This window comes from Mytilus galloprovincialis, chromosome 6 (genome assembly GCF_965363235.1).
Source record: "Mytilus galloprovincialis chromosome 6, xbMytGall1.hap1.1, whole genome shotgun sequence".
Lineage (NCBI taxonomy): Eukaryota > Metazoa > Mollusca > Bivalvia > Mytilida > Mytilidae > Mytilus > Mytilus galloprovincialis.
This window is the reverse complement of record NC_134843.1, coordinates 63,519,442-63,738,068: the sequence shown is the minus strand read 5'-3', so window position 1 is coordinate 63,738,068 and position 218,627 is coordinate 63,519,442. Positions and strand designations below refer to the sequence as shown.

At 32.1% G+C, this 218,627-nt stretch overlaps 3 protein-coding genes and 2 long non-coding RNA genes across 7 annotated transcripts; 4 read left to right on the top strand and 1 right to left on the bottom strand.

Moving 5' to 3' along the window:
- The first annotated feature begins 8,825 nt into the window (after positions 1–8,825).
- Positions 8,826–17,700, top strand: LOC143078642 (synaptogenesis protein syg-2-like). The gene is made up of 2 exons (XM_076253490.1): positions 8,826–9,162; positions 17,400–17,700. Exons 1-2 carry the CDS (start codon positions 8,826–8,828, stop codon positions 17,666–17,668), a joined length of 606 nt encoding a protein of 201 aa, XP_076109605.1. The 3' UTR covers positions 17,669–17,700.
- A 2,358-nt stretch (positions 17,701–20,058) lies between these two features.
- On the top strand, positions 20,059–35,949 carry LOC143078255 (uncharacterized). The gene is made up of 3 exons (XR_012979134.1): positions 20,059–20,322; positions 30,267–30,587; positions 35,667–35,949. It is a non-coding gene; the product is annotated as an uncharacterized LOC143078255 (long non-coding RNA).
- A 4,176-nt stretch (positions 35,950–40,125) lies between these two features.
- On the top strand, positions 40,126–187,128 carry LOC143078641 (synaptogenesis protein syg-2-like). Its single transcript, XM_076253489.1, has 10 exons — positions 40,126–40,147; positions 40,993–41,310; positions 45,839–46,138; positions 47,901–48,197; positions 49,824–50,132; positions 50,889–50,987; positions 52,788–52,815; positions 184,472–184,524; positions 185,290–185,317; positions 186,187–187,128. Exons 1-10 carry the CDS (start codon positions 40,126–40,128, stop codon positions 186,470–186,472), a joined length of 1,740 nt encoding a protein of 579 aa, XP_076109604.1. The 3' UTR covers positions 186,473–187,128.
- LOC143080082 (uncharacterized) lies at positions 63,355–128,491 on the bottom strand. 3 transcript variants are annotated; one of them, XM_076255756.1, is made up of 27 exons: positions 128,367–128,491; positions 120,391–120,690; positions 115,153–115,452; positions 106,543–106,854; positions 101,362–101,682; positions 99,528–99,830; positions 98,224–98,532; positions 96,490–96,813; positions 95,220–95,419; positions 89,705–89,893; positions 87,000–87,071; positions 86,131–86,239; positions 85,165–85,284; positions 84,009–84,081; positions 82,284–82,398; positions 80,953–80,999; positions 79,954–80,077; positions 76,643–76,746; positions 74,231–74,333; positions 72,287–72,437; positions 71,577–71,646; positions 71,185–71,251; positions 70,400–70,485; positions 69,024–69,150; positions 67,664–67,705; positions 66,388–66,453; positions 63,355–63,669 (listed from the first exon to the last, which is right to left on the bottom strand). In XM_076255756.1, exons 1-27 carry the CDS (start codon positions 128,413–128,415, stop codon positions 63,583–63,585), a joined length of 4,170 nt encoding a protein of 1,389 aa, XP_076111871.1. In that variant the 5' UTR covers positions 128,416–128,491; the 3' UTR covers positions 63,355–63,582. The 3 variants fall into 3 exon arrangements, 2 of the variants coding, with proteins under 2 accessions (XP_076111871.1, XP_076111872.1); XM_076255757.1 differs by lacking the exon at positions 128,367–128,491 and having other exon boundaries at positions 115,153–115,441; positions 120,391–120,504; XR_012979612.1 differs by lacking the exons at positions 63,355–63,669; positions 66,388–66,453; positions 67,664–67,705; ... (1 more) ...; positions 70,400–70,485; positions 71,185–71,251 and having other exon boundaries at positions 74,231–74,256.
- LOC143078254 (uncharacterized) lies at positions 151,918–156,010 on the top strand. The gene is made up of 3 exons (XR_012979133.1): positions 151,918–152,084; positions 154,277–154,708; positions 155,648–156,010. It is a non-coding gene; the product is annotated as an uncharacterized LOC143078254 (long non-coding RNA).
- Positions 187,129–218,627: the final 31,499 nt, after the last annotated feature.

Genomic DNA, 218,627 nt, shown 5'->3' with positions numbered 1-218,627 from the left:
TCTGACGAATTTGGATTAACGTCCAGTGACAAACATTATGAGGCATATGAGAACGACAACACGTTATATGTATCCTGTGCTGTATTAGAAAGACACTGTCAGTCGGATTTGAGAACGTGCTACACTGAACACACACAAACAAAAGGCTGATTGTAAACGTTAATAATAAATGCATGCATATTCCAGCGGCCGATTCATAGACACATCCTTCCATTAAATGCAAAGAAAGTCAAAATAAAAATGCTCTTACTAGAAGGATACTCTTGCCCCGTATTCAGTGTCATTTTTTTTACTCAAGAATATCTCATTCTTAACTTTTTCAATGGGAAAATATAAAGGTAGCAAAACTATTATCGTGGCTAAATAACTCTTAACTGACACAATTTCAATTGTCCAACCCATTAACAGACTTTATTCCCATAATTTTCACTAAAACGAGGTATTATTCACGTTATATTACAATTATGAAATATTTACTAATGTCAATTTAATTTTTAGAACCAAAGTACTATTTTGTGTCCTTTAAATGATATCTAAAATTGTTTGTTTCGCCTTTTATTAAAAAAATTGCTATGCGTATTGTTACGGCCAGAAATCGCCTTTAAATTGTAGCCAACAAAAGACACAAATCAATAGTAAAATTTAACAATATTTATTATACAAAAGTTTACAAAAGGTATTACACAAATATTACTGTTAACTTAACTGTCAAAATATGAGTCCAATCTGTTATCTTTATCTGTATCCGGAAATCTTTCGGAATCCAATCTGAATATTATGTTCACTACTAAGGTCACAATCCAGTATGATGTTGTTTGTAGAATAAAAGTGTCAATCCAAATGCTGTGAATACTAATGTCTATCAATGTCTATGTCCAAGTTTAATTATGAGAGTTTAACTTTAGTGTCTGTATATATAGTGTTGTCATGGAAAATTCTAGAACACTCTATAATGGAACATTGTGGAAAATCCTGGAAAGTTACAACGGAAGTTTCTGGAATAACGTAGAAGTTTAAATTACGCATCTTTTATAAGGATCATTCTAGAAAGTTCCAATCATTCCTAAACTGCACAGTTATAAGATTATTTGGTAAACAACTATCAGGCCATACAACACAAATTAGGCCAACATAAATAAACATAATAATTACAATATCATAACACCTCCCCCTTTAAAAGAAGTTTTAGTGTAACAAAAACTTATCATGAATAATATGAACAAAAATACATAATATATACAAAGTGATTTAATAAGCTCTAGATAAAGCATCAGCTATTACATTATCTTTACCCTTAATATGTTTTACAATTACATCATATTCCTGTAACAATAAACTCCACCTAGTCAACCTCTGATTCTTGTTTCTCATTTTATGCATGAAGGTGAGAGGATTATGATCAGTATAAACAAGAATAGGATATACAGTGGGATTCAAATATACATCAAAATGTTGAAGTGCTGACAACATTGCAAAACACTCTTTTTCAATAGTTGAATAATTTTTCTGATGTTTATCTAATTTCTTAGAAAAATATGATATAGGTTTTTCAACATTATCATCTGTTTCTTGATATAAAACAGCTCCTATTCCTACATCGCTTGCATCAACGGCAAGTTTAAATTGTTTTTCAAAGTCTGGAGTAATCAGAACTGGACTATTAATTAAAAGTGATTTGCTATTTTCAAAAGCTTTTTGACCATTTTCACTCCAGATAAATTTAGAATCTTTTCGTAAAAGATGAGTCAATGGTTGAACAACAGTAGCAAAATTTGAACAGAATTTCCTGTAAAATCCTATCATGCCTAAATATCTCACAAGTTGTTTTCTATTTGTAGGAGGTGGAAATTTGGAAATAGCTTCCACTTTAGCCATAATAGGTTTTACTTGACCTTGGCCAACTGTATGCCCTAAATAATCAATAGTGGCCTGACAAAATTCACTTTTACCAAGATTAACAGTCAAATTTGAATTTGACAATCTATCAAAAGTATCATACAAATGTTTTAAATGCTGTTCCCAGCTATCACTACATACAATAAGATCACCAATATAAGCATAACAACAGTCTAAATCTTTTATAACATTATTGATCATTCTTTGAAATGTAGCTGGAGCACTTTTCATGCCAAATGGCATTACAGTATATTGAAATAAGCCATCTGGTGTAACAAAAGCTGATATTTCACGAGCTCTCTGTGTCAATGGAACTTGCCAATAACCTTTCAATAAATCAAATTTGCTCACAAATTTTGCTTGACCAATATTGTCAATACAATCGTCTATCCTTGAAATCGGATAGGAATCCGATTTTGAGACTGAATTTACTTTTCTGAAATCAGTCACGAAACGAAAAGTTTTATCTGGTTTTGGCACAAGGAGACAAGGAGAGCTCCATTCACTGTTACTCGGCTCAATAATATCATTGTCAAGCATATATTTAATTTCTTTTCTCATAACTTCAAGTTTGAGTGGATTGAGCCTGTAAGGATGTTGCTTAATTGGAGAAGCATCTCCGACATCAACATCATGACAAACAGCAGTGGTTTTGTTTGGCACATCTGGAAAAAGATTTTTAAAAGAAAATACCAAAGTTTTTATTTCTTCTCTACGATCAAAAGACAGATGTGCAAGTTTTGAATCTAAATTTGACAAAATTTCTGAATTTTTCAATCTAACTGTCTCTTCCATAGTTTTACAACTAAAAGTTGGTTCAATTACATCTGGTTTGTCATGATTGTTCTCAAAGTTAACCATGCCTAACGTGGCAACTGGTTTACTATCATATAGTACATTAGTACGCTCAAAATATGGTTTTAACATATTAATATGACACACTCTATTTTGTTTGCGCCGACCTGGAGTTTTTACAATATAATTCAAATCATTAATTTTATTCTCTATTGTATAAGGACCACAATATTTAGCCTGTAAAGGATGTCCAGGGACAGGCAGAAATACAAGTACCTTATCACCAGGCTCAAAAACTCTGTCCCTGGCAGCTTTATCATACCATATTTTCATCTTGTTCTGTACATTTTTTAACTTTTTTTGAGCAATTTGACAAGCAGTATACAATTTTTCTTTAAATCTAGATACATAGTCTAAAAGATTCAAGTCAGTATGTTCAGTAAGCCACTTTTCCTTAATCAATTTTAACGGTCCCCTTACAGTATGACCAAATACCAACTCAAAGGGACTAAATCCAAGGGATTCTTGAACAGCCTCTCGAACCGCAAAGAGTAGAAAGTGAACTCCATCATCCCAGTCTCTGTCAAATTGAAGACAAAAAGTTCTAATCATGTTCTTCAATGTTTGATGAAAACGTTCTAACGCACCTTGAGATTCTGGATGATAAGCACTTGATCTGTACTGAGCAATCCCTAACTGGTATACGACTTGCTGAAATAAACCTGACATGAAATTTGATCCCTGGTCGGACTGTATAGACTTAGGAAGTCCTACTAATGTGAAAAATTTGATCAAAGCTTTGACGATAGTAGGTGTCTTGATATTTCTGAGCGGAATAGCTTCAGGAAAGCGGGTAGATGTACACATGATTGTCAATAAATATGCATTTCCAGTCTTGGTCTTTGGTAAAGGTCCAACACAGTCAATTAGAACTCTGCTGAAAGGTTCGTCAAAGGCTGGAATAGGCAGAAGTGGTGCTGGTGGTATTTTCTGGTTAGGTTTACCAACAACCTGTCATATATGGCATGATTTGCAGTATTCTGCGACATCATTTCTAAGTCTGGGCCAGTAGAAATGTTGCAATATTTTTAGGCAGTCTTCCTTATACCTAAGTGTCCAGCCAAGGGGGTGTCATGAGCAAGACCAATAATTTCTTGCCTATAAACTTTAGGCACCACCACTTGGTATACCACTCTCCATTCCTCCTCTGGGGTAGCATCAGGTGGCCTCCACTTCCTCATTAAAATGCCGTCCTGATGGAAATAGCATTCAGCCACTTTGTCTGCTTCCTCCTGTGGTTGAGCCCGCTGGTTGAGCTGAAGAATCTCAGGGTCTTTATGTTGTTCTTCCAATAAATTCTTTCTGTTTAATGAATGGCTGTTTACGTCTGGCCATGGCATAATTACATTCTTGTTAACATAAATTTGTCTTATTATGGCCTTTTCTGAGCTACCAGGACCTTCAATGTCGGCTAGGAAAGTGTCAGAAAGGTCCATGTAATCAAACTGGTTTTCTTGCAAATCCTCATCTTGTTGTTTTCTAGCCATCGCCCTAGTAACAACACAAGCTGGATAGAATTCAGCATCATCTTCAGGTGATTTAACATCCACCACTGGTTCACAGGTAACAATTGGTTCAGCAACCACTTTGTTCCTAGCTAGATCATTTCCTAGCAATAATGTAACACCCTCTACAGGGAGATTAGGACGAACACCTACAATAACTGGTCCAGTTATCAAATCTGACTTCAGATAAATACGATGGAGAGGAACATCTATACAACCTAACTCTACACCTTGTAACAAAACGGAGGCACCAACAGAAGTCTTCTCGGACAAAGGCAACACACCTTCTAACAATAAAGACTGAGAAGCTCCCGTGTCCCGTAAAATCTTAATAGGCTGAAGAGTGGTATCATCAACAATAGAAATAAACCCATCAGACATAAAGGGTTTATATTCCTCCATGTAATCACAAAAACTGGACTTAAAAGCCTGACTCGCAGGACATTCCAACGTACTGGTAATATAAGGTGTCGTACAAGCACTGGATTTTGGCTTATTATCTCGTTCATTCTTCTTCTGGAGTCTAAAACAATCAGCCATCAGGTGACCATTTTTCTTGCAATAAGCACAAATCAGTGACTTCTTCTCAAAAGTATCAAATTTTGGACTAGACATTATAATTGGACTGACTCTTATTCTGTACAACAGGCTTACTATCAGTACGCTCAGTGCTTTGATTTTTGTAATTTCCATTTGAAGTATTAACATTTTGACCCTTGAAACTTCTTTTATGTGAAAGGGTATAATTATCTTAAATAACAGCTGCATCATGTATTGTCCCAACCGTTTTGTCGTCTAAATGTGTTTTAAGTGTAAATGAACACATTGTTTGAACTCTTCTAATAACATCAATTGTCTTACAATGTTTTCGTTTTTACAGGTGGAAAATGTTCTATGATAGATATCATTTTGTCAGACACTTTTCTTTTTTTGATTTGGTTCTTATAATATGCCAAAAATCTGTATATTAAATAGGATTTAACATTAAATTGTGCGTTTTACTCTTAACAGACGTATAACCAACCCGATTAACAGACCAATCGCCCATATAGCCACATACTCAATACAGATTAACCGACCAATCTCTCGGTTAGCCGAGTGTCGGCCGTGAAGACGTGCGTTTCGTCTCCATAAGACAGATCAGAAACTCTCAGATAAAAAGACAATAACAATTAAAACCAAGGAGTATACCAAGACTCATAAAACCAAAGGACATTTACATTAGCAGTTATAAATAATAAATATGAAACAGCACGAACTCCACTAAAAACCGGGAGTGAAATCCGGTGCTCCGGAAGGGTACGCATTTCCTGCAAAAATAGTTGGAAAGCGAAGCTTGTATAAGGTTGAAAAACACTGAGGACTAACATTCCAAAAGTATATTCCAACTACGGCTAATGTAATATCTGTAAGGGATAAGAACATCCTTAGTATTAACAAGTGAATTGAAAACAACGTCCTAACCTATGATTATGTGAACCAAGTCAGAAGCATATAATAAGTGGTTGTTTGTTTGTTACAGTGCTACTTATTATTTGTTAGTTTTTCTCGCTTGGTTTTACATTTGTCATTTCGGGTCTATTTATAGCTGAAAATGCGCCATATTGGCTTTTCTCGTTGTTGAAGTCTGTAAAGTTACCTATTATATTAGTTGATTAATTTCTGTGTCATTTCCTTTCTAATAAAAAAATGTTTTAATTGCAATCATACCGCATCTTCTTTTTTATGTACAAGGTGTATTTATAAAGAGAGCCGAAAGATACCAGAGGGACAGTCAAACTCATAGATTTAGAATTATTTGACAACGCCATGGCTAAAAATAAATAAACTCATCATAGATACCAGGACTAAATTTTGTATATACGCCAGACGCGCGTTTCGTCTACAAAAGACTCATCAGTGACGCTCGAATCCAAAAAAGTTAAAAAAGCCAAATAAAGTACAAAGTTGAAGAGCATTGAGATCCAAAGTTCCTAAAAGTGTTGCCAAATACAGCTTAGGTAATCTATGCCTGAGGTAGAAAAGCCTTATTATTACAAAAAAAATCAGAATTTTGAAACAGTTAATTTATAAATATAACAATATCTATGATAATTCATGTCAGCACAAAAAGTGCTGACTACTGGGCTTGTGATACCCTCGGGGAAATAAATCTCCCCCAGCAGTGGCATCGACCCAGTGGTTGTGAATAAACTCATCATAGATACCAGGACTAAATTTTGTATATACGCCAGACGCGCCTTTCGTCTACAAAAAAAACCCAGACAGATCTAGACAAATAATAATACAGAAGACATATATATATTTAAAGTACCACAACGTGACAAAAAATTAAACAATTTAATCTAGAAAACCCATGCTCTGTATATTTACAAAAATATGACATTAAAAAATTGAATACGAAAAGTTGCCAGAGCAATTAATATCGATGATTGATGCATGCCATGGCATGACCACTGGCTAAAACTAAAAAGACAGACAGATCTAGACAAATAAAAATACAGAAGACATATATATATAGGTACCACAACGTGACAAAATATTAAACAATTTAATCTAGAAAATCCATGTCCTGTATATTTACAAAAATATGACATAAAAAAAAATAGAATACGAAAAGTTGTCAGAGCAATTAATATCGATGATTGATGCATGCCATGGCATGACCACTGTGCTTGGTTCCATTTTTTTAAACGTTTAAAAATAGTATACAGATTTTTCCGCAAAATTAATCTCAACAAACTTAATGATAATGACAATTAAACAAATAAACAAAAAGATCCAAGGTCTGATCAACCCCGAATCAATTTAGATGTGATTGTATATATTGACTCTTTATAAATTTGACAATGATCGGTGAAATATTTTTAACAACTACACAAGGGATTTAAATAACAAAAACTAACCAATCAGTTTAATAAATAGGCAGAGATAATAATCGTTTAAAGAACAAAACATCTACACATAATTGCGTAGGTTTACCCTGTATGCTTCGTTCATCATGACAATGTACTTAGAAGTTTAAGAAATATACCCTCTAATGATTTTAAAATGGAATATTTGTTTTTGTTGGTAATAATCTATATGGTCCTTATGCTCGGTAAGTATTTCATATATTTATGAAAGTATTTAATTCTCCACGAATACATTTAGTCTATTGGTATAGTAAACAGTCGATCAATCTTTATTTTTCTTTGTTACAGACCTAGAAATTACAAAAACGGGTTAACGGATCTATTGAATTAAATGATCGTAAGGATAATGTTAATATTTGTCATTTATGTTTCAGTTAAAAATTTTCAGGTTACAGGCATGATTTTGAAACCCTGTTCTACATGTATGTGTGTTAATCAAACCATCACTCAGAATTGTAACCTCTGTGGTGGGACACAAACTAGTGTAAAAGTTTAAAATATTTAACATACTATACATTTGCACGTTTAAAGTAGCACAAAACAAAGATTTTTAAACTTCCAATCTCCAACCTTTCAAATCCTGTTACTTTCTTAAGAATGCATATAAATTAATAATAGAAGTAATTTAAAATATAGATAGATTAAAGATTAATCTTTTAAATGAATGCGATATTTTTGGTTTGATATCATTTTGTCATCAATTATTATGCAATTAATGGCAAAGTCTTGGTCAGTTCACTTGAATGAATCTCTAAAACTATACAGGAAATTTTAACGAAATCTTCGTCAACACAACAGGAGCTACAAAAAGGGTGTCTCAAATTATTGCTGCCATATGCCAATCTCTCATAAATCTGTAATTTGTGTAAACATACTTACCACATAAATGTAGATAATAATTGATAAAGTGTAAAATTTGATCTTAACACTCTATCCTTAATCTGAGACACCCTTTTGTGGGTAATGGCACTAGGAAGAACATATAATAAAATAAAACCTCTCGGGATAACCATGAAGAGGCTAAATGCAACTCTAACAAAACATGTCATATCAAATCCTCTGGTTGCTGATTTTTCTTGCTGTGTTGAAGACTCATTAGTGACCTTGTGCTATTTTCTGCTCTTTGGTCGGTCGGGTCTCTTTGACACATTCCCCATTTCCATTCTCAATTTTCGTCCCTTACAAATATTTTTTTTTAAATTGTGCATGAAATTGTATAACACTTTACTAATAACATTCAATAGGAGATTCTGTTATAATGCGTGCATATATTGGAAAGTATTTTTTTTGTATTAAACTAATCAAAAAGACTATCTTTAAAATGGATTCTCTAGATTCGTGAAATCCATGAATATTATTATTATTTTTTTGAACAAAATATCAAATTAGTTATCATTAAACTGCCAAAATATTTATGTAATTAATCACTATGTATGAGAATTTACTACAGCAAAATGATTCTATTCTTCATTAAGTTTTATTAAAATATCATTTCGGTATATTCTCTTATCATACACTCTATTTAATTAATGACATTAATTATAATCATAGCTTCAGCATAGATCCCACCGAAGGTAATGTTTGCGGAATTCAAATATTACACTATTATCTACTAACTAAATTAAAAGTGAATTGCAAATTTGATACACGTAAAATGCACTTCATGTTGACTATTTTAATTATATTTATAGCTTCATCTCAGATTCCTCCTGGACCACCAGTTATCGACGGACCTCCTGTCCTTGTTCTGAATTCACAGATAACATTAACATGTACATCTGCCAGAGGTGATCCACCACCGACTGTGAAATGGTTCAAGGACCACATAGAAATAACAACTGGTATTTCTACAACAACTGTTGGTACAGCAGTGACAACATCTTTGACATTCACTGCAACTTTAGATGATCATATTGAGGTGTACGAGTGCCAGGCTGAAAATGGTGTACTACAAAATCCACTAACTACTACTAAATTTATTGAAGTACACTGTAAGTTTCACTTTTATATAGAATGTTGTAAGGGTTCAGTTTAAAGGAAGATTAATTATAGTCTAGTAGTCTGCATAACGTGATAAGTAGAAACACTTTACTATAAGTCATTTTATTATGAATTATGCATCGAATATGACACACGAAAGTTATTTGTGAATAATAAAAAGACGGGTATATCCAATAGAGTTGTCTATTGAATATTTTTTTTATGTTTTTAAACTCCATGCCCTTTTGTAAAGTTGTAGGTGAAAAATACAGCAGAATTGGATCATTTTAGCAGCATGTGATTAACTTTGTTTAAATGTATGGAACTGAAAAACCTTTCTTCGGTTGTCTTTTAAATGAATTAGTTTCTATTTCATTTATTTGTTGTCTTAAATTGAATCGTAACGTTTCCGTTCTTGAAACTATACATGACATTATATTCATGGCCATTTTCTATGTGATACACATTGATGTTGATATAAAATTGAGAATGGAAATGGGGAATGTGTCAAAGAGACAACAACCCGACCAAATAATAAACAACAGCAGATGGTCACCAACAGGTCTTCAATGTAGCGAGAAATTCCCGCACCCGGAGGCGTCCTTCAGCTGGCCCCTAAAGAAATATATACTAGTCCAGTGATAATGAACGCCATACTAATTTCCAAATTGTACACAAGAAACTAAAATAAAAATAATACAAGACTAACAAAGGCCAGAGGCTCCTGACTTGGGACAGGCGCAAAAATGCGGCGAGGTTAAACATGTTTGTGAGATCTCAACCCTCCCCCTATACCTCTAACCAATGTAGTAAAGTAAACACATAACAATACGCACATTAAAATTCAGTTCAAGAGAAATCCGAGTCTGATGTCAGAAGATGTAACCAAAGAAAATAAACAAAATGACAATAATACATAAATAACAACAGACTACTAGCAGTTAACTGACATGCCAGCTCCAGACTTCAATTAAACTGACTGAAAGATTATGATTTCATCATATGAACATCAGGCACAATCCTTCCCGTTAGGGGTTTAGTATCATACCATCATAACATATATGAGAAGAACATAACCCGTGTCATGCCAACAACTGTTTTTAGAATAAATGTGTTTAGTTCCGATGCAAAGACCTTATCAGTGACTCAATATTAACGCCAAAATATGCAATCTTTAATGACTTGACAACAGTATCGTAATTATATCCCTTCTTAATAAGTCTATTCAAAGGTTTATGAATAGATAAACAGATTTTGAGGTCGTATTACACTCTTGAAACAACACATAACTTGATTTGATAAGACCTTCGAAATTACTTGACACGGTTCTTCGTTTAAGACGGGTACACCCACGTGCATATCTAAACTTTTCCCCTTTACAATCACGACCAATACCAAATTATTTATTATATTAACGCGTATTTCATTATAATCTAAAATGTATTAATAAGTGGGTGAAATAGCAATAACCGGCGTTTTTAAGTAACTTTGAACTTTAATATTTGAAAATAAATATTCAACAGCGGAACAACATAAGCATTACATTTGATTTTTTCAATGCAGACAGTTCTTTGTTCCTTATACCGTTAATTTTCCGAGGACTTCAACAAATTCCCTAGATTCAAAATCAAGTTCGGCTGAATAATCACGGTAAACATGACAGTCCACTAAAAAGTGTCGAAAACAATAGTTTGCTTTTGCTTCTCACACAAAGTGTCCTGCGTCGATCCTCAAAGGATGTATGCCGCATTTAAATTGTGCAATTACAGACCGTTCAGCACGACTGAGGTTCAATCGAAAATAGGCATTACATGATTTGCATTGAATGATCTATATGTCTGCAGTTTCGGAAACTTACATGTTCCAGCAGTCAAATATAATGTTGGCCTATAACGACCTTATAATGCATGTATATATACTGATTTGGCCACTAAAATAGAGAATGGAAATATGAAATGTATCAAAGAGACAACAACCCGACCAAAGAACAGAAATCAGCCAAAAGCCTCCAATTGGTCTTCAACACAGCGGAAAATCCCACACACAGAGGCGTGCTTCCACCCGCCCCTAAACACAAATGTGTATTATTTCAGTGAAAAACGACGTCACACTAAACTCCGAAAAATATTCATGAGCTTGTTTTTGAATTTACTAAAAGTGAATATATAAAAACGCTTCTGTTAGTATTATGACATTGGTTTTGGAATTGAACTATTGAATTCCAACTATTTGGAGATGAACAGTACCACAGGGAACATGACACACAGTACCCAAATCAAATCTGTTTATGTGCGCTTGTATGGCAAAATGGTAACTTTTTAGGGAGAAACGGCTGTAGAAGTATATTCCACGATAAAAAGCAGAATAATTATTGTATTTTGAGTAGTATGGATATATTTTTGTTTTAATTTGTAACGTACAATATATGTTTGGCATCTTCAACGACCTACTTATTACATTTCATATATATATACTGTTAAAGTACTTTTATTCGTGGGGAACCAATTTTCGTGGTTTTCGTGGATGACTTTATCCACGAAATTAAGTGTCAAACGAAATAAAACAACCGTTGTCCAATTCAAGACATTGACAGATCCCCATGAAGGTTTGACTACTTACGTAATATATTGAATATCTGAGAATACTATTATTATAGTAGTCATAAAGCAAACACACCATGAACTTCAACTGCATGCAGGAATATACCCATTTAATCTTTAAAAATCTAAACTGTACAACTTTTCATCTAAACATTCTCATAAAAAAATATTTTTAATCGATAAAAGTCGGATTTCCGGTATTGACATTCAATGATAAAGAGTTCATTTTATATATATCCTCATAATTCTCGTACGTATGGGAAACACTAATTTCATGCTGTACCTGCTTTTGAAAAAAAATTATTTTACCATTCAAGAAACGTGTATATCTTTGTTTATGTAATGTTTACTTTAGGTGACATGTGTGTGGCCTAATTAACACCTTTGATGGTCTTTAGCTGTTGATCACTTTATCTCATGGTATATTAGAGTGATCACAACGATTTACACAGTTCAATGTTTGCAATTTCCTTTAAATAAAGGAAACAGTAGTATACCGCTGTTCAAAACTCATAAATCAATGGACAAAAGACAAAATCGGGGTAATAAACTAAAACTGATGGAAACGCATTGAATATAAGAGGAGAACAATCTCCAGATAATCTCCAGACAATCTCCAGACAATCCAGACAATTTTTAACCTACGTTCCTAATGACTTCAATTTTCAATATTTATTTTTAGAAAAACTAAAATCCACGAACTTAAAAACCCAAGCAACATGTAAATGTTGCTCAAAATACGAAAATTGATACCCACGAATTGAAGGACTTTCACAGTATACGCTTTGCAGGTGAACATCGATTAAATACTGCATTTTATTATCCCATGACCGCACTTCCATCATAAGTCTTATTTCTTAGTTCTTAGACCTTTGGCATATTGTTGACGTAAGAAATTGTTCAAATATTATAACAGAATGATTATAAGAAAGTTCAAGTCAGAAAATATATGTTTTAATCATGAAAGGAGAAAGTTTACAACTACCAATTTATCAACATGACTAGGACCAAATACAATTTCATTCTGACATATATGGAAATTAATGATAAATACTTTACGTTCATGATAGATGTTGGTTCTAGGACTGTTTTTAAATCTGCCAAAAAGTTAACTTTGAAACAGGTCCGCTATTGATCCGCTATTGATTTAAGTTAACTTCGAACCAGTCCTGTCATAAGTTAACATAAGTTAACTTATGTTAACTTCGAAACCAGTCCTGCCATAAGTCAACATAAGTTAACTTTGATTTGAAAAATTCCGATCGAAACCAGACCTGTTTTCAAGTTAACCTTTGACTGGTCTGCTCAACACTAAGTTAACGTGCAACCAGGAAAGCTCTACATCGATTTTTTTTAAATATTTTTTTAATAGCTTTGTTTTTTGGTATAAACATGATAAACATAGAAAAAGAAAGTGAAATTAATACTTTCGTGATATAAACACCATTAAATACATATATTTGTAAATAAAGTACGCATAAAACATTGCTAGTTATAGTTTATCCTTGATCTGCCTTTATCATGTTTATATCAACATAAAAACTATCTTGGTTTCAATGGTAACAATCATTGCATATATATTCCAATACCTATCAAATTCAACCATATTTCCACTTAATAATGTATATCTATATAGCCGCATAGTATATATCAGCAATATTTTAATGTCAGGATAGAATTGAAAGTAATATAGGAACACATGACTATAAAATTTTGTCTGCACATATTTAGAGTTCCAGCATGTCGTCCCTTTTTTAAATATATTGTTAAGTAAAAGTAAAACAAATCCGTAGTTTTGATACCTTAGGCTGACTCCTACAGCAAATTATTTGACCGCATCAACCAAAAACTGACCATTTCCGGCATGGCTTTCATTTGAAATTAACAAACAGCTGGTTTTTTTTTAAATAGTGTGTTTAAACCGATCAAATGGTATCGGAAGTGGGTTTATTTTTAAACAGAAGTTTCAGTTTGTTCCCATTTAGCAATCAAAAGTATATTGAAATCACATACATTTTGGGAATCAGTGCGACTACAGCTATCAACAGAAATCAGAAAGCTCATTTATTTTCTGAACCTGAAGTAACAAATATTCTCCCTTATTTTAGTATGATGAAACCTTTGATTGGACACCAATAGTCACTTGCATAAAACTGTAGGTAGTTTCAATTCTTAAGAAATATTGGTGGAAAGTCCTTAAATAACGGAAGCGTATTAGCGCCACACATTTTTTTAAAATTATTTTTCTTCCTATCTTTGCGTTACAACGCAAACCTTTGCGAAATTACTCAAACATTTGCGTTATAGAGCAAATATCTTGATTTCAATTATTCATTAAGTTTTGCATATATGGCCGTCTGTCGTGCATTTCGGATGTGATTTACTAGTAGATAAAAAAAAAGAAACATGCATAAGGATACATCAGGCCAAATCATTATAATTAATATGCATAGGAAAGCTGAATACTAACATTTATGATAAATAAAGGCAACAGTAGTATACCACTGTTCAAACTCATAAATCCATGGACAAAAAACAAAATCGGGGTTACGAACTAAAACTGAGGGAAACGCATTAAATATAAGAGGAGAACAACGGCACAACACTACAATGTAACACACACAGAAACGGACCAAGCATCAGACAAAATCCCACGAGAATAACAAATATAACATCAAAACCAAATACATGAATTTGGGATAGACAAGCACCGTGACACGTCTTATCGCAATGTGAATTTACACTCAAAAATAAGAGAAAACAAACGACGCAACGTTAAAATGGAACACACACAGAAACGAACTATAATATAACAATGGCAATATTTCTGACTTGGTACAGGACATTTTTAAAGGAAAAATGGTGGGTTGAACCTGGTTTTGTGGCATGCCAAACCTCCCTCTTTTATAGCCATGTGATATATAACATTAAAATGACAACTCAACACCACAGGACTAAAAGAGATGATTTTTCATTTCCTATCGTTAATTATCCATTTTTAGATGGTGACGTTTTCTTGTCACCATCGTACGGTGTTTATATATCTCAACTTGTATGATTCGCTCGTGTATGTAATAATGTTTTAGATTTCAACGAGAGAAATTTATATATTACTGAAAAATTATTACACCAGGGTTTTAGATATCACAAACTTGTCAACATATTTACCAAATGTTATCATCGGTATAAGGACATCTTTCGTAAATATAGCTCAACATGCATACTTCTTATACGTTCAGGTATTTCACATCCAATGTTTTATGGAAATATTATTTATAAAGCACAAACATGTCAGTATTCACCTCAGAAGCTAGCAAAACCTTTAAATAGACTTATTAAGAAGGGATAAAGTTACAATAATGTTGTCAGGTCATCAAAGCTTGCATATGTTGGCGTTAATATTGATTCACTTATAGGGTCTTTGCATCGGAACTAAACACATCAAATTAAAAACCAGTTGTTGGCATGACACGGGTTATGTTCTTCTCATATATGTTTTGATGGTATGATACTAAACCCCTAACGGGAAGGATTGTGCCTGATATTCATATGATGAAGACATACTCTTTCAATCAGTTTAATTGAAGTCTGGTGCTGGCATGTCAGTTAACTGCTAGTATGCTGTTGTTATTTATGTATTATTGTCATTTTGCTTATTTTCTGTGGTTACATCTTGTGACATCAGACTCGGACTTCTCTCGAACTGAAATTTGATGTGCGTATTGTTATGCGTTTACTTTTCTACATTGGCTAGAGGTATAGGGGGAGGGTTGAGAACTCATAAACATGTTTAACCCCGCCGCATTTTTGCGCTTGTCCCAAGTCAGGAGCTTCTGGCCTTTGTTAGTCTTGTATTATTTTTAATTTTAGTTTCTTGTGTACAATTTGGAGTTTAGTATGGCGCTCATTATCCCTGAACTAGTATATATATTTGCTTTGGGTCAAGCTGAAGGACGCCTCCGGTTGCGGGAATGTCTCGCTTTATTGAATACCTGTTGGTGACCTTCTGCTGTTGTCTCTGATATGGTCGGGTTGTTGTCTCTTTGACACATTCCCCATTTCCATACTCAATTTTAGTAATTTTTAGGAATAATGGAATACTTGAAGTGCAATTATACATACATTAAGATTGATTTGTGCATCAGAAAAGTACATAATTTAACAAGAAAATAGAAATAGTATATTATAAAGGCATATTTAAATTGAAAGATACAAAATAATGTCTACAATTGTGAAACTTCAAAGTCAAATAGACAAAATGATCTATATGCTTTAAAATGAATTATTAAGGAAACATTTTTTTTAAATTTTGATGCAAAAAATCGTTTTCTTTAAATCTCAGAATATGATAAAGATTCTTTAATAGAAAATCATTGAATCTTCAGTTCAATATAATGAAGTATTTTTAAGATGCTTGGGTAGCAATTTGAATGTAGAGAACATAATTTTATTAACAAAACATCTTCATTCTACAATGTATACATTTATTGCCAAAGGGTAACTTGTTTGAATGTAACCAACTTTACACAGTTCTCAAACGAGAGCTTACTTTGGAAGTATATTTATATTCGGTTATAGCAATATTAACAGGGTTGATTTTTTCTTCGGTATAACCTCAATTTACTCAATTTTATTTGTAATATATATACTAGTAGAAACATGGATATCGTTTTTGGGGGCCTTTATAGTTTGCTATCCGGAGTGAGCCAATGCTCCATGTTGATGACCATACTTTGGCCTATGTTGGTTTATTTTTACGAATAGTGACTTTAAAAGATGGAGAGTTTTCTTAACTTATTGGCACTTATACCACATCTTCTACTCATTATTAGTCATTGATATGTTCTAATTATTCGAGCATTTTACTTTGCAATGACTACTGAGGTGATAAATTTAAATGTATACAGCCTCCTCCATTTATACATGTTATAACTGCTGTTTCCTTTGAATCTTAAATAAGATATAAGATAAACAAATGTTTGAGTTATTACGCAAATGTTTGCGTTATAACGCAAAGGTCTGCGTTATATCGCAAATGTTTGCGTTATAATGTAAAGATAGGAGGGAAAAAATGTGTGGCGCTAATACGCTTCCTTAATAAATTGTTCTTTGAATTTTTAATAAAGTTCTGTTCAGGTTTTCAATTTTAGAGCTTGGAGTTATTTTAGTTACTCGGAAAAAAATAATTGCTGAATTAAATATAGGACTTTGATAAGCTTTTCATATGAGAAATCATGATCATTTAAACAATCATGATCATAAATGCGATATTAGTATAATTGATGGTTTAATTTAAAACACAACAGATGGATTGATTTTTCCTGTTTAATATTTGTTCTCATCTTGCTGTCTGTCATAAAGGTTTGCTCAGTACTCGATGCACAAAACTTGACTTGAAAAATACACTCCGGTATAAAATATGGTTGAATTCTGTAGTAGAGAATTGAAAAGAAGTAGTGGATTCGTAAACGATAATCAACGAGCGACTTTAGAAATGGGTTAAGAGTCTGATAACCGTCATCATACTCGATATGTTTAAGACATTTTGGTATTTATAGAGTATTGATGATTTTTTAGAGCGAGAGGGTGTTTCAATTGTATATTAAATTGTATTATATTGATTTCTTATCATAACCTATGTTTGATAGTTCCCCCAAAATCACCAACTTTGACAGGACCGACCACTTTAACACCAGGACAACAAGGCACATGGACATGTAGTTCTGCCAATGGTTTTCCAGCAGGTATAATGACCATGAGAAATAAAAATAAAAATACTCAGTTTACTACTGAGTTTACATCTAGGAGTGTATTAGATCAAAAATCCTATGATGTGACCGGTACTTTAACCTGGAGCCCCGTGATTGTTAACAATGGGGATACCATTTGCTGTAACACATACAACCACACTTGGTAGTACTCCACAGACAGTCTGCAGACAAATTACAGTCGCTCGTGAGTATTTCTAATTTGAACATTTTACACCTTATCTATTCAAGAAAAAGACACATTTTTGCTTGTTGGACACGATACAATCACTGTAGCCTCTGTTCTCAATCTGTTAAAAGACTATAACTTTTCGGTCAATGATAATGAAACGACACAAAGAAAACAAATACATTTGGTCATTATATTTTAGATGGTCAACACGTAATATAGTATTCAATTGTCTTAAAAAAAATTAAGATATCCTTTGTTTAAGAAATGAGGTAATGAAAAAATGTAATATATTGATAAATTAACGGATTTTTTTTATTTCATAGTTTCGTCAAAGGCCCATTTTTTCCTCAAATTTCATGTTCGTCTGGTGAAAATTATTGTACAGCTAAGTGTCTACTTTAGTCGATTCAATTTGTTTGACGTGTAAAAGTTTTAACTGATTTAGTCATTTCAGACGTTCATATTTAAGGTTAAATATGACAAATATATCAAATATGCCATAATATGTCACTTTCAGATAGTTTTTGTCAAAAACGAACGTGGCCGCATCCGTGTTCCTCCTCAGCCTTTATATATGTTATGTATTATCATAAACTACAACTTACATTTAAATATTAAGAATGAACACAAATGCGGCCACTTCCATTTAAATGATTTAAGACGAAAACCGTCTAGAATTTAACTCAAATGATAGAATCATGAAGATTTCAGTAATTTAGCATGACTTAATGATGCTAGTACCCGATATATGTGCAAAAACAGCCCAAATGTATGTAGCAGAAGTATCATACTTATTAATTAATAGCTAAAAGTTTACATTATAACAATTTTGAAAAACTGATATATTGGCCAAAAAGGGGTCTTACTGAATCTAACAGTTAGTTCCTATATTCTCAATCATCGATTAAGAATATATGGGTCGCCATTCGAACCGACAACCTTAAATTTGAAAAAAAATTCAGTGTAATGGTTAAGATACCCCTTTGTTAACACTCTATAATTACAGTTTACTAAATCTTTGCAGTTTTTAGTTCTGCCAAAAAAAAACTGAGACAGGATATGTTTGTGCAAATCTTTAAACTTACATTCTAAAAACATTTTCAAAAGCATTCTTCGAGCCACCATTTTGTGAAACCGTATTGATTACTCTCGATATTTGTTTAAGTCATAATATCAAAGGAATTTACATTATCCTTTGCAGAGCAGATAACATAATGTCGGATAATTACAATAAAGTTAGTTTGAGCAATTCCTATTGATACTATCTTCTTAAGAATAGTTTCAGTTTACAGCTGCTGCAAAGTAATTCGTGTGTGTCTTGTTTTGTTTTCACTGTTTGGTTTAATTTTGATGATGAAAAAAGGTATAAAAGTATAAACTTTGTAGGAAAAAAGAAAATGTGATCTTCGCGTGTTTGCTCTATATATAACTTCATTTACATTAAACTTGATTCACGATAGACGGAAAGTAAAAAGTCAGATATTTAGGTTTTATGAGCAAATTATGTTTGTGTTATTTGTCTTCAGTAAAAACACAGAAATAGCAGCAATAAAATTTTCTCACAATCTGTTCTTGTTTTTGTTCATATATAACACCAGTTTTTTTTAATACAGTACAGATGATTTAACTCGGTATGAGTTTCTGTGGTGATATAACTTTTTTCAATCAGCGACTTGAATAGATATACTATTCAATCCCAAACAATATCTTACTTTTTACAATACAGTTTCTAACATAAAAATTAACAAAAACAAAAGTCGTACGATTATTAAGTGCTGTAGATGAAGTCTATATATCAAAATTTTCCAACAGAACTGTACTCATTTTTACATTTCCACTATGTGTATAATGATTTCTGATTGTACAATGAGTACACATGGGGATTTTTACAAGTTTTATCTTTTCCGGGAAACCATTGGTAGTCAACACTAAGTGGTTTATCCAGTATTTGAACCACTGTGATGTACTACTTGTTGTCATTTTTAATGATAGTTTATAAATGAATTTCAATGAAAACTATTTTCGGCTAATGTCTTACCTCGACTAAATCACTGACCCCAAATAAACATGTTCTGCTACTTTTATTAAAGAGGCAAAGAAAATTTCACAATTAGAAAATAGAAACGATAAAAAAACCAGTATATACAAAACAATATAAAAAACGCAATGAACCCAAACCAAACAGAACACCGGTGGATCTCAATTGCTACGGAAAGGTGATTAAAAAGCTGAAAGGCAACATATCTGTAAATTGCACATCGTTGTTTGTTTGTTTGGTTCTAGTTTAATTTACATTTGTAAATAACGTGCTAATATTTGTGTAATGCTTGTCATTTGTAGAACCCATTACAATTAACGCTCAAGTCTCCCAGTATAATCCAAATTTGCAGTCCACAATAACTCTGCTGTGCAATGTAACTCAAGGCACTGCATCTCAAATAATATGGATTAAAGATAACGTTCAACTAAATATAAACACTAATTCACGACTTACTGGTGGTACTGTCACTACTGAATCTCTGACAATTACCAATGTACAGCAGTCTGATGGTGGAAAATACGTCTGTAGAGGCATTGATGCTGTCACTGGTAACATTGTGAATACAGATACCATTAATGTGAACCCTGTTGGTAAATATCTGTATGCATTGAGTTTTGTTAGTGAAAATAAAGTCATCTTATAATTATAGAGGGGAAAAAAGATAACTCTGTAATACTATTGAAGGTATTTATATTACAATCACCAAATCTTCTTTCACTACAAACTGCTCAGAGTCTGAATTGACCAGTTTTTGTGCTCGACCAGTAAAATCGAGCACACATTTTACTCGAATAGTCTCGACATTGTCTCGACTAGACGTAACTGTACTTAAGTGTACTCGACTAGGTCTCGACCTCCCTTAATTAGTCCGATTTGGTACTTGATGATCTTGGTGTAGTCTGAAATGGACTTGACCAAGGCTCGACCTGTCTCGACTAGTCTCAACTCAGTCTCAACCAGTCTCGACCTGTTTCGACTAGTCTTGACATTCAAATTTAGTTTTGACTGGTGTAAATTAGCCCATCTAACTAAATTAAATATTGATCTTAAAAAATTCAAGCTTATTTGGTAGTTTGACTAATTGCTGTGAAATGAAAGAATTTAATTTTACAATAGGTAAAAATAAAAATGATTAAAGAAATTCAGATAGGCATCTTTAATTTTTTTAATTACTTTTTCAAATCATCTTGGATTTCCATCAAACTATGCAGCTATCTTAGATATATATCAAGCTTACTGAATCAAATTTTCATTTTGCTTTTTGTTGTATTGTTGTAAAATTTACAAATTAAATTAATCTTGGTAAAAAAGCTAGGATTTGCAATTCGGAAAAAATAGAAATAGTACACTTTAAATTTTTTAATAACTTTTTCAAATCTACTTGGATTTTCATCAAACTATGCAGCCATCTTAGATATATACATTAAGCTTACTGAATCCCAGGTCATTTTGTTTTTGTTGTATTGCTGTAAAATTTACGAATTAAATTAATCTTGGTAAAAAAAGCTAGGATTTGCAATTTGTACAAAATAGACATAGAGATAGAACACTTTAATTTTTTAATTACTTTTTCAAATCAACTTGGATTTTCATCAAACTATGCAGCTATCTTAGATATATATCAAGCTTACTGAATCCCAGGTCATTTTGTTTTTTGTTGTATTGCTGTAAAATTTAAGAATTAAATTAATCTTGGTAAAAAAAAGCTTGGATTTGCAATTCGGACAAATAGAGATAGTACACTTTAATTTTTTTAATTACTTTTTCAAATCAACTTGAATTTTCATCAAACTATACAGCTATCTTAGATATATATATTTAGCTTACTGAATCCCAGGTCATTTTGTTTTTTGTTGTATTGCTGTAAAATTTAAGAATTCAATTTATCTTGGTAGAAAAAGCTTGGATTAGCAATTTAGACAAAATATAGATAGTACACTTAAATTTTTTTAATAATTTTTTCAAATCAACTTGGATTTTCATCAAACTATGCAGCCATCTTAGATATATATATTAAGCTTACTGAATCCCAGGTCATTTTGTTTTTGTTGTATTGCTGTAAAATTTAAGAATTTAGTTAATCTTGGTAAAAAAAAACTAGGGTTTGCAATTTCAGACAAAATAGAACTAGTACACTTTAATTTTTTTAATAACTTTTTCAAATCAACTTGGATTTTCTTCAAACTATGCAGCTATCTTAGATATATATTAAGCTTACTGAATCCAAGTGCATTTTGTTTTTATTGTATTGCTGTAAAGTTTAAGAATTAAATTAATCTTGGTAAAAAAGCTAGGATTTGCAATTCGGACAAAATAGAAATAGTACACTTTAAATTTTTTAATAACTTTTTCAAATCTAATTGGATTTTAATCAATCTATGCAGCCATCTTAGATATATATTAAGCTTACTGAATCCAAGTTCATTTTGTTTTTGTTGTATTGCTGTAAAATTTAAGAATTTAGTTAATCTTGGTAAAAAAAACTAGGGTTTGCAATTTCAGACAAAATAGAACTAGTACACTTTAATTTTTTTAAGAACTTTTTGAAATCAACTTGGATTTTCATCAAACTATGCAGCTAACTTAGATATATATTTAGCTTACTGATTCCCACATCATTTTTTGGTTGTTGCATTGCTGTAAAATAAAAGACTTCAATTAATCTTGGTAAAAAAAGCTAGAATTTACAATTCGGACAAAATAGAGATAACTTTGGAACCCATTTAGTAGCTGTAAATTTTGATGAAAATCCAAGTTGATTTGAAAAAGTAATTACAACAATTAAAGTGTACTATCTCTATTTTGTCCAAACTACAAATTCTAGCTTTTTTGACTTAGATTAATTTAATTCTTAAATTTTACAGCAATACACCAATCTGCATAACGACCTGTGATTCAGTAAGATCAATATATTTCTAAGATAGCTGTATAGTTTGATGAAAATCCAAGTTGATTTGAAAAAGTTATTAAAACAATTAAAGTGTACTATCTCTATTTTGTCCGAATTGCAAATCCTAGCTCTTTTTACCAAGATTAATTCAATTTTTAAATTGTATAGCAATACAACAAAACACAAAATGACCTGGAATTCAGTAAACTTAATATATATTTAAAATTACTGCATAGTTTGATGAAAATCTAAGTTGATCTGAAAAAGTTATTAAAAAAAAATAAAGTGTACTGGTCCGAGTAGTGCATTTCTTTTAGAACATAAATGAAAATAAAAAAATCCCACCTGCGACTTCTCAAAGAAACTTTTACAGTGTGTTGTACAACTAATGGGACAAATTATATCAAAATTATAGAAAACTTCATCGTCTCTGACTCAAAATATGGACAATTTTATGTTTAGGGCGTCTTGGAATTTTTTGACAGCTTCCGAAGTGCTAATTTTCAACCATTTTCAGCTGGACCAAATCACTACTTTCCTTTAAAATTCTGGACCCAAATTTTATTACAGTGTAATTTCACCCCCCTACATTGTACTTGCAATTTGAGGCATTAAACATGGAGAAATAAATTTGGAAGGGGTATAAAAATTAATGGCAAGTAACCCACTGTCAACACTAGGGACTATATTTGTGAACAACGAAAATCAAGGGACGACAATTGTGGTCTCGGACCTAATAGGATAGAAAGAGTTGACAAATCTTTAAAAAACTTGGTATGACCAAAGCTTAATAAATTATAACACTGCTTACAAAGTTTCATGACAATAGGATGTATATTATAGACAATAAGTAAAGTTCTATACTCATCTTTGCGCGTAAAATTTTGACGTTAAAATTGAAAAAATTCAATTATCAACATTTGGGGCTTTAAAAATTAAAATATTGCAAAAAAATACTTTTTAAATGCCTTAATATATAACTTATCCTGTACTAAAAGCAATAGAGTACTCATTTGATTTATCAGACTTGGCATAATTATTCAAAAGTAAAATTTATATGAGCCTGCGGCTAAAAATTGAGGTTTTTCAATGAAGGGGAGCCTTACATGAAGATGTAATATTTTCCAGCAATTTTAAATTTGTGAAGCTTTTTGGTTATAAATGATCCTTACAAATGTATTGAAAGTACTTTAAATGGAAAGAAATATAACAAATAACATATCATATTAGTTTAAAAGGGTCTTAGGCCAAGTAAGACTGGAAAAAATTTAGGGTCAATTTAGGCGGTGCCATATATTTACATTAAAAAATGCATACTGAGGCTATAAGAAATAAAAAATTGTGTCTTTTTTATCATTTCTATACTCATGTGACATGATACAACAAATCTGAGCACAAAAAGACTCTTGCAATTAACTTTTCTTACAAACAGTATGGTCTGATACACAGATTTTTGCCTTTTTAGGGAAAACTTGCATGCAATTTATTCTCAACAGGCTTATATTTAAATCACTTGCTATCCTACAGAAGAACAGAAAGATATTATGTGAAATGGAACAGGTACAATAGACATTGTAAAGTGCTTTTGATACAAATTTAGTGAGGTCTTTATTATGGACTTCAAATTTTATATACCAAGCTCCCCACGTTTTACTTCATCCAAACAGGGCGTTAGACAAGGGTCATTTATACAACACATTTTGTACATATTGTCTGAGATAATCTTCTTTTCTGTAGATTCAGAGTTCACAAATAAGTAAAAGAACTAGATAAAGGCATAGAAACACAAATATTGACACATGAAAACCTGTCAGATAGAAAGTCAGGATGCCATTTATGCATCAATATGGAAAAAGCTATAAATGTCTATTTTGACCATAAAATGCCAAAATTGGTCTTTTTTGCAGAAATTCTATAAAATTAAAGTTTAAATCCTTTAGTTTCATGCTATTTGACAAATTGACACCATCAAAACATTTAGGGAAGTTGCCAAAGTACAGATTCTATATTTACAGATTTCACCTCTTAGGTCCGAGAACACAATTATTTCGTAGTGCATTTCTTTTAGAACATAAATGAAAATTAAAAAAATCCCACCTGCGCTTTCTCAAAGAAACTTTTACAGTGTGTTGTACTACTTTTGGGACAAATTATATCAAAATTATAGCAAACTTCATCGTCTCTAACTTAAAATATGGACAATTTTATGTTTAGGGCGTCTTGAAATCTTTTGACAGCTTCCGAAGTGCTAATTTTCAACCTTTTTCAGCTGGACCAAATCACTACTTTCCTTTAAAATTCTGGACCCAAATTTTTTTACAGTGTAATTTCACCCCCCTACTTGCAATTTGAGGCATTAAACATGGAGAAATAAATTTGGAAGGGGTATAAAAATTAATGGCAATTAACCCACTGTCAACACTAAGACTATATTTGTGAACAACGAAAACCAAGGGACGACAATTGTGGTCTCGGACCTAATAGGATAGAAAGAGTTGACAAATCTTTAAAAAACTTGGTATGACCAAAGCTTAATAAATTATAACACTGCTTACAAAGTTTCATGACAATAGGATGTATATTATAGACAATAAGTAAAGTTCTATACTCATCTTTGCGCGTAAAATTTTGACGTTAAAATTGAAAAATTTCAATTATCAACATTTGGGGCTTTAAAAATTAAAATATTGCAAAAACATACTTTTTAAATGATTAATATATAACTTATCCTGTACTAAAAGCAATAGAGTACTCATTTGATTTATCAGACTTGGCATAATTATTCAAAAGTAAAATTTATATGAGCCTGCGGCTAAAAATTGAGGTTTTTCAATGAAGGGGAGCCTTACATGAAGATGTAATATTTTCCAGCAATTTTAAATTTGTGAAGCTTTTTGGTTATAAATGATCCTTACATATGTATTGAAAGTACTTTAAATGGAAAGAAAAGTTACAAATAACATATCATATTAGTTTAAAAGGGTCTTAGGCCAAGTAAGACTGGAAAAAATTTAGGGTCAATTTAGGCGGTGCCATATATTTACATTAAAAAATGCATACTGAGGCTATAAGAAATAAAAAATTGTGTCTTTTTTATCATTTCTATACTCATGTGACATGATACAACAAATCTGAGCACAAAAAGACTCTTGCAATTAACTTTTCTTACAAACAGTATGGTCTGATACACAGATTTTTGCCTTTTTAGGGAAAACTTGCATGCAATTTATTCTCAACAGGCTTATATTTAAATCACTTGCTATCCTACAGAAGAACAGAAAGATATTATGTGAAATGGAACAGGTACAATAGACATTGTAAAGTGCTTTTGATACAAATTTAGTGAGGTCTTTATTATGGACTTCAAATTTTATGTACCAAGCTCCCCACGTTTTACTTCATCCAAACAGGGCGTTAGACAAGGGTCATTTATACAACACATTTTGCACATATTGTCTGAGATAATCTTCTTTTCTGTAGATTCAGAGTTCATAAATAAGTAAAAGAACTAGATAAAGGCATAGAAACACAAATATTGACACATGAAAACCTGTCAGATAGAAAGTCAGGATGCCATTTATGCATCAATATGGAAAAAGCTATAAATGTCTATTTTGACCATAAAATGCCAAAATTGGTCTTTTTTGCAGAAATTCTATAAAATTAAAGTTTAAATCCTTTAGTTTCATGCTATTTGACAAATTGACACCATCAAAACATTTAGGGAAGTTGCCAAAGTACAGATTCTATATTTACAGATTTCACCTCTTAGGTCCGAGAACACAATTATTTCGTAGTGCATTTCTTTTAGAACATAAATGAAAATTAAAAAAATCCCACCTGCGCTTTCTCAAAGAAACTTTTACAGTGTGTTGTACTACTTTTGGGACAAATTATATCAAAATTATAGAAAACTTCATCGTCTCTAACTTAAAATATGGACAATTTTATGTTTAGGGCGTCTTGAAATCTTTTGACAGCTTCCGAAGTGCTAATTTTCAACCTTTTTCAGCTGGACCAAATCACTACTTTCCTTTAAAATTCTGGACCCAAATTTTTTTACAGTGTAATTTCACCCCCTACTAGCAATTTAAGGCATTAAACATGGAGAAATAAATTTGGAAGGGGTATAAAAATTAATGGCAAGTAACCCACTGTCAACACTAGGGACTATATTTGTGAACAACGAAAATCAAGGGATGACAATTGTGGTCTCGGACCTACTATCTCTATTTTGTCCAAATTACAAATCCAAGTTTTTTTTACCAAGATTAATTTAATTCTTAAATTGTATAGCAATACAACAAAACACAAAATGACCTGGAATTCAGTAAACTTAATATATATATAAGATAGCTGCATAGTTTGATGAAAATCCAAGTTGATTTAAAAAAGTTAATAAGAAAATTAAAGATGCCTATCTGAATTTATATAATCATTTGTTTTACCTATTGTAAAATTAAATTCTTAAATTTCACAGCAATAAATCAAACTACCGAATAAGCTTGAATTTTGTAAGATCAATATTTAATTGAGTTGGATTGGCTGATTTAAACCGATCGAAACTAAATTTGAAGGTCAAGATTAGTCGAGACAGGTCAAGACTGGTTGAGACTGAGTCGAGACTAGTCCAGACAGGTTGAGACAATTCAAGCCTTAGCCAAGGTCATTTCAGACTACACCAAGATCATCAAGTTCTGAATCAGACTAATTAAGTAAAGTCGAGACCTAGTCGAGTACACTTAAGTACAGTTAAGTACAGTCAAGACAATGTCGAGACTAGTCGAGTAAAATGTGTGCTTGCAGTAACTGCGAGTACTCTCAAATCGTATTTTCTTGTTAATTCGACCTGTTGATACTGTTGATATAATGCTTTTTTGTCATTTTTTATTTATACGGATCTTGTCTGTACACCAGCTTTGATTATTTGTAATATCTTCACTTATTCTTACAACATTTGTATAAACTTCAAGATTATAAAAAAACCGGTTTTTTTCTAAAGTGAACATTGATTGGTTAAATATTTCTCAGTCATGTCCTGTTTTTGAATTTGTTTGTTAGCTTTTTGGTCATGAATGTTTGTCTCTAATATTTAATTAACTGTGCATTTGTATTCAGATATCGCAGATCAAATTTATTCGTTCATTGTTTAATCATACGTTTTTTGATTGAGTTAAGTCTGCCAATTGATATTTTATCGTATGTTTTTCTTTGTTGTGATGTTATGCTATTGTTTCAGAAAAAGGGAGAAGGTTTGGATCCATTAAAACGTTTAATCCCGCTGCAAATGTTTGCACCTGTCCTAAGTCAGGAATCTGATGTACAGTAGTTGTCGTTTGTTTATGTAATATATACGTGTTTCTCGTTTCTCGTTTTGTTAATATAGATTAGACCGTTGGTTTTCCCGTTTGAATGGTTTTACACTAGTAATTTTGGGGCCCTTTATAGCTTGTTGTTCGGTGTGAGCTAAGGCTCCGTGTTGAAGGCCGTACTTTAACCTATAATGGTTTACTTTTTAAATTGTTATTTGTATGGAGATTTGTCTCATTGGCACTCACACCACATCTTCCTATATCTATTGAATTTAATGGTCGAGCACAAAAACTGGTCAATTCAGACTCTGAACAGTTTGTAGTGTTTCCATATCACAAATATGCTAAACATGATAAAACAAGATTAATACGGATTTTGGACCTATGTACAGCGGCATGCCATTGATTTAGACGACATATATACTGAATCATTCTAAAGTATTCCCTTTAACAAGAGACAAAATAGATGTGACAAAAACGTTGCATGTATAATGAGAGTTGTAAAAGTCTAATATTCACAAAAAGGAATTGGCTGCATGGTAAGTGTTACATATGATCACGCCTTACAACTTCCATCCTTTATGGATGGATTTTACATAGATAAATAAAATCGTATAACATAGGCAAAATGAGGATGTTTAATTTGATGTATGCCTTTTTGTGCTTCTTCGTTACATTTGTTGTTTTTATAGTGATTAAGATGATAACACAATGTTGACTACTGTACCCCTACTTTTGACATTTTTACCTATTGTGTCTGTTAGTTTTGTTTACGCATCGTTGACAATATAATGGAATTTGATGCGACTGTCATACAAGTGAGAGGTTTAGCTAGCTATAAAACCAGGTTCAATCCACCATTTTCTGCATAAGAAAATGCCTGTACCAAGTCAGGAATATGACAGTTGTTATCCATTCGTTTGATGTGTTTGAGCTTTTGATTTTGCCGTTTGATTAGAGACTTTCCTTTTTGAATTTTCCTCTGAGTTCAGTATTTTTGTTATTTTACTTTTTACTAATTAGTATAATAGAACTGCAGTTAAATACATAAAATCATTCACTTCAAAAAGAGCCATGAAACATTTCACGAAATGTTCATTGTACATTAAGTTCTGTAAAATATCCTAAATTATCGCAAACAGGAAGTGCTTGACAGACATGACAGATATTTGTATACATTGCTTACACTTTACAACTCATTAATGTGTAACTGTAAACCAAATATTTAACCATTCCCTGCAATCGGAGCTAAGAATATTTTTGATTGTATAAAGATGGGTTTGACGAAAAATGTTCTTGTCCAATCAGCAAGCAGGTAGTGAATGCAATGTGAAATCAAAAATTGCTTACTCATTACAAGTTAAAATCATTCAGCTTCAGATCAAACATAAATAATTTCTTCTATATGAGTCATAAAAGCTTTTAGTAAGATATCTTCCAAAAAGCTGCCGAACAGACGGAATACCAAACAAACGGATGAACGGATTCGCGACAATGGTAAACAGAGGGTTATTAAACGTATCAGTTTTACGCTATATTCAAAGATGAACTTATTCTGCATAGCAGACACATATTCATGCATGTTGCTTTGATGATTTGTATGAGTTTTACTGATTGAGAATTCTCTATTGCTATCGGAGACTAGTAAGTGATGAACTAGGTCGTTTTTAATTTCATTTATTTATGCACAGAAAACTAGTTAAATATTTAATTTACAAACCTTGCGCATGTGTTGGTTTTCAAACCAGAGGTTTGCTGGTACACATAGTCTGTAATTAAAAGTGGGATTTTACAAACCAACAGAAGAGACTTTTTATCCGATATTATCATACATTGCACATGATAGTATGTTTTCATAAATGTGCATCCTTTGCAAAACATATGTGTTTGTTTACACTGCTATTCGGATATATAATCTTTTCTTTAAAAGGGACCAATTTTTATGCTTGGAATGTATAAATGATATATATGTGTGTGTACAAGTATTATAAACATAGTGTCCATCGATAACATTCCATTAAATAGTTTGGTGCCAATATGAAAACAAGGATTGTCGCCAAAAAAGTGAAAGTAAAATATAAGCAAATATAACAAAGATGTCAATTTCAATTTATATTCGATTGTGTTTGGTATCTGAAATATACATATGATAACAAAATGATTGAACAGAAGTCAGTAGTAAATTCTAAAAATGTTCCAGAAAGTTTTTTTTTTATTAATTAATCTTGTTGGATCAATAATTTCCTGAAAGAAACGCGATATAAACACTAAAGCAAACAGTTAACATTTACAGTTAAAATTATTTTTTAATATGCATTAGAAATCATTTTAGGCACACCACCAATAACATCCATCCCACAGCCGTCCTATACTCAAATATCAGGACAACAAGTTATTATGGGGTGTACAGTTAACTCACCTAACAGTCCTCTACAGGAGGTTCAGTGGACTTTTACCAATAACCAAGGACAAACGACAGACCCTATCTCTATTTTAAACTCAAATGGAAAGTATTCAGGCTCCTCAGTCAATAGTCCATCTTTGGCCATAAACAGTGTTGCATCAACCGACCAAGGAGTATACAGTTGCAAGGCTGGAAATCTGGTTGGGACTAGCACAAACAATCCAACAACAAGTCTAACTGTAACAGGAAGTATGTTTAATTTATAATGTAAAAGTGTATGTTAACAAATAAGAAAGCGAGGTACTATAATTGACTATGAGTCCATCTACTAAAATCTAATTGACTAAAGAAAACAATTACTTGAAATTGAACAGCCTTCTATTTATGTTACAAACCTGCTCGTGCATTTTTCATTGCTGTCCAATGCAAATTTAGTATCTAAATTTTTGTAAGAGAGTTTAAGCGTAAATCAAATTTTAGTTTTGTTTATTATATCAGAATAGTGGAAACAATTATTTTCTATTGTTTTTTTTTTATAGTTGTTATTTTTCATAATAACATTTAAAGAGGTAAAAAGTCTACTGTAGTCAGACCCAATCACTGTGAAAGATACCTTCAATCTGGTGAATGTGCTTCGGGGCAGTTGTAATTAATTCATATAAACTCTCGGTTTTGAACTGCAAATAGATCCAAATAGTAGGATAAACCATTACTACGAACATGCTACACATTCATTTTTCACAATAAAGAGACACTAAAATCCTACAATCTCATTGGTCGAGAGCACTTTACTGTATTCTTAGAAACCTGAGACGATCTTATTTCACTTAGATTTCTTCTGTTTGCTTATTGCACCTCGAACTTATTTACCCGGTCCAATAAGTCTTTTAATTAAGTTTAAATTTAGTTTAAGTTAATATGACATGACTTATTAGATACGTCCTCTTAAAATCAAGCGGTCAAAAATAGGAACGGAGAAAAACAACCAAGCGAAAAACCTAATTTGAATTTTAGAAAATCTTTGATTTTAAGTGCTTTCATATCTGCGGTCAAGAATCAAACTGTTATTTAGTAGAGATACTAACCTGTCCCAAAAATGGGATGATGGCTGCATTAGGCATTATTATCAAGAAAGGCAATTTTTCATTTACCTATACGCGTATTTGCCGTCATTGCTTGACATTTAGTTTTTCTAGCATTCGTCTACCGAGGAGTAAAAAAGTGAAAGAAAGCTGATAGCTCAACTTACGACTTCGATTAAGGTTCAACCTTATCGTATTACAGCATACGTTTTACCTCTAGCGAACGCAGTGCCTTATTGTAAAAGGTACCGCTCTAAAATTGTAAAATTTTGTTTAGGTTGGTGCACTTCGCATCACTTCATGAATATGCATGACATATTTGCCACTGGACATTGAAGGCGCAATTTATTAATCAGTAAATTATTGTGATGTATAATCGAGTTCAAGTGATAATCGTTCTGTCAACGAACTCGTAAGTGCAGATAGTAGGTTAAAGCCATTTCGCTTTTATCGCGATTTTGCGTTTTGGCCTCCTCGCGATTTTGCAATTTTGCGTTTTCGCGATGTCGCGTTTTCGCTCTTTAGTGATTTTGCGATTTCGCGTTTCCGCGATTTCGCATTTTCGTCTTTTCACCTTTCGCGTTATTCAGAGAGAGAGTAACTCATTTAGATTACACAAATTTTCAAGAAGGCTCTTTTAATACAATAATAATTACATAAAAAATAAACAATGCTTATCCAATAATAATGATAAATAAAGATAATAAACAATGTAAAGATACAATTAACAATTATGGCATAGTACAAATATGAGGGTAATGTTAAAAGTACATAGATTTGTAGACTTATACTCTGTATTTGGTTTTGGAATTATAAAAATATCTGAGGATGAAACTTTTGTTTTATATTAATTTTGGTTTGCAGAAGCTGATAAATTAAGACTGGAGCTAGGCCATATTTTGCCTTAAACATTAGTAATGATTTGTAATAAAGTTTTCTTGGTGTGATTGGCACAATGTAACATTCGTGAAATAATTCGCTTGAAGGTTTGGTGTGATCAAAAGTAGTCTTGGAAGTAATCTATGATAAGAGTTACTGAAAGAAAATTACTAGTTTAGAAACGCTGCCATCATATACAGACTAACCACGGAGAAAGCATTTAGGAATAATTAAAATCTCTGAACAATTGAAGGTCTTTCCACCAGTTAATATCTATTTTGATATTAAAATATTAAAAATCAGCCTAAAATGTCAGGCTTTATGATATATAGATATGAATTTAAAACAAAGGTCAAAATCTAGAACGTCAAATTAACCTATGAGCTTGACCTCAATTTCAAGGTCACAAACTGAGGATCTCAAGTCAAAAGATCCTAGGTCTCTAATATGTATGGTTAGTAAGTTATATCACTTTACATATAATTTTAGATATGATAGGGGCGAAAACTCCCATTCATTGTCTACGCACCCTTTCAACTAAAATTATTAAGTTACGACATGTCGCAACTAACAATTTAGTCAAAATTATTTGTCGATATTTTATAAGGTTAATGAAAATGAGTGAAAATAAGCCAAATTCAAAAATTAGAATATGACCTTGACCTTTGACCTTGACCTAATTTTCATTTTTTTGGATCAAGGACCTCAAAACAAAAGATCCTAGGTCTCTATCACTTATGGTTGACAAGATAGAAATGCATATCACTTATAATATCAAATGCATAAGGGGAAATAACTCTCATATGGAGCGTTCATATCGCTTCGGTCAAAATAGGACAAATCATGAGAAGGATATAACGAGCAATTTTGTAAAATAAATTTGTCGTAATCTTTTACGGTTGCGAAGGAGTCGTGGACACAAGGAAAACAGTGTTTGGGGAGATAACTCCTACAAAGAAAAGTATTCGGTTACGCAGGGTAAATTTCAAAAGCGCAAAAACTGTTCGATATCATATACCAAATATCTAAGCGACATATTGAGAAACAAATGTTTATCGCAAATACAGAATTTTGCGAAAGAAAAAAAAATAATCAGAAGAAAAACAATAGGTCTTTTCAAAGAAAAGTGGAAAGACCTAATTATAACATATAAATGTAATAAGCTCAGCATAAATCCATGATTGTTTACAAACCTAGATCAGTTTTTTCTAGAATATCAATGCAGAAAGGTAGAAGAAATTCTTTATTCTGGTTAAAAAAAAAGGAAAATTAATCGTATCTTAAAAGAACCATCAAAATTCAAAACATTATTATCAAGAAATAAACATTAATTATATCTCTTCATAATACTAGTACCAGTTATTAATGTATTTGTTTCAGAATTATGATTCCTTTCAATATATAATCACGTTTTTTTTAATTTAACAATAAGAGGACGCCAGGTTATATATACTCCAAATATATAAATGTCCTTACAGCACGCAATACATGTACTTGCGTACATGTACACATGTAAAGTAATATTCGTGGTATTTGCGAAAATCCTTTCATGCGATATAATTGTCTTTTTTTATGTATTAAATAAATCTCAAAGATTAACATACAATAGGCTGCAGTATATGCATTAAAGTGAAATTCCATTCATCTTGTACATTTGTACATCTTATTAAAAATGTATATTACATTTTATTAAGTCGCCAAAGCGGAGTTCTGGGGACTTTATGTTTTTTCCCGTTTCTTATTATTAGGTCTTTCCACTTTTCTGTGGAAAGATCTATTGTTTTTCTTCTGATTTTTTTTTCTTCCGCCTGATTTTGTTCTTGCGATAAATATTTGTTTCGCAATATGTCGCTTAGATATTTGGTATATAATATCGAACAGTTTATGCGCTTTTGAAAGGAGTTAGGAGTTATCTCCACAAACACTGTTTTCCTTGTGTCCACAACTCCTTCGCAACCGTAAAAGATTACGACAAATTTATTTTATAAAATTGCTCGTTATATCCTTCGCATGATTTGTTAAATTTTGACCGAATCAATATGAACGCTCCATATGAGAGTTATTTTCCCTTTTTTATTTGAAATTTTGAAATGTATTTTAAACTGGAACACCATAAGTGATAGAGACCTAGGATCTTTTGATTTGAGGTTCTTGGTCCAAAAAATGAAAATTAGGTCAAAGTCAAAGGTCAAGGTCATATTCTAATTTTTGAATTTGGCCTTTGACCTTTGCTTTAAATTCATATCTATACATCATAAAGCCATATGAACTGACATTTTAGACTGATTTTTTATATGTTAATATCTAAATAGATATTAACTGGTGGGAAGACCGTCAATTGTTCTCTGAACAATTGGTTTTTAATTATTATTCTTATTCTTCTCTTTCTGACCCCTTAAACTGTCGTACCATTTTCTTGAAAGCAGTAGAGGATGGAAACTTTATATTTTTTCTGGGTATGGGTCTGCATCATGGGGGTTGCAGAACCCAATGTCCATGATACCAGGGTGTCATCTCGGCATAATTAGGGGGGCTCAAAAATGGGTGGGGTCAATTTTTTTTTTACATTTCCTAAATTTTCTGCAGTAAGTAGAGTAGATGGAATTATAATTACTTTTATGAATATTAAGGGACACATGCCTGCCTCAACATGGAACTATATTTATTTCATTAGGGGTCTCCTTGTCATAGTTTTAGGGGGGGATTTTCATGAAACATTCCAGAACATCCATGTTAAATTTATTCTAGGGCTATTAAATGGTATATGATGGTATATAATTATAGAGAGAACAATTTGAAGCAGCTGTTTGACTTTGGAATTTTCAAAATGGCCACCGTTACCATGGAAACAGCACAAATAAGAAAACTTTAAAATGCTTCAAATTTAATGAAACTTATAATGTATGTTGCCAAGCTAATGTAGACCTGAGTTTAAAGTTTGGAAGTTCCAAAATGGCCGCCGTTGCCATGGAAACTTAAAAAAATATGAAAAAATTTCAAAATGCTTTAAAATTGATGAAACTTAAAACAAATGTTTCCTACTATATGTAAACATTACTTTTGACTTCAAAATTTATAAAAATGGCCGCCGTAACCATGGAAACAGCAAAAATATGAAAAATATTAAAATCATTTGAATTTAATGAAACTTTACACACACGTTATGTGGCATCATGGATACCGCAAGACAATGACTTGGGGTCAGTTTTGGCGACTTTTGTGTTAGCATCCTAACACAGGATTACTATTTATTGTTATTTTACACCAAAAATATACGATTATGTCATTTAAAGATGATCGAATGTGTCAAATCTGTGTTAATTGCCTTCAGTGGTTTCGTTTTTTTTCACATATATTTTTATTTGAGGTTTGCCTGTTGTCCAGATTAATCCTTCTACCTACACAGCAACTTATGGAAGTCAAGTGATAATTAATTGTAATATCGTATCTGCTAGTCCTGCAGCAACCCAAGTCTACTGGCAGAGAAGTTCAAATAATCAGATTCTAAGAATTGACAATGGAGACCAGGGATATCAAGGCAGTACAACATCTACACCTTCATTAACCATTAATTTTGTCACAACAGATAACGCTGGAGTATACACGTGTTTTGCTACAAATGCTGTAGGAACAGGCACCAGTAATCAAGGAACAGTCATACTTACTGGAGGTAAGTACTTGTATGACAACATAATGTCTTAATGAGGATAGAATTTAGATTTTCGGTTGTAAATTTGTTCATCTCTTTGAACGAACAATCCAGCAAAATGTGTAGTATAATAGAAAGTAAGTTCTAGTAAATCGACAAAATCAATATTTTGATTAGCAAAAAGAAAATAGACAACCAATTCAATCCAATACGGTTCCCAATTACACTTTGAAATACATATTCAAATAGAAAAACATTATTCCAAACATAGACAAATGTACAATGTGTCTTCAACACAACAAGAAACTCTCGCATCCGGGGATGTGCTTCAGCTGGCCTCTAAAACAATTGGTGAACTAGTTCAGTTAAAATGGACTTCCTTATAAACTCTTGTGCCTTTAATTCAGTAGTTGTCGTTTGTTTATGTGTTACTTACTTGTTTTTTGTTAATTTTTTGTATATTAAAAATAAGGCCGTTATTTTTCTCGTACGAATTGTTTTTTATAGCTGACTTTGTTGAAGGCCATACGGTGACCTATAATTGTTAATTTCTGTGTCACTGGGTCTCTTGTGGTGAATTGTCTTAATAGAAATCAAACCACATCTTCTTTTTCATATCTAAAACAAAAAACAAACAAGAATAAAAAATATAAAAGACTTACAAAGGCCAGATGCTCCCGACTTGGAACAGGCGCTACAATGCGGCGTGTTTAAACAGTTTTAGTGAGATTCCCCCTCCCATATACCTCTAGCCAATGTAAAAAGCTCTCAGCAATACTCCCAGTAAAACTCAAATCAAAAGAAGTCCGAGTCCAACGTCAGAAAAGGTAACAAAAGAAACTAAACTAAGAAAATCATGTGCATGTAATAAATTTTATTATTATACTATACTTTTTACTATTAACTATAAGTAACATCAATCACTCATACATAGAAATTTAGAGAAGAAGAATGCCCCCTAATATTGTTTCCGGAAGGACGATGTTACACTAAAATTTAAAATAAAGACTTGTACTAAGAGTTTATAATCTAGAATGAATTAATATATTCATCAGTGACGGTACAATGTTCATGTACTACATGAAATTTAAATCACTTGTTATCGGTACACTCGTGATTTTCTTTGGATTAATCGATGAAAGAATATACAGCAGAGAATATAATGATAAAACATGCTTATGTCAACCCTTTGTACGTAATTCTAGTATTGTGAATTGTACTCGACTTGTAAAGTGTTAAGCTGTGTATATTCTATTTATTAATATCATTCATCTTTCAACATTAGACTAAAAATAGTCCTATTAATAATTTGATTAATTTTAGGCGTTCTGTTTGTTTTTGTTACTCCACAAAACCAAATTGTTATTCACGGAAATCAGCAGAGAATAACCCTCACTGTGAGTGGAACGCCATCTGTACAAAACATTGCCTGGCTGTATACAGCAGCTGGTAGCTCTCAGCAAACTCAATTAAATACAGCAAACCGTCAGAAATATACACATGGTACAACTCATGATCCTTATTTGATTGTCCTTAACTTCCAACCAAGTGATGCTGGCACTTATGTATGTAGAGCAACAAATGCTGCTGGATCAACATCTAGTAACCCTGGTTCAACTTTAATTTATACTTGTAAGTATACTATTACATTTTCTCTGTCTATACTTTTGTCGTTCAAAAAAGATTTACTGTGTATGATCAGCCAACGTTATTCATTGAAAACTGAATATTTGATACAGATCCCAACTTCAGGATGCGGAGGGGGTTATAATGGTTTACCTCTGTCTTCCCTGCGTGTGTCAATCTATCTGTCTTATATATTTTAGCACATTATTCACAGGATTTAAAATTAAGATCTACATGAAATTCAGTAGCAAACTTAATTTGAGCATGCCTTACGTTGCGATATTTTTAAACATTCATTGATCATCGACTTCCTGTTACCTGAATGCTTATATGTTTTTACACATGATGGCCATGTATAACAGTGTTTTCATGTGTTTATCAGACCTGAAAATCAGAGATTCCTGAGACTAAATAAAGTGACATATCTTTCTGTGGATCGTTTACTTGTGAGTTTTGAAATATTGCACAACGCGTTGTTCTAGTAGACTTTATATTCAAATCACATTATTTTATCTCGTCCTGGATATACTTTAAATTTGACACTGAACACTAAACAGTTATCCATCCATCTGGTATCTTTATCATATTTCAGCTGTACCTACTACAAATGTTGAACCAAGACAGTATACAGCAACAGTAGGCGATACTAGTTTTAAGATTCAGTGTCTGGTTACTTCAACATCTGGAGTAACATCTTGGTACTGGACATTCCAACCTGAAGGTAGCAGTCAACAAACCATAGCACAGGGAACAAATGACCAACAGTATACTGTTGATAATTCTGGCACAAACCCTCACTTAACCGTTAAAAGTATTGCTTTGAATGAAGCTGGAATCTACACTTGCTATGCAACTAATGCTGCTGGTACCAGTGACAGTGCCAATAATCCTAGTTCTAGACACACTTTGACAGTCACAGGAGGTTTGTTCCTGCTTGATAAGTTTGATACAATAAGGCAATTCTCATGAAGAAGAAGAAAGTTATTATAAATTGTTGTAGGAAGTTCATGTTTAATATTTGTTTTAAAATATTTGAATTGATACTAAATGTTTAAAGGAAAACTTATTTCATAATGATATATAATGGTAGATTAAACATATCTTTGCTACATGATTTTTGTATGATGTCCTTACTTCATCAAATCATTGTCTATTTGAATGACTAAAAGTTCATCCAAAATAAAGTGTCTTGAAACAATTTGTCTATCATATTTAAACACATTTACACTTAACCATGACGGTTTATTATTTTTTAAGTCTTTATACATTTTGCTTGCAGTTCATTCAGTACTGTTCATTGCATGCATTATTTAATTAAATAATATGTTTAACACATTTTGTTTCAAATGCAAGCATAATGAACAATAACTTGAGAAAGAATTCACAATTATATCATCTTCAATGTTCTAGAACTCCGATTGTACTACCTTTACATCTGAAGCATAAAACCAGACAAATGACAATATATGATATTGAAACATATGTATGTCGTTTCCCAGCAGAAGCGTCGTACACAATGTATTAGTTTGGGATTATGTTAAGTTTATGTTGAACCCCAAGTGGTTGGTCAATCCTATTTGGTATGAAGTGTTATAAACATTGGCGCATCTTATTTTCATTGAGATTATCTGACCCTACATTGTGTACCTCTTCAGTCATGGACTTTTGACTTAAACCATTCTGTCAGTTAACACGTACATTGTATAAGTTTGTGATTAGGTCAGATCAAGAAAGAGCCATTGGTGTTAGGCCAATCTTAATTTGTATTGAGTTGAATAAGCATTAGTACATCTCATTTCCATGGAGAACATTTCGCACACCGCCCTTGTAGTCATGGGTTATCTACTTTGAAACTTTTGCTAAGTTTCCATGTATTAGTTTGTGATTATATCAAATTGTGATGGACTGCGTATGTTAGGTCGAAGATATTTGAAGTTCAAATTTATTTACAATTGCAAGTATCGTTTCCATGGAAATAATATAGCCCCACCCTTTCGTCAAGGTGCATTGACTTTGAAACCTATTTGGATATTTACATGTGACGTCACTTAGGTTATTTTACGTAAAATTTAGAAAGGAAATGGGAATGTGTCAAAGCGACAACAACCTGACCATAGAGCAGACAACGTGTTCGTTTTTTTGTTGTTGTGAGTAAGTACTTCGTTGTTGACAAAGAAATCAAATAAATGGTCATTTTTTTTATAAATTTACTGTTTGCAAAAGTATGATTCCTTCTAAATACTAAGGATGTTCTTATCCTAGGCATAGATAGCCTTCGCCTTATTTGGCACAACTTTTTGGAATTTTTGTCATCAACGCTCTTTAACTTTAAACTTGTATTGCTTTCTGATTAGTTTGATCTGAGTGCCCCTGATAGGCCATATGAAGATGAAACGCGCGTCTCAGCATTTACTATGAGCCTGGTATCTTAGATAACGTTTATCAAATTTATCTGTCCTTGATTTATTTTATTTGCATTTATTTGTGCTGTAGTCCTGTCATCGACTGTTGTAATTTTAGAGTTATATTTAACATGTCAAAACAGCACGAGATGTGGATAGCCACACAACCAGGTTCAACTCACCATTGGTTCTTCAAATGTCCGGTATCAAACCAGGCAAATGGCGGTTGTTATCTTATAATTTGTTTCTGTGTGTGTTACATTGTCGTTTGTTTTTGTTTCACTTTAATGTTTTTGTTGTTTCGTTGTTTTTTCTGATATGTGACGTGTTTCGCTCGGTTTTAGCTGGTAAACCGGATTTATTTTCTCTCGAGTTATGACTTTGAACATTGCTATTCTACGGTTGACTTTTTTTACTAAGTTTACAAGATAATGTTTACTGTTAAGGCTTGTTTTAAGAGTAAGACTTTAAATAGATCAATATTATTTGTTATGTAGTTGTATTAGCATTGGAATATCTCATTTACATGGAGATGGTTTAGCCATGTACCTCAGTCATGGTTCATTGACTTTGAATATTTGCATAACTTAAGTAACATGTTAAAGTATTTCTATTTTATTTTCAACAATTGCATGACTACAACTAAAAATAATAAAAAAACAAGTAATTCTGTTTCCTATTTGATGTGTTATATGAATTTTAAAAGCAACCAAGTGATAAAGTACTGTTTAATGCATTGTCCCCTATGCATATTTTTTGCACAACGTACAAGCATTTACAATGTAATACATTCTTGCTCAAATAAGATATATAAATTTGAGTAATTCAATACGCTTACTGTTTATATATTTATATAACTCCTGGTGAGATGAAGTTTTCACTGTGATGATTTCATGGAATTTGTTTTATGTTGTGATTGTTTCTTTGTTTATGTGTGTCCTTGAGTATAATTCGTATAATATTCTGAAAGGAGTCAAACACTTACTGTACTTTGACAATACTTTTCTAATTCACAGGTGATCTTCATATTACAGTATCACTAACGACATATTCAGCAATAACTGGCGATTCTATTGTAACCATACTGTGTAAAATAAACGGCACAGCCCCGGCTATTGCATGGGACTGGACAAAAGCACCAATTGCTGGAGGAAACTCTGAAATAATATCACAAGGGACGAACAATGCACGAAGACAAGTAATTAATTCTGCAACCAAACCAAATTTAAATATATATAGCATTACAGAAGACGATGAAAGTATATATAGATGCAGAGCCAATAATGGGAAGCAACAGTATATAAGTGAACCAATAATACTGAAAGTGCAAGAAGGTAATATATTCATAGTTAATATCAAAACGTTCACATCTATTCATCTATAAGATTAAACAACGCAGCTAAATCTACGATCACAGATTGGAAGAGCATAATGGTAAACAAGACACCTCATAGATGTCTTCATGTCTTCATAATGCTTTTGTATTAATAAGATATCAAATTAGCCCTAATAAAAGGCTGGTAAAATTGAAATCTCGAAGGTTTTATTTCAAATTAACGTGGAATATTTGCTAATGCCGTTTAACCAGTTAAGACTTATTATTCTTATTCAAATATGGCCGGACATTAATATGTATATATATATATATATATATATATATAGCCAACGTGGTGTTTATGATATTTTCAATCGGACTTTGGTCAATATTTGTCATAAGGTCAATATTTCAACATCTCCTGATTTTAATATGTTTCATTAGCAATACCTTTTGTTACAATTACTTGTTCCAAATAAAAAATCCATTCTGGTATTTTAATTAAATACTTTTCTTCCATTTTAAGTATTATATTTTACCATTGATTTTTCTTATACTTTTTTCTTGGTTAACGATTTTAGCTTATCTTTTTGGACGTTTTGTTGATGTGTATTCAACAAGGTATTATTTGCCCATTGCTTGAAAATGTACCTTCGGTGTTTAAAGTGGACCAACTTATTTGTAAGACCAACGTATCGATTGAATATAGAAATTAGTAGAAGTGGTATGGATGCCATTGCGATAACTCTTCATCCAAGTCACAATGTGTAAAAGTAGGAGTATACCTTTCAAGAAAATGATTCACGAAAAGATAAAGTATTATAATAAAAAGCAGTTTATAATAAGCATTATCATGGTACTCCGTTGTCTTTTCGTCGGTCCAGATGGCCTTCTTTCTGGCTAGCCGTCTGTCCGTCCTTCTAATCGTCTGTCTGTCGTCAACATGTTGGTCCATATCCCAAAACATTTAAACTAATTTGCATGAAACTATATTGGATGGTTTGAAAATGACGTAAACTCCCTTGACATTTTTCTAAATTTTAGATTATACATTTCCGAGTTATGGGAGTTTCCGGAAAATAACTCAAAATGTTATGAACGGTTTTTGAGAAACTTTCGTGAATTATTTATATCTATTAACGTAGGCTCGTGTTCCATTTTTATAAATTCTATATTTAACGTTTCTTATAGATTTTTTTCATGATAAAGGAGATTCTTTAGTTTTCGGACGACATTAACTCAAAAATACTTTGAAAATTCTTAATGAAACTGAAGAAACTGACTTATTTGTATTTAAATAACCTTCATGTATTTTGTTTTGAAATTGCGGAGTTCTTGGATATAAAAAAGAATATGTGGTATAATTGCCAATGAGACAGTTTTTCACAAAAGACCAAATGATACAGAAATTAACAACTGTAGGTCACAGTACGATTTTAACAATTGGAAAATCCCATGCTGCATAGTCAGCTATAAAAGGCCCTGAAATGACAAAGTTAACGTAGAATAATGTAAACGAGAAAACTACAAAGTTTTAACGTAGAACAATTCAAACGGGAAAACTAACGGCTTTATTTATACATAAAATGAACGAAACATATGTAACACATAAACAAATAACAACCAACGAACTACAGGCACCGGTGTTTAGTGTGACGTCCATTTTTATTGAACTAGTACACATTTTGTTTCCGGGCCAGGTGGAGCACGCCTCCGGATAAGGGATTATCTTGCTGTGTTGATGACCCATTGGTGGCCTTCGACTGTTTTCTGCCATTTTGTCGCGTTGTTGTCTCTATTACACATTTCCCATTACTGTTCTGAATTTTAATTTTTTTTTGCGTGGTATCTCATGTTGTTTAATTTATAGTCTGAGTCTGCTTAATTGGATTTTGAATCCTTGTTCAATTGTTTTCCTAATTGTATCAGACTAACAAGCAGTACTTGAGAACGAACGAGACAACTAACGGCCTAATTTATGTACAAACAAATGAATGGGACACAAATGTGTAACATGTAAACAGACGACATCCACTGAATTACAGGCTCCTGACTGAGGACAGGCACATACATACAGAATATGGCGGGGTTAAACATGTAAGCGGGATCCAAACACTCCCCCAAACTTGTAACATTCTTATGCAACAACGTTTGTTACGTTCATTTTGATTGGATAACGTCACTTATTTACATGGCATCAATTGACAATTGATGCTATGGGACGTACGCGCAAGCGCAGACGGCATATGTCAGATTTTAAATACATGTTTTAACGTTATTTTTTGTCGGTTTCATTAGAATGGAGATAACAATATTGTATTTTAAGCTCCGACTGCATCAATTTGGGATTTGATGGTTGCAAATACTCGTTTACTGTCTCAGCTAACGCGTCGTCAGTAAACTTAATTTGCGACCATCAAATCTCCAATTGATGCCGTCGGTGGTTAAATACAATACAGCTATCTCCTAAGTGATATAACAGTACAATATAAGAACCAACTATAAAAATCTGTTGAAAATGTATTAACTCATCAGATGAATACAAATAGAAATATATATATATATATATATATTACGGATTACAAATGTGTCGAGGCTTGTGATTGGATTACAACACGGTGATGTCAAAATATATTCAGGAAACTGCCAGGGTATATACGACGTTTTTATCCCGAATTGGAACCTCATAAACGTCATCTTAACACCGGTTACTATATGACGTAGTCAAAAGCTATACAGAAAACTAAGGAATGTCAGAGGCTCACAGAAGGAAAATAATGACGTGCTTTAGTCAATAATACATTTTTAATACAAAATCACGCAATATTCACTTTTAATACTTAAATTCAATGTTAAAAAAAGAGGGACGAAAGATACCAAAGGGACAGTCAAACTCATAAATCCAAAACAAACGTACAACGCCATGGCTAAAAATGAAAAAGACAAACAGAAAAACAATAGTACACATGACACAACATAGAAAACTAAAGAATAAACAACACGAACCCCACCAAAAACTAGGGGTGATCTCAGGTGCTCCGGAAGGGTAAGCAGATCCTGCTCCACATGTGGCACCCGTCGTGTTGCTTATGTGATTACAAATCCGGTAAATAGTCTAATTCGGTAGGTCACATTCATGAAAGGGAAGGGGATTGTAGTTCCGACGTAAGGAACATATCCGATATCATTTGTGAAACGGTTAGTCCATAACGGTCAACCAACTCGTGATGGCGTCCGTAAAATTAACGAAGGGATGATTTCAACTTCACCATTACGAACTCTTGGTTTAATAGCTTCTTTGTGAGCAGTAACCCTCTATCAAGAAAATCATGATAGGAAATGCAAGCACGGGAATATCGTATCAATTGGGAGATATATACCCCGTAAGCAGGTGCTGCTAGAATGTTGCTACTTAGAAATGAAAAGTTCACAATTGGAAAGCTGAAATCATCTCTTTTGTCGTAAAGTTTTGTTTTCAACCAACCCTCATTGTCAATTTCTAGATGTAAGTCAAGATATGAAGCCGACTTAACTGTATCTGTAGTATCCTTTATCTCCAATTCGTCGATGGGATAGGTGCGTTCTACATAGTCACCGAATTTTGAATTGTTTAATGAAAGAACGTCATTAAAAGTGTTATTATAAATTATACATACACGATAAAATTATTTTCAAAGCAAATTAGAAAATCCTTCACGTATACCGAATATATCAGGTTTGGTTTTCAATATATGTGTTGTAAAAAACAGAGCCTATCACACATACAAACACAAAATATGATATCTAAAAACTTTATTTAAACTATAATTTAACAGAAAAAAATTGTCAAAATAAAAAAGGTGCATTTAAATTGATTTCCCAAAATATTTAAGAAACAATAAACATGTAATGAATATACATGCTGCATTGTAAATGTTCAACAATACCTGCACTGGAAAATAACATTAAGTCAGAGGTAATCCGTAATATATGTGTAATTCAGGTCTCAGACAGGGTATATACTGTGACATTCCCGGCTTAGAGTTTATATCCCCTGAGCCGAGACCTGAATAACATATAATATATTTATAACAAAAACACAGAGTGGACGTTGCCGGGTACTTGTATATCCCAACACAGACAAAAAATACTTAATACTCATCTGAGAGAAATTGCAGTTATTGACAGCTAGTTCAAAGCCACTAACAACTAATAAAAAGTCATTCTTTCGTGCGTGTTCTGTTCTTATAGCACGAGAAAAAAAAAGTTACTGATAGAACACAGTAATTTGATATTTTTATATTATTTTCATTGGTATAAATATTGATTGTGTTATCTGTCAATCTTAACCATACTGAATTTGATATTGTTTTGATCAATTCAAACAAATGCATATTTACGATACTACAATCTGTCAATGTTTAGCTTGCACAACATACACAACAAGGCCATGGTTGTATTACTGTTTATGTCGTTTTATCCACTGGATGTTGGGTGTGAACTGATTGATACTTAGTCGTCTATACATATTATTTGTATCAGTTGTGTTTGGCTGTGTACTATTTTAGCATCCTTGAGAAAAGTTCCAGGTGAACCTCAAACAAATAACGCGTTAGAAATTGAAGAAGGAAGAACAGTTATTCTTACATGCAGTTCATCTGGAGGAAATCCTGCACCATCAGTTGTTTGGTTGAAAGATAGTAATCTTATTAGTACTGGTACTAACTCATCCGTATTAGGAAATGTAACAACAACAACATTAACATTTGTAACGACTGCATATGACAATCTAGAGGTATATGAATGCCAGGCGGATAATGGTTTTCTCCAGAGACCACTTGTGAAAACTACATATCTACTTTTTAGCGGTATGTATTAGTCATTTCTGTATATAATCTGGTACATCCCCAACTTATATCTTAACAATTGTCTTATGCTGATATAAATATATCTTTCGATTTTTGTGAGTTTTAGACGATCTTTTGGTAACGTGTAACCCTATTTTGCGTGATGAATACTAACCTTGACTGTTCTATAGTGGTGTATGACGATTTTATGAAACGATAAAACTATACAAGGAAAAAGGTTGTAAGATATTATGGATATGATTATATGGAAATTTAAAGATGGAGGGCAATACGCAAAAGTGTTTTGGCGCCATAGGAATATTCATACTCATCAGTCGGAGACCAATGCAGCCGATAGCGCCATGGAAAGTAAATTAAGTAGACCAAAAGACTGATATCGTATACGAAATAGAAAGTAAAAGCCTAAACAACACAAATTACAGCGGGCTATCGCGGGTGCTCTGGAAAGTTATGCAGATCCTGTCTTACACATTGATGTCATCATGAAGCCCGAGTAAGGACAAACTCTGTAAAAAGTTTAATTCAGTGATTTAAAGCTGGAACAAAACATGCCGGGTTGGTATCAAAATGTTTGTCGTCGCTTGCGAAAAAATACTTCGTAACAGGCAACCGATTTTTATTGACATCCGTGAAATTTTCGAAGTGATTACCTCAACTGTACAACTTAGAAACCTTGACTTATTTGGCTTATATCTTGCTTAATTAGGAACCCTCTATCACGGAAATAATGATATAAAATGTAAACTCTGGAATATCGTAGATAAATTCAGGAATATATTACCTTACCTGTATTTGGCAAAACTTGTAGGAATTGTGATCCTCAAAGCTCTTCAACTCGTACTTAATTCAGCCTTTTTATTTTTTTTTTATTCGAGCGTCACTGGTGAGTCTTTTGTAGACAAAAACGTGCGTCTACCGTAATTACTTAATTTAATCCTGGTATCTATGATGAGTTTATTGCTCAATCTGTACACAAATGCTTATTCTGGAAGTTGACCTACAATAGTGTAAGAAATCTTTATGTTTTTCCCTTATTAAGGAAGTTTGAAGCAAGTGCAACCATTCAACACAAAATGCAAGTTTGTTTTCAACGTTTATTTTTTCTGTAAACAATTTTCCCTAGAAACCTTAAAACAATTTCTATATTCTCTTTATCATGTTATTCCGAACAGATTTTTTTGAAATTAAATTCTCATTATGCCTCAAGGAACTAATACTGTAGTATCTGCAGATTAAGAATAGATTATCACATTTACCTGGATCAATTAAATGCATTATTGAGATAACAAATATTTCTGAATGTGCGTTATAGCTTGTCATTTATAGCACTACCTCCTAAATCTGAAGAATAACGGTTTTGCTTTTACTTTTGTATGTTCATTGTCCGCTTACAGTTTAGCCTAACTCGATACCTTAAAATGCTTAAGAACGGTCAGCTGTTGTCATTGCTATACAGTTCTGAAGTTATTTCGCATATTGTATTTTAATTTGTGTCATATAAACATGATAAAAATATAAAAAGAAAAACATTCAGAAACTAAAACCAGTTTCCTGATAAACAAACATAACAGATTATTACTCATGAAATATTGTTTTTATGTGTTTTATTATAAATAAAACAATTATGAAAAATACTATCAAAACACAAAAAGCTGAATGTTTTTAAAGTTGAAACAGACAACGTACCTCTTAAGGTCAAACTTATAAATTATTGTTTTCATTAATATCACATCTTTATCTGTAATATGGTTATTCATTCTAGCTTCCAACAAACCTCCAGGTCAACCAATAATAACTGGAACACAACGCTATGACTTAGGAGACACGGTAACATTATCTTGCAGTTCTACAGGAGGGAATCCTTTACCTATAGTAAATTGGCTGAGAGATGACAGTATAATCACAACTAGTATAAGTAGATTTTCTGGTAGTGGGGTGATCAGAGCAACGTTGACGTTTGTTGCTGGTTTAGAAGACCACCTTGAAGTGTTTGAGTGTCAGGCTCATAACGACTATTTACAGAACACTCTTGCGTCGACAACATATATTGAATTATATTGTACGTATATGCTAAGAGTATTGCAAAAGATGTTAACAAAAGCAATTTTTTCGACGTTATAAATTCGTTGCAAAATCTTTAATTATATTTCTACAACTGGCCAATATAACAATATGTTAACTGCTTATTCCTTTATACGACATTTTAATATGCAGGAATATTTTTCGTTAATACTATGGAATATACACAAAGTAACTAATAACTTCTTTGTTGTAAAATTTTAGTTTTCATGTTTAAAGTTGCTGTCGAGAATACCAACAATTTTGTGTTATTATACAATTATTGACTTTAGATGAGGTTGATACAATGATCCATCGAGTAAGAGATACGATATGTATCGAGGTCAAAGGCTGACGATGGATGTCATATCTCTGGTGTTGATAAAACAATGTTTCAACTGAAATCAAAGTCAACAATTGTTTTATTTTATGACTTTGTATCCTTCTTTAACATGTTTAAGTGTCTAGTATATGCACAAGGTAATGTTTAAACTGCTGCCTGTTTATATATTTTAAAAATATATCAATTGCTTTTGCAGTTATAAATCGAAATTTTCAATAATTTTAACTTAAAACTAATACAGAACAAACAAGAACAGAAAAAAATACACTGAAAACAAAAAGAAAATAGAGAAAATGGGAATTTACTAGACGTTACAAACCTACGTTATTGATGTTGCCTTGGAAAATCTATATTCGGGTACAGGGACGCTGTTTCAAATCTTATATTAACCGTTCGTGTTTTGCCGCGGTAAATATAACGTTTCATCACAAATAATTTCCTATGCTTTTAGCCAAAGAGAAAACAGAAACTTCATAGTCATATAATAATATTTTTAAACATAGCTTCATTTCAAAATATAAGGATATTAAGACTCGTTATCGGAAATTTCAATTGTATTGAATAAAGAAATGTCGTCTGATCTGTAATTTTACCGACTGTTTCTTAGTCCCAATGTTGACATTTTGATTTTTAACATGTGAATTATAGGTTATCGTTGATCGTCTCAACGAGATTGAATTTCTCGCTTGAGCCAGCCGAAAGCGAGAAAAGCAATCCAGTTGACCAATGCTAATCTGTTTATCGCTACTTTACCTATGACGACGTTGTCAATTTCCTGTCAATTTCATTAGCAACGCCACGTGCCTCCTTAGTTTCTAGCGATAATATTCCATCTCAAGCGAGTAGCATGATATGAAAAATTATCACACAAAAAGATAAAAAGAAAATGTACAAAATAGCGATTATATTATTTATTATTACAATGATGCATTTATAGCAAGGAATAATAATGCTGTCGACGCATTTGATCTCGTTTCTGTTGGAGAAAATGCGATTTTCTAAAATTCTGTCTCTTCCTTACTAGATAAACTTTTGTTGCCTTAATTAATCTTATTACGAGACTGAAATCACAACTGTTTGGATTAGTTTTACAATTATTGAGGAATTTTAATTTTTATGAATAAAGGGAATTATTTGGGTTAATTAAAATGCAATACTGTTTTGATATGAATCAACAGATATTAATAACCAACAAAATAAATTAATGCACAGTATTATATATATTAATTTGAAATGGTATCATCGTTTATGTGTAATGTTTTTTTCATAATTGTATCTGTTCAGTTGCTCCGAGGGTTCCAACACTGACCGGTCCTTCAACCCTAATTTCTGGATCTTCTGGAGAATGGACTTGTTCCTCGGCAAATGGATACCCTGCTCCGACCTTATCAATGAGAATCCAAGATAGGCAATATACAAACGAAATAACTGTGGTACAGTCATATGATGTCATTGACAAAAGTTATACAGTAGCTGGTACATTGAATTTAGTTCCATCAACTGACAAAACTGGACAAGATCTTTGCTGTGATGTTACTTATCTATTTGATAACAATGATCCGCAATCAACCTGCTTGCAATTGACAATAAATGGTACGTTTGATAATATTTTGTATTGAAGATAAATTTTACAACATTCAGATTGAATTAACATGATAAAACAAATATCTGTCAAAAAACACAGATATGTATTTTTTTTCTTCATTCGGATAGTATCGGTTTAAAATTCTAAAAGAGGGACGAAAGATACCAGTGGGACAGTCAAACTCATAAATCGAAAATAAACTGACAACGCCATGGCTAAAAATATAAAGGACAAACAGACAAACATTAGTACACATGACACAACATCGAATAAACAACACCGACCCCACCAAAAACTAGGGGTGAGCTCAGGTGCTCTGGAAGGGTAAGCAGATCCTGCTCCACACGTGGCACCTATCGTGTTGCTTATGAGATAACAAATCCGGTAAATAGTCTAATTCGGTAGGTCACATTTATGAAAGGTAAGGGGATTGTAGTTGCGACGTAAGGAACATATCCGACAGCAACCAGCAGTGGAATCGGTCGTGTGTAGTAAAAGAATAAACAATGCTTGATATATTACATACATTCGAAACGTTTTTTCTGGATCAGCTTTCATAATTATTATAACACTATACACGATAAAAACGGTCATATTACAATATGCTCTCTTATATCATATATATTTCATTATCTTGAGATACCATATATCGGTATTTTTTCACTTTCTAAATCTCTAAAACATTATATATAGGATAATGCTATGAAATAAAACTATAAATAAATCGTTGACAAAACTTTGAAAAATCAAATAATTATTTGCAGATGAAGACGAAGACAATATCATAGTTTATGCTGTGATTGGAGTTTTGGCAACTTTAGTTCTATTTGTTTTACTTGTTGTACTGATACGATACAGAATAGGTATGTTGACTAAATTCCTACTTACATTTACTATATACAGTTACAATCAATAACATGTTAGCTTTTTACCATATTTTAAAAGTAACTTTATTTTACTTATCATTTTTGAAAGAACAGAAGCTTTACTTACTTAAATTCGCCGTTTCAAAATTTAATGCATTCTGGGTAATATGTTCAAAAGCGTAAACCAAAAAGTTGCGATTGGTTCAAAACGTGATAAACAGTAGAAATTCGACCAATGACATAACGTTATTTTCATTTTAGTGAGATTACTCACAGGCCTTTAGATTCCAAAAAGGCGAAATGTACATCATGTCAATAGATGTGTTATGATGCAGCTTTTAACAAAATATTACTTCTAAATGTCCCATCTTTAAAATTGCTCAGTAGTAGGTATTGTTCTCTTTCTGGCTACCAATTGATACTACTGTGTTACATCATTTATTTGTTTTAACTGTTCTTATTATAAACATAAATTGGACACCAATTTGAGTCCAAAATAACTTTTCCGACAATCATTTATGGAAACGTTTTAAATGGAGGATGAAAACAAGACATTTGAGAAAAACATTTCAATGTTGTATTGTTTCCAATAATTTCAGTAATTCAAGAGGTATTAGTTAAATTAGAAAAAAAATAACAATATTCTGATTTTTTTTTACCCGTAGTTAAGACCAAATTTGTTTTACAAACCAGTCTTATTGTTTATACCTTTTTTATTTTGGCTTACTTAAGATATTTCTGCATATTATTTAAGATTAATATTCACATTTTAGAACAAACAAAAAAATATTCGTGATATATTACACACTACGAACTTTTCGTATCAAATTAAAAATCGACAGTGTGAAGCAAAGTTCTTGTATTCTCTTGATGTTGCTGTAAATGAACACATTAATGATACAAATTTCGTGTTGACGTTCATTACATTTGTAATATCAAATCAATCGTAAATTTGTTATACATAGATATAGGAAGATGTTGTGTGAGGGCCAATGAGACAAATCTCCATCCAAATAACAATTTAAAAAAAGTAAACCATTACAGGTCAATGTACGGCCTTCAACACGGAGCCTTGGCTCACACCGACCAACAAGCTATTAAGGGCTCAACAATTACTAGTGTAAAACCATTCAAACGGGAAAACCAACGGTCTAATCTATAGAAAATAAAAACCGAGAAACGATTACACATGTTGTTGTTAAAAGTTGATCATTTCAATCAGAACTGTATCAATGCATAATGTTGGTTGGTATAGACTGTTATACGTACTTTTATTTTTTGGCTAAATTTTGTTTTCATTTTTGTATATTTTATATGACATTTGCTTCATAAATCATGTTAAAACTTCAAAAGTTCTGCTGGTCAAAGTAAATGCTGACAATTGAAACTTCAAAAGAAAGACGAAAGTAAACAAAAGGACGTTCAAACTTATAAGTCGAAAAAAGACCATGGCTCAAAAAAAAAAAAAAAAACACCACGAAAACAAAAGTACATGAAACATCATAGAAAACTAAAGAACGAGCAACTCAAACCCACACAAAACATTTCAATGATCCGTAAAGGCAGCAAGATCCAAATGAACCTTATTTTTTTACTGATAATGTCAAATGTGTAATCCAGTATCAATGGGTTCATTTTAAGTTCAATTTGAAAAATTAAAAAAGGTATACGGGATCTCAATTTAAAATAACACCAATATAGAAATAAAAACTCGGAAAGCAAGAAGGAAAGTTTGTGATTACCATTAAATTATATGTCTAATGTTTTAGTTTGTTTAACACGGTATATATGTTTTAGGACGAGAGAAAGGGAAAGATAATTCAAAGTGAGTACAAATATTAGAAAAAGTTACAACACAGTACAAGTTTCATGCGTCTGAAACGTTTTTTTGGATGTACCTTCGTCAGGAACGCTCATACTCTTATTTTTAAAAGAAAAGAATGTTTAACAATATAAACAATTGAAGAGCTATATTTGAAAAAACAAACCTGATAACAACAGTTATCAAATTTTTAGTAATGAATACAGTAGTTTTGAATATTTGACAAATAGTCTGCTATTTAATCCATATCGCGCAACTTGGATGCACAACCTTTATCACACCACTACTATTTTTTTTTCATTTTTACGTCCGTTTTGATTTACATGTATTCGGGCGTGATGCAATTTATTGAATGACGTCATTTTTTGGCATGTTTTGTCACAAACGTCGAGTTTTTATATGTTCTGACACACAAAATGCAACTATGAGCTTCGAATGAGTAATTGAGCAGTTCTTTTAAAGCTTTTAAAACGAGACAAAATTAGAACTGAAACTAACCATGGTGCTATTGATCAGGAAGCAGTTCATGTATACTCTCCTGTTGAAATATATGATAAAGCTTATAAAACATGGCAAAATCCTTATCACATGCCTTGTCACCCTCGTTCAATATCATCCCTCGGGCCTAAAGACCCTCGGGATGATACGGCATATGATACGGATTTTGCCATGGATTATTCTCTATAGAATAAACTCATTTCGAAATGTTGTCTAAGTAGTCAATTTCCATTTAGTAATCATGCCTTTCTAACTAAAGCGTTTTGAGTAGTCAGCTGTGAGTATATGCAACCAGTATATTTAAAGTATTTGAAGTATCTGAAATCATGCAGGTAAAAGAGATAAAAATGCTTTCAATAATGAACAAGTATAACAACAATCAAATTGTATTATTCAATTTCACTGAGAATTTTGTAGTTTACAAGATAAACAATTAAAATGCTAATATTTATACAGGTGTATTTCTTTATACTCTCATTCTAGCAGCAAATACGTATCCCAACAAGCCGCTTTTTCAAACCAGCAGGATAATGCAGGTAAAAACATTCAATATTCAACTATACTCTACCTACCAACTTCATATCCTGTCATAAATCATCTAGTAATTTATTCGTAGTCTGTCGCTATAAGGAGACGCGAGATACCACGAAGCATTCAAACTCATATTAAATCGACTGAGCACTGACAACGCAATTACAAAAGCAAAAAATACGAAGAGACGAACAAAACAAAACATTACGTAGAACACGAGAGTTTGAGCAACACGAGCCTAACTAAAACAGGAGCCCAACCAGGTGCTCCTGGTGGGTAGTTGTTCCAGCTCCATTCGCTATAAATTGTTAAAGGAGATAGCTGAGTTGTGTTATTGTTCAAATATTCCTCTTTACAACTCTTCACAATCTAGGATTGCTATAAAATGATGACACATTCTGTACGTATGTACCTGCCCAAAGTCAGGGGCCTGTAATTCAGTGGTTGTCGTTTGTTGATGTGTTACATCTTTGTTTTTCCTCATTTTTTTGTACATAAATAAGGCCTTTCTATTTGAAATGTTTTACATTGTCATTTTGGGGCCTTTTATAGTTGACTATGCGGCATGGGCTTTGCTCACTTTTGAAAGCCGTACGGTGACGTACAGCTTTTAATTTCTGTGTCATTTGGTCTCTTGTGGAGTGTTGTCTCATTGGCAATCATACAACATCTTCTTTTTTATGTATAGCTTATTGATATCAGACCTATTATAACTGCCAGATACGTCAAGAGAAATCCTGACATCACACTCAAAAAATATAGCAGGCTTATAATTTGATGTGTCAGACACTGGTGTGTCTACATATAACTCATACGACCCATTAAGAAGGTCAAGTTGTAAACGCAGTATAAGAGCATTTAAAACCAAAACGTAGATGTCTGCTAAATATGAACCTATATTAAAATGCCAGTAGATAACATTATATCCCGAGATAGCAAAATACAGATAGTCTTTTGGAACAAATTTAGTACAGAAACAATTTTTATACATGTCATTATTTGTTACAGATTATAGTACTCATCGAGATCGTGTCAGGTACGTTTGTTTAAAAAATGCAAGTGTGCCAAATAAGAATGAGTCTATCTAAAAAAAAAAGTAGAACATACACAAAATGTACACGGTCAAATAACAAAATAAAAGCAGACACGTCGTGAGTAAAATGAGACTCACAATAAAAAAAATCATTTATGCTAAACTTTAAATTAAATTTCAAGAATAATAAACCTTATCAAAATCGGGTTATCAGATGCTTCATTAGTGATCAGACAGGTGATGGTCTTTGTAAAGCATCATGTAATCTGCGTATAACAAATGAGTTTCATTATTTGTGTGTTAGTGTATACATACTGAACATTGACACAGAATATGCAAAAAACAGCGATAAATTATACGTAATTTAATATATTGTTTGAATCAAATAGTTCACGCAATCACTTACACACCCATGAATAATACCTTGTTTCTTATAAAAAATATAACGCTAATAATTATTCAGGCATAAGGTTGTGCAAGTAATTACACATATGCTAGTACAACCATGGTAACACACTAACTTTCCATTTGTTCTAGTACAACAGTTCTGCTATGGTCTAGAAAAACATGATAACATATTTGGCATCATATTGCAATCAAAATTACTATTACACTGCAATTAGGGTTTTTGATAATCGAAGGTACAAGTTATCTATACCTTTTTATCATTGGTGAAGTTTGCTTTATACTTGAACAGTAATAATGAAGAAATAAATCGAATAATTTATAAAAAAAATTCTATTATCTATAGAGATTATGAAGGGTTGGATTCAAACAGACGAGAGATGCACGTATATAACACACCACAAGTCGATGAAGAGTATTCGACAATACCAGCAGACCATGTATTTGTAGACCCGAACCGAACAAACTTAAAACGAGAAAACACGTACTTGGAACCAAACCATTCCAGCTTGAAACAAGACCATACTTACATTAAACCAATCAATACTAACTTTGAACCGGGCCGTTCTATTTTGACCCCAGACAATGATAACTTTCAACCCATAAGTGGAAACTCAGTGACGTCTACAACGTAGTCAATCATTTCTATCATTAATTGATCATACTCTGTTATACTTATATATGGAATAAATTAATCTCGAACTAACATGTGATTCTGGCATATTCCTTTGGATATCCCTTCTATAAGTAATTTATTGTTAAATGATTGAAATATCATATTAAAGTAAATTGAGTGCTTAATATGCATATAACAAGATAAAGATTACATCAGAACTATTATTTTTTAATTCACTCGACAAGACAAGACAAGATAATTTTTTTCAACTAAGGCACACGTATTGTGCTACAAGAGCATACCAATTATACAGACTTGTCAGGGTTATTTGTGGTGTTTCTCTGTTCCGCCTTATAAAAAAGAAAGAATCAAACATGTACATGCGTAAATTGCTTACAGTTTAGTTTTCCAATAACGGAATGAACATCAACAACGTTCTACATTACAAGGAGGTGACATCTAAGATTCCTCTTTATTTTCAAAATCAGTCTGTTCCTATAGTGTTCTTCATGTCCATAAAATCTTTGAATCTTAAGTGTTTAACTAAAACTAAGCACTGCAGGTCGTCGATGAAGAATAATTCCTGAACAAAAAATCCTCTGAAGTTTAACTGTTCCTACTTTCCATATATTCGTAGCCCATCATGCCTTGCTATTACTGGGGTTCCGAACATATTTTAACATGAACATTACATGGTCATAAAGAGGCCCAACACATCAATTTGAACCATAACTTCAAACTGATAATGGATCCCATTCAGGACTACGTTAGGGGATAGATTAAACGAGAAGAAGTTAAACTTGACACTTTGTCAGAATGGGTAAAACAGTTAGGTTACGATAAGTATGGTATTGTTTTTTCGTCACTGATGAGTCTTTTGTAGACGAACCGCGCGTCTGGCGTATATACACAATTTAGTCCTGGTATCTATGGTGAGTTTATTTACAACCACTGGGTCGATGCCACTACTGGTGGAGATTTATTTCCCCGAGTGTATCAATAGCCCAGTAGTCAGCACTTTTTGTGCTGACATGAATTATCATTGATATGGTTATATTTATAAATTAACTGTTTACAAAATTTAGAATTTTTGAAACACTGAGGCTTTTTTTTACCTCAGGCATAGATTACTTTAGCTGGATTTGGCAAAACTTTTAGGAATTTTGGTCCTCAATGCTCTTCAACTTCGTACTTTATTTGGCCTTTTTAACTTTTTTGGATTCGAGCGTCACTGATGAGTCTTTTGTAGACGAAACGCGCGTCTGGCGTATATACAAAATTTAGTCCTGGTATCTATGATGAGTTTATTTATATTCAATGAATATAACATTTAACAGCAGATCGATGGACGTGCCTTGTTTTTATTTGACCCATCAGCTTCCCAAAGTTCTGTACAAACAACGGTACATTGCCAGCTCATCTGAAATGAATGGTTCATTATATTACGAATACTGCCTGTATCTAAGGGGATCGTCAGAAATACTGAGACACTTGTTTCGGGCGTAGTGGTATCAACCACATGTGAAAAAAACCCTCAAAACAAGATTTTGGATAATTTAAATCAAGATCTTTCTCTGAAATTATTTCTATCAAATCTATTTGATTTTTCAATCCTGTATGTACCAAGATCACCATGTGACATTGAAAATTCGTCTCACAGAAATAATCAACATTGCTTTTAAGCATAAAAACATACACTATTAAATTGTCACTTTGGGGTTCCACACGGTATAGTTTGATCAAAGTGAATAGAAAAGTATAACATTATAAACAGAGAAAGCAGTGATTCGTATTGACAACATACTTGTTGAATATAGAGGAAGAAGTTTTCAACATATTATTGTCATTCCTTCGGGTACGAATTTTATGCCTCTCTTTGCTGACCTCTTCTTATTTTCATATGAGTCGGAGTTACTTTAGACACTTGTCAAATACAACAAGACCAAAGAAGCCAGATCATTTAATTTCACATTCAAATATATAGATACAAATCCAAACCTTTCTCATTTCGTTGCATTAATATATCCTCCATAACCTCAAGAACTAGAAATTAAAGAAACAAAAGACGCAGCTTCATCTGCCTTATTTTTTTACTCATTACTCGAATTTTACATGAACGGTCATTTCCGTATTAGAATCTACGACACATGAGATGATTTAAATTTTGAAATTATCAATTTTCCCTCCACCTTAGTCATTTTCGAATCGGAAAACAAGATTAGCCTGCACATGTTTACATTTCGCAACTCATTCAGTATTCTAGAGGTTGCAACTGGTACTCAAATATTGCAAAAAAGTTCATCGAAAGTAACCGACCCCTTGTTGATAAATATTCCGTATCAACTTCACAAATAATTTACGACAGTTCTGATGTATAGAATCTGGCGTTGTTTATCATCTTTAAAACGTGTTGTATTATTGTTTTATTTGTCTTTGTTAATTATAACTTTTACTGTTAATAGTATTTTTGATAGTGTTCATTTGACGTTGGTTCGGTATTTGTCTATCCCGTCATTGTGTTATTGTGCTGTGGCGAATTTGTATATTCTTGCCTTTCCTTTTTTCCTGTTTTTCTTTGTTGGCATATTTGTTGTTTTTATACAGATTTGGATCACTGTACCCTTATTTTAAATATTTTTTCATTTTATGTCTGTTTGTTTATTTCACAAATCGATGTTTGTATAAATGAATTATATGCGTTTGTCATACAAGTGAGTGGTTTATCTAAATATAAAACCAGGTTTACTCCACCTATTTTCTACATAAGAAAATGCTTGTACCAAATCAGGAATATGAAAGTTGTTATCTATTCGTTTGGTGTGTTTTAGATTGTTGAATTTGCTTAGAGACATTCCGTTCAAAAATTCCTCAGCTTTCGTGTTTTTTGTTGTTGTTGTTGTTTTACTTTTTATGCAGTTGCTGCAACGTTTGTTACCAAAGATATCCTACACACGAAGAATAAACTTTTTTCTATACATTCACAGCAGATATATTTTAAAGTTAAATGATACTTCGATTGTAAAAAAGCAGTTAGTATTTTTTGTTTGTTGGTGAAGAAGTCAAAACTTTTAAAAGTCATTCAGCCTATTTTAGATAAAATGATATCATCACACAACGATAGGTTGGTTTTTATGCAGGAAATTACTACAGTAACTTCTTTTGTGCAAGTGATTGCTATCTCGTTTATGTAGGGAATGATATGATAGCTAGGTAGTAAAAAAATATTAATCAAATGAAAATTGAAATTGCTCACTGGTAAATGAATTGTATTTTGAAACAGTCACATTATACCACATCTTCTTATTTTTAATGAATCGAAAGACCATGAAAATACAATCAAGTCTTTAAAACACTACTTAAAAATCTCCAAGAACAACACTTAAATCTTGTGATGAAAGCAGCAAGCATTTATTGCTTCACATGTGACACCCAAAGTGTCATGCATTGCAAGAATAAACGTTTACAGTCGTTCCGATGATGTCTGAATGTCGCTATAGATAATGAACTTGCGATTACCACAGATGATGAATATCTAGAGTCATCTGTAACATATACATTTATTCTCATTGTTTATTATCTTTACATTATTAAATCTTATATAAGTAAATCATGTAAATAGATAAATCAGAAATATTTACATGAATTATTCAGATTTGAGGTAGTTTATAATTTAATGGTCAACGAAATTTTGATGTTTCCCAATATCCCAACTAATTCTTCCACTTCGATATTATTGTCATTTAGAGTCGATAGTAGATTTAGCAATATCTTTTGTATTTGTAGAGAAAATAGTTCCGGTCTCAACAAATGATTTAAAAAAGTTGTAAATATGTGGTATATATTTCCATTGGTGTTATATCCCGCACATTTTCCAATTTTGCAGCCTATTTCATAATCACAGGATGTGTTCGATAACTCGTCTATGTTCAGACGCGTTCATGCAAGTTTATATGGACATGCATTTGGAGTAACATTTTGTGAATACTGACATTGCTTTTCAATGTTGTGCATATAATCTAAACCAATTAGTTTAATCTTGTTCTTCACTAACAGAAAATGTGTTTTCTTGAAATCACCTATTTCCAATGATCCTAATGGAGATTTGTGTAGATATAATAAAAGATTAGCAAGATCAAAAGCATGAAAAAGTCGTTCTTTCGTTGTTAATTTCAAATTTTGGATATCAAACTCTTCACCATACTCTTAAACAGCTCTTATATCATTTAAGGGAAGATCTTTGTAGCCTTCTCTGTTTATATATCGAACACAAAATCCTAACATCTGAATAAGACCAGGATGTTCTAATTGGTCTCTAAGTAATATTTCCTTCATGAGAAGAGCCTCTCTGTATTCCTCACTGATAACCTGTGGCTTAATGTCAGAAATCCTCTTCGTAACAACCATTTCTCCTATAACATCCCAATATCAACAGTTTTGATCTACCTCCTCCAACGTTGGACTTCAATATGTACACTTCATTCATATTGGTACAGTTAAAGATGTAGGGGTTTTTCAAAAGCATGTTTTGTTTTCCAATATTTTGAACTGTAAAAATTGAGTGAAAGTTTCCATGTCTGCTGCAAAAATGAATTCTAACTTCGATTCTTTATATCGTTTCGAACTTGACTTGAAAGTACCTTTGAAGTTAGCATCATTTTGTTTTGTTCCAAGAAAAAAAGTCAGGCAAATCAGAAATTGTGCAAATGTTGCGATGAAGACAAACAATTTAATTTTGGCCTCAGTCTGAATTAACATTTGGGTTTTAATTTTCTTGGATGAGTGATCTGCTGGATGAAAATCACTGTTTCAAAATATCTGGTGAAACCTCTCTGTCAAAAAAAAGCTGTTTTATTTTTCTGCAATAAAACAAGTACTAGAAGGTGTGTCTACAGGTAATACTTATATTCACAGTATATTATAACTGAAGTTCATGAAAATATCGATATTGATGTATATGAAACAAATATTAAGTGCATTGATTAATTGTCTAAAGATTAACCCGTTGTGTACCCCTAACATGTATTGGTGACAGACATTATTTGAAATCATAGATATAGGAAGATGCGGTATGAGTGCCAATGAGACAAATCTCCATCCAAGTCAAAATATATAAAAGTAAACCATTATAGGTCAAGGTATGGTCTTCAATACAGAGACTAGACTCACACCGAAAGCTAGCTATAAAGGGTCAACAAAATTACTAGTGTAAAAGCCGTGTTCGTACAATATAAAAGTGTTATGCAAATCACCTGAGAAATTTCATCATTTTATGTATCGTAGTACTATGCGATTTTATGAAGTGTGCTTTTGACGCAGAAAATGCTTCATCAGAGTTATGAGGAGGAAAGATTTAAAATGACACTCCGTAAATATCATGATGACCATCATAAATTGGTTTCTCTCTAAAGACAACAGCAGTATACCGTTGTTTAAAAGTCATTTAGCAATTGAGAGAAAATAAATCTGGGTAACAAACTCAAACCGCGGGAAACACATCAACTAGAAAGAAAAAGGAACACTAAAGTGCAACAAAAAGCTATATTTCTGACTTAGTACAGGACATTTGAAGAAAAAATGATGTGTTGAATTTGGTTTAATGCATAGCCAAACCTTCTGCTTTATGACATCATATATCGGTAAAAATGTTCTGTGTCTTAACTAACTAATGACATTTTACCACGTCTTGGGATTTTGTTTTTATTCTATGTCGTCTATCTGCAAAGTACCAACTGTGACCTTTTCTGGACTGTGAATTTGAATATGCATTAACGACATAAATAACATATCCGATATCATCTGTGAAATGGATATTCAATAACGGTCAACAACTCGCGTCCGTAAAATATACGAAGGAATGATGTGCACTTCACTATTCATAACTCTTTAATAACCCTTTCTTCTAACATTGGACAGTGATGTTACAAAATGTACTCCTGGTGATGATGCATCATATTATACTTGCGGTGTATGTTATGTGTCATCATCACTAAAAGCCAAACTCTTACTGTTTTATAAATAACAGGTTGTTATAATAGTAAAAAAATAAGACAAAGTTATATCCTGGTTCAGAGCATGCTATGAGACCTGGTGTAAAATTTCATTATGATTATAAAAGAGAGGCGAAAAACAGTATAGGAATATCTAAATTCAAAAGTCAAAGTATCTGATAACCTTATGGCAAAAAGAGAATACAACGACATTAAGACAGACAACATAATTCAAAATAATAACAGAGCAACACGAACTCTACCCATGACGGGTAAAAAAAAAATAACACATATAAAAAATTGGCAAAGGATATGCTAGATAACCCTTAGAAGTATTTTGTAGAACTCTTTGGATTTTTAGTAATCAATGCTCTTCAACTTTGTACTTGTTTGGCTTACTTACTGATATGATCTGAGCGTCACTGATGAGTCTTATGTAGACGAAACGCGTGTCTTGTGTATTAAATTATAAGCCTAGTACATTTGATACATATTTGCAGTTTAAATGATTTTGATATATGTAACTCGTAAATTTAAAAAGGCTTATCATCAATTTGTTTTGCTTTCCTCCTACAACAAAAACAAATAACCAGAAGTTCAACAATTGGAAATATTGGTTGAATATCTGCTTTCTAAGCAGCAAGCCTTTATCAATGAAATAATAATAGGGAATATCGTATCAACTCGGAGATATATTCCTCTTATGCATTAAAGTTTAATTCCTTGATTATTTTCCAGAACTAAGAAAGAGATGTATTATTTAACTTAACAAATAGTTCAATGACTACATTCAATAATTAGGTAAACACTTATCCAATTCATAATTAAACATTAAAAAAAACCTTTTAAATATAAATAACTATAAATTCAATCCAAAAATGAAACATTCACTGATGTTTCAGTTTAAACATTATGCTGTTTCACTGTAACATGGTGTTACATAATTGTAATTCACCACCAATACTTAAGCTTGGCTTCACAAAGCTTGCTGTTAATGCTTCTTGTCAAGTTTTCCAAACACAGAGGATTTCGGAGACATTTCATACCAAAATCATACGAGCAATCATAAGAAAAGCCATGATTATGAAGTGTTTTTCTGTTCAATTTCCCAAACGGCGATCCCAGGAAGCTAATTAGTTGAAAGAAAGTGGCAATGTTCAAACGGGAAACAAATTAATCAATTATCATTATGGTACTGGTTGCTATTCCTAAAATCTGGTTGTCCTTCAATACATTTAATCATGTAACTAGTAATTTTTTATAGAGCAGATTGGCACTGGTATAAGAACCACAATTATTTTCTTTTAATTATGCAATTCTAAAAAAAAATGTCGTATTTGCTTCATCTAGAGGAAGAGCTCAATTTCACATTACGTGTTGTACTGTTTATTCCATGTATGATGTGATGCCTTTAGATGCATACGAATTTTGAAAACATGTGATAATAAAATAAAATTAACACTTATTGAAAATATATGAAATATGTTTTATTAGATAATGAGAATAAAAAAGTATAACGATAGACAGCCAAACAAAGGATTGTTTTACATAGTGTAAACATTAATAATGTCGAAATGTTTTGTATACCATTATTTCAGATGACCATTTTTTTTCTCTCTCTCTCTCTCTCTTACTTCCAAATGATAAATTATATAAAATTGGTTTGTATTTTATCGAGGAATAAAATATTGGAATGCACTTTATGAGGTTGAGATGGTTCTTTTCAGTGATTCTTCCTTTGTGTACATATATCGTTGACGATGGCTTGATGACCTTTTTGTGTTGTCCTACATTTGAAAACATAGAACTATTTACTGATGACACAGAAACATATTCAACTACATTATAAAACAATGATCTACACAAAGGAAATAGTCAATTTATTTTTATAGCCAAACATTCTAGAATAATGATATTTCTCAGCACAAAGTTTAGCGTCTTAAGGAACACTTCAATATAGCTTCTTACTATTTGTCTTTCGAAAAGCGATCTTATATACATTTTGATTTCTTTTTAACCAAGAAAAGAAACTTGTTTTAGGTGTCGCCTTCTCAACTGCTGAATCCAATTGTTCTGTTTTATTTTGTATGCTGAAGCTAGCGTGCATAGTGTCGTTTTGAATCTTCACTTTTAATTATTATATTAGGCTTATATAAGGTTAAAGCAAACCAGAAAGAAAATTCATTACAACATTTTCTGGATTAATATCAATACTTCTTTATCTGATAGAAACGGGAAATGTTTCTAAGACAACAACCCGACCAAAAACCAGAAATCAGCCCATCGACATAAGTGCGAACATTCCACACGCTGGAGGCGGCTTTCGACTTGCCTGTTAACAATAATGTATTATGGTGCAGCAAAATTGACCCCACACTAAAATTCGAAACATATAAATGAACCAATTTAAAAAAAATCACACATTACTAACAAGGGCAGGCGCTAAAATTCAGCGGGGTTAAACATGTTTTGTTAGATATTGCCCCTTCTCTTTTACCTCTAATCAATATGGAGTACATTTATTAATCTATCATCCGATAGTATAATTGGTAATGTTCATGCGTTCCTTCTAATGTAAGCAAAACAAAAAGAAATTAAACGTTTTGATGTTTTATAATACGGTTTTAATGTTTCCTAATATTTTCTCTACTTGAATACAATAAAACAGTACAATATCTAAAGCTTGCATGCGCCATCGCACGTTTCGACATATGTGTAAACTTTCGTAAAGTTTTTTCAACCCTGTATACTACCATCCCCCATGTGAAATTGAAAAACCTTCTGCGAGAAATAATCCACTATGCCTGTCAACATAAAAATAGTAGCATATGCTACAAACTTATTACTTTGCAATATCATAAGGCATATTTTGTTTAAAGTGAACAAAAGGGTAAAACATGCTATACAGAGAAACAACTGATCAGTATGCTGGAGTTTCTTATCGACAACATATTTGTTGAATTTAGAAGTAGAGTTTTTCAACAAATTGTCGGCATTCCTATGGAAACTTACTGTGCGCCTCTCCTTGCCGACCTCTTCTTATTTTCATATGAATCGGAGTTCCTTCAGACACTTGTCAAAACCCAAGAAGATGAAAGCAGCCAAATCATTTAATGTCATTTTCAGATATATTGATGGTGTTCTTTCCATTTCCAGCTCCTACTCAGACTTTGTAAAACGTCACAAGTGTCTGAGCAGAAAGTTGATGAACCAGGGGTATGGCAAAGAACGTCTCGTCCTTTTTCTAAAAACGCTTATCGGAAGGCACCAAGACCTTGCTGATAAACATTCCGTATCAACTTCACAAATATAACAGATGGTCTTGATTTATAGATTCTGCATACTGATGTTGTTTATCATATTGACAACGTATTATATTGTTCTTTTATTTGTCTTAGTTATATATTACTAATATTAATTTTACTGTTTGGTCTGTTTTCTGTGATATCCATTTGACGTGGTTCGGTACTTATAAATCCCGTCAATGTGTGTGTGTTATCTTTCATATTTGCTGGTGTGCTTTGTATGTGCGACTTTTTATGTTTCTGAGTTTCACATGACGTGATTCTGTACTTTTAAAGATCCCGCCAATGTGTAATTGTTTTATTATATATTATTGGGTTATTGTTCTATAATAAAGTTGAAAATACTTTGAACTACAAAAATATTTTACTCGCATAGGGGTATGAACCATATGTGGATACTTAAAAAATGTATAAAGAACTTCTGGATGATTTTATATATCTGTCTGTTTCTGAAATTAGTTCTTACGTACTTTCGATTTTTTTACCCTGTAAACTAGCATTCCACATGTGAAATTATAATTGTATTTGAAAAAACCTTGAACGGCAAAATTATTTTATACTTCTTTATATGTGACGTTTACATTTTATGGCGTCAAACACGCGAAGCAATTCTCAGATCTGCAGTGACATCACAACCTGTAACTGACCAATCAATGATTAGCATATGTGTTATATAAACAATGTTGAGAGGTGATGCGGATAAGAATCCTCTAGATTTTCCATAGACTTCAATGCAAATTAATTTAATTGATATATATTGACACCAGTTGAAACAAGTAATTTTACCCACTTAATATTGTTAAAGACACTATATAATATCTCCATTTTGATTTTTATCATACTATATCCTCTGGTTAAAAAATAATCAACAATATAAATAATCAGTTATCACCTTCAAATAGATGAAAAATCTAGAGGAATCCTATCTGCATCACCCCTTGAAAAATTCTAATGCCAGGATGTCCGGATCTGAGAATTGATGTGGTTTTTAAATTTTGTGAATGCTTTTTGTGCTCTATTGTTAAATATTTGTTAGTTTTGAGATTGTGACACAGTGATGACTGCTATGCCCATAAAAATAACGAAAAATGATGAATAAAAAAGAAAAAAATATTTTTGAGTCAGCATTAATATCTATGTCGTGTCTGTTTCATGAATATGATTCTTTTTCTTTGTCATTTTAAGTATTCATATACTCACAGTATTAGTAGAATTTGTAGATTTTGAATGAAGCCGTCTTTGATAGTGATTGTAACCTTGCCTAACCTAAACAAAGTATAACATTGAAATATTTACAAATTGAATTTAATAAGCATGCAAGGTGATTTAAATACAAAATGCTACATGACAACCGTAAGAATACATAATTGTATTCAAACATGCAAAAACTAATGGAAGCTCATTATGATATTGCTGTTATATCATACTTTAATTTTTGATCAAATATCAAGATATATTATTATATGACTATATATTTTCTGCTTCCTCATTTGCTAATAGCATAAGAAATCCTTTTTGATAAATCATTATATTCACCGTGGCTTAAATCACGAGAGGTTAATATAAGATTTGGAACAATACATTGTACCTCAATATAGATGTTTCAAGGCAACATCAATGACGTTTTGTTTTTTTCAATAACTGTATATTATCACCCGACATGCGAACAGTGACTCGCCCATATTGGTAAAAAAAATATTGTATATATAATCGATAATTTACATTTTGTATTAACCCGTACATTTACATAGTTTTTGATTCAATCGATTCGATTTTTGACATACCCTACAAAAAAACTTCCCTGACCTATGAAGTGTGGAAAATATATGTATATAAGAACATAAAGAAATAAATGTATGAAATTCCAAAACTCGTCACTTTTTTTTCTCTTAGAAAACTTTAGTAACACTTTATCAGTCTGCATATACTTCTCGATCCATCTCCTTTTCACAGATTGTTGTATTGAAAACGACATAGTTAAACAATGAATTGCCTTTATTCAAATTATTATATTTGAATATTTGATATTATTGTAAAGTAGTTTTAAGATTCTATTTGAGAAACAAAATGATCAGACAATTTTTCAAAGTTTTACTTTGCATTTGTCTTGTACTCTTTACACAATTAACAGTGTTAATTTAGAAAAGTATGTTATCAATACCAAATCATTGACTACTTAGACTTAATTGACAATGATTAGTTGTTGAATATGTTAATGCTACTTTGGTGAAAAATTATGTTTCCTTGCTTATGAATTATATGTATGAACATTTTTTTCTCACGTCACTTCGTTCTATAGGAATATGAATAGGTGGTAGGTAAAAGGGGATGCACTGAATAAATACCAGAGGATGTAATAATTTACATCTTGTAAGTAAGCTTGTTTTGATTGCAGTCAAACGAATATTGATATCTGTTAGACATAGTAAAAATTTTCCCAATTATAACATGTTTTCAATTCTAGAATAACACTCACCTGCTTATTAAAGAAACAATGGAACAAACAAATAAAAAGACCCTGTTTAAAAGAAGAAACAAATAGATTTTATTTTTTTCCCAGATTTTTCTATCAAACGGAAAAAATAAAACGAATTCCTATATTTTAAAGACAGCATAATCCACTATTCCTGAAGATTATATTATATCGAACAACACGTTTTGTATATAGTTGTATTTTTTCCAGCATGTCATATCTTAAAAACTGGCAACAATAGTTTTGAGAGGTTCAAATTTTATTATCGAATATGGTGATACCAACCAACGTAACAAACACAGATTGAAGGGAAAGCATGAACTCTAAAAGGAACAAGACATAAGAGCGTAACTCAAGTAGTAGTCGCCTGCTGTACACCATAACCTTCTTATATCTATAACCTGACATGTGAATCAACACTGATGATTAGACAGTTATATCGTATCATACAATAAATAAATTATAGTAACTATTAGAATAATAATAGTACTTTATTCCGAAAGTAATACAGCTCATAGGAAACATATACATAATTTTACATGCGCCAATATAAGAATTTTACAAGAGATATATAATATATATTTTAGAGGTGAACATGAATGAAAACATAATACATAATACATAATGCAAAATACGAAATACGAGCGGAGAATGATATACTACTTAAATAAAGTGAGAACAAATACACTATTTACTGCAGTTAAATTCTAAGTTTTTCTTTTGATTAAAAAAAATATACCTAAGCTATTTAATTCTTTAATATTTCTGACAGATAACAACTGGATAAGTTTGTATGTAGAAGGATTTCTCAAATAATACTTTTTTATATACTTTTCTCGAATTTTACTATATTTTTTACATTTAAGTATAAAATGGTATTCATCTTCTATAGAGCTAGTATTAAAATTTGTACATAGTCTTTTATATTTATCAACATTATTATATCTGCATGTTACTATGCTTAATATATGAGCTGGTATACGATATTTATAAATGCATGGTATGTATATATAATTTACAGGTCTATCTAAATAGAATTGCAATGCTTGTGTACTATACATGTATTTATACAAATGACATTTATTTGAATTCTGAAAAAACACAGTTACCTCACTAATGAATGCACCAACTATTCTTTCGTTTAGCCTAATGCATTGTCAATTTTAGTCGATCTTTCTCGTTTTTTTATTTTATTAAATTGAAATTCATCATTCATACATTGTATGCATGCACGAGCGTCACGTATCAGTTAAGAGGTCTGTTATTTTCTATTCCGTTAGAATTGATATGAAACAAATTGATAAAAAAATGAAATGCACACTTGTTCAAAGAAACACTTATAGAAATAGAAAAAAACAAATACCTGGAGAGAGTTGAAAATTGCAAATAGGTATTGGAACACGACTAAATCGTCGTTCACCGAAAATGCACCAAGTACCCAGGTTACTCCAAACAACGGTAAAATGATGCAGATACTTTTTAATCCAATCCTAGAGCAGACAAATATATTCATCAAAGAGTAGTGGTATATTGTAATTATACAAATACATACGTGATATCCAGTTAAAAGTTTGTTTTCCCTTTTACATGAACTGTATTAAAGTGAAAATAAAGCATGCAGTCACATTAAGAGTTATCCAATTTGTGATTTTGCATTTATGCAATTATACGTAGCTTTACGACACAATAATACGAGCTCTTTCTTATTGTATTAATAGCTAGATAAATTCCTTTATATCTCTGATTGGATGCAGATGTCGCTTCTTGAGTGAATTGGTCTGTTTGTTCGTTGTTTCTCTTTAATGGAACTTATGTTAACATAAAATACTTGTCTGTTTATTACTTTTTATATGAAATTTGCACTTACACATTATTATACGTGTTATTGTGTCGTAAAGTTACGTATACATTGCATAAATGCAAAATCACAAATTGGATAACTCTTAATATGAATGCATGCTTTATGTTCACTTTAACATAGTTCATGAAAAATCTTTAATTTTGTGATTTTATGTATACTTGGCTTTCTGTTTCTTTCCTCTATAAACGAAGTTCAAGAGATACAAGTAATACCAGTAATCCGTTTGTTCAAACTTAAATGATTCGCCATTTAATATGAATATCAGAGGGTCATAATTTGAAATTTAGTCATAACATCTATCCCGAATGCATAATGCATTATAGTTATTTACTAATACCGTTGACACTCCAAAATATTGTGTTGTTTTTGTAGTAAATACAATCTGAATGTTTATCCAAATGTATACCAGAATGTGTTTTTATGATAAATAACAGCATATGTTAATTCATCCTCACATCATTTTTCTATATATTAACTTAAATAATATGTTCTTTACAGTTTCATTATATTGGTTAATTATGACCACTATTTGATTTTTTATGTTTTTTCATCTCTCAGGTGTAACTGGTAATATGTGCAATGCGAAATCTTCTTTTTTTGTTTATTTCTTTATTTGACAGTGTAAACAGAACATTTGTTTCTACTTCTTCTTTCATTCGCTGTGGAAATGTTGTTTTTCAATCATCTTCCTGTCAATATTTCAATAAGAAATTGTTTTCAGTACGTTTCACGCTGACAGTTATTATATTGTCTGTTGATTCGTTGTGATTGTGCACGGTTTATTAAATTTCATTTGTTATTCTAAGCGAAATTATTCAACGTTATATCAATATAAGTAATTGATAAGAGAAAAAAGGAAATGTAAATGATAAAATTACCTTGATTTTTCTCTTAGCGTTTTCCCAGCTATTCCCCTACTAGTCATCATTTTGTATACCATAATGACAAATATAACACAGTTAATCTACAATATACAATTATAGTACAGTATACATCTATTTTAACTATCAAGGCATGCAAATCTAAACTAAATTTTGACGTCAAGTGTTGCTGAAATGTTCTTATTTTTATATTTTTATTCATTTATTAGTTGACAATTAGGGTAACTTGAGAACACAGCTTAACCGCAAACGTAATGTTTTAAGCTTTTCAATTGTTACATTTTTATTTTTATGTAGCAACAATTAAAGAGATACTGCATGTGGAATATTAATCACCTATTTGCAACGATGTTCTAGAAATTGCCTATGATAGAAAGTTGTTGCTAACAATGAAGCTATGTAACCATAGGTTAAAAATGCTAATGTTTCATACATTCTTTTGCAATATCAACGGGCACCACATCGAGTAGGTTGTCCGTTATAAAATGTCTGTGTCACAGATGATGAAGGATATGGTCCATTGTCGTAACCGCATTACCATCTTCTTCTTTCCTCGACTCTTAAACATGTTAGATTCATCACAAAAAAGTATCAACAAGTGAAGCAGGATATTTTTACCCTTCAGAGTACTTAAACTGACAGTCATTTGTGGAGAGTTCGTGTTTGTCAGTGTTTGGCTTTTGTGTAGTGTTTTCGGATTTTTGTTTATTTGTTATCTCGTTTGTCATCTTGACGATGTAATATTGTCTTAACCATATCCCTTCCTTAATTCCAATACGTACCAAAATGATAAGCAATGCCGGTCCTATAAACGCCCAGATAAGGCTTGATTCAAGGCTCAACCAACAACTGAATTAATAAAAGAAAGAGATATTATAATAATGTAGACAACTTTGAACTTATAGCACTGTGTATTATTTTGAGTTGTTAGTACTAATGATTTTTATGCAGAATATTGATTGGTGTTAAAGGCAACTTTCAACACTATCGTGCTATATCGTGGCGGTTAGTTTTTATTGATGAAGGAAGGCTGAGGGCCATGAGAGAACCTTAGAATTTAGGTATGCAAAATGACAATCCTATTCAATTAAGATTGAGCTCCAGTGCACGTATTTCTTTACTTTTAATGATATTTAAAAAAGATTGTCAAGAATTGTTTTTATTAGATACATACAACTGTTGGTTCCCATAGCCTTTAAGTTCTGTTACGCCAACAGAAATTCCGACAATGATGCCAGGTAAAACTGAAAATAAAGATTTGGTTTGTTTCTACAAGACAGAAGTTACTTAGTCAAAGCATTTCCAAAAACGTCCAGTGGATGTTTAAGAAATGTCACGTAAGAAACGTAATCGGCTCCAATGCTATTTACATGTATTGCAGGATGATACTCTATTGAAATTGATTTTATTTTAGCATATCATTTCAGCGGTTGTTTTTTAGTTATGGTTTTAAGTTATGGTATGACATCTTCTAACAGAGAAAAATGTGGAAAAGGTATGGTGAAATACCACTTACTCTTTAATTTTTTTTTAATCCATTGTACTTAATAGTTATGATTTTGATTTTACAGTACTCTTATTGATCGTTTAAAACTGTTTTGTTTAAAAGCTGTATTTTCTTTGACTTATAATCTTATATATCCGCTTTTATCTTTTATTTTTTTTACAAAATATAGTACTGTTTACAATACTTCTTTGTTTCATATGAAAATTAGTTCTCCTCATCTGTGTTTTTTTAATTACGAAAATAAAATTTCCTGAATATACACATGATATAAACATGTTATCAAACCTTTGAGATAACAGAAACAGTCTACACAAACTACATGTCAACAATCATGAATATAAGTCGACGTTTATGAAAACATGTAGTAAGATACTAACCCCAGCATAGAGGCAAGAGCCAATGTACAATAGGTCTGGTTGAAAAAACAATGACAACCATTCTCATTATTTGAATTCCCTCAGCTAGCATCAAACAAAAGTCTGTTAAGAACATATAGTGTAAACTAACTGCGATCGCTGTACACACTCCCTTTAAATAAGACAGACAAAGTACCATTGAATATTATATACTAAAAAAATTATTTCTTTATAGAACTGAAAAGTTTATTCACGAAGGTTTTCTAATTTGAAAAAGATACAGAATCACATATGTTTTATTCAAATTTTCAATTGTTTACATACGCAATTTAGTGAATGCATTATTCGTGTATTTATCTGACGGTAAAATCCCATGAGTGTAAATATTTGTAATATGGACATGGTAAGATTTAAATGTATGATAAAGTTATTCAGATATAATTGTCTTTTTTTGTGGCTTTACGTTTTGTTTTTATTATTTTGATCGTGAAGATCGACTGCTTAACGAGTTATATTCAGTCTACAGTGTATCATGTCACAAGAGTATAAACTATACTTATCCAAAATCGTTGTATTATGTTCATATTGTCCCGTTGTTTTGGAAGTGTATTTTTAAAGTATACAATAATAGCTTTTTCTGTGATATTTACATGGTTAAGCTATAAGGTTACAAATTTTGAACTATAAATAAATAGATTTTATCATTGTGCTTAGAATTCGTATTGGTGAACCGCAATGGTGGCTATTCTGATTTGGACCGTTTTGTTTTGAAAATATTTCAAGTGGTAACAGCGAGGTAAAGCATGCAAGTAGTAAAAGTAAAGTTTAGTCATGCGTTCCAGCTGATGATTATGTCAACCCATGTCTTGTGCATCGAAACCAGAATGATATGTTCATGTTGAACATATTAAACTTTGGAACAACTTATCATAAATTTCAAAAGGAGAAATTTTTAAAATAAAATCAATGTAATTACTTCATAATGTACAGTATATAAATTACTTCATAATGTACAGTATATAAATTACTTCATAATGTACAGTATATAAATTACTTCATAATGTACAGTATATAAATTACTGTTGAATGGTTTCATGCGATATCCGTTTCACGTGGCTCGGTACTTATACATCTCGTCAATGTGTTTGTATTGGCTTTCATTTTTTTTGTGGTTTGTTTTGTATTTGCGACTTTTTGTATTTCTTTTGTTCTTATAACGTGACTCTGTACTTTAAAAGATCCCGTCAATATGATATTGTTCTATTATATGTCATTATGATATATTTCTATTATGAATTACAATATACGTTGAACCACAAACGTCAAAATCATTCAATCCCGTAGTGGAATTAACTATTTTTGGATTCTTATAATTCTATATATAACTTTTGGACTAGTTTAAAACTCGGTCTATTTCTTAAATTTATTCTTACATACTTTTGATTTTTTAACTCTGTATGCTAACATTCCCATGAAAATTTTAAAATTGTTTGTACGTACATTGAACGGCAAATTTATGTGACGTATAAAATTTTCTGACGTCAGACACTCAAATCAATAAATGTGTTCGTAGATAGTAGATGTTTTTGTGTTCTGTTAAATTGTTCCTTTTAAAATTGTTAAACGATGATGACTGATGTACCCATATTTTGACTATTTTATTTATTGTGTCTGTTTATTTAACGTGTCTGTTTATTTAACGCATCAATGTAAAAATATCGGAAATTGATGAGACTGTCATTAAAGTGAGAGGGTTAGCGCTATAGAACCAGGTTTAATCCACCATTTTCTACATTTGAAAATGCCTGTACCAAGTCAGGAATATGACAGTTCTTGTCCATTCGTTTTTGATGCGTTTTGTTATTTGTTTTTGCCATGTGATTATGGACTTTCCCAATTGATCTTCCTCTAAGTTCAGTATTTTTGTGATTTTACTTTTTTTATAAGTCTTTTGTTTGTTCTCACCTTGATTTCTGTCCGTGTTATACCAGCTAGGAATATGGTATAAGACAGAATTAAAGCAACGCATAAATTCATTAATATTTTTGTTCTATCATTTTTCACATATCTACAAAAACAGATAGAAAAGCATTCAATGGTTATCTTCGTATTCGAACCACTGTTAAACATTCATTTCTATTTATGTTAACCAACTTTTGGTTTCAATTGTGCACTTGATAATAGTATTTCGTTACATAACTATAACAAATTGATTTCCGATCTTTTAGTGAGAATACCAAATACATTGTGTCCATCGGAACATCTGAAGATATTGATGCAAGTACGTTAAAACAAAGTGTTCCCTTCTAGGACATTCACTTAATGTTTTTTTAAACAATATCAAACTACACTTTATTACAAACGTGATGACATTTTGTTCATATAACAATATTTCATATTTGATGATTAGTTTTCGTTGTTGCTGTATTGTGAGTAAGTGTGTTCTAAATTGGTTAATCGTTATATCAAATATCAATAAACATAATACTTTGATAGTTATAGTTATCATTGTGTATTAAAGATCTTTAGCGGCACTTTCTAAAAATGAATTATATTAACAGAGTTATTGAATTGATCCCCTTATCGAGTATATTTCACGACTCTACAATTCAAAACTGTATAACTCCCTATTTTGATAACAACGAAACACATACAAAAATAAACCAGCAGAGGTATAATTTTTAATTATACGTCATTAACATCAGACGTCCATGTTAAAAATACTCCTTTAATTTGAGAGGTTAAAACCTTTTGAAAAGGGGTAATAAATATCGTCCTCAATTTACCATAGATTTGAAACAGTGTCGCCAGGTCACAAAAGACGTTCCCTCGTATTGTACAAATTTGTGTGAAAGTGAAAAATTTGATTAAAAATCTGTCGATAAACTTTGTTGCCAAAACGTACATAAATATTATCAAGGCGAAAAGTAACAGTTTCAATTATCTCATCACACCTAAAGTAATAAAGTATATCTAGTATATTTACCTTTCTCATTAGAGAAGAAGGCTTCATATGAGTTGCAGCAAATATATTTGCATTCAGATTAACGTAAAGAGCATTTATTTAAATAGGAAAACTTTTGATTGTGTGGAAGTTAAATGAACAGAGTTCAGAAAGTCAAAACTGAACACAGAATCAAAAGAACCACCAACAGCTCGCAATTTACCTAAAACACCCAAAGATTTTTTAAAACTCCAGAAAAAGGTAATTCCACTATTTGCATATATATATATATATATATATATATCAAAAAAGCACATTCATGGATCTACAATCTGTAGATACCTGTATCTTGGCATTACTCAAGGTCATGATCTCCTGTAACTGTTTATGACATCTTTACACTAAATCAATTGGATGCTGGATGTGTAATGATTGATAATTTAGTCTTATATGCCTGATTTTTTAATTATTTGTAATTGGCTTGAAACTAGCTGCCAGTAACTGCAAGAACTCTCAGATCTGTACTTTTCAGATTTTGTCGTTGAGATGTGCAAGTACCCGGCCACGTATGTTCTTATTTTGCACTGTTATACCACTATACCAGGTTAGGTCGAGGTTTGGGATCCCACTAACATGTTTAACTCCACCATTTTCTATATGTGTGTGCCTGTCACAAGTTAGAAGCTTGTTATTCAGTGGTTGTAGTTTGTTGATATGTTACAAATTTGGTTTCGTTAGTATTTTTGTACATAAGTATGGCCGTTAGTTTTCTTAGTTTAAACATATTTATCTAAAGTGGATTGGGAAACAAGTTATCGAAACTTATATTAATCCCTCTCCACTTTGCGAGAGCGAGTGCTGCCTTGTAGCGGCATTAGCCTGCTCTTTTTCGAAATCTGCAAAGGTGTCTTTTACGTGCAACAGATATGGCTCTGTCTTTACACGTGTTAGGTTAGCCATTTATCTCCCCTTCCGACGGACTATCATCGTTTCCTCACGAAAATACTTGCAAGTGATGTCAAGGGAGAGCCGAAAATTCAGTTCCTGAAATTTTCATCCAGGAACGGGAATTGAACCAGGAACCTTTGAGTTAGTAGTCCGATGCACTAACCACTACACCACGGCTCTCTGTTTTCTTGTTTGAAATGTTTTACATTTGTCTTGGCTGGGGCCTTTTTATATCTGACTGCGGTATGGGCGTTTCTCATTGTTGAAGGCCGTACTTCTGTGTCGTTTGGTGTCTTGCGCAGAGTTGTCTCATTGGCAATTAAACCATAATTTCTTTTTTTTTTATTTTACGATTGACATTACATTTGTTTATCGGTACCATGTATACGTTTAATTCATCGGCTATTACCACATGCATGTTCTAGAGGTCAACAGGCAAAGATTCTTTTGAATGATGTACATTTGCTAAACAAATAACTACTTACCTCCAAAGTACATAATGAATGATAATTGTAATAACCAGAAACAAAATGGATACTCCACATCCAATGGCTGATATAAGGCTCAATGCAAAATTGTGAGACAAAGGCTGAGAAAAAAGAAAATATCAAATCAATGTTGAAATATGATTCTAGCGTCCATGTATATGATGCATAATGAACATCAATCCAACGATATAAAAACACAACGATATGAATAAAATAATGTACATCTCTTTCTTTAAAAACTTGTTGAAATTATTCGAAACTCTACTGCAGAAATAAGGAAATTTAGAATTACTGCCAATAACACAACTATCTACAAAAAGTGCAATGACGCTAACGAATCACCAAACGGCCATACAAAATTAGCAAAACCCTATAGTAAGCAATATTTGACTTCGACATGACAAATCATGAGATAATAAGAACGAGAAAACCCAACTTTCATTTCAACTTTGGTGGATAGTTGTCTTATTGACAATCATACACCATCTCCATATTTTTATTTTGACAACTTGGCAACAATTTATGAAAAAAAAATACAGCAAACATGCTAATGTTGTCCAAAGCATGCACATATTATTTAAAAACTATCTAAAAGGGAGGCAAAAGATACCAGAGGAACAAGAAAGCTCATAAATCGAAAATAAACTGACAACGCCATGGCTAAAATTGAAAATGACAAACAGACAAATGATAGCACACAAGAAACAACAAAGAAAACTAAAGACTGAGCAACACGAACCCCACCAAAAACTGGGTGATCCCAGGTGCTCTTGTAGGGTAAGCAGATCCTGTTCCAGTATTATCTAACTCAATTATTGGGATTTTATTTTATTGCACTTTAACTTCGTGTTTGATTTTGGACATTTACTGTCTAGGTCAACGCCACTATTGTGTCTTATGTGTACAGCACGCGCATTTGATGTATCCAAGTCTGGTATCTGTGAAATGATTTATGACACAACTATAGATCGGTGTGTATTCAATACGTCAAAGTCTAAAAGGTGATGAAAACTTAAACAAATATACATCGAACTGTCATCAACACTTCAAACATTCACATTATTAGAAACATTACGATAAAATGTTTGGGTACCTATAATGTTAATACACATATGAAACTACAGTTTTAGAGGCTACTAGCTTGACCAAATTGATATGGTAAATGTATCGTTTGGTCGTAATTGCTTTCGGTTATCTCTACAGGAACACCATTAAACGCACAACTAATCGATGTGATAAATGTTACAAAGTTATTACTCTTATGACCTAGATAGAACATTCGAATGTAGATTTTCAGTTAGTAATATGATATGAAGTTTTTGGTTACATAAAATAGACACAAATGTCGAAAATAAAAATGTATTGTTTCGAGTAGATAAGAGGTTAAATGATTGTTATTTTACTAAACGGATAAAGAAAACAACAGTCAAGTTATCAATATAACATGTTTAGTGGTACAAAGTGAGAACATTAAAACAAACTAAGTGTCCTGCAAACTAACAAACGAATCCTAGAAATAAATTCGATTTCCTCAGTACTTAAACTCTACAAGTTGGTGACTTTATATCTATCAATCGCAAATTCATAATTCATATAATCATGATAATGGCAGATCAACTGATGTCATCCATCCCCTTTTTTTATAATATGCTAGTCAACAAAAGAAACGACACACGACTTTAGAATAAAATTTATCAAAAAGTATTAAAACTGAAACAAAATGAGATATACTATTTTCAAAAGCTTTCATTTGCAATGTATGCACATATGATAATGCAAATCAAAACCTTTCGGAAAGTAACTAAAGTCCCTGTAAACGATCATAGGGTGCAAATTATTTTTGCGGAAAGTTGGACAAAAAATCGACACATAATTTTCTAAGTACCAAAATGAATTTTCAAATTTGTTAAAAAATATTCAATATGCTAAAAAATATTCAATATGCTAAAAAGTTATGTTCATGTTGTAACTAAGGGGTTGAAATATTGTTTTTTTTTTTATTTTGGGTAAAAAAAATGTTTTTTGAAATCTAAAAAAATGCCAAAAAAAAAGAAAACATTGTTTTCGTCTCAAATCAATGCTTTAGTTAGATATGAAAACAACACACTGTAAATTTGGAACCTTGCGGATTAGTTTTAAGATTGTTAACGTTTTTTTTAATTCACTTTACAAATACTGTCAATGGTAAATAAATTGATAATGTTTACATTTTAACGAGTTCTTGTGGGGTCGAACTTTGCTTTACAAAAAAACAAAGAAACTGTACGAATTTTAAAAAAGAATTGATGGCAAACATTGTCTTTATCTTTAAATGAGAGGTTGACATCATTAGTTGGAACCTTTTTAAAAAAAAATGTCGTTTTATGTAACTTTTATAAAAAAAAAACTTGATTACGCCAAATGACGTCATGAAGCAAAAAACAAATCTTTTTCTAAACGGATTTATTTTTCTATGATCATTAAATATTACTAGCTTCAATATTGGTCTTATAATCGGAAAACTTCATCTTTAATTTAAAAAAAAGCCGTGTATCGTTTCTTCTGTCGACTAGTATACATAGAGATAATCACGTTGTTATTTTCCCAGTTTAATTCATAAAAACGTATTTTGCAAAACATTTATTTTCTATGAGTATAATAGACTTTATTATGAAGCCAGATCTGTTAAATTATGTGACACTTTATAAGCGATAATTAAGAGAATGTACTTTTGTTATAATATTGAAGTATTTCTATCTTTCCGTTGAAAATACTTCAGACTAAATGTGTATACATATAATTAAATACACTGTATTCTTGTCTCTCGTTTTTGCTATGCTTTGTCAATATGCATTTTTTCTTTGTTCTCATATTTGCTTTTTTGTTATTGTTGACTGCTGTACCCCTGTTTTTTTGTAGCATTTTTCCTGTTATGTCTGGCAAACCACATACCGCATAGTCAGCCTCAAAAGGCATCATAATTACAAATGTAAAATGATTCACAACAATAATAAAAACAGCCTAGTTCTTGTACAAAAAATGAACGAAAAACAAAAATGTTACATAGCAACAACCGTCTTCTGGGACAGGCGAATGCATAATGTGGCAGGGTTTAACTCGCAAACCCTCTTCTCACCTGGGAGATGTAACAGTACAACCTAATAACAAACCATACAAATCTGTTGAAAAGACTTAACGACTCAATAGATGTCTACATTCTTACTTTCAAAAGAAAACAAATTTTTATCGTACTAAAATTTGTAAATATGCATTTATGACTTCTTACTATACATTGCAATAATTTATAAGGAATAAATAAATCAGCATACTGTCCTTCCTGGGCTCATCAGTACTGCGAAATTTGTGGTGTGATTATATTCACATATCGTATAGGAATCTGTTGACTCTACAAGTCTTGAACCAAAGTTGGACCATGCTCCGTTCACAGTATTCCTAAAATATATTTGACATTATTAGTAATGTTAAAAATTATAAAACTACATAAAATTGTAGTATCTTATAGTTTCCTCTGGATGCTTTAACCTCACTATAACACATATTGGGAAACTTATCAAATGAATTCAACAAAACCATTAAGACTTAATGTATTCCACAACTTAATTCAAGATTTGAATTATAAGAAAAATATGACACTCGTCTCTTTTGTGTCCCTTTTTTGACAGTTTTACCGATTATGTCCGTTTTGTTCACGCATCGTTATAACTATTATGGAATTTGATGCGACCGTCATACAAGTGAGAGGTTGAGCGCTATAAAACCAGGTTCAATCCACCATTGTCTACTTTTGTGAAAATCCTGTACCAAGTCAGGAATAATACATGTGTTGTCCATTCGGTTGATGTGTTCTATCATTTGATTTGCCATATGTTAAGGGACTTTTTTGAATTTTCCTTGGAGTTCGGTATTTTTGTTATGTTACTTTTTGATCTATAACTTAACCAAAACTTTTATATATGTGTTTAGCCTAATAAAAGTTCAGTGTGTACTTTGAACATTATTTTACATCGAAATATTTTACATACGGAATTTAATTTATCTTATAAGGAAGACTTGATTATCATGAGATGTTCATAAAATTTTACATAACTCTTATGAACATTTTGAATACGAAAAGGATTAGAATATCTAATTAATAAAACAGCAACACAATTTTTTTTGGAGTAGCATCAAAAATGAAGTTTAAACTCTCATTTTGTATTTCTACAACTTCAATCAAGATCCAAATTCCAATATGAAATTTAAATTAAAAAAAAATATGATACTCTACTCTTTTTTTAAAGCACGAACAAATTAAGCTTTATACTTACGGCACATCGAAATCCCAAAATCCACAAAAAGGTCTGTAGTAATTTTCCTTGCAAAATAAAGTATTAAAATTAACATTAGATATTGATCATAATCTAAGCAATTTAATTTTTGTTTGTTACAGTCCAGTCATTCGCTGTTTTAGTATTGGAGTTGAAAAACACAGTTCTCCTTTTCTTTTATATGGATAACTTTGCATCCGTAAAAGACTGATAAATAAATGTTAATTACGAATATCATCAAAGTATAGATAAAGAATAGGCAATTATCAGTTACATATTTTATCTATATATCACAAAGACAGGTCTAACGAGATCAAAAGCACCGTACAACGTTGGCCTTTCTTTGGATTGTGGGTTACTTTATTTCGGTTTAATTACTTTTAAGAAAAAGTGACATAAGTATGAATATAAAATACACCGTGTTCGTGTAGATACTTTGAGGAAACATTTAAAAGTATTTGTCTTACCGAGGGAGCTAACTACATGTATTGTATAAAAGGCGGAAATATTCTGTCAACAAGTTTCCTGTGGTGTAGTTTACACCATTTGCCTCAGTCACGTTTAATTGAATTTTAGGTCTTTGTGTTCAGCTTTAGTTTTGATCCTAGCAACCCTGATATGTTGTTGTAGAGGAAACACGGATGCATGGTATATAAAAGCTCGATATAGACTTTTTGATATCCATAAAATTGAAGCTCAAGGATTATGATAATAAATTAAAGCACACGAATTATAATTGTTGTTTTATAAGTTTTCAAAAGCCACAAAAAACATGATATTGACCAATTGCAACACGTTACAGATGATTTGCAGTTCAGTATAAAAAATTAAACAATAAATAGGATCTAATATTTTTTCAGTGTGACCTCACAGGTGTATTTAACCTATAAATAATTAAAATATCAATATTCAATCATTTAAAATTAAAGTTTTAACTCCAAATGTTGATCTTAGGGAGATTTGGATATTTTGGTTTTCATTTCGATGCTTTTGTCATGAAACTTCAAAAATGTTAATCTTTTCGTAATTGTATTCCTGTATAAAGTAAACCCCCCAAAAGCGAATTGACACAAAAAATTCAGAAAGTGTTAATCTCTTAAAAATTACTCATTAGTTTGCGTTTTGATATATACCACTTGGAGGTGCCCACAATATTGGTTGTACCAGTGGTAAAGTAACACAGTTCATGCGCGTAAGAACACAACCAATAATCAAGAAAGAATTAAAAGTGTTAAGCAATAATATCTGTTTGCAACTGATAGCGTATTTACAGAACCCAATAGTTCCGAAGAAATGTTCACAAACAAAGAAATTATATTAACACAACTTACTAACAGATTCTCAAATTTTATAATCAAGATATTATCTGAAGAAATTGTTGATTCGATTGTAAAATCAGTTATGATAGAATTCACATCGTAACTTCCATTAAATGACTGTAATTCCCTGTAAATGGAATAATTAAGTTACAAAACTTTGAGATAATGTATTTTTGCGGGTGGTGTGCTACTATTCTATAAAAATATGTAAAAACCAAGCTACCAACTTTTCCAAGATCTAATCAAGAAAAAACTAAAGAGAAAAACAAGTTACCATTTCTGATAGCAATAATATAAATGAAAAATGCTGAATAAACGTCACTTGTCAGCATCTTATAAATATGAACCCTTTACTTTTTAGTATATTTTTGGAATTTTTTTTTAGGTGTTGCTCGATATTTATACAGCCCTTGGATGGTGTAAACTTCCCAAAAAAAAACGTGTATGGTGTATGGCATATGGTGTAATGGTGTAAGGTGTATGGTGCTATGGTGTATGGTGTATGGGGAATGGTGTAATGGTGTTTGAGGAATAGTGTGATTGTGTAACGTGCGATCGGGAATGGTGTGAATGATGGTGCACGACATTTCATTGGTTGAAAACGAAGTTCTTTTTATTCTATTTTTTCGAATTGTAAACATAAACATTAATAATAATCTTGATATTTGAAATTCAATTGTATTATGGTTAATTTCGGATCGTGTAGATAAAATGGGGAATTGTGCATGGTGTAATGTGTAAGGTGTATGGTACAAAGGTGTAACGTGTATGGTGTATGGTGTTAGTGGGAAGTTTACACCATACAAGGACTGTACATACATCCATGTGTTCGGTTTGTTTTTGTATTCTTATCTTTCTTCTTTCGCTTATGCATTTTGTCTTCAGAGTGTCAGTATGACATGTTTTTCTTTGAAGACATAGTTTTTTTGTTTTATAGTAATGAACATAAAGACACTATGTTGACTGCTGTACCCCAATTTTTGACAATTTTACCTAGTGTATCTGTTTATTTTGCTCATACAATGTAGTCAATATAATAGAGTTCTATGCGACTATCCTACAAGTGAGATGTTTAGGTAGCTATAAAACTAAGCTAAATCCACCATTTTCTACATAAGAAAATGCATGTACCAAGTCCGGTATATATGACAGTTGTCTTCCATTTGTTTGATGTATTAAAGCTGTTGAGTTTGCCTTTTGATAAAGGACTTTCAGTTTTCGAATTTTCATTTGAGTTCGATATTTTGGCTATGTTACTTATAAATAATAATGAAAGACACTGGATAGATCGATTGATGGATATTTAACGCCACTTTCAGCACAATTCTGCCATTTAAAGCGTTTAAAGTTTTGTTAGTGGAGGAAGCTGGAGTGCCCGTTAAGGAAACACTAGTCTTTTGTAGGAAAACTGACATTTCTAGTCAATTAAGGTTAGAGTCAGGCAAACATGCAACATGCTGAATTCAAACTCACAAATTCAGTGTTGACAGACTTAATATACACTAGCTTTGCTATAAAAACTACTTGTCAACCGAGGCCCCAAAAAGAAACCTGATGTTTGCATTCAATATTGAATAATAAGCAAGCATCTCAACGATGAACTTGTATACAATGAACTTTTTTGGTAAGTTTTGATAGAATTAAACATTGTGTTAAAGTCATTATTTGAATCAAAATATGTAATACAAAAAAGATATATTATTATGACAGATCTACAATCAGAAAAATATGACTCACCCATTTACCATAAGATAATTTGGAAAGAATCTTGAAATATTTCGATAAAATGTGCTACTATAGCCTGTCAAATCTGTAAAAGAAATACATTGACATCTTATTTTGTTTCATTTTGTCGGATTTATGCATTGGTCTAAATTGAAAACAGAAAAAAAAACCAAATAAGAATGGTCACGACATCGGTTTTGAAAACTTTTATTTAATTGAATTGCAATTTATACCCGAATATTCTTTTTTATGGTGCATTAGCATTTCGACTTTATGAAACTAAGAAATTGTGGTATAATTGGTAATTATACAACTCTCCACCTAAGACCAAATGACACAATTTTAGGTCAACGTCTTACCGTCAACAATGAAAACAAAACGTATGTTTGAATTGACATGTACAGCATACATGTAGCTCCTACGTAAACGTTTTAAACACTGTTTGTTAGCATTGTTTTACCACTTAAAATAGCAGGTAATACAAAAATCAGGGATAATCAATAATAGAAATACTATAAAAGTTTTAAAGTTGCAAGCGGTATTTGTTCACTTCTTTAAATGAAAACATTCGATTCTTATTCTATAGAATGATGGGATTGAAAATCCCAGACTAACGAGAACTGCTAGGTTATACTGTTGGTTGTCCCTTAAAAAACTTGCGTATTAACGAACACTTACACACAGTGTATTTGTGTGTTTTCGGTTTTCAAATGTTAATCTCGAGCTTTCTTAAGTTTATACGGAAAAAACCTGATGTCTCTTCGTGTATTTTTGGTTGTGTGACACTGGTGTTCCCAAAAAACTGGGATAAGTGGTTCCATGAAAACCTATTTTCTAGCTACCACTTAGTATGTGTCGCTTATGAATTGTCAACCTCGAGGTCTTGTAGCTAGTGATTTCGTACTGATCATTTTCAAAAAGTAAATGTACACTTTTGATTTATTTCTTGCCTATACATTTTATATTATGCTGTCGTAACAGATAAATCTTGCAACACCCTAAAACCGCAGTCTGTTTCAGTAATTTGGTTTCATTACGTTTTGTTTGAAAGCTACAAATGTATACTGTGTTGGCCTCAGTGAACTATTAATCTCGATCATGAGAATAGCAGAGGAATTTTATTCTACAAATATGTATATAATTATCACAATTGTATAGGTTTATTTACCGTTATGTATGCTCTTTTTCAGTTTGATTTCAGTTGCTGAATCTTTTATCCACGATAACGATGTTTTCAAACGATCAGGCACAGTTATCTCATCAGAGATAGTCTTTCCTACCTCAATTACTGAAATAATTGACTTCTCTTTAAACCAAAATCCACATATGCACTGAGGTATACATAACTTGATCATAGCTCACAAAAAGATAATCCTACTATTTGCAAAGTCCATTATATGCCTAGGCCTTTAGTTAGAGTATTACAAAACAATGTTTTCGAAAATTTCGATCAATTCTCATAAATGTTTATGGAGAGCGGATACAAATATAAACTGCTGTATGCAGATATTTCTTGATAAAGACAGTCCCGATATTTATTCGAATAATTGGGTGAAAAAGTGTCCAGCTGATACAAATGTCGGACGGAGGGACGTAAAAAAAACACACAAATGGACGAGTCTGGTGATTATTTTGTTTTCACTTTTCAACCAATTATTTGTGATGATTAAATACGTAATGTTGTCTTTTATGATTTGGTGACTTGTCATTGTTGCATAATTTACTTTTTCTGTGGACACTTTTTAAAGTGTTCATGTCACACAGTTTTGCTGTCACAACTCAAAAGAATACTGATTATCAAAACCAACTTTAATTAAAAAACAACATTTGATTAGTACCTGTTTGATTTTTAACCTATTGTATTTTGCTGTGATGAGGATTTTACATCTATAAAAAGGTGAACTATAACGGAAACACAATACAAAATGAAAATCTTTGTAAAGTAACTGGCACTTTAAAATGAAATTGTGTTTTATTTTTTAAATAATATGTGTTAGACAATTGTATTTTTTTTTATTAAGAAGATTTCCAAATTGAGTTATATACAAAAGTATTTATCATTTTCACTGAAACAAATATCTCACGTTTTATGTTCACACTTGAGCACATGAGGTAAACTTGATTAAAAACGAACCAATATTTTCCTTTTGAACAATCATTGCAAATTCTCCGTCTATAACCTTATGATACACTTCATTGTAATCAGTAACTGCTTTTACTACAGAAGGGACACCATTTGACCTCTGAAGTAAAATGTATACATTAAGTGATAAAGAACGGTAGTCTGACTGGTAATTTTATTGTCTATTTATTACTCTAGTAGGAATGTACAAACCTCGTCTACACACAGTATTTGGTCAGGGTTGTGTGAAGTTTTACCGTTCTGCTTTAACTAACAATTTTGTCTGCATTTGTTTTTAAACTTATGATTTTGTGAGTCCTTGGTATTTCCTTGTATCAATAATGATTGAATTTCAAATATTTCAAGTAGATATGTTATTTACCGAAATTAATAACACAATTAGGAGACAATTGTATAAAACAAAATTACCATTTTAATATTATTCAAATATTCTTGGAAAAACATGCATTGTCGACAGTCTTTATTTAAAGAAAAAAAACTATTTCAACCATATCTCATATTCCTTAGCTGTGTTTGGTAAAACCTTTCGAAATTATTGGTCCGCACTGGTCTTCAACTTCGTTTTTGTTTGTCATTGTTAAAACGTTTTGATTCAGGCGTCTCTGATGATTTTGATAACGAAATATCTATTTGACGTACACGTTTGTAATCATGGAGTATATTTTTTGTAGAATGACATCAAAGTGACACCAAAAGTACACACTTAAATCGGTATCATTTTCTTGCATTAACTGCGAAAAATAATCCGACATACATGTACAGACGATTTTTTTTTTATAATAGTCATTTTATTAAGAATAACATTTGTAAAATTTTGTTTTTACTTTATTGGAAAAATGTTCTTATCATAACAAAAATACCTCATTGTTAAGTTCTTCCCATAACTGATGGTTTCGTTCATCTAGTATATTATTACAGACAGACCCAAAAATCTGAAATACATCACATGAACTTTAAACTGTTGTAGTGTTCAATCAAAGTTTTTTGAATAATGTTTCAAAAACTAAGATGTATTTGAATAATACATTTCATGTAAAAGATGATATATATTAGATAGCAAATAATTATAATAAACTACACGTGAAACCTTTCAATCTAATTGAACTTATAGTCATTTTCGATTCCTCATATCTTTGTTAATTGTTGTTGAGTCTTAAGTTTCCGAAAAATATTTAACAGAACGATTGAAGAAATGACAGGATGCATTGTTTTACTGCGTTACTTTATTCAATACTGCACATCAAACACATTGAATGGTTTTAATTAGCCAACTTAATCATTTCTAAAGTGCCCAGTTCTAAAAAAAAACCTGCTATTTTTACAGCCAGCAGAGCTTTGACAAGAGACATACTGGATAAAGCAAGTTATTATGAAATTCCAATAAATTCAAGATACTGACCGCTTTTATGTATCGCTCTATTTAAGTAAGTAATCATTTATCACAGAAAATTTACATATTTCTTGTTATGCCTGAATTGTATTCCTACATGTACTCATATGAAAAGTGTTTTAGAATGAATTTTTTAGAAAGAAAAATATTTCATAATGACTGTTTTATACATTTTACATAATGGTAACGTTATAATGCCCTGTTGGCTGTTGTAGGCCCTTTTAAATTTGAATTATTAAAATATTTTCATTGTAAGTATTAAGGTGGTAAAACAATATTTTCTTTATTTAGTTGAGTAATTAATGTAAATAAGGAGGGTTTTCAAAAGTGACATCTTGGTACATATCATTACATATGTTTTCCTTCTGTTCCATTACTACAAAAATTCACGAATAAACCTTTGTCATTTTCAAAACATTTACTATTATTTCTCAGTCTTATTGGGCTATCAGTTTAGAACAGAATATTAATATGTGTATTTTTATATGTTGGAATCATAGGTTATAGTTCTATTGTTGTGATTTGTTACGGTGCTTCACACTTTATGGTGTATATCCATATCAATTGTAGTAATTATAATCCTTAAGGATGTTTGCTCCTTAACATTTTGATTTTATGCCAGATTTTCGGAATCCTCTTGTTTTATCCATGTATTAACATTAAAAGAAATTGCCCACTTACACCTAATTTTCTTTTCATATTTTTATTACATATTACTTAAAAAGCCATATTTCAAAATCTTATGAAATATTTGTTATTTTTCATAGTTTTTTTAAACAAAAAGGTGCCAATGTTAAGTGAAAGAAAAATATAGAGAGAAGTATTTCCCGCCAAATTTTCAACTGCTTTTATCTCGAAAACAAGCACACGGACCCTCCATTTTTTCTGCTTTTTTTGTTTCTTTATCTATATACTTTCAATTTATAACAGTCTTTTAAAAAGCTTATTATTTTTAAACTGAGTAGCGAACATCCTTAATAAGTATTTCAGATAATGTTCAATGGAGTGTTTTTTGTTGTTCCACTGGTCGAGATAAAGAGGAAACTTTTGAGTATTAAAAATGATTATCGCACTGCCAACATTATAATAGGCCTGTCCCATGTTAAAATATGCATCTATGATGTTTCGTTGCTATATATATATCTGCATACATTTTTTATTAATAATATGGACAATTTTCTCTTGATGACTTCTTAACCTTTTGATTTTGTTAAAAATGTCAAATAAGGGTATGCATGTGTTGTAACATTTTAATCACATTTCTTTTACACAGTTTTATATAATGTGTTATCTAAGTTTTCTAAGTATATTAAATAATAAGTTATTGATTTGCTTTCTACATTTTATTTTTCATCTAGCGTTATCCTGTCGGTGACAATGTATGGTTATTTTCTGAAGTTTTATGTGCTTTCCGTTTTGTTTTACGTGTTCTTTTTTTATTCTGTGGTAAGTCACCTGTTCAATATTGACATGAACGTCAATTTAATGGTCATTTTTATAATTTAACTGTTTGCAAAAATAAGAATTATTCTAAATACTAAGGATTTTCCTATCCTAGACATAGATCACCTTAGGCGTATTTGGCACCACTTTTTAGAATTTTAGGTCATCAATGCTCTTCAACTGTGTCCTTGTTTGACCTTCTTCACTATTATGTTTTGAGCGTCACTGGTGAGTCTTGGGTAGACGAACCGTACGTATGGTGTATTAGAGTAAAAGTCTGGTACCTTTGATACCTATTAGCATGTAGAAATGTCCTACTGTAATGTTTATTTGTGTTTTTCCCTGTCCTGAATGTTCTTGCATGTTCTGTGTACTGTAGTCCTGTCATGTACTGTTGTTATTTTAACGCGAGGTTTGGTTATCCGCAAAACCAAGGTCAACACACCATTTGTTCTTAAAAATGTCCTGTACCAAGTCAGAAAAATGGCAGTTGTTATCTAATAGTTCGCTTCTGTGTGTGTGGCGTTGTCGTGTCTTTTCCCCCCTTTTTTTGCACTTCATTGTTTCTGTTGTTTAGTTGGCTCTTATTGTAGATGTGTTTACCTCAGTTTTAGTTTGTAACCCGGATTTGTTTTCTCTTAATCGATTTATGACTTTCCAACAGCGGTATAATATTGTTGCCTTTCTTATTCTCTTATGTCATAGTTAATAATGATTTATCAGTAAACTAACCTCTAATTGATTAACGGACAGTTTATCTGTGTGATTTGTTACATATTTGACAATGTCATCAAGAACAGCTGATGATGCTACTAGATCACCAGACCTTAATTCAGTATTCTCACTCGTTGCGTTTTCTAAATTCTCGAGTATAGTACTCACAACCGTATCTACACTCTCTCCAGATAATAGTTTAGCTGACTAAAATGAAAAATACATTTGAATCATTGTTTGGTATAGCTAACTTAATAATGTTTTGTAATGCTGAAAATTCTAATATCTATTAAAAAGTATATTTCAATAGGAATTTTTGAAGGGTTTAAGACCTATATGAATATTTAACATATTGTAAAAATCTATATATCAAAAGATACTTTATGAAAAAAACCATGTCGGGACGATGCGAGCACGCAATACGCAAAAGCACGCAGTTCCATTGCTGTATTTGGAACCTTGTTGAAGGTACGGTTACACATTTGTACTAAAAGGCAATCAAATTATTTACTAAAAAAGTACATGCACAACCAAAATGACGGGTCAACTTTTTTTACTTTGCAATTACAGATGAAAAGATATTGGTAACGCTAAACGTTGTAGATGTAGAATGGCGGTCAAATAAAGATACCTATTTGTTTAAGGGGACTCGTGGGTCTAAATCATTTTTTTAATTTAATATAGGATTTAGCTATATTTTTCTATAAATGACATTTTTCTTATACTTAATAGAAAAATGAAATAAAAAAATGGGGCCACCGTTCATTTACGCTCACAATCTGCCTTCGAAAGAAGCATACATTTTTGTTAATGTCCTTTTTTTCTGTTGATTTAATAGGAGAAATATAGTGCGGTGACTGAAGGCAGATTTTTTTGAATTTAATCTCCCCACCGAACACACACCTACATAATATATCATTGGAAAGAGGAAATCGTGTACTATAATAATATGCCTGTCGTCAGGACTTGCTATGGTCAAATTTCTTTTAAATTGAGGTAAATTGTTATATGTAAAAATTTGTAAAAAATTGGGAGGGTTTCAATTTTGACATTTGTTGCTATTTCAAACTCTACCTAAATACAAATGATACTGTTTTGGCTTAAGTAATGTTTGTTATTATACATAAACATTAATCAATGAGATTTTTTTATCAAAAAAAATCCTAAAACGACGTTTTATAAACAAAACTTCAAAAATCAAGTTTTCAACCTATTAAATGTTTAGAGCACCTTAACCTTATGAAAAATATCAATTTCAGGTAAAAATCAAGTGTCATGCAAGACAATACTTTAAAATTATTTTTTAAACTATCATAGTAGGTGAGGTATCAAACCAAAGCCATATAACACTACAGTAAAATATGACCTGAAAATGAATTTGCGGATACTTTAGGTTTTTTTTATAGACTACTCGTTGCTTTTGTTTTTTTTCTTACAATTATTACTGCTACCATAGTATTACCTTTTGTTGTGTATTTAACTCTATCTATTACATTATAGGTTTTGTAACTATATTCCCCCTTTTTTCCCTTGCAACGTACAACAAACTACAAAAGTATTCCATATATAAAAAAAAGAAGATGTGATATGATTGCAAATGAGACCACTCTCCAAATGAGACCATATGAGACATAAAATAATTATAGGTCCCGTACGGGCTTCAACAATGAGTAAAATTCATACTGCATAGTCTTCAATTCCCGAAATGAATAATGTAAAACAAACAAACAATCTAACGGCCTGATTAATGTACAAAATAAATAAGAAAGAAACAAATATAGTATATAAAGACAAACGACAAACACTGCATTACCGTCTCGTGACTTGAAACAGACACATACAGATAGTGGTGGGGTTTAACTTTTTTAAGGTCACGCCAACACTTCCCTAACCTCGGGACTGGAACCGCGTGTACCAGTGCAACAAGCTTTATACCAAATCAACCGTTATCTCCATCATCTTCATTTTCATCAACCGTCACAAGATATGTTTTGATATTTCTACACATTTCACTCATGACCACAGGTCTGCACATGAAAGGTTCTGCTCAAAGCAAACACGTTATTTTGAGTTTTTCTTTACAAGTACAAATAAGGTATTGTAGGAAGTCCGAAGACATTTGTTCCTAATAATACCAGCTTCAAACCATCCCTATCAATTCATCCAAGATTTAACAGAGATCTAAAAGGGGGTTTAGGAAGGTGTGATGACATCCATATGCTTGTCTGCAAAGATGCTGGGGAAACATTATACGAGACGTACACACTATCTTGAATTCGCTCAATTTCATGGTTGTCAACACATTAGATAGCGTCGCATTTTACTTTAAGAAGCATTAAATCCATTGGAATTCAATGTTTCAACAAGGTGTTTTGAACTAAACTCATGGTACATTTGTAAAGACAATCCTAAATGAGTACAACAAAAACGTTTGCCTTAACAATTGCTTAGCATTTCCACAATTTCTCTGGTGCCATTTCCTGAGAATAGTCTTGGCTGTATGCAGTTTCATTGAGTAACCATAGAATGAATTGCAATAAATACGAAGGCATTGACTGAATTAAGAAGGAAGAGACAATTCATCCGAAGTTGGGTAGTCTTCTTTAGAGTTTTGATGTCTTTTCTAAGTACACTTGCAGCGGAATGAAATATATGTCCGTTATTTGTGTCTATTACAGTTGACATTGAGGTTTTGAGGTCAGTTTTCAATTGAATAGAAGCTTATATGGCATCTTAAATAGTTATTTTTCTACTAAATATTATGTTATATTTGCCTTGAACTTGTTGAAGTTGTTTGACATCTGAATTTCTATAGAAATAAATGAGATTAGACTGCATTTTACATGTAGAATATCTTAAATTAGAATCAGCGGGAAGAAATGATCTATATTTATCAAGTAACGATGTCATGAGGAATGACCATTAAATCGTTGTCAATAGCCAAAATAAAATTCGTAAAGGCAGTATCGTGTTTTGAGATATCTGCTTCCACGGGTTTGGGTTTTTTTTTTCGTTTTTAGCAAATAATTTGAAATGCAACCAAAATGACAGAGTTCTTGAAGTTTAAAAGATGGACGGGAAACTATTTCAACTTTAACTTTATCTGACACGGATAAAACATTTTTAATACGCTCATCTGATTCAAACGTGAGTATTTTTTTATCTCTCTAAAATGTTTTGTTGCAACAAAATATACGTCAAGCGCTCCAGTTCAACGACTGCATTCTAGAACGTGTACAAATACCCGAAACTGAGGGACAACAGTCAGATCGTCATTAAATATCAGACTAGAAGCTTTCTCGCTCTAAAAGGGGGAACAGATATGTTTATTTGTGTAAGTTTTGTAGCATGAACGATGATAAATTGCCTGCACGGAGTTCTTCAAATCAACAGGTATCGCATGAAACATATTGATGTTCACCTCATCCAATCTTTTATGCAATGCAGATACAAAAATCGACTTCCCTAAACTGGTAAATTGACTCAAAATTTCAATCGAGTTTTTTTTTGGCATATTATGCACTGTATAAAATTTTACGACTTTTGTCTTTTCTTTGGACTTAATGGAGCAAGTTGCAAAGGACTCGACATATCACGGAATATTTACTGAAACTATCCGTCAATTATTTTGATTTTACAATAAGACTTTTCTGACAAATTATATTTGATGTTTTATAACGAAAAAAACATAAAATATAAACATATACAAACAAAGTATGTGGTATATATCAGTGCACTTTAATTGAAAATATGTGTATATAATAGCGAAAAAGGTAGTAATTTCATATATCATTTGAGAGCAAATTATTGACTAATACACAAAATGTGACGGAAGGCAAGTGATTGAGTTCCGTGTTGAAATTGAAGATTTTTACTCCATTCTTTTTCCATCGATTTCTTAAGGTTTTTTTCATATTTTGGTTTCGAAATTTTTATCACTTATTAGTTTTATTAAATACTATATGCTTAAAATATTATGGGATAATTTTTATTACTACTATGAAGAAGAAACTAAAGTTTGAGTCTGAATTTACAATTAAAATTACCTCAATTTTAAATAGTCTAGACTGCGTAAATTTTATATATTAGAAGAAAATAAAATACTGAATAGAATATTTTGACATAAAAAAAATAGCTTCAGGAAAAACTATTTCAATTAAATGTAAGCACACATACACATTTTTTCATTTCGCAAAAGGGGGGTTGAAACTCTCCAATATACTACCATTCATTAAAACGACTTTTTAGAAAAAAGTGACCGTACGAAATTCTGACGACAGGGCAAAAACTAAAGAAGACATATTTGTCTTTAAGTTAAGACCATTTTTAGCCGTGTGTTATTTGGGGAGATTAAACTCGCGATCTAGACGACTTTTTACACTTCTGTCACCGCACTAATAGCGGTAATATCGAAATAAAAAAAGAACTAAATTACAGAAATCGCTTAAATTTTACAATTATTTAGTTTATATACAGCTTATTCGAAAACAACAATAAAAAATATAGGTCACCGATGAGTTAAAAAAGATATTTCAATTTTATGTAAAAAAATGTCATTATTGCACCAAAGGGAGATATTTTGGAGCTTTTTCAATGATATCTACATTTTCAAAGTCACCTGGGGCCAACACGAATTGACTTTTTGGAAGGTTTTTGTACCATATGATAAAGTAACAACTACTAAAGGTAATGAATAAAATTTGTAATGAAAAATAAATATTTTTTTTTCTGAAAATCTTAAACCCGCGAGCCTCCTTAAAAAAAGAAACTTAGAAGTATATATTAAATAGACAGAAATCCAACAACCAAAACAATAAATAGACCTTACGAAATTGACATGAAGGTTTCAACAATTGATCGGTTTCTATACAGTATGATAAACACTAAATCCTACCTGTTTTTAAACATTCAGTGTAAATTTTACAGAGAACTTAGAATAAATATTAACGCCGATTCTCTACAAAAAACACTAACACACATCAATCCGACTGAATTAAGTCAGGTTTGTAAACATCTTAATTGATATCTATTAACTCAAACTTACATCTAGTTATCTCATTTATTTTACCAATTCATGCAGAATCATACAATAAAAATCAATAAAATCTTATCATACGAAAGTCCAAACACAAATTCTATCTTTTCGCATTGAAAAGTCAAAGTAAATGAAAGCTAACTCAGAATATTTGTGCCGTACTATAATCGATATCTGTATTTCAGATATACAATTTCAAGGAGGAACGCCATAAACTATGGAACATTAAACATTGAGAAACACTTTTATTTTCATTTTAGTGTTCATTTGGAATGTTGAACTATTTCAACATATAATTGACATACACTATCACATAATATCCGTCAAATCAACTACAAGTTTTTGATCATCAATTATTATACAGTGAATGTCTATATATCGTCTTATCAACACTTGCTATATTGCATGTCAATCAAACTATGCAAACGCTTTAGACACTACTGGAAATTATTCTGGTGATAAAATAAACAATTGATACATCCTAAAAATATTGTTTACCTGTGCTTGAATATTTTGTATCGCTTTATGCATACACTGGCTGTAATTTGGTTCCATCCACTTTCCACCATTGTTGCAGTATCTAGAAACACTACCCGTGTAGTTTCCATTGCACGGTAAAGTAACAAGAGTTTTTTCTGCTGTTATACCCCATTTAATATCAAATTTGTATGTATTTTCTCCACAAAGAATTGTTGAATCTGTAGAAAGATGGTCCATATTAAAATGCAGGCCAAATATTCCGTTATATAACTTAATGGCAGTAGTGATAATGAAAAAAAAATCAAATGATACAACACGCATTTGCATTCTGTTAATTACTTATCAAAAACATAACTTACAATGTCTTTTTTGGTTGTTTGTTTCCTATTTTTTAAATAATCTTTTAGTGCTGGCAGGTCTTATTGGTCTATGTCCAAAAGAGACAACAGAGACAAAAGAGACAATCATTAATCACAGGTCAAAGATGGAACTACAACAATGGCAAAAAAAACCACATCAAAACTGCTTAAACCTGTGTTTGAAGCAAAACCAAATCTTGAAATTGACGTCAACCATCGGCATGATCTCATAAAACAGGGGCGAAAGAAAGCAGATGGACAGTCAAACTCATACATTGAAAATAAAATAAGAACGCCATGGTTAAAAAAATAAAAGTTAAACAGACAAATAATAGTACACAAGACACAACACAGAAAACTAAAGACTCAGCGAAAGAACCCAACACAAACCGGGGGTGATCACAGGCGCTCCTGAAGGGTCATCGGGTCCTGCTGCACACGTGACAGCCGTTGTGTAACTCTGTGACCACGTAATGATTATAATAAAAATATACTCAGACAAAGGTGGATTAAAGGAAACATGAAAAATAATATAATTAAGAATTTTTAAACTATGTTAGAATCAATATCATACATTTGTAGATACATATATTAGGACAACCCTCGTATATCTGTAGATGAATGTTTATGTTTCTTTGCGGGTCATATTTATCAACGATATCGGTTTCCCACTGGCCTTATTATTGTTATTTTGCATTTAGTTTAGCAAATTTCTGAGCACATGCGCAAACAATACTGATAAAAATGAGATAGAAATTATTCTTTGTTAAGTTGTTTACATCCATCTCGTTTGCTCTTCTGATGAAATTTTTGTGTCATTGGAAATCATATCACATCTCGTTAACCTGTTAGTGCAATTGTCTTCAACTTTTTTTCCCCTATTCTATCAAATATAATGAGCTAACTATATATAGAGTTTTAATAATAACCTTCAGTGACTGTCAGAACGTGTTGAGAATTTGCATTACTGGCACTAATTCCAGCTGTATTCAAGGCATAGCAAGTGTAAACTCCAGTTTTATTCATTACAATATTCCTAATCGTCAAGTGCGGATTTGTACCAGAATTTTCTATAATATATTCTTGACTGTTTGTTCCTTTTCTTATAGTTTCTACACTGCCAAATTTAGGTTGGAATGTCCAGTACCAATCAAAAGCTCCTGGTGTAGCAGTAACATTACACTGAATCTGAAAACTATCATCTTCAACAAATGCTGCATATTGATTTGGTTCGACAGATGTAATAGGTGCACCTTGAATATATGAATGATACTAGATAAATGATTATACTCGCTTCTATTTTCATTATACATTAGTAATTTGATTTTCTACTCTACTTTTTTTATAATTTCACTTTTTCTACTCATACACAATAAGTACTTCACATCTGTGTTTCTTTATTTATTTAAATTAAAGCTTCTGAAAATATTGATTGTATTAACAGTTTGAATCAATTATAATTTGTTAGTATAATCATCATTTTTTACATAAATGATGTTGTAGCTAAAAAAAAATTGAAACATTGATGAAAACAAGTCTCTAACATTCACCCCCCCCCAAAAAAAAAAATAAATAAAAAGAAGAAGAAGAAGATACAAATCAATGTAAAACATAAACTAAGGGTAATTCATACACTCTGTAAGACCCAAACTTACTTTCATAAAGATTAAAGAGTTTGCTTATTGTGATCTGAGTTGATATACTGAGTAGAAAGGACAGGGTCAACTGTTATGGTTGCATCATCCACTTGGCGAATTAACACTTAGTTCAAATACCACAATTGGATATTAGAAACAATCAGTAAATCCACAGATCGTCCAGCATTTTGATTATCATAAATATTTCAAGATCAAAAAAGCCTTGTGGTAGTGAGTAGATACATATGGATATCCCAACCTAATTTCACACTGATTATGTTTATAAAGTTCATAAATTTAGATAAATATTCTTAAAACTATGTCATTGGTCTCCTTATATTAATTATCTTTTTGACGAACATCAAATTCATTCCACTTCATCATCTTTCTTTATATCGTATCAGTCATTTTATTCGTGGCGGTGACTATAAACATTATGAACTATCATTTTTTTTTAAAATTTGTCGGACCAGTTTTCTATCAAATGTGCGAGACATATTTATTAGGATGTAAGCGTCATAAAATGCGGCAGAGGTAATTACTGCAAAATTGGTTTCTGAACATTAGAAAAGTTAAAATAATTACATTGGCGGAGTTCAATGAGATATATGATATGCATTTTTACTGACAGCAGGTCAGATGTAAAGATAATATTTTATGTAAAACATGTTAAAGCAGAAATTCTAAAACCCAAGTTTAATTTTAATTCAGCATTATACAAGACCAAACCAAAATTCATTTAAAGATTTGACATGTTTGACAAAACTTACACAATACGGAGATATGATAAATGAAGTCCAAAAGTATCAATGTTGTCAATAAGATTTCCAACGAAATACAATGTATATTAAATATGTAACTATTGCTTTATTTAGACTTAAAGACTTCTGCAGACAAAGGTAGGTCATGTTTCCAAATATTGCCCTGTTATGTTTAGCATTGAGAGAATATTATTTCAGATATGTAGCAAAATCTACCAGCCCCAGCCTTCAAGTATGGTTACACTTACGAAATAAGCGTACTTACTTATGTAATTCAAAGTTGACCCAGGATAACTAGATGATGACCCAACGGCATTTGTTGCCCTGCAGACATAAGTACCAGAATCACCTGGTTCAAAATTGAAAATAGTCAAATAAGGTTCCTGTTGTGTGCCAACTGTATATTTGTTACTATTTGTTGTACTTAGTATTGATGGTTGAGTGCTACCAGCTGGTGTGAACAGCCAGGTAATGCACGTTGATGGTGGTATTCCAGTCACATTGCAGGAAATGATTTGACTGTTGTCTTGTGAAACATTTGAATTTCGAGGAGTTACAGAAACAAATAAATATCCTGTAAAAGAAAGTTACAAAAATTTACGTGGTAAAAAATAACAATAAATCCATTGATTCTGTTTTTGAAAGCCCGTGTTATCAATTGTTGATAATATTTATAACATTATAGCATTCTATTTTATAAAGACTGTAAGGTGGTTTTTTTGCAAGACAGGCAGAATAAAATGATCTGAACGAGCCCGCGATTGGTGTGTCAATAAAATATGTAATTAGTGGCAAATCACAGGAAACAATTTTGTCGATCTCCAGTAGTATTGTAAGCCCTTCCTTTGAATATAACATCAACATTTGATTCATCATTACCTATATATTGTTATTTTCTCACGGACTATTTTCAAAAATATTTTGACAATATAATAATAAATAGAAGATGTGGTATGATTGCCAATGAGACAACTCTCTACAAGATACAAGAGACCAAACGACACTGAAATCAATAACTATAGGTCACCGTACGGTCTTCAAAAATGACCACAGCCCTTATTGCAAAGTCAGCTTTAAAATGCCCCGAAATGACAATGTAAAACAGTTCAAACAAGAAAATTAACGTCCTTATTTATTTAAAAAAAATGAACGAAAAACAAATATGTAACACATAAACGAACGACAAACCACTGAAGTACAGGCTTCTGACTTTGAACAGGCACCTATTCACATAATGTGGTGGAGTTAAACATGTTAGTGGGACCCCAATTCTCATCTAACCTGACAACTTGAGAACGAAATATAAAAACAGTTGAAAAAGGCAAAACACATCAGATGGATAAAAATACAAATATAATAGATACACTAGTAATTATTGGAGCCTTTTATAGCTTGCTGTTAGGTGTGAGCCTAAGCTCAGTGTTGAAGACCGTAACATGAACTATAATGGTTTACTTTTATAAATTGTGACTTGGATTGAGAGTTGAATTGAAAAATGAAGATACCAACCCACAATTAGCATGACATTCCTATCAGATAGCTATATTATAACACAGTCTTAGTACTTACCTCCAGTAACTGTAACATTTCCAGTGTTACTATTTCCTGTTCCTTGATCATTTGTAGCATGGCAAGTGTATGTCCCGGTATCATTTATTGATGCAAAATTAATCGTTAATGAAGGTGTTGTAGGAGTACTACCTTGGTACCCTATGTCTCCATTGTAAATTAATCGTAGCTGATTATTAGAAGTTGTCTGCCAGTAGACTTCATTAACCCCAGCACTATCGGAGACTATGTTACAATGAATTGTCACTTGATCCCCTATTGCTGTATTATAGGTAGTAGGAGAAATCTCGACTACAGGCAAGCCTAAAAAAACAAGGTGGAAGATAAAAACTCATCGGATGTCCTTTCCAGAGCTACCATAAATATATCTGTACTTAAACATGTTAAAGCGACAGATTTTGCGACTCCATTCAACTATGAATAAATCAGTCATAAACAAAATGAATCAGTTAATGTATTAGTAACACACATTTTGTGTAAGATAATACTCGTGACTATTAAGATAACATAATTCCATCAATATTCACCAAACTTTTTTTTGGCGCTCAAATTATAAATACATAATTTAAGTTGTTTTTTAAGTATATAAATGAATACAACAAACGATCGTTTTCATGAAAACATTCATCAAGTAAATTGCACATGTGTGAAAATAGATATTAAGTGGCATAAAAAAAATTCTAATACAAACAAACAAAGTTATAAAAAAAACGTGCACTACATTCAAAACTAATGATTAATCAAAATGAGATCAATAGAAAACCGGGAGTACCTCATGTGCATAAGACGAGTCAGCTATGTCTGGTTATTATAGTGACACCTTCAAGTGTGTACTGTCATGGCTCTGTTTAAATTCATCTTCTTTAACAAGGAAGATGCACTAAAAGTGGACACAGTGGCTACTAATACTTACAGCTTGACATCGTGCATCATCAACTAGTTTTGTTTAGATTTGCGATATTTGAAAGATATTATCGCATTATGATATTTTGCATGATTGTATTTGGACCAATAAATACATGCATAATTTTTGTTAATTCTGGCTTGTTAAGATAATTGACAAAGGTTTATTTCAGAACTAATGAGTCCTACAAAAAATTCTTAGATGTTTTAGATATACTTTAAGTTGGTTAGTACTGCCAGCAATTCACGGGAATCACACCTGATTAAGATTTAGTTTTAATGTAATTACATGATGGGTATTACCAGGAATTCAGACGAACAGTGCGTTGTCAAAGCAACTGTTTTCAAACTTGATATAAAATGACAAATAAATATTTAATCGAGAAAACACAGTTGATATATGTTCTTCTTCCATGACGAATTCGTATTATTGCAGTTTTGTCTATATCTGTTTGTGATCAAGTTGTCCTAACTGATCAAGACAACTTGCATCAATGTTTTTAAATTTTCCCGTGTTCAATGATATCAAACTTTTTCTTTATTTTTTTCTTTTATGTACATATCTATTTAATACAAATTGTATCTGTTAACTTCTTTTTTCCTTTATACATGAGTAGCAAAAATAATTATGAATACTTATCTCCTGGGTAATTTTTATTCACATTAGCGCTTTTTTTCGCAAATACTCTTAGTTAATCAAGAGATGTTTTGACGTCTGTAGATTGAGAATTCCTTGTGCGTTTTTTTTTTTGTTTGTTTTTTGCAAGGAATTTGTATCGCAAAATTATGTAAGCGTTTAGTTCACATAGAAATAACACCAATTAAGATAGCATTCGATACCAATTCTTCAACCGTGGCCTCAATAATGCGTACGACATCATCCAAAAAAAAAAAAGAATATTACATTTCTACAAAAAAATGTTTAACCTACTTCCTGTTATGGTTAGATTCGTTGTGGGGTTATTTGTGCTGTTTCCGACAGAATTTCTGGCTTTGCAGCTGTATATTCCTTGATCCGTCGTGGTCACATTGTTGATGATTAAAGATGGGCTAGACGTTGTTGAGCCTGAATACTTTCCATTAGATATTGAAATAAGTATAGGGTCTGTCACTTGTCCAACGTCATTTGCGAATGTCCAATGAACGTCTAGTAGAGCACTGTTTGGTGAGCTAATTGAACAGCCTAAAACAATTTGTTGTCCGGTTGATTGATTATATGATGGCTGTGGAATAGTTGTGACAGGTGGTGTTCCTAAAACGATTTTAAATAATCATTAAAACAATATCTGATTTAAACGGTAAATAAACTCATCATATATACCAGGAACAAAGGTAGTCATTTTGTTTACAATAGACTCACAAACGATGCTTGAATAAAAAAATGTGAAATAAATGAGAATCTAGAAATTCAAAATAAGTGTTATTTATTTTGGCTTAATTTGTATTCTTATGTATATCTATATTGTGTCTCATTCTAGGAAGTTATTGATAAAATATAAATCATGAATCTCTTGAAAGACTTTAAATGGTATATGTTATCTCATTCAAAAATATGCAGCGACGCAAGTCCAGACCCGGTATTGGTTTGTTTTATTTGGCGATGATATAGAAAGGACGATTGAGTGATTTTTATATAATTAACTACAATATTGTGCAAGAATTTTCTTATTTCACACTTTTAGGTTGACAAATAGTTTTCATTAAACAAAAATGTTGTGACATACGGCACCTACCAATAGGGCTAACATTAATTGTATCTGTTTTCGCAATGTTACCAGTAAAGCCCCAGTCCCACTAGACCACGATCGCAACACGCTCACCGCGATCTAAAATAGATTTAAATCGTGGTGAGGTCGCGGTATGAGCGGCATGAAAATGTTAATTTTGTTGCTTTCACGATGCTACTGCGTCCTAATTACGCTTCTACAACGATCCCGCTACGATTAAACCACGTTCTCACCGCGCTTATTCTGCGACCTCACTACGCTTATAAAGATCTTTCTACGCTCTTCAAGATCTCAGTACGACCATACCACGAGTTATTCGATTGCAACGCGATCTTACTGCGATTATAGCACGTTCTTACACGATTATACTACGTTCATACCGCGATCTTACTACGTTCTCAGCAATACTGTCAATATCGTGTTCCATATCAATATAGTTCCATTCCTTCTATTTCTGATTAAAACGGAGATTTCTCGGAAACAATACAGTCATGCCACCAAAATCTACTAGAACACGTAGGCGTGGTGGTAGGAGTCGATGTAGAGGCAGAGGGAGCAAAGTATGAACGCCATACTAAACTCCAAATAGTACACAAGAAACTAAAATTAAAAATAGTACAAGACTAACAAAGGCCAGGGGCTCCTGACTTGGAACAGGCGCAAAAATAGTGGGGTTAAACATGTTTGTGAGATCTCAACCCTCCCTCTATACCTCTAGCCAATGAAGAAAAGTAAACGCAATACAATACGCACATTAAAATTCAGTTCAAGAGAAGTCCGAGTCTGATGTCAGAAGATGTGACTAAAGAAAATAAACAAAATGAAAATAATACATAAATAACAACAGATTACTAGCAGTCAACTGACATGCCAGCTCCAGACTTCAATTAAACTGATACTATACACATAAGTAGGATAATACTTGTCATCAAGAGATGTCGGAACGACCAATCCAATCTAAATTACAACCTACTGCTGGTCCATAAAGCTCAAATGACAATATTTTAGTGAACGATAGCAAAGATAACACAGACATGTCAATATATAGGAAGATGTGGTATGAGTGCCAATGAGACAACTCTCCATCAACGTAAAAATCTATGAAAGTAAACCATTATAGGCCAAGGTATGGCCTTCAATACGGAGCCTTGGCTCACACCGAACAGCACGCTATAAAGGGCCCAACAAATATTAATGTTAAACCATTTAAACGGGAAAAAATCAACGGTCTAATCTATATAAAAACGAGAAGCATGGTTGAGCCGTTAGAGCAAATGGATAAATACTTTCAAACAAACAAACTCTAGGGAGTTTTTTTAAATATTTTATGTGAAAATGACAATAAAAATGATGGTCGTAGTGTGAACGTAGTAAGGTCGTGAGAGGAGCGTGATGAGGACGGCAAGGGCGTGCTAGAATCGTATTATGGTCGTGAACAGCGTGGTAAAGTCGTAGTGGAAGCGTAGTTGGGTCGCGGTGAGAATGTGATGGTCGTAGTAAGGTCGTGATAACGTCGCTGTGAGATCGTAGCGCAATCTCTCCGAATAGAATCACGCTTTCGCTACGCTCTCGCTACGATTGTACAGCGACCTTTGCGATCTTACTAAGATCTTAGTGCGCTCTCACTACTCTTCTACAACGACCTAATTTCGCCACGACCACACCACGATTGTTTTGAACATGTTCAAAGTTGGCCACGCTCTTCACGATCTGGAAGACCTCACCACGACCGTGGTACGACCTTACTGCGACCAACACGATCGTACCACGATCATCAAAATTTGCATTTTTTTCACAGATCGTAGTGCGATCGTGGCCTAGTGGGACTGGGGTATTACAGCATCAATGCCTCGACAGACGTAGCTGCCACCATCAGAATTCTGAAGATTGGTAATAGTCAGAGATTCCGCAGCGATAGTACCACCAGACAGTCGGAAGTTACTGCCTATATCAATTTGAACGTTGTCTTTAATCCATATGATTTGAGATGCAGTACCTTGAGAAACATCACACTGCAGAGTAACCGAGGACTGTAAAAGTGGACTATAATCGGTCACGGGAGCATTAATTGCAATAGGTTCTATAAAAAATAATCATTGAATCAAATAAAATTGCATGCTTTGAGCATTTCAAGGGGACAGCAACCAAATTTACTATTATGATGTGCAATTGTAAAGATGATTTCCCTATAAAATTACTAGGATCCATTCCGTAGTACTAGAAAATCACCCCCAGTTTTGATGCTTAATTACAATTTTTGTTGTACTGCTGTTTGTCTTTTGTTTGTTTGAGTTTCCGGTTGCATTATCTGGTTCCCTTTTACTTATGAGTTTACATATTCCTTTGGTATCTTTTGTCTTTCTTAAAAACAAGCAGCACACGAATGTCTCGCATCAGTGAGTTAGTCGAGCTTACGTTTTAATTTGCATAAGGACAGTCTATTTGAAGATGTGTGTGATTGTCGTTATGATAATTATTGAGATTATTATCACGTATCAGTGTCATTAAACGGACATACAAAAGAAGTAAACGATATGTGACGAATATATTGGTTTAAAAATTATATCATTTTAAAGTATCGGCTATTTTAATGTTCTGTTTAAAACATTTCCAATTATATGTAACTATATTTAACTATATCCCTTCTGAATAAGTCTGCTTAAAGGTTTGGTTAGCTTTTGAGGTGAATGCCGACATTTGTGTGCTTTGTAAAGAATATTACCATGAAAGATTGGATGTGAAATACCTGAACGTATAAGATGCCTGCATGTTCATTTAAACATGGTTTAGACCGGAAGTAATTTTGATAATTGAATATTTACTTATTGCCCTACCCAATCCCTCCATCCCTTACAATACAAATAAGCATTTAGAGTAAAAGGGATAAAAAGTGTTTATCAAAACATGTTTAGAATTACGACATATGCATATGCATATTTTGCAACTGCCGTCGTCATAATTATACTTTCATATTCACAATTTCCAAAATGTGACAATTATTAAATATTTTAAACTCCATTTTAGAAGAAAATCAACGGTTGTGTCTCACTATTTACTTTGAGAAAACACATATAATGTTTATTTATTTTAACCGGGTCAATGATAATAACTGGACACTTCATTGATGAGTGTACACCAAAACACCTATCTATAGATGGACTGGTCTTTGATAATCGAACCAGTCAATTAAAATAGATCAAGTAATACATATCATGAAAATTAGAAGAAGATAAATGCATATCAATTCACTTGTAAAAATGTAAACAGAATTATTCACTATAAGTAAATGCATAACCACAGTTTTCACCCAAAAGAATATGTAAAAATGTTTATATCTCTGTATACAGTAATTAAAGAATGTTAACACATGTTTCTCTTCAACCTTTGTAATATTTGAGTGTTTTCAAATTTAGACTTGTCAAATTGAATGGTGAACCATACACTCATAATCAATGGCTAAGAACATAAAATACAATTGTTTAAACTTTTTTAATTGTTCTATGATTAGTGACAATTGTTTGTTAATAATTAAACAAAAAAGCAAAACTACTGTGTTAACAAATTTACCAAGATTAGTTATTCAATTTAGTAATAAATTTGCATAAAGGCAATAAAAAAAAGTTAGTCTTAAAAGTTTTCCATTTTTTAAATAAGTTATTTTAATAGCAAATCAAAACTATCTTTTTTATAATATAAATAAAAAGACGTGGTATGAGCACAAAAAAGACAACTATCCACTCATCCCCCATTTTATATAAAGTTAACAAGTATATGCAAAAGTACGGTCTTCAACACAAAACATTGGCTAACGCGGAACGGTATGCTATAAAAGGCCCCAAATCAGTAGTGCAAAGCAACTCAAACAGGAAAACCAACGGTCTAATATATATAAAAACAAGAGAAACAAGAAACACGAATGAACCTCACAAGCAAGCGACAACCGGCGAGCTACATGCTTCTGACTAAAGACAGCTGCATTTCAATGTAGTGGGTTTAAACGTGTTAACCGGCGCCAACATTCAAACTAACATGAGACAGTAGTGTAACATTGCAATATAAAAAACACACACTATAACATATTTATTGAATGGCTAATATCGACTGCACGAATCTATGACATAATTTACATATAATATTAATCGTTGGTGCCTATTAACTCAATAATGCCAGTGTATCACGTGTTGCCGGCTAGGAAAAATCTACAAAAGGAATTTATTTGTTTTCCGTTTGTAGTTTGCTTATTATTAACTAATAAAAAATATAATCTAAATCTTATAACATATTGATAACAAAGATTACAATGTTTGTTAGGGTTATACCTAACAAACTAGAAAACTTAAATGATTCAAGTTTTCTGAGCTGTCAAATTTACAAAAAATACTCACGAGCGACTGTAATTTGTCTGCAGACTGTCTGTGGAGTACTGCCTAGTGTAGTTGTATGTGTTACATCACAGCAAATGGTATCTCCATTGTTAACAATTACAGGGCTCCAGGTTAAAGTACCGGTCACATCATAGGATTTTTGATCTAATACAGTATAAGATGTAAACTCAGATGTAAATTGAGTATTTTTGTTTTGATTTCTCATGGACATAACGCCAGCCGGAAAACCATTGGACGACATACATGTCCACAAGCCTTGTTGTCCTGGGGTTAAATTACTTGGTCCATCGAACGTTGGTGTATCTGGTGAATCTATTAAACAATACAGTTGATAAGCAAATAGTCTTTTGTTATAATTTATACATTTTTAAGTATCTTGGAAACGATCTTTTCAATGTCTTTACAAAATCAGGAATATGACAGTTGGTATTAACTCATTTGATGTTTCTGAGCTTTTGATTTCGCCATTTCGTTAGGGACTTTTTCTGTTTTAATATTCCTCGAAGTCGTTTTTTTATTTTTATTTTACTTTATTAAGGAAATTCTTTACTTATATGGCTGCAAAAGGGCAATATTTGTCATGTGCCTGCTTGTCCTGGTATGAAAGGAGTTGGTCTAGTCAAAGTGTTGGGTTGTAGTGACAATATTAAAGAAATATGATAGATGAGTAATCAATATAAACAAAACAATTGAAAATTTGTATTTGCTAGAAAAAAAATAGCCCTTCAACAGCTCTGTTGTTCTTCTTGGACATTTACTGTAAATTTATAAAATTGTGTATTTACATTGCAGTAAATAAATCCATATTTTTAAGAAACTCGAAACTCCTGCAAAAACCAATCTGATCAGAATTGCAACGAATTTTATGACAGTTCCATCGAATACTTTTTCATGGAAAGTATTTCCTTATTGTTGAATATTTTCAGTCTTCAGTTCAGTGATTGTATATTGAGGTGGTGAGTTTTTGTCATGAGCTATTCACGTTGAAATATAACTTGTATAAATTAAAACGAGATACTGCGTTTTTACAGCTACAAAATCTGCTAATGGAAGGTCATCCTTCTGATGTCAATAACAACGAAAAATATGGTATTTCACATAACATGTCAATACACGATCACCAGGAAATATATACATCTGTAGTACTTCATACAATAAAAAAGTAATGCGTCTTTTTATAATTTTGATGTCCAATCAGTATCAATTTTAAATTCTTGATTTATTCAAATTCACCAAAGATTACATAAGTACATCTTTGAAGAGGAGATAATCACTCAGAAAAAAAAAAGAAGAAAAAAAAACGATTGCTGGAAATGGAATAAATGTTTAGTTCAAATCGCAGCATGCGCACTGCAACTGCTGGACTTGATAATTTTGTTTGGATTGCATACATGCACAACCTTGTCGATACCTCTGCTGGTGGACTATCAGTCGCCGAGGGTATCATCAGCTTAGTAGTAAGTACTTTGGTACTGACATGATATAACAAACTTAACTATAATTGTCCGTTTATAAATTTATAAATTATTAAGAAACTAAGGACTCAACTCCCTCAGGTAAAGTTGACTTTAGTTGAATTGGGCTATGTATTTTAGGTGTTTTTCACATATCGCTCTTCAACGGTTTCCTTGTACATCTTTGGAATTCAAATGTTTGGCTTTGAGCGTTCCTGGTGAAGGTAAATCCAGAAAAGCGCAAAAAATTATTAAACTTGTTCATGTTGTTGTTTTTAATTTTTTTTAAACTTGAAAACAGCATGTTATTAATTTCGCGTCCGAAGCGCTTCGTCAGGAACGTTCAAAGCCGAACAGTTGAAAGCAAAGGGTAAAGAAGGACCGAAAACGTTGAAGAGCTATAAAGCCAAATACAAGTATAACGTATATCATAAAAAAATTACGAAATCCATCTGAGGCCAATTTTGTCTGAAGAAGTTGAAACTTTCGTTTCTGTTTAATTTCAAAATTTATAAACAGGCAATTTAAGATTGTTTGTTATAAATCATAACAATAGCGACTAATGAGCTGATGCTACCCTCGAATACTAGACGTGCTGTAAAAAAATGAAAACAACACGTTACGGATTTTGAGAAGAGTTACGTCCCTTTTTATGTATTCATGGAAATTTCCAATAAAATGACATACGTACGTAAATCGACCTACGGACCTAATAGGACTGGCTATTGCCAACAATTGAATTTGATTAAATGCGTTGCTAAAGTTCATACAAAGTTTTTCAAGACTTTCAAAATCACACATTGGAATTTTCGCCCATATGAAATAATTATATCATGACAAATAGATAGAAATTTAAAATTATTTTTTATTTTAATTTAATTTTGAATAAGTTAAAAACAAATCCAGACAAATCGGTGTAAAGTCAACTCGAGAGATAGAAATGCACACACAAACATCCGTGAAATCATGGGGTTAAGGTGAAACACAGATAATTCGTTATCATAATAAGTTCAATTACTATTTATTTTTCCACAGCTGGGGCACCGAAATATTCAGCAGATCCTATCGTTCTAACGGACTTCAATCCTTTTAAAACAATTTAAACAAAGAATCAAAGATTAATCTAGAGACAACGCGCAGCAGCTGACACAATGATGTAAATGTTTTTAGTAAATGAGTGACAGATGGAAGCGGCCTACCACTTAATCAGCACCTTGCTATATAAATAATTTCAGGGAAAATGTAAAAAAACAAGATCCTCATAGAATTTTTAAGACTTGAAATACATTTATTGAAAATCACCTGAATACAATTTTCCTTGTATAACCCAGGGAAGAATACACAAGGGGCCCTGTGTTTACAATGATCCAACGTCCAGGGATAAACGGTGGACTCTATTATATAAAAAAAAATCTATTTTATATTTTTTCCATACATAAGTTATACATTCATAATTTAATTACACAGATTGAGTTTGCGTATAAATTATTCACAATATTCTACCAGTAAATAAAATACATCAAAAGTCCCCCAAAATACACTACAATCTACACAATAATTTACCTTTACTTATATAATTGACATTTTATTTTTTGTACTTTTAACACCTGGATTACATTGTTATGTGTCGGTCAGTGATTTTATAGGTCACATGCTCGACCTTGTAAATGCGTGTATTGTATATTTCTATCGTTGGATGTATTATGTTCTAAAAAGGAAAAGAAAGTAAGTACAAATTATTACGTCACTTACTAATGTATAAGATTTATTATAAGTTTTATTTCAGCTGCAAAATTTTCTTTTTTAGATGATAATGATTTGTCCATAGATTCAATTAAACTGCACAGTTCCCGTTTTGCATATGCTATCAATTGACTGGAAGTAAAACTTTTAGACTGATATTTGATTATATTCCTACATTTCCAAATAATCCATTTAACTCTATTCATACATGTCATAATCGTATAAGTTATGACATTGTACTTTTTGTTGTAATCGTACATTCCTAGTATGATAAGTTCTTCGCTCAATGGAATATATACAGTGTTATTAAGTACATTATATGTTTTAAGCGCATCAAAAATGTGTTCCCAAACAACCATTATAATGTTACAGCTGTGAAAAAGGTGTGTGAGAGTTTCGTTTTCTGTTTTACAAAAATGGCATTTGCCATTATTTGATTTGCCGATTCTAAATAGTTTTTGCTCCGTATAGATAATGTTATGAACAATTTTCCAGCTAATTTGATTTGCTTTCCTAGAGGACATACTTTTATTTAAATTTATTCAGATCTTTTTCCACGGTAATTCCGAATTTTACTGAATATTCCATTTTATTTGACAGTTTGGAACTATATCTAAATTTAACGAATATTGGATTAATGTTAAAGATATCTCACTTGGGATTACTACTTTATTCTGTTTATCGTAAAATTCAAATGTATTTTTAATGTAATAACCATTTTTGGGGGGTTCTGGATCAACGTGGACGTTTTGAGTCTGTCCTTGAACAATTTTGGAATAGCTAATTTCAGCCTTGTCCATTCCGAGATCCAGTTTCTCTTATCTTTAAGAGTATTGTATATAAAGTTGTCACTTTTGATGTTTTTCGTTTCTTCATCCCAAATATCTTTTATTGTATGAATTCCACTTTTTCCGAAGTTAGCGAAAAAAATCGTTTTTTTGTTGTATTGAATTTTTATGTTTCCAAAAAGTTGTTGGTTTAGGATATCGTTTTTATTTATTGGACGTTGTATACTTAAAAATTTTGACCACGTTTTAATTAACTCAAGATAGTATTTTGGAAAGTTTTTCATTTGTAATCCTCGTAAGTCCGAACACTTTGATAAAAAATTATCACAATTATATTTGATATCAAACTTCTGTAGCCACCATTTGGCTATTGTATTCCAGTTATCGGTTTTTGATCTTAAAATCTTTAGCATACTTTTGATTTGTTTTGATTTAATGAACGAGTCTATATTGATCATACCAATCCCCCATTCCTCTACCGGTAAGCAACACACTTCCCTTTTAATTAAATTTACTTTTCCCTCCCATATAAAATTCCACATGACATTGTTTATTTCTTTTTTTATATTTTTCAGGTATACCTCGCATTTCGATTTCGAACCCTATTTTAGATATAATCAATGATTTTAATATTAAGACCCTGCCCTTCAATGTTAGGTCACGAGATTTCCAAACCTCAAGACACGCCTTAATCTTCTTTATTTTTTCTAACCATATAGCTTTTATATCAACACTGTATCCATGCATGACTCCCAATGCTTTAATTGGTTCGCTTGACCACCTAATTTTTTTATATTTTGGTGTTTTATTTTTCCAACGACCCAAATATACCCCTACAGTCTTTTCATAATTTATCTTAGCACCCGATGCTTTTATAAATTTCTAAAACCTTGAATGTTTCCTCGATTGATTCCTCTGTTCTATTAAAAAAAATTGTGTATCGTCTGCAAACATGTTAATCTTAACCTCTTTCTGTTCATTTTTTATGTCAGGTGGGGGTAAATTTATTCCTTGAATTTTCGGATTAGTCCTAATTGTGGCTGCCATCGGCTCTGCTTGTAAAATGTATAGCATCGTTGATATTGGACAGCCCTGACGGATTGATCTAGAAATTGGGACGTTTCTTGATTGAAAACCGTTAGTCATTAAACATGTTTTAGCATTTTTTAGTAAAATTTTAACCCATTCCCGGAAATTTTTCCCAAATTAAATTTTTTCTAAACATGCATCTAACCATTCCCATTCTGCATAGTCAAAAGCTTTTGTTTGATCAAGAAAAAGGATTGATCCTTCTTCGTCTTCCATATCTATAAAATCGAAAATATCTTGCAGCATTCTATTAGAATCAAAAATATTTCTACCCTTAACAAACCCTTTTTGATCTGTTTCTATAATAGATGGTAGAACTATTTTCAAACGTTCAGCCAGAATTTTTGAGCAAATTTTATAGTCTACATTTATTAATGTTATAGGTCGCCAGTTTTTAATATCCTCCCTCTCCCCACTTTTAAATAATAGGCTTATCAGTCCAAGTCTCTGCGATTCGGAAAGTGTTTTATCAAAAAAGGTTTCTTTTAATATTTGCGTAAGCTCATCCTGTATCAAAAACCAATATTCCTGATACAATTCTGCAGTTATGCCATCTTCCCCTGGTGATTTATTCCTTTTCATTAATTTAATTGCCTTGAAAATTTCATCTTTTGTAATTTCACCATCACATAACCGTTTTTCTGCTTCAGATAGAGTTTTATTTACATTATATAGTAATTTTTCCCCAGCCTCTCTATTACAACCCCCCGAGGTAAAAAGTTTCTCATTATATTTTAATTGTTCACCTAAGATTTCATTAATACTATTTTTGTATGTGCCATTTTCATGATTTTCTGCTTTTATTTTTGACCATAGTTTTTCTTTTCCTCGTTTTTGTTCTAATCTGAAAAAATAATTTGTGGATATTTCACCTTTTTCATACCAATTTATTTTTGATCTTATGCGTGCTGCTTCTGCTTTTTGTTCGTAATATTTATATATATCATGTTTTAGTTTTTCAACCTCATTCAGATTTTGTTGTGTTCCATAATTTTCTAACAAATTTTCTAATTTATTTTCCCAATTTTTAACTTCATTTTCATTTAACCTAAGTTTCTTTCAAACAGTTATTGTTATGTCCTTTATTTTAGTTTTTGTTAAATCCCAGAACTCCTTTTTATCTTTAAAATTATTGATGTTAAGTTTCCAAGATTTTCAGAATGTTTCAAAAGTATTTTTGAAAAGGTCGGTTTTAATTATACTATTGTTCATTTTCCAATAACCCGGGCCTCTTTCTGGTTCGACGATGTTCATAGTAATTGTTACGCCGTCGTGATCGCTGAAGGGAAAATAAACAATTTTTGCATTGTTTACTCTACAATCGATATTCTCACTAGTGAATATATAATCTATTCCCGAGTATGATTGACCCCTTGAAAATGTATATTGTTTTTTGTTTTTGTTTGGATATCTGAGACGCCAAATGTCCGTCAGTTCACTTTTTTCAATGAAATTTTTTAGTTCATTATTTCCCGCATCTTCACGTTTGGACATATGTTTTCTATCTAATTTCCTATTTAGACAACAATTAAAATCTCCCATAACGTAATTCACAATATCATTTTCTTTATCTATTTTTAACTTATTAAAGAAATGTTTTCTTTCTATGCCATTATTAGGGGCGTAGATATTAAAAATTCTAATAGTTTCGTTTGAGTCTAATTTGAATTCAACTATCAATTTCCTTCCCTCCGCATCTTTATATTTTTCAGTAATGTTTATATCTAAATTTGGTTTCACTAAAATTGCTACCCCTTTGGAAACGGAAGTCCCGTTACACCAAAAACTGAACCCTCCCCATTCTGTTTTCCATTCATTTTCTACAAATGTTGTACAATGAGTTTCCTGCAAACATATAAAATCAAAATTCTTTTTCTGACACCACTGGAATAATGCATTTCGTTTTGACTTATCTCCCATACCGTTTGTGTTTAATGAAACTAAACGAATAGACATACGTTATGGGAAAAAATAAATATGGATGGAAAACCTTAGCCAAATCGATTTAGGCACAAGGGGGCAATCTGTCAAGATAGGTTTTGTCATTTTAATGTTAGAATTTCAGTTTTTTTAACCATATATTGACTAAATACAAAAGTATTTCCGTCACTAAATGAATTTTTATGCTTGGCTGTTATATTAGGATTACGAGTGATTGTAGTTAATTGTTGATATAACTTTCCTATCAATAAAATAAAGTATTTTTTAATTTGGATTTATGTGATTAGCAGTTGAATCACAAATATATATGTTGGTTTTCACTTATTTCTATCATTTTCTTTGGAATTTCTGATAAAAGGTGTTGTTTTTTAAAACACGTTATAATCATTTCAAAGCATTTTAAATAATCCCTCTTCTATTTTGCCATTTGCGGAGGAACTTTCCGTTTGGAACTTTCCTCGGAGTTCGGTATTTTAGTCATTTTAATTTTTTCGAAACGTTTTCATAATGGTCAAACATAATTTTATTATTCCGATTTTCAAAAAGTGACAGTCTACTAACTGTATCGGCAAAATGTTACTTGTGAGTAGAAATTGCCTTCCTGACAATTTCTGTGATTTTAAATGTCTTTTTGGCAAGCGGGGTCATCAGACCCAGTTGATGATTTCATTGTTGCTAATTTTGTTAAAATTGGTCCTGTAGTTTCAGAAGGTAATGTTTTGATATATAAATCATTACTACCACTGGGTCGATGCCTCTGCTGGTGGACTGTTAGTCCTCGAGGGTATCACCAGCCCAGTAGCCAGTACTTCGGTACTGGCATGAAAATACGGATTTTTTGTGTTATTAAAATTTGCTGTTACAAAATGTAAGAAATTATTATAAATTAAGAAATGTATCTCCCTCATGCAAAGCTCTGATTCCTTTCACGGATTTGGCTATACTTTTTGGACCTTTTAGACTATAGCTCTTCATCTTTTATATAAGCTTTAGATTTCAAATATTTTGGACACGAGCATCACTGAAGAGACATGGATTGTCGAAATGCGCATCTGGTGCAGGAAAATTTGTACCGTTAATGTTATTACACATAGCTGAGAGGGTGATAGAGCAGATTGTAAACCCGAGAAAACATTGTCACGCGCGGCGAAGATAAGGTTGCCAATACTTTTGTTTGCACTGATTTGTCAAACTAATTATGAAATAAGTGAAAATGTTGAAAATAAAACTGCCGCGGAAATTTGTCTGTTTTTCTATAAACATTTTTCGGTTTCATTGTACTTTGCACTTACACCTATTCGCGTTCAGATATGTCATTGTTCGTTATAAATTGAACGAGTTAAATAAAATGCAACAAGATAATTTTGTCATGTACAAAACAAAGGGATAGGGTACCTTTTTATTCATCCAGATTTGACCCATTTGTGCTATGCTATTGTATTTACTTAAATGACAACAGCAAGATGTAATGTTGTGGTTCTAGATGCCATAATAATAGAAATATATACATGTAATAGACGGCTTGACTACAAACAAACTTTATCTACCCGTAGATCAAAGAGTACTAAATAGTTTGGTCTAAGAACTAAACTTACAGTGAACCTCGACGAATTTAGTAGTAGAAAGTGGGTTTTGTAGGACACCATTTTCTGCTTGGCACTCATAAACCTCTAAATGATCATCTTTGGTAGCAGTAAACGTTAAAGATGTTGTCACTGTTGTACCAGCAGTTGTTGTAGAAACACCAGTTGTTATTTCCGTGTCGTCTTTTAACCATTTCACAGTCGGTGGTGGATCACCTCTGGCAGACGTACATGTTAATGTTATCTGTGAATTCTGAACTACTACTTGAGGTCCGTCGATGACTGGTGATCCAGGAGGAATCTGAGATGAAGCTATAAATATAATTAGTTGTTTTAATATGAATGTTACGTGTATCAAATTTGAGGTCCGTTGATGACTGGTGATCCAGGAGGAATCTGAGATATAGCTTTAAATATAATTAGTTGTTTTAATATGAAATGAATGTTACGTGTAGCAAAGAAGTAGGTTCAGTAAAACCATTTTTTGGCCCCAGAATATAGCAGTTTTAGAAAATTGTGAAAATGTTATTGTTAATATATTTATTGAAAAGTAGAATGCTTCTACTACATAACTATGGGCTGTTCTTTACAATACAATGCACATATATCGGGTACTAGCATCATAAAGTCATGCTAAATTATTGTTATTGTAGCATTTTAGTTAAATTTTAGACAGTTTCCGTCTTCAATGAAAGTGGCCTCATTCGTGTTCATTCATAATATTGAAATGTAAGTTGTATTTGATGATAATACATAATATATATAAAGGTTGAGGATGAACACGGATGCGGCCATTTTCATTTTTGACAAAAACCATCTGAAAAGTGACGATTTTTGGCATGTTTGATAGATTGTTCATATTTAAGCTTGAATCGGAGTATTTTTAATGACTCAATCAGCTAAAAACTTTACATACACTAATTTAATCAATCAAAAAGCCACTTATGTGTTTAAAAAGTCTCTAAAATCTTTCGTTAGATGAACTTGAAAATTGAGGCCGAAATCGGCCCTTACCGGACCTACTTCTTTGAAATTATACCGACACACAATATCTTTTTTCTTCATAAAAACAAAAAATCATTTTAATTTTCTTTTGAATAAATGCTTAAACATAGTGACGTATTTCATAATTATTTCGACAATTCAGTGTTAAATGATAAAAATCCTATCGTGCGTTTTTGATATGTTTTCGGTTTTATTTCGTCCAATTGCAAATCATGATTAAAATGAGATGTAATCTAAGGGACACCAAACATAAACGCTAACCGTAACATACATCAAAATATTTTTAAACAGTCTTACATAATAGGCAAGTGGACACATACTACGACAATCTGTTTTTTTTTTTGTTAAAGACATTGCAGTTTCTAAGAATGAATAATAAATATGTTTGTTTTATTCTACATCTTCTGAAAATGTTATTAACACATTATGGTTCCATTGTATTCTTTCATTGCATCAACATTTCAGGTTGGGTTTTGACATTAATTGCCTTACAAATTTTCAAAATGGCTGACAGGTTTTAGCAGAAAGAGTATTTACACTATTTCAGAAATTCAAATGTAAATAATGACATCTTCTATTTAATGAATGACATTTTTCAAACTGACTCTTAGTAAATGACTTTAATGCACCCAACCAACCCACTGCCATATTATATATATCATCATTCGATATCTCTCATACTAATTTTCTGTTTTACCCGGTCGTAAAAAATATTTACTGTACAATTTTCCGTCAAAGCAAGGTCAAAAGGTCAAAATAGTCATTGCAAATTTTGCTAGTCTAGAATTAAACAAAATGTAAATTTATTGTTAAGTTAGTTCGGGGGGTTGCAGAATGATATATGTAGTCATGCTTATTGTCGAAATTTGCCATATAATAACAATTGATACTGCAAACTGTAATTTTATTACTTTATAGAGTCTATTGTTTTAGTTTTCATTGTTGCAAATGTACGTCCGTTCTTAAAATAGGAGCATGGTGCTAATTTCGAGAAGAGAGAAAGACAATATAATTCATAACAATCGAACTCGCAAAGTGCTTTGCATTAATACTGTAATACAGATCTGAAATGAAAGATAACGATCTTCATTTCGGTAGCTTATGAAGCAGTTTCTCCTTGTCGTGAAATATGCAAAGATTGAATGTAAACAAAACATGAAAAAAGGAAAAATTGTAAAATAAGTATCTTAAACCGTCTGCTAATGAATGGAATAATAGTGTATAATTTTGAGTTTAGTATGACGTCCATTATCACTGAACTAGTATATATATTTGTCTAGAGGCTGGAAGAGGAGATAATCTCTCAGAAAAAACAAAACAAAAAAAAACCGATTGTTTGAAATGGAAAAAAATATAAAGTTTAGTTCAAATCGCAGCAGGCGCACTGCAACCGCTGCACTTGCTAATTCTGTAGTACTTCATACAATAAAAAAGTAATGCGTCTTTTTATAATTTTGATGTCCAATCAGTATCAATTTTAAATTCTTGATTTATTCAAATTCACCAAAGATTACATGAAGAGGAGATAATCACTCAGAAAAAAAAAGAAAAAAAAAACGATTGCTGGAAATGGAATAAATGTTTAGTTCAAATCGCAGCATGCGCACTGCAACTGCTGGACTTGATAATTTTGTTTTGATTGTATACATGCACAGCCTCGACGATACCTCTGCTGGTGGACTATCAGTCGCCGAGGGTATCATCAGCTTAGTAGTAAGTACTTTGGTACTGACATGATCTAACAAACTTAACTAAAATTGTCCGTTTGCAAATTTAGAAATTATTAAGAAACTAAGGTTTCAACTCCCTCAGGCAAAGTTGGCTTTAGTTGAATTTGGCTATGTATTTTAGGTGTTTTTCACATATCGCTCTTCAACGGTTTCTGTACTTATACATCTTCGGAATTCAAATGTTTGGCTTTGAGCGTTCCTGGTGAAGGTAAATCTAGAAAAGCGCAAGAAACTATTAAACTTGTTGTTTTCAATTTTTGTTGAAACTTTAAAACAGCATGTTATAAATTTCGCGTCCGAAGCGCTTCATCAGGAACGCTCAAAGCCGAACAGTTGAAAGCAAAGAGTAAATAAGGGCCGAGAACGTTGAAGAGCTATTAACCAAAATACATGTATAACATTTACCATAAAAAAAATTACCAAATCCATCTGAGGCCAATTTTGTCTGAAGGAGTTGAAACTTTCGTTTCTGTTTAATTTCAAAATTTATAAACGGGCAATTTAAGATAGTTTGTTATAAAGCATATCAATAGCGACTAATGAGCTGATCCTACCCTCGAAAACTTGTGCTGTAAAAAAATGAAAACAACACGTTACGGATTTTGAAAGAGTTACGTCCCCTTTTATGTATTAATGGAAATTTCCAATAAAATGATATACGTACGGAAATCGACCTACGGACCTAATAGGACTGGCTATTGCCAACAATTGAATTTGATTAAATGCGTTGCTTAAGTTCATACAGAATATTTCAAGACTTTCAAAATCACACACTGGAATTTTCGCCCATAGAAAATAATTATATCATGACAAATAGATAGAAATTTAAAATTATTTTTTATTTTAATTTAATTTTGAATAAGTTAAGAGCAAATCGGTGTAAAGTCAACAAGAGAGAGCGAAATGCAAACAAACATCCGTGAAATCATGGGGTTAAGGTGAAACACAGATAATTCGTAATCATAACAAGTTGAAATACTATTTATTTTTCCACAGCTGGGGTACCGAAATATTCAGCAGATCCTATAGTTCTAACAGACTTCAATCATTTTTGACATTTTAAACAAAGAATCACAGATTAATCTAGAGACAACGCGCAGCAGCTGACACAATCATGTTAATTTAACTTTAAGTTGCATTTAATTTTTACCTGAAATATCATGTTTCTTCATGACTCGCATATCAATATGTCAATTTCTAGTGAATGAGTGACAGATGGAAGCGGCCTACCACTTAATCAGCACTTTGCTATATAAATAATTTCAGGGAAAATGTAAAATAACAAGATCCCCATAGAATTTGAATGGAAAATCTTAGCTAAATCAATTTGGGCACAAAGTCAATCGGTCATGATAGGTTTTGTCATTTTAATGTTAGAATTTCAGGTTTTTTTAACCATATATTGACTTAATACAAAAGTATTTCCATCACTTGGTTAATTGTTATGCTTGGCTGTTATATTAGGATTACGAGTGATTGTAGTTAATTGTTGATATAACTTTCCTATCAATAAAATAAAGTATTTTTTAATATGAATTGATGTGATTAGCAGTTGAATCACAAATATATATGTTGGTTTTCACTTATTTCTATCATTTTCTTTGGAATTTCTGATAAAAGATGCTGTTTTTTAAAACACGTTATAATCATTTCAAAGCATTTTAAATAATCTCTCTTCTCTTTTGCCATTTGCGGAGGAACTTTCCGTTTAGAACTTTCCTCGGAGTTCGGTATTTTAGTCATTTTAATTTTTTCGAAACGTTTTCATAATGGTCAAACATAATTTTATTATTCAGATTTTCAAAAAGTGACAGTCTACTAACTGTATCGGCAAAATTTAACTTGTGAGTAGAAATTGCCTTCCTGATAATTTCTGTGATTTTAAATGTCTTTTTGGCAAGTAGGGTCATCAGACACAAAGGTGCCCAGTTGATGATTGCATTGTTGCAAATGTGGTTAAAATTGGTCCTGTAGTTTCAGAAGGGAATGTTTTGATATCTAAATTACACATAGCTGAGAGGGTGATAGAGCAGATTGTTAACCCGAGAAAACATTGTCACGCGCGGCGAAGCCCAGGTTGCCAATACTTTTTTTTTGCACTGAATTGTCTAACTAATTATGAAATAAGTGAAAATGTTGAAAATAAAACTGCCGCGGAAATTTATCTGTTTTTTTATAAACATTTTTCGGTTTCATTGTACTTTGCACTTACACCTATTCGCGTTCAGATATGTCATTGTTCGTTATAAATTGAACGAGTTAAATAAAATGCAACAAGATAATTTTGTCATGTACAATACAAAGGGATAGGGTACCTTTTTATTCATCCAGATTTGACCCATTTGTGCTATGCTATTGTATTTACTAAAATGACAACAGCAAGATGTAATGTTGTGGTTCTAGATGCAATAATAATAGAAATATATACATGTAATAGACGGCTTGACTACAAACAAACTTTATCTACCCGTAGATCAAAGAGTACTTAATAGTTTGATCTAAGAACGAAACTTACAGTGAAGCTCGACGAATTTAGTAGTAGTAAGTGGGTTTTGTAGGACACCATTTTCTGCTTGGCACTCATAAACCTCTAAATGATCATCTAAAGTAGCAGTAAACGTTAAAGATGTTGTCACTGCTGTACCAACAGTAGTTGTAGAAACACCAGTTGTTATTTCCGTGTCGTCTTTTAACCATTTCACAGTCGGTGGTGGATCACCTCTGGCAGACGTACATGTTAATGTTATCTGTGAATTCTGAACTACTACTTGAGGTCCGTCGATGACTGGTGATCCAGGAGGAATCTGAGATGAAGCTATAAATATAATTAGTTGTTTTAATATGAATGTTACGTGTATCAAATTTGAAATTATACCGATACACAATATTTTTTTCTTCATAAAACTTAAATTCATTTCAATTCTCTTTTGAATAAATGCTTAAACATACATGTAGTGACGTATTTCATAATTATTTCCACAATTCAGTGTAAAATGATCAAAAATCCTATCGTGCGTTTTTAATATGTTTTGGGTTTTATTCCGTCCAATTGCAAATCATGATTAAAATCAGATGTAATCTTAGGGACACAAAACATAAACGCTAACCGTAACATACATCAAAATATTTTTAAACAGTCTTACATAATGGGCAAGTGGACACATACTACGACAATCTTTTTTTTTTTTATTTTTTTTATTAAAGACATTGCAGTTTCTAAGTATGAATAATGAATATGTTTGTTTTTTTCTACATCTTCTGAAAATGTTATTGACACATAATGGTTCCATTGTATTCTTTCATTGCATCAACATTTCAAGTTGGGTTTTGACATTGATTGCCTTACAAATTTAAAAATGCCTGACAGGTTTTAGCAGAAAGAGTATGTACACTATTTCAGAAATTCAAATGTAAATAATGGCATCTTCTATTTAATGAATGACATTTTTCAAACAGACTCTTAGTGAATGACTTTAATGCACCCACCCAACCCACTGCCATATTACATATATCATCATTCGATATCTCTCATACTAATTTTCTGTTTTACCCGGTCGTAAAAAAATATTTACTGTACAATTTCCCGTCAAAGCAAGGTCAAAGGGCCAAAATAATCATTGCAAATTTTGCTAGTCTAGAATTAAACAAAATGTAAATTTATTGTTAAGTTAGTTTGGGGGGGTTAAATTTTCGCGCCGTCTGCGAACGAGGTTGCAGAATGATATATGTAGTCATGCTTATTGTCGAAATTTGCCATATAATAACACTTGCTACTTCAAACCATAGTTTTATAACTTTATAGAGTCTATTGTTTCAGTTTTCATTGTTGCAAATGTACGTCCGTTCTTAAAATAGGAGCATGGTCTTAATTTCGGAGAAGAGAGAAAGACAATATAATTCATAACAATCGAACTCGTAAAGTGCTTTGCATTGATACTGTAATACAGATCTGAAATGAAAGATAACGATCTTCATTTCGGTAGCTTATGAAGCAGTTTCCCCTTGTCATGAACTAGAAAAGGTCTTGCAAATATGCAAAGATTGGATGTAAACAAAACATGAAAAAAGGAAAAATTGTAAAATGAGTATCTTAAACCGTCTGCTAATGAATTGAATAATAGTGTATAATTTTGAGTTTAGAATGACTCCCATTATTACAAAACTAGTGTATATATTTGTCTAGAGGCCAAATGAAGGACGCCTCCGGTTGTGGGAGTTTCTTGCTGCATTTAAGACCTATTGGTGACATTCTGCTGTTGTCTTTACTATGGTAGGGTTGTTGTCTCTTTGGCACATTCCCCATTTCCATTCTCAATGTTTTTCAATGAACGATTCGTTACCAATGAAAAATGATTTGCAAGCGTAAAATTATCGGAAATGATTTCATATTAAAATCCATGAACAACAAAACAACGGCCCACTTTTTTGAATCGGAAACTATAAATGTGACAATACATATAGCTCATGGTACTTTATTCCTTGTAATTTATTTGATGAATATTGCGACTTAGAGTTAAGGCATGTTTACATCTCCATAGAGGGAAGACCTTTTGGGTTTCTGGGAGAAAGGTAGAAGTTTACTAGTTTTTGCAAACATGATTTTTCTTTTCTTTCTTTTTGCAGACCTGGATTATTCAAATGCAGTTGATTTTGTCCAGATTCCAGTAGTCTGATGGATTTATTTGACTCATACAGTTGCCTTTTTCGCACCAATTCCAGATTTTTTATAGACAGAGATTTTATGTAATGTTATTAAAAAAAACGAATGTTTATTGGCCAAGAACACATAAAATATTTTATAGAAGCACCATTTACAATGATTTAGTATAGCCATTTTTTGTTTAGCTTGCACATTGTTAAAGATAAGACCACAGGCTGTATACATTTTTTTTAAATGATTCATTTCACAAAATTAACTTGCAAACCTGATGATCTAGATGGAGGCTTCTTTAGTTCTTTCTGCTCTATTTTTTTTATACCATTTGTTCTATTGATTATGTTTTTTCTGTATTTCTTATGATTTCACGTCCATTATTCTTTTTTTTTCCTTTCTTTCTTTTATCTTTATTTACTGTGTACCTTAAATACATTATTTTTCATTCTTTAAAACCCATTCAAACTCTCCTATTTGATCCTGCAGAATATTGATGAGGGAAGAACAAAGCTGTTTTTAATCATTCCAAGCAGAAATACCTGTCTTGTCATGAAAAGTTATTTTTGTTTTATTTTAATAGCTTATCAGGTATCTTTTCATGATATTGCTGCGACTGGTCAGCATTTGGTTAGAATCCTGAGAAACATACATAAATTGTTATTCATAACTATTCCTTTAAAACTAGACACATATCCAGGGGTATAGAATTCGGTAATCATGAAAATCCTGACAATGTAAGTTGAAGATTCATATTAAACAATAAAGTTTTCACAATTTACTATTTGATTGAAATGTTATTCATCGTGCAGAATTAATTATAATTGATAAAGATGTTTATGTACCGGTATGTTTGTTTCAATAGCACTGTACACTTTTCATTGACAAAATCAAATAATGTACAATGAAGATTAATTTAAATCAAAGCTATGCTAAAACATTTCAGATTGTGATTACCTTAGTTTTAGTTTGTAACCCGAATTTGTTTTCTCTCAATCCACTTATAACTATCGAACAGCGATATACAACTGTTGGCTTTATTTATATTTGTTGCAGACATTTTCTAAATTTAGGCATTTTGTAAAATTTTAAGACATTTCTGAAAATGCCTGTTCGATTAAAGACATTTTATAAAATGAATATTTTTTACCAAAATGTTTGAAAAAATAAAACTGAATGTTTAAAAAAAACCCGATTTCTTAAAATATCAAACAGACCATTTACTTTGAATAGCATGCAATTGTTTACAGTGAATGTTTATTTACAGTTAACACAAGCACTGAAGTTGAAAATTATGTATTATTACATACAATGTTTGGATGACAACATCTACAATTGTCATAGAATAATTTTTATTTTACTCAATATTTCTTTGCTTTACATTTATTTTTTATACATTTATTTTCTGAAACTAAAAAGGTAATTTGTTAAAATGTCATTAGAAATGTCAGGTTTTGACGTCCATTATCACTGAACTATTATACATATTTGTTTACGGGCCAGCTGAAGGACTCCTCCGGGTGCGGGTGTTTCTCGCTGCATTAAAGACCCATTGGTGGCTTTCGGCTGTTGTCATCTCTATGATCGGGTTATTGTCTCTTTGACACATTCCTCATTTCCTTTCATCATTTTATTGTGAAATGGCCGTAAACGGGTAACCCTCAATTTGTTTATTTTTTGTTTGTTTGATGAACGTATTAATGGGATCATCAGTGCAAAGTTTTAGACAAATTTGTCATTTATATTTACGACCCTTTACCATTTTGGAGGTATGATAACTTTTTTTTCAATCTTTGCAATGTTCAATCCTAATACAATCATCTTTTCGTGCAAGACACACTATGTTGTTAATATGCACACAGGAGAAACGAAAGTATAGAGACTACCTCCACATATTATAGTAATCAGTTGTGGAATCACTTAATAAATTTATATTAATAATTAAAAAAAAAAGTTAAGTCCTATGGAAGCTGCATATAGGAGATATTTGAATTATGACAAATAACAATAGTAAAAATAGTTTTACCATTCAAACTATCCTAACGGTATAATAGGTGATTTGTGGAAGGCTCTATGAGGGTGGGGATAGGAGTCTTATTTGTGATGAGTTATAGGCAAGAGTCTGTGGCATTTTATTTTATTGCAAGTTTTTAATATAAAAGAGAAAAGCAAACATGTAATACTAGTACGGTGACCCAGTACGGAAAAGTCGCTTATTTAAGGAGTTTAATCGTCATTCTGACTATACGGCTAAAAATCACAGCATTGGTAGTTCAAATGTTAAACTTAATATTTTGACTTGTCGTCAAAAAAATGTTCGATGCAATTTTAGTAAAATGGGCTTTGAAGAACGTTTGTTTACTTGACAGAAAATCGAATATGAAAAGGTTTGAGGTCTATATGGTAATATAACATGCGTGAAATGATTCCTGTTATATTGTACATTGTTGTTACATCTTATGTTAACGGTATTAAATACAGTTTAGTAAAATTAATCCGTCAATAAAGAGTTTTTGTAAAAGTTTAATACTACAAATATTTTGCATTTAGAGTACTTTGATCTGCGGAAATAATTTCTGGTCATATAATTCAAGAACTTATATTAAGACGTGCACTACTTTTGGCAAACTGTAGAGATGATGTTAGAATAGAAAATGTGCTGCCGCAACCTGCAGGTCCCCTTCCAAATTTTCTTTTTCACGATGACGGCACCACGAGAAAATCATGCAAGTCGGATTTGGTGAAGCAATTAGAATCTTAAGTCTCTTGTGCACTTTCCTTACCTTCCATTGTACCATCACTCATAACTTAAATCAGAGATGGTACGGCATTGGTTCAATGTGTTGATGTTAAGAAAAGTAGAACATTCGGTGAACTTGCAGCTGATTATTAAAAAAATATCTCCAAATGTTTTTCTGTAGCGCACACAGTAGCAGATATATTTTGAACGCTACGACAGGAACAACTCTATAAAATCTGCAGAAAGGAACACAGGACGCACAAAGATTACAGCTCCCTTTAAAGTGTATCAGATTATTGAAGAAGTATTTCTGACTGGGAGAAGTTTCTTTCTATTAAAGAAAACAATCAGGCACTCCTTAATTATGTTGGTGGTTTAATCTTTCAAAACTTTGACAAATCACCTTTGATTCTACCTGATTGTGAGCTTTACTTAGCCGAAATATTGTAAATCCCGAAATTGTCAAAGTTATTTATACCAACACTCTTAATGACTGTCGTCACTTGTTCAGCACTCAAGATGAGGTCGATACTCGAGTGATAATTCATGCCTCAAACTTCAACACGAAGTTTAGAGGAATGGAAGAAGAAAAATTATACGGACCTCTGTGATTTCTTCAAACATATGACACATACCAGCGAGTTGTGGGTGCAGATGGGGAACATTAAAGGATGGGCGAAGATTTTTTACCCTCAACAAGTTGACTGTTATAAATGCATTTACCGGATGCGACATTACTATGACTTTGTAAAGAGTAGGTAAATATACTGTCTACAAAACTTTGAAGTACAGTGGTTTACAGAGCTTCGGTAATATTGACAAAAATGAAGCCCTTTTTTGAGCATGAACATTAATTTCAAAGCTTTATGAGCAGAACAATCTCTTAAAATCATTCCATCAAGATATTTATACGTCAAGTCTAGTCAGTTAACCTCCTTGTGAAGCTGCACTGAAAATGGTTATTTTTACGTGTTTCGTTCAAACTCAAATTTGAACCGTATTACATATTGCTAAATCCCCTATTCTGTCATCTTCAGTATACGGTTGGCGCAAGTTAAATGATTCATTACACCCCGTCTATTTTAAAGGGCATATGTCAGCAGAAATCTTGCAGGTGCTTGTGTTTTCTTGTAAGGGAAAATCTTCATAAACAAATCATGTGTTTGTTCACAATAAAACATTTTATGTTTGGAGTCTTGCTTCTGTAAAAGGTCAGAATTATGTAGAGATTTCCAATCATGTTCCTTGGCAGATGAACCAGGAGATATTACTGGCTAAATTCTGTTGTGTGGATCTCTTTGATTGGATTTTTAATTGTAACTGCTTTGAGGTATTGAGTGGTTTTGAGTTTTGATTAATTATATGAATGAGCTTTTGCAAAATACGCTTTCATGATAGTAGGCTTCACGTAAAAATAATATTTATCATTTATTGCTGAGGTTAAATGTAATACGGCAAGGTAAATACTGTAATTTAAACAATATTTGTTGATCTTGTATAAGTGTATAAGAACAAGTGTATGAAAAACGCCTCTTTTCAGAATAAATCGATAATAATCCCTTTTTTTTTAATTTTCAAGATAATCCATTCCTAATTGATTTGAGAAAATGTCTGTATCTGAAATTTAACCCTAATTGTTACATATATCTTAAAATTTTTGAAAATATGGAAGAAAAAAAAATAATAACAGAATTTGGTCTTTGACCTCATTTTATGCAAAACTGTTACCACATTTTTTTTTTTGACGACATCGATATTTCAAAAGTATTAATTTCCCAGAATCAAATGATATATAAGATAGCCATATAGTACATGTAGTATGTTTGACGATTAAATCTAAAAAAAACATTGTGTCTGGTCACCGTAATAATACCGACTTTTAACCTGAAAATTATAAAAACTATTCATGTTCATGAAGAAAGTTCTAGATTCGCACTTTGTACACAGGAAAAGGTTTAGGTTGTTTATGGCCCTTGTATTGTGATTCGATCAAATTTCAGAGGCATAACTAAACTGCTTTTTCATTTTAATTGTAGTTGAAAATGATGTTAGGAAGAATAAGAGCAACACCAGAGGTAAATTTTGAAAGTGCTTAAAGAGACAACCCAAAAACACGAAAACAATGGCTGTGATATTAGTATTGGTAGTATTAAAAATCAATTTGAAAGTGATTTTTCCCTAAAAAACCGTTTTGATGAGTAACAAAATTATTGTATTGGAAGGTGACATTAATAGATTTTTTTTTAAATTGTCATTTGTTCTTTGGTTGTATTTTTGTTTACATGATCAAAAACAATTGGGTTAATAATAGTTTGTTTTTATTTCAGTGATTGAAATATCATTTACCTGTAAGAATCAGTTAATATGCTACCTTTAGCTGTCCAATAGTTTTAAGAAAGAGGAAGGCTATTTTTAAAAATATTGTACACCTAAAGGTAACATAATGATTTCTTACAGGTAAATAATAGTCCAATCCCTGAAATAAAGAACGGGTTAAAAAAATAGAATGAAGTCACAACAATGTTTTAATAAGAAATGAATGAATGCATGGCAAACGAATATATTATTTCCATGTTATGGGTAAAATGAGATACAATTGAATGCAAATTAAAGAAAAGGATATTTATTTACGGTACTTTATTCAAACATTGCATATTTTTTTTATGCATATCATACCTTTGGATATCATGGTTGACTTTCACAAGAACGTAAAATTCATAAGGCACCATTTAACACATTTCAATGTTAGATATGTTAATAAGATATGTATGTTATGTTGACGTTTGCATTTAAACACGTACAACATTGTACAAATGTGTTGCATTTAAGTGATTTTAAACTTTTAAACTATCCTTTGTCTGACCACAGTAGTTAGAAATCATGCAATAAACCTTTTAATTTAAATCTGAAATATAGATGAAGAAATTTTAGTATAACCCTTAAAACAATTCAACTCCATAGTTTGGTACCCGTCCTTGTGAGTCTCTGTCTATCGAAATAAAAATAGAATGGCCGTTTGAATGTCAACCATACCTACAGAGTAAAATATGATTGGTGAATGTGGTAATAAATACTGCCGCCGTAAATATGGAATACTTACTGGGCATCAGGATCATATAGATTATTACCAACAAAAACAAATATTCCATTGGAAAAACGTAAAAAAATATATGGCTTATACTTCCATGTACAATGTCGTGATTAACAAAGAATGTTGGGTAAACCAACGCAGTTATGTGAAAATATTTTGAACTTGAAACATAATCTTTACATTTTTATTAGAATGATACGTTAATTATAGGCAATCGTTATCTATGACAGTTCTGTTGTAGTTAAATTTAATTCACTAGTCATTGTTAAATTAAATGAATGGATGTATAGAATTACATTTCCCGCGTTCGGATTTGATCAGACTTGACTGATTTTGAATATTTGTATGTATCGTAATGAATATAAAGATAGTATGATAACATCAGTATAACAACTTTGATTATTATGAGGCTGACTTCATACAGGCACTTCTTACGAAGAAAAAAGTTAGCAATATCCTTTAACGTTACTTTCCGCTATAAAGATGATGTTCTCTCACTAAATAATTCAAAATTTGATGACTATGTTGAACGCATCTATCCAATCGAACTAGAAATACAGGAAACAATCCTAATGGTCATGTTGTAATTAAAGACATTGCTTGCTCGTGCTGCTTTTTGTATCAAATTTGTTTTCAGATTATGGGTTTGAACATTAATAAGACTAATGTTTTTTTTTCAATTGATTTGTTTTATATGTTGTCATGTTGTGGCCCTGTTGATTTTGTCCATTTTGAAGACCATACTGTTTTGTAGCAAGTGGATAGTTTTATGTTTTAATTAGCAATCATTCATGTAAGTCAACTCATGTTTTCTCTTCATATTGAACCTTTTCTTGAAGAAATGCAAAAATCTTGTTGATTACCGTATAAAACACGTTATGGTATGTTACAATAAAAATATGGCGCTAGGAACATTAGCTATATTTAAAGAACGCAAAACAAAATTGGAAGCCTTTGATCGAGTAAAGCACTAGTCAAAAGTATTTTGTATTGACATACCAATAGGTATATTGTTTAAAAGAGATTTGTTTTTATAAAATTGTTGAAATCATGCTGAATTTAGGACTACATTTGTTTGAACAAACTTACAAGAATTTGGAAAGGTGACAGGGATTTTTATAACTAACAATTTTATATCTCAATTTGGGTGAAAATTCGTCTTGTTTTCGTTTTATTTTTCATTACATATGTAATAAGTAGATTAATTTTGAAAATATGAAGGAAAGTAAAAAAAAAAAAAGTGTACTTGTTTACAAACAGGAGAAAATAAACAACTAAAACAATGTTTGTATTAATAAACTACATTAAATCAAATGAGCAAGATTCTAGCTTGATTTTATTGACAAGGAAACAATGCACATGTAAAGAATGAAAGAAAAACACTATCAGAATGAGTATTGATGTAGTAAGTCAGGTAGTTCGGTAATACCAATCACGAACCTCTTGTACAAAACAAAAATAATTCAACATTTAAACCTTTATACTGTGTTATATTTATTTTTCTTGATTTCAGATTTTGTCAGCTTTTCACTGTTTACATTATTTACTTAATTTCAAAGTTTTGCCTCGTGCATCAATGAAGTTTCAATAATTGTCGAAATGATCATCCAGTGCAAAATATGCCGTTTAAATATTAAGAAACGAATAATGAATTATGAAAAATTTCTTAGGACAAAGTAAACCTCATTTGATGCTTATTTTCAATAATGCCTACCCATGTTATGTCCTCAAATTGTACCTGAAGTTCTTACCTTTGTAGATCAATCACTGAATTTTTCCACGAAATGTTAATGCATTTAACCAAATGCTCAAAGACATTTTGGCTCTTTAAAGTCCCAATCACACTGTTACGTTTTCACAGCTAGGTTATGGTACGTTGATAAATGCTCCGTTTCGTGTATTTTTATATTCTTTTAACGGTTCGTACGTTTTACTAGGTTGAGCCACGTTTTGAACCGTTCGTATACGAATTATTACGTTTTGTAATGTTTTTCGATAAATACACGGAACACGTTCTACTAAGTTTTAATACGTTTTATTACGTAGAAACTACGTTTTACTACGTTTCAATAGAGATTTCCAATAAAATGACTTTACTCGACATAACCGACCTAACTCAACGTATTTCGTCCTACTGCATTGAAGCATGACGGAGGGGAGCATACACTGCATGCATGTTTTGCTTTTTGAACACGCATTGTTTGCTGGAATATACCGTCAGTAAAAATCAACCCCAACTAATTGTTTTACTCTTTAAATATTTTGTCATTAAACTTTGAATGATTTTATTGACACAAATGATAAAATGGAACAAGTAAATTAGCAACTTGTAATCCAACACACCCATCATTTCTTGTCATTTCACTTGACCCATATTTTAGTTCTTCTCAAATTATGAATTTTAAAAACTATCAAGACGAAATTTAGCATGCAAATATTAAAATAACGAATTCCGAAGTGAAAAGTTTGCCTTTTTATTGTTTTAAAAAGATTTAACGTTTAAAGTAGATTTCAACACACCCGAATGTAAAAGATGTACTCGACTTTTAAAACAAAATAATATTTTTCTATAATTTAATTGAAGATAATTTGATGTGGGCAGAAATTCATATCAATGATATAATTTTCAAAAGTACTTTTTCGTCTTTACCTATACCAAATGATGGGGCGAGGTTTTTGTTTAAGTATACCTAAACTTGCATCCGAGGATACAGGGGTAGAGGGCGTACTCCCCCTTTTCGATCGCTAAATAAGTTTTAAAATCCATATCATTTTTAGCGTATAATTGTCGAAATCGTTGTTTGCATCGCTCCGCTCGTCAGTATAAGTTCAATTATAGAAAACTACACCCTCTTTCAAATATCTTGGATCCGACCATGATCACAAATTGTATTGCACGAAAAAAAAACTTAAATGATTGTCGTTTGACTTTGATAAATACTTTTTAAAAACAACATATGATTTAAAAGTTTAAGAATACATACTGAATTGAATTTTTTTCCCGTGATTTAGTAGCTCACTGGACACAGACATGTGATACTGACGTGTAATCTAATGGACACATGGGCAATACATAAAATCTGCTAAACAGTTATGACCACTAATGGTCCTACAGATACTCTGTACTTTTGACATGACAAAAGGTCTCGCTTTTCTAGATTGTCTAAGAATGTTTTATTCTTAATTTGTGATGTACAAAAAACAAGATGTAGTATGATCGTCAATGAGACAACTCTTCACAAGAGACCAAATGACACAGAAATTTTAACAACTATAGTCCAACGAAGGGCTTTCAACAATGAGAAAAGTCCATGCAGCATAGTCAGCTATAAGAGGCCACAAAATGACAAATGTAAACAACTAAAACTAACAGCCAAATTAATGTTAAAAAAAATCAACGAAAACACAACAACAAACGATAAGCACTGAATTAAAGGTTCCTGACTTGGGACAGTCACATCCATACTAGGACAATGGTGTAACAGTACGACATAGTTGATCAATATTATAAACGGGATAGTTATTCTTTATTTATTAGTTGTAGTTGTTTTTAAGATAGTGTTCAGCAGCTGTGGATACATGGAGCTTATTTGGAAATACTAGAAATGGCTAGCTGTTTTTATGCTTCGTTTCAGTCTCACGAGTCAATCCCTTTCTATCTGTTTTAATTGTGACATGATCATTTGATAAACGATCTCCATTGGCTTTAACTTGGATATTTATAAAAACTATGTATCATAGAGATGCATGCGTAAAATAAGTTCTCGACATAATCTGGCTAAAATATTAGATACGAATTAAGCCTCACGTTATACTTACGACGAAGAAGCCTACAGCTATATATAATACATGTACTTACGACGAAGATTAAGCCTCAAGCTATAGTACTTATGATGATGATGATACTGATGTATGTCTTATATCCAGCGACAAATATTACATATATATTGAGGATGATGAAAATTAATTATAATGATTAATACATATACCTTTTTAAACATGCCCGACAATTAATAGTCGCATTTTCATATGCTAGGTAACAAGAGAGTGTAACCACTATCAAGACACACTAGTCTTTTTACGAGTAAACCAATACCTGCTCTTGCTCGTGAATGCATCATGCTTGGTGGAGAAGCCGAAAAATACAGTCTTAAAGTCATTCGATCAGGGGGTCTAACAAAATAATTGAATTTGTATTAGAGGCTAGCCTGCTACCAGTCAATCCCATATACAAGTATATAATCATGAATATAAAATGGTTTTTTTTCAGTCGAGTAACACCTTCACTGGTGATCCTGTCATTGGATCTGTCGCATAGTTGTCACTTTTATATATATATGTATATATATATATACCTCCAAAGCGAAACAAAAATTGAAACTCAATCAATATATGCGATAGCTTTAGAATCTACTTCTAATCGGATGAATACGAGTAAAAAGAAAATTCCCGTAAAGACTGAAGTGACATTATAGTTGTCTCAAAAATGTAACAACTATGTAAATAGACATTCTCATCCACTTTTAATCAGAAATACTTGGGTACAGGATATTTTTAGCCAATTACTATGTACTATGATAAGTTGATAGTTTACTATCCACAGTGGTGAATGCAGATTATTTGTCATCACTTGCTAATCAAGTACACCTTCCAAATTACAATCTATATAACGAATTGGTGTACACAATTATTTACACACATTATTATCAACTTCAATTTTCTTTTTTTAATGTTCGTTGACTTTCATTTGAAGGAAAAGTATATGTCAACTATTAAAATTTAAAGAAGTACATGACCTGTAAAAATCGTTTTTTTTTAAATATTCACTTCCCGTTGACGTACGTTTTTCCTGTTGAATTTTTTTTTAGAAGTTGTAAATTGAGGAGATTAAGTGCAGAAGAAGAGAACGTTTGAAATGATACTTAATAAAGTATGTTGCAATCCCATTTATCAACTTTAACAGAGACACGTTCTGATTAACATTTTGAGTTAATTTTTTTCTGAAATTACGACAAAATCTATATAGATTAATACCCACGGAAATTAAATATTATAAAACATAAAAAATCGAAAAGAAGAATCTATCTGATAAATAATAAAAGGCTCATTAAATTTTGCAAAGATAAGTATATCTGAAAATCAAAGTAATTGTCAAAACCATGAAAGACAACTCAAATGAATCGTATGATAGGTAAAGATACGTATATATACGTGGTCTTATGACAGTGAAGTTAAGGCGGGAATCTCAATAATCACGTGATATATAAAAATCATGATTTCTTTTGTTTTTCATCATCTTAGAAATATTTGATATTGATGAAATTTATTATGAATGGATTTCATAGTTTAGGAATGCTTAGTTAAAACTTGAGTAACGCATTTAACAAAATTAATTGGTTAGCAATAACCGGTCCCGTTACGTGCGCACGTCGAGTTAGGTACGTATGTCATTTTATTGGAAATCTCAAATACGCACTACAATGGGTCAGTACGTGTCCAATTCGATTCACTACGGTAAAAGTACGCTTTCGCACGTTTTCCTATGGTTTTGTAAGTTTATTCTTCGCAGTATCACGTGTCAATACGATGTCATTATTGACCTATGAAACGGCGTCATTAAATAATAAAATGCAGAAAAGACAGAGATGCAGAGAGGGAGCAAAGTAACTTTAGAAAGTCAAGGAAAAAACATGCGAACGATCCAGTATATTTGCAAACACAATACGCGTTATTTTCTGAACGCCTGATTCAGCGTTTTTCCCTTGAAATAATATTCGGTTCATACGATGTATTTAGGCATTTGAACATTTACGTATTATTTTAATATATATTTAAAGGTAATACAGAGTGAAGATGTCTTTTAAGAGGGTACTGATTATACTTTCTTCAATTTAACGTTAATGATACATCTGGTACGATTAAAAAATCACCACATGAGTCGTGTACGTGTACGTTACGTAAAGTTCTAAAGGGTCAGTCCATTAATCTACTTTGAACCGAATTAAAGTTTTTTTTTTACACAAGTCATAGGTTATGCACCCGTTAACATGTTTAACACATTATGTATGTGAATATCCAGATTCTAAGTCAAAGGACTGTTTTTGTTTGTTGTTGATTTTCGCCTATTTTCTTGTACATAAATCCGGTCGTTGGTTTTTAACAGCTTGCTATGAGATATGCATATGCCTATAGGCAATCATTAAGTATAAAATGATACGAATATTCTTCAATCAAACGTATTTTATTACAATATTAAGTAATATACATACCAGAAAAACAAACATAAAAAGAAATTTAATCACAACCGTTATTATTACTTGTTTGTAAAAAAATGAATTTTTACGAATTAAACTAGTTGCAACTTCCAGACTGGAAAAGTGTATAACATATCATGTCAGAAGCTGACTAGCAAAGGAATGAAAACAACAAAATATGACAATTGTGAATTTAAATAATGCTTTTTTTTTAAACGTGAAAATATAAAGCAAGGTTTAGAAAAGGAATGAAGACATATGCACAGACGATATCACCCAATAAGTCATAATATGAACAATTATACCGTCGAAAAAGTAAAGAATTCGGGAAGAAAACAACAAAGATAAATTACACTTAAACAAGAATTAGGGGTTATGCATTAACAATTACTAGTTTTCAGATTGCAACAGAGCATTTTTTTTATTCTATTATGACATTCATTCAAATTTTGTTTGTAATAAAACAAGTTATTTACCTGTTAACTATTCGGTTGACTTACAAGAAGTGTAAACACTTAATTACGGACCTAAACTTAAAGTGATACAGAGAACAATGAAAAGTTGGTCAAATAACTACTGATCACCAATTGAAAAAAAACTATAAATAAATGCCTTATCATCTCAAAAATCAATCACTTATTTCAACTTTTAACAATGGGTTACTCAACCAATTTATTAATAATTTATTGTCATTTATTTGGGATGGTAAAATTTAAAAGAGAAACAATTTCTCAAATACATGAATTGGGTGGACTTTACATGTTAAATCTAATATTATATATAAAAGGATTAAAAATAACTGTGATAAGAAGATTCACCACACAGACTAACAAATATTGTAAGTAACTAACTTGTTCAGAACAAAATAAATTAGATGATTTGCTCTACGTAGGTCCAGGATAACCATCTTTAAAGAAATGCATTTTTGAAAGAGGTTTTTAATGCTTGGTCAGAATTCCAAACTGAAGTAGCTGTTAAGTACCAATAAAATTTTTATCACATCTTTTCTTTTGAATAATAGACAAACTAAAATTGTGAAAAAAAACATAACATTAATGTAAATATTGTAGCCGTAACCAAATATTATCTTAAAAGTTTGTTTATTGATTTTTTTTACAAAAAGCATTGCAAATAGCGTACTCCTGCTGCAACCTCTGGCTCCTACTGGTAGAATGATTATATTATATATGTATCAAACCAATCAATCTTGCTTAGGTGTGTGTTTTTTACCATTACTGTTTATTTACTTATAGGTTTATTAAGATTAAAATACTCAACTATATGTATTTGTCATGATTTTGCTGATGTGCTCTGGATTTACTTACTGTGATTATTTATATAATAATGTAGTTTTTGCCAATAAACATATTTATCTATTGAAAGGAGCTAATTCGATCTCGGTGCATGTTTTAATACATGTGTACTGCTAAAAAGAAATTGGGAAAATATTATGATCAGGTAGAATGCTGATTTTTTTTTATTGATGTCAAATCTGTAGTTGTTGTTTTTTACTGTGTGAAATAATTACTGAAATCGATTTGTGTTTGTGGTGAGGTTTCAAACACATATTTCCTATTGTTGTTGGACAATATTTTTTTTTCATCAATAGGTGAACATGTATTACAATAAATTTTCCAAAGTAAAAACACACTTCAACTACAGTACTTTTAGTCCTTAATTTAACTACAATTTATACAACTAAATATGTGCTTGTGACAGAGCCATGTTCAAAATTAAACATATGGTTGTAATTCATATGTTGTTGTTTTTTTATTAAGAAGTTTTTGGAGGGAATTTCGTTTACTACTTATCAACATAAAAGCGTGGAATCGCTTGTCAAAGAGACAATAATCCAACCAAAGAACAGTACTTAGATCAAGCTAATCAACTTTAGTGCATAAAGGAAGATATGGTATGAGTGCCAATGAGACAAATCTCCATCCAAGTCACAATTTATAAAAAAAAAAACATTATAGGTCAAGGTACGATCTTCAACACGAAGCTTAAGTTCACAAAACAGCAAGCTATAAAGGGCCCCAAAATTACTAGACTAAGTGTAAAACCATTCAATTGGGAAAACCAACGGTATAATCTATATAAAAACGATTCTTAATAAAACTTCAAAGACAGTGACAGCATCACGTTTGTACGTGTTGTGTTTCAATTTTGAACTAACAATCTGTGGAAATGCAAAAATCTGATAAAAATGAAACGATCTTTTCGTTTTCTTCTCTTTGCAATAGTGTCCTTTGTTTGAATATTAATTAACATATGCTTTTCCGTATCTTACATCTTTTTTCTGTTCACCATTTTATAGTATAACATACAAATATCGTAGTCCTGCAAGTATAAAACATAAACTGTGTCTATTGTACATACAGGGTTAATATTTCTACTAAAATTAAAGAAAGAAGAAACCGAGATCAAGGGATTAACCTTAATGACATTTTTTTTAAAAATAAATAGTCTAATGATATTTAAGGATTTTTATAAAAGATTAGAATGCATAAATGGTAAGAAAGTGAATACTAATAGAACCACTGAACTGGTATAACTTTATGAAGTGTAATTACCGAAACGACTTTTATAAACGTATAGTATAAAATAAATGAGAAAAAAAATAATAGAACTAACAACTATACATAAATCAACATGCAGTAATAAATACAGGAATTGTTGGACTTTAATTATTATTTTTTTTCAATAACAAAAATGAAACTTTTAAAGGAAACCTTTTTGACATAATATGGTATTTAACTTTTTAAGTGCTGTCAGCACGTTAATATGACACATACTCAGGAATAGTCCGAACATTAGTCTAATATTGAAGATAATAATTTGATTTGAATGACTTCGTCTGGCTTCATCTTATCACTATTGTATTTATCTACATATTTGTACGTCCATATCAAATTGTTATTCAATTCAAGATATCTCATAGGGAAAACTGTTTCATTTAATATGTTACATTCTATCATATTCACAGACTTTCGTTGTGTAGGAATGCTTCTTTCACAAAATTTACTTCATTGGATAATTATTATGAACCCCAAAACAACGTGGTGACAAGTACGATGTGTCAACGTCTTTTAAATTCACTAGCAACATTTATTTTTGCAGTGTTATACATCTAGATACAAGACAAAAAGTTTGATATGTAACCTTTCATTTGGTTCTTATTTGTTTTGGTGCCATATTTGTGGAAAAGGGATGACATAAAAAACGCGGACATCGTTTCCCCAGGTGCCTGGTTCTATATAAGGATGAATATCAAATATGTTATTAATACTCGTTTTATAGTCGATTTTTTTATTACTGAATCCAACGATTAATTTCATGCCAAAGGTCAGATACCGTTATATTACAGATGTCAAGATTATTTGGACTTAGAATTAAATCACTCTTATAGTACTTATCTGTTATTCTGTACGACATAACTATGGTAAAGTTCATTCCCATGACGTTTCCAATCACCAACAAAATCAGAAGATATAAATGAAATTGTTCACCTCAATGACTGAGTGCACTCTAGGACATTCAGTGCATAATTCACGCCCACATTTACCAACTTTTCAGACATAATTCAACTCTTTTTATTTACGTATCATAAATTGTCAGTGTAAACGTATGAAAAATTAGAAGATTAATGAAGGTTGTTTGCTGTGGATAATGGTCACTCACACGAAAGTAATTGACCCTAAATTTTTAGTGCAATGCAAATGTATTTCACATTATTATTAGGTCCTCAGCAATTGACACATCGGACCTCCTTTATGATACATAAAGTATCGTGGTCGAAGTTCAATACAAAGTAATTGATCGTAAGTGTTTATAGAAAGGTAAATTCAAGATCTTATCATTAGCTTTGTTGAAAAAACGAGAGAAAAAAAAACATTATGCACTCTGAACGTCTTTGTTAAGCACAGTTTTACAGAAATTTTCATATTTCTGTCATAATAGGTAATAATTTATTTCTAGCACAATAATGTATTGATAGGCGTCTCATATAAAGATACCAACTAGGCATAACACTTTAAATTAGTTCTAACTTTCACACTTATGATACCTATTAGATACGGTGCATTGACTTTAAAGGTGTTTATTTAAACATACAACGAATAACAACCCACAATTTTTAACTTATTTATCATCTTTGTAAATCTGATTTCAATTTAAACGTAACACATCATATAAAAGAAAAAATATTATATCCTTATTATTATATTAACCGGTAGCAATGACTTAAAAGATTACCATTAATTTAAGATATGCTTATTATAATGATATGTATAACTTCCTATACTGATTGCATACTTTGACGACAGATTAATGTTGTATTATTAATGATCGGCACATCTCAGCGAACTACAGAGCGTGTATAAACAATCATGTGTTCTTCAGTCTGTGACAGATTTTCCAATGATAATAATTAGTTCGAGTCCTATTTAGAAATTAAGATAAGTGATTCTGAACCCGACATTATTATTATATACGTGTTATATAATATGTTTGTTTTAGTTAAACTTTTCATGAAAAAAAAAATATTATCATTACTTGTGTTTAATAGTTATGAAAATTACCAGGCTTATAATTTAATTCGTCTACATATCGCACATCAGTGACGCCAAGATCAAAATAGTTATTAAGTCAAACAAGTACAAAGTTGAAGAGCATTGAGCACCAAAAATTTCAAAAAACGTTATGTCAAATACGGCTACGGTAATCTATGCATGGGAGTATTTATTATTTTGAATTCATACTTTAGTAAACATGAAATTTATTAAAATGACCCTATAATTGATATGTATGTCAACACCGAAGTACTGACTACTGGGCTGGCGATACCCTCGGGGACAAACGTTCACCAGCAGTGACATCGACACAGTGATTTTAATAGTAATCAAAGATACCAGGCTTATACATGTAATTGAATACGCCAGACGCACGTTTCGTCTACATAAGACTCATCAGTGACGCTCAGATCAAAATAGTTATAAGCTAAACAAATACAAAGTTGAAAAGCATTGAGGACCCAAAATTTCAAAAATCGAAAAATCTTTTATTGCATATCAGAGCACACCAGTTACGGGAATAGTGGTTCTTTTAACTTCTGTTGATCCCAACAACAGATAACATTTTCCCTTTAGTTAATATTTCAATTATAGCATCAAAGATAAATCATGACGCTGTGAATAGTTTAACGACGTCAATTGGTCCCCCCTATGGGCCGATTGGGATTGGTGAATTTCATATGGGACTCATGACGTCACCACTCGATAGAAAATGTCCGGTCTGCGAAAAATTCGTTAAACGGTTCTTTACTTACACCTATGGACCATAAAGGGTGAGTTAAATCTATATCCATTAATGATGTCAATTCATGATAGATGTATTTTTTTCAAATTTTAAATCGTCCGACAAAACAAAACTAAGGATTCAGATTGACAAACGTGGTATTCTTTCTTAATATCTTGAAATTGGATACAAATTAAAAGTTTGGTTACATCCGTCAAATGATTTAAATATAGTTTTTTACCTATTTAATCATGAGTTTGTCATTGAATTATATGGCGATGGCACACGCTGACTTTTAAATGGATCAGCAGTCAGTAATGGCTATTCTCACATATTTTAAGCAATTACAATACAAATGTTATCAAAATGACATCTCACATACATGTAAATGAAAAAACAAGTGTATAGTTACATAGATTGAAAAAAAACCTGTTTTAATTGTTCACCGAATTGTTACAAACTCTTTAATTTTATATATTATCTACAACATGTTTTGCCTTAATTTAAAAAATGTAAAACAAAATACAAAAACAACCGTTAACAATAGAATTATAAAATAGTACCATAATGTTGTGTAAATTTAAGGTAACACGCTAACAAATTAAAAATTGAGATGAAATAATCTCCAGTAGTCAGATAACCTGATATAAACATTTTTTTTTATATAGACAGACTAACACGCGCAATTCTATAGTGCCCATTGCTCTGAGTATGTGATGTAGTGAAATGGGTACCTTCTTTGTCTATGATGGGTCTCATTGTTTTTATGTCATCGGTGAAAAAAAAATCTTTAAATTAAACTTTTTTATTATTTATCTTTTTATCTATTTATCTTTATTTGTTTATAACTTGAGAAGAAATGAATTTGTGGTCTACATCAGTCAGCGAAATGCTTCTTCCTAGTGACATACTTATTTAATTTTTCAATTTTGACACTCGTTTCTGTTAACTGATCATGCTGAGATCGCTATTAAAATATGTGCAACTAAAAAAAAAAAAGAGAATTCTTGAAAGAAGCTTGAAAGAAGCTGGTAGAGGGAAGTATTAATATAGTCCCACTGTCAATCGAAATTGTGTTAATAACAGATACGGTAGTCAAAGATCATCCGATCATTGTTTTGTCTCAAGAAATAAATAAAATTACATAAAAGGAAAAATTAACTTACTACAGTGAATAAAATTATTGTTTTCAAGTGTGTCATTTGTTTGTTCAAAAAGCTTAACAATAATCCTCAAAAAAAAAGTTGAAAACGCCAAATGAAAAAAGATATGACAATTCACATGGTTTATGCTCATTTCTTCTTATTTTCAAGGAGGAGTTCCTTCAAAAGCAAGTAGATCAAAGGATCAATATTAATTTCAAATTCAGATATATTAATAAATCAAATGTTTTTTTCATTAACAATCCAATAACATTAACGGTACCAATTTTCCTGCACCAGATGCCCATTTCGACAATACATGTGTCTTAAGTGATGCTCGTGGCCAAAATATTAAAAATCCAAAGCTTATATAAAAGATAAAGAGCTTTAATCCAAAAGGTCCAAAAAGTATAGCCAAATCCACGAAAGGAATCAGAGCTATGCATAAGGGAGATACATTCCTTAATTTATAATAATTTCTAACATTTTGTAACAGCAAATTTTAATACCAAAAAATTGTTCTCCGGAACTAGAACATAAAAATTAAACAACAGACACGGCTTACTCTATTTCAATCTAAGACTTATATCTCGAATTTGACAAAACTTGTCTCCTCAGTACCAGAATCTTTGACAAGCGAGGCGATGTTTATTTAAAATAATTATCAATTTCCCCTACCTTAGTAGCCATATAACAACTTTATCTGCATATGAATTATACATGACCCAATTCACTTATTTACTTGCTCACGAGCTTTTATCTACTTTCCATTCAAACGTCACCATTGTCTAGCAGAAAGTTATTGAACGTTTCGTTCTTTTTCTAAAAATAGTTCATCGGAAATACACCAAGACCTTGTTGATTTAAATCAAATTAACTACAAGAAATAATGGTTTGACCGCAGTTAATTCGTATTTCTTTTAGAAAATAAATTCAGATTTACAAAATTGCACCTGCTATATCTCAAAAAGATTTTTGTAGTATAGTGTACTACTATTCGGACACTTATATAACAAAATTGTAGAAAAGTCTACCAAACTACTTAACATAAAGATGCAGTACCCAAACTTTGTTACATATTATTTCATACAAATAAACTAAAAAAATGGAAATGGGGAATGTGTCAAAGAGACAACAACCCGACCATATAACAGACAACAGCAGAAGGTCAACAATAGGTCTTCAATGCAGCGAGACATCCGGAGGCGTCCTTCAGCTTGTACCTAAATAAATATATATACTTGTTCGGTGATAATTCATGCAATGAATATCAAGGAATAAATTCGAAAAGTTTATTACAAACATTTGCAAGTTATACACTGTTTACTCACAGTACTATATTAGTAAACAACGAAAACCAAAGAACCAATAAAGAATGAATTTTAGGAAGTTTTGTATCATTTTAATTACGTGATATAGTGTTCTTTTTAATTGTTTTTATAAAATATTAGGTTTTCTTGTTTAGTTGATTTTTTTAATATCCTTTATTCGTGCCTCGGTACATATAGATTGTATCAATGTGTGATTGTGCTATGGTCATATTTTGTATACATGCTTTTTTTGCTGGTATGCTGTTTTTGTATTTTAACTTGTCTTTCTTTGATGATGTATTTGATTAGGATTTTAACAAAATGTTGACTGCTATAACCCTTCTTTGACAATTTTACCTAATATTTCTTTTTGTTATATTCACACATTAATATACATACATGTATAATAGAATTTTATGCGACATCCATACAAAAATCTTTACCTAGCTACAAAAAAAAAATAAAAGCAGGTTTAATCCACCATTTTCTGAACATGGAAATGCATATGCTGAGTCAGGAATATGAAAGTCCATTTCCATTCGTTTGATGTGTTTTGACTTTTAATTTTGTCTTCAGATAAGGAAATTTCTGTTTTGAATTTTCTATCATTTTTTTTCTAAAACAATTGTACTGCATACATTGTTACTATCAGGTAAACATCCTATCAATGCACCAGGACAGATTCCCAAAAATGAAAGGGACATGACAGAGTATTGCTAAATTACTTATTCCAATGCAATTTCAAGCAAATGTTTTTCGTTTTGTGACGGTATTGCTCTTATAAACAACTAATATGTTTTTGGTGTTTTTTATCTCTTAAATGAAGTCACCGTATCAGTTGTAATATACATATATCTAACTAACTACAATGAATGCTTAGTTTTAGATATTTCAATTAAATTTTATTAACACATTATGATGATAGATAAATTCGCATTCATGTTTTGTTTTATTAAAGGTGATACTTGATTTCTGGTACAATGATTATTTATTCGTATGTAAAATAGTTTCTTAAAACGTGTGACAAAATTAAACAATTTAATCTAGAAAACTTTTAAAAGCCTGCATATTTACTACGACTTTGTTTTATTAAAGGTGATACTTGATTTCTGGTACAATGATTACTTATTCGTATGTAAAAGAATTTCTTAAAACGTGTGACAAAATTAAACAATTTAATCTAGAAAACTTTTAAAAGCCTGCATATTTACTACGACTTAACAAAAATTGAATGCGAAAAGTTTGCTTGAGCAATTATTGCCGATAATGAAAACATGGTAATGAGGCGTAACTGTTCTGATTTTTTTTTCAAATTACAAACTTCAAATATGATGTTTTCACAAAATTCATAATATCCTATAAACGTAAAGATAGTGACGATACAAACAAATAAACAAAACGATTCAAGGTCTGATTGATCACAAATCAACGTTAATGTGATTCTATATAGGCGATCGCCGATTTGAGAAAAAACCTCCTGTTAAGGTTTTTAATGCACCTATCTAACACACAGCTAATTTTGGTATCAAGTGAAAGAAAAACTTCTAGTGCATACGATTTGGGTGGTCGTCAAAGTTCCCTATGGTCACGTTTCTTGCCAATCTCACGAGAACACAGACATGTCGAAATACTTTGGATTATACGGTGACATTTAACATTGAATATATCGGCATTGTTATAAATATTTTATCTAAGATAGCTTTGACTACATTCGAAAAAGACATCGAATCAAAAAAAAAAGAAGACTTTATGAAAAATTAGTTAATTCAGAGGCATCTGTCAGACCTACCCTAAAATGTAAAACAAAAACCATATTTATTTAAGATTGTCAGTGTCAAGGACTTCTTAAAACTCTAATATGTTTTGTTTTTATAAATTCCATATACCTTGAAAAGATTGCGACACACATCGAAGCTTAATTATGGATAATAAATGTTTGACGACTTCTCTAAAATCTGCATTATCAAATGGTATTCCGGAATTGTATCGTGTTTATCCCAGACGCTCAAAATATATATAAATCGAGTATTTAATATGCACAAGTAACATTTGAGTTGCCAAAACACAAGTCGTGTTTTACCATATTACTGAATAAATATTCGTATATGTGTTACCGAAAGACCATTTTTAGCATTACTAATGATATTGACATGTGATTTGTAAGCATCAGACTGCATTTAGTAGAATAGCATATTCTTAATTATTATCATAATTACTCATCATGGATGAGTGTCCAAGTCCTGTGAAATGTGTGCCACCTCCAATGAAGCGCGGTCGCATGTCCATAAATTAGCAACACTGTATAATATGTCAAAGTATTACACAAGAGACTCTCAGTATGACAACTAATAGAGGTTTTACAACCTTAATAAATGCTGAAAGGCAAAGACAAGATCATGTGTTTGTGTTGTTTTTTAGTGAGGTTGATACACTAGAGGCATTGTTAGTTTAACAAGGAAGAAGGTTTCATTCAGGCATGGAAGTATTATATTGACTCAATATAATACTTCCATGATTCAAGGCATGTGCTTAGTCAGATAACATCGGCAAAGAGAGCACATGCGTGTCTTGTCCAGGTTGATTGCCAATGTCACGCTGGAGCAAAAACAGCTGCAAAGAAAAGGGATAAAAAAAATGTACAAGATCTAGTTATTTATACAACAGAAAATATGACAAATCCACTTGACGCTGATAATCAACCCCGTCAGCTTCTTAACATTTCAACTGATCTCCATGACAGTCACGACATTAAAGATTCACTCTAATTATCAGTTGACACTGGAAGAACTAAATAAAGATATGTGTTGAGTCATCTCTATCAACAGACAAGGCGGGTAACTTTTACCATCCCATCCAAAGATCAGGACTGAAGACCTTTGGAGATATGAACCCAAAAGTATAACTTAAATGCAAGTCCTGGCAAGTTGTAAAAGGTCATTTGAATCCCGAGCTTCTTTTTAGACGAGCACTATCTGTAACTAAATGTAGATGACGTATATGTGGAAACTGTTTTGTCCTTTCCAATTTGTCCCATTCCCACTGCATTATTTAATGACGATGGAACTATAAGGAAGACACATAAGTCTGATCTTGCCCATAAATTGGAAAATTTGGTAGGATCAGTCCCTAACATTCATCCATTCGACCACTGTGCTACCGTACTAATAAGAGATGGCATGAACTTAGTTCAGTCACTTGATGTTAAAGGGATGTCCACATTTGGAGACTTGGCCAAATCTTATCTTATGCAGGTACAATCAACTTCCGATCGCTATGACACTGAACATTCCATAAAATCTGCAGAGCGACATAGACGATCGGCAACAACAATTACGCAAAACGTTTATCATATCGCTGAAGGCCGAACTGTTCCAGACCGGAAAAAAATTCTATCAAGTAACAAAAAGAATCAAGCTGTGATTACTTTCCTTGGTGATTATCTGAGCAGCAATTTGTCTAATATGTTCCAGGAGGAAAAGAAAAGTTTATTTCTTGCCGGTGCATTTTCCAATCCAGAGATAGTGCGACAAATCTTTAATGAGCATGTAATCATCTCCCAGACCTTTTCTGTTTGCACGTAGAACGAGATAAAAGAAGCTTGCTTCATGTGATACACTCTGATAAAATCTTTCAGCAGTTGAATAGAAGGGGACGCATCATAGTAAAGTGTTCCGATACAGATGTTTTTGTGCTCTGTGTTCATTATTTCCTTGTTCCTGTATCGACTGAACAAATGTGGCTTTTGACGGGTCAACTAATTCTCTTAGGGACTGTAGAAGGTACATACCAATCCATGAGTTAAGTACATCTCTTTCACCTTTACTAGCTAACATTATCCCTACAGTTCATGCTTTAACTGGTTGTGATACCACTTCTGCTATATTTGGGTTTGGCAAAAAGACTGTATTCAAGTTGATAGGGAAATCTCCGAGTAAGTTTTAAAACCTCTAAAACTTTGACACGATTGATTTTTCCACATCGTTGTCAGTAGCCAGAGAGCTTATTTTAAGCTTGCATGACCCAGAAGACAAATTCGCTTCATCACATGTTGACTTAAACAAGTTACTTGAAACATGCAATGACACAAGTTTGTTGCGGTTGCCACCAAGCGAACCTGTATTCAACGAACATGTTTTGCGGTCATTTCTTCAAACGAAAATTAGGATGTCCTCACATCTCGATCACCCAATTCCTTTGTCTCCTTATGAATACGGATGGAAAAGGAGTTCACATGGCCCGGATCCAGTCTACTTTTAAGGCATGATGAGACATCCGATTTCCTGCAAGATCTAATATGTTCTTGCAAGGTGAAATATATATGTAGCAAGTAATGTATTTGCCGAAAACAGTAGATGTTTGGCACTGAGCTTTGTCCATATCAGGGTAGTGATACCTGCCAAAATATATATCCTAAAGAGGACATGACCTCGAATATCAAATGAATGACGATAATGAAGATGAAAACGATACCATTGACTAATAGCGAAAGAGCATTGGAGTAATGGGGCAACATAAAGTTTCATTTGCTTCACTGTTATTCAATGTAATCATGAATATTATTATTAATTTTGTGTTTTTGTAATAACTCTACCATCTGAAATAAATGGTTCTGTACGTTAGTTCCGTATGCGATGATAGTGGCTCTTCTACTTTGACGTGTGGTTGGCAAGCTTAAGACAATTAAATCATAATGTATTTATAACTGTCCAATTAACAGGAGACTAAATTAACATATATTTTTAACTGTGCTGTAAACATGGTAAATATTCCCTTTAAACCAGTTTTACGATATGTTTAAAAAAGTAAAATCACAAAAATACTGAACTTAGAGGAAAATCAATTTGGAAAGTCCATAATCACATGGCAACATCAAATAACAAAACGCATCAAAAACGAATCGACATGAACTGTCATATTCATGACTTGGTACAGGCATTTTCAAATTTTCAAATGTAGAAAATGGTGGATTAAACCTGGTTCTATAGCGCTAACCCTCTCACTTTGATGACAGTCTCGTCAAATTCCGTTATATTTACATTGATGCGTTAACTAAACAGACACAATAAATAAAATAGTCTAAATATGGGTACATCAGTCATCATCGTATAACAACAGTATCAATATTTTGTCGGTATAAAAAAACATGCTAGGCGAGACATTAGAACTTAAAAAACTAGTTATATATGTTATTAATATAACACCAATAGAATTTGTGTGTTTTCGATGCAAAATTAAATATTACCGAACGTTTTGCATCAATACCAGTAAAAATTATGATTTTCACAAAAATACGTGATTTTTTCATCTTAAACACTTTTTTTTAAATTTTTATTACAGAAACAAAAATTAGATAGACTATAGTTTATGAAATGATATATTTCATATTATATTGCAGATGAATTTGTTTTTAAACTGCATTTTGCGAACAATATCGTCAAATTATGACTTATATTTTCCCCCCTCTTTTGCCGTTTTAAAAAAAAAATGTGACCATTTCCCAATATGACGACCAGGCAATTCTGAATATACAATAAAAGACCTTTCAATGATATACCATATAGCCGTGTGTTAGGTATGTGCATTAAAAACCTCCGAATCCTTGTTTTGGCGCTCGCCTAATACTTTTGTAGATTTATCATTGATCGGTGAATCATATTTAACAACTACAAAATATTTTAAATACATGTATTAACAAATTTCTATAACTAAACGATCATGTTAAAATCCATGCTTAAAATTGAAAAGGTTTTCAAATATTTACGTTGGTTTTACCTAATATAATTTATATGCTTCGTTAATCGAGAAAATGTACATGTACACGGAAGTATAAGAATATACTCTCTAATAATTTTGAAATGGAATCTTTGTTTTTGGTAATAATAATCTATATGATCCTGGTGCTCGGTAAGTACTTCATATTAATGACAGCATTTAATACTACCAAAAAAACTTCTATTTTTTTACTTTGTTGGTATAGTGTATAAAGTTTATTTAAAGTCAAACGTCCGGTTTATTTCTTTTTTTTGTGATAGACCGAAACTTACAGAGGACGAGCTTACAAATTAATGGAATCGAACTGTCGTAAGGACAACGTTAATATGTTTTCATCTTTGTTCTGATTTGGAATTTCTAGATTAATTCGAAACATCACTCTCAATGTGTTAATCGAATTATTACGCAACTTGTTTTCTTATGGGGTGAGACACAAAAGAGTTAAAGTAACTCACATACTACGCACTCTTTTGGTCGACTGTTTTCTCTTTGATATATTCCCCATTTACAACCCTCATTTCATACTACAAATTCTGAAATTATTGCGATTTTGTTATTTTAGACTAAAATGCAATTTGATATTTTGCAATATTAAAACAAAATCTGTTTAAGGTAGATCCTAAGTAAATATTTTTTGAGACAGAATTTTCTTATACTTAGCCAAAATGAAGATATTACTATGCTCGTTTCAAAAATATAATAAAAAGTATGGGTCACCGTGCTATTTTTTAAGCTATGAGTCGTTGAAAATTGCCTAAATTTGGTTAGATTGTTCATGGAAAAACACATTTGTGTGCATAAAAAAAGTCTATGAGATAGAATTTTGAAATAAATTGTGAAAAGATAGGTTTTGTAATATATTTAAAGAAAATGAAAAGAAAAAATGGTGTCACCGAACTTGTTTTCTGGCTACAAGTAAAAAGAAAAAAATTCCCTATCAGTCCAGTGTAATTTTTTTAATAAAAGAGTTATCTTCCCTTAAATGGCGCATTTGAAAAAAATTATTCTGAAAGCAAAACAAATGATATTTGTTTAAATATTTTGTATTATACAGTAAATTACCAAGTTTTCTTAATATTATTAAACAGTCTATCCTTTAAATTGCAAATCTGTCTCCAAATTTGCAGATTTAGGCAAACAACTTGACCGATTTTTTACTGTGATTGTACAATCCAAGATGGCGGTATACCATGTATCTACCTTAATTCACATATTGATAAAATTCAAAATGCGAGTATAACCGAATTGTATTTTTCACAATAATAATTTCATAAGACTTCAATTCCGTAAAAAGTTTATTTTTTTTATACGTGTATACATGCATAGGAAAGTAAGTTATTATCTTGACTTTCTGACAAAATGCTTCATAGATGATGGTGGAATTAAAATAAGTATTATGTATTAATGCTATTCTAAGGATGTGTTACATCTTTATCGCGGAAAGGCAGATCATTAGAATGTTTTATACTTGCTTTCTCTCAATATTCTGACTATTTGTAAAGGCTGAACAGTATGAAATGACTGGGGGGTTGCACAGACTCGTGTTGCACATCTAACACAAAAAGAGACGATCATATGCCCAGTACATTGTAAATCAACACGATCTAAAACTTTTGTTTTATATGACCCCTACACATGCAAGTCATAATAATTATTGCCTTATTATAAAAGTGTTTTAAATTAGATGCAAAATTCACCAACACTTATTTGTGAAAGACGAAATGACAATGCCATGAACGACATTTTTCGTTTTGCAAAATGTCCAATTAGTGTAGCTAAATTTTGATGACAAAGTGTAACGATCCATTCCCACCTCTCCATCGTTAACAGATATAGCCAACACTTGTGATTACACTGCTACGCCATCTACCAGAAGATTAAAATCCCGCCCATCCAGACTAAAAAAGTTTTGATTCAAGGCATGACTTGGACTCTCTCCAGTGTGGAGATCAAAATTGGTTATGTGTAGTGTTTGCAAATTTTATGAAACAGGATCCAAAAGTATACGCCGACATTGCAACACTTGTGCATGAAACATATACAGGAACTTTATAAGTTTAGCTTAATATCTTTCGGGGTAAAACAAATGTGCGCATATACCACCAACACGTGACAACTGTTTATTTACATTTACTACACTTAAATGCTATTAGACCATTGGTTTTCCCGTTTGAATGGTTTTACACTAGTAATTTTGGGGCCCTTTATAGCTTGTTGTTCGGTGTGACCCAAGGCTCCGTGTTGAAGGCCGTACATTGACCTATAATGGTTTACCTTTTTTTAAATTGTTATTTGGATGGAGAGTTGTCTCATTGGCACTCACACAACATCTTCCTATATCTATTATTAATGAAACAGTTTTTTTATTTGATGCAGATAGTTGCAATTACGACCAATATCAATCGTACCCTCGTGCATCCGAAAAACAAATCTTAATCTTAAAAGAAATGGTCTACGTCAATGATTTAACATTGAGAAGATAACAGTAAAAAAAATTAGAAAATCTAACAAGTTCTAAAATAATAGATAAAAACCTTTCTAAAATATATTCATTTATTTTCTTACATGTAGCTGTATCAAAAGTACGCATACCTCAAATTGTACAACCGTACAAAAGAATTGGTTTTATTGTATGCCCGTACATATGTATAAAATGTGTAATACTACGATTATAGGACGACACACACCTACGTATCATAAAGTTAAACACATGTATTTCAATTTTGTCAACGATTTAGGAGCAAGGTCATATGTTGGCACGTCAACATTACTTTAAAAGATGAAAAAAGTGCGACTTACAAAATAATATGTGTACTGTAGTTAGCTATTGTAGTTTTGTCTTACTTAGACACCTTCCTTTTGTTAAGGATAATTAATGTCTTCTTTAATACATTTGCAATATTGACAGTACTCAATATGCTTTCAACATAACGAAAAAGATAGCTATCTACAGATATTTTTATATGCATCTGTAAACGGCAAAACCGAACCACATTCTGAAAAAAAAAATTGGTTAAATTGATATTAAAATATAAAAACAACCATATTTAAACTGCAAAATTTTTATGTCTGTTATAAAGTTAAAGATTACTACGTTGTGTGTACACTTACTCGCCATGTAAAGTATTTTTATGTATATAATGTTAGGTCATGTTGGCTTTTTGATGTTGGTTTGATGATAAGTCATTTAATTGCCCAAAAAAGTAAATGTAAGCCGGTCTGTTCACACTACAGGTTGCACTTTGTAAATACAGCTGTTTCTCAAACCAAATTATATTCATAGACATGATAGATATGTTAATTTGTTAACGTACTGGTTCCCATATACATGTATGGTCTCATAGAGACATCACTAGGGAATTGAACCATTATAAAAAAAAATGGTAGCTCCGACATTTTATTTCTAAGGAAGTAAAAAAATGGAGGTTTTGGTAATATATAATTCGAGTATAAGTCTAAACTCTTAGAAGTTCAGAGCAACTAAATGTTGAAAATATGCCGGACAGCCCTATATTTTGACCTTTGAATATAAAAGTAGTGTATATAGACTTGACGTTCTGGGTTATTATTTTTCACGGAACTTCAAAATGAAATTAAAGTGTCACAGTTTTAGCTGCACAGAGATTTCCTATGGGAAATTGCATTGTCTTTATTTACAAAATTGCAACCTACAATAATATTTGCGAGCTATTATTATCATCGCGTCAATTACTCAAATCACTAATTTCAGTTGAACAAGCAAATTATCATTATTCGGAATTTAGAAATTGAAACAATTATAAGCAGTGCAGTTGATCTGTTTATTTTAAATCCGAGGTCAATGATAGAAATTTGTAATGACCGCCATTATTGAAGAGAAACAGGAAGCGAACAACATATAGAATTTTTATGCAATAGCAAATTGTTTCTGTATGTCGCACCATTTATTGGCATTGATTTTAATAATCACGCTTGGTGAGTTTAGTGAGTTTATTTTCACTCGACACGTTACGTGCAAAACGAGTTATTTGTTAGGTAGTTTTGTAAACAGAAGTGACACATATTTTTTTTATTATTGTAAAATTGAAGAATAGCAGACAGACAGTTTTACACGCAAAGAGAGTGACGTTTTAGACACCTCACTTTTAATATCAATCATTTTTGCCTATTTTGATATACATTTAAGCTAAATAATGGCTAATGCAGTTTGTAAATTTTGACAAACACTTCACTTATTTAAATAAGAAAGGGGAGATAATCTATTGGTAAAGAGACATGTGTACAAATATTTAATCCACATGAGAGTATTAATTAAAGAATTTAATATAAGACTCAATTTGGTCATTTGAAAATATCTTTCTGTTCTCCCACCTGATTTGATGTATACTATTACTTTCTATTAATAGGGAAGTCATGACTCATAAGTTGCCAATAGTCCAGTACCCAATAACGTTACAATCGTGTCTGTAATAAACCTTATGACTGTTCCCCGGCTGACAGAGAATCTGTCGCGCTTGAACTATTGACGTCATATAACAATCAATTTTCCATTGTGGCGTCTGATAATTTGTATTATGACGTAAACATTTTACGGGAACCTGTGTGATGTCAATTAATGGCGGACTAATAAAGATTAGGTGTATTCCACCCTTCCAATAACTCTGCCCTTCGCTTCTGTGTACATCCTTAGGGACTTGGGACAGAACAATTTCAATCCCAATTCTTATACATTAAATATTTCATTTCCTTTATTTCAGGGGCGTGAATCATTTCCACAAAAATTCCTCTTTTTATAGTGCCATCACTTTTAACATAAATCAACATCTATTGACAGAACCAATTAATCTTACACGTCTCTTCATCTTATTTTTCATTCCTAATATTGACAGAATTTGCAACATCATAGTGTGTTTTGCACCAAAGCAAAAAAAAAAAGGAAAACATTTAACATAAATTTAAATCTATAACCGATTCAAAGTTCTTTGACTACAGTTATTCTGTGTAAGAAACTGTTCAGGGATCTCTGCACTTGGTCTGGTGGCGGTGTTAACAATTGTATTTGTTTGTAATTAGGTCTAGTTTGTGGTGAACCACTTGTGGTAGGTCAATGATGTTTGGTATGCTGGTGTAGTTGTATAAGCATTGGAATATCTCACTTCCATGGAGATAATTTGGCTCTGCCGCCTTAGTCATGTTCTATTGACTTGAACACTTTTGCTGTAGTTTACCATTATTAGTTTGTGATAAGGTCAGGTCAAGGGGAACTGTTTTTAGTGGTAGGCCAATGTTAATTGGTATGCAGTTGAATAAGAATTAGCACATCCTATTTCCATATAGAGTATTTGGTCCCCGCCTCAGCTATGGTCTATTTAATACTTAGACTTCATTTACATGTATTAGTTTGTGATTATAAAAAAGAAGATGTGGTATGATTGCCAATGAGACAACTATCCACAAAGACCTAAATGATACAGACATTAACAACTATAGGTCACCGTACGGCCTTCAACAATGAGCAAAGCCCATACCGCATAGTCAGCTATAACAGGCCCCGATAAGACAATGTAAAACAATTCAAACGAGAAAACTAACGACCTTATTTATGTAAAAAAAATCAGTTTAAGGTTAACCCCTAATGTTAAGTCAATGATATTTGGTATGCAAATTTATTAGCATTTGCAAGTCTTGTTTCCATAGAGATTATATAGCTCCTTCCCCTCATCATGGTTCATTGACTTTGAAACTTTTACATAATTAAACGTTCGTGTTTATAATGTAGGTTTGTTTAAAAGAAATGACTTATGATAAGGCAATGATAGTTGGTATGTAGTTGTATAGCATTGACACATGGAGATTGTTGCCATGTACCATCAGTTATGGTTAATTGATTTTGAATATTTGTGTAACTTACCTGTTTGAGTATTGCTTTTTTAATGTCAACATTTGCATGATCACAATAACAAAAAATCATCTGAAATTTTACAACACAAATTCAAAATGTAAAACTTTGGCTTCAATTAATGATAATGTTTTCTGTAGTATCGGTAGTAGAAAAAGAAGCTGGATATCAACACTTTTAAAATGCTTGGATTCTTTTTGAAAGTTTTCAATGTCACACTAAATTTACATTTAAAAAAAATAAATGATCCATGTTTTGTTTATTTCAGGTGATTTGACATTGTCACAAGATGTTTCCATCATTACTACAAAAAATGCCAAATATGGACAAGAAAAACTGAAATTTGCATGTAATCTCAAAAGCTCTAACTTGTGGAAATCTATAAATACTGTTGTTCTTTCAAAAAATACTTCATCTGGAACTTATCAGGACATAGTAACTGTGGTGTTGGATACAACAGGCGCTATCACTAACTGGCATAATCAAACAATCTGGCATCTGCAAAGTGGATGGGGAAATCGTGCCGATGTTAAGAGAGAATATGTGCAACCAGTCACTTCTTCGTCTGGTTTAGAGTTTGACATACCAGCTGGTACAGTTAAATGTACAGATAAAGGAACATATCGTTGTAAAATTAGTGGAATATCAACTACTTCGAAGGCCCTCGACAAAGAGAAAACTGACACTGTAACATTAGCAGGTAAGAGTCTGTTGATATAAAGTTAATCAATGTAAAATGCAGCATTCATAATTTCATGTGTCAGTGTACATTGTACAATTTATATGAATACTGCAATACATTTCTTTGTACTAAGAAAGGAAATGCTGCAGTTTTAGCATGTTTAACTTGGTTCGGTGGATATTATTTTATCTTTCTTTATGGAAATGTCTGTAAGAAATCACAAGACCTTCAACTTATTTTTATGATGCGTTAAATAATCAACATTACATTTCCAAACTAAGTGATATATATACATATGCATTGTATATAAAAAAAAATGCAAGTACTGACATTCTGTATATTGAGTATGTATACTATACTCAGATGAATCCAAGATCTAATGTTTGGCATATATAAATATAAAAATGTTTATCTCCAGCAGTTACGTTTTAAGTCAAATACCAAACATTTCAGTGACATTTAAGACTTAAAATTACTAGTATTCAACTGAATTTGAGTATGAAATGGATTGTCTAGGTTATAAAGGCATGGAGTGTTGAAAGGGATAATAAAAAAAAATGTGTTTTGCACCATACTGAATAATACATTAAATGAATGCATTTCGATCAGTGAGTTTTAAGTATTTCTAGTTTACTCACTTTTTCTTAACCATGCCATTTCATAAATGTCATACATGTATTCATTACCCCACCAATCCATAACATATTAAATTCATATAATTTCTAACATGTTTATAATAGAATATTTTTTATTTGTCTTGATGAATTATTCATATGGACTAGTGTTGAAGTACATAATGAAAAAAAATGTGAAATCATACAAGATTTGAATGGTTTGAAGCCAAGTATAGAATACTATTAGATCTAGTTTCATTAAATAGAGAGTGACTCCTCAAAATTTATTGAATTTTATAATCATAATTCATATTAATTTAGTTCTTTCTGTATTCATATTCAGTTGAACCAAACAGAATCAATCAGATAACAGTATTAACACAAAATCCTGAGCCAGAATTAATATATAATGCTCATGAAGTGGTAACATTGAGTTGTAATGGCGACGTTGGAAATCCTGCTAAAGATTTAAGATGGTGTTACAGAGATGGTGGTAACAATCCTACCGGTATTTTTCAAGGATGGCAAAATAATAATGACATTGTGAAAGGAAGCTTTATTCCATTTAGGTGTCAGAAAACACAAACCTCTACATTGAGATATAATGTATCCGCAGAATATCCATATAGAGAATTCAAATGTGAGACTGCGTATGACAATTATCCATGTGGACATTCAAGTATAATTTCATCTAACATTACAATATTCAGATGTGAGTTGCTTATCTTTAAGTCTGTATTATGTTCCGTACATATGACATGTATAATTATGTCAGTAAAACTACTACTTGTGGTCACACTTGTCACTATTTACATTGATTAAGTTTAACGTTAAGACAATTAACCTCATTATATAGAAGTATTTAATTATTTTTTCAGCTAAAGCTTTATTTACAATTGAGATTAAAAATAAAACCTTTAGATTCAGTCTAGTAGAAAAAGTTGAATATATACTGTATGCATCTTTACAATACACAACACTTATTGTTATGTATACATGTGCCCAATTAATAACAGTATATTGAATGACACACAATATCAAAATCTCATTAATAATTTAATTCAAACTTACAAACAAAAAATACTTACTACGGCTGTAGATCCTCGATTTAAGTGGGATGTTTTTAAAGCTGAAGTAAGAGACATAACCATTAAATACTGTAGGCAAAAACAAGCTGAAGATATAAATGAAATAATCAAATTAGAACTGTCGTTAAAAAGATTGAATGAAAATGTAGAAAACTTACAGAATAATAATGTTCAAAATAGAATAAATCATGCTGAGAAAAAACAAGAGAACCTTTACATAAATGAAGCAAAGGGAGCTCAGGTTAGATCGCGTGTAAAATGGACAGAAAAAGGAGAAAAAAAACACAATTTTTTTTATAGGCCTTGAAAAATCCAGACAAACTCATAAAAATATTTCTGCACTTACGAATGAAAAAGGAGAAATTATAACAGATTCATCTGAAATTTTATATTAGAAAAAAACTTTTAAGAAATTTTTTATAAAAGTACAAATCCTAATGAAAATGAAATAAAACAATATATAACAGAAACAAAAGTAGATAAAACTCTTTCTCATGAGGAAACTCAAAATCTAGAAGGGGGGCTTACCACAAAAGAATGTACAGAAGCTATTAAATCTATGAAACTAAATAAATCACCAGGTATCGATGGGCTCAGTGTAGAATTTTATCGAACCTTCTGGACAAATTTAAAAGAAATTGTTGTTAAAGTATCTAACACATGCTATCAAAAAGAAGAAATGAGCACACTACAAAAATAGGAGTAGTCTCTTTATTATATAAAAAAGGTTACCCACTTCTTTTGGACAACTATAGACCAATTACTTTACTCAATGTTGACACAAAACTTATGGCATATTCTTTAGCACAACGTCTTAAACCAATACTAACTAAAATCATCCATAGTGACCAAAACGGTTACAAAAAAAATAGGTAGATAGGTTTCAACATTCGTCAAATTCAAGACATAATAGACCATACAGAATACTTTAATATTGAAGGAGCAATGCTCTTCATAGATTTTTCCAAGTCCTTTGACTCATTGGAATGGCCATTTATGTTTGAAGCACTCAAGAAATTTGGCCTTTAAAATCCTTTTATTAAATGGGTTAAAACTCTGTACAAAGATATAACCGGTGGAATGTTAAACAATGGATGGGTCTCATCACCATATAACATGAAACGCGGTATTAGGCAAGGTTGCACGTTAAGTTCCCTGATTTTTGTTATTGCCGTAGAAATTTTGTTCTCAATTAGCTGACGACACAACACTATTTCTAAAATCAAAAGATGAAGTACGTCACACTCTTAATATTATTGAAATCTTTGGAGCACTATCAGGTTTAAAATTAAATAGATAAAAAACAGAGCGCATTTGGTTCGGAAAATTAAAACATTGTAAAGATAAGTTTGAAAATATAACATGGAATAAAGGACCAATAAAAAGTCTAGGAGTTCATTTTGGAACAGAACGAGCTGAATGTGATAAGCTGAATACTGACAAAATAATACAGAAATGTGACAAATTAATAAGTAATTGAAAAAAAGAAATCTTACAATGATAGGTAAAATACAAGTTGTAAAATCTCTTCTTATGCCGAACCTTACATATTTAGCTTCAGTCACAAACCTAACACATGAATTCATTCAACAGTTTTAAACTCTTATCTACAATTTTATATGGGATGGTAAACAAGAAAAAGTCAAAGAACCACACTAAGCAAAGATACTACTGATGGAGGGCTTAAGATGACAGATATAGGCAATTCTATAACTGCACTAAAAATAGCATGGATCAAAAGACTTACTGCAGATGATTATGCTAACTGGAAAGAAATTCCGACATTTTACTTTAATAAATATGGTGCTAATTTCATGCTACTTTACATGCATCCAGACAACATTTACTCTATACAAAACCTACATAATTCTACTTAGAAATTGTAAAGTCTTGGTTCAAAGTACAAAATTTAAATACCAAACTCAATATGAATTTTTAAAATATTAGACAACAAATCTTATGGGGAAACAAACTGATAAAATTTCAAGGAAAGTGTTTAGTTTTTATAAAATGGATAAAAGAAGGTATTATATATGTTAATGATATAATTGACCAAAATGGTAATATCTTTTAAGAAATAATATCTAATAAAATATCCTCAAAATCCAATTTAATGTTTGAAATTTCAAAACTTAAATATGCTATACCAAATGAATGGCTCAAGGTACTTAAATCAGAAAAATCAATAAAAATCAAGTTAAAAAATAAACTTAACCTTTGCATTAATACAAAAGAAAAAAAATAAGATAATAAGTTTACAAGTAATGGAAACAAAACAGATACATGAGATATACACACACATTAATAGTGGAAATGAAGACACGCCTTCAGGTTTCGTTAAATGGAAACGTGTACTAAATTTAGATTCTTTAATGCCAATAAAATCAATGCTAAACTTTGTATTTACTTATTTAAAAGATAACAGATTAAAAATATTTAAATGGAAATTGCTGCATCATATCCTTCCTTGTAAACAACTGCTTTTTTAATGGAAGATAAAAGAAGACAGTAAATGCGACTTATGTAATGTAACAGAAGATTATAAACATTTTTTTCTAGAATGTCAATACTTTAAAACTTTTTGGGAAAATATCAAAATACTATTAAATAAAGTTAAAATACATGTAGGTCATCATATCCTAAAATACAGAAATCTCATCATAGAATATCAAATCTGTGATATCAATTTTTATGATATAAATCTTTTGGTGACACTCATTTCATTTTTTTTTCCACAAGTGCACCCACATTTCAAATTATAAAACTACAAATTTTGATGTATATGCCCTGTTCAAAAAAGATTTTCAACACTTTCAGTTGGTAAACATGGTAAAATTTGGAAAGAAGTAAGCTTGAACATATAATTATCATTCTTGCATATATGTTATATGCTATATTTATTCAGCAATACATGTGTCTCAACATTATTTAATCTTAATATCACGTGTTGTGGACTTCGTCATGATCATGATCAGTGATAAAAGATTAAACCCCTACTATCCTTGAAGCATCCTTCATTTAATATATCATAAATAAATAAACTAATATAATGTACTTCAATTCGCAACCAAGTATGTACACCTTAATAATTAATATATATATAAACTGCTTCGCTTGTTTACTTGCCTCCATCGTGCGATCCTTGATCATTAATAGGTCATGACCAGGTCCACTAGCATCTATACAGAGTCAAAGCGGTTCACGAATGTAATTTTTTCCGGAAGTTAATTTATGTAGTAATCTGTATACATGATATTGCTACATGTAAATCTAACCATTTATTATTATTATTAATTTACTGAACGATCTCCCTGTTTTTTTCAGTAAAACTAACCCTCAAGGGTGCCCTGTCAAATGCTGTAGACATGGTATTCATTATAACAACAATAGTGCAATAAATCAGATTTTAGATAAAAAAAAACAACAAAAAAACAGTAGAATACCGCTGTTCGAAAGTCATCAATCGATTGAGACAAACACATATCCGGGTGTAATCAATGTTAACATGTGTCCAACAGTGGTCCTAGTTTCGTATTTGAACTTACGTTGTTCCTGCAGTATCATAAAAGCATATGCAAATAAATTCTGAAGTATATTGTTGCAATTGTAGGTACATGTACTTAGTTGAATTGCCTTCAAATATGAGTCGCAATAAAGAGTTTGCAGAAAACTATATAAAAAAGTTGGAGCGTTTGAAAGGCATTTTGCTTTTATTTCGAGAAAAAAAAACAATATGTCAAAACATTACTTAGGTCTTTTGAATTTATTGACGAGTAAATATAATCTTATAATTATAACGCCTGTATTTAAATATTCGGTCATTTCGAACAATAAATTACATTTTGTTACTCAATTTAAATCTAAAGATTTGAGTATTTCAATGCATTCACTGTCAATATCTGCTGGTTAGATGAAATTGAAATTTAAATTTTCAGTGTAATGATTTGTTGGGCTTTGTTTTATTTTGTGGATGTATTTTTGTTGATGTTTGTCCTTGAGTATAATTCGTATAACATTCTGAATGGAGGCAAACACTTAATTTGAATATACATTTCTAATTTACAGGTGGTTTTGATATAACAGTATCACTGACGACGTATTCAGCAATAGCTGGCGATTCTATTGTTACCATACTGTGTCAAATAAAAGGCACACCACCGGCTATTGCATGGTATTGGACAAAAACGTCAATTGCTGGGGGAAATACGGAAATAATATCTCAAGGGACAAATAATGCACGAAGACAAGTTGTCAATTCTGCAGTTAAACCATATTTAAATATATATAGCATTACGGAAGACGATGAAGGTATTTATAGATGCACAGCTAATAATGGAGAGCAACAGTCTATTAGTGATCCTATCGTACTGAAAGTGCAAGAAGGTAATATGTTCGACCTTTATATTCAAACTTTCACATCCAGTCATATATTAGAGTAAACAAATCTGCATGAACCTAAGAGCACAAACCTGAAAGCGCATTATGGTAAAAAGAGACTTTATAGATGTCTTCATGTAAGTGTTGTGAAACTGAAATGGTATTTGGTTAAACCTCGATATTTAATAATGATTTCTCATGAAATCTCATCCCTTAAGTATTATTTCTGTTTGCCCAATTTGTGTAAAGGTATGACAGACCTGGTAAAGCACATTTTAGTCTTGTTTAATTTATTAATCAACGTTTTTTTGTAGAGTTTACTGTGTTGACACATTTTCCGCCAAACCGTAGTTCCATGTTTAGTGCAAGAGTTGTCGTTCTTTTCACAACAAAGAAGTTATTTCTGAAATACGGGATTTAATTCCGGGTGTGCTTATTGAAATATTGTTATTATGGAATAAAACTATTTATTGTATATAATTAATGGTCATGCATATTTGTCAGTGTAACGATCGCGTATACGAGATCCGCGAAATGTAAGTAATTACGGGAAATAGTCCGTGATATGACATCTTGGTTACAAACGTAAACAACTTGGTAAGTTGAAATTTAACTGTCCCAGAGATCGGATGTTTTCGTTCTCCTAACCTATTTATTTCACGTTTGGCATTGTGAATTTATATAAGAAGTAAAGTTAAGCTATTTTAGCATTTATTTACACATCTTCAGGTATTAATTGTGTAAAGAGACGGTGAATTCCGTTACACATTGTATTTGACGGTGGCGTTTTTGCCGTGAAACTATTTTAGCCCAACCCTGGCCTAAGTTTGGAATTGTTCATTTTATTATTGAAACGTATATTTATTGCTATTTGTTATTTTTGTCTAAACACTGACATTATGCAGGTTCTTTGACTTGGTTTAAATTGTGTGAATTATATATTGACTTTGAAGAATTGAAATTAATATTCCTGCATAATAAATTATTTTATTTAGAACTCTTTGTTAATTTGCAGCCTTGTCTACTATTCCGCTCGGTAGTTACATTTTTACAACATTGGTGGCTAATTCAGAGGTTATTTTACCAGGTTTGAGTATTAATTCAGAAATACTTGATTCCCGTTATTGTAGTGTTGAACCAGTCTTTATAGATGAAAGACAAATTATAGTTGCTAGGTCATTGGTTGATCCCTATAAGGAGACTATTCCTGTTAGAATAGTAAATGTAGAAAAGTATCCTATTAGAATTCGCAAAAACTATTTATTAGGTGAATTACATCCTGTTGAACAATTTGAGGTGTTCATTGACAACAATGCTGATGTTGAATTGTATGATTCGGTTTTATATAAAGATTTTTGTATTGGCATAAGTCAAGGGGACCTAATAGATACCCCAGTAATTCCTGAAAATTGGAGAAGTCCTAAAGTGTTGAGTACCAAAACTGATAGTTTTGAAATTGAGGCCGAAATTCCAAAACTACCAGATTTTCTTTCTGAACTCTATCAGAAAAGTTGCGAGAAGATTAGTGACCAAGGGCAAAAATTGAAATTAGCTAAAGTTCTATTGAAAAATCAGGGTGCTTTTGCAAAAGATAAGCTTGACTTGGGTTCTTGTTCCCTTATCAAACATAAAATAGATACTGCAGGGGCAGCACCAACAAGGCAACCTTTGAGACGTACACCTAAAAATTTTGAAGGAGAGGAAGAGGCATATTTGAAAGACCAATTGGAAAGGGGGGTCATTCAACCTTCTTCATCAGCCTGGAGGTCAAATATTTGTTTAGTTCGTAAGAAGGATGGGTCGGTAAGGTGGTGTATAGATTACAGAAAATTGAATGAGTCGACTATCAAGGATGCCTACCCGATTCCTAATATATCTATGTGCTTAGATTGTCTAGCCGGCGCTAGCATATTTTCAGTCATGGACCTTCAGTCTGGTTATTGGCAATTGGAAATGGCGCCAGAAGATCGACATAAGACTGCATTTATTACAAAATACGGTCTTTTTGAGTATACTAAAATGCCTTTTGGATTGTGTAATGCTCCTTCAACTTTTCAAAGATGTATGGAGTTAATTTTTCGAGGAATGCAATGGAAAACCCTTTTGATTTATTTGGATGATATAATAATTTATAGTTCAAATTTAGAAGACCATTTTAATAAATTAGATGAAGTTCTGGGCAGATTACAAAATGTTGGTTTAAAACTTAAACCTTCTAAGTGCGAGTTCATTAAAGATCAAGTTCTTTATTTAGGCCATACTGTTAGTAAAAATGGCATTAGTCCGAATCCAAAAATTGTTGAATCAGTTAGTAAATGGCAGGTTCCAAATTCAGTCAAGGAAGTCCAGCAATTTTTGGGTCTTTGTAATTACTATCGACAATTTGTTCACAAGTTTAGTGAAATAGCATCTCCTTTGAGTAGACTAACTAGGAAAGATGTTCCTTTTAATTGGTCAAGTGAATGTCAAAGTTCATTTGAAATATTACGCAAAGCTTTGTGTGAAGCTCCAATTTTAGCGTATCCATTACCAGAAGGTCAGTTTATTTTGGATACTGATGCGTCTAATATTGGAATTGGGTCAGTACTTTCTCAAATTCAAAATGGAAAGGAAAAGGTGATTGCCTATGGGTCCAAAAAATTAGATAAACCACAACAACGGTATAGCGTGACCAGAAGAGAACTTTTAGCAGTCATAACATTCATACATCAGTTTCGCCATTACTTAGTAGGTCGAAAATTTTTGCTAAGGTCTGACCATGCATCCTTGAGATGGTAGTTTAACTTTAAAGATCCACAGGGGCAGTTGGCTCGTTGGCTTGAGACCCTTTCCCAGTATAATTTTGATATTCAACACAGACCAGGGGTTAAACACCAAAATGCTGACTCGCTTTCACGTCGTGAATATGACTTATCACTCTGTGATCATATTAAACAGGGAGTTAGAAGTCCTGAATGTAAAAATTGCATATCTATGGATGCTGATTGGGTAGATTTTAAAACCGATGTAGATAATGTCACTAATTTAAGTGATAACCCATTTGTTTCAAAAATCTGTGCTGTCACAAGAAGTCAAAATTCTAAGTTAATTGATTCAAATTGGCTTAGTGGGTACACTACAAAAGAATTGGAAAATTTTCAAAAAGAAGATAGTGATTTAGGGCCTGTACATAAATGGTTAGATAATAATTGTAAACCAAACAGAGATGAAATTGCTTCATACAGTCCATCAACAAGAAAATATTGGTTAAATTATGATCTTTTGATTACAAAAAATAATGTATTGTATCAGAAAAGATTGCAACCAACTGGTGAAAGTTATCAGTTATTAGTTCCCAAAGTCTTGAGGAAAGAAGTAATGACAAGTTGTCATAATACTATGTATTCTGCACATTTTGGTGTAAATAAAACTAAGGACAAAATTAAAAACTGTTTCCATTGGTACAAGATGGGAGAGGATATCCAATCACATGTAAACACTTGTTCTGTTTGCAATCGATTTAAGGCTTTAAATAGAAAACCTAAAGCGTCTTTACAGAGTTACACTGTGGGTTATCCATTGGACCGCGTTGCAATTGATGTTATTGGTCCTTTACCCCATACCCGTCAAAATAATAAATTTATATTAGTTATTGGAGACCATTTTACTAGATGGATGGAGGCGTTCCCACTTCCACACCAGCAAGCTGAAAAGGTTGCTGAAAAGCTTGTCCATGAATTTATTTCCCGTTTTGGTATTCCTTTGGAACTCCACTCCGATCAAGGGAGAAATTTTGAGAGTAAAATTTTTACAGAAGTTTGTAAATTATTGGAAATACATAAGACAAGATCTACGTCCTATAGACCTTGCTCTAATGGCATCATAGAGAGATTTAATGCCACGCTTGAGGGAATGATTAGAAGTTTTGTTAATAAAAATGCTAATGATTGGGATTTACATATTGGTATTTTAATGGCAGCCTATAGAAGTACTGTACATCCAGCTACAGGTTATTCCCCTAACATGTTAATGCTAGGCAGGGAGATTACTTTACCCCCTCAAATTATATTCCCTTTTCCAAATTGTAATGAATCAATGGAAGTTGAGACTTACGTGTCCAAGATGAGGTCAAAATTGGAGGAAATTTACCAATTAGCACGTGAACATCTCCGTTCATCTGCTGTACGACAGAAAAAAGATTACGACAGCCGTATATCCCAAAATCAATTTTGTAAAGGATCACTTGTTTACAAATTTAATAACATATTTAAAAAACTAAACGAAAGATGGTCTGGTCCATTTGTAATAGTAGATATTTTGAGTCCTGTACTTTATAAAATAAAAAATAGATACAAATCAGAGACTGTTCATCATGATAAGTTAAAGAAATATCAATCTGATGATGTTCCAGCCTGGGCTGTTGCTGTCCAGAAAGGAATGTAAGATGTCCAAGTCAAGGTACCTGCTGTCAATTATTTGTTCTCATTTCTTTCAAGTCTTTATTTTATTTCAGTAAAATGTCTGAAATTTATAATTGTAATTGGACTGACTGTTTGTACGAAGGAAATAAGAGGGATACAATTTGGCATATATTACTTAGCCATGTACAGGAAAACCAGGTACCATTCCATTGCAACATTTGTCACTTCCGGGGAAATACCAGAAGGAACATGGACAGACATATTCTATCTTATAAACCACACCTTGATAAATTGGAAGAACTTGGTATTCAGTCTAATAATAGCAACTGTATAATAAAATCTACAAACCCATATTTTGTGAAATTGGGCATTGACACATCATGTGATGCCACATACAAGGATCAATCATATATTGTTACAGAAGTTGTCGAATCAATCATAGAAATCAGGGAAGATAGCGGGGAATTTAATATAACAGATAATTCATGTCAGACTGAAGAAACATTTATAACCTTCAGAGAGCTTCAGGCTGAGGTAAATGTTATGAAAGGCAGTCACCAGGCTGAGCTTAATAGATTTGGGGACTATATCGCCCGTTTAGAGAATAGATTGAAAATGAAGGAAGAGGAGGTAAAGTTAGCGGAGAGAAAATTAAGGAAGGATGAAGAAGGAAGCAGGATGCAATTAAAAGAAAAGGATGACTTGATTAGAAAACTAGAAAGAAAACTCAGACACAAGGATAATGAAGTGGAAGTTTTGAGGAGAAAACTAAGAGTGGACGAGTTTGATTCCGAGGAAGAAAAAGAAAATGAGAGGCCCAGGAAAAAGCTAAAAGGATATGTAGTAAAAAAATTGTTTTAGCCAATATCTTGATTTTTATTTAAATGTCATATTTATGTATTTGTTATGTTTGTTGACAAAATTGGTTTCCGTAATCTTTACAAAAATTTGAAAATTAATTTTTAGGTAATCAGTATATAGATATTGAATGAAATTTGGTTTCATTTGGAGCTGTAATAATTTACCTTTTTTATTGATTCTTAATTTTGAATACCAATTTTGTCTTTGCTTTGTCAGATGTTTTAGTGTTTTAAAGGAGGTGAAGTCCTCAAACACTTTTCATTGTTATTGTGTATATATAGATTTTATGTGATGCTTAAAGGAGAAGAAGTTCTCAGCGTCAAACCTATTCAATGATATGTGGGTTGTTTTTTATTGATATTATTATGTTCAATAAGCATACTATTCTATTTTTGTTAATTGAGTTATAGAATTTCGGGGACGAAATGTATTCTTTAAGGGGGGTAGTGTTGTGAAACTGAAATGGTATTTGGTTAAACCTCGATATTTAATAATGATTTCTCATGAAATCTCATCCCTTAAGTATTATTTCTGTTTGCCCAATTTGTGTAAAGGTATGACAGACCTGGTAAAGCACATTTTAGTCTTGTTTAATTTATTAATCAACGTTTTTTTGTAGAGTTTACTGTGTTGACACATTTTCCGCCAAACCGTAGTTCCATGTTTAGTGCAAGAGTTGTCGTTCTTTTCACAACAAAGAAGTTATTTCTGAAATACGGGATTTAATTCCGGGTGTGCTTATTGAAATATTGTTATTATGGAATAAAACTATTTATTGTATATAATTAATGGTCATGCATATTTGTCAGTGTAACGATCGCGTATACGAGATCCGCGAAATGTAAGTAATTACGGGAAATAGTCCGTGATATGACATCTTGGTTACAAACGTAAACAACTTGGTAAGTTGAAATTTAACTGTCCCAGAGATCGGATGTTTTCGTTCTCCTAACCTATTTATTTCACGTTTGGCATTGTGAATTTATATAAGAAGTAAAGTTAAGCTATTTTAGCATTTATTTACACATCTTCAGGTATTAATTGTGTAAAGAGACGGTGAATTCCGTTACACATTGTATTTGACGGTGGCGTTTTTGCCGTGAAACTATTTTAGCCCAACCCTGGCCTAAGTTTGGAATTGTTCATTTTATTATTGAAACGTATATTTATTGCTATTTGTTATTTTTGTCTAAACACTGACATTATGCAGGTTCTTTGACTTGGTTTAAATTGTGTGAATTATATATTGACTTTGAAGAATTGAAATTAATATTCCTGCATAATAAATTATTTTATTTAGAACTCTTTGTTAATTTGCAGCCTTGTCTACTATTCCGCTCGGTAGTTACATTTTTACAACATATGCATCATGCTCTTGTATTTAGATATGAAATTTGCATTAAAAAAAAACATGTAAAAGGCAGGTTAATCGATTTTTTTTATCAAATACACATGAAATATTTTCTAATAAAATTGAGACTGGGAATTGGGAATGTGCCAAAGAGACAACAACACTACCAAGGAGGCGACAAAAGACGAAGGCCACCAATTGGTCTTCAATGCAGCGAGAAAATCTCGCACTCAGAGACGTGCTTCAGCTGGCCCATAAACAAAAATGTATACTAGTTCAGTGATAATGGACGTCATACTAAACTCCGAAAATAACACACGAAACTAAAATTAAAAATCTTACAGTATAACAAAGGCCTGAGACTCCAGACTTGTGACAGCCGCAAACAGCGTCGAGGTTGAATATGTTATAAATGACGTTTAACCAGTTATGACTTATTAGTCTGATTCGAATATGGTCGGACGTTAGCATGTATATACTCGTATGTAGCTATTTTGGTGTTTATAATATTTTTAAATGGTCTTTGATGGATATTCCTCATCGTTGCAATATTTTCACGTCTCCTGATTTTAATATGTTTCTCTAACAAGACATTTGTTACATTTCTGGTTCAAAAAGAAATAATTTCCATCTAGGTCTTTTTATCAAATATTTTTTCCTCCGTTTTTAGTACTATTATTGACTATTGATGATCCTGATACTTTTTTCTTGGTTATCTTAATTGTTTAAAGGCCCGAAAATTAAGATACGATCCGGCTTATTTAATAAATCCTTAAATTGTATTATTCTAAAAGGTTACCGAATCAACACTGTAATTTGGTATTTGAATATTATTTTCATTGGTATAAATATTGATTTTCTTATCTGTAAATCTTTACCAAAATGAATATTATTTATATGCAAAATGACGGTAGCACAATCCGTAGATTTTTCGGTATTGCACAAGGCCATGTTTTTATACTGTTCATATCGTTTTATAATTAATCCACTGGATGTGAACTGATTGCTACTTATAAGTCTTAAATACAGATTATTTGTATGAGTTTTTTTTTATTGTTTACTATTTTAGCATCCTTGAGAAAAGTTCCAGGTGATCCTCAAACAATTAACGCGTTAGAAATTGAAGAAGGAAGAACAGTTATTCTTACGTGCAGTTCTACTGGAGGAAATCCTGCACCATCAGTTGTTTGGTTGAAAGATAGTAATCTAATTAGTACTGGTACTAACTCATCCATATTTGAAAATGTGACAACAACAACATTAACCTTTGTAACGTCTGCATATGACAATCTAGAGGTATATATGAATGCCAGGCGGATAATGGTTTTCTCCAGAGACCACTTGTGAAAACTACATATCTACTTTTTAGCCGTATGTATTGTCATTTCTGTATATAATCTATTCTGTTACATCTCCAACTTTTTGTTTTTAAAATGTTTTTGGGGGTTTAGAAGCTCTTTTGGTAACGTGTAACCCTGTTAACGTGATGAATACTAATCTTTATCTGTCGTATGTCTTTCGTTCTATAGTAATGTATGACGATGTTATGAAACATTAACTCGTTTAACCAATGGTTAAACTATACAAGGGAAAAGGTTGTAACAACATATGGCTATATATGTTTTTATGGAAATTTAAAGATGGAGGGCAACACGCAAAAGTGTTTTGGCGCCATAGGAATATTTGTACCCATCAGTCGGAAACCGATGCAACCGGCAGCGCCACGGAAAGTAAATTAATAGACAATAAAAACTGATACCGTATACGAAATAGAAAGTAAAAGCCTAAACAACATATATTACAGCGGGCTATCGCGGGTACTCTGGAAAGATATGCAGATCCTGCCTTACACATTGATGTCGTCATGAAGCTCGAGTAAGGACAAACTCAGTAATAAGTCTAATTCAGTGATTTAAAGCTGGAACAAAACAGGACGGGTTTGAAAATATTTGTTGTCGTTTGCGAAAAAATACTCCGTAACACATGTAACAGTCAACCGATTGCTATTGACATTCGTGAAATTTTCGAAGTGATTACCTCAACTGTACACTTTAGAAACCTTGCATTATTTGCTAAATATCTATCTTAATTAGGAATCCTCTATCACGGATAAACAACTCTGGAATATCGTAGATAAATTCCGGAATATATTACCTTAGATGTATTTGGCAAAACTTGTAGGAATTTTGGTCCTCAAAGCTCTTCAAATTCGTACTTTTCTTGGCCTTTTTAACTTTTTTGGATTCGAGCGTCACTGATAAGTCTTGTGTTTACCAAACGCGCGTCTAGCGTCAATACTAAATTTAATCCTGGTTTCTATGATGAGTATATTGCTCAATCTGTACACGGATGTTTATTCTAGAAGTTGACATATTTACAATATTTACATATAAACATGATTAAAATATAAAAAAAAAAACATTCAGAAACTAAAACCAAATACAGTTTCCAGATAAACAAACACAACAACTTATTAGTCATGAAATAAAAAAAAAATGTTTATGTTTCATTATAAATAAAACAATTATAAAAAATACTATCAAAACGCAAAAAACATAAGCTGAATGTTTTTAAGTTGAAACAGACAGCGTACCTCTTAAAGTTTAAAATTACAAATTTATATTTTCATTAATATAAGATCTTTAGAGTGGGGTGCGCATTTTCGCCGGGGACACAATTTCGCCGTTTAAGGATTTTGAGGTGTAAAAACTTCAAAGGATGGCTGAAATGGAAGAAATGTACCCGTAAATTATATTTTTATAACAAATATAATATTTTTTAAAACTGAGACAAAATTGCGACTCCTACCGAAAATGACCGAAAATCGGACAACGATTTTCGGACAATTTCCTGAATAAAAAACACGATTTCAAAGAAGTATTTCTAAGTAAATATTTGACTGAATGCCCTAACTTTGAATTCTTTAGACCTTTGAAATGTCTACTATTCATCTACAATGCAATTAATTTTGATAAAAATTATTAAAAACTGCGGTTATTTGGTTTTAAATAGATGTGTAAAAACGGCGAATATGTGTCCCCCATTGACAAATATCCGGAAATTTCAAACACCCTTTAATCTAACTTTTCAGATGATTTTCTTAAAACAAACCGGTTTTCAAGCTTAAGTATGTTTTGCATTTGAAGTTATCTTCATATAGAAATATCAGTATACTTCAAAAACATCTAGTTCTGTTGTTTTTATACATTCTAGCTTCCAACAAACCTCCAGGTCAACCAATAATTACTGGATCACAACGCTATGATTTAGGAGATACGGTAACATTATCGTGCAGTTCAACGGGTGGAAATCCTTTACCTACAGTGAATTGGCTGAGAGATGACAATATAATCACAACTGGTATAAGCAGATTTGCAGGTATTGGGGTGACAAGAACAACGTTGACGTTTGTTGCTGGTTTAGAAGACCACCTTGAAGTGTTTGAGTGTCAGGCTCATAACGACTACCTACAGAACCCTCTTGCGTCGACAACATATATTGAATTATATTGTACGTATACGCTTACAGTATTGCAGAAGATGTTAACAAAAGTAACTTTTTTGACATTATACATTCGTTGCAAAATCTTTTATTACATTTTATACAACTGACCAATACAACAACATGTGCACTGCTTATTCGTTTATACGACGTTTTAATATTGGAGAATATTTAAGTTATTTCGTCTGATCTGTAATTTTACCGATTGTTTCCTTGTCCCCATTTTGACATTTAAGTGAATGTTATTTCACATGACTATGCTGCTTTCATAGCAAGGGATAATTATCCTGTCGACACATCTGGTCTAGCTTCTGTCGGAGGAAATGCGATTCTCTAAATGTATGTCTCTTCCTTAAAAGATTAAGACATCGGTAAACCTGTGTCGCCTTAATAAATTTAATTACAAGACAGCTGTTTTAAACAGAAGTATAATTATTTTGGGGAAATAATTATACTTTTTTTATAAATAAAACATGTAAAAGAATACACGCGAATGTTTGTGTTCAATAAAATGCAATAATGATGTATGCATACTTTGTAAAGTCACAAAATCAGGACACTACGAAACAAGTTTTGATTTAAATTAACAAATATTGATAACTAACAAAATAAATGAATGCATAGTATTAAGGTATATATGTAAGGTCATTATGTATCAACGTTTATGTTTAATGTTTCATAATTGTATCTGTTCAGTTGCTCCAAGGGTTCCAACACTGACAGGTCCTTCAACCCTTATTTCTGGTTCTTCTGGAAAATGGACTTGTTCCTCGTCGAATGGATACCCTGCTCCGACCTTATCAATGAGAATCCAAGATAGGCAATATACAAACGAGATAACTGTACTACAATCATATGATATCATTGACAAAAGTTATACTGTAGCTGGAACATTGAATTTAGTTCCATCAATTGACAAAACTGGACAAGATCTTTGCTGTGATGTTATTTATTCATTTGGTAACAATGATCCGCAATCTACTTGCTTGCAATTGACAATAAATGGTATGTTGGATCATATGTTGTATTAAAGGTGAATTTTACAACATTCAGATTGAAATAACATGATAAAACAAATATCTGTCAAAATTAAAAATAGTTTTTTTTTCATATTAAACATATTCTATTAACAATCATCTGTTACATCAACCTCAGTTGCCCAGGGAAGCAACTACGGGGCCCCATATTTTACAGTCTCATTTGTCGGGGGAAAAGCAAATGAGAAAAAAAACTCCCACTATAAATTATTAACATCAACCTTTATAAATATTATCTTTCCTTGAACAAATGTACATGTACCTGCAATCATTATCGATCTATATATCTATACCTCTCACCATATATTTTTTTTCATTTGGATAGTATCGATCTAAAATTATAACTTATTGATGCTCTTTAGAATACAAAATGCAAATCACATTATGACCACTTTGTCGACTGAGCGGATCGGACGAGTTCGAAAGGCCCAATGTTGTGTACAGCAGAAAATGTTTGTAAATATTACAGTAATGAACATATAGTTATCGTCCAATCGAGTATTACTATCTTTATCACAGAAAAAATAATGTTTGTTGAATTTTAGAATTCCTGTCAGAGTAAATATTGTAATGTTGATCATCAATGACCTGTTTGGCGTTTGTTCAATGCTTCAAGTGTCATAAAGCACTCGATACAGATCATAAGTCATTTAAAGCACGCCTCTTGATCCACCTTCATCCGAACAGTCATACCGACCATTTGAAAGTCAAAGAAATATAAATCAAAATATTAAAGAGGTCTATGAGTAAAAAATGAGTTACAATTATTAGAAAAATCCACCGTATAACAATTGTGTCTTCAGGAGCCGAAATATTAGTTTCTTCATATTTTGAAAATTTATCTACAGATTTTTTTTTTTAAATATATATGTTCGCTATACATCATGATAATACCGAACTACTCACGATTGAGCTGGTGATACCCTCGGAAACTTATATTTAACCATCAGTGGTAACGATCATGTGTAGTAAAAGTTGATAGATTATATACATTCAAAACGTTTTTCTGGATCAGCCTTCATAATAATTGAAACCATATACACGATAATAAACGGTCATATTACAATATGCTTTTGTATATCATTTATATTTCATTATCTTGAAATACCATATATGGGTATTTTTTTCACTTTGTGAATCTCTAAATCATTATATAGGAAATATAACTGTAAATATAATCGTTGAAAAAACTTTGAGAAATACAATAATAATTTGCAGATGAAGACGAAGACAATATCATAATCTATGTTGTGATTGGAATTTTGGCAATGGTAGTTCTATTTGTTGTTCTACTTGTTGTGATGATACGATACAGAATAGGTATGTTGACTAAATTCCTACTTTATATATTTACAATCAATAACATGTTAGCTTATTACAATATATTTTAAAATAAACTTTATTATACCTAATATTTTTGAAAGTACAGAAGCTTTAAATACTTAAATTCGTCGTTTCAAAATCTAATACATTCTGGGTAATATGTTCAAAAGCGTAAACCAAAAAGTTGCGATTGCTTCAAAACATGATAAACAGTAAAATTCTGCTATTAAATGACATAACGTTATTTTCATTTTGGTGAGATTACTCACAGACTTTTAGATTTCGAAAAGGCGAATTGTACATCATGTCAATAGATGTGTAATGATTCAGCTTTTAACAAAATATTATTTCTAATATAAAAATAAGGTAAATTTGAAAGTTTAATGGATCGAAATATATCACGGTAAACTTTGGTATTACTTTGTAGATAAATGTAATATCCTTTGATTAAGGCATGTCGTAGAGTGCCAAAGTGGTGCAGATTTTTGAAAACTGCGGTCATAGGTCAGAATGGGGGATTTTAAAAAATCGCAAATTTTAGACATTTTGGACAATTTCTCGGTAGTCTCTCATGCTAACTGAGATTTTTTTTTCGATGAATGCATGCGCTAAGAATACTCCACACATACAGCTAGTCATATTTATGTCCGATTACACAGGGATTAGTGATACATTCCCTCGCTTGCAACATGTAAGAATATGAAACAAATATCTTTACGAAAATTATCGACAAAAAATATTCATAATTAAAATTCAGCTATGCAATGATATATGGTCACCTATAAAGATATTTTTGGGAAGTTGTGTTAAAATGCAATAAGGACAGAGGAGAAATAAGACATGATAAGAACTGTAAAGTTAACACCTGATCCATGATTTTATAAACAAAAATGTTTAAAATTCTTGGTTGAATATTTAAACTTAAAAGGATGTTAGAACTACAAAAATTAGTCTTTATGTTCATGACACTGTAGTATATTTTTTTTTAAATTTATTAATAAATAAATCAGCACTAGACCGATAGCACATTGAGAAGAAGTGTCCCCCTTTTTATAAAACAATGAATGATATGTTAGTCTTTTGTTCATGTGGTTCATAAATGTTACTCGTTTCTAGTTTTTTATATAGATTAGACCGTTGCAATGGTTTTACATTACTCATTTTTTTGAGCCCTTACTGTTCGATGTGAGCCAAGGCTCCATTGTAAAGACCACACTTTGACTTATACATGCTATAATGATTAACTTTTACAAATTATTACCTGGATGGAGAGTTGTCTTACACAGCTACTTTTTCGTAGGTACTATTTCTGTACTAAAAATCTACTTTTAATATTCAGTACTATTTTGTTACTTTAAAATTATTATAATATTTAGGTACCTGTATTTTACAGTACTCTACTTGTAATTGAAATTTAAGTACTACAGCTTTTTGGTTACTTCCGTTACTCATGTAACATTTTCAGCATTTTGAAAGTTTTTGTTTGTTAAATCTCTTAAAGTTATGATTTTCAAACATGGAATACTGTGATCACTGTTGGTATTTTTTCTGTACCAAAATATTTAGTACAAATCAAGTACTGTAAAATACAAGTACCTAAATATTACAATAATTTTAAAGTAAAGAAATAAAACTAAATATCAAAAGTAAATGTCTAGTACTACAGATTTTTAGTACAGAAATAGTACCTATGAAAAAGAAGCTTTGTATTCCATAACTTCTTATATCTATAAACTATGAAATATATAGCAAACTTGAAATCCCGATATATATGTGAACTTCAAACAAAGATTCACAGGGATACATCAATTTGAAAAGGTAACGGAATACTAGAATAAAAGTTGGATGTCATTGTATGGCGCCAACAATACTCATGAGTTTATTCAGACCACCATGAACTGATTGACCATTGCTTCTGGGGTCATTTAATCCGTGGTAAACTGATTTTCACTGCATCATATGTGTCAATATAAGAACCCGCTAGAATGACAAATTTTGATACATGCAGGTTTTCCCAGACCCCTTGTAATTGTCGTCCTTTTCCAATTGCGATTAGAGAAGACGTGTCGCATCATGTATGAGCGCGAGCTGCTGTTAATGTGCCAGACATTAGGAGTCCAATAACTTTTTAAAACTTGCATATGTCGTGAATAGTTTAAAACTGTCTTGTGTCTTTGGTTGAAGAAACGCCTCCAGTCTAAAATCACAATTTATCATGTTTTACATCTGAGGAAAAGACCTAATTAGAAATAAAACATAACTTCATGACTTTCATATGATGCAACACCTGGAATAACTTTTCAATATCTTTTCATTGGCAAAAAGAGGCGGCAGAATAATTCTCATATCTGTCACTTCAGGCATTTACAGATTCTACACAAAATTGCTTCACATTCTATATATTTTGAAAAGATCCCGCTAGAAATATTTCGTCATGTTCTTGCAAATCAAATAATTGTAGTGCGATGGTGCATAGTTACAAATTTACCTACAAATCTTATCAACCCATGTTTATTTTCATGTGCACATAAAAATTGTTACAATCTCTAATTGATCTGCATTCAATGACTTGAAGAACAATTAGGATCTACCACCATTTGAAATCAACCTTATTGTCCCTTTGATGCCCTTGATAGCTGACTATGTGGTATGACATTTGCTCATTGTTGAAGGTCGTACGGTAATCTATAGTTGTATAAATCTGTATTATTTGGTCTCTTGTGTGAAGAGTTGGTCAATTGGCAGTCATGCCTCATCTTCTTTTAATATACACCAATGTCCGATGTAAGGGGAGGGTTGGGCGCCCGTTGACATCTTTAACCTCGCCACATTTGGAAGGTTGCTGTTCCAAGTGAGGAGCCTAATATACAGTTGTCATTTGTTGCTGTTACATTTTTGTTGTTCGTTTACTATTTTGTACATTAATAATGCTGTTGTTTTTCTCGTTTGAATTGTTTTACATTTGTCAATTCGGGTCCTTTATTGCTGACTATGCGGTAAGGGGTTTTGCTTATTGTTGAAGGCTGTACGGTGACCAATAGTTGTAAATGTGTATATGTTTATTTTATTTTTGTGGAGATTTGTCAACTGGAAAACTACTACATACTTTTTTATGGGTTTAATATAGTTATCAAAGGTACCAGGATTATAATTTAGTACGCCATACGCGCGTTTCGTCTACATAAGACTCATCAGTGACGATTATATCAAAATATTTATAAAGCCAAAAAAGAACAAAGTTAAAGAGCATTGAGGATCTAAAATTCCTAAAAGTTGTGCCAAATACAGCTAAGGTAATCTATGCCTGGGATAAGAAAATCCTTAGTTTTTCGAAAAATTCAAAGTTTTGTAAACAGGAAATTCATAAAAATGACCACATTATTGATATTCATGTCAACACCGAAGTGTTGACTACTGGGCTGGTGATGCCCTCGGGGACGAAACGTCCACCAGCAGTGGCATCGACCCAGTGGTGTATATAGTTATCAAAGGTACCAGGATTATAATTTAGTACGCCATACGCGCGTTTCGTCTACATAAGACTCATCAGTGACGCTCATATCAAAGCAGTCATTGGCCAAATCTCGATAACTGTTGTACCATTTTACATAAAGGCTTTGAACAATACCAATATCATCTATCTGATCAGGGATGTACGGCTTTTTCATAAAGGAATATCACACACTCAGCTAAAGTATACATTTCAGAGAGGTTTGCATACATTGTAAAGATATCAATAATTTGAAAATTCGAACGATCGTAAGCAGCTTTTCACAATTTTTTTTTTCGCAAAATGCAATATCTGTAACAATTGTAACTGGTAAACCAAAAGACAACGAAAATATTTTGATCTTTCTTTTGCAAACAGATCATCATGTCGACTTTCTAGCAGTTTTTGAAAAGCAACAACATGTCCCGATTAATTTGAAGCATCAGAAGCAAATTATTTTTAATTTCATCAAGTTGTTAACAATGCATACTGAATGTTGAAGCGGATTGTCCTTGAAGTTATTTATGAAGAATAAACTCATCACTGGATGGTCCGCCTGATAATTTGCGTTATTTAAAACAATATCGGTATGCTAAAATGACTCGACATGCCTTAATTGCTTAGCTTGTTGTATGACTTTTGTCTCCAGAATAGACATTTTACAACAGTCATGGTAATGCCATGAAGCGTTTTTTAACGAAAGTTGATTCATCGTTCCATGCATATTTTTTTTACTAATTCAAATGCATGAAAATGTTTTCTTCTTTGACATGTAAAGTATTAAAACACGATCTAAGCTAATTTACTTGTTCTTACTTAATGGAATAAGCACTGACAATTATTTTCCGGATTTTTTTCGGAGTTGTTCCAATGTGGTTAAAATTAGTCTTTTTGAAAATAAGGAAGAATAAAAGCACCTCAAAAGTTATTGAACCATAGCATCTGTACTTATTCAAGCACATAAAGACAACTATTGATACTAAATATATATTCTTTTTTTCTAAAACTTAAGAAAAAATTAAATGCATATTAAATTCATTGCATTTCATATGACAAAGGAAAATAGGAAAGGGGAACGTGACATGACTTATTGAGATAAAAATTGAGTAGTACTACTGCTATGTGATGAGTTTTATAAAAATGCTTGAAAAGTTGATTTTTATGTGCTTTTAAACATCAAAACTTCTTTCAGTATTGGTTGTCCCACTATTTTGTGTGAAAACTTACTATTGGTGATATGTATAAGAAATGCAAGATACTTTGACAGACGGTAAAGTTGAAAAAAATGTGACATTCATCTGAAAATCGTCCAATTCACTCAATTTATATGTTCATATGATATTAAAGTTTGAAGTCAACTAAAAGCTGATACATCACTCTTTTATATGATACCATTTTTAATGATATCTTCATTGGGGAATTTATTATAAGCGTTCACATGTTTGAAAATGAAAAAGAAAAAAATCCAAAAATCACACTTTAACGCGCTTTTACAAAAAAAAAATAAAAATGCACCGTTGGAAAACTCTACGATAGGGCTAAAATGAAAGTATAATGTTTATTCTATCTTCATGTGAATTTTCAACCGTAAGGTATTTAGGTCCATTAAACTCTTTAAATAAGCGACTTTTCCCGAATTGTCACTCCACTATACTGTGTTACATCATTTTATTTGTTTTAACCGTTCTTAAACTAAAAATGGACACCAATGTTAGTCCGAAATAATTTTTCCGACAATCATTTATGGAAATGTTTTAAATGGAGTTTGAAACCAAGACATATGACAAAAACAGTTCAATGTTGTATTTTTCCCAATAATTTCTGTGATTCAAGAGGTATTAGTTAAAAAGAAAAAAAATATCGATATTCTGTTTTTTTATTTCAAGTGGTTAAGACCAAATTTGTTTAACAAACCAGTCTTATTGTTTATATATTTTTTGTTTTGGCTTACTTAAGATATTTCTGCATTTATTTTACAATTCACATTTCAGAACAAACAAAAAAATATTCTTGATATATAACACACTACGAACTTTTCATATCCAATTAAAAATCGACAGTGTGAAGCAAAGTTCTTGTATTCTCTTGATGTTGCTGTAAATGAACACATTTATGATACAAATTTCGTGTTGACGTTTATCGGACAGTTTATAGGACAGATTAAAATTGACACTCCGTAATTTTTATGGACACCATCACGAATTGGTAGATTCATACGATGTCTCTTTGACCAAACTAGCTAAGGACATTTTTACCACATGGTAGATTGTGGTTTGTCATTATGTCGTCTAATCTTTTAATTACCAAACGTGACTTATTCTCGATTGTGACTGTTTTGCTGAGTGTGAATTCGCATTACTATAAGACGTGTTACGGTACTTGTCTATCCCAAATTCATGTGTTTAGTTTAAATGTTTAATGTTATATTTGTAATTCTCATCTATTATATTTATGTGTTATGGTAAAGAAAATTATTCACCGCATTCATTTATTAGATTTGATTTTGTTCAACGTAATCAGTACGATATTTTACGTTTCAAGTTAGATTCAAAACAAACCGGACATAGCTTTATAATATAGTATATTGATACCTTAGTTTGCTATTAATAAGTATTAAAATGTGCATTGTTATTAAATGCAATATCAGTATTTAGTTCAAATATAATCTTAAATCAATCCTAATTCTATCTTATTCATTCAAATGTGACGTCATTTTTCATTTTCTAATGATCTGTTTTACAAATTCAAATGACGTCATTTTTTTGTCATTTTTTTACAATTTCAAATATGAAGTCACTTGGCGTTGAGGTTTAAACTTATTCGGATGTGTCTACGTTTTGTGTTGCAAATGTCTGGTTATGTAATGTCTTTCAGTTGTTTCCTGTAATTAGTTAATACTTCAGTTTCATCATGTAAATCTTTTGTATAGTAATTTTATAAATTTACTGTTTGCAAATAATAGGGATGCTCTGGTAACTAACAGAAAACCCTAGCCGTTTTTGGCACAACCTTTTTTTTTTATCTTTTGGTCCTCGATGCTGTTCGACTTCGTGCTTGTGTCGGCTTTCAAATTTTTGTATCTGGGCGTCACTATTAGATCTTGTGTGGACAAAATGCACTTCTGGCGTATTAAAATTTTGAACTTGTTGCCTTTTGTTGACTGTTGTTCGTGTGTTTCTTTGTCAATTGTGTTCTCCAATTTATTGATATTGTAGTCCTGTGGTGTTCAGTTGTCATTTAATGTTATATTTCACATGGCTATAAAAGGGGAGGTTTGGCATGCCACAAAACCAGGTTCAACCCACCATTTTTTTCTTTAAAAATGTCCTGTACCAAGTCAGGAAAATGGCCATAGTTATATTATAGTTCGTTTCTGTGTGTGTAACTTTTTAACGTTGTGTTTCCGTTGTGTCGTTTGTTTCTCTTATATTTGAGTGTGAATTCACATTACTATAAGACGTGTCACGGTACTTTTCTATCCCAAATTCATGTACTATTTGGTTTTGATGTTATATTTGTTATTCTCATAGGATTTTGTCTAATGCTTAGTCCGTTTCTGTGTATGTTACATTTTAATGGTGTGTCGTTGTTCTCCTCTTATATTTATGCGTTTCCCTCAGTTTTAGTTTGTTGCCCCAATTTTTTTTTGTCCACAGATTTACGAGTTTTGAACAGCGGTATACTACTGTTGCCTTTATGTATAGTCATTTTATAAAATTTACTGTTTGAAAAGTATAACTTATTCTGAATAATAGGGATGTTCTGCCGCCTAACAGAAAACCCTGGCCGTTTTTGGCACAACTTTTTTGAACTTTTGGTCCTCGATGCTGTTCAACTTTGTACTTGTTTCGGCTTTCTATCTGGGCGTCACTAGTAAGTCTTGTGTGGACAAAATACACATCTGGCGTATTAAAATTTTTAAACTTGTTGCCTTTTGTTAGCTATTATTCGTGTGTTTATTTGTCAATTATGTTCTCTTATTTATTTATATTGTAGTCCTGTAATGTTGTGTTGTCATTTTAATGTTATATTTCACATGCATATGGCCATAAAGGAGGGAGGTTTGGCATGCCACAAATCCAGGTTCAACCCACCATTTTTTCCTCTAAAAATGTCCTGTACCAAGTCAGGAATATAGCCATTGTTATATTATAGTTCGTTTCTGTGTGTGTTACAGTGTAACGTTGCGTCGTTTGTTTGCTCTTATTTTTGAGTGTAAATTGACATTGCGATAAGACGTGTCACGGTACTTGTCTATCCCAAATTCATGTATTTGGTTTTGATGTTATATTTGTTATTCTCGTGGGATTTTGTCTGATGCTTGGTCCGTTTCTGTGTGTGTTACATTGTCGTGTTGTGTCGTTGTTCTCCTCTTTTATTTAGTGCGCTTCCCTTAGTCTTAGTTTGTTACCCCGATTTTGTTTTTTGTCCATGGATTTATGAGTTTGAACAGCGGTATACTACTGTTGCCTTTATTTATTACATTTGTAATATCATATCAATCGTAAGTGTGTTATACATGTACTCATGTAGTTGTTAAAAATTGATCAATTCGATCAGAACTGTATCAATGTATAATGTTGGTGTAATTTGTTGATATAGACTGTGATACGTGCTTTTATTTTTTTAGCTAAATTTTGTTTTCATTTTGTATATTTTCTATGACATTTGCTAAGGAATCATGTTAAAAGTTAAGTTCTGTTGGTGAAAATTAATGCTAAAATTTGAAACTTCAAAAGAAGGGCGAAAGTAAACAAAAAGACGTTCAAACTCATAAGTCGAATCATGGCTAAAAAAAAACCAAAAATACACGAAAATAAAAGTACACATGAAACATCATAGAAAACTAAAGAATGAGCAACTCAAACCCAGACAAAACATCTCAAGTGCTCCGGAAGGGCAGGAATATCCTGCTCGACCTAGATAATTTAACTTATAATATCAAATGTGTAATCAAGTTCCAACGGGTTCATTTTACTGTTGAATTTAAAAATAAAAAATGTATACTCGGAAAGCAAGAAGGAATGCTTGTGATTGACATTGAATACTTTGTGTAATGTTTTAGTTTAACACAGTATATGTTTTTAGGACGAGAGAAAGGGAAAGGTCATGCAAAGTGAGTACAATAGAAAAAAGTAATAACACGTTACAGGTTTCATGCGTCCGAAGCGCTTTTTTGGATTTACCTTCGGTCAGGAACGCTCATAGCCTAATTTTAAAAAGAAAAGAATGTACACTTTAAACAATTAAAGAGCTATATGACGGAAAAACCTATTCAGATTGATCATTTTGCAATGTATTTCGGATTGAATAAATGTTTTCAAGATGAAACCACCGAACATTTTTTTTATAGCTTATCGCATATTTATAAAAACAAAACTGATAACAATATAGAATAAACTCATTTCGAAATGATGTCTTAGTAGTCAATTACCATTGAGTAATCACGCCTTTCTAACTAAAGCGTTTTGAGTATTCAGCTTTGAGTACATGAAATAAGTATATTTAAAATATTTGAAGTATCTTAAATCATGCCGGTCAAAGAGATAAAAAATACTTTCAGTAATGAACAAGGATAACACAAAACCACCGACATTAATCAATTTCACTGAGGCTTTTTTAATTTTCAAGAATAACAATTAAAAAACTTATATATATATATATATATATATATATCACAGTAGCATGGGTTCGAATCCCGCCGAGGGAAGAACCAAAAATTTGCGAAAGCAAATTTACAGATGTAACATTGTTGGGTTGATGTTTAGACGAGTTGTATATACATTATGTACACAGCCATGTATCACCATCATTGATGGCGATCCGATGGATACATCTGTTGTAGAGTTGTCACTGACTCAGACGTACTTATAAATATAATTATTTTCTGTGACTGTATATTACATTAATTTGTAGGATCCTTTACTATAGATAATTTAGCTGATCTGTAACAATAACATCTTCATGCCTTATATATCATGTACTGTAGTACGCCGCTAGATTAAAACTGACGAGGAAAGGTAACACAGGGCCAGCGAAAGCTCTTTTTTGAGAGCCCAGGTGGTGGTGTGGTCTAGCGGGACGGCTGCAGTGCAGGCGATTTGGTGTCACGATATCACAGTAGCATGGGTTCGAATCCCGGCGGGGGAAGAACCAAAAATTTGCGAAAGCAAATATACAGATCTAACATTGTTGGGTTGATGTTTAGACGAGTTGTATATACATTATGTACACAGCCATGTATCACCATCATTGATGGCGATCCGATGGATACATCTGTTGTAGAGTTGTCACTGACTCAGACGTACTTATAAATATAATTATTTTCTGTGACTGTATATTACATTAATTTGTAGGATCCTTTACTATAGATAATTTAGCTGATCTGTAACAATAACATCTTCATGCCTTATATATCATGTACTGTAGTACGCCGCTAGATTAAAACTGACGTGGAAAGGTAACACATGCCCACCGAAAGCTCTTTTTTTTTAGAGCCCAGGTGGTCGTGTGGTCTAGCGGGACGGCTGCAGTGCAGGCGATTTGGTGTCACGATATCACAGTAGCATGGGTTCGAATCCCGGCGAGGGAAGAACCAAAAATTTGCGAAAGCAAATTTACAGATCTAACATTGTTGGGTTGATGTTTAGACGAGTTGTATATACATTATGTTCACAGCCATGTATCACCATCATTGATGGCGATCCGATGGATACATCTGTTGTAGGGTTGTCACTGACTCAGACGTACTTATGAATATAATTATTTTCTGTGACTGTATCTTACATTAATTTGTAGGATCCTTTACTATAGATAATTTAGCTGATCTGTAACAATAACATCTTCATGCCTTATATATCATGTACTGTAGTACGCCGCTAGATTAAAACTGACGTGGAAAGGTAACACATGCCCACCGAAAGCTCTTTTTTTTTGAGAGCCCAGTAGGTCGTGTGGTCTAGCGGGACGGCTGCAGTGCAGGCGATTTGGTGTCACGATATCACAGTAGCATGGGTTCGAATCCCGGCGAGGGAAGAACCAAAAATTTGCGAAAGCAAATTTACAGATCTAACATTGTTGGGTTGATGTTTAGACGAGTTGTATATATATATATATATATATATATATATAAAAGTCTATAAAAACGACCAACCAGCAAATTTACTATGTACCGTTGTGCAAATCTTTAGACTGATATATATATATATATATATATATATATATATAACTCGTCTAAACATCAACCCAACAATGTTAGATCTGTAAATTTGCTTTCGCAAATGTTTGGTTCTTCCCTCGCCGGGATTCGAACCCATGCTACTGTGATATCGTGACACCAAATCGCCTGCACTGCAGCCGTCCCGCTAGACCACACGACCACCTGGGCTCTCAAAAAAAGAGCTTTCGGTGGGCATGTGTTACCTTTCCACGTCAGTTTTAATCTAGCGGCGTACTACAGTACATGATATATAAGGCATGAAGATGTTATTGTTACAGATCAGCTAAATTATCTATAGTAAAGGATCCTACAAATTAATGTAAGATACAGTCACAGAAAATAATTATATTCATAAGTACGTCTGAGTCAGTGACAACCCTACAACAGATGTATCCATCGGATCGCCATCAATGATGGTGATACATGGCTGTGTACATAATGTATATACAACTCGTCTAAACATCAACCCAACAATGTTTTATATATATATATATATATAGAGGTATTTCTTTTATTCTAGCAGCAAATACGTATCCCAACAGGCCGCTTTTTCAAACCAGCAGGATACTGCAGGTAAAAAGATTCAATATTCTCATATCATCTACATTTCAACTTCCTCTCCTGTCCGAAAACACCTCATTTATTCGTAATCTGCTGCTACAACGAGACGTCAGATACCACGGGGCATTCAAAACTCATATTAAGTCGACGGAGCACTGATAACGCAATTAAAATAAGCAAAATCTACAAAGAGACGAACAATTACAAAAAAACACTACACAGAATAAACTCATAATAGATACCAGGACTAAACTTTGTATATACGTCAGACCCGCGTTTCGTCTACAAAAGACTTATCAGTGACGCTACGATAGTTGGAGCAACATAAACCTAACCAATACAGGAATGCAACCAGGTGTTCCCGGTGGCTAGTTGTTCCTGCTTCATCTGCTGTAAATTGTTGAAGACAATGACTGAGGTGTGTTTTAGTTCCAATATTCCTTTATACAACTCCTTAAATACGAGGATTGATTTAAAAGTCTGACAATGGTTAATGATAGAACATCCTATAATTTCCAGATACATCATGAATAATCCTTACATCAACCTCATTAAAGATATTAGGCTTCAAACACTGTTCTGACTACATAAAAATCACTATATCGCTTGAATCAAAACAGTAAGAAGGTCAAGTAGTAAACAAAATAGAAGAGCATTTATGACCGAAACGTTGATGTTTGCTGAATATGAATCTATATCACGAGATAGCAAAATACAGATAGTCTTTTGGCACAAATTTAGTACTTAAACAATTTAACATGTTTTTATTTGTTACAGATAATAGTACACATCGAGATCGTGACAGGTACGTGTGTTTTACAAATGCAAAACAATTAAGAATGGAAATGGGGAATGTGTAAAAGAGACAACAACCCGACCATAGAAAAAACAACAGCAGAAAGTATGTCAGATAAGAATTGGTGTATCTAAAAAAAACTAAAAAGAACATGCACAAAATGTACCCGTCCAATAAAAAATATACAAGCAGGCGCATCGCGAGTAAACAAAAAAAAATAAAGAGACAAAAGAAGAAAAAAATAAATTAATGCTAAACTTAAAATAAAATTTCAAGAATAATAAACCTGATCAAATAAATCAGGTTGTTAGATGCTTCGTTGGTGATCAAACAGGTGTTGGTCTTTGCAAAGCACCATGCAATCTTAATATAACAAATAAATAATAATTTGTGTGTAAGTCTCTTAGTATTGAATATTTGTCACAGGATATGCAGAAAACAGCAATAAATTAGTTATTCGAAAGTATTTTTGTTTACAAGTCGTTCTATCTATAAATTTAATCAAGTGTTTCTTGTAATCATTTACCTAACCATGAATAAACACTTTTAATTATGTGACAAGTACACTTGTGATTGATCAAGCATTGTGTTGTGATCTAGAGTAATTACAAATATGCTATAGTACAATTATGATTTCACACTAACGTTTCTATTTGGTTTAGTACATTTATTCTGCTATGGTCTATGACTACCATGATAATATAATTGGCATAACATTGCAATCAATATTTACCTATCTCACTGTCGTTAGGGTGTTGATAATCGAAGTTTCAAGTAATATACAACTTTTTATCATTGCCGACGTTTTTCTTTATACTTGATCAGTAATAATAAAGAACAAAAATCGAATAATTTAAAAAACAATCTACTATTTGTAGAGATTATGAAGAGTTGGATTCAAACAGACGAGAGATGCACGTATATAACACATCACAAGACAATGTAGAATATAGTCATTATTCAACAATACCAGCAGACCATGTGTTTGTGGACCCAAGACATACACACCCCTCCATTTTGAAACAAAACAGTACTAACCTGCAACAGGACACTACTTACTTAGAACCGGAACATTCTATTTTGACACCGGACAATGCTTACTTGGAACCGGGCCAGACTTACTTTCAACCCATAAGTGGAAACTCAATGACGTCTACAACGTAGTACACATTACAATCAAATTGAAAATTCTGAAGATGTCTTAATGTTTTGTTTGAGTGCAGTAATAATACATGTTGCACATATAATCAATTTAATCAACAAATATAAACTTTAAAAATCGCGATGGAAACATATTTCAATCATTTCTATCATAAATTGATCATACTCTTTTATACTTATGTATGGAATAAATTAACCTCGAACTATCATGTGATTCTGAAATTTTCCAAAATTGAGTGCTTACTATGTGAATTACAAAGTTCCATTACATTAGAACTTTTCTTTTGTCACTCCCAGTCAATTTTCTAAAAATTTTAAAAAATAATGCACTTGACAAGGGATGCATAATACATTTTCTCCAATATACAGACGGGTCAGGATTATTTGTGGTGTTGCTTTGTTCCGCCTTTTAAGGAATAAAACCTGTACATGAAGAAAAGGATAAATTGCTTACAGTTCGGTTTTCCAATAAAGGAATCAAGATCAGGAACGTTCTACATTACAAGGAGGTAACATCTAAGATTCCTCTTTATTTATAAAATAAGTCTGTTCCTATTGTATTCTAGAGTTACATAAACCATTTGCATTTACATTGTTTAACTTTAATCAACCACTGCCGGACGTTAATTAAAAACAATAAATCCCAAAAGCTTTGATATTTGACTGTTCCCACTCGCATTTCATTCGCAGATCCTAAGGTTGTTAGCTGCTTATTTCTCACATCTACAATGGGGGGGGGACAAAAAAACGACACACCAAATATTTTTAAATCAATATGAAAGCCAGTAAATAATTTGAATCCGTTTTCAATATTCAAGATTATATGTAACTTTAATATTAATATAAATCTGATACAGAATTTAACATGTTTAATACGATTTAACAATTATGCAAGTAGTCATAAAAATTGCTCTGCATAATGAGTTTAATATCATATTGCACAGGAAGAGAAAATAAAAGTACGACGTCGTGTGAGAAGGCATGGCATATACATTTTTTATATTTAATGTCCATTACCGTTATTAACAACACCTAGCTTGTACAAATATTATTTTCGAAAATAAAAACAGTTTAATAAAACAAACAAAACTATCCGATTTATGAGGGTCATGAAAAGGGGAGTAGGGGAAGATGTTCTATTTTTTCTCTATTCAGTAAGAAATATTTTCTTTAAAATTCTGATCGTGCATATGGAAATTTCCTTCTGTATCATGATTTTGACATGATAAATGATTTGTCTGGATCAACGACAAATGAATGACAACAATACCCCCCCCCCCCCCCCCCGAATCTCTCACTGTACTACTGTACTGCACAAATGATATATTCCTGAATATCAATATTTTAACTAATATGTGTTTAAAACCAAACAGGGGGGGGGGATTTTTTTATTACTTTCTTTGTAAAACTTTTGATATCTAAGATAATAAATAGTAGATAGGTTGACATAACATGTGGGTATATTTGATTTATACATGTATTTGGTTTAGTAGATATGAGGTATCGGTACTGCAATCTAATTAATGTACCAGTAGTAAATTGTAAAAATAGATTATTAGAGAGAAAAGACATTGATAAGCCCAACTGTCCAACAAAATATAAAAAATTGCCTATCTATCATCTATTTTGGAGCATATATTTAAAATTTTATTGGAAGTGAACAAAAAAAAAAAATCGAAAACAATGTAATTATCCGTCCTCGAGTATCAGTCAAACAGCCCTTACCCAAAAATGTTGTATTAAATTGCAATGAATTATGGATCTTACTAAACTGGAACATAAGACGTAGTAACACATGCTGGCGAACGTGAGCTCAGACTTTTTTGATTCTGTAGTTCTATTTAAAGTCATAATAAACAAGTGATCGGTGAAAAATAATGTTATTCCAATTCTTGAACCAATGATTACAAACATCATAAACTAAGTCTTCTGTGCACGATTTTATCATTTTTTTTCGCCTAAATTTCGTATAATAATCGTCAATTTTTTTTTCAATCGGTCAGTGTTGTGAAAATATAGTAGGTAATTAAAGTTCGTGTTTTGAAGCCAAAGTTTAACGATTGTCACCTGTTTGTCAACAATCCACCAAAAAGCATGAATATTGAGCACGATTTTAACATGTACAATCAGATAATAGTTTATTTTAAGGACATCCATGCGTATTGCGATCACCGGATTTTTACGAGATGGGTCACACGGAGGTCACTTTGCATACGGAAAATATGTCGGGGAATTGCTTCCTGGAAGGAAACAATTAGAATAATGTAAACTTCTTCTTAATATGAACAAATTAAAGAATTTTCTTCAGAAAAAAGTATATGTACATAAGTTTTATAATGAAAACTATCCATTGAGTTATAAAAAACATATGCATTATTTTTTTTTAATTTGAGGTTTCTTATGGCTTTAATTACCGTTAGTTGTTCATTTATAAATTTTGAAAAATCTAAAGAAACTGAGATTTCAACTCTGACAAAGTTGACCTTCGTCTCTTTGCCATATTTCTGATTTGTTGTTTTCAATTTATTTTCCACTATTACAGCGTTTTCGTCAATGATCATATTGGTCTGATCTCTGACACGAACTGTTTTATTATGGTGTAAATAAAGGTTTGTGTAATTTCTGACACAAGGCAGGAGAAGGATGTTAGGTTGACTGTCTGTAATAGTAGACAAATTGAAACGTCAAGATTTATTAACTCCTGATGCAAGATCGTGATTTTTTTAGAAATACTCCTGGTTATGGATGTACAGAAATTGCAATGCTTACGTACATCAATTGACCAATTCCGATTACGACCAGTTCAATTTTTCACTCGTTTTACCTTATTCTTAATTTTTATATAAGAAAATTGTACATTTTAGCACCCTATTTTTCAGTCTTTTTTCTTTCTTTTTTTTTTTTTTGCACATTTTTTCTTCTTTTTTGGGGAGTAATTTCTAAGAAAGATCAGATATTCAAGAGCAAGCGGGATATGTTTAAAGTGAAGAAGTTTCTACAATGAGAAGCTGTTTAATTGGTCGCTGTTTTTGTAGTATCTTTTAAAATTTGGCAAGATTAATCTGGTACAACCAACTAACAAAGATGGGGTTATCAACTTACATTTTTAATTTTCATATGCCTTTACAGAATTATGAGACATATTTCAGTCGTTTTACCTTACTCCTATTTTTTATGTAAAAAATGCACATTTAAGCACCCCATTAATCAGCTTTTTTAGACAACATTGATTTTGAGTATTCATCCTAAAAAATGCATGAAAAAAAAATATGTTAAGGAATAAAGATGTGTATGTTCCTTTGGATAGAATTTGATTTGAGGTGATAAGTGAAGTTCTTCATTGCAAATTTTAACAAAAACACTATCAACATTTGTAATTTTATATCAAATTACCTTAAAAAAAACCATTTAAGATTTTTTTATATACTTAAGTATGGTTTTGGCTATACTCAAATATTTAAGAATATTCTTAACTTTGAGTAAGAAAATATCTGAGAATTTTTTTATGGCGGTGCATTTTGCTGAGAATAAAAAAATTGAGAAAATTCTCAGGCTGAGTAAAAAAACTTTACTCAAATAGTTTTATGGCGCCGGGGCCTGAACTTTTCAGAGTTTAAACTAACACTAATTTTACGCTTATTTCTAACAAATTAAGGAGTGAATTTTAACAGAGCCAACAAAGTCTCACAATCGATTAAAGAAAGATTATCAATTGATAAATTTAAAGAAATGAAAAGAAATGTAAACCTGTTTTTTTTTTGTTTTTTTTGTTACAAAACATTACCTTGAGAAATTCTTGAATCTCGAAACAGATATCGCTTCTTTTAAGTGTTTGATTTAGCAAGTCTATGTGCATATTGTAACGATAGATGCATCTCGATTAACAATGACGAGATTTTAAACGATTTTTTTGGCAAATTGAATGCTTATATTTTGTACAAAACTGTTATAAGTAAACTGCATTCCTGTTTTTACCCATTATATAAATTGTTGCTATTCATGGAAACCGGAACAAATGTAATTATATGATAGTGTTATTACAGTACTACCTGTGACATTATCTTATTCATGGTGGCCCTAAAAATTATGTCTATGTCTATGTGCATATTGTAACGATAGATGCATCTCGATTAACAATGACGAGATTTTAAACGATTTTTTTGGCAAATTGAATGCTTATATTTTGTACAAAACTGTTATAAGTAAACTGCATTCCTGTTTTTACCCATTATATAAATTGTTGCTATTCATGGAAACCGGAACAAATGTAATTATATGATAGTGTTATTACAGTACTACCTGTGACATTATCTTATTCATGGTGGCCCTAAAAATTATGTCTACCATGGTGGCCCTATATGTCCATCATTATACCCCCTGTGGCTTTATCAATACACAAGGTATTACTCAAAAACTAGTCAACGATAAAGGGAAATCTTGACTGCATTGAAGTGTTAAAATTATACAACTTACAGGTCATGTGTCTCAGGTAAAATATACATGTATGTGTTTGTGAAATTTAATTACTGTGATTATGACAAGAAAATTAAAAAATAAAATGAAATAATATAACTAGTTGAATAAATAGATTTTTTTTTTAATTTGACTCATGACTATTTGTTTTGACATTATACCTTTTTAATCAATTAAAGTTCTTTTTTACATGTACTTTATGGTAAGTGAAGAATACATGAATATCATCTTCTAATATAATGCAAACTTTCCCAATGCCTGCCTTTTTCTATTGAAAAGTTGTTTCTCAAATTATTTTTCTTACATCAAAATGATTTATACTTAAAACATAGTTGATAGACTTATCTGCATTCAATACTGTTTTACAAATGTTAAAGATTGTCTTTAGAACTTATTCTAAATACAATTTAAGCAATTCCTTATTTCTCTATTGAATAAATATATTCAAAATATTCATAAATTCAACAAAATTTGATAATATTTGTATTGTCATATAAACATATGGTATTTAGTTTGTGACAAAAAAACAAACAAACAAAAAAACAATTATAATGCAAAGAATTAACAATTCTATAAGAAATTAAAACACATGGATTTTTTTTAGGTTTCTGCCCTCTGTTCTAATAATGACTATTTTATAAGGGAGCCAATATTTTCAACATATTCATGTAATAAAGGTTTAGCATATCTTTCACTTTTTGTTCTTGGGTAAGAGACAATATTATGAGAAGGTAAACAATTTTCAAATAGATCATCTCAAGTTGCTTTGTTAATTTTACAATTAAGGAAGGAGTGGTCTTCATTCAAGCAAGTGTCACAGTTTACATATTCTATATTTTCTAGGAATTTTATATTGTCCACTATTTTTTATTTCTAAATTATGACCACAAACTCTCTTTGTGACACATTTCAGTATACAGTTTTTACCCAAGTTTTTTTTCTTAAATCTATTTTCAAAAATGTTCTTATATTTTTCTTTAAATTGATTTTTCATCAAGGGTTTTAAAGTCTTAATTCATTCAAGTCTCTGAAATTATTAACTTTATCTAAAAGGCCTGGGTTTAGGGAAATATTTGCAAATGTATACCAAGAATATGTATCCTAGCAGTCCAGCACTTCCAATAATATAAATATACACAGAAAAAATGATTTAATTAATAGACCATAAAAGTGTAACCATCTATATAAGTGTATATTGTCAAATTTTGGCTTTTAACTGACAGATATTAGCCAAACTGAAGATGTCATATTTAATAAGTTCACATTTGTTTCAAAAAGGCAAAGCAAAACAGTTTTTTGCATTAAATATTTTTTTGGAAAATAAGTCTCTTCAACATGTCCATTATGTTAACTCCTGATTTCAGATTAAAAAAAAAGATAGACAAAAATAGTTTTTTCCTATTAAAACTGTATAATGATATTTGTAGTTTTCCTGAATAATAATAGATGTTATAAAAATTTATTATAAGAGGATTGATATTGTCTGATCATTTTATTTGTTAAGAAACAGGCTTGCTAAAAATTACTTCCTTCATGGTTTGTTTAAACATATCATTTGCTTGATTATTAGTTTTTATTACTGATAATTCATTAAATAATGCAAATAAACAATTAAATACAATGAACATCATGTACATTATTTTATTTTTTTTTACTTTAAAAAAGATTAAATTAAAGTCTGTTGTCTTTCAAATGCTAGTCAATAACTTTATCTTTGACATTTTTGTCTTTTTGCTTCTCAAGATTCCTACTAAGAAGAAATTTAAAGAATAAGAAACAAAATCATACAAAAATGAATAAAAAAAAAATAAAAAGATAAAAAAAAAAATTTGAATAAATTCAAAGGACAGAAAAAACAAAAAATAATATTAATTAACAATATTCTACATTTTCAAAACAAAGGTGAAATGTCAATTTTAAAGAAACCTAAGTTACCTGTACAGGTAAATTTTAAAGAAGCATACAAGTTGAAAACTTCAACCCTGACTGATTACAACAGGTAACATTATTAGGTAAAACATCAACCTATGTTTTATGACCCCAATAAATGGTCAACATCTCAAGATTGAATACCCCAATAAATGGCCACCATTGGATGTTGACCATGCAAGAGGGTGGACATAATTAAGAGAATGTCACATGCTGTACTGTAACTGTTGTGCTATTGACAGTACTCAACTTCTGTCAAAAATGAAACGTCTTTACAATCAGTAGATATTAAGCATTCAGTCTGATGGTTTAACATGTTTAGAATACTCTAGCGTGTTTTGCGTGTCCAATTACACCATGCAAGCATACCTATGCGTCACATGCTTTGTTAATTAACATCTGGACGCAGATATACATTGGCAACTCATTGATGAGTTATTGCGCGCACGTGTCTGCATTGACCTATATACATGTATCTAGAAACTACATGTCAGATAAAACCTTGAAGAAAATAGGTTGATTTGGATTGATTTGGATTGATTTCGCATTTCTGTTGAACTCATTGTTTTGTCATCTAGCTCATCGAGTGTTCAATGTCTTATACATCCTTGGCTTTTCAAGGTTTGAAAGTAGTCTGAGCGTTCCTGATTTAGTTTATATCATGAAAAGCTATTTGAAAGCACTACATTTGCAAACATTTCCATTTTCTTCTGTTTAATATCTTTACATTTTTTTCATCTTGAAAAAAAAGGAATATATAAATTCAAATCAGATTGAATGCAGTTTATATTCAATGGTCAAAGACTGTATGATATTTCTCAATATGTAAACTAAATCTGCTACTTCTATTTCATTGTCATTAAGAGTCGACATTAAATTTGACAATAACTCTTGTATTTGTACAGGAAATAGTTCTGGTCTTAACAAATGTTTTAAAAAAGTTGTATATATATGGTATATATTTCTTTTCGCGTTATATCCCGCACATTTTCCTATTTTGCAACCTCTTTCATAATCACAGAACGTGTTCGATAATTCGTCTATGTTCAGACGTGTACATGCAAGTTTATATGGACATGCATTTAAAGTAACATTTTGTGAATACTGACATTGCTTTTCAATGTTGTGCATATAATCAAAATCAATTAGTTTAATCTTGTTCTTTACTAACAGAAAATGTGTTTTCTTGAAATCACCTATTTTCAATGATCCTAATGGAGATTTGTGTAGATATAATAAAAGATTAGCAAGATCAAAAGCATGAAAAAGTCGTTCATTCGTTGTTAATTTTAAATTGTGGATATCAAACTCTTCACCATACTCGTAAACAGCTTTCATATCATTTAGTGGAAAATCTTTGTACCCTTCTCTGTTAATATATCGAACACAAAATCCTAACATCTAATTGGTCTCTAAGTAATATTTCCTTCATGAAAAGAACCTCTCTGTATTCCTCACTTATTACCTTTGGCTTCACTACAAAAGTCAAAAAGTCTGAAAAGACCAGTTTTTGTCTGAATTTGCATGAATTTTTACTCGACATTCTTGATTTGTCTTAATAATTTAAAAAAAATCTTGACATTGTATGAATTTGTCTCAAAAGGTTCTTGATTTTTCTTGACAAGTGTCTTGACAGTATGAACATTGTCTTAAAATTTCTCGACACTTCCTGTATCATCTGATAAGAGTCTGGATTAGTCTCGACCAATTCTTGACTGTCTTAAATTTGTCTCGATCTGTCTTGACATATTCTTTACATTCTTAATAATGTCTCGATCTGTCTTGACACATTCTTGACAATCTTAATAATGTCTGAATATGTCTTGACATATTCTTGACATTCTAAATAATGTCTGAATATGTCTCGACACATTCTTGACAGTCTTAAATATGTCTTGACACTATCTCAACAGTATAAATTTCGCCTAAAAATGTGAACAGACTTATTCTGCACTGTTTGTGACATTCTTTTGCTGTTATATACTTATTATGGCTAAACTAAACTTTGAAGAATCAAGGATTAATTTTGTGTAGTAAGATACCCTTTTGGTGCAACTAAGTTGGAATACCCTGAATAATCCCCCATGTACTTTGATTTTGATTAATTTTTATTAAACGTTTAATTAATTGTTTTCACTTGGAATATAAGTTGAATATGCTGACAAACAGCATTTAGATTTTTGCCATTCGCAAAACTGCCAGTCAAATTTGCTTTACTAAAATAGGTGTCTATAAGGCAGTTTTAAAATGTGACCATGCGTCTCTTTTGGACCCCAAAATTCATTTTTTGGGTTTGTGTGGCTGAAATAAGAGGGGGGGGGGCTTTCGTGAAGGTCAAATACTTAGTTCCCATCTTGATTCAAAAACTTTGTTCATTTTTTAGGACAACCAAAAAAAAACATTTTTTATATTTCAATTTGAGTGTTGAATTTTATAAATTTTTAACAAAAATAAATATTTTTGATAACTGACCTTCCGAAAAAGAAAAAAAATGTTAAGATCTATATTATGCATGTCTGTTTGGGATCAATTTCATAAGACCAATGATTTCTATAGAAAATGGACCCATTATAAATACATTTTTTATTATTCCTGGGGTAGATAATACTTTTCTTTTAATCTTTGGGAAATATTCAATTTTCAATTCATTTTTTTTCATCAAAATGATGATTTTCATTTTCGTCTATGAACAAACTTTTTAAATTGACAGTTGCGTGTATTCTGAAGGTGTGGAATATCTTAATTTTATGGGGAACATCCTGTCCATGTGTAGTACTTAAAATATATTCCAACAGATGACATTACACAATTTTCTGTTAAATGAATGATTTGTATATCATCATAATTTGCTATTAATATATAAACCACATTTTGGTACAATAATTAAATATGTCTACAGTATGATTGGTTTTAATCATTTAATTTATAAAAATTTAGGAATCAAAATTTGTAATTATTTAAAAACTCAATTTTAAATTGTTTTATATCAACACATCCAAATTTAAATTATTTTAAACATTAGATTTAAACTCAGAACTGTCAAGTAAATTTAAGACACAATTCAAAATGTTCAGAATATGTCAAGACATACTGAGAAAAAAATAAGAATGTCGAGAACATGTTGAGAAATTTCAAGACAGTATTTAAATGTCAAGAATTTGTCAAGAAATTTCAAGACCATATTCAGAATGTCAAGAATATGTCAAGTAATTTTCATACAAACTTGATATAAATGAGAATTTGTCAAGAAAAATTAAGACACAAGTCATACTTTTGGAGAATGTCGAGTAAAAGTTCATGCATATCAAGACAAAAACTGGTCTTTTCAGACTTTTAGACTTTTGTAGTGCTTAATGTCAGAAATCCGCTTCGTAACAACTTTTTCTCCTTTAAACATCCCAATATCAACCGTTTTTGATCTACCTCCTCCAACGTTGGACTTCGATATATGCACTTCATTAATATTGGTACAATTAAAGATGTAGGGGTTTTTCAAAAGTATATTCTGCATTCCAATATTTTTGGACTGTAAAAATTGAGTAAAAGTTTCCATGTCTGTTTTAAAAATGAACTCTTTATCTCGTTTCGAACTTGACTTGAAAGTACATTTGATGTTAGCAACATCTTGTTTCGTTCCAAGGAAAATATTCAGGCAAATCAAAAGTTGTGCAAATGCTGCGATGAAGACAAACAATTTAATTTTTGTCATAGTCTGAATGAACATTTGGGTATTAATTTTCCTAAATGATTGATCTGATTGTTGAAAATCACTGTTTCAAAATATCTGGTGAAACCTCTCTGTCAAAATAAAATCTGTATTATTTTTCTGCAATAAAACAAATACTAGAAGGTGTGTCTACATGTAATTCTTATATTCACAGTAAATTATAATTGAAGTTCATGAAAATATCGATATTGATGTATATGAAAAATATATAAAGTGCATTGATTAGAGATCTCAAGATTTATCTGTTATTTACCAATAACATGGATAAATCGGGGAAAGACATTTTTAAAATCGTAGCCTGTTTCGTACGATATAAAAGTGTTATGATAATCACCCGAGGCATACCATCATTGTATGTATTGTATTACTATGACAGTTTACAAACTTAGCCGTATTTGACACAACCTTTTTCAACTTTTGATCTTCAGTGCTGTACAACTTTGTACTTTTTTTTCGCTTTCGATCTGTTATATCTGGGCGTCACTGGTGAGTCTTGTGTGGACGAGGCACGTTTTTGGCGTATTACATTTTAAACCTGATGCATTTTGTTATTCATTAATCATGTGTTTCTTTGTCTAATACGTTTTCCTATTTATTTGTATTGTAGTCCTGTAATATTATGTTGTCATTTCTATGTTATATTTAACATTGCCATTAAAGTGCGAGGTTTGGCATGCAACAAAACCACGTTCAACCCACCATTTTTTCCTTTAAAAATGCCCTGTACCAAGTCAGGAATATGGCCATTGTTATATTATAGTTCGTTTCTGTGTGTGTTACAGTTTAACGTTGCGTCGTTTGTTTTCTCTTATTTTTTAGTGTAAATTGACATTGCGATAAGACGTGTCACGGTACTTGTCTATCCCAAATTCATGTATTTGGTTTTGATGTTATATTTGTTATTTTCGTGGGATTTTGTCTGATGCTTGGTCCGTTTCTGTGTGTGTGTTAGTTACATTGTAGTGTTGTGTCGTTGTTCTCCTCTTATATTTATGCGTTCCCGTCAGTTTTAGTTTGTTACCCCGATTTTGTTTTTTGTCCATGGATTTATGAGTTTGAACAGCGGTATACTACTGTTGCCTTTATTTAGGACACTTTGTAAATATTATGCAGACCATCACAAATTGGTTTCTCTATAAATGCAACAGTAGTATACCGTTGTTTAAAATAAATTAATTGGAAAGGAAACAAAAACCGCGGGAAACACCATCTAAAAAGAACAACAGAATCATTTAATTACAACAAAAGCAACTGCTAAATTTTCTGACTTGGTAAAGGACATTTAAAAAACAAATGGTGGGTTACACCTTGTTTAATGCGTAGCCAAACCTAACGCGTTATGGCAATGTTAAAACATATGTCGCTTAAAAATAGACTAGAACTAAGTAATGTTTGTCTATTTGTATTATCATCAAACTGAATTTACGATTAAAAATATCATTCAGATTATACCAGTTCAAAAGCACCTACTATATAGTTGATTTTGTCAATCAAGACTTCAATTGACATCGACCGGAAGTAGTTATATAATGGTTCGATATGGATTAAAGTACATATATATATATGTATATAACATTATACAACCATAATAAATGTTTAAAAAAATGATTACAACTAAACTTGTATATGTATTTTAGTACGAAAAATGTCTGAACTAAAAACAAAAAACATATAGGCGTTAATGAAACTTTTCTTTATTTCGACTATATGAACTGTTTATAATAAAAACAAGTTTTTTTCAAAGGAGATCTTAATTGGTGCAATAGTTCAAAACAAAAATACGAAAGTTTAATATATATCAAGAAAGTTACTAGTTTACATGTAGGTATCCAAAATGTAAAAATCACAAAAAACACTTAATTCCGAGGAACATTCAAATCTAAAAGTCCCTAAATAAATGGCAAAATCAAAAGCTCAAACACATCAAACGAATGGAACTTGGAACAAGCATTTTCTTATGTAGCAAATGGGGGATTAAACCTGTTTTTATAGCTAGCTAAAATTCTCACTTGGTTTACAGTTGCCAGAAATTCCATTAATTTAACAATGATGTGTGAACAAAATTAACAGACACATTAGGTTGAAATGTCAACAATAGGAGTACAGCATACAATATTGTGTTAAAATCTCCATTACTATTAAAAAAACAATATGTTCGAAAGAAGCACAAATAGGCATATATGCTGTTGTAGTTGATAAACTTAAACCATTTAAACATTCATCAGCAAAGATACAGAAAATTATTGTCATCAAGATATTATATTATTTAATGCACGACATTGAGTTAGATAAACAGAGAAATTCACCTGAATTTAGGTTATTGTGAATCTCGTGTGAATTTCTCGTGATTTTCACCAAAAACATAGCTTACACGTGAATTTCCAAATAAACTTTTCATAAAAAAAACACACAAAAATACCTTTTCTTTTAAATTTTAGATGTAACTTCCATGTCAAATTTTAAATGAGTTTCAGGTGATTCTTTGTATATACCATATATAGCTTCAGATACGTTAATGAGGTGCATCAAGTTCAGTTGACTTAGTTTTGTTTTATTTGGAAAGGGGTTGTCGACAAGGAAACACTTTCTTTCCCTATGCATTTGTCATCGGTGTTGAATTACTGTTTTTGAAATTAAAAGCTGATCCTGATAAATGAGAAAGATCTACAAAAAATGTTGGATACTCTAAATATATGGTGTTGTAAAAATGATTTAGTTGTAAATCTAGAGAAATCAAATATTGTACATTTCAGAACTCAGTCTACACCAAAGACTAATTTTACTTTTGTACTTATTAATAATGATATGGAAATTGTTCCTAGTTATACTTATCTTGGTTTACTGTTGTCAGAATTTTTAGATTACAATTGTATGGCTAAGGCAGTAGCTAAATCTGCAAGTAGGTCATTAGGTTTATTAATAGCTAAATGTAAAGCTAATGGAGGTTTTCAATTTGATATATTTACAAAACTTTTTGATACACTTGTTATGTCTGTAATTGAATACGGTGCCTCAATTTGGGGTCACCAGGATTTTTCTTGTAATAATGCTGTAAAAAATAGAGCAATGAGATTTTTTATGGGTGTGGGTAAATACACCCCTAACTAAGCCTTATATGGAGATATGGGTTGGATGCCAAGTATTATATCTCAGTGGACATGTATTTTTAGATTATGGTCGAGACTTACTAAAATGTCTCATTGTAGAGTTAATAAAAAGGTTTTCTTATAAAAAATAAATTTAAATAAACAAACACATACCTGCAGTGTGGGAATAAAAATGACACGAGCCGTATAATGAAATTATTGATTGTATTATTGTCGTCATGCTATTAATGAATCTTCAATCTTATTGCTATTGTTAAAACACAGGTACTAGTTTCATTATCATAAGATAGTTTATTCAAACAATCTATAAACTGATTGCATAATACATGCACGTGTTTAGTTTTTTAATATTATTTCTAAGACCTTCAGCAACATGACGATATAATACAATCTATTTTTTCAAATTATCCCAGAAAAATTATAAAACTTTATAAGATGATTTACATGACCTTTACTTCGTGGCTAATTATCCCTATCACTTATGAAGGTCTGGATGGGAGGCCTTCATTTCTGTAATATCTAAATTGTTTACCCATTATAGTGTGTGTTCTTTATATTTCTACCCTCAACTCCCATTATGAATATGTCATTATGCTCTATTTTTCTTTATTGATTTACCCATTAGTCTGTCTGTTTTACCCAGTATTCTTCATTCTAGTAATCCCACTAATACCCTCACTTTAGTAGCCTTTATCTATGTTTAATTTCATTTGAAAAAAGAAGAGAAGAGCACAAATATAATAAAATGTAAAGTCTCATTGACCTTAAATTAATATGACTATAAAAGTATGTTTGGTAACATCAATTATATACAAATTGAAATAAATAAAGGAGTAGATGAGGCTGGCGTCATTACAAGATCATTAACGATTGACAAGCGACTACACCATATGGCAAGCTATTGTTCGAACCAGGTCTTGACAATTTTGAAAGAATTCAACCGCCAACGAAAAAAGACATAAATAATTTATTTATTATTCATTATTTTTGGCTTTTTATTAGCTTTCAGTAACTGCAAATCGTACTTTCGTGTTAATTTGACCTGTTGATACAATTTATAATGCTTTTTTGTTATCTAATGTTTACTTATTTAGTGTTATATATTGTCTCTCTATTTTCAATACATGTATATATCAGCTTTGATAAGTGTTGGTAAGACTATAAATTTTCACTTCTGTTGTCATACTACCGTACTTGCAACCTTAGGTGTAACTGTTTGACGTGAACTTGACTGATCGGTGAATGATCGGTGACGGATGTTTGACTGACCGATAACTGATATTCTTCTTTTGGTTTTAATGAAATTACGTTTAAATTCCCCCCATACTGATATTTCATTTCGTTTTGGAGTTTCCCTTAGTTTGGTTACCAATTTAATTGACAGTGTCATCCCTCAATTAGCACATAAATTAAAGTGGTTGATCCATTGGCCAAATAAAGATGACATTTTACGCTCTCGACCAGACTGCTTCAAGGAGGCCTTTCCAAGATATGTTTCAGTTATCATGGTTATAGATTGCACATAAGTTTATATAGAGACTCCATCAAATTTTACTGCTAGATCATGTACTTACAGTAACTATAAACACCACAATACAATTAAATTTTTAGTCAGTATTGTTCCGTGTGGAAGTATTTCTTTTGTTTCACGTGCATTTGGGGGGGGCGGACTTTAGATAAAATAATTTCACTTAAATCAGGTTATCTTGACTTTATAAACCATGGAGATGTCGTACTAGCAGACCGTGGTTTTCTTATTAGAGATGAATTGGCATCAAGGGGGGGCGGAATTAATCATACCATCGTTTATTAAAGGAAAAGACCAGCTTAGTTAGTGCCTTTGAAGTGGAAAGAAGCCGAAATATAGCTCATGTACGAATTCATGTGGAAAGAGAAATGGAGCGACTAAAACATTTCCGTATTTTTTCTGGAAAGTTGTCAATGAATAAGGTGCCACATTCTGACAGTATTATGACAATTTGCTCTGCTATTATAAATATGTACCCTAATATTGTTCAATAACTGATTACCATATTTTTCTTAAGGGTGTACTTAGGTGATCTTAGGTAAGAATAAATAAATGAATAAATAAGGAATTTAATATTGTACTAAAAGCTTGAATAGTATTAGTGAAGGATTGAAATTAGCTAAATATATTGATAGGTCATGCAGCTCCTTTTCAAGATATTTAACTTATAAAATATGGCGGAAAAAGGTCAACTCAGAGTTTTATTTTCATATTTTAACTTATATATTTTCATTGGTATTATTTTGGTCTCGATTTAAAACAAAGAAACTAAAGAATATGATTAAACTTTGGCAAATAGCCCTTAAGCTATTTAGGTATAATTAAAGGATAAATTGGTGTTATAAGTTAAAATATTTAAACTTTTATCATATGGAAAGACAATCCAAACATCTGACACAAATTCCAAAACTTCACCTAAGTACATCCTTATTTAAAGGTAAGGCCATTGAATATTAAATCTTTTCAAATGACAGATGGTATTGGAAAATTTAAAAATCAGCATTTATATAACTTTAAAAACAATATTTTGAAATCTTTTAAATTTTGGTGAAACAAATTCATTATGGATACAAAACATAATTTGCATAACAGGATGCAACCCTCTGGCACACTGTGAAAAGTCGTAAGGTTGTAAGTCACTGACGTAGATGGAATAAGCTCGTAAACTTGACCTGCTGTGAATTAAATCTTGCTTGTCTAATATGTATTGTTATAAATTATTATTCATATGTCATTTGATAAGGTACAACATATATGTTTTATGTTTATTTCATGTTTAAAATATTGTTTGTCCAAACCTCAAGTCATTCATGGTTTATTGACTTGGTTGGAACTTATATGGTAATTCAAGAACATAAATTATGTATTGTTTGGGCGGAAAAGAATTGAGCTGAAACACAGTCATGTTCTTTCAGCAATTACTAGATAGTTTAATCATAACTAAAAGTATTTTGTAAATTCAAGAAATCTTTATTTTTATGAGGATTTTTTTGCATATTTTTAACCCAAAATATCTCAACAGAGAACAAAAATGAATAATGATTTATTTCTAAATATAATGTTTACATAGTCAACCATCAAATTCAATATGTTTGGCCTGAAATATCATCAATAATGAAATTAGAAAATATTTCTATAAATCTTTGATTTTTTTTAACCATAAATATCTTTGCCTTTTTTTTACCTTAAATATCAGTCATAAACATAAATAAATGTGTAAATTCCCTAAATATGTAATTTTTGAGGATTTTTTGCCTTTTAAACTATAAAAATGCAGAATTAGAGAAATATTGAATTTTGAAACTTGTTTTCATATAGAAAACATGCAGATAGTAAATTAATCAGTGATGAAATTATTTTGGGACAGGACCATTTTTGGTAATTAGTGAACCTACAGTAGTCCATTCTTTTGAAAATAAAATGTAAATTTTATTCAATTTTAATGGATAAATGAAACAAAGAATCCTCAACTGAAATTGTTTAAAAAAATTGTATTCAGCTATTAAGGAGTACACCAAGAATTGTCAATGCTTCAAGAAGAGGTTTTGTTATAAATATATTGTAAATATGTTTGCTACTCACTACTTCTACAAATTATTTTTTACATTTTGGACAAAGCCACTTTCCCCTTGGTTTCCTTACAATATTAACACATTGATAATGGTACCATCCAATATCACACGATTATCCATCACAGAAAATCATCTTGCCATATTCTGGTTCTTCACACAAGCAATATTTTTCTTTTGTGACATCATTGACTGAAGTGTTTGCTACTTTATAATCATGTAGCAATTTCCTTGTAAGTAGCTCTGGGATTAATAGCTCTTTAACAAAGTAAGTGCACTTACTTATTAAAGTATTATAAAACTCAGGATCCCTGAAAATTCTAACAATAGCAAGCAAAATAACATCATTGGGACTTGTCATAACAACAAAATCACAATAGTCAGTGTCATAGACAAACGTTTGGAACTGAACCTGAGTGTAATATTTGTGATTATTTTTCAAGTGTAATTGTGTGTCCAAACAAAAGGTAGGGTCTTCTATGGCAGCCTCCATTGAAGATTTGTCTTTATGCCTCTGGGGACATTTTATCTCAAGGGTTCCTTGTCCACAACAATTGCACGAAATAACACCATCAGCTGAAGCACCAAGAAAATATTTTTTTCAGATATCTCCAATCCAGATAATTTACATTCAAAATTTGAATGGTTTTTCTCCATATATTGGATGTAGGTATCTCTGGTTATTGCTTCTTTTTCCAGTCCCCATTTGATGGCCTCTTTCTTACTTAAATCATATGAGTTGTATCCTGAAATTCTCATTATCAATTTATAGGGATTTGTAGTTGGTCTTAATGTTAAAACCTCATGAGCTTTTGAAGCTGTAATTCGACCTTTTCTATGTTCAAACCAAAGGGTTTGCTTCAGTAATTTTGAAAAGATTAGCAGATTGGGAAAATGAGCAATGATAGTTCCTAAAAAGTTGATCTGATTTGTCGATTAATTCCTGTAAAGTAAGTTCTTTGTTTAGGACATCATAATAACTTGTCAGAGGTCAAGGTAATTTTTCTTCTTTTGTGTGTTTCACCTTGACTGATGTTTCTATGGTTGCTTCATCATTCATCGGAGGAATCAGAGAAAAGAATGCAGCATTAGGACACACCTTAGATAGAGATTCTAACACAGCTTTGTCTGGTAATGGATCTTTGCTTGATGGTATAACACATTCCGATTTCTTTTTTCTGTTACTGTTCATAAGGTGCTGTATGTCCATAATTGAGCTGACATCAACCTAAACAACACAAAAATATCATTTTTAGCTGACCAGGCCAAAGGCCAAGCGAATTTCTGATGAACTTTACCAAAATCTCTATAAATAATGGGCAAAATATAAATAAAATTTTGAGTTATCTTTCCCTTGTTTAATATTTTTTAGACTGTTTATACTCAATTTTATAGTAAAGACAGCTAAGTAATTGAGTCAAGTAGTTATAACAGTAATCTGTTTTGTATGCTTTTTAGATTTTGTATATAAATAACTGAAGGAAACCAGTCTTGTATTTCAATTTAAATAATGCTGCAAACTTAATTAAGAATTAATTAGAGTTATCTCTCTTTGCATACTTATTTTGCACATGTAGTATTGTCTTATTTATTAAGCATTCGAGTAATTTGCAAGTATTTGTGAATAATTTATGTTTTTTTTTATATATTATTTTATGCTTGGAATGAGCCATTGGCTTAATAAGCTTATGGTAAAATTGAAGTGACACGACTTATAAGGAGAATGACAAATCCTGTATAACTGCTAGTACACATCCAATCAAGACTTTGTACAAGTATCAGCCATGTAACAGGATTGAAGCTATGTAATTAAAAATACAAAATACCATATAAAAGAAATTGTATCTGTTCTTAGAAATCAAGATTACACCAAATTTGAAACTCTGTTGGATATGTTAAGTTATTACCAGTCAAAAATAGCATGTAATTTTTATGCATTATTTAAATGAATCAAGCGATGAATAAAGAAATGTAGTATTGGCATGAGCTGAGTGACTGTCATTTTATCTTTATACATTACTATTTGAATAAAGCTAATTAAGGAATGTCTCTAAAATAAAGTCATGATTATGTATGTTAATTTAAGTTGTTTATGTGGTATTTAAATGGGTTATTATATTTTCAAATTCATTGCAAATTTGAATTGAGGTAATGACCATATCTTGAGGAAAAAAAAATTCTCACCTCAGGATTCAAAAATTAAAAAGAAAAATTCTTCAAATATTATTTTTTTGCACAACAGCATAGTACATTACACAAAAGCAAAAACTGGAATATAAATTATATTCCTATAACTAATACTTAATTCTTTGGCTTCAGTTTTTCTTTCTTTGCAACTTATTACATCTATTGTATGTGTCAAATATTTAATTACAATCCAAATTTAGACCTGTATCAAGTGCAAATATTGTGTCCATTTTTTCCCCAACTGTTCCCCTCTGTGGTTGTATCAAGCTGCACTCAGGGAAGCAATTTATTAATTAATAAGATTTTCATTATCAAATGTATAGGTTGAAGATTCATTGAAATCTTTGTCTTTGAGTGAGAGAAGAAAGTGGAAATATTGGTGGTTACAAAATAATGAACAGTGATGTTGAACATTATCATGATTATCAATTTAATATTTGGATATTGTGTACAATTTTTAATAATAACCAACAGAAAATAGTGTGTGCTTGTTTATTTACTGAAAACTGAAAAAAAACAAGGTCCCACCTTAACCAATCAGTACATGTATCATCTATTATGTCATACATTAATTGCCTTTCCACCACAGTATTGGTTCTTTAGTGTAGGCCAATACTCCCCAAAGAAGAAGTCCAATCCCATATTATAAATTATACCTGTTTTCTAAAAACTTTGTTCCATTTATATTCCTCACTAGTAACTGATTTTTGTGTCACATCATATCTAACTCCTAACTCTATTTTAAACAGTACTGCAGCAATGTGACTGCACATTTCTCCCAATCTGAATTAAAGTAATAAAGCATTTCTAGTATTAGCCACAGTATTCAGTATCATCAGTCAATAGATATTGTACTACATGTATCAAATAAATTAAGGAGATGTGGTATGATTGCCAATGTGAAAGCTATCCATCAAAGTTCAAATAACGTGCATATTTTTCCTAAATGTTTGTTTTCATATGTCTTTTGATTGAGTTGAGTCATTACAATTGATAATTTTATAGTGTGTCTTTTTATGTTGTGATGTTTCAATATTGTTCCAGGTAAGGGAGAAGACTCAGGTACTTATTTGAATTTATAAACCTGCTGCATTTGTTTGCACAGGTTAGTGTTTCTCGTTTGTTATATATATATTAGACCGTTCTCTTTCTGGTTTAAATGATTTAACACTAGTATTTTGTTTTGGCCCTTATTTAGCATGTTTAGCATAATAGCTTCCTGTTCTGAGTTAGCCAAGGTTCCGTGTCGGTTGCAGTCCTTACTTTGACTTAATGGTTTTCTTTTCAAACTATGACTTTTTGATGGATAGTTGTCTCATTTGCACTCAAATATTTCATGCATATTCAGGACGAAAATAAAATGAAATGTATACCCAAAATAACCATACCCTGCTAGACATGTACAATGTGCACAATATATGTCTGCTGTATCTTTAGCTAAGCAGACCCAAGATTGGTGTGGTTTGTCCCGAATTTTCATCGACCCTATCACATCAGCTTTCAAAAAACAGAAAGGACTTCCGTTGACATCATTAATCTTTATTTGGTCTACATGACCACTTTCAACATACCTAATTAAGTACAATAAGAAAAAACATACTTCTGAGTAATAGTTTAAAAATATATTAAGATTACAGTAGAAAAGTGCTAGACAAAATATATAGTTTTGTAAGCTTAAACTGATCTATTTTCTTTTCCAAATGTACTTTGGATAGGCATGAATAACTTTCTTTTATATATACATGTATATATACATGTATTTAATTAAATGAAAATATTTTTGAATTAACTTTTCGCAACATTGGATGGATATTCCTGGTGGAGGCACAAGGCAGTTTCCTCCATTTGCACCAGCAGAAATGTTACGTGTACCCATATTTATGATAAAATAAATTTGACTGAATAATGAATTAAGGAAACAGTTCCTGTAAATGATGACAATAATTATCTCATCAGATATCATGTATTGAAATATTTAACTATTTTCTTCTAAAAAATAAATTAGACATTCAGTTTTTTAAAGATAACAAACAATATGAAACACTAAATTTGAAGAAGGTTCAATAATTTCAACATGTAAAAAACAAAACAATTCCATGCATTAATATATAGTATGGGTACAAGTAACATAGTGAATGTAAGCCTTGTGTGGGAATCGAACCCACGTATCAGGAACAGCAAGCCAAACTTTTTGAAATTAAAGACTGCATCTGATTTGCTTAACTTTCAAAAAAATGGCTTGTATTTGTGCATGCCATTAGAAATGCCTAACTTGAGGTAATTAATTTAGTTTGTTGATAATGATCCCAGCCATATCACTAATTTAAATAGAATAATAATATACATACCATGTTGTGAACAGGATCAAAATTTGTGTGGAAAGAGTTCTCGTTATCCCAAAGGTCATAAACAACAACAAATGACAGAATTTTCTTTGCCAGTTCAAAACAATAAACATGATAAACATGTTATTTAATTTTCTGAATTATAAGACAAATTGATTATAACCTTGATATTGTAACTCATCTTTTATTGAAGCAATCTGTCATCTAAAATCTACTGCATTTCAATTTTTATACCAAACAGGTAACCTAGGACTAAGTCATGTAAGTTAAGCTGGAAAAATAACATGAAGATTGAAAAAAAGTGGCCTAACAAATATCAGTGTCCTAATCAGCTTAATAGGAGGGTGGGGCCCGCCCTTCTGCCGTCAAAAGCATCGATATTCTATTAAATCATGTTAATGGGACTATATTTTATGCACTAAGATGAAATAAAAGAGACATCAACTTGCTTATCACTCTACCCAAATAGCATCAACACTTAAAACAGTTAAGAGATGTGGAATGATATCTTACTTAACATCCATTTACTATAAGGGAAAAGATGTGGAAAACTGTATGAACTACAATGTAGTACAACTGTCTACTATGTCACAGCAGAATCATTTCTTTAAAGCTGAAATAGGCCATAAAAACAGTGAAAGGTTAAAAAATGTGTAATAAAATTCTGAAAATAAATAATTTTAATTTTTAAGAGAACAACTATCTAATGTGGAAGTGGACAGTTTAATACAATGTATTCTATGCTCAAAAATCATATAAGTGTACCTATAAAAATTATTATTTAAGTAGCTAGTTTTGAGCTCAATATACACAGATGATGCCAGACTAACTAAATTTGATTTGTTAGTCAGGATAGTTATTTAAATGTTATGTCTACCAATGAATTAATTCTATTCAGGGATTAAATACCCATAAATTATTCGAGTGAAAATCTTTCCCAATTCGTTCAACTGGTGTCCTTTTCAAATTAAATGGTTGTTCTCTCATTCTATGTCGAAACGCGGAAAAAATGAGTGACTCTACCTATAAGCTTCTAAGCTTTTATACGCTTTCATTGAACTTTTGTCGAACATTGACGGTGTTTCTATCAAGTAGCCAAATACTGGGGTCGTTCACCCATTCTGATTTGGTGATAGCATAAGGATCAGGGAGCCTATCAGTCCTTTGTTGTATGCCAATTTCTCCGTATTTCGTGTCCTTGCCTCAGCCGGTAACCCGTAGGCATACGGGGATAACTTTTCTTTCTTTTGCATTGTTTATGCTTTCCCGCCCATGACAACAACAATAACAAATATGGCGGATTTTGACGGCCAGTTCATTGCGCAAGCGCGAAAAAGGGAATTCCGTAAAATCTCCTATATAATCCGTCAGATGCGTCAAATAAGCTATATGAGAGTTACCGTGACAACGGTTAGCCATCGATCAATAAATTGATTTTATGCACGGATAGAATGGATACGTATATAATTTAAATTCTTATGTGAAACGAATTCCACAGTATTTACATTCGATAAACGCGGACATCTACGAAAACACCTTTACTCGTTAATTTGTAATTTGCAGTAACACATAAAAAAAAATATAAATGACTGTCCACGCATCACATGCATTATGCTTTGCTAATTATATGCTATTTTGCTAATGACACGTGACAATATCGCAGGTAGACGTCTTTTAAGAGCAGAGAAGAAAAGTGAAGTTATCTGCAGTATTTATACGATATGATGCCAGGTCAAAGTGCTGAAAGGAAAAATGTTAGTTTATTGAGTGACTCTGAAAGTAAGAAACCTACAAAAAAGAAAACTAAAAAGAAAAAGAAAAATTCAAATGTAAACACAGGTGAGCATGATTCAACAAACTCACCGAGCGGTTCCGATCGAGTACCTACAAATGTTAAAATACCAGCAAATGTAAACATAAACAATAGTAATATGAACAATCAGAATCAAGCACAGTTAAATCAGGCTGAGCAAAACTTTATGTACCAACATGGTCCTTCATTCCCGTTGTCACAGCAATATTTCTGCTCTAGTCCTACAACAGGAATGTACCGACCACCTAGTATACAACATGTTTCGCCTATTACACAGTCACAAATATCACAACAGAGACCACCATGGGGGGATGAAATATTTCAACGCATGGACTAATTTCAAGAGAATCTTGATAAAATTGATCAAATTAATAGCCTTGTTACTTCAATTAATGCCATCGTTATCCGCCTTGAACAGGGTACTAAATCTCTCGATGACCGTATGGAACAGGTAGAAAGGTGTTCGGAGCTTATCAGCGATAACTATGACAAACAAAAGGGTGTTCTAACGGAACTTAAAATAGAGGTCAATAACATGTCTTTGTTTATATACCACACGAAAAGTCTAATTTTAATCGTATTTGTGATAAAGATTTACATGATGATATAGAAAATATTTTTTAAGAATATAAATATAAAGGTTTAGTTATTGTTTGTGGTTATATGAACAGCCGCACGTCTGGCAAGCTAAATGATTTCTTCAGACTGATAATTTAGAAAAGTATATCGACTGCGTTGAGCCCGATGTATCTCCTACAATTTTAAAACCATGCTCGATGGAGAAAGTAACAAACGCATACGGACGCAAGTTAATACAACTATGTTACAATACAGGACTTACTGTTGTTAATGGTCGACTCGGCAATGATTCTCTTGGATCTTATACTTTTTGTACATCTAAGGGTCAAAGTGTAAATGATTATTTGCTGGTTTGTCCCGAAAACTATAGTAATATCAAGAACTTTGGTGTAATAGACTTTAATGAATTTTCTGATCATACGAGATAGGTCTGAATAACAATGTTCAGTGCAACAGTTTGCTAAATGATCACAAATACCACCAGACTCAAGCTGGCAGCCACTTTTATCGGCCAATCAAGATAGCAGCCACTTTTTTCCAGCAGCCAATTTTGATGATATGTCTAAAAACCAAAAAACTGCGTGAGGCTCAAACGTTCCAAAAATCGCTAAATCTTAGTTAAATGCAATCTAACAGCGGAAATCGATAATTTCACGGTTTCTACTGATTTTTAAAGCATTTCATTCCGTTTTAAATATGTATGTGAAGTTAGCGGTCTGTTCGTTATTTGACATGCGATAATTGATATTCAATATCCAACCGGCTGCTAGCAGTCAGTTCAATATTCAAATTTAGTTGAAAATCACTAAAAAGCATGAGGGAAAAAATACCATTTTATGACCCCTTCAAGTTGTCATAAATTTTCGTTGTCCTCGAATATAAACCCTGATACAAGTTGCATATTTGTCTTTATGTTATATAGAATTTTATCAATCAAACATTACCGAAGATTCACCAAAGATGTAATTTAATATATAAAACATGAAACAAAATCTGATTACTCCAGAAACATATAGACATATAAATAGAAATATTTATGGAAAGCCAAAAAAGAAAAGAAATTAATGTATAGTGAACACCTACCAGCGACTGCTTAATTGATGGTGACAACCCTCCGGACAATTTTGAACCTCTGTGGTGGCCAGACGGGCCCGGATCCCAGAAAAATATTTAAGTGGGGAATAGCCTGGGTCAATACCTTTAAAATGAGCTAGGTCCGGTTCGAAACTTTGCCGTTGGTATATGCCGAAAAGTACCGAATGTGTGTTTAATACGGAAAATTACGTTAAGGGACACCTTTGAACCTCTGTGGTGGCCAGACGGGCCCGGATCCCAGAAAAATATTTAAGTGGGGAATAGCCTGGGTCAATACCTTTAAAATGAGCTAGGTCCGGTTCGAAACTTTGCCGTTGGTATATGCCGAAAAGTACCGAATGTGTGTTTAATACGGAAAATTACGTTAAGGGACACCTTTGAACCTCTGTGGTGGCCAGACGGGCCCGGATCCCAGAAAAATATTTAAGTGGGGAATAGCCTGGGTCAATACCTTTAAAATGAGCTAGGTCCGGTTCGAAACTTTGCCGTTGGTATATGCCGAAAAGTACCGAATGTGTGTTTAATACGGAAAATTACGTTAAGGGACACCTTTGAACCTCTGTGGTGGCCAGACGGGCCCGGATCCCAGAAAAATATTTAAGTGGGGAATAGCCTGGGTCAATACCTTTAAAATGAGCTAGGTCCGGTTCGAAACTTTGCCGTTGGTATATGCCGAAAAGTACCGAATGTGTGTTTAATACGGAAAATTACGTTAAGGGACACCTTTGAACCTCTGTGGTGGCCAGACGGGCCCGGATCCCAGAAAAATATTTAAGTGGGGAATAGCCTGGGTCAATACCTTTAAAATGAGCTAGGTCCGGTTCGAAACTTTGCCGTTGGTATATGCCGAAAAGTACCGAATGTGTGTTTAATACGGAAAATTACGTTAAGGGACACCTTTGAACCTCTGTGGTGGCCAGACGGGCCCGGATCCCAGAAAAATATTTAAGTGGGGAATAGCCTGGGTCAATACCTTTAAAATGAGCTAGGTCCGGTTCGAAACTTTGCCGTTGGTATATGCCGAAAAGTACCGAATGTGTGTTTAATACGGAAAATTACGTTAAGGGACACCTTTGAACCTCTGTGGTGGCCAGACGGGCCCGGATCCCAGAAAAATATTTAAGTGGGGAATAGCCTGGGTCAATACCTTTAAAATGAGCTAGGTCCGGTTCGAAACTTTGCCGTTGGTATATGCCGAAAAGTACCGAATGTGTGTTTAATACGGAAAATTACGTTAAGGGACACCTTTGAACCTCTGTGGTGGCCAGACGGGCCCGGATCCCAGAAAAATATTTAAGTGGGGAATAGCCTGGGTCAATACCTTTAAAATGAGCTAGGTCCGGTTCGAAACTTTGCCGTTGGTATATGCCGAAAAGTACCGAATGTGTGTTTAATACGGAAAATTACGTTAAGGGACACCTTTGAACCTCTGTGGTGGCCAGACGGGCCCGGATCCCAGAAAAATATTTAAGTGGGGAATAGCCTGGGTCAATACCTTTAAAATGAGCTAGGTCCGGTTCGAAACTTTGCCGTTGGTATATGCCGAAAAGTACCGAATGTGTGTTTAATACGGAAAATTACGTTAAGGGACACCTTTGAACCTCTGTGGTGGCCAGACGGGCCCGGATCCCAGAAAAATATTTAAGTGGGGAATAGCCTGGGTCAATACCTTTAAAATGAGCTAGGTCCGGTTCGAAACTTTGCCGTTGGTATATGCCGAAAAGTACCGAATGTGTGTTTAATACGGAAAATTACGTTAAGGGACACCTTTGAACCTCTGTGGTGGCCAGACGGGCCCGGATCCCAGAAAAATATTTAAGTGGGGAATAGCCTGGGTCAATACCTTTAAAATGAGCTAGGTCCGGTTCGAAACTTTGCCGTTGGTATATGCCGAAAAGTACCGAATGTGTGTTTAATACGGAAAATTACGTTAAGGGACACCTTTGAACCTCTGTGGTGGCCAGACGGGCCCGGATCCCAGAAAAATATTTAAGTGGGGAATAGCCTGGGTCAATACCTTTAAAATGAGCTAGGTCCGGTTCGAAACTTTGCCGTTGGTATATGCCGAAAAGTACCGAATGTGTGTTTAATACGGAAAATTACGTTAAGGGACACCTTTGAACCTCTGTGGTGGCCAGACGGGCCCGGATCCCAGAAAAATATTTAAGTGGGGAATAGCCTGGGTCAATACCTTTAAAATGAGCTAGGTCCGGTTCGAAACTTTGCCGTTGGTATATGCCGAAAAGTACCGAATGTGTGTTTAATACGGAAAATTACGTTAAGGGACACCTTTGAACCTCTGTGGTGGCCAGACGGGCCCGGATCCCAGAAAAATATTTAAGTGGGGAATAGCCTGGGTCAATACCTTTAAAATGAGCTAGGTCCGGTTCGAAACTTTGCCGTTGGTATATGCCGAAAAGTACCGAATGTGTGTTTAATACGGAAAATTACGTTAAGGGACACCTTTGAACCTCTGTGGTGGCCAGACGGGCCCGGATCCCAGAAAAATATTTAAGTGGGGAATAGCCTGGGTCAATACCTTTAAAATGAGCTAGGTCCGGTTCGAAACTTTGCCGTTGGTATATGCCGAAAAGTACCGAATGTGTGTTTAATACGGAAAATTACGTTAAGGGACACCTTTGAACCTCTGTGGTGGCCAGACGGGCCCGGATCCCAGAAAAATATTTAAGTGGGGAATAGCCTGGGTCAATACCTTTAAAATGAGCTAGGTCCGGTTCGAAACTTTGCCGTTGGTATATGCCGAAAAGTACCGAATGTGTGTTTAATACGGAAAATTACGTTAAGGGACACCTTTGAACCTCTGTGGTGGCCAGACGGGCCCGGATCCCAGAAAAATATTTAAGTGGGGAATAGCCTGGGTCAATACCTTTAAAATGAGCTAGGTCCGGTTCGAAACTTTGCCGTTGGTATATGCCGAAAAGTACCGAATGTGTGTTTAATACGGAAAATTACGTTAAGGGACACCTTTGAACCTCTGTGGTGGCCAGACGGGCCCGGATCCCAGAAAAATATTTAAGTGGGGAATAGCCTGGGTCAATACCTTTAAAATGAGCTAGGTCCGGTTCGAAACTTTGCCGTTGGTATATGCCGAAAAGTACCGAATGTGTGTTTAATACGGAAAATTACGTTAAGGGACACCTTTGAACCTCTGTGGTGGCCAGACGGGCCCGGATCCCAGAAAAATATTTAAGTGGGGAATAGCCTGGGTCAATACCTTTAAAATGAGCTAGGTCCGGTTCGAAACTTTGCCGTTGGTATATGCCGAAAAGTACCGAATGTGTGTTTAATACGGAAAATTACGTTAAGGGACACCTTTGAACCTCTGTGGTGGCCAGACGGGCCCGGATCCCAGAAAAATATTTAAGTGGGGAATAGCCTGGGTCAATACCTTTAAAATGAGCTAGGTCCGGTTCGAAACTTTGCCGTTGGTATATGCCGAAAAGTACCGAATGTGTGTTTAATACGGAAAATTACGTTAAGGGACACCTTTGAACCTCTGTGGTGGCCAGACGGGCCCGGATCCCAGAAAAATATTTAAGTGGGGAATAGCCTGGGTCAATACCTTTAAAATGAGCTAGGTCCGGTTCGAAACTTTGCCGTTGGTATATGCCGAAAAGTACCGAATGTGTGTTTAATACGGAAAATTACGTTAAGGGACACCTTTGAACCTCTGTGGTGGCCAGACGGGCCCGGATCCCAGAAAAATATTTAAGTGGGGAATAGCCTGGGTCAATACCTTTAAAATGAGCTAGGTCCGGTTCGAAACTTTGCCGTTGGTATATGCCGAAAAGTACCGAATGTGTGTTTAATACGGAAAATTACGTTAAGGGACACCTTTGAACCTCTGTGGTGGCCAGACGGGCCCGGATCCCAGAAAAATATTTAAGTGGGGAATAGCCTGGGTCAATACCTTTAAAATGAGCTAGGTCCGGTTCGAAACTTTGCCGTTGGTATATGCCGAAAAGTACCGAATGTGTGTTTAATACGGAAAATTACGTTAAGGGACACCTTTGAACCTCTGTGGTGGCCAGACGGGCCCGGATCCCAGAAAAATATTTAAGTGGGGAATAGCCTGGGTCAATACCTTTAAAATGAGCTAGGTCCGGTTCGAAACTTTGCCGTTGGTATATGCCGAAAAGTACCGAATGTGTGTTTAATACGGAAAATTACGTTAAGGGACACCTTTGAACCTCTGTGGTGGCCAGACGGGCCCGGATCCCAGAAAAATATTTAAGTGGGGAATAGCCTGGGTCAATACCTTTAAAATGAGCTAGGTCCGGTTCGAAACTTTGCCGTTGGTATATGCCGAAAAGTACCGAATGTGTGTTTAATACGGAAAATTACGTTAAGGGACACCTTTGAACCTCTGTGGTGGCCAGACGGGCCCGGATCCCAGAAAAATATTTAAGTGGGGAATAGCCTGGGTCAATACCTTTAAAATGAGCTAGGTCCGGTTCGAAACTTTGCCGTTGGTATATGCCGAAAAGTACCGAATGTGTGTTTAATACGGAAAATTACGTTAAGGGACACCTTTGAACCTCTGTGGTGGCCAGACGGGCCCGGATCCCAGAAAAATATTTAAGTGGGGAATAGCCTGGGTCAATACCTTTAAAATGAGCTAGGTCCGGTTCGAAACTTTGCCGTTGGTATATGCCGAAAAGTACCGAATGTGTGTTTAATACGGAAAATTACGTTAAGGGACACCTTTGAACCTCTGTGGTGGCCAGACGGGCCCGGATCCCAGAAAAATATTTAAGTGGGGAATAGCCTGGGTCAATACCTTTAAAATGAGCTAGGTCCGGTTCGAAACTTTGCCGTTGGTATATGCCGAAAAGTACCGAATGTGTGTTTAATACGGAAAATTACGTTAAGGGACACCTTTGAACCTCTGTGGTGGCCAGACGGGCCCGGATCCCAGAAAAATATTTAAGTGGGGAATAGCCTGGGTCAATACCTTTAAAATGAGCTAGGTCCGGTTCGAAACTTTGCCGTTGGTATATGCCGAAAAGTACCGAATGTGTGTTTAATACGGAAAATTACGTTAAGGGACACCTTTGAACCTCTGTGGTGGCCAGACGGGCCCGGATCCCAGAAAAATATTTAAGTGGGGAATAGCCTGGGTCAATACCTTTAAAATGAGCTAGGTCCGGTTCGAAACTTTGCCGTTGGTATATGCCGAAAAGTACCGAATGTGTGTTTAATACGGAAAATTACGTTAAGGGACACCTTTGAACCTCTGTGGTGGCCAGACGGGCCCGGATCCCAGAAAAATATTTAAGTGGGGAATAGCCTGGGTCAATACCTTTAAAATGAGCTAGGTCCGGTTCGAAACTTTGCCGTTGGTATATGCCGAAAAGTACCGAATGTGTGTTTAATACGGAAAATTACGTTAAGGGACACCTTTGAACCTCTGTGGTGGCCAGACGGGCCCGGATCCCAGAAAAATATTTAAGTGGGGAATAGCCTGGGTCAATACCTTTAAAATGAGCTAGGTCCGGTTCGAAACTTTGCCGTTGGTATATGCCGAAAAGTACCGAATGTGTGTTTAATACGGAAAATTACGTTAAGGGACACCTTTGAACCTCTGTGGTGGCCAGACGGGCCCGGATCCCAGAAAAATATTTAAGTGGGGAATAGCCTGGGTCAATACCTTTAAAATGAGCTAGGTCCGGTTCGAAACTTTGCCGTTGGTATATGCCGAAAAGTACCGAATGTGTGTTTAATACGGAAAATTACGTTAAGGGACACCTTTGAACCTCTGTGGTGGCCAGACGGGCCCGGATCCCAGAAAAATATTTAAGTGGGGAATAGCCTGGGTCAATACCTTTAAAATGAGCTAGGTCCGGTTCGAAACTTTGCCGTTGGTATATGCCGAAAAGTACCGAATGTGTGTTTAATACGGAAAATTACGTTAAGGGACACCTTTGAACCTCTGTGGTGGCCAGACGGGCCCGGATCCCAGAAAAATATTTAAGTGGGGAATAGCCTGGGTCAATACCTTTAAAATGAGCTAGGTCCGGTTCGAAACTTTGCCGTTGGTATATGCCGAAAAGTACCGAATGTGTGTTTAATACGGAAAATTACGTTAAGGGACACCTTTGAACCTCTGTGGTGGCCAGACGGGCCCGGATCCCAGAAAAATATTTAAGTGGGGAATAGCCTGGGTCAATACCTTTAAAATGAGCTAGGTCCGGTTCGAAACTTTGCCGTTGGTATATGCCGAAAAGTACCGAATGTGTGTTTAATACGGAAAATTACGTTAAGGGACACCTTTGAACCTCTGTGGTGGCCAGACGGGCCCGGATCCCAGAAAAATATTTAAGTGGGGAATAGCCTGGGTCAATACCTTTAAAATGAGCTAGGTCCGGTTCGAAACTTTGCCGTTGGTATATGCCGAAAAGTACCGAATGTGTGTTTAATACGGAAAATTACGTTAAGGGACACCTTTGAACCTCTGTGGTGGCCAGACGGGCCCGGATCCCAGAAAAATATTTAAGTGGGGAATAGCCTGGGTCAATACCTTTAAAATGAGCTAGGTCCGGTTCGAAACTTTGCCGTTGGTATATGCCGAAAAGTACCGAATGTGTGTTTAATACGGAAAATTACGTTAAGGGACACCTTTGAACCTCTGTGGTGGCCAGACGGGCCCGGATCCCAGAAAAATATTTAAGTGGGGAATAGCCTGGGTCAATACCTTTAAAATGAGCTAGGTCCGGTTCGAAACTTTGCCGTTGGTATATGCCGAAAAGTACCGAATGTGTGTTTAATACGGAAAATTACGTTAAGGGACACCTTTGAACCTCTGTGGTGGCCAGACGGGCCCGGATCCCAGAAAAATATTTAAGTGGGGAATAGCCTGGGTCAATACCTTTAAAATGAGCTAGGTCCGGTTCGAAACTTTGCCGTTGGTATATGCCGAAAAGTACCGAATGTGTGTTTAATACGGAAAATTACGTTAAGGGACACCTTTGAACCTCTGTGGTGGCCAGACGGGCCCGGATCCCAGAAAAATATTTAAGTGGGGAATAGCCTGGGTCAATACCTTTAAAATGAGCTAGGTCCGGTTCGAAACTTTGCCGTTGGTATATGCCGAAAAGTACCGAATGTGTGTTTAATACGGAAAATTACGTTAAGGGACACCTTTGAACCTCTGTGGTGGCCAGACGGGCCCGGATCCCAGAAAAATATTTAAGTGGGGAATAGCCTGGGTCAATACCTTTAAAATGAGCTAGGTCCGGTTCGAAACTTTGCCGTTGGTATATGCCGAAAAGTACCGAATGTGTGT

What these genes read in the sequence shown, in the direction of transcription:
- LOC143078642 (XM_076253490.1), top strand. Translation starts at nt 8,826, where the DNA reads ATGCACTTCATGTTGACTATTTTAATTATATTTATAGCTTCATCTCAG. An exon ending in TAAATTTATTGAAGTACACT is followed by an intron (nt 9,163 to 17,399) that starts GTAAGTTTCACT and finishes TATGTTTGATAG; the next exon opens with TTCCCCCAAAATCACCAACT.
- LOC143078641 (XM_076253489.1), top strand. Translation starts at nt 40,126, where the DNA reads ATGTGGATAGCCACACAACCAG. An exon ending in GTGGATAGCCACACAACCAG is followed by an intron (nt 40,148 to 40,992) that starts GTTCAACTCACC and finishes TCTAATTCACAG; the next exon opens with GTGATCTTCATATTACAGTA. An exon ending in AAACCAGCAGGATACTGCAG is followed by an intron (nt 184,525 to 185,289) that starts GTAAAAAGATTC and finishes TATTTGTTACAG; the next exon opens with ATAATAGTACACATCGAGAT.
- LOC143080082 (XM_076255756.1), bottom strand. Translation starts at nt 128,415, where the DNA reads ATGGAATATTTGTTTTTGTTGGTAATAATCTATATGATCCTGATGCCC. An exon ending in CAGACAAATTACAGTCGCTC is followed by an intron (nt 101,683 to 106,542) that starts GTGAGTATTTTT and finishes AAATCGTTTTAG; the next exon opens with GAACACCACCTGTCACAACT. An exon ending in TTTTGGGATTTCGATGTGCC is followed by an intron (nt 80,078 to 80,952) that starts GTAAGTATAAAG and finishes AATATATTTTAG; the next exon opens with GAATACTGTGAACGGAGCAT.